The sequence below is a fragment of the Amyelois transitella genome, chromosome 20 (genome assembly GCF_032362555.1).
Source record: "Amyelois transitella isolate CPQ chromosome 20, ilAmyTran1.1, whole genome shotgun sequence".
In the NCBI taxonomy this organism is placed as follows: Eukaryota; Metazoa; Arthropoda; class Insecta; order Lepidoptera; family Pyralidae; genus Amyelois; species Amyelois transitella.
Window position 1 is genome coordinate 3,754,437 of NC_083523.1, and position 288,358 is coordinate 4,042,794.

The 288,358-nt window shown below is 34.5% G+C and overlaps 2 protein-coding genes across 2 annotated transcripts; both read right to left on the reverse strand.

The window, feature by feature from the left end:
* Nucleotides 1–2,952: 2,952 nt before the first annotated feature.
* On the reverse strand, nt 2,953–220,034 carry LOC106131592 (DE-cadherin). Its single transcript, XM_060949829.1, has 25 exons — nt 219,565–220,034; nt 40,981–41,057; nt 39,215–39,337; nt 38,462–38,587; nt 37,882–38,031; nt 36,634–36,819; nt 36,232–36,434; nt 35,723–35,900; nt 35,142–35,634; nt 34,507–34,778; nt 34,003–34,153; nt 33,535–33,668; nt 27,536–27,689; nt 24,512–24,699; nt 18,399–18,590; nt 16,931–17,086; nt 14,746–14,943; nt 14,146–14,362; nt 13,541–13,759; nt 8,128–8,352; nt 7,278–7,408; nt 6,441–6,576; nt 5,734–5,934; nt 4,561–4,719; nt 2,953–3,924 (listed from the first exon to the last, which is right to left on the reverse strand). The coding sequence occupies exons 1-25, from the start codon at nt 219,647–219,649 to the stop codon at nt 3,800–3,802; spliced, it is 4,479 nt and encodes a 1,492-aa protein (XP_060805812.1). The 5' UTR covers nt 219,650–220,034; the 3' UTR covers nt 2,953–3,799.
* A 576-nt stretch (nt 220,035–220,610) lies between these two features.
* LOC106131414 (spondin-2) lies at nt 220,611–228,686 on the reverse strand. The gene is made up of 9 exons (XM_060950099.1): nt 228,437–228,686; nt 227,982–228,166; nt 226,200–226,420; nt 225,835–226,041; nt 225,086–225,292; nt 222,357–222,617; nt 221,865–222,088; nt 221,583–221,736; nt 220,611–220,700 (listed from the first exon to the last, which is right to left on the reverse strand). Coding segments are annotated over exons 1-9 (1,551 nt in total). The 5' UTR covers nt 228,439–228,686.
* Nucleotides 228,687–288,358: the final 59,672 nt, after the last annotated feature.

A 288,358-nucleotide genomic window follows, 5' to 3' on the forward strand; every position in this document is an offset into this window, starting at 1 on the left:
TACAAGTTTTCTGAAAGCTCTAAAGCGATACCTATGATGATCATGGCTGAAATCTAGAATCTAGTTGACTGGATGTGCTGGTTTCCTCATGATGGCGAAAATCTACACATCCACGACAGAAACGTGAATCAAACAATAACGCAATATTGTCACATATATTTCGGATGTAATAAGGTATGAAGCAAATAAAAAACCCAATATTTGAAATCCATCTCTTTATTCGACGGCTTAGTTCCATATTTTCATTATTTCTATATAAACTATTGTAAATTACTTATTTGTTGCATACGTGTTGGCTTAAATCTAGAAAAATATTGTTAATTCACAATACATCAGTCGATACTAAGACTTAGACCTTTAATTTAATTGCTTTTGCTAACTAACATTATTTTACAAATTTCAAACAACGCATGGAAAGATTACTAGCAATCATAAATGTTAACAGTTTGTTTTTTTTATATAGAATTGCAGACTCGTCTTCAATTATTCACTTTTTTGTAAGACTAATATTATGTAAATGATTACTAGTACTCTGGCATCTTAAACATGAATTCTCACAGATAAAAAACAATGGCCTCCAAGATTTAATACCAAATTAATGTCGCAACTGTGAAAATTTTGATGGTAAATTTTAAAGGCCAGTGCACATCATACCTGCTATTTTATACTTTTTGTTGACATTAATCTAATAATCGTACTTGAGAGATACGAGTGACATTTATGCAGCTTTATGAGCCACCAACATACACACAAGAATACTGAAATTATAAAAATAAAAAAATATGTCCAATAGAATTTCTTGCAAATTTCAAACGTTACACCACCATCTCATAACTAAGAACCAATCAGTATAAAAATTAAATGACAAGTAAAAAATATTAAAATACAATAAAACAACATTTTTAAAATAAAAACTTTCCATCCAATTGATGAAAATATTCGTCATATTTTTTCACTCCTTGGAACGGGTTGGGAAAATATCAATAAAAAATGATATTTTCCACAACGACGGTATTAAAATAAACCTTACGTTAAAAGTTACTAATAATAATGAATCATTTAAATTCATATACATTTAAACACTAAATAAAATAGGTACAAAAATGTTTATTTTCTTAAGACCTATTTGAAAGCCATTTTTGTTGTCCACTCACAAACGTTTTATTAAAAATCATACATAAAACTGTTTCATTAAGGGGAAAGTGCTACCACGTTAAAAGATATAATTTTCGACAGCACAAAAAAAATCTTAAACTGCACACAACCAATTGCGAGCCCGGATATAAGAGTGAGATAAAATATAAGTTGTACGGAACAGAGCACTATTCTTTATATTAGAGCATCAAATACCTTAAGGTTAATTTCGTGTGGACAACGATTCCCTATATTAAAATACATTATTCTAATTGAAACTCTTTACAATATGGCAGTGACTTGTAGCACGTTAATGGTGACCATTTTCCCAACTGAATTGTTAATTCAATTATTTTGTAAGAATTTACGAATTAATTGAATCGAACTGTTCAATTACATCGAATGAGGTCACCATTACACGTTAAGTACATCAATCGAATAAAATTTAACTATTTTATACAAGGACAACAACGATTACGTTAGTTATATTATTGGAATGTAGAAATGGTAATTATAATTATATTTATGTTATTTCTAACACGTTGTTCCATTGTTTTGTAATAATAGGTCATGACCTGCGGGACTAGCATGGCACGCGGGAGGCATTTTTTATCGCTCGACAAACTATCGCTGTTTCGTTTTTTTACTATGACGCGAAACGGGACAGCTACATTTATCGCGCGATAAAACGTCGTCGCGCGTGCTATGCTATCCCCGATGTTACTTTTTTCATGTCAATGTTTTGTTCTTTTGTAATGTCAATAATTTCTCATAGCGAATTTATTTTAAGATATTATGTGAAATAGGTGTCACATCAAGAAAGTGTTTTTATTACTTTGAATTCGAGAGTCGTTTATTGGTTTCCGTTTTTTATAAAAATATTATCGTTTTATTAAACAACTTGTTTGACTGACTGTTTTAAAAGAAGGCAAGTAGTCAAATTTCAAAACTAATGTAAGTATTATTTAACTTCTTCGTGTACAATAGTTTTGTAATAATGAATTATGACTATTAAAAAATAAAAACGTTTAAATATCGAACAAAAATCACGACGTTTGTTTTTGTTTCCTTCAAAACGGTTTCCCGCCAATCCTGTCATGTCACTATTTACGTGAAGCCACGTGAAGAACATCAAATAATCAATAGAGCTTCCACCCTAATATTTTTTTTTTATTATTAGCCATTTTAACACCCACAATTGTTTTCCCGTTTAAGAATATTTTATATTTTTAATGGTTTATTTATATTCTGGTTACATAAGATAAAATACCATTTACAGTGATAACATTCGTTGATATGCATAATTATAAGACACCTTGTACATTATCCTAATTGAGATAGTTTAAATACAAAATTTTACGTTATAATGTACCTTACAAGTCCAGTAACACCTATTTTTATATGTACATATTTACACTCTTAAACATTATGGATATAAAAGATAAGAAAACATTGTTACTATTCACACATTCATTAGAGTACTTAGTTGTGTCGATAGATACCTAAAGCATTTTTGTAAAGAATTTAACATTCTTTTTACTTTTCTTTTGTTAAGTAAGAAACACAAGTAAATACAAACATATGTATATTTTTTATAAATTCAGATAATTTTTTTTTGTTAACATCCATCGGTACAGAAGAACAATCGAATTATTTTCACAGCTACCACAACAAAATAAAACAGGTTCTTTTCATGTTACATTTATTTAAAAAAAAAACATTTACCAAAATTAAAAATATAGTAAACATGTTGTTCTTGTCATAAAAAAATATGACCCTGTCTTAAATATGTTTCAAAAGCAATGTTCAATACAACACTAAAAAGTAAATCAAAAGTCACAACAATGGCACAGTTTTTATTTTTTTTTTAAGAATTAGGCCCGAAAATTGACAAATAAATTAATATACGGGCATGCAAATATGAAGAGTAATTAAAATCAGATACAAAAACGGACATTTTGACCGGCTTAAACATTATGACTCAGTCAGTTTCTTAAAATTATCCAATAATTATTTTAATTCTTATGTATGTCAAGTCACAATATAGTTCAACTTAATAACTAACATTTAAAATATAAAAGTTCACACATACGTTAAGATAAGTGAACCCGTGTGTACAATTGTTTATTAAACAACAAAACTGTTGTAATTTTTTTTAGACTGTAATCAAATGTAGGTATTATTTTTATTAATTGAGATGTATTTGTATTAACAACAAATAATGTAATATTAACTGTCATATATATGGGTTCCTATTAATCACATCGATAACATTCACCATTGAAAGTCTTAGGCCAGGGACACATTAAGGGACGCTTGTAATCAAAAAGTGTCTCAGGACACATAACTTTCCTGAAAACAGGAGAACGAACAGAAATCATTATTGAATAGGCCGAAATCGTTTCAAATCACTGACCATACTAATAGAACAAAATGGAACGCTTACACTTATCACAGGCAATCATTATAATTTACGCGGCGTTTTCTCGAATGCATCCTTAGGACGGTGGGATCCATCGTTTCACTTAAACACAGGCTGAACTTAAAACTCTAAGTAAGGTAAGGCATCTCAAACTTGGTCTGTTCCAAGCACTGGCACTGAACTCTGCCCTTTTCGCTACAGTCATATAAAGGTATGGCGAGGCTACACTAGCCAAGCGTGGTGCTAGCACCAAGATTCTTCGTGTGGTGCTCTCTCGTCATCGGAATCCCCATACATGTCCGCCAGTTTGCGGAATCGTGGCCCGAAAGTCGACAGATAGTTGAATTTCAAGTCCCCGTCGTCTGTGCCTATGAAAAAAATGGTTTATATTAGGAAAGAAATAAAAAAAAAAGCAATATTACCTCGCGATTTAGACTTTCCCAGAGTATGCCTCTATCTATTAAAATAACTCATTCATATAAAACGTTATTTTTATAAAATATTTTTATTAAGACAGATTACACGGCAGGCTAACCCAGCTTGGTTAAAAAATAACGGTATAAAATAACATGTTCAAACAAAAAGTAATAGGATTACGTTTTGTAGAACATCACTTTTTGCAACTCGAACAACATGTGCAAAACGATCCCAATAGACTTAACACTTTTGTTTCGAAGCATCAAAAACAAAATCTCGCAACAGTTAAAGTAAAATACATGAAATGTAAATAAAAATTAATTTATAGGTACACATAAATTTGACCCGTTGGACAATATTTTTTAAATCAATGAGACAACATATTATATCTCAAATCGTTTATGATACTGCTCGCCTAAATTTTACGTATGACTGATACTTATACAAGAAAATGAAAAGAAATAAACTTTAATAAAAGGTTAAATATCTACGCATTTATTTTAAGCATCCTTTATGAACATAAAGCTTAAGAATAGAATAAAGTATTCAGAAATGTTAAAAAATAAAATTATAAAAATAAAACTTACAACTGGCCAGGGAAGACAGAGAGCCACTTGTATTGCCGTCTCCTTCGTACGCGTAATGGCGAACGTCGTCGTACGGATTTATGTCCGGATCACGATCCAACACGGACTTCTTGTCATCCAAGAAACCGGATATATCTGGTGCTGCACCTTTGCCTAGACCTGTAATAAAAGGATTGTTTACCTCATTTTATTCGTAAAAGCCTTAAGGTAAGCTTACACTGAGCCGAAGTGACTTATAAAAATTATATTTCTAAAATTCAATAATCAGAATTAATGTGGAAAGTCGAATCGTCAATATTTCGACAAACAATAAAATACACACGTTTTATTTAATCCAGAATTATCTTTAATATTCCCAATGAACATAAATGAAATATTTTTCTTTTTAAATGTTGTCACAACTCTGTGTCGCGTCTCAGTGTGACCTGAGCCTATATTGAGTACAATGCGTTTAAAATTCTAATTGATGTAAATTAATGTAATTAAGTGGATTTTAAAATTCCGTGTAATAGTATTATGGAAATTCTATTTAATAAAATCAATATCAATGGCATTGCTGTGGAGTGCAAAGAACAAAACATAAAAACTGTTTAATGTATTATTTTAAACATCTACAACGATGCAATTGTTAGTTCTACCAAAATATTGGATGTCCAAGAATTTTTGGTGCACCAGAGAAAGAGAAGATAGTACACATAATTTTTTACGTATACCATACGTGAAAGCAGGATACGGAGGACCATAAATCGTTTCCCACGACACCCTCATTCTCGTAAACTATGATGATCTCTCTCTGCTGTTGTCCAGTACTCATAGTTTACGGAGTACTACCAGAGCTACCCTTACGGAGTAGAGACGTAGTAACATGAACAAATTATGATATTCCATGACTATATTAATAATTTTTATTTATATTAAAATGCATTGTTTATTATACTGCATCCTCAGCTTTTTATGTGCGCTGCCTTTTTAATTATGGATTTTCCTTTATATTTTGGTTGACTGGAAGAAATCCCATTAGGGATAAGTCCGCCATTGTACATATTTTTCTAAATCCAATAACTGTTTTGTAATTTGTTATATTTGTTTTTATGTGCAATAAAGAGTTTACAAACAAACAAACTATATCTTGACCTCCCTTTTGTCATTTTTTATCAATTATGTTTCCCTTACCTGGAGCGTACATGAAAGATGGATCCGTTTCGGGTGGTGGTCCGTCGTACATCTGCCTCAGCACGTGGAGATCGTACCCCGCGTCCCCCTCGCCGCCCCCCTCGTCCTCGTAAGCTATGATGTTCTCCCTGATGTCGTCTAGTTCCTTTTCGGCCCACGCGTCGGCGCGGCGCCTGTGGACTACCACGGCTAGCAGAAGGACTGGAAAAAAATTGTCACGTTACGTAGTTGTTAAAAAATTAGAACCCTACCTTCAAGGCCGAGTTACCTAGAATACTAATTGGCGCTAATATAAGTAATCTTTCTTTGTAATAATAAAGAGGTAAAGCGAGTCTTTTTATTTATTCGATCGTTACAGGATAGATCGAATATCCTGTCCTGATGCTATAAAGCGAATATATTCTTTACATTTTTTTCTCTAACATAGCATTGTACTTAAAGCGCTAGAAACGATTAATTTTTGGGCTTGAAGAAAGAAATAAATATCGAAAATGTAGGTTCTGTATTGTGCATACGACCTCAACTAGGTGTAAGATTGAAAATAATTTGTTAGACAAGTATTTGGTCGAGAAGAAAGAAATACGATATGTGTACATTTTAGTGAGTGGTTATAAAGTTCTATAAGTCTTCAAATACTTCATCATGCTTACCATCAATTCGTAAAATATATGTCTTTAAATAACACAAACTTCTACGTATGTACTCACTGACTAAAATAGCAATGCAGACTAGTATAGCCACCAGGAAGTTGGTGTCTATTCCGAAAGTGACCGCCGTGAACATGCTTCGCTGACAGCTCGGGTCAGCATTTCGGTGTACCGACGGCTCCCCCAAGTTGTACACCTGCAGGATAAAATAGACTTAAGTAACTATACGTGTTTATATTGGCTATTGTATTCGCAGCCATTGGCTTTTAAATTTAGGATATGATCAGATTTAGTAACTTATAAATGTGTTATAACTTTAGTATTTATTACGTACAGGATTTGTCAAATCGCAAATTAACGACAGCAGCTTTATAGAGCCACAATTGAATTTCAGTGAAAACATATTTGATTTAAGTTGACATTATTCGTCTTCAAACGGATGGATAAACTGGTTAGTGGAAAATCTTATTGTAAAAGTGATTTGTCCAACACATACATACATAAAATCACGTCAAAATCCTTTGCGGGGTAGACAGAGCCAGAGAAATTTGTCTAATGTTCGCCTTATTGTAAATCTCTCTTTTCTTTCTTTTTATCATTCGTCGGTTTCAAATATAATAACATATTATCGCTTAAAGTAGCAAAGTGCTTCAAAGTTCGCTGTAGGCAACCTTCTTGCTAGACGCCCATAGCAACGGTTGCCATGGTCTTGTTACTGATTTATGTCAAAATAATTTTTATTGTTAAAGCTTCTCAATTTTTATGTTCATAATATAATTATTTTAAACCGAATATTTTCTCTTTTTTTCTCCTTCTTTCTTCGGTAGGAATTAATAACCTTTTATAACTATACTTCCTACATTCGCTAAATAAATTGAATACTGTAGTAAAACTTACAAAATCATTGTACGTGAAGTTGCTGATGCAGCCCACGAAAGGCATGTTGGTCGGAGTGTGCCGCCAGCCGAACGTGCGGGCCAGGTGTTGCAGGTCCACGCTCGACCCGCCCAGCTGGAGAGGACCGTTTACTGTGAAAAAAAAAATGTTAATTGTAGGCAATTTCTTCTTGATATACGCCATAGCAACGGTTGTCATTTTGTTTTGTTACTGAGATGTTTAAAATAATTTTTATTGTTACATGTTCTTAGTTTATACGTTGAATAATATAGACATTTTAAACTAATTATTTTCTCCTCTTTTCTCCTTCTATCTTCTGTAGGAATAAATAACTTTAATAACTATACTTCCTACATAAATCAAATTAGTTACCGTACCCAATAGTTATATTATTATATTTACGGTGCAAGGTCGGCAATTATTGACGCTATTAAAAATTAGTACTTTGGAAATAGCCGTTAGAATATCCCTTAGTCGCCTTTTAAGACATCCATGGGAAAGAAGATTTGGCGTGTGGTTCCCAGCACCAATACAAACAAGAATAGGACCACTCCATCTCTTTCCCATGGATGTCGTAAAAGGCGACTAAGGGATAGGCTTACAAACTTGGGATTCATTTTTAGGCGATGGGCTAGCAACCTGTTACTATTTGAATCTCAATTCTATCATTAAGCCAAATAGCTGAACGTGGCTATTAAGTCTTTTCAAGACTGTTGGCCTGTCTACCCCGCAAGGGATATAGACGTGACCATATGTATGTATGGGAAAGAGATGGAACAATCCTATTCTCTTTTCTGTTGGTGCCAACAACAACATACACATATATGTAGAAATAACAGATTAAACTTACCATTCAAAATCTCTTTAGGCCCAGTAGGCGCCGCCAAGCTCATACAAGTGGAGAGCTTGCACCGATCCACGAACATCTCTATAGAGCTTCTCATCAACACTATTTCTATCAGATGGGGCTTCCCGTCAGACACGTGGACGACACTGTTGTTCAGCCTTGTGGTTCCTGTGCCGTAGTTCACTAGCAAAACTGGGTAACCTTCCACCAGTTCTAGTGACATGAAATCTGTGGGCAAAAGAAATCGTTGTTTTGTGCTAAATACAATCACTTTTTTATACCCGTATATATATTATTATATATATACCCGTATATATGTTATTATATATATATACGGGTTGATGGAGCCAACAGTCTAAAAGGTTGCTAGCCCATCGCCTAAAAAGGAATCCTAAGTTTATTAAGACTGAAAGACCACGTTCAACTGTATGGCTTAATGATGGTATTGCGATTCATTTGACAGGATAATTAACTTAGGATTCCTCTTTTAGGCGATTTAGGGAAAGCACTAGATTGACTTTTACCATCCGCACGGGAAGAGAAGTAAAAGTCAATCAATGAAAATCTTTAAATCTTTGTATAGGTACTTCTAATTCTTATAAGTGATGGACTGGCAACCCTGCCATTTTCTCTGAATGTTAATTCCATCATTGAGACATAAATGTAATCTTTAACAAACTTAAATAAAGAAAAAGATAGAACATAATTCGATAAATGAATAATATGAAACAACAAAACGCTTCAAAACAATGTAAAAGACCGAAAAACCGAGGAATATAAATTGCTTTACCTTTTTACCTTTTCTATCCAAACAGTTATTATTTATCAAAGATGGCTAGGCAGTTTGTTATATTAAATATAAACAAGGGTACCATTTTAATCTTTATTATCAAAACATAAAGGGGCACTCGGTGAAAACAAGATTTTAATAAAGTTTGAAAGGCGTTGCTTATGTTATTCTTGAATATTAATTTTATGAAAACAAATCGGGGATTCATAAAATATCGTGGCATATCGATTAGACTTCTTGCGGGATTTCAATTGCTTACATAGCCTTCGATTTAAGTAGTTAATGTTATTACATTATTTAATACTAGCTGTGCCTGCGACTTCGTCCGCATGGAATATTTATTTTGGGCATCATTGAAGCCCTCAAGGATGCTCTTTCCTCGATTTTTTTCACATTTTTCATTACTTCTTCGCTCCTAATAGTTGCAGCTAGGCGTTATATAGCCTAAAGCCTTGCTCGTTAAATGGTCTATTCAACACAAAAAGAATTCTTCAATAACCAAGTAGTTCTTGAGATTAGCGCATTCAAACAAACAAACCAACTCTTCAGTTTTATAATATTAGTATAGATTAATCTAAGTGCCTAAGTGCCTAGTATAGATAAATCTAGTATTTAAACTAAAAAAAATATTCTAATAGAATTATAAGCAGAAATACATATGTACCTACAATTTACAAAAGAAAAAGAAATGAAAATTCAGAAACGCCTGTTGCACAGGCTATATCTTGCCGTCGTCGGGTCTTCCCACACTCCCTTAAGGAGTCGGAGTAGATTGGTCAGGGCTTTTGGCCCTCTTCAATGGCATCATCGCTGCCTACGACTGTAGGCAGGTCAATGGGGCGGCCGTGGCGGCCTGGGTCTTCACGTCTTCATACACTGGGTGTTCCCATCGGCGGCGGCGTCATCACTGGTCGACGACGTCTGCCGCAAGGCAGCGAGGGGAGGGTTTCACCCGACGGTCCGGAGGGCGGGCGTGGAGCGGTGTGATGCCGCGCAGGTGGCTGTGTGATGACGCGTCCGCCCTCTCGAACATCTAGGTTCTCCCACTTCAGGTCCCTGAGGATCGTCGAGTTCCTCACGTAGCGCAGGGTTGTTTCCGACGACAGCTCTGAGACTTTGGTTCTCTTGGGCTCTGAGTCTACTCCTGTTGGTCTCAGAGCAGTATGCGTACCACGCCGGGGCCGCGTACGTGAGGCGGGATCTGACGTACGTTTGGTAGATCCCGAGCTTCGTCTTCAGGGGGAGGCTGGAGGAGAGAACTGCGTGAAGTCTTTTCCCCTGGCTGCCTTGGTCATGAAGCTTGCACTCGCCTTCCGCCCCTTTTATACCCTGCCGCCGCGAGACGCGTCGAGCGCGGCAACCGTTACGCAAAAATAATCCTTATAGCAAGATTCAGTATTTACGCGCGATGACTTAGTCTTGTTAGCGTATTTCATTACATGTATAAGATTGGTGTTTCTATACCGATTTCGATGTTTCTTTTTTTATTGAATAGGTAATTATATGAATTTTTAAGAATTACGAATGAGTGTAAGTGTTATTGGTATTATAAACGTCAGAGTATAGAAATATAATCAGAAATCTCCGAACTGCTAAGCTATTAGGAATTACACGTGTTATTGTGAGTCAACCATAACAGATAGACTTATGCTGTCTTGGGATATTTTTTTAATAATTTTATTTAGAATATTTCCGTAATAGATGGTTTCGCTGTAGCTTTAACCATTAGGGCTGCACACGCGACGGAATCTTAAAAAATCAAGTAACTTCTCCCGTTTTCCCAACATTTCCTTTCACTGCTCTGCTCCTACTGATTTTAGCGTAATGAAAAGTATACTATAACCTGCTCAGGAGTATGAAGAATAACTGTACCAAGTTTCGTTAAAATCCGTCAAGTAGTTTTTGTTTCTATAAAGAACATACAGACAGACAGACAGACAGACAGACAGACAGACAGACAGACAGACAGACAGACAGACAAAAATTTTACTGATTGCATTTTTGGCATCAGTATCGATCACTAATCACCCCCTGATAGTTATTTTGAAAATATATTCAATGTACAGAATTGACCTCTCTACAGATTTATTATAAGTATAGATTTTAAATAGGTATATTAAGAAATTCGAATGTACTTCGGAAAAATACTGTTCCCATTATGTGATAATTGGCTAAATACTTGAGCGAAGCAGGGGTCAAATGCTAGTCAGAATAAAAAATTAAATACCTATTTAAGTTTAAGAAATTAGGCCTATACTTCAAAGAAAGAAATATGTTAAAGCGTTAATGCGTTAGTGGAACAAACCCTTATACGTAAGGCGATTGAGGTGTATTATCACGCGATGGCTCTTAATAAATCATAGCCACATAGCTGTCAGTCATTACTGCATCATTAAAAAATCATTACACGCAATAACATTTGAAATACGTAATAGTAACAGTGACGGAGCACGGCAACACTGGGACGCTATTTTTGGGTGTAGCAACACTGAAGTGAAATATGTTTTGAGGTAGTTACGGCAGGGAAATGATGATTGTGGTAATCGTCAAAGCCGTAAGTGTCCATGTATATGTAATCGATTCATGTACATACTTACGACTGGTATAATTGCTAATTTGACTTTTTACAAGGACAGTTTTTTCTAATCTTGATCAAGCAAGCCTTTGAGTAAAATACTCAATAAAAATCTCACAAAAAATTATTTTGAAGATTTCACAACTTTCGTAGTGTCTGCTGCCTGCCCGTTACCAATTGTTGTTTTGTTTTTTAGTTCATTTCTACTGTATTTTCAGATAAACATTAATTCTGCGAAATTATAGAAAAAATACCAGCAGTAGGACCAGCAGGCTTAATAAACTAAAGACTAGCTTAAGCCTAGATTTTTCTTTAACAATAAGATAACACATTTTCCAGCACTAATGCAACAGTAATGTTTTGATTGCTTTCTTTTCCCGCCACAAAAACGGCGGCCATTGTGGATTTCGTCCGGAAGTCATTATTCAAGCCGCGCCAATCGACATGTTCATTGTTTCAATTCATGTTAGTTATGAACTTTTGTAACTAATGATATATTTTTCTTTTGTTTTTTTCTTTATTTAAAAACAATTCAGGTCTATGGTTGCAGTTTCAGGTGAGCACCGTACAATATTTAACATAACATATAAGTACTAATATATTTTAAGTTGTCAAAGGCAAATTGCTCCGTTTCCGGTAAGATTATTTTTTTTTAAATTTATCCATTTGTGATTGAAGAAAAAATCATATTAACTGCTTGTGCTAAAATTAGTTAAACTTTCACGATACATATCAAAACTAAAACCGCCATTTCTAGACGTAAAAAGACAGTAACCAACAGCAATACATCGGTAACAAGCACTTGAGTTAAAGTTATTTTAATGTATACTTTGCACTCCACACGATTGGCAATTTGGCATTGCCTCTCAGAATGTTTTCTTTGCCCAAGAAAGCACGCTGCCAAATAAAAAAAACTAATTTGTAGGTTTCAATTACCCAACTGTTGTCTTTTTGTGTAAAATAAAGTTTTTTTTTAATTTTATTTAATGGACCATTTTAAGGCCAATTTTATGTTTGAAATGCTATTTCGATTATTGTGTCTTAATTATTATAGAATTTAATTAAATATTGTACGGAATGCTCAAATGAAACTTTTAATTAATCTTAATATACAATTCATTTTTTTTACATTTTGTCCCCATTTTGTTTTGTTGTGTTGATGAACAGAGCTAGTAAATAATTTTAATTGCTACTTAGACTTAGAGGGGGCATTAAAGCATTTATTAATCTTTATTACCATTTTAAATCAAGCTAAATCAAAACAAATTAATATTCGGTCGGTTCTAATCAATACAGATCAGATAAAGTTAAAAAATACAAGAATTTATTATTTTCCTAAAGAAATGTCGACTTTCTCTATAACAAACAGTTTGTTTCTTATACAGTCTAATTAATTTCGTGCTAATGTGTTTCAACAGTGAATAATTACAATATCATTCGTTATGAATAACTAATCCCCTTCATTTATCAAAGACAAATGGATAGACATGAAGTATTAATGATCACTTTGTATTGTATTATCTCTGCTATATGATTATAGTACAATAGAGTACTTTTTTCTTGCTTCCAGAATTTCGGCAAGACCTAATTTATTATGTGAGATATTAGTCATACATATTTTTTATGAGATTTAGGTATAGTTCTTTAATTTTATTTACCTAAAACCAAATAGTCCATTTGAGCCTTTATTTCCTTACAAATTTAATTATCTGTATTATTAGGTATGAGTATAATACTTTTATATGGGTAAATAAAATACAGTATAAGGTATTCTACTTTAAAATGTTATAGCTATCAAACAAGAGTCCCACTTTTGGTACAACTATTTTTAAGACTAAATAATATTACTTAAAAATATATTTTTTTATCTTTTAAGGTCCAAGAGTTCGCCATTCTCTCACATCTCTCATCAGGTGTTCCCAGTTCCACCCGCTGCCACTACACTTTTGGACCCGAAGTAGCTTACAGCATTTGTGAATATCACTAAGCAAATTAATTTTTCCACAAAAATATTATTATTTTTATTCCTTATTATAAAAAATAAATCTTACCTTGAACATCCAAAAGCGGGTTAAATTTCAAAGGGCCCAGATAAAAGACGAGGCTGTTAGCGGAGTGTGACGTCACGGTCAAGGTCACGTGACCCTCATGGCACGCCGGGGGAGAGGGGTACATGGCCCAGCCGTCGCCATGGAAACCGATGGACGTCTGCTCGCAATGGGGTCCGGTCAAGCCTTCGGGGCATTCGCACTGGTTGGCTATCGGAGTACCTGTAATGAAGGAGATTGTAAATATGGCGGAAATTTTTGAATTCGATTTTCGAATTTGGAGTCGTATGTTCTAGAACGCAAGTTGCTAGATAGAGATTGGACATTACCGCTCGGTTTTTTTTTTAATTATTTGGCTGTAACATTTTGTTGAGTAAATCATAATACGAAAATCTTACTTTTGTAACAGCTTAATCTGGGTCGTTTGATTGTTTAAATTGTTACAATTTCACAGGAAAAAAGTCGTGATTTTTGTCGTTCCTGTGGAAATTCTCTTGAGTCGCCTGCTCAAAATATTTTTATGACAAATATCAAGTTTTTATGATGAAAAGTTTTGGCTACGCTTTGATCGATCAGTCAGTTTTTTATTTTACATATTCAAACCTTACCTCCATTCAAACAGATGAGGGTATCCACCACATCACAAGTACATTCAGACTCCACCCTGGCTGAAACTCCCACAAAACTAGTAGTGTTTGTGTACACTGATAGAGGAACGTTATTCTTCATCAGGACGTTTCGGCAGGAATCCGCGCATTGTTCCTTCTCGATCAGACATTCATCTATCTTCACCATGTAGATTCTCGCTTGGAGCTCGTCTTCCAACTGTGGACAGTTTATTTGGTTAAATCCTGTGATTTCCTAAGTTAAAGGAAGAATGAAAGCGTGATTAAAACATAATAACCCGATCCCGATTCCAACTAATATTATAAATGCGATAGTAAGTTTATTTGCACCGATTTTCATGATACATACAAATTATATACGAGTAATATTGTGTGGAGTACGAAGTTTTAAATGAGCGCAAAATCTAGTTATGAATGAAAATAATTCTTTCTTTTCATTCAAGAAGGTCAAATATTGAAGACCAAAGTCATTAGTTTCAAAGACATATTGGCTGCTATAGAATAATAGCTATTCAGCAGCATAGCTTTTTTATTGAACATCGGCACCTTTATGGGCTACCTGAATAATCTGTAAATACCAACCTTCTCCTGAATCCCGACGACCATACTATCCAGCTTCTCCGGCGGGTAATACGGAGACCCATGGGCTGAGAACCTCACGTCAAGGAAGTTGTCCTTGACAGTCACTTTGCTGAAAATCGTGAAGACGTCCACATTGTCCATCGAAGTATTGTACAGCTGGGAGAGGCGGCGGTGAAGCTTGTCCTTTTTACTCGTTCCCTGATGAAGGATAGATCAGTTTTTATTCGAAGACTTAATGCACACTTGAGAGCTTATAATCACTTAGAAATATAAAAAAAAATCAGAGCATAAAAATCAGGCGTATTTTTTATGTCATATGACAGATTTACACTTTAATATACCTATTTATAAAAATTTTGAATACCATATTTTTTATTGAAATGAAGGAATTTCGCTGAGAGATAATATCATTTTATTAGACATCATACGCGCAAATTTCCTATTTTCATACAACATAAGTATTAGAGCTTCCCACTACAAATTTGTTATATATTTTTTTTATAAGTTATAAATCGATTGTTCAACTATACCACCCAAATTTTAAAACCCAAGTAAACCAATGATAATCAAGCACCTAAAACCAATTTGAAATGATCCAGAAAATCCAAACAAGAAAATAATCCTATCACAAAAGTATTAATAAAAGTCCGAACAAATCCCATCATTGTTCGAGAACATTCGTTGTAAATATAAACAACAAATCGTATAAAACAAATATGAACTAACTGCGAACAAATCCCTGGGGGGCGGCGTGTCGCTAACTTGGCGAGATCAGTGTTTCCAACTAGCCAAGCGCAAAAATACCGACAAATAACGTTGTGTGTTTTCCCGAGAAAGGTTTGAATGATGGAGTTCGTTTTAGGGTTACGTCTATCCAAATGGCGAAAACGGGACCCTTATAGTTTCTTCATGTCCGTATGTTCCAAACATTTTATCCGAAAACTATACATAGTCTGCCAAAAATATGACTATTCAAACTATTCAATTAAAACATGTGAAATGTGTGTGTACCTGCATACGATTCAATAAAAGCTTATTTAATTAATTTAAACAAAGTAATAAGGTGATTTATGATACATGTAAGTACATATATGATCCATATTTATCCAGATAATAGTACAGAACCTTTAGCACATTCGTCACGTTTTTTCGTGTTTTTTCGTCCAACGTGTGAGAACCTACGGACAATTACCATGCAGCCTAGCCATTGATAAAAAGCGTAAAAAGCAATCGTTAAATCGATATTCACTTTCATTATCAAACAGTGATACGCAGGGTAAGACAAATTATGTACAAACTTATCGCATAATGCCTTTGAATTGCAAACATTAAGGACTAATAGACGAATCTGATATTTACGGCTGAATAAAATGCCAACAGCCAACTTAAGCCATTTCAGTTTCAACTTAAAACATCTTGGAATTCTCACAACAAAGTACATTTCCTTTGAAAAATTTCATTGTTTGAATTCTGCAAAGGATCTGAATAATTCATCTAGATCAAATACTAAGAAGATCATCTCTCTGTCTCCATCACGGCAAGCTGTCTAGACTAGTGTATCAATTTGTATCTCCGCATTGGATGAATACTAAATAGCAAATTTTGATGTAACATCCCATCAAGTTCTTAACCACAACAGAGCATGGAGGGCGATATTTTCTTTATGAGTAGACGAAAAAGTTCAGTAATTCAGAAGTTCAATATTTAGATTTTTATTTAAAATTTTGTGCTAATTCAAAAAATCACAAACGCAAAATAAAATTTAACATGGCTATTTTATCTTTAAAAAATACGAATGATTCGAATTTTAAAAAACGTGATTTTATTTCGATTTTGATTGTGCGAATAGAGGCACAGTCACAATATTTGAATGCCGCAGAAATTCTGGGAAATTAAAAACACACAAGTTTTTGTGAATATGACGTCTCATAAAAAAAACTATTTATAACGTGAAAATATAACCAATCTGAACATCCACCTTTAAACCAACAAATATCAGAATGATTATTATGACCAATTAAAAGTCATATTGTTCTTTCTACCACTCCATCTCTTTCTCATTACACCAATTAGAAAGAGATAAACATATTCAGATAAAAATCCCGTCTAGTCTAGCTAAATGAGTTTATTATCTAGGTTGTTTATATTTCCATAAATTCGAATTAATTAGTTATACTTTACTTACATCGGCTTCAGGGATGATAAATTCTTCAGCAGTAATGTTGATGAACCTGATCGATCCAGATTTGTCCACCGCCTCCTCTGGGATCTCCTTGATCGTTACGTTAACCGTCGCTTCCACCCAGTGGTAAGGCACCTTTGGCTCGTTTTCTTCTGTCACCTAAAATCAGAAGATTTATTTAAAGATAGAAGAATGTCAATTTCACATCAATTTTATCTCTTGTTTGTCTATACAATCTTCATATATATGTTATAAAAAATATAAACAGCATAAAACACTGAACCGTTTAATGTATTTGGGATAAATACATTTTCATTTAATTAGAATAAAAGCCAATTGTGAAAGGAAACTATACCCTTCTTGTAAAAGGAAACTATAGGGAAAGAGCAGTAACTACTGAACTAGTGCATTAAAATTGCCAAGTCGGATTGGTGTCAGCTTTAAGCCGTACGTAGGTACAACCTTTGCCAAATATCTTTACGTCTGGTGTCACCTTAATGTTGTCTTTAGCAAACTTTACAACCAACTACTTTCAAACACGCTGAGTATGCAGACAGGGAGATGTGAGGATTCGTTACGATGAGAGAGAAAGATGTAAGAACAGTCGCTTGCAGTTAAAATTGCAGTCGCTTGCAGTTAAACCGGCCTTTGGTTTTTATTTGTATAAAGAAGAGTCCATGTAGAAGAAGAATTGAAATCCTGGCAGTATTTGTCTCACCTCTCCGATGACTCCATTTGGTACGGTCCATGCCGGGATCGACTCATAAAAGAAATCTTATCAACTACATACATGAAAATATAAAAATTTTCACAGGGTCATATCGCGACCAAGTATGGATCGACCATTGTGAAATTCTTACTATTTAGTCGCACTAAGTAATTCTAATAGTTTCCCCGTTTTAACATGCCCCGTAGTATTACGCGCGATGCCATTTTTATCGCGCGAAAAACTATCACTGTTTCGCTTTTTATTATGACATGAAACGGGACAGCGATAGTACTCTCGTAGTATATGAGCTGACTTCTAAAAATAAAGTTACGATACGAGGATTTTAATAATATTTCTTTGAAAAGGTTTATTACGCACACGATTACGTAAAATCACGTGCCTAACTGAAGCGTAAAACGTACTTTCTCTTCCATAATTACCTGGGAGATAATCCTAAATTATAATTAAGCATCACATCATATGAAACATCCTAACCCCTTTTCCATACTCTTCCTGTACTGTTTTAAACACGTCAGATTACATAACTATACTACGTATACTTTTATGGCTTCTGAAAAAGCCTATGGAGAAACCCCTAAGGAGATAGAGAGATGATATTCTCTATTTTTATGGCAAGATGACGAGCTTGCTTGAGCTGGGATCGTGGTAAGAGGAACGATGTAGTTTCTAACTACTCCTCCGGAATAGGCGCATGATTTTATTTTGTATGGTAAGACGAATTAACAACAAAACATATCTCACATTAAATCTCAACAAATAGGTCCCGTTAGGAGTGCCAGTCTTCATCGTGATCATGCCATTCTTGCTGTGCACGTCGAAGTACGGGCTCCGTTGCTCGTAGGAAGGTATCCACATGAACCGCTTATCAGGGAGGTCCCAGTCATCGGGGTCATCGACGTAAACGCGGCCGATCTCCGTGTCGGGGGCTTCACCCTGAAAATAAATTCATCGGTTTAGTAATGAATATCAATCAGTATACGAGTATCATCATAAAAATTGGACAATACTTTTTTTAGCTCGTAGCTCAGCCGTTGATAAAAACAGTCGTAGCCTGCCCTTGCACCATTTAATTATAACGACAACAAAACTGTAACAACGTGTCGTTATGTTTGGTGCAACCCACGCTACGACTGTATTGATGAACAAAATAACCTTTCCAATCAATAAATATTCAATCCCACACATCCTTTTCATCAATAAATAAAAACTAAATCATAATTAATCAAAACAATAATAGGCTTCTCTCATATAAATCTGAATTAATAAAGCAAATTTAGTCACTAGACAAATTTAGTGAGCAGTATTTGCCACAAGAATGCACGTCTGCTATTCACCGAAATAAAAGGCACACTTAACTAATTGCTTTGTAAATGAAAAAAAAAAACACATGCATCAAAATAAATCACAATAACTACCAAACTTCTTTCACAAAAAAAAGAAAACAGAAAAACAAAAGGAATCTATGGGCAACAAAATCTATGGTTTCAAATCGCAATATTATATTTTATGGGCCGTTAACCCGGCCTAACGACCTACCTGAATATGTTCGAGACGGCTTTTAATATTAAATGGAAATAATTTTATTGGCTACTGAGTGTTAATTTCTTGTTTCCAAATTGGATGTCAGATGGTAAATTAAGTAATTTTGTCGTTGGATATAATTTGAAATATTGCAGGAGAGAGAAGTACGTATAATTTCATAAATAATTCCAATCAATTCTGGCTTCAATGTTTAAATATGATTTCAATTGGTCGATTACATTAAAATATTATTTTATTCTTTATTAAAGTGAGGTTTTAGGATCAAAACAGTTTGATTTATTTGCGTAAAGAAATTATGAATACTTCGTAATAGCTTGTCTTTATTTTTTAAAGAGATAATTAAATTTATTTTTTTCTTGTATGTGTATATAAGGATGGGTAAATAAAAGACGTGTCAAACATACTTTGCCACCTGAGGCGTAGGAAATTGCATTCAAGTAATCTATACTTTTTCTTAAATATACTTTCAACTTCTATCCAAATGCTATAGATACTCAACGTGATAATGAAAGGCGCTATTTAGAAGTACTGAGACGTACCTACTCATATTATAAAAAAAGGTTAAAATTAATAAAATATACATATTATAACTATAGGAGGTAAAAAAAAAACAATACATCAAATCCAAGTTAGTGCAAATATACTTGAAAGTGGAACCATTCAACAAAAGCAAGAACAGTCACTTTCAAATAATTCAAAGGCTACAGATTATAAAATCAGAATGTCGTGGCAACTCAGCGGTATAGCTTTGTGTCGGTTACTCAATCTTTCAGCTCGAAGGTTGAGGGTATTGTGTGTAGACTAACCCGATTTAGTGGGGTAAGCTTGTCGCTATAACAAAACTTCGTATAGCTGAGATTCAACAAGATTGGGAAAACTAGAAAAAGTACTTGTTTCGGACATCAATTTCGGATAAATCTAAATATACCAACAATATATAGATAGTATTTGAATCTCAGCTCAGTGACATCTTATTTTTTTACTTCGGGCATTCTAACAGATTAAAAAAAATTAAACTATCTTGCTTAACGTAACTTAAGAGCCTTGTTACTATTTATTTATTAATATTAACTTACTAAGGGATCAAAACGTGATATTATGCTAGTACGTATGTTATGCCAAATTTAAAAAACTATTCTACTTGGACTCTATCGACACAATATTTTTTTTTTTTGCAGAATTAACGCTCTGAAATAGAGTTAATCTGCCAAACATACTATGTTCTGGACACTTTTAATCACAGAGAATCTGTTAAGCATGAGCAAAGACTTTAATACAAGGTCCAGATGAAACATGACGCGTTTAGAATGAATTAGTAACTGAAGCTAGTAAGTAACTTGTCAAAAATGCTAAGTGCAAAATGTTTCAATCAATAAAAATATTTAAGCTTTTAGCTTTTATTTTATCAATAGTTTTTGATTAATAATAAAAAAAAAATATTCTTGATTTAAAGAAAATAACTTATTAATTCCATCAATAAGTCATGTAACTGAACGAGTCTTTAAATATTTTCAAAACCATAACTGTAAGGGATAAGTATCAAACTTATTATATAATTATTTATGTATTACTCCGAATACTATGTGTGCAACTCACACTAAGTCTTAATCAAAGTAAACGAGGCACAAGTTACAGCGAGCATGGGCAGCTTCATTAGAGGAGGCGTAAACCGAGCACAGACTACGAATTAGTAAATGCGGTATTGTGATGTAACAATCCACATGTAAACATTGTAAATTCAGCCAAAAATACATTAACAAACTGCAAGGGAAAGGAATGTAAGAAAGTGCGAACTATTAACTAAATGTCACATGGGACTATACCAATGAAAACGAGCGCATTTAGTTCAGCAAGCGTACTTCTTAATATGATTAGTGTTATACTGCATATACAAATGTCCATTGTTAAATAATATCGCATAACCTATAATTGAGAAAGGAATGATGCTTTCAAAAGTAATCGAATGTGATCTTCGAGATCTTTGTTAAGTTTTATTTTTCTTAAACACGGAATTCTACTTTCAAATATTTCTAGTAAAACCGCGGCAAATAATAGACAGTGTTACCAACTTAGAAAAATAAACACGCCACAGGATTCCCGCAGTAACTCACGGAAATCAGGGCAAGGTAGTAAAAACTCCATAATCCCTGTTTATATACGCACCGCACTAAACCCCACTTTCATTAAAGCAAAATTAACATTTTAATATCCATATATTATTATATATACATGGTGTTATCGTAAACGTTTATGCACGGACTAAATTATTCATTGACGAAAGCAAATATGACGGAATTTGATAATGGCTGATCATTATGAAAATAATCCCTATAATCAGTATAAACATTTTGAAAAGAAAAAAACATAGTTATAATTAAGACATAGTGAAAATATTCAAGGAATAAAAGATCTATTTTTAAGAAAGCAGTTTAGGAGTTAATCTATGACAAATGTACCTACATCTAGACACATGATTTTCGTACTTTGATATGAGCGAATGTCAATTCGCTCAACCAGACAGACATTGATTTTGGTGTCAACAATACAAGTGACATTATATTGTACTGTATAAAGGCTTCTTGAAGACCACTAAATCCTAAAAACCGTAAAATTGTTTACTGTTCTTCATAAACAGATATGAATTCAGAAGACATCATAGCTCTTTCATATTTCATGCCCTGTAAAAGGGATTTGAATACAAATTACTACATAAAAGAAATCTTAGCTATGTTTGAATGAAACGGGACGCTTTAACGTCGGAATTTTAATTAAAAACATTTTAAAAGACAATGTCCGTGAAGATATGATGGCGGCTTACACCGTGGGGTAACCTAGATAACATGAATTCCTGTTTATTTTTTAAATATGTTTATGGCAGTAGCTACGCGGCTATTAAGGCCCTCTCTTTTGCTATCTTCTCTAGTGTTTTGCCATAAAATTTATAATCTATCTTAATATAAATTATTTTTAGGATGTACTGTTAGACTGATGTATTTGGTTTTTAATTTAGACTAAACAAGATACCGTTGTGAAAAGTCTCCTAGAAAAGTGAAAACTTTATGAATTTTACCATTATTAAAAAAATACTTTCAAATTATATTTAAATACCTAATATCTGCCAAGACCAAACGCATGCTTTATATTCAAAAAACAATTTAATAAAGACTCAATTAAGTCTCACGAAAACTCAATATAAATTTATTAACTATGTACACAAACATAATTTGTGATGCGAAAATCAATTGATTGAAAAACATCCCGGGAATTCACGAAACACGAAACTTTGTGATGTAATTATAGGCATTGAGAGTAACAAAATCTGCTAAAGAAATTAAAAAGTTATAACACCATCCAGTACAAGTCTCACCGGAAAATAACGAGAAAAAGTAAAAATAACATAAGGCTGGATATTCACTGGACATTATATTACGATAAAATTTATTTATAGCTGACAAATTCATTTTTAAATTACGTGTCTTTAAATATCTACACGAGATCATTTTATTATATTGTAGATATGTAGATTTCTATGTATAGAAAAAAAATATAGTAGATGTACATCAATAATGTAGTAGTAGTAGTGTGTCTTTCTGACATAATGACTGCATTAACAAATCAATGTAGTGTAAAAGCAAAACCTATACCTATCATAAATAATACGTCTAAATTTCCTTCGAAAGTTCAAATCAACTTTTGCGTTTTCATGCATGCATAATTAAAAAAAAATCTGACTGAATGATTAAATTTCGAACAGATATTTTTTCCGGTGAACCCATTCACGAAGTCACCGTAACCGAATAGAAAAAAGGAAACATTTCAATTTAAAACGATAACAAAACCAATTCGAGAAGAAATTTTATACTCACATAATAACGCCAACTGTACAACTCATTGAAGTACGTTTCCGTCTGTATGCGTTAAAAGAAGCAATTTCTTTAATTAAAACATGAACAAACAACATGCACACATATGAAATTTTACAGAAAATGATTACTTTCAGTTTAAAGTTGTAAGTTTATATATTTTTTAATATTTAACTTATGACAATGAAATGTCTTAGATTTTATCACATTGAGGTCTTGTTGTTCAGGAAAACCCGTGATTTTTAGAACCTTTTCATCTGATGTAAGACTTTTAAATCGTTCTATAGTTAATACAATTTAAGCAAAATAATAATATGTACTGGATGGATAACAAAAAAAAAATACAATAATATCAATAAATATTTCCTTTTTAACATACAAAATACATTCCAATGTAGCATTTAAACAAACAGCATTTAGGATAAATATTACAATTTTATGCCGGTTTGAATAAATAATAAGGTGTGCATAAACTCGACAGTAAATTAAAATTTTAAAACTAAAACAATAAACCACGCTTCATTTAATAGACCCTTTGTTACAAAAGTCAGACCATTATTAACCCTTTGACCCTCCCACTGATAACTAAATAGCGTTAAAATTAAATTGGTGATTCACACATTTTGAGAAAGGTTCAACCTAAAATTTGTTAATATGTCACATGCAAAGTATGATGATGTTTCAATATGTATGGATCCTCGGGATATGGATCTGCCGGGACTTGCATTTTTGTAAATAAGTGTGAGTTTTATATTTAGGTGTTTTTATTTAGTTAGAATTTGTTTTATATATAGATTTTCTTTTATATGTACGTAATGTGATTTTTGTTACAAAATCTCATTTATAATGAACTCATCGGGACGATGCAAAAATTATAGAGATTATAACCTTAACAAGTAAGATTAATCTTGTTATATTTTATTTCAAAGTAGTAAGGTATATGGTTTTAATGTTAGATTTGGCTTAACTGACGTAGGTTTAACTTATTTTGTTAGCGCGTGGCCTAATGCCGTGAACATACAAATAAATTTACTGATGATGTTTCATTTTACGTCGATAATTGATTTCAACTTACAATATATTTAAGACGTCCTAGCTTACTCGGGACTTACGGGACTCCTTTGCACCAATTTACTTTAGTATTAAATTTTTTTTAAATACAATTCTGGCCTTGATTTGGAATCAAAGGATGATTAATTGTGTCTTAACGAAGAGAAACGAAAGTCTATAGCGAGAAAAAAGAAAAAAAAAAGTATTTAAAATATAACTCTTTCGGAACGAATTTATGAAATATTAATATATTTTTTTAATAATTATATATCAAATATCGTCATTAATATATCAAGTAGTTCCACACAAGTATTTGAATTGATAATAATTGTCCACAAATTGATGTTTAGATTTCTTTTTCCTCATTGAATTCCATAAAGAATTATAAAAACCAATTACCTTGTAATTATACACGAATATATTGCTATGTCCCGGAGCCATAGGGTTGTCATTTTTGTCCCCGATAACAACGGTCAGGATTGACACCCCAGTCATCCGGGGGGTGCCCGAGTCAGTGATGGCCACTGGAATCTCATACTTCTTCTGCACTTCTCTATCGAAGGTAACCAACGCCGACAAGACGTTACCTGTTAAAAAAGAACGAGTAATTAAACAAAAAATGCTGGAGACAAATTTTCTGCATGCAAAAAAGAAAAAAATTTCGTATCTGTACACAAATAAAATTAAAATTTTCGTAATGTTCAGAATACAATAAAACTTTTTTTATCATCTCAAGACTATTGGCTGTATCTATCCCGTAAGATATGACTAAGTAGCCTACATATTCCGCCCACAATAATAAATTAAACCAAAGGGGAGATCAAAAAAATTAATCAATGTTAAAATTGTTCTACCGGATGTACCGAACCCGACTTCAGTTTTTCCGTATCTTAAAAATATTGAATTTTCAAAGTTTTATTTCTAAAAAAAAGAATGTAGTTACATTTTTTATTCGCATTTCGTAAATCTGGTATTTAAAAACCTTAGCGTCATTCTTGTTGTCATATTTTTTTTTCTAAAAATAGTAAATTGAATTCCTAAGAAATAAAGCGAAAACGAGGTCTGTTTAAGTTGTATTAATTTTTAATAGACTATTTTTTCTATTCCATTGCACAACTAACAAATCTAACTTAAAAGTTAAATATCATTTATTAAATATTAAGTTCATAAATCAATGAGATCGAAATATTTTTACATTCTTCAATGTATTTCACATATAATTACAAATTAAAAAAACCAAAAACTTAACCGAGGACCTAACCAGCAATAAAACGGCATTCACAACGGGTCAATAATTCCCCAAACACTGAGGTTTCATTCAACCAGATTGCCCAATTAATAAATTAAACAGCTATGTACAGAATAGCCGAATAATTTTATTAATTTATACATTGGATGAACAATTGTACCCAAGTTAAATTTTGTACAAATTAAGTCATTAGTAAACAATTTAGAGGGTGTGTTATTCGGATTTGGAAAGGTGCGTCAAGGACCTTTAATACGCACTAGATCAGGTGACTATTATATATAGTTAAACTGTTAACGTTTTGAGGTATTTTATTTATTACGCTTTTAACTATTGTAGTAAATATTTAATTATTAAACAAGCTATTATCGGAAAACGTATAAGTTAAAATTCATACGCCTAGTACGTTGACTGAATCACGCATCATTGCTCAGTAACCGAAGAAATCAGTATTTAAAATAGTTAATATGCATATATATTAAAATCACCATTTTCCGAAGAGATAGAGAAAGGGAAAGTGACTTAATCTTACCATTTACCACAATCCCCGTATAAATAAGTCACAATCTATCCAAATAAACATATAGGTCGTTGTGCGCACAAGCAAGAAATTATCAGAACGTGGAAAGGTCTGAAATTGAATTGGCACTTCGTAAACAAAGTTAGGCTTGGCTCCATTTATTGCATGTTAACTACACTAATTGATAGAAATTCGGTTAAGATCCTCCAAATTGTCGCGAATGTAGACCAAAGGCATTCGAGGAGTTGTATAGCGAAGTTCGGGATTTCATTAGCTATTTTAAGCTTGTGCCGGATTGGGAAGATAAATCTAATTCTGGTGTTGTTTGTAAGAAACATAGGTGGTAACTGAAATACAATTAGATATAATTTGTTCAATAGAAATTACTTCAAAATGAACGTGAAGCGTTCTGTTGGCGAAAGTACAAGAAGAAAGATATACTTAGATGGAATTTCAACATCTTATACCCATATCCGAGAATTAGAACAATAACAGACGTCGTTGTGTTTTCTACAGCACGTCATTTACCGCAGGCATCATATTCTTAACAATATTATTTAACTAGCTGACCCGCGCAACTTCGTTTGCGTGTATCCCGCTACTTCGACAAATACAGTCAACGCACCAACACATATTGGATACTAATTTTCAATTCACAATAACTTCTCTTTCCCTTAACCGCGTTTAAAATATTAAAATGTTTTTTGGTTTCTGTGACTCTTCTTTGATCGCCCCCCCTATCAGTTTTTGGAAAAAATATTTAAGTAATGTACAGATTTTTTTTTGTCTTATATGTACATATAGATCAAAGTCGTAGTACCTACTTTTTAATATTATTTATTTTTTATGTACCGTTTTTATAGGGACGCTGCCCCCGCCGCCGCGGCCGGCCCGTACCGTGCCGCAATACTAATATCGTGATATCTCCTAAACTATATGTCTAAATAACACACTGTAAACTGCAAAAATAATCTAAATTAAATGCTCGTGATGATGAACTTACTTATTTTGATAAGGATATATGTATTATTGGTTATATCACCAGTTAAACATCACCCAACGAATTAAATGTTTTTTTAATACAGAAAAGTAGTTTTTGTGACTTAAATAAAAAAGCTGGATATATGTCATCGCGGACTTTTTTGTAGAACTAATAAAGACCAATGTTTTTGCTATACATTGTTCTTACTTGTATCCAACGGTATAAGCGGCGCACGCACAAATGCAATCTTCAATTAGATTTTTTTCCGACTTCTTGGACATAAATCGCTATAACTCAGCTAATATAGTTTCAATGTATTTCAATTATATATAAAAACCTGTCGGAGAAAATATTCTTTCTATTAGTGAAAACCGCATCAAAATCCGTTGCGTAGTTTTAAAGTTTTATGCATACGAAGGGACTACAGACAAAATGGGCGACTTTGTTTTATACTATGTAGTGATCTTGCATTAGTAATTGGTAGGCATCATATTCTCAACAATATTATTTAATCTTGCATTCGTAAATGGAAGACAATGCAGAAGTATTGATTTCTTTTTGAACCTTTTTGTCTACCGCAAGACATAAGCTCTCAAATTGATTTCACTCTTTGGAAGACACTTTTCCACAATCATGACATGGATGGATGATAATAAGAGATGATGTTCAACTTACCCTGAATGGAGAACTTGGAACGAATGTCCAGGGAAGCAGACTCGTTTAGGGAGAACTCGAAGGGGGCTCCATTCTTCTCCGAATCGTAGTCCTTGGCCGTCAGCACGACCACTTGTCCAGGGTTCTCGTTCTCGTACCAGATCACCGGCTGAGTCTGCACATATAAAAATAAATTATAAATTTAATTTATTTTCATTACAATTTCATTTTTGTACTAGTCTAACTAAGGGATGGGATTCTCTATTTGACTATTTGAATTTCAATTCTATTATTAAGTAATCTTTGCATAAAAAGAAGTAGTAAATTAGATCTGCCCAAAAATAACTCTTATAATAGAAACACTCATTATTCTTTTCAATAACGCCTAATGAAGCAATTTCAAAATTTCAAATAAGACGTTATCGATGCTTCAAAGGTTTCTGAATTCGATGGAAATTAGGCTACGAACGGTCCAGAAGATCGGAATTACAAAATATTAAGAGAGCAAATAGATAGATCATTATATTTCCTAAAGTTTCTTTATTCAATAATTAATAAATATGTATATACGGGACAAATTACACAGATTGCGCGAGCATGAAAGAAAATTTAAGACTTGTGTCATGTAATAAAAACTCAACAATACTATATGTTATAACAAATACTTATTAAATATAAAAATCCAAGGTCCAGAGCAATCAGTAAAAGTTCTTTGTCATCGAACCCTAGCCGGGTACATGACCGCTGAGCCACAGAGGTCGAGAAAATATTTCCAAAGACCTTTAATTCGGGCGTTCGATAGCATAAAGTGTGTTTTAGAAATAGGGGAAGACCAAAAAGGGCTAGCTTGAAGATGCGGACCTCAGGCCCTGAAGCATACTAGCGGATGGTGCAACTGGGAATTTATTAAGAAAGAAGATAGAGATGAAGATAGCGTAGAAAAGCGACAAATAAATACCAAGACTACGCATGTAAACATTGGGCAAAGGTTACGAGGATTATTATTAAAAGATTTAGTAGTGCCGTGTGGTTCCCGGCACCAATGGAACAAAGAATAGCACCACTCCATCTCTTTCCCATGGATGTCGTACGATAAGGGATAATTTTATTCTTAGGATTCTTCTTTTAGGCGATGGGCTAGCAACCCGTCACTATGTGAATCTTAATTCTAACATAAAGCCAAACAGCTGAGCGTGGCCAATCAATTTTTTCAAGACAGTTGGCCCTGTCTACCTCGCAAGGGATATAGACGTGAATATATGTTTGTTTGTTTATTTAAAAGTCGTTCAGTTCAAATTCTATACTTTCTTTAATTTGTGATCAGAGGATACCTCTAAAATAAGAAATTGAATGGCTATTTGCATGAAAAATTGACAATTGGGTATACCCAAGTCGATGCCAGTACGGACCTAGGGTAGGGATCCTTAAAAATGTATGCTAATGTACTAGAATTATAAATGAGGGCCCTTTTTGCGTGTTTTCGTTTATACCTACTCATATTATTTGTAATGACCTCGATATCATTTATGTATGCGGTCTGGAGGTCGCATTTGAAATAAAATTAACTTTTATTACATAAAAAAAGAATTCAGTTTGTGTAAAAGCCAATAAGGGAAAGGCTTGTAAACTTGGAACTCTTCTTCGAGGTGTTGGGTCAAGCAACATTTCACAAAACTTTAATAGGTGACCTGAAACGGAATTAAACTAAGTTTCAATACATGTCGTTTGGTCTAGGCATAACGCGACTAAGGCTTAGTCACACGGTACTATAGGTATATGCTGAGTAAAGAGTTTATTTTAAGTTTCTACCTTGAAAAATAAGACACTTTAATATTTTTCACTAGCTTGTTTTAATAAAAATTTCTTTTTTCGCCGCCCCTGTAGAAAAATATATCCTGAAGTGTATTCTATTTCCGTGCCACTTTTCATTAAAATCGGTCGAGTAGAACTTTTTTTTCATAATTAAGATTACTCTTTCAGACTGAAACTACTTTTACAACCGAACTTGGCCATTCAGTCTTTTCAAGACTTTTGACTCTGTCTACCCCGTAAGGGATATAGACGTGACTATATGTATGTACTTTTTAAGACAAATCTAGGCCTCTAATTTAGATAGAAAGCGGTCTAGATTTCCATTCATCATCCAATAATACAAAATGGAGTGTGTGATACGATATAACATGACGGGCGAGTGACATAAAATCTTTGGGTTGAGAACAACTGTTCGATTTGGTACCCTCGTCACGGGGCTTTGCTGAGACAGACGGACAAACAGGTTGCATTTACGTAATGTGATTCATATGATTTATGATGGTTAGGTGTTAGATGGAGAATTCTGTTTCCAATACGAGTATACTTTATAGACTTCCATTTGTGAAGTGCAGTCGCCTTTGGCTTATTCGTATAAATGTTTTTTATCTACCTTCAATAAAAAATTGTGGTTCTCAGTATGACCTCTGTGTATCTATGTATGCTTGTCCGTAATTATCTTGCGTTTCACTGAACCGATTTTGATGCGGTTTTCAGGAAAGTGTATGATACAATTAAGAGAAGGTTTAAGAAATCAAAAAAGGAGGATATCGATCGGAGGCGGTTCTCTTTTAAAGATATTTCTGTCCACAAAAATTTATGGCTAACAAGCTGATAACATTTTTTAAGAAATTTGGAAGTTGAAGTAACATTTTCTACTGGACCAATCTTCTCGTAATATCGCGTATACGTAATACCAGTTTCACCTATTCTGTAGTGAATATTTACGAGGACTAAAATGACGCCTGATATAGCATCAGGAGGCGTCATACAAAGATATACTATAACAAGCGTTACTCATTAGAATACCTAACAAACTAGAGCTCACACTGAAGTGTAGAAACGCTGACAGGAACGGTGAAGCCGAATTCGGCATTAAATGATTCTCGGAAGCTAGATTAGATAATTCAGCCTTAATTCTGGAACTAGGGTTGCTACATAGAAGTAAGAAGTATTTATGGTGCCGTGTGGTTTCGGGCGCTTAAGAATAGAACCGCTCCATATATTTCCCATGGATGTCGAAAAAAGCGACTTAAGGATTGGCTTTTGAACTTGGGATCCCTCTTGCAGGTAATGGGTTAGCAACCTGTTTGAATTTGAATCATTATTCTGAACGTGGCCTTTTATTATTTCCGACATTGTTGGCTCACGCTTCCCCATAGAACATTGTGAAATTATTTATAAATTAACATACACACATCAGTATTAGTCCAAGGGTTCGACTGGCCTTATCAAAGGTCAAATGCCTTAGCAAAATCCGAAAAATAATTTTATCGTACATGTCAACCTTACTCTCTCGATCTGGACGTCCGAATTGGAAATAAGGCTGACGACGCAGAGACCTCGGGCCACAAAATGACAAGAAGTATCGATTCCAACGCCTAGGATTTGCATAAAAAAGTCGGCCGCACGTTTCTGATCAAAACTTTGCAAAATTCGGGGAAGTTTGAAAGGTTCGCTTGGATGTTCTATTTACCCGTGACTAATTAAGGTGGCAGAGTAGGTGCTATTAAGAAGGTGAAATATTTTATTGATAGTATCTTTAAGGTAAAGCATATATCTTAAGAAATAAATGGGCTTAAAAACGTTTTAATATCAAAAGTTTAAGTCATAGCAAAAGTATCAACAAACTGTTTCAGAAATTTTCAAAATCTTCCGAAAGACAAACCAGATGAAACATATCACATTTTTTATCCTGACGGAGTAGACAAGGTCAATAAAGGTTTAGCGACCACATTCAACTGGCTGCCATTATGATGGGATCGAGATTCAGATAGTAACGGGACATTTACAATCTGCGCTGTGAGAGAGGCATCTGATACACTATGTTTTTTCATTACCAAACAAGCATTAAAATTAAAATTATTAAGTTTAATAACAATTTCTAACCTAAAATTGCAAGTTTTGAACAAATCACAGTACAAATTGATCCTACAAAATATTGAGATAAAGAAATAACGGGATAGTACCTTGAACACCCGCAAAGGATCAAGATAGCTCCATCGAAATTTATCGGCGGCAATCCTTTTAAAACGGTCTATAAACCGAATTCAGCGGGTCTTACAAAACGATTGGTGTTCCGACGGTCAGGCGAAGGTAGATTGAGAGTATTGAAAGGGGAAATTAATGACTTTATCTATGAGAGTAAACACGGAGGATTGAAAAGTTTTGCTGGTTTATATTTCAGCTGTTATATTAACAAACGCTATTGGGCAATTGCACGTGAACAACATAGCACATGCGTTGTCAGCTTTCATAATTTTGACTGGGGAGAGGATTGAAAACGTGTTTGAAATATGCTATTTGTAGGTATATCCATATATAGGTAACCATAAGATAAATAAATGAATAAGCCTCAAACTTTGGGCTGTGTAAAAATAATTGTAATTCACTATTCATAGTTAAAATATTTATCTGTTTGGCCTTCTCTATCAATGATATTGTAAAAGCCAATCAACGGGCAGAATTTCAGGCTTAAAAATTTTCAGCGATTGACTAGCAACTTCACACTAGTTTTCAACATGAATAACTTTACTAGCTGTAGTCTTCCGTGTCTTATGATTTCAGAATCTGTTCATTTCTTAAGGGTATGTATGAGTGTCTATTATTTCTTAAAAAATAAAAAATCTTTAAAAGCCTTTATATGAAAAGAGGCTATTATCTTGGGTAATGTTACAGGCGGTTCAAGGTCATGCACCCTCAGAGGGGTGATTGTATTCTAAATATCAAAAACATACCCTACGAACGCCACATATGGTCGGAATTTGCATATAGTTGCCGACAAAATCGGAAACAACTTTGCCAAAAAGGCTTTTTTGGTGTTGGAGATATAACGTATTGTTACTTTGATGTAAGTACCTAACTGTTTAGCGCTTGAAAGGGGTTGTCATAGCAACGTAAATACTTGCTCGATTCCAACGAAAGTACTTATCTCCATTTTAGTAACGATAAAATTGACGAAAATGTGTAAGGTTCAAGGCTAAGTCAGCACATCAGTAATGTACGATAATAAGGTCGAATTGAGAACCTCTTAACCTTTAACCTTTTTTGAAGTCGATAAAAGGAGTAAAAAATTTAGACTGACTAAATGTCTGAAAGAAGAGTTGCTTTGTAAAGGGATGCATCGATTATGCAAATTAAAGAACTGTCTTTTTATCGATTGTTCAACTGACGGACAATGCCCATTCAACTTTATCGAATACCCTCTGTTATTATACTCAATGCAAAATATAAAAAACCTTTTTCTTCTTAAACTTTTACTATTACCTACCTAAATTCTCCTTCCCCTTGAAAATGTAATAAACAACTGAATTATTAAAAATCTTCACAATATATAACTATTAGTTGGCTTTCAGGCTGTATTACACTCCAGAGACATATTAACCTACGGAAAATAAATAATCCAAGGGTAGTCCCAATCCCAACATTCCTGAGTCCAAATTAAGCACTTCTAATTTATGATACCTCGTTATATTAACTACTGCGGCGGACCGCTTCGCTTTAGGGTTCCAAACTTCAAAATTCACAAACGGAACCATTTTTTTAATCATTTTATATCCAGATGGAATGAGCTGCCTGCGTAATTTTTTAATAAAGCGTAGGTTTCAATGATATATTAGATTTGTTACCCCTGTATTTATTGTTAAGGGTGCAATATTATATCAATCCTAATTTGAAACTTAATTCGATCAAGTGCGTGCTGGCTTTGTTATGTCAGAGAATGTTATGTTGTAGATATGTCACAAAGTGTAAAAGGAATCTTTTAAACTTATCTTTGCATTATTGTACTAGCTCGTATTTCCTGTGCGAAATAAAAATCATATAGGATAAGTGTCAATATTTTACCATGTATCAATACAGATTTTGTCCCTCACCAAAGGTTGAGGATGTTAGACGGAAGTCGCTTTATGTAAAAACTCTTCTTCAGAGAGGTGATAATGTAACCACAAGGATCGAGTAAAGAGACAAGTGTATAGAGAAATAGTACTTACATTAGTCAAAAATGGAGCATTGTCGTTGATGTCAGTGAGCACCAGGATGACTTCGGTTGGAGACCTCAAGCTGTCAGAACCCAACTTCCCCCCGTGATCGGCTGCCATGATCAGGATCTGTCGCTTCGCAAAACCTGGAGGAGATTTTATACATTACCAGAATGTTACTCTTCATAAGAAGTTTAAGATATAAAAAAAGTATTACAAAACATTTTAATACAGGATTTGATTTAGTCGCCTTTACAAAATTTATACAAAACAAAAAGTCAATCAAAATTTGTTGTAAATACGACGAGCAAAAAAAATTAATCCCCTGAAGATGATCACTACCCCACCACTGTCCATGGCTTTACCAATCTTTCAGTTATTCGAGCCGAACCATGAGAGAGTTGCGCCGCCAAGCGAGAGCGTTTGGCAAAAGAGGTCAAATCAGGCAAAATTTGAAACTTGTTAGATTATGTTACTCACCTGAAGGAGGATCCCGGTCTAAAGGCTTTGTCAGTCTGAGGCAGCCGTCGTTATCGATTTGCAGAAACTCCTTTTGTTCAGCTCGCACTAGGGAATAGACGATGTGCTGGGGCGCGTTACGGTCCTTAATGTCTGGGTCGTAGGCTTCCACCTAAAATCATAAACAGGTATATACTGGTAATTGGCAGGATACATGAGTCAAATAGTAAGCTAGGCGCAGACAATTTACCGAGACTCTGATAAGATCTTCAGCTATATGAAGAACCTGGCCAAAGAATGATGGATTACGCCTATAACCATGTTCCTGGATTGGTTACATGTAAGGTAACTATTGGGTAACTCCAGTCTGACCTCCGCAATCTTCGCAGACGACATAAGCAATAATGGATCATAAATCACATTACATTGACTGCATTGATATGCAGATTTTCTCCCATGTTTTTGCATCAAGGAAACTAATATCGCACCATACAGAATTCAGATAATGTTCTATCGTAAAATTACCTTAACTATACAATTTTCATATAGTCTCTCCTCTTCGATCGTTGCGTTATAATTGTCTAAAAAGACTGGCGGATTGTCGTTTAAATTCTCGATGTTAATTTTCACTTTTGCATAGTCTTCGTAAAGACCGTCGAAGGCTCGTACGTCTAAACTGTAACTCGTTATGTTTTCATAGTCCAACACATTATTAACTCGAATTTCGCCCGTAAAGTTACGAATGACGAAGGCGTCATAGGTATTCCCAGCTACAATACTGTATGTGATGACGGACGCTGAAATAAAATGATAAAAATTAACGGATCAAAAGATAAAAAGATTTATTTATTATTTTTTACTAACAATGCATAATAATGTTCCGTGTGGTTCCCAGCACCAATAAAAAAAAGAATAGGACCACTCAATCTCGTTCCCATGGATGTCGTAAAAGGCGACTAAAGGATAGGCTTATATAATTACTTGGGATTCTTCTTTTAGGCGATGGGCTAGCAACCTGTCACTATTTGAATCTCAATTCCATCATAAAGCCAAACAGCTGAACGTGGCCTATCAGTCTTTTCAAGACTGTTGGCTCTGTCTACCTCGCAAGGTATATAGACGTGATTATATGTATGTATGTATAATTACACATTAATTACCTGTATCAATATCAACAGCAGTAACAACAGTGACCAGCTCATTTATATTAGCATTCTCAGCAATGGATTCAGCAACATACGTATCCATAGTGAAATGTGGAGGATTGTCGTTCTTATCGGCTATCTCAATCAAAAATGATTGCTGTCCCGAGTTATGTTTGCCAGGAATCAGAGCTGATTCCGAATTGTCAGTAGCTATAATTTTAATGTTATAAAAACTCTTTTCTTCTCGGTCGAACATTTTTAGAGTAGTTATATTTCCAGTGAGGCTGTCTATTGCAAATGGATCGGAAGGGTCACCAAGTTGGTATGTGATTTGATTGTTAGCTGATGTGCCATCAGCGTCGAATGCTCTCACTTGCATGACTGGTGTACCTGGTGGTTCATTTTCTAATACACTGCCCGATCTTATTTCACTGAAGATAGGTATATTGTCGTTGACATCTTCCACTTCTATTTGTATAATAGTTTCCGCTGCTAATTTGTAGTTATTCTGTAAAAGAAAATTAAATAAAATGTTTAAAGCAAGGATTGGGTATTTTACATTTTTTTTTAACTCGGAGAAATCTATAAAAAATTACCTGAATTCGAACTGTAAGAGTGTAGTCTGTGATTTTCTCATAATCTAAATGGTTTCCAAGCTTTATATACGCGGTATTAGCCTCAGGCTCTAATACAAATGTATGTCTTTTGTTCGTTTGTTCTGTCTGACCCATGACTAATTCAAATTGAAGTTTCTCTTCGTCCGGAATATTCGACCTGAAGATACAAAATAAATATAGAAATGTAAAACATATCCTTGGAACCGAACATAAATATTAGAAAGGAAACTATATGCAATTGAACTGAATTAAAATCTATTAAATTCTATGAGGCTATAGCACCACCCAGAAGTTTGAAAGCATTACCACATTAGACGGTTATGCTTATCCTCTGATCCGAAAAGATTCCATTAACTCAACTTTGTAACTTATGTGCAGCACTTGATAACAGTTTATGAAACACCCGACGGTAATAAAGTTTAACGAGCAGAATATCCACTGTCGCCCTTTCATCCTTAGATCATTTAAATTTAATAGGAAAAACTTACACAGCCCTAACTGTGGCGATGGGCGTTTTGAAATCGGCGTAATTTTCTTTTAATCTGATCGGTTCCTCGGGAACTTCGATAAACGATGGACTTTTCTTATTAGATTCCACCACTTGAATGTCCAAAGTTATTGCACTTTGCTGGGGCTGCTCACCCATGTCTTTCACTATGGCGCTTAATTTAAATTTGTAACCTGGTACTTTCTGCAAAAAAGATAAGAAACATGTAAGTATGAATTAATGTAATACATTGTCATAAATGTTAGTGTGGAGGCGTCTACATTTTAAAGTTACTAACTAATTTGTTGTTGTCTTTTATAAAGATAGTCTGTAACATTCGAAAAACATCTTTTACTTTTTGAGAAAGAACTTAATATATAACGATATATAAAGTCATACTTACATCAATAGTTTTATTTAAAAATATGACCCCGTTGTCAGGATCTATGTAGAAGTATGATTGGTCTGGTGAATTCGAGTCCAAACTGTAGTGGACTATTGAATTGTTTCCGTCGTCAATATCTGTAGCTGATATCCTCATCACTTCTCTTCCACTAGGCAGGTCTTGTGGGACCGACTCGGAGTACGACTGTACATAAAAAATAAGTTAAGTGACATTGCTAAAATTATATGAAAGTATAGAAGAACGCTCCGTTCATACAGTCGAAATTCCAAACTGAAAGAAACCTTTCTGTTCATATCAAAAACGCACTTACGGATCCATTTCGTTTACTAAATCTTTTGAGTGACAATTAAATTTATAATAATTGTTTTGGTTTAAATTACCAGGTAAATTCACTTAGACATACTACGCGAAGCATGCCCGAAGCTTAGAGAAAGTATTTCCAAAATAATTATAATCGTGCATCGTGATAAAATGCGCCTAGGGGGAAAGAGCAGCCTAGCTAAAGAAAACACACCAACTACAAATGTGCAAAGAAAGTGAATTTATTTGAACACACTAGAACACATAAAATGATTACCAATATCGCCTTGAGTGGCGGCTTACGATCCTAAAGGCATGCAGCAACATGCAAGTAGAAAAATAGAAACTTCAAGTAGATCTCACAAATCGATTGTTACCAAAGCTCTTTGAATATAATATTTACAATCAAATCAAAAAAGAAGAGGCAGTGGTAACAATCGACAAAATAGAAGATAATTCAAATGTGTCAAGTATAAAATTTTGTGCGAAACTCTCTTTTTCTTTTCAAACTCTCATAGACAAACCTTCCAAACATCTCCGCGGAAGACCTTTGGAAAACAGGCAAGTGTTAATACAATCTGCATGACGTTTGGTTGCTAAAGTCAGATAATGATAAAGAACATGAAATAGAAAAGTGAAATGGTTACATATGAAAAATGTGATGCGTCCATGTAAGACCTAATGAAGGTTAAGAATATTCAATTAATAAGTGAAAAATAATGAAAGAATAGCGAAATGTTTCGGGGTGTTCTTGGCACGCAATTCAATGTTATTTATAAAGATTCAAATTTTCAATTGTTTCATTAAAAGTTTAATAGAAATCTGAGTAATCCCATTTGGATTATAAGGATTTTTGTAGAAGGACAGACTAGCAAAATTTACAGATTGAGCGTTAATCAGATTTTCACAAGATTTTTTCTAATCTCAACCCAAAAGCATACTTACAACTTTGTCGAAAACTGGCTGGTTATCATTGATGTCTTCAATGATGATTTTAATTGTACAGGCATCATCTAAAGGCGGCTGCCCGTTGTCACTCGCTCTTACTGTTATGTACGTCTCTTTTTCTCTTGAAGGTTCGTCGTGGTCGAATATCTGTACAGTTTCGATTTTAAAGTCAATGTTTATCCAATTATTAATATAAATAACTATACCTACCTTCATTCCAAAATGTATTAGAGCTGCATATGAACTGTTATATGTTTTTATAAATTTTAAATATCAGTTCATTAAAATATATCAAAACAAAGATTAAAAAAGAAACAATATTTAAAATTAGTTGAATATTTGTAAAATGAAAATATAAGAAAGTTAAAAAAATATGAAATAAAATAAAGTATTTGAAATAACACAGTGCGCCTGTTCAAGAAAAGTAGGAACTTTGTTATATATAAAGCGAACGAGGTATACTTTATACGAACATGATATACATACGTATAATCATTAAAAAAAAAATGTATTTTTTCCATATTCCGAAGACAACAAATAATAACTAACAGTAACTACAATTAATAATAATACTAACGTCTGCTGTCGTTATTCTTCCACTGACGGGGTCTACGTTGAACCTCTCCTTCTCGCCAGGAGTAGAAACAAATTTATATGTGACTGTACCGCCCATATCAGGCGGATCGCGGTCTTCAGCTTGAACCTGTAAATTTATGAACGTTTCAAATACATACACTCAAAAACATCTGACACGATTGAAACATTTATTTGTTTATTTTATACACCTGTAAATAATTTTACTGATTTCCAATAAACATCCATTTCCAAATATCACAGTTACAAACACACAATTTGCATGTTTAATTTGTTCAATGATGACATTATTTCGTTGTTTAAACAATTTTAATAATTTATTTGCACTACGAAACTAGACATTGTTCATCAATGATAAAAAATAAGGATGTAGCAGAATAAATATACGGAAAGCGTATTCCACCAGGAAAAAGACGTGTTTTGAACATACTAGTATGTATATGTATAAATAGCAATATGACGTGTGGTTCCCATTATTAAATAATAGGACCACTCCATCTCTTTCCAATGATTTTTGTAAAAGGCGACTAAGGAATATTCCAATAAACTTAGGATTATTTTTATAAGCGATGGGCTAGCAACCTGTCGCTATCTCGATTCTATCGAGATCGATTCTATTCTAAAGCTACACAGTTGAAGCCTTTCGGTCTTTTCAAGACTGTTGTCTCTGTCTACCCCGCAATGGAAAATAGACGTGATAATCTGTAAGTATATTATAACAAATAGATGTTCTTACCGTAAAAACATAGGTTCCCACAGGCTGCTCTTCCTTCACCGTCGGTCTATAGTTCAGGCACTCAGTGAACAATGGTTTGCGATTGTCCTTCACTGCCAGTTTGGGAGCGCTCGCGGGAATATACTGAAACGTGGCACCAAGCTACTATACTATACACTATTGAACTTCGATGAGGCGTTACCGTAAAGCATAAAACTCAAGTGATAACATTTATTTACATTTATTTAGATCTAATACGACTGGATTCGAGATTTTAAATATCTGTTCTTAAAAGATAAAATGAAAGTACTTCTATAGCGTATTTTTTCTAAGCAGCGTGTCACAAATGTTCAACTGAAATGTGAGATCAATATTTTTCTGTCGCTGAGAGCCTTCAATTGGCTTCATTTTAAGTATAGCTTTCGTGGAAGGAATCGTGTTCAAGTATTTTGAGAAAAGAGAGATTCAGCGGTGGGCAGAGCAAAGTTGCTAGTGAACAAAATATTATCAAAATTTTCAATATGGATATTTTATATGCAAAAAGAAAAACATCTGTCAGATGGTGATTTTGCATGTTAGGTCTTGAACCGTAATCCGACAACACAAATTCGGGTCGTTTCTGAATCTCAGGACCGGACCGTATCTCGGGAACCGGAAACCGGACACACGTACACAATACCTGCAAACGTTTGCAGTCTGTTGTTTGCGAATCGTATGCACATTTGGTTGCAACTGTTTCGGAGTTACGGCCGTCCGAATAAACCATCTTGGGAGATAACCTTATTTCGTATTACGAGTAAATGGAGACTAATAGCGCGACTTTTGAAGGTTTAAAGATTATTATTAAAGATTATGAATTGAATTTTTTTTTTATTATTATCTTACTCAACTTGTTAAAGACCGTTTCATATTGGTGCCCTAAAAATGACAACAATATTTTCCCCCTTAGCTTTTGTAAGTTTAATAATAAAACTATGTTAACACTTGAGTTTAATGCTTAGGTACCTTTTTAAAATTATTTATTATTCTTTGATTCAGATTAAGTTCAAAACAATTGTAACTTTTGTCCAAATTTCGCATTGCATTTAAAATTCAAGACTTAAAAAATATAAGGCCCGCACAAATTAGAAGCACACATATTTAGTTGAATTCTGTAAAAAAAAATGAAATCAACGAATTATTTGTGCAGACCTTTCGTGACATAGAAATAAGTCCTTAGTTCAAAAACTGTACTCTGTCTATTATAATTTTTTTCTAAGCAAAAAAGTATGTTCAAATATTTTAAAGTTTATTATATTAATGATTTAATATTAACACACATTTCAAATAGACAGCGTACGTTACTAAATTAATATTACATTTTACCGAAAAAAGTTAGTAATAAATTAGTACCTTTTATCCTTTAATTATGAAAAGTGTTAGCATAGAAATGAGCTGTGTCATTAAATATATACAAATAAAGATTATGTTATTTATATTTAAGCCATAATTGTGAACGAATTTTCTTTTTAACAATTTTAAAAGTAATAAAACGCTTTTATCTCTTAAGTTCTTAATAAACAATAGAAAAACATAGAAATGGTTTACAATTACGGCAACATTAAACATATAAAACATACGAATACTTACAATATCCTTCGTTGCATGTCATTTACATATTATGCAAAAAGCATGCATCACGTCTATATATAAAGTAAATAAGCGAAAATCAATAAAAGTCTAGAGGGACAAGCTTTAAGGATATAGTATGATAGAAATGTATGACGAATTACTCTATGTCTACTCACGGCCGATGTGTATATAGGGAGGTGCCTCGAATGTCGCAATCTTGTGACGTGGTGAGTAGGATATGTGTATTCCCGTGCTGTAAGGAAAAAAAAACAAGTGAAAAATTGTAACAAGAGGAAGAAGTCGAGGTTTTAAGGTAAATACTTGATGAATCGAAAGCTAAAAGGTATATTTGGTCCGTCATAAAGTAGCTACGGTATAGATGGATAACTCTTATCAGTTCGGTTTGCTAAATATTTTTATTTATGCCTCTTTTACTTTAAAAAATTCAGTCATTTGAGTTTATTACTGGGTCTTTAAAACTGACATATATAAGTAATTGTTTAAAGTGATTTTAAAGTTTTTAAGATTTCAAGGCCTGCGTCTAAAAGATGCACAATATAAATTTGAATAATCCGTATAAGTAGATCTATCTGTATCAACGTTAACTTGTACTGCGACTGTGCCTCCGACAATGTAAAAATCCTCTTGTTCTAAAAGTATATATGAAGAAGCGTGAAATGTGTGGAATGAAGGATTACTATTTTCCATTAGTCTCGCTGGTATTCTCGATTTTCAAGCCTCCGCCTTGTCACAGAGATTAAAGATGGCGAATTTTTTACTGAAGTTTTGAACATAAACAAAAACCATTAAATTTTTTAAACTTGATTGCTAGTTTTTATTAAAGAAACCAGTTATAAAACTAAAAAAATTTTGGAAAATAAATATTAAATTATTGCATTCCAATGCCGAATTTTATATACGAGGAAATTATAATAGTTCATTTAGAATCAGTACATATTCTTGCCGTTTGAAAACGTGCTGGAACATAATGAACGACTAGGCTCAGCCAAAACAACTTTAAAATAAATTATAATATAATAAATATTTATTTTCGGCCTACTAAATACTATGTTATATTTACTGTAAATTCCCAATAAATTCTCTTTAATGAGGCATTACAAACATTTACACTGTTTATATTTAAATTTACTACATGCATGAAATGAATAAACTAATAACTGCCGATATCTGGGAGTTGGGTGTTAAATTATTCTGAGTAATCAAAAGGCTTTATTTAATTTTTAACCTCCGACGACGAAAGAGGGTATTGTTTTCCGCGGCAAAACCAATATCTTCGGTACCCAATATTCTTCTTTACTTACGAGGAAGAAAATAATTTCTGTAAATCGTACGTATATAAGAAATGCTGATGTAAAAACCATTCTCATTACTATGAAGTTCGTCTAATCTATTCAAAAAAATTGGCGTTAGGAACTAATGGACGTACACTTTCACAAATAAATGAAGGATTTAAAACATACATCTCCACTTAGGCACAATCTTTTTCGTTTATAATACATTTAAGAACGAATATGAAGTATGAAAATGATATTTGTTTAATCACAGCTCGTATACATTCTTAGCTAGTTGCTACCATACTAAGCTAAGCCTAAAATTACACACACGCGTTTTGCATACCAAAAACAATAAAGTTGACAGCAAACTTTGAACACCTGAGAATTCTAATGTAAAACAAACAGTTACATATGAAGATAAGCCAGTAATATCAGTCATCTCAGATTATACTCAGTTTACATACCAATTAACTGTAACGAGTTAACACCGGGACACACTAAGGGTTTTAGTTACATCGTTAGGTATTCGCGTTTCATATAAGGATTATCATTTGTCAACAAACTATATCTGAGCTGGGTTAGGTTACCCTGTTTCGGTGTCTCCTAAGAACATTTTACTAAGATATAAGTAGGTGCGTAGAATAGTTACGTCTAAATTATACAATAAGTTCGGCAATACAATCTTTTGACACTTTCAGTTGGTAGAATTGAAATCCTGTTGGTTATTTTGTCTACATACCTACTTAAGTAAGAGATAATTCTTTCTCTGAAAGATTAAAATAATTGAAACATGACAAGTGCGCACTTGATTAAAATTAGTAAACAGCTGAACGTGGCGTTTTAGTCTTATCAAGACTGTTGCCTATGTCTATGCCAAGGGATATAAACGTGACAATATCTATGTTTGTATGATTAAAATAATAACATAAATAAATATATACGGGAAGGGACACATAGTTTGACCTTGCCCCAAAGTAAACTCGGCACTAGTGTCAGTGACATATTATTATGATTTGCAATGTAAAAGAAGAGGGAGAATAAAAAAATTTACAGTTTTTATAAAAAAACACTATGATTGCTAATAGCGTTAAATCATTTACCAGATTTAATCATACAAACTAAGAAATAAATCGTTCAACACAATAATATTAGAGAAGTAGTTTTACAAAAAGAAAATTATAACCACATTTTTCTAATGACGATTTAGTTAAATCTAGTTAAATGTATATGAATAAAATGTAAACGATTAACCTAAAATGTCGTCTTAAGTCTGTTGAAAAAAATATGTATTTGAATAAAACTGAGCAAGTCCATACGTGTGTACCGAGCACTACAATTAGGCTGAACTATAACATATATTTCATTTAGGCAAGGAAATGCAAGTGACAGCAAGACTAAGCAATTTTAGACTTAATTAAGTTGGCTTCTGTGTTGGAACACTTAACATTGAAATAGGTAATGACTTTAATTAAAGCTTGAAATGATAAACGAATAGATAGCACTCAGAGGCCAATATTAAATTCTAAACTTGTTTTTCCATAGGATATGGTCTAAAAGGAAAAAAAATACAAAAATGGAGAGAAAAGACACGTAAAGCCGCTGCCAAATATCTATGAGAATGCCGAAAATCTGGTATGTATAAAAAGACAAATTGTCTGATATTCAAAATAAACAAGGCAACTTAATTGGCGTGTGGTTCCTGGCACCAATAGAAAAGAGAATAGGACCACTCCCATTCCCATGAATGATATAAAAGGTGACTAAGGGATAGGCTTAAAAACTTGGGATTCTTATTTTAGGCGATGGGCTAAGCAACCTATCACTATTTGAATCTCAATTCTATCATTAGCCAAATGGCTGAACGTGGCCTTTTCAAGACTGTTGGCTCTGGTTACCCCACAAGGGATATAGACGTCATTATATGTAAGTATGTAATTGAATTATTGTACCAGTTCGTTTGCCTGTAGAAACGTCTAAATCGATTTTCCTCTAAAAATTTTACAACTTAGATTTACTAACCTAACCATTATTACGTTATACAGCCATCCATTAGCTCATCAGTGATTCTGAACAATTCGATAGTAAGGTATCGAGTCAGAAAGCCGGACGATTGGAATCAATCAATTTATCAAATCATCAGGCCTTATTCCGCGAACAATTCATACCGGCTCGATTCTCGTGTTGTCTATTCGATTTGAATAACCGATTTGTAGAGTGGTCCGTATTTAATCATTATGAACGAGTAACTTTGGGAGGATATATTTTTGACCGCCTCCAAAAATAAGGTGGTTCGCAGTTAGATCTGTTTGTCCGCGATTATCTCGCGTATCGTTGAACCGATTTTGATGCGATTTTCAGAAAAAAAATTGTTACACTTAGGAGAAGGTTAACCGACTTGTCAAAAAAGGAGGATAACGAATTGTAATAATTATTTTTTTTTCATTTTACCAATAATCTCGTACCCAAACACTGAAATGGTCGGATACTAAAAGCATCTTCTACATTTATTTACCAAGTCTACTTTTGTGCCATATTGAATTTCACTAGCATTGTTATGACTACAAAAACCATCTTTCTAATTCATAATTTACATACCGCGTTTTAGACCACAACATATACATTTCTCGTCTTCAAAGCATTCCGCATTGACTCCCTCACAAAGGGTGATGACTTGACAAGCACAGTGGCATTACTCGGATTATGTGTGTGGAGTACATTCGGTCTGCTCTCAGGTTATCTAAAGTCAGGATTTGACCCAAAGATTAAACCACCTATATACAGACTATACGGCCTATTTGGCGTACTACCTTTGAATCACTGGTCCCGGGTTCAACCCCTATTCAGGTCATGGTCAGATTTGAGTCTTTAATGTTTATCAATGTTTGTTATACATATTTATATTTTTTTTATTAAATATTGGTTCAGCTGCTAGACCAGCAGCGACTGACCATGAATAAAATCATTATTTAAGTTCCACCTTTATTCCTCAGATCACCCCCAAAAACCCCCAAAAAATAAAGAATCTGGAAGGTCATAGAAACAGATTGGTATGACATATCATAACACTCCACTTTTTGCGACGGAGGTTAAAAATAAGCGCGATCAAAGCGGCTCAATTTAAAGCTTGGAGATCTTGATTGATGGCTGGAGCGATACAGTAAATTAGTTGCCTTTGACTTTTTTGCAAACTTGAGTAATGGTGCCTACTTTCAGGCTATAGAGTCTTTAGAGTTTTTAAAGAACATGGCTCTATTACAAAACTGTTTTTATAATTTTCTAGATTATGTCTCTTATCTCTGCTCTATATTCCATATTTAATGGAATATTATAAATGATAACTAATTGGTCCAAATAACTAGAATTAATTTTTAAAAAAATGCAGGAATTGTGGAAAATATAGTGTCTGCCTAAGTGCCTATCCGTCGCCTAAAAGAGGTTTAATTGTGTGTAATTAAAAAATCTCCATTCACATAAAATAACACTTCTTTCTTCACAGCTGCATATCAATTTGCTTCAAAAAAATTAAAATTAATTGAATTTTTCTGTTACGGGCACTGTTTTCTATGATGCTTACTCTACCATCTAATGTATCATGTGGACCAACTGGTCCCAATTAAGGTTACAATAAAACCTTTATCTTTTTAATCTTGCTTTTAACACAGATTAAAAAAATCAAAATCTTATTTTTTTGGGAATAAAATTCCTTTTTAACAGCGAAAAACGTGGAAGCTACATAAATGTGCCTGTATTTGCAAAAAAAAAGACAATTCAAGCGGGCATAAATTCGTACAAGGTTCGTACAACATAAATTACAAACAAAGAAAGGGAAAAGGTTAGAAAACTTGAGGAATCAAGTACCATTCTAGGATCAAAATGTCGGCTGGGGTCCTTAAAAATGTTTATCAGAGGTGCCAGGGCCGTTATCACCAAGAGATAACTTTCAAAAACAAGTTATGATGCCGTATTTACGTGCCAGATGTTTTCAAAAGATTTCACGACTTTAAAGGAACTTCTGAACGCATTTCCACGAAGTGTTTTGTTTACCCCGCAGGACTGTTCTGGAAAATGTCGTAGTGTTTTCATGAAAAAATGTCTTTTGATACTTTATCGAGATGATTCTTAGTGGGATAAGTTAAGTGTCTTTGAACTTAGTCACTTTTTCGTGACAAATTACCTCCAAGCAGGAATATGATTTAAATAGAAGATAATGTTGAGTTCCCGACTTTGTTGGCGCTGAAGCGGAACATCAGTTTTCACTTAGAAGATCAAAAGATGGTTATTTGAGTTATTTTCACGCTGAAGTTAAAGACACGGAGGCTCTTTATTCGATTCCAGAGGGAAATTATTCATACTTTACTATTTTGAAACGGTGGTTTGAGTTTAGACCCTCGGGGAACTAATCATTTGGTTCTGTAATAGTGTTCATTTTATTTATTATCTCACGAGACAGCACACAAATCGTATGTGTGTCCTTTTCGTATAATGAGTATGTGTATTTTATTTAGGATGAAGTTTTATTAGGGATTTAAGTAAATGACTTATCCGATAAGTAAAAGATGACAAACACGGAAGGATCAATCCTTGTGGCCATGTCAAAAGCTTGTTTATTATAAAATGAACACCAAGACGCGCAGGATCGTTTGATCTATTACCTAGACCACTCAAGTCTATTATAAACTTCAGCTTACAGTGTCAAAGGTTACAACCTTTTTAATGACGTCTATAGGCGATTGTTAGAATTCGGAGTAATTTGAAGGTGACTCATAGTATTTTCACGGAATCAAAAACAGTTAACGTGGTAAAAAGTGTAATTTTTTTTATTACGCAAACAAACATTGCTACGTAAAATAAATTGCTGGACTTAAAGAGAATGAAACTACTATTTGTATTTGTCATTTTTTTCTCTACACGATTCACTCAGGGAATAACCACAATCTTTAATGATTGCATAAATATTTCAACAAAGTCGTCAGCTATTCTGTGATTGATGAGACACTATTTTCCTTCAGCACTGATTATTTATTTACAAAACAGCGCGAAATTTCATCCCCATTACCCAGCCCTATATTTTCGTGATTAGAAGATCGGGATTCCAACCTTTACACCCTCATGCATACATCAAAGGGCGGAGTTCTCACGGTCCGTTCCGGGCGGGTTCGCTCGGCCGCGTTCGGGTCACGGTCGACTCAACACTTTCGTGGGTGAAAGTGTGTTTATAGCTTTATATTAACCGATAATAGTTAGTTCACAGGAAGGTTTACAGCGTCGGTAGATAGAGAATGACGCTAAGGTTCTAAACATCATTACCAGAACTACTTATGTTACTACTAAAGACTACGACAGTGTAGTTCCAGGCACCAATATTTATAAAGAATAGGATGTCATAAAAGGCGACTAAGGGAGAGGCTTATAAACATGGGATTCTTTTTTTAGGCGATGGGCTAGCAACCTGTCACTGTTTGAATCTCAATTCTACCATTAAGCCTTACAGCTGAACGATACTGTCAGTCATTCAAGACTGCTGGATCTGTCTACCCCGCAAGGAATACGCGTGGTTAAATGAATAAATGCAACCTCAACAAAATACGGTACATATAAAATCAACGTTGCAAGATAATGTTCTTATTTTACGTGCATTTTATAACCACTGCAACCCTCATTTACAGTCCACAATCCACACCAATAATAAGAATTTACGAGTGCGCCCCAGACAAATGACAGTAATCAAGCAAACAGACACACAGACACTGTTAAACTTATGACAGGTCATTAGGTGCAGTTAATTAAAGGTAAAACATGGTCGGCCAGCGCATCACAAACTGGGATATGCATTGTATGAGTTTTATTGAAGTAACGGTACACGAACAAGCTTATAATATTGTGAGAATTCACCGATAGATACGAAAGACTTAAAAATGAGTTCTTTAACAACTTGGAATAAATATTCATGCTTCATATTAATAATTTTCATGACTTATATAAATCAGCGACTGTTTAATAATATTACGAATACCTATGTACGAGTAGGTATCTCTTTTCTCTTTTTATTACTGGCCAGTTGTAAAAAAAGAAAATATTAAGTAGCATTCTATTTCACAGGTTCTTTGTCCGAACAAACAAATTGTTAAAACAATTGTTGTACTTTCTTCACAGGGAATTAGTTAAAAATTAATATTAAGTATGTGATGTGTAGTCTCATAATATTATTTTGTAAAAAAAAAGTCATTGCAATAATTATAAAGTAAAGATTATTATTATGCAAATTGCAATTATTGTAACCCAAATCTCTAATCAAAGTCTAAGGGTGTTATTAGTTCATTTCTAACATTAACAGCTACAAACTGAAACGCTGACAAATGGTTTGAAAACATGGGATCCAAACTTATAGCCCTTCAAAGGCATTAACTATTAACTAATGAGGCCATAAATAGACCAGACAGAGTCTGTTTGTCAGCGTCGACACAGATTTGTTGCTTTTTGACTTACCCGCGGTGATTAAGCCGCCTGCTCTTTTATACTTACCTTCGTTTTTACCTGTCATTTCGAAATGAAAGATTTTGCTCGTGTTTCTAAAAATAAAGCATGAAAATAGTTGGCATTTTACTAAATACTTCATGAAAAATTTAAAAGTGATTATATTATGTGCTATATCTTTGTCGAACTTTCTGATAACTGTTACTTAAGAATTTATTTTTTAATATGTAGTGTGTAATATCTCATTTATTTTATTTTATTATAGGCTTATATTTTTTTACTAGAGTACGCCCGCGGCTCCACTCGCATCGAACGAAAAATCTCTTATTGTCGTTCCCGCGAGAATTCCAGGTAATCCTTTCATATCAAATGCCAACATCATAGTAACAATTTTAGCAGCAAATTTCAGCCTGATTGGTCCTGTAGTTTGAGCTGTGCGTTGATTAATTAGTAAGTCAGTCAGTTACCTTGGCGTTTTTTTAAACAAATTTATTTAAAACTGTATTGAGACTTAAAGCTACAGCAGATGAACCTACCATTGTATTTTTCTACACCATTAAGAACATGGGATGTTTACCAGTCTCACACAAATCACGATAGCGAAATTATCTGTAAATATCTACAACTCGGGTATTTGTAAACGAAGTGCACCCCCTAGTAACGAAGATTAATAGGGGGGGTGTTAATGATAATGAAAACAAAGCGATAAGCAACGAGACGACGAAACGCAGGAATTTCAATTCGCAGTTTTAATTAAAGACGGAGGTAACTAGTACAAATTCTGGCAAGATAAAGGGCTCACTTATATTCGTTGGAATTTCTATGATCGAGACTTTATTTTTTATGTAAACTCAACTCTAATGCACCTAAAATTATGAACGATACTTGCACGGGAATCAGGGAATATGTACAAGTTTTTTATAAAAAGAACATGGGGTTTGAAAATATTTTTTATACATATTATGTGTAATTCATGATATTTTCGTGATGATCTTGAGTTGCGATGCGTAACAGCCAAGCGGTTAACTGCATGAAATTCTGCATCCTTATACGTACGTATAGTGTGTGGAGCACATAGAAGGATATGGGGTACATTTTTCGCTGGCAGAGACGCGGGCGAAAGCTACAACGGAATTCATTTGGTAATCTCATCATTGTAATTGTGATACATAATCAAAGCCATAAAAAGGCACTTTTCAGTGTCCCAAGAATGTTGCTCGGTCGCGTAATCCCATTAGAGAAAGCAGTTATTTTATTAAAAATTAATCGTTTTAATCTCGGGTGTCGAATTATACGGTGTCAAAGCTTTAATAAAACTAGTATCAGTAGGGTCGGGTCGTGGTAAGCCGATCTAGCCGACCTGTTAATGGGTTTGAGGAAGGATGCTTAAATCTTTACTTCGAAGGACAAGGAGAGAAGCAATTTAGGAGATTTATTTAACTTGTACAACATAATTTTCATTTCGGGCACAATAATATTCTATGCTACCCTCTTTCTGACGGCCTCTGTGGCGCAGCGGTAGTACGCTTGCCTGTGACACCGGGGGTCCCGGGTTCGAATCCCGGCCAGGGCATGATGAGAAAAGAACTTTGGATGTTTATTTATATAAGTATTTATTATAAAATATAGTATCGTTGTATTAGTATCTCGTAACACAAGTCTCGAACTTACTTCGAGGCTAACTCAATCAGTGTAATTTGTACCGTATATATTTATTTATTTATTTTATTTATAAATGTAGTATCGTTAGTTGCATAATAAATGGCGATTTTTTTTCTCATCTTGGTATCTCTATTCCATAAGTAGACGTCTGGACGTGGTCTTCGAGTCTTTTGGAACTCCTGGCTTAGACGACTTTGTAGTAACTATTATGATTTTCATATTATATACTAGCTGTGCCCGCGACTTCGTCCGCGTGGAATAGTTATTTTGGGCATCATTGAAGCCCTCAAGGATGAATCATATTCCCCGTTTTTTTCACATATTCCATTATTTCTTTGCTCTTAGTTGCAGCGTGATGTTATATAGCCTAAAGCCTTCCTCGATAAATGGTCTATTCAACGCAAAAATAATCCTGAACAATTCCTGAGTTTAGCGCATTCAAACAAACAAACAAACAAACTCTTCATCTTTATAATATTAGTACCTGTAGATATGCGTACCTGTACAAACCTACAATACGAGAACGTAGACATAACAAAATATTTAAACGCTCGAGTTTTTCAAAGATTTTTATATCCGAAAAACATTTCCAAGAATATGCTATCCATTTGTTTGTTGGAAGAAATGTTTTGCAAAAATATTCTTTATATTAAGAGAGGACTTATCACAAACAATATAATATGCACGAAAATAACTCGACGAATTGACGGAAGATTAAGAATTATATTTGGATTGTTATTTGAGAATTTATTTCACGAATGTTTAATTCCAGGGACAAAAACGTTCAACACAATTCGCCAGCGATTTTGGAGTTCGCTTTTTTTAATGTAGCATCATATTCATCATCAACATAGCAGTGAAAATGTGGCTATTGATTAGTATACATATGTATATATAATCACGTCTTTATCCCTAACGGGGTAGACAGACTCAACAGTATCGAAAAGACTGAAGGCCACGTTCAGCTGTATGGGAAACATTGGGAACAAAAGTTGTAAGATAAGAATTTAAAATATTAATATGGGTAACAAAATGAAAATTATCATTATTTATATTTGTTAATATAAGTTAATACGTTTTATATTATAAGTATGAGTTAATTTATGTTAGTTTATATCTTATTAATTATGTACACAAGCCAATGCTCTTTTTAACATTTTCCTGTCATGGAGTTTTCCTAATTTGTAAGTTTCTCCTTAGTTTAAGTTCTCGTTGTATTTTTTCCCTTAATATACATAAATGTATAAATAAAATAAAAAATAACTATCCTATTTCTGTAACAGATCGTAATTTATAAAATAAACCATTAAATGATGTAACATACACCTCAAGATCAGGCATTGTGTTTATATCATAACAGACAGCTAAGTAAATACTAGGGGCAGACAGTTGTGTAAACCACTTCGCCAGTTTATTTAAGAAATATGTCATTGTTTGGTTCTTATTGCTTTTAAAATGTGTTTTGAGTCTAGAAAGCGTTAGTAGTCTACCACATATAAATAAATTTTCTTATATAATGAGAGTGTTGGTAGTCGAACAACTAACGTACCCGACTAAAGCAAAGGTGATGCATAAATCCAAATTCGTACTGCGGCCATGTAGCAATTTTCCTAAGTTACGTACATAATTTTGTGAAAATCTGCATCAGACAACTGAATGTGAGCTTAATGCATCAGACAACCTGATGCAGAGTTAGGCGAGCCCTCTCCTGTTGGTGTTAAAGTAAGTTTAAATGAATTTATAGGTATGCTGTCATCAGAGGAGTGAGTCCACTTAAGACAGCATATAAATGATATAACATACTTTGCAAATATTAGGTTGCTCCTGTGACACCAACTCAACTCCTATAAAGCGAGTACGAAGCGAAATCTTGTACAGTCAACCGCATATCAAGTTACCGTGCATGAAACTCTACGACGTGGTAATAGAGGCGGATTTTCAATAAACATGGCTAAATTGATGTGCTGCACCTATTTATAAAACGTTCTATTTAAATATCAAAACAGTAGATTACCAAAATTAAAAACTTCGAGGGATTTCCAACCGATTACTAGAGGTTTCCGAGAGCTCACCAAACTAACAGACAGATAATCTCGATGTCAGGCCAGGATCAACTTGTGAAAACTGAACACGTGGGCTGATTACGTATTCCGTTTCAGATATCTGTGGGTGAACTACATTTGATAACGGTAAAGTTGGGTGTCTGTTTGTAAACACACTGGGGGTGAACATTTCTAATGAAAAATCTTTACTGCTCCAATTTGATATTAATATCGAATTATTTTCATACATACATACATACATAAAATCACGCCTCTTTCCCGGAGGGGTAGGCAGAGACTACCTCTTTCCATTTGCCACGATTTCTGCTTCCTTCGATTCATCCACATTCATAACTCTCTTCATGCAAGCTCGGCGATTTCGGGTACTTTTGACCTGATTCTTTACCAGGACGTCCTTAATTATTTTCTAAGTCAAATATTTTTTTTACTAATATATCTTTATTACATGATTACAAATGGAGTGTCATATTGTTGTAGCGCAAATCTTCACTATGTTTTCCCAAGTCTAGCCAGCAAAAACATTTACAGTATAAAATAACACCCTCAACCCAAATTGTCTACTGACAAATTTAGAAGCGAATATCTTCGATTACACTTACACTGTGACAAAACGTCCAATGTTTTTATGCTTGAATATAAAGTTGTATTCTAGTCACGTCTTGCTTGCGATGCGGGTCAATCATTGTTTTATTAGCAATGCGTTGATATGAGATTTATAGTTACATACTCAAATACAGAAGACTTATGTGATTTTCTTACGAGATTGACAAAATGCTAACAATCGACATTGTGGTATCCGGCACTTTGGAATCGAACTACATATCTTTCCCATAGATGTCGTAAGAGGCGACTAAGGGATAGGCTTATAAACTTGGAATGCCTCTTGTTAGCGATGGGCTGGTTACCTGTCACTGTGTAAATCTCTATTCGATCAGCAAGCCATACAGCTGAACGTGGCCTTTCAGCCTTCAATATTGGTGGCTCTGTCTACTCCGCATGGTATAAGTATAGACTATATTTATGAATGTATTGACATAAAAACGGTCTACGGTGCAGTGATGTCAGCCCTTGCTTCCGAGTCGTGTGTTCCTAAGTTTCTCTTTAATGTGATAGTTTTAAATTATTGAAGCTGGTTGTATGAGCAATTAGCATTCCATAATAGAAGGAAAGGGAATTCAGCTTGAGATGTGTCAATCTTAATCTTCTTATCGGGATATTCGAGACTTGTGACTATAAGCTCTGTCTACCATATCCGAGATAAATGAATGAAATAAAAATTATTTATTCATTTCAGTAACTATAACTCACAATATGTAGTTGACGTTGTTGAAGAAAATGCTGCAGTGCAGTTTGTTACAGCTTCTTCTGCACTGACGCCTTGGAAGCGGCAGTAAACTTAGTTTTAAGTAATTTATTTGACGTCAACCGATGTTGTGAAACCAAAAGATTTGACAATTATTAAGCGATATGAAGTATCCTATAATAATGAATAAAAATTTCGAATTTGAATTTGTAGGCTACACTTGATGTTAGTAATAATATTATTATTGCTAATTCTTATTGTGTAAACCATTCAACGTAGTGTTCTTAAATTAACACCATTTCGTCTGCGGAGGTAGTCTTAATAATGCACGTGGTCTCATAATGGAAATTTCTCGAGGTGAAATGAAACATCGTACCCACACAATACCGAATGGGCTATCAGGTCTTCAATCGAATTACGGCAGGGTTCTAAAGGAATCTGTTTCCCAACTATCGCGAAACTCACAATGACGACCGCAGGTATCCCTAGGGATCCCTACGCGTTTAGGGTTACCATCCGTCTGAGTTTATCAGGACATTTCAAGTGAATAGAAACACATTGTTCTAATAAAATTATGTATGGTATGTATTAGAAAGCCGGAGCTTCAATTCAAATTTAAATTTTGTGAAATATACATATATACTATCACGTCTTTATCCCTTGCGGGGTAGACAAGAGCCAACAGTCTTAAAAAGACTGATAGGCCACGTTCAGCTGTTTGGCTTAATGATAGAATTGAGCTTCAAATAGTGACAGGCAAATATAGGCAATAGATTTTATTGCTCCAACTTCTTTCCTATCTGTGTGCCAAATTAAAAAAAAAATCGTATCTTATACATACCTATAGTAACTCAATAAATACATATATAAAGATTGATATTACAGATATAAAATTACGCTTTTTTTCCCGGAGAGTAGTAGAGAAATATAATTTAATCAATATATACACAAAATCACGCCTCTCACGGAGGGGTAGGCAGCGACCACATCCTTCCAGTTGCCACGATCTCTGCATACCTCCTTTGCTTCATCCACATTCATAACTCTTTTCATAATGTAGTCAAACTTTATAAATTTTAATATAACAGTAAAATATTAGCAATATTCTTCGTTAAATGCTTACAGAAACTCATCAGCAACACGCTTCGCCAAAAAAATTACATACTATACATATACACAACATGTAAACAAATCATACATATGAATTGGATGAAATTTGCTAAGGTTTTTGAATTTTTAGTTGGCAACCCTACTCTTTGACCTTCGGGCGCCAAGAAACGACATTCTTTCAGATATCTATCAAGTTTTTGTGGCATAACGAATTATTTTGGGTCGGCGATAGTGCACCTCAATTTTTTACCCGGCTGAAGGTCTTTCCATTCAGTTTGATAGATTTTTATGGCAATTTTTTAGAAACTGTTGTTTACTAAAAATAAATTTGGACTGTACCACAACTATGAGTGAATGAGTACTATCCAGCGGAGTACGTTTAAAATTCAATTTTCTTCCATATACAAATACTGTGCGACTTTATCCATTACCGGGCAAACAGAGCTTAAAGCACAAATAATCGAAGGTCTCGCGCAAGCTGTCTTTAAAAGACTGGTCTACGTTCAACTTTTAAACAAAAACAAAAATACAACCTTCCGCCTACAAAAAGAATGCTAAGTTTTTCCATAGCTCATAAGCCTTTCCCTTAATCGCTTTTTACGACTCCATGGGAATAAGATCTGCCAATCTAAGGTCTGCCGCGCCGATGGATGCATGGCTGGCTAGGGGCGAGCCTAGTCTCGAGCGTGCCACTTCCGCCATGGGGTTGGGCGACCCCCAGGTAATGGCTAGCCTTACCCTGGCATGCGGGGCTCTGCTGGGGCGGACAAAATTTTTCCCTAGCGTCTCGTGGGAATCGCATGGATGCAAATTTTTTGAAAGAGCACCTAGATGGCGGCGATGGTGTCCGCACCCCATCACGTCTCGTTCCCGGCGGGAGCGGTATGCGGTCTGCTGAAAGCCGCTTTGCGACGATGAATGTAAGAGGAGGAATGAAGGATAAGATTGAGGAAGTATGCCAGATGATGGATGAAAGACGTTTGGATGTGTTGTGCGTGAATGAAACGAAGCGGAAAGGATGCGACGCGACGCAGCACGGCCCTTACACGGCGTATTGGTCTGGAATTTCCAGTACCAGCCGAGGCTGTCAAGGGGTCGGTCTAATTCTTTCTGCACGAATGGCTGAGTGCGTGAATGAGTATGAGTGTGTCAGCCCTCGTCTTCTATGGATTAGGCTGAAAGTTGGAATCACTCGGATCTTCGTTCTAGGTGTTTATGCACCTTGGGATGTGGGTTCGAGGGGTACAACATCAGCAAAAAGCGAAAACGAGGAGTTCTGGAATAGTGTAAGAGAAGTATTGAAAGTTACCAAGCCAAATGAGAAGATTATTATGTTAGGTGATTTTAATGGATGGGTGGGTGTAAAGCGTGATGGATATGAAAAGGTGCTTGGTGCGTTTGGTGACGAAAAGGTGAATGATAATGGAAGAAGTGTATTAGAAATTTGTCTAGAATGGGATCTTTTTGTGTCGAACTCAATGTTTCAACATAAAGAGATCCACACCTACACAAGAGTGGAAGGTATTTTAAAAAGTATGATAGACTTTGTGATTGTAGATGAAAGATTGAAGAACAAAGTGCTGGATACCCGTGCATATCGAGGTGCTGGCATTGACTCGGACCATTTACTGGTGATATCCCGGATAAGGGGTATCTTCAATCGCTGGCGGCACAGGGTAAGGGAGCAAACCAGCGCTTTGGAAAGAGTAAAAGTAGAAAATTTGCAAGATATGGATGTAGGTAAGAAGTATATTAATAGACTGAAGGATGAATTTGAAGATTTAGAGGAAATGAGCGATATTGAAGATGGATGGAAGGAATTTAAAAAAAGAATTGTGAAAGTAGCTGTTGAAGTGTGTGGTGTAAGTAGAAGAAGGAAAGGAAAAAATCACAAAAATGCGTGGATGAGTAAAGATGTGCAAGAACTTGTGCGATTAAAGAAGAAAGCATGGCTGGATTTGTTAGCAGCAAAAGCTAACTTAAGAATGCAAGAGGTTATAGATGAAGATGTGAATGAAGCACGTAAGGAATATAAGAAAATGAAAGATTTGGTTAAGAAAGCTGTGATTAGAAAGAAAGAAGAGTATAAAGAGGATTTTGATAAAAGGCTATCAGAAGACTTTCAGTCAAATCTGAAAGTATTCTGGAAATCCGTAAGGTCAGCCCGAGGAAATACTATAACCAGAGAGCTGACTAGGATCAGATGCCAGGATGGTAGCGTTGTGAAAGGAGAAGAATGTGTACTAAAGATATGGAAGGACTATTTTGAAAGTTTATTTGAAAAAAAGGAAGGAAATAAGAAAGATTTCTGCTATAGCGAAGAAAAAGAGAATGAGATGGAAGGCGAAATTGAAATGTTCGAAATTGTGGAAGCACTTAAGAGTATGAAAGCGGGAAAGGCTGCTGGGTGTGATAGAGTGTCGGTCGAGATGCTTAAAGCAGGAAAAGGCGTAGTAGCTAGTCAGTTGTACTGCCTTTTCAATTTGTGTTGGAGAAGCGGCCGAGTACCAAAAGATTGGTGTAAGGCTGTTATCGTGCCACTTTACAAAGGAAAAGGGTCACAGCTGGACTGCAAAAATTATCGTGGTATAAGCCTGCTTAGCGTCGTCGGCAAATTGTATGCTAAGGTATTGATTAATAGAGTCAGGAATGAAACTGATGACAAAATATGGGATGCTCAAGCGGGATTTCGAAAGGGAATGGGATGTACTGATCAGGTCTTTTCCTTGCGGTGCATAGCCGAAAAGTTTTTGGCCAAGAGTCAAAAAGTCTATTGCACATTCGTAGATCTGGAAAAGGCCTATGACAGAGTTGAGAGGAATGAATTGTGGTCAGCACTTTCTATGCATGGGGTGAGCAGTCTCTTAATACGAGCACTGAAATCCTTATATGAGGATTCGAGTGCTTGTGTCAGGATAAACGGAGCGCACACTGAGTGGTTTAAGATTGAGAAAGGCGTTAGGCAAGGATGTGTTGCGTCACCGTGGCTGTTCAACCTATTTATGGATAGCTGTTTGACAGATTTGAAAGAGTCTAAAAGTGGATTAAGGATGAATGAGTTACTCGTCAAATGTCTGCTCTATGCCGACGATCAGGTTATACTGGCGTCATCAGCGGAGGAGTTACAGGAGATGGTAAACTGTATGCATGAAGCTTTAAAAGAGAAAGGAATGAAAGTGAACGTAAGTAAAACTAAAACACTGGTTTTTGAAATGGAGAAAGAAATGACAGCATGTAATATTTTGATTGGAGGAGAAAAAGTGGAGCAAGTGAAAGAGTTTGTATATCTAGGATCAAAGTTTACATCAGATGGCAAGTATGATAGTGATATTGAAAGGAGAGTGAACGCGGGGAACATGGTGAATGGAGCTCTGCATGCCTTTATGAGCAGTCAGAAACTATCCAAAAAGGCTCGACTGGCTGTGCACAGGGGCGTGTTGGTCCCGACATTAATGTATGGGAGTGAAAGTTGGGTATGGCAAAAGAAGCATGAAAGCAGAATAAATGCAGTGGAAATGAGAGCGTTAAGGAGTATGATGGGTGTGAAATTGAGTGACAGGATAAGGAACAGCGTGATAAGGGAATGTTGTGATGTGAAAGAAGATGTAGTTACAGGAATAGAAAAGGGTATGTTAAGATGGTTCGGTCATGTGGAGAGGATGAATGAAAGCAGGTTGACTAAGCAGATATACAAGGAGAGTGTGGAGGGAAAGGTCGGAGTGGGAAGACCTAGACGAACGTATCTTGATCAAATTAAGGACGTCCTGGTAAAGGGTCAGGTCAAAAGTACCCGAAACCGCCGAGCTTGTATGAAGAGAGTTATGAATGTGGACGAAGCGAAAGAAGTATGCAGAGATCGTGGCAAGTGGAAAGAGGTAGTCTCTGCCTACCCCTCCGGGAAAGAGGCGTGATTTTATGTATGTATGTATGTATGGGAATAAGATGGAGTGGTCCTATTCTAAAGTGCTGGGTCCTATTCTAAACTACACTGCAAAACTTTTCTAAAACGGTCCTCGGTGATACTTCATCATCCCAAAAGATTTATTTTTATCACACCAAAACACGATCCCAGCTATAACACCTTCAAAAGGTAATCACAATAAACCACAGAGCCAAGCCCCAAGTTTAAAGCTCGTTAAACGCTGTGCTCTGTGCAATAACCCAAGCAACGGCAGCACATTAGTTTAACAAACAGACGTCTGCCTATCAACGGGGCACCGTCATCGAAGGGCTTAAATAAAACACAAGTGTTTGTTTGTCTTACTCATCCTTAGGATGCGAGTGAGGTATGACAGGAGGGCGATAACTCCAATATTAGTATTAGAAAATTTTACTTGGAGAATGATATTTTAAATAAAAGTCGGTCAATCTAAAAATTAAAATATCAATTCTATTGACCCCTCTTATTTTTAATTCACGTGCCTCGGAGATACGTTTACATAATCTTTATGATTCACAGAACGAAATTCCTATTTTAAAAAAGTACCATTAGGATCTGTTTAGCAGTCGTTAGTTGTTCAGAATACACATATAATGAAAAGTATAAATCAATTTAATAATTTTCATAATCTTTATACACAAATCTTTCTATAAAATAAACAATATATAGGTATATAGCTGTTGTTCAACAACAGCTATATACCTATATATTGTTTATTTTTCACTTTCGAAAAACGTTGCCGCCTTTTAATAAAACTGCTGCCTTAATGGTAATCTGTCAAAGAAGCGATTGTTACAAGGAACTCCTGTTTTAATAACGTTGGTTTCTAGACAGATGAATTATTCATACGTTACTAGGGTGACCAAAAGTAAGGGGAGTTTGAGATTTTTAGAACTATACCAACATTTTTGTTGCAACTAGCAATATCATGCAACATGCACAGTAAACATTTTCAGTTCATAAATACATATTTTATTACGATGGCAACTCTTTCTCTTTACAGGTTACAGAAGCGAAGCATTTTTATTCGCCCAGCAAATAAATGCCAGCTCATATTTGCATAGTTAACTTTTTTACACACAAAAGTATATAAAGCAACATATTACAATAAATTAATAGTGAATGCATTCACTTTTAATTAGACTGTTGGCTCTGTCTACCCCGTAAGGGATAAAGACGTGATCATATGTATGTATGAATGCATTCACATTATATGAGAATTCAATGTTAACTGTTTGGCGCAGTTTTAGTCGGCCAGTTTTACAGGTCCAGGGTTCGACCCCCACCCGACCCCCAAAACGAACTTTTTCTGATTAGCCTAGTTCTTGGATACCTATTTATCTATGTAAGAACTTATCATTACATTCAAAGTTAATACTACTGCTAACTTAACATGCTATGAAATAAGTATCGAACTTATTTCAGGGCTAGTGCAATTCATGTGATATTTAATTTTATATCTGGTAACCCTGTGACCTAAATAAGTAATTCACGAGCAAAAGGGGGCTGTTAATCTCTATATACGAGCAATATTCCCAAGAGAATAGAATTTATTAACAAGTTTATTATAACCTTTCAACCAAACAACGCGATTGTCTTAGAAGCGTTTCATTAATTTATGGATAGATTTTTTGACGCATTAATTTTTTGGACAAAAAAAGAGCGTAATCTGGCCACTGTCACCGTGGATGGCTCCCATTTTAATGGCATGTCATGTCATGTTAAAATTAACAAGCGAAGGACACTGAGTTTTCTTTTCGGATTTCCTCAACTAAGAGTAAATGAACAAAATTTTTTATGATTTTCCTTATTTTTTTACATTTACAACAAATAAGGATTTTTCACTCTTAGTTCTAAAAATTTCGCCCCAAAGAAAATCAATATTCTAAAACACTCAACTGATCGACTTTCTGACTGAAACTTTCGGACATTAGAAATTCAGTCAATATAGTACGCTGTTTAAATGTTCTATCAGACAGTCTTTTCATATCTTTGTAGATGAATTGTTCATGTTTTTCTGTTCGCCCCGTTCGTGTTCCGAAGGCTCCATATAAAATTCAGAAGGTTAAAAGGAATACACCAAGATTTCTCCATTTTACTTCATAGCGCGTGCAAATGACAGAACATGAAAATATTTCAAAAGGAACCCGCTCTATTATGTTCTTACGAAGTTTTTAACAAAAACAGTTTTCTCCCGAGTTAAAATGTACTTACTTTTGTAACTTCTGAATCGGAAATGTTACATTCTATTGTTATGGTAAGTTAAAGTTTATATTTTCTTCACTATAATGTATGGAAAATGGTTTTAAAACAATGGTCTTCCAAGGTGTACAAAATTTTATGGCTGGTTTTTGGGAGTTCCAATACTAGATTATTTTTATCAAAGCATTAATTGGATAATTTTAAACAATCACAACTGTAGTCTGAAATCGTTGACAAGTACAATAGAGAATATTCTATTTTCAACAAAATATCTTGGTAACCAACGGAATTAAAAGTGAACACTTTTGAAGAAAATTTGAAAACTCACAACAATTTTCTAGGAAATTTCATCTCAGCATTATTCCTCTCACGAGCATGTGTCGTGGACAGGTGAATCTTATATCGTCGTAAACAAAAAACACTGCCAGATGTTTTTGACAGGACTGCATTGTGAAAGGGCCATATGGCCCTCTTGTTCATTTTACACACGCGACTTGAACTTAAAAGAGGTTCTTTGAAGATTAAAAAGCAAACAAAGTTTAATTTACTGGCTGGATAGAGCAGAAATTATAAACAATGATCTAAATTTTTAATGTATTGAAATAGCACAAATCAAATTTTAATAGGTTGTTAAAGTTAAGAATTCTTAATTAAAAGGCCCTTTGTCTGTTCTAAACGAATTAGTTCGTCTAATTTCAATATTGCGCTGGACACTTTCACACAAATTTTATTTCACAAGTAATTCTCTCACACGAATTGTTCTTGTTGTAGCCTGGAAAAGATTGCATTATGCGATAAGACCGCCCTTTGCACATTACCCTAACATAAGCTTGGGACAAGTTTATTGTCTTTGGAGAAATCTAACAATGACTATACTTATAAAATGTGAAAGAATTTTTAAATTTAGATATTCTTTCGTATCATAACGATTTTTACAACCTAGTCGAAATAGGTTTGTAAATATAGCATGAAACTCATGCTTTAGTGGTCTACATAAGTCTGCGAATTTCACTCTTACGATGAGGATTAATTAACACTGCTACTAGGGCTGCTCTCGCTGAGTTCTGAAAAGATAGGAGCTGGCTCCCAGAACTATTGGAAAAGTTTTTACGAGCCCTAGGTAGAAAACGAAATACGGAGGAAAATGGTTGTTACTAAAACTTTACTCGGTTAACCATTAGTGAACCTATGTAAATATTGAGTCTAATATCTGCAAAAAATAATTCACTTTTATTTCCCCTGCATGTTTACGGAGGTCAAACAGAAATCGTCATGAGTGTGGTCATCGTCAACCTTGTTAACGGAACTAACGCCAGGAAGAAGAATACACTTGTACTCAATTCTTAGAACAAATTCTAAGTTGAAATTGACAAAAAAAAAATTACTGACAAAAGTTAAAAGAAATTTAAACATTAAAAAAACATAATTCTTCCTTTCGTAGTTAGGTAGTACGTTGGCAGCCCTATTACACCTCGTTAGTTTGGAAATGTCTGTGTATGAACCCCCTCGATGGATTTTCTTACGCGGCGCTGTAATCACAGCGTTGCGAATTGTGATCGCATGCTAGGATAGGATACATTTGCATTGATAGGGTTATATGAATGCGGGGTTTAGTAATAAAGAAGTAAAAAATTTTTGTAACCAATTTCCTGTCTACTGGAAGAAATTTCTTTAAAAATAAGTAGTGTCCTTGTACAAAGATTTTCTTTAGTTTAAGTTCTCGCTGTTTTTTTTCTTGTTCATAAATAAATAAATTATTTTAAAAAAAAATCAGCATGAAGTTTTTTAATCCACGATCATTTAGAAGAACTATGGAGTATCGCAAAATTTTTCATCTGATTTTATTCAACTAAGGCAATAGATAGTGTTAAGTGATTATACTTATAAACTGCAATGCGGCCTAATTTTTATACAATTAATTCTTACAACTAACGCAATGCACTGCACGCAATGCAAAGTTGCGACGTCCTCCAGTGTGCCAACACGTTCTGCAGTTTGATTCCCCCCACTGGGACCTGGTGTGAGGTCGAAGGATGGCAGTAGGTTTGATATGGGAAGTATGTACTTATTTTAACATACATACATACATAAAATCACGCCTCATTCCCGGAGGGGTAGGCAGAGACTACCTCTTTCCACTTGCCACGATCTCTGCATATTTCCTTAGCTTCATCCACATTCATAACTCTCTTCATGCAAGCTCGGCGGTTTCGGGTACTTTTGACCTGACCCTTTACCTATTTTAAATTCCTTTCAAATCTAAGATCATGCTTCCCATTAGGCAAATTTGCGTGAAACGCTCTTAAACTATTAAAACTTACGTTTTATTACTATTTTTCGCGTTAGCATATTTTTTATGTTCTTAATGTTATAACATTGCTCTTTTACGATATTACTGATACACGAAATTAATAGCTTCATAAAAATAAAAAAAACAAAAACTTTACGAAACATTTACTCTTTTTTGACACAGCAGTGTATAAATACAAAATATCAAGATTGCTTGTCCACACTCTAAGAGCATCAAACCGCAGCGCATCAACACCGTACCGGGATTTCCTTTGTATGTAGATGTAAGATCGTTTACACCCTCCGTGGCAGACACGAAATCGGTGGAAAATAGAAAAGAAAGAATATTGAATCGGAAAGTTTAATTAATAAAAATAAAATTTTCTATCGTCGCAATAATTTAATTTTTTTCAATTTTTTAATTACTATTGCGGTCTATCATATTAGTTTTTCAAGTTTCACCTTCTTTTATATTTGTCATAACGTGCTTATATCCTCTTATGTCACTACAGTAATACCCATTTACGATACTGTGTACAAAAACACTGTACATATAAACCGTCCTATCGCATAGAGGTCGGAGTCTAAGCGACACGTATGGCCGTCATTGTCTGAACTCAAACGAGCTTCCAGATTATGGAGACTTGTCTTAGACTGTATGCGAACAATGGCAAGACGATTTGTTTGGAAATGCACGGCTATTGTCTATGTTGTGCCCACATTTAGGTTTAGTGAGGACTAAACATATTCAGCTATGAATCTGTTGCAAAGAGGGAACTTAATTTAATGCACAATGAGACACAAGCTACTCTAAAATTATTCCATTGTATATATACTTAGACAATCGGAAGAAGAAAATTAGGTTGGTCCGTTACAGCTAAGCTTAGACCAATACCTGACACAGATGATGTGAAATAAAAGCAACAACTAAAGAAATTGTCGAATCAGACCACTCAATTTCAACGAAACACATAGTAACATATTTTTTTTTTATTATTTTATATATTGTAACAGAAAAGAAAGTTAATACGACTTCTTTTTCCTCCAGACCCTCACCAATCCTAGAGAGAAGCCCTAGGTTCACCTTTGACCATGATCCCGGATTGGGTAAGTCAACTTTTTACACGGAGCAACTGCCGTCTGACCTCCGATATATGTACATATGTAACTGAGCATTCAGTTTAAAATGAATTCCACTTAACGTGTCTAATCTATCCTCACATAGCTGACTTTACATCGTTGGCTAGTTGGTCCAGCAGTCCATTAAGGCTGCATTCCACATTGATGCATCACGCTATGACGCACGGGTACCTGCAACAAAGGATACTCTTGTTAATACGATGCAAACCAGTTTAGGCTCAGAATGTAAGGAATGCACTGGAGCTAAGAGATTTAGTGCAAACAATTAAAAATAGACGATCAATTTTTAATAGCGAGTGCAAAATTCTTGTGTCGATTTCGTTTTATGCATCATATCTATGGAATAAGCAAAATTTGAAATTCTTTGATATGACTTTCATAATCGTTGAGCCAGGCTCGACTTTGAGTTGTAAATGAAGAATAATTTCAGAAAAACGGACCTCAAAGTTGCAATTGGAAAAAACGCGATTTGCTAGAAGACAACGTAAAATTAAAAAAAAAAAATTAAAATAGCTTATTCATGGGACTATTTTTCATTTTATATAATTTATTTTAATGGCAACATTATACATAGAATATTTTACACTTTATGGTTAAGTAGGTACACAATCCGAAGGTTGATTGATGTTGAACCTTCAGCGTCAATATTTTCATATGCAAAATTAATTGATATTTTGATTAGTAAAATAACGCGGAAGGAGCTTTGTCACGTTTCATACACAAGAACCTATCAGGTCAGACAACACAACCTTACAAGGACAATGAACTTTGCCAAAAAGCTCAGTTCACGCCCATAACTTAAACAAAAATATATTTACATCCAATAATTGAATGAAATATTTTCTTTTAAAACTAAAAAGGCAGCCGCTTTCAAAAAGTAAAAAAAAAAAAAAAAAACAATTTTCACTTATTACTTTCTCTTCATGGATTTAATGTTTTATCGAGGGAATAAAATGCGGATAATTTTCTCAAGGCAAATTCTCAGTCCAAACGAATATTGATTGGATTTCAATAAGGAAAAAATTTTTTGAATGGTAAGCATTCAAATATGGCTGTCAGCTTTATTAAATTAAGCTAATAAGCAGGTTTGAGAACTGCCATTTTGTCTGATGAAGTGGCGATAAAAGGCCGAATACATAAAACTTTTGCAAAAATATTTACGTTTTTCAATCTTGAATCTTTAATTGCTCCATTATTTTTACTTTATTTCACAATTTACTATTTTAGGCTTCAATAGGCGGACTTAAAGTAAATATGTTAATTTTACACAAATATACATAATATATGACGTGTGGATTCCGGCACTTTAGAATAGAACTTTCCTATGGATTTCATTAAAAGTGACTAAGGGATAGGCTTTTAAAATTGGGTTCCTCTTGTAGGCGTTGAGCTAGCAACTTGTCATTTTATGAACAAATTTATCATGAAGCCATACATCTGAACGCGGCCCTGTCTGTCTTTTTCAGGCTGATGGCTCTGTCTGAGCCGCAAGGTATATGACGTACTTTACTAATGTAAAGATAAAATTTTATTAAGTATGTTTTTTTTTAAATATTTTTACGTAATTGTTCTAAGTGCATTCTGGACATACCTCTGTGGTTTATAGTCTGCACTACAAAATAAAATTAAAAGAAAGTTATTAAGTTTCATTGGTCAAATTAAATAAGAGAAATAAAAAAACAAATAAAAAAAAACACCAAGTTAATCTGCCGACCTTACCTAAAAAGTGGACAAAATAAGGAAGAAGAAGATGAACGAAAATCGTAAAACAAAACTACAATTAAAATTTATATATTTATTCCTATAGTACATTAAATAATCCCAAAAGTAGAATTTTCAAATGACTAAAGACAAAACCAAACCAATCAGTAACAAAAATATATCGATACGATAAAACTCGTTCCCGATCGGATGTTAAAAAAGCGATCGAGAACAGGTGGTAGACGCATTCAAGTTTGGTTTAGCATCTCAATGGGCCATTGGGCAGGTGTTTGATACCAAATCTTTGGATACCGCAGATGTTCATGTCCAAATGCAAACTATCAGGTTTCTGTATTGAAAAATAAAACAAATCTCTAAATTATTCTGCCTTAATAATGTGTGTGTCATATGTATATGTCTTATAAAATACAGCCTTACATTTATGTGGCTTACAAATATTTCTTGGCGAATTGAAATGCTTACAATGTTAGGGCCATATTAACCTGAGACTTCTAAAGAATCTGAAATCAGACCGTCGCGAACTGAAATGGTTAGGTACCATGTATGGGCTATATTAACCTGAGACTTCTAAAGAATCTGAAATCAGACCAGTACCTGATAAAGGTTTTCGCACTAACAAAGGTTTTACAACTAAACCGGCTTCTTTGTCTAGTTAAACTCGTTGTAAATATCCATTGACGGACCTGGCTGACCGTGGTCTTCGACTCTTGTCTCGTCTTGAGTTTCCGTCTACCATGTAAGGGATAAAGCCGTAAATCGTGATATATTGAATACTTTTTTCATTATCACTACTTAAATTAAATAATATAATATAACATTACTTACATACATTACGATGATTTAATTATCTTTTATACAACCGCTTGTCAGTCAATACGCCTTAATCTGTCGTCCAAAATGGTCCTTACAAATGATTACGTGTTCAGAATTCTCACATTCGTTTTTGAATCAAAGCCGAGTGGGTTCCTTATTGAATTTGTTTTGCCTTTGAGAAATCATGAGTATCGGTATTTGGCAATGCAATAAAATACATATAAAACTGAATTATGTATGAGGAACTACTATTTTTGAGTAGGTATCTTGAATACGTTGGGTGAACGAATTTACATATTACATTATAATAAACGATTGTGAGGTTTTTTAAATAATTATAGCATCCGCCCGCAGCTTTGCTTGCGTTTGCTCCCTTCACTATCACCTATCTGACCTCCACAACCTTTAAAGGGGACTTAGCTTGGGTCATAGTTTCACTTCCAGATGCCTGAATGTGCAGGTATGTTTAACGGTAATTTCCTCATCGTAAAACCATTGGTTAGCAGTCAAACTTATGTTAACGTTACTCAGAAACAAGTGACTGCTACCTAGCCTAGGTTAGATTCGAACATGTCCGCCATGCGTATGCGCACGCCTTCAGAGTTTCCTTTTGAGTCACATACCTTCACCACTCGACCACTGATACTGCTTTAATCCAGGCGTGGTTAAGTCACGTAATTGCACAGATCGACTTTGGTCTGACCTAGCTCTAAAAATATCCAATTTATCGCAGTATAAAAACATAAAAGGATCGAAAGAATCAGGTCGTGAACTATAACTTTTTGCCCTGGACCCGCGCGTCGACGCCGGGCGCTCAGGAATGCGAAGTCGTGAGGCGAATGCAGTATGTTCACTTGGTATTTGCTACTGAGTCATTGGGTTACAGAGTAGAAATTTAGAAGTTTAAAAATTTCAGAGACCATTTACTTATTTCTCCGTGTAGGCTAATGGTGATTAAATTTGTTTAGTCCATGTTTATTTAAAACTATTGCCCGCAACTTCCTCTTAGTCTTTCCATTCTACTTAGTCTGGTAGAGAAGTATACTGTAAACTGCTTTTCATCCTAATTAATTTCCAAAAATTAATACACTTATATACTTGGCATTCATAATATCCTTGCAAGATTACGCCATAAGGGGTAAATATGTGATAAGTAAATAAAAATAAAAAAATATATACGGGACAAATTACAAAGAGTGAGTTAGCCTCGAAGTAAATTCGAGAATTGATACGAGGTACTATTAGGAGAGACAGTAATTTTCCTTAAAGCCTACCTATCTGTCCTTTACTATGACGTGTAAATAACCCACTTCGTAGTTCAAACACTCTCAATATTTACATTCCGCGTTACGTACTCGGAATTTAATTGATACCGATATGTGTGGCCACATTTATACCACTGAGACAGCTACTGCATGTAGTGAACTAAGGAAAATCTTAATGGAAATGTAATCCATATTAATATTATAAATGTGGAAGTGTGTTTGTTTGTCTGTCTTTCATGTTAAACTACTGAAACGATCTTTATGAATTTTTGCGTAAATATACTAAATGTGTTCTTCTTCCTCTCCGTAAAAGCATTTGTTAGTAATTTGACTAATGTACCTACATGATTCAGAAAAAGTATTTTGTTACTTAATGTGGTACATCACGGTTTTTATTTCAGTATCTTAACCGTTCGACCTTACCCATCTGGCCCAACAAATACATATTTACACACATTAAATCCCAATCCGCCTCTTTCGCGGAGGGAAAACTACATTTTTCCACTTACTGCGATCTTCTTCTACTTCTTTCGCTTCATTCACATTCATGACTCTCTTCATATAAAATTGGGGGTTTCGAGTACTCTTGAACATTTCACTAGGATGCCCCCGAATGCATCAAGGTCCGTTCGTCTAGGCCTTTCCACTCCTTGGTTCCCATTCACACTCTCCTTGTATATAACCAATATAATCAAGGCAAAAACTGATTCTATATACAGAAAGTTCATTCCATTATTTATTCTTAGGTCAACATTAAGTTCAGCCTAAATCCATCATAAGCATTATAGTGGACATTTATTCGAAAGCCGAGACTCCGACAATCTGACCTTTTTGCCTGGACCCTGATGCATGAGCGTAAAACGGGTTTCAGAAGGTTATAGAGCACAGTTAGGGTTGCCATCGCAAAACTAATAGAAATAATTACAATAATGGCGAGCTACAGTATTTTTTTTTTACTGAACTCTTTACACTGTTTAACGTAATAAGTTTGCCTGTGAATTCTTAGGTAGGTAAGTCCTTGTCTATTTATCTATACAGATAATCCTTCAATTATCTTAAATACAAATCTGGAACTTATGGTACATTCGATTTTTTTTATAAAAAAAAATTGTTACTTCTTTTGTAATAAAATCTGTAATTTTTGTAAGACTGACTTCCCAATCTACACATAATTTATATATTTGAAGCTTCAAAGAATAATCATAGCGACATGCAAAAGCATAATAATCAATTTGCATCTAAAAATAATTATAACCCGCCTAATAGCTATTAAATGGTGCTTGCCAACCCTATTTCAGATTTTTATAGTGCTGACTCATAGTTCAGCCTGACTTATAACCCTGCATAACCCCGTATTAACGAGGCTATGGAAATTTAGTCTTTATCACAACGGAATAAAGGGGATACACATTGTAATTTTTTGTAACCATGCCGGCATGCGACGATCGAACGATTATGGGATCCTTTGATTAATTTGAGCGTTTATAATCTGTGTGACATGAGATTTAAAAGCGTTTAAAACAAAATAAAAAATAGCTTCGTGCTTGGTACAAACTTTATAGAGAGGTTTAAAGGTTGTTCAGACTCGATTTTTTAATAATGTATTTTATATTCAAATAACAAAAAAAGGACACATTTTTGTATGTTTTTGTGACGCGATAAAAATGAAAAAAATAAATAAAGAAGTACACTGGAGTTATACAATTTACAAATATATTGGGTATTAAAAACCCCTCAGTATTTATCCAGATGCCTATTAAAAAAATTAAAGGAATCAGTGAAATATCCGCGGCAGTTCTAGATATAAATCCTTATTCACCATATTTTAAATCTCTATTTCCGTAGTGGGCTAAAAACTACTGTAATGACTATCAGAGCGCCGTTAAACCAGATTTGTGATGTGAATAAAATCTCAGTTTCATTGACAAAAGTCAACATAGACCACGCATTTTATGCTTTATAAAGTAACAAAAAAGTTCGAAGTGTTCATTAATTACTACTTCCTGGTCATATTTCAAATCTCATGGTATTTTTAAACGTAAAATCAATATTTTATTAGTTTATTTTGAAGATTGATTTGAGTAAGTACTTATTTGTATAATATAAATTATGGGAAAGAAATGGAGTGGTCCTATTCTTTTTCATATTGGTTTTTTGGCTGTCGTTCTGCCATTAACACTATATAAAATAGTTCTCAGACTACCCGCTCCATGTAAATGAACTTGCGTTATCCATTAGATATAATATCTGTGCTCAACCTTACATTCCAGGCACGTCACTTCTCCTCAGTGACTCCAGTATACAGTGCTCCAATGGAATTTATCATAATGGATAGATACATTATGGATTTTGATATCTCTTTTAGTAAAAAATATCTAAGTCTTAAATAGGTATTTTATAAAATATATATTAGCGAAAGTATGCAGGCATAGGGGCAAGTTGAAAATGTGGTTTCTGCCTACCCCTCCGGGAGGGAGAGGCGAAATTGGATAAATATTTGTATATACATGACAAGTCTCCTTTGTCATGAGCCGCGGGACAATTAGAAAATTAAACTCTTCATTATTAAAAATAAATTTATTTACAAAACGGTAACATGTTTTGAAAAAAAAAACGAAGGATATTTTAATGTCCCAAAATATATTAAATTTGATGATAACATATGATTAGACTATGGCAGGAGGATGAACAAAATTTGTCTAGTGATAACATTACTTGATGTGCTATATTAGTTAGGATAAGTTAGTACTCAGTTCACATATTTAACCTTTGGGTGTGATATTTGTCTGGTTATTTGCATAGCACCGATACATGAGGTTATTGGAACCTTATCGGACGTGTCTGTTAACGTTCCGATGATAATAATTATTCAATATTTGTTGTGCTATATATCGTTTGATAGCCAGGCACAGAGCACTGAAGGGCCACATTGCTCGTTTATTCTGTAGGTTTATTCACAAACGCTGATAAGGCTTGTTTGAAAGCGTCGAAGATCGAATCGGTAAGATGCTAGCTTAAAATGCGTTGAAAAGGCACAGGTTCGAATCCCATCTCGTCCATATACTAACGACTATTTGCGAAAGTCATGTACATTAGTTTGAATACTAACTGTTACTCTTACGGTGAGAGAATACATCGTGAGGAAACTTGCACATCCAGGAACCTGGATGCGTAACCATGATCGATCCAATATGGGTAATATCTGCAAAGGTCACGTCAAGGTCATGGGAGTCGCTGCGTGTAAAAACCTGACGCACCCTAGCCAGGGTCCATGGTCAAAGGCATACCCCGAGCTCCTCTCCAGAGCGGCAAGCATAGAACCAGGACTAAAAGCCAGGGGGAAGAAGCTGATAATGCATGTTTATTATCTTCTCTATTTTTCAATTATTTTGGAAAAATACTGGCAAGTGTTACAAACGTTCTTTAATCGAAGTGTGCCGTGTGGTTCCCGGCACCAATAGAAAAAAGAATAGGACCACTCCATCTCTTTCCCATGGATGTCGTAAAAGGCGACTAAGGAATAGGCTTACAAACTTGAGATTCTTTTTTTAGGCGATAGGCTAGCAACTTGTCACTATTCGAATCTCAATTCTATCTTAAAGCCAAATAGCTGAACGTGGCCTATCAGTCCGCTCAGGACTGTTGGCTCTGTCTACCCCGCAAGGGATATAGACGTGATTATATGTATGTATGTATGTTCTTTAATCGAATCGGGGACGTTTTGCCTAAAAGTTCAAGCGAAGAGTCCCTTAACCAGCGAGCTTGCATGAAAACATTGTATTTTTTATTTGTAGGAAATAAATTCACGCTCTTCTGGACTTACTAACGTACACTTACAAACAAAAATATTCACACGCCGACTTGCTAACTTATTATTTAGTTAACATTCGCTAGGGATTTCCGAACGCTTATCATTAATTCAGAGGTTTAATCCTCTTTGCAGAAATAATAGCAGAATTATCCATTTTTAGTTTCGCTTTGTTGATTAGCTTATTTGAACATCACTATTACAAAATTAAATTTAATCGCAAGTCTTTTGGCTTTTGTTTTAATTGCAGGACTCCCTTGGGAAGACCCAGGGTCTATAACCACGAGAATGGATGAATTGGGTTGATAATAACGTACCTATATGACGTCCTAATTGAATGTATTTTATATTAAGGTTGGTTAAACATAATAGTTGTGATGTGTTTTTATCTTCATGAGTATCACAAATTGTCAGACGGATAGCTACAAAGACTGGTTAATGTGCTATACGGATTGGTTTTTTATGGTTAAACGTAAATAGAAATGCTATATTTATACTAAGTTATTAAAGAAGAGCATTCAAAGAGTACCTAAAATAAAAATCTTTTTAACCCAAAAATTTATCCCATTAAGTTCTACAAAAAACATTCAGAACAAGCAATAACAGACGAAAAATGAACTCGCCGACTTTTCAAAGGCAAACAGAAAAATAAGCATTTCAAAAACTTTTCATCCTCATAAAAACTTAAAACATCATTCGGCTGAATTAGAAGTGGCGAAAACTCCCATTATACATTCTATTCGCGAAGCAGAGAGCATAAATCCGCCAGAGGTCTGTAAATCAAACTTTTTGTGTGCAAATCTATAATTCACGAGAACGTTGACACTTGGAAGTACTCGCAGATATAAATTTTATGATGGAACGTTGACGCACGGACGGCCGACTTGATCTAAGAGCCTGTTCATTTTTCTCTGCCTTGTAGTGTGATATTTTATTTATATAGTAGGACGGAATAGATAATAGTGTTGACACGAGTAGTGACGCCCAGGTCGTCTTATAACATGACAGTCTCTTGTTTCAGATTAGAAGTAAGAGATTGAGAGTTAATCTCTCTGCTGGTTGGTTGATGCGTTATGCCTTTGATAGCAATTTTGTATGCGAGATGTGGGATAAGTCTTTCTTTTTACTGTGTAGGATTATACATCCTGTTTTTGAATTAATGATCAGTCACTTAGTTAAGGGGTTACTAATATTATATTATCAAGGTATTTAAGGGTATCTTTTATTGCAATCTTAAATAAAAAACATTATCGTCGAATCTTACTTACTTAGCAAACATTAAAATGCTTTAATTTCATCTAAAAATAATAATGACCGAAATTCTCATAGCTCTATTAAGTATTATATTTATAACGGCTAATGAAATATGGAACAAATTAATATAACGACGACATCCTTTTAAAAATTTGCCAGAAATATTTAATATTTCCTCAAGAAAAATTGTGTTCAGTTGAGCCCTGCCAGACGGTCACTGAATATTAAAATCCCAGTATCAAATTATGTAATGATTTTCAGTCATAAATTTCATGGAATCATTAAATTTCATTAAATGATAGAACGAATGACATAGAATCATTAGAATTAATTACAAAATTATTGGCCACATGGAATTAGTTTTGTGGTTATTCATAATTTTAGGGATCAAATGATAAGGTCACAAGTTTTGGAGTTTAATTTCCATAAAAATACCTAAATAGAATAATAAGGCTTATTGACAAAACTTGATTGACCATGTATTAAACTTTACCATAATATACCGTATATCCTTCAGAGAGTATAGTGTTCCAACAATACCTGTAACAACACACAAAAACATTAATATCATGTTGAAATTCATCTGTTTTGCTTTGATTATCTGTTTTGTTTGTCCCTGAACAATAGATGTTTCATTGAAACATTTATGTTAAATCCCCCTCCCCACTCTTCTGATATGTCAAAATAACATAACCCGACCGTATTAAATATTCGTTCCAATTTCCATATGGAAACGAAACACAATCATACACACAGCTACGCATTCAAGATTGAATGATTTATATCTTACGCGTGACACTTTATAGAAAGTCCTAAAAAGGAGAGTACAGAACTGGCATGACGGATAATAAAATATTTTTTTTTTTGCTTAAGAATCATATTCTAGCCAAAAAAAAATTTACTAGCGTAAAACGGGATTCCCGTTCGAAAAATCATGCCAAATTGCAAATCATTAGTCCTAGCTATTGGGGCTGTGCAAATGACTGCACATCACACGAGTTGCAATTTCGTTTAAGCTTTGATCAATGCGATAATGTAAACCAAGGATCTTAAAACACGTAAAGAAACAGGTTTTGATAATATAATTGCTTGTTTTTTTTAAATAAAACATCTACGAATATTGTCAGTGAACAAGTTAATATGTTAAAGTGAGTGCTTTTGTCGCGTTTTAGTGCACGTTGTTTATAGTACTTTATTGCATTGTTTATTTTGATGGGATTGACACAGCCTTCGATTGTTGAGCGCAGATTTAAATTTAGATTTAGTTATCTAGTCTTTTAGCTTTCATGTTGATCAGGAGCAACCTCTGTACTTTCTATATTTTGTAATAGGGCCCATTTTTATTCGTCGTAAAGAATTTATGAGTATGCCCCATCTAACCTGCCCACTATAAACCCAATCTTGATATTACTCAAAGGTTTCTTTCTAAGAGTAAGCGCAAAAGGAATTTTCAATTTGTCACACGGTATCGTGGAATTCACAGTGACATAATTTTTTTAACTTTCAAACTAACCATATGAAATTTTTGCGTTCTTGATTTCTAAAAAAACCTTCTATTGTTTTTATTTTTGTACGACCGAAATATATATGTATTTGAAAATATATTTATGTATATGTATAGATAGTGCCGCGGGAGCCACGGAAGCCCACGTAATATGAAAAATCCTTTTATCTCCCATTTCTGCAGGAATTTTCAAAAATCCATTCTTAGCGGACGTCTCCGAGTTACAATCTACCTTCCTGTCAAACTTTAACTTTATAGGCACATTAATTTTTGAGATTCCTTGATCAGTTAGTGAATATTTTTCGCTTTTATAAGAAATTTATTCATATTTTACTTATTAAAAATAAGAGAGAAAAATTTCTATGTCAAATTGCTTTCACCTAGGTCGCGTCGTATCCTCGGAAATTTAATAAAGGAAGCTAAGAACGTACAGCCAGATTGAAAATTAAGAGATCCCACCTCTGAGATACCGAAGACGACGCTACGGCGATCAGCTTCCAAATGTAATTGTACGTGTTAATATCTTTAATTAAATAAAAAAGAGAATACATACGTAGAACATTTTATTTTATTCGTATAAAGTCGAGATAAATTATTTTTAATTCAATTAATTTTGTGATATTGCAGCAATATATTTTGGGCAAGTGGACAAGTCTCAAATTTACTTCGCATGCTAGCTCAATCAGTGTTATTTGTCCCGTAGGTTTTATTATTATTTTTCATCCAATTTTTTATTATCACTAAACTTCCGAGTTTAAATTTGATACAAACAGAGGACTGCACATGTCTTTCATTTCCCTGATATCAGACTTGCATGATTCAACCATTACTACTCATTCTATTGCCTCACGGTTACTTTAAGGTATTTTTAATGTTTAAAAAAAAATTATCAAAACTTCTTTCAATCGTTTGACTGAGCCTATAACGCCTATAAAATCTAATTCCCTTTCCTATCCAATGTCGGCGGATCACTATTTTCCAAGAACAGACAATTGAAAAAGTGTCCCACAGTCACTCTGTACTATATCTCAGACAATTGCCGCCATAACAGTTACAAGATACGTTACCCTGTGGGACGCGGCGCGGTGTGAATTGTTTGTGTCAATATACATTGATGGGAATGTTTGAGATCGTTATTCACATAGGTTTGTACAGCATTCAATGATTCATATTTTATGATATGTTTCCGTGTTTGACTGAGATTTTTTTTTTGATAAATGTACTGGTAAATGGTTTGAGTAAAACGACGAGTTTGCAAGAAGAGAGTTATGAATGAAGGAATTACTTTTGTTTGTTGTAGTACCTACTGTTACTGTACGAGAAAGGTCAAAATACATTAATGAATACGTATGCAGCTATTCTGGCAAGTGGAAAGACTACATCTTTGCCTCTGCCTATCACTACGGGAAGGTGAAATGATTTTTAAATTTATGTTCTTTAAAGATGTGTTGTTTGTTATAAATGTGAAATTGTAATATGCTTGTAAAAATATTTAAAAAAATCAATTGGCTTTAATGAAGAATAAACTAATTACAGTCCGAAATGGCTGTAATTCAGTTTATTTAAAATCCTCGTAATAAGATAATTTATAAGAATTTATTGTTTAATTATATCGTTAACATTTCCATTGCCACTCGGCATATCTATGCCAATTATTCCGTTCCACTATTGTAGCCGAAGAGCTGGGCTTTGAAAACTCAATAAAAGGTGATATATCAATGAATATTTAAAAATGATTAAGAAAATACAAAAATATGGATAAAATAATATTTACAAACATCACTGGTATTTTGTTATAATCATTAAAAATAGCCTTTAAAAATGCTTAATTGTAATTAAGTGTCACTAATTCAGCCATTGTAAATCCTGGAAGAACTTTTAAGTTAATGTGATTAATTAACGAATAAAAATTAAAACTCTTCTTTTAAACCAAGTAAAAAAGTACCTATAGTATGTATTTTATTTGGGTATAAGGTCATTACACATTTTATTTGTCATTAACAGTCGACTAGGTTTTTCATGATCACATGTTCGATACATAAAAAACGACAAAAAAATATTTTTTTTTATTATCAGTGTAACTCTAAATTCAAAATGACCAAAAATATGATGTCGTATTCTGCCACGGAGCCACGTATTTAAAAACATATCAATTACTTGCTGTTATGTAATGTGGCGATACAAAGGTGGTATCGCCACATCATATAGATAAATGGTGTGGATATACAAAGTCATTTGAATCCAGCTCTTCGTCTAAACTTGTGACAAGCAATGTAAGGCGACGTGCAAACGATTTGACTGCCCTCCGCTCGTTATATTTTCTTAGAAGTGACTGGGGAAAGGTTTCGAGTGTCGCTGCATCGGAAACCGTTAGTTCTACTTAATAATAAAGCTAACTGAGATCCCTGTAATGTAGTAGAATCATGTACAGTATAAACCTTTGAGCGACGTCGATTCACTGACATTGCCGTGTATGTAAACACAATATACTTATGTTTGATCACACGACATGACCACACAGATGTACAGTTGCCTACGAAGGAACTTAACCTCTATCGACTGTGCAAACGAACTTAAATTTAATGGGGTTTTTATGTTGAGGGCTCAAGCATTGATCATTTAGAGCGAAATTAAAATTTTGTATTCTTGATTAGAACGTATTTCTATAAAGATTGATTGATTTGAAAGAGAGAGAGTAGTCCTATTTTAAAGTGACGGAAATCACACAGCACGGCGTCTGAAGGGTCTTATTTTTACGATTGTGGCTATTAACAAAATTGTATCTACAAGTTTGATATAGCGAACAATTCTAATTAAAAATATATGTTATAAAATAATACCGCAGTATAAATCCATAAAATCAGCGTTCGTGAACCTACAAAGAGGGGCATAAACACTATATTTGAATAACGCGACCACAAAATAGAAAGGATACAGAAGGGACACTCTTCAACTGAAGCGGGAAATCGGAAAATTGCGATATAAACAAAAATGTACTTACATAATAACATGTGTTTGTCCCTTACGGGGCAGACAGAGTCAACGGCTTCAAAGACCACGTTTCGCTAGATCAAGTTTGTAATAACTAAATTATCAACTTATGCAACAATTAAGATTCAGGAAAAGTTAATTAAATTTGTACTTTCTTTAATTTGTTAACACGGATAACACGAGCGTACTAAAGTTGAAATTAATTACCTATGTTGCACCGTATAATAACTTAATAACGCCTATTAAATATTATGTGACGCCGCAAGGCATGAAATTGAACTGTAAAGTTAAAATGTAACCTGAAAAATCTTTATTTTTAGCAGATACGGCGATAAGAGACGAAAATCAATTGTAATTAAATATCAGCAAAAAAAATATAACATAAAGAAGCAAAACGTTGAATACAAACATACATATCATTTCGTCTAAAAACTTTAATAGACCACAACACATTTGTGTATTTTTTTATAATATTCGGTCAGTCCGTGAAAATTTCTTCTTACAGAAGGATAAAAATAAATATGTGTTATATAATAATCTAAAAAAATATTCATTGTTCGATTTAATGAGATAAAATATCAGTTTTGTATTTTATCCGAACATTGAAGCATTATTTACTTTAAAAGACAACCTGAAATATGACACGGTAATAGAATTATTGAAATTATAAATATGAAGAAAAAATATACTAAATATAATTTAAAACTAAAGCCTATTTTAAAATAACTTTAATTTCTATACTAATTTGTAAGCATAAAAACAACATTTAAAATACCTTCCTGTTACTTAATTGCTGTAAGTGAAATATTAAAAGCTGCAATGAACGTGCTTAAATTAAAAAATCTAAACTTTTTCTTGTCAAATCATAGAGCTTAGCAATTACTTAACACGTAACAAACAGAAATCCATAGCGGACTTAATTTGTTTAGATAACGTTAATTAATTACAGTACATTTCCTGGTATGTTTGCCGACACTTGCAAATGATAGATCACAATATTGTACGGGTTTCCCTGTTATCGGAATTTCAACTTTATCACAACAAAATAGAGGTGTTCAAAGTGTAGCATAAAACTTTGCAGAAAAGACGTGACGTCACACGCGCATCGCACCAAATGATGCACTTACATTATTGGAGTTGACTCAAATTTGTTGTTTTATTACATTGCCAGCTTGTGACAACATATGCAGTGTCCCTAATTGATTCAACGGGTAATGGATGGAGCACTAATGCGAAAAATACGATTAAAATTAATGCGGCACACAGCGTAATGGAAGGGTAATTTTGTAGTTTTCAGCATTTTTACAAATTAAAATGATGTGCTACGTTGGAAGGTTTTCGTGTTAAATAGACTGAATGTTGCGCATTTTTGGAGTTAATGGAATGCGTTGGTACGATGCAAGTAAAGCACGAAGCACTTACACATGGTGCATCGAAATGTTTCCAAGGAAGAATAGGTGAAGGGAAACCTGCTGATTCAGACTGGATGTGTAACCATGATTATATGTTAAATTACCATGTAAAGGTAGCGGAGGTTACACGAGAGTCGCTTCGTGTAAAAACCTGGATTATCTTGGATTTTGCTCAGTTGTCATAGGCGTACTAAGGACTCCAGGACTAATGCCAGGAAGATGGTGAGAAACACTGAGTTCTATTCCTTTTTAACTTTCAAAACGCAATAAGCATTTTATACAGCGTGGCCGAAATAATAAAAAGCCATTAATTAATTTAAAAGTCATATCACAGAATTAGTATTCTGTTTAATCAATTTAAAACCAGTTTATATTAATCAAAAAAAAAATTAATCATCGGTATGGCGTCTATTAGGCAATTTGATACGCACCCCTCATTTTATAATAATAATACATTAATAAATGGTATGCCTTTGGCATAACTTTCGTAATAAATAACATGCATTTTAATATTTTGTACGCATTTTTATTTCATTTATTAAAAACGTCACGCAGGACTCTTTTTTTATTAAACATATTGCACACAAGGGTTAAACATCGGGACTTTTGTTTTTACCATTATTTTTTTTTTATATTTTCTCTTTTTTATGTTTGAGTACATAGACATAAAAAATAGTAAATAAAAAAGTAAATAAAAAAAGTTTAAATCAATAAAATAAGACAATTAATTAAAAAGTAAACAGTGCACAATATGCTTTGAATCAGATAAATAAGCCGTGGACGAATGGACCAGCACTCAATATAAAACCGGAAGGAAAACATTCGGACGCCAGTACGGCACCATTTAGCCTGGAAGAGGAGCGACGTGGCCCGTCGGCCATCGATCACGGACGACACTTTTATACTGCCCACTCGGCAATGTGAGAGAGGCTTTTTAAAAACAAAAATACATTATCCACTCGTAAATGTGTCTTTGAAATACTGGTTGGCCAAGTATCCTTTGATAGCCTTTGAAAATAACTTCTTGGAAATACTGGCCGAAAATAAAAATAATCCGAAAAATAACTCCAGTTCGTGCGACAGATCTAGCTAAAAACAAATGTTTGAAAATAGAAAACGCGTATAAATTTGAATTGAACCAATAAAATGAATTCGAACGGGTGTGAAAAATTCCCCGTAGACCTCACCAGTGGGCGTAGTGGTAGGACCCGGGGTAAAGCGCAAAAAACACGCGGTATGCCGAGTATCCATCGATCACTGTGGACATTTTTTACACTATGACAATGCGAGGCTTTTAAATAGAAAAAAGTTACACATACTCGCAGTCTGAGTGAAAACCTCTGTAGTAATCGAATCTGCAAGTCATCTTGGCGTAAGTGGTTTTACGTGTGAATATATTTTTAGTTTCCTTCGCGTGTGTGACATGTATCCCTGGGCAAGGAAGGTTATTTTTAACGCGACACGAGGAAAGAGGGTGCGATAAGTGTGAGCTAAGTGTATGTCTCTATACAGTATCATCGTTACCAATTGAAGCATAAAAAGCTTTGAGGAAAATTTTTATAAAGACTCATATTCACCAAAAAAATTGTGTTTTTAGTACAAAACATATCATTTTAAAGGAATGATAGATTTAATAATATCAACGTTTATTTTTATAAGGTCAATCTTTGTAAAAATTATACAAGGCAAACTTAGCAGAATTTCCATTTGGTACTCGATAAAACTTTTTAATTTAACTTGGACAATTCTTGTGACGTACTATCTCTGGTCATCTTAAAACGTTTATTTTTACTGTCTGCTGTAAAACTGAATGTCAAGATGTTCAAGACTATTGGAAAGAAAACTAGTGAAGTGCACAGTCAATTTTTATTACACAAATTTAGTTTTACTGACATTTCTCTGAAGCTTTTGTCGGCGTAAAGTACTTTGAAAGAATTTATTGAATAAAGTCGAGAGTTTGTATTAGCTTATGCATTCCATTAGGAATAAGTGCGTTGACGAATTATTCAGAATTTTGTGTGAAATTACACATATTTACAAAAAAACATTCTTGTACCGTCTCCATTCACAACCGAACAACGCAGAACTAGTTAGACTAAAAGGAATGGTCAAGCATTCTTACAACTGCTTTCATTCCATTACACTCCAACTTGAGCTAAAAATAGTTCCGTCTCACTCTTATCAAGAGCTTTGCAACGGCCCTTTTACCTCGACGTAATAAAACAGCAAACTTAACCCGACTATGCCTACTCGAGATAAGTACGCACAATCAAAAGTGATTGCGATGTAAGGCCCGCCGCGCACAGCGCCACAAACGGCACAATAGTGCAGCTACAGAATTTAGTAGACGAGCCACGAATTTCCGACTGTCTGTCACGATGTTAACGCTTGAGAGGTCGCACAGAAAATGGTATGTAGTTGGAATGTCGGCGTAACGTGCAACAGTGTGTACGGTCCTATTTAAGCGACCATACTCGTATCACATTATGAAACTGTCTGACTTGAAGTTTTAAGGAAAAAAATTGTAATCACTGCGTCTTTTAGCGATGTGGTTTACTTTCCCGAAGGGATAAGACTACACCGTTCCATTTGACTTCAAACTCGTCGATTAAGGTGTACCCTTGACCTCATATTTTTTCAAGAAAATTCCCAGATTAAATCCATATACCAAGTTTGTCTAGGCCTTTCCTATTTACACTTCTTGTATATTTGTTTAGTCGTCTGTATTGACTAACCCTCTCGACATGACCAAACCATTTAACTCAACATTTTTTTTTAATTTCTGTTGAAATAAATACACTCGCAATACTAAAGTGTGAGGAAGACCTGAGTCCATTACGTGGACCTCTGTAGCGGTCCGCTATGGACGGATCACTTAAGTGACTTTCATATAAATGGTACAAAAGCGGATATCGATATCATTGTTTTTATAACATGCTGACTTGACCGGGTCTGTTAGGTTTTTGCTAGTCGCCACATGTATAGACGGATTTATGGGTGAGGTCGTTAAGAATTCATTGTCACCCTTGGATTTGCTGACAATTATTTTCTTTCAGTTATATTTTTTTACATACAGCTAAACGTGGCCTTCCAGTCTTTTAAGACTGTTGGCTCTGTCTTAGACGGGGGAATAAATGTATGTAAATATGTATATTTTTTTTGCAATTTGGCCATATATCTAAACATAGGCTATGTTCAGATATATGGCCTAATTGCAGTAAAATGACAGTTTTTTCTTTACTGTAGTCTGTGCCCACCCTTTAAGGGAAAAAGACGGGATCATATGTATGTATGTAATGGGTTGAAATTATCATCTTGATCTAGATGATAGATCTAGAAACATTATTTTAATGCCTTCAATAATAATTAAAATGCCTTCTATTTTAAATTATTACAAACAAAAAAGTAAGTGAAAATTGATAAACCATGATCATTAAAATAATATTTACTGGCTATAATTATAAAATATGCAGAGCAAATGAAAAACATGTCCACAGCAATTATAGCCCGAGAATGGAGGAACATTTGCGAACACAAATTCACAAAACAAAGTACACCAATAGTTTTCCTTTGCGAGCTCATATTCATAAAGAACAGCCTGTATACAAACAACGGTTTCCTGTTGTTTTCAAAAATAAAATCGTATTTAAGCAAACATTTGAACCACGCCTGTGTACGGCGGTAAATCTCTCGGTTTATCGCAACTATCTTCGCGTTTAGGGTTCCCTAACAGAATACATTGACCGTATGCAAAAGTGCGGGAATCGAGTGGGCGGGTAATATTATTCATGATACGAAACGGGCGAAAAAATAGCACGTTTTTACTCGGCCCGCGACAAAAGGGTTGCGTTTTGTTAGTTGAAAGTAATTGGCTTTTCTTTTGTATATTATATAATAGGAAAAGTTATTGAGTCCAGATTTTTGATAAAATTTAACGTTAACCTTGTTTTGATCATTTGCTAATCGACAACTTTATCTATACTCGACTATACTTCCGATTTTTTAAAGGATACCTCGATTGCCATTATCACATTCTATTCTCAGTCGCTATACGCTAATTCGCCTATATTGTGACTTAATAAATTTTCGAAAAGATAAGAAAAACTTCGTTAACCATTTCAATTTAGAAAATTATTTCGAATGAGCCAACGCTTAATCTGCATAACGGTTAAGTGCAGAAACGGGACGGTCCCATCCTGGAGAATGCAATTGCCAGAGCAAGAATTTTAAATGTGGAACTAAATTATTGCGTTCCAATACTCTGATTCACAAGTTTAAAATTATTGATCAGTTTAACAAATATCGTAATCGTTTTGCGAGTTTTGGGGTCAAACTTTATAAAGAAATTAAAGAAAAATATATACCTGCATATAAAATAGTAAGAAAAAAAAAGATACTGCCAATGAGTCAGACAAAAATTAACAGATCCTATACATAAACATTTAAAATTTCATCAAATCGACCAAAAATTATCGCAACGCTCGAAAGTTATCGCGTTAAAAACATACCTATAACATACATACAAAAACAAAAAATCTGTTTTTGCCCTTAGTTGAAATTTTGTAATATTACCAACCTACTCTACGTTATAGCACTTATCCATTATCTACAATTGAACAACAAATCGAACACCTTAAACTACTCACGAGTTAATAAACTCTTAGTTAATTTCATTAACCGGCGGTAATGGGCCGATCATGGGCCCAACTGACCAATAACAATTATTTTTCGTCCCATATTGGTCCGAATGGGTCGTGGGTCGTTAGGCCCATTGGACCCTAAGCTATTAATACAAGTGGAAGTGTACATTTAGCAAGCACTTAACGCGAAAACGCACTCACTTTCGATTGATTGCTTTGTGACATACGGACACCCACATCTATGTTTTATTTTTTATCTTTTAATGTAAATATTTAGTTATGAAAGGTACTGATCTGACTGATTGGTTGACTGACATATCTGCAGCCCAAACCTCTTGGTCTCTTAGTGAGAAATAAGGATTCCTTATGCACTAAGAGAAGATTTCTCGAAATTCCCGCGAGTACGGAAATGAACCTAATTTTACTATAATAATGTTACAAGAGAACGAAACAGAAATAGAAAATATGTAAATTTTAATAACTAGTCTTTCGCCGTGAAATAAGAATTCGCAAACAGTTTAAATTAGAAATTTTGAATATCTCAAAAACGACCTTATGAAAATGCCTTATGAACTTAAAAATTCTATTGACAGATCCTAAACACATTCATCAAAATTACACTGACAGTTTGAAAGTTATCGCGTTGCAAACATACATACAAGAAATACATTTTCGGCCAAGTTGATTGGCGGCCGAAGCGAATGTAGTCTATCATTCGCTTCGTCCGCTCGGCCAAAAAGAGCAATGATGAATTACTCTAAACTTATTCTACAAATCAAAGTTCTTTTGGAACTTTGGGTGCTCATTATCTCACTATTTTTCATTACTATTCTATTCATATTTATTTTTACAAATATTTCAGTTCAGTGCTTCATTAAAAAAAGCGAAGCTCTTCAATTTTTCTTTACGTCTGAACGAATCAACTGTGTGTATAACTTTTTATTTATTAGCACATCGCATGTAGAAAACGCAATAACGTGTTGAAAACCTGCCACACGTGCGTACGGCCCCCGAATATCAGGCCCTGATTCATTGGCTACGTGAATGGGAATTTTCGCAATAATAAAGACCTTGGAAGCTGGAGCTGTGGATTTGAATAACAATGATATAGGTTACCAAGAGTAAGAAAATAAGGAACTTAAAGGAATACGTTTACTACTTTTTTTTAACTTAATTACTGGGCGATATCACTTTAAAACTGACAGGATAAAACTCATATTCAAATTTTAAAATATTTTTTTTTTTTTATATCTATAACTTCTGGTCGAAGACAGTTAAATAGAAGACCCTAGAAGGAAAAATGGAGCGTAAATCATTGAAATTCGAGTACCAAAAAACATCATCTTTCCTTTATCTTCCTACCTTAGTCCCATCATCAGTTTCCTACTATAAACCACCCAGAGTAGAGTCAGTAGAGTCTTACCATCATCTCTGTCTACCCCTAAGGGGTAAATTCGTAATAAATATAGGGACCCCGGAGTAAAACGCACATAAAGCGTAAAGTAACCCTCAATGGTCGATCAATGCTCGCGTGCGATAGCTCTGTCCCGCTGTTCACGCGATGACCAGATAAGGGTTAATGCTACAGATACGCAATTCCCATTTCGTATGACACGCCACTGTTTTTACTATTCTGTAATCATTTATTACAGAATAGTAAATAAATTATTATGAATTTTACACGCGATAATCTTAAACCAAACAATTGAATGGGACTTTTAATTTTTTTTTTTTTACTGTTAGGTCTCCGATAATAAAAATACTCGTACATATAATTATGAACTCTTCCTATTATTTGTTTCTATTTTAAGCTATATACCTAGGCATAAATCCCAGACTACATTATGACATTGATATAATTTATTTATTTACTGATTTATTGTCAAAGAAAACATTGACAATAATAAACATAAGAAACAAAATAACATATGTAGGTTCTGCTTATATCAAAAGAAATAATTAATATTTAAAGTTCTAACCAAAAAGATTTCAAGAAAGAAGAAAAGAATCCCATCTGTACTCTATACGCAACCTTTGCAGGTGAAGCTAACCCGTATTTAATCGATCATGGTCGACCGTAATAGCATCGGTTAGTATTCAAACTAATGTACATAACTTTGAAAATAGTCAATGGAGTACATGGCCGAAATGAGATTAGAACCTGTGCCTTTATGCGCGTCACGCGTTTTTACCATTTAATCGGGCATCTTACCGATTCGAACACCGACGCTCTTTTTTATCCTACCATTTCGTCTATTACTATTGCAAAATTGCAATGACTGTTGCCTCCCTCGAAATGAGCCCGGGGTCTGCCGATAAAAGAGTGAGAAAGTCAGGTTACATCAAAGAATTCGACAAATAGATTATAACGAACCTGACCCAGCTTATATTATTGATATGTACAAGTTGAGTTATCTGAATGTGCAGTTTCCCTCGCCGAATAAACTGCATGCGTGTGCATTTCCCAATATCCGAACAGTAAACAGTAGCAACCGCCATTATTTTCTATAATAGAAAAATAAATTTATTGCTATTTATTTTGCGATGTGTTTGTACAAAGGGAGCACGTGTATTTATTCACAGGGCAAGATATATGGGGGGAGTGCAATTATATTTTTCATAACTTATCACTATCACCCTTCAATGCTTTCGATAGGTATTATATTTTTTAAGAATATTCGCAAACCTACGTGTGTTTATAGTTAAACGTGGCCTTTCAATCATTTCAAAACTTAGTTAGCCCTAGCAAGGGATAGAGACGTAAAACATGTATGTATGTTTGTATTCGTAATGGACAATTAGTAGAGTCAATACATACATACATATACATAAAATCACGTCTATATCTCTTGCGGGGTAGCAAAGCCAACTGTCTTGAAAAGACCAATAGGCCACGTTCAGCTGTTTGGCTTAATGATAGAATTGAGATTAAAAAGAAGAATCCCAAGTTCATAAGCCTATCCTTTAGTCGTTTTTTTATGAAATCCATGGGAAAGAGATGGAGTAGTCCTTTTGTTTTTTTATTGGTGCCGGGAACCACACGGCACTGCCACACTAGAGTTAAATAAATATCAACGCAAGCCGCAGTGTCTAAGATTTGAAAATTCGTCATGTAAGGAGGTCCTTTTATGGTCAAGGGGGAAGCATTAAGATATTTACCGAAATTGTCGAGGATGAGTTAATACATCCTTATATTCGTTCTTTCAATATGAATCGCAAACAACAAGGCACCTGCAGCATAAATGTGCAAGCATTTGTTGCTTTTTTTAACAATCAAATAAAATATATTGTTTCGGTGTAAATTGAAAAAATAAAAATAGACTATGCATTAACAGAGTATCGAAAACCAATTTCATTTGGTCATATTTCACTTGATTAATAAAGAAAATGTGAGCTGAGATAATCCAATTAGAGTTTATGGTGGATTTTTACGATGTCTGCCGTAAATAAAAATCATTATGTGATTTTAAATCGTAAAACTTTATGTTTTAAGCTAATGGATATAATACGTATTTGCTTTAAAATTTCGCTGAAAAGATAGTAGGTACGATTGCAATATGTACATTTTAAGGAAAACCATAATAAAATATTAAAGTGTACATTAATTTTGACAGCACATCAGAACGATACACTTGTAATTAAAGTGGAAGTGACAGAATTTATACATAGTGAAATATAATATAGTGAAGTGTAATAAGGGTTTCAAGTTTCACTAACAAGTTGTCTTAAGATGACCCTGAACTCTGAGATCAACGTCTGAAAATCAATTGGAAATGTGCTTCAGTAAAACGGTAAGATAATATATCAAAATACCATCTACCTCTGATCTGCATCAAATATAAGATCAACCCTCAAAAGATGACACCGGCGCAAAAGTACCCTGTACTCTCAAACTCGCAAAAAGCGCTGGCGGTAAGAAATTAAGGGTTGACGCCTCGCAATTATAATTTTGCCCCGACGGTATCATTAATGACTCTCCTAATTGGGGTTCTTGGGCATTTGTGTCCGTTCCGGGCATTCCGGAATCCGGGGCAGTATCGGGTTAAAATGGCAGTTAATTTGACTACATGTGAGTCGTTTCGTGAAGTGTCATTTTACGCGTCGTAAGTGTTTGTGCCAGTTTTTAACAGGGGTCAGATTTAAGGTGGTTAAGTTTTTGTATTTACAATTATTCAGTAATAACTTTGAAGTAAAGTCTATTGAGCTTTCTAAAAAAGGCTAAGATGTGTGTATTTCTGTAAGTTAAATTCAATCAAGGAAAAGCATAATAAACTCGAGATTCTTTTTTTAGGCGATGTAAGTACTAGCAATCTTTCACTGTATACTCGTATTAATATCAATTCTATCAAGAAGCCATAAAGCCATAAGCTATATATCCTAGGAGGGTTGTACTGACTGTGACAATCGAATCTGCCTACTTAGGTATAAAGTGATATAATGTGTATCTAGTTAATTTCCACATGTTTTAGTAGCATCTAACTGCATTTTTTCAAATTAAAATATAACGGTTATAAATAATATAAATAAGCAAACGTCAGAACCCGTATCAACTAAGTGAACAAGAGACGATTTCAAGCAGGAAATAAAAGGCGGCGTATTTTTGAACTCTGTGACAGGCACTTCACTTCACATTTCCGGGCATTTTCGTCGCGGGTCGAAAATGCGAAAGAATTTTCCTTGAAAATAGATCACGTGACCACCTATCAAATTAGTAGCAACTCGTCAAAAACGCAAACTCTACACGCATGGGCAACACATCATATTCGTTACTAGTAATTTTTTATATCTGATAATTTTCAGAAATCGTCTTTACTGTATGTGTCCCAAAAAAATTGTGAAATCAGTGAAACTATAGTGGTATCACGAAAAAAGATAGTTTTGAATGACGAGTTGTGAAAATGACGAGTTGCAAAAATGACGAGATGAGAAAATACGAGTAGGGAATATAACGAGTTGCGTTCATGACGAGTTGCTACTAACACCACCTACCTCAACACGAGTTTGCGTGTGCATGATGGAAACATGCATGATAAAAATTACGTACGTAATTCGTCAAGACTGACGCGCCGCGAGGGCAGGGGCCGGTAGCTCCCTGATTAATGAGGGACCGGATAAAAACCGCGGGGGCCCAACACGGCAGGGCCCCGAAATTTCGCCCTTCTATTTATTGCTTATCCATTTTATTACGATCAACCTTTTTCGTGTTTACTGCTATGGTACAGATCGAAGAATGTGTAGAAGCGGACCATAATTAAAAATATTTAAATTCAGAATTCCATGTTTGAAATGCCCGTTCAACATACAAGAAACGCCACGCCTTTTTCCCGAAGACAAAGATTATTACTTTCCACTTGCTACGTTCCTTGCATACTTCCTTAGCTTTGTACCCATTCATAATCCTTTTTTTTTTAAGTTTTGTCGGTACTCTTGGCTTGACTTTTATATCAAAGAATTTCCTGTTTTAAAATGCCCTTCCAAAATGCATTTTAATGCCGTAGTGAGCTCTTGTTCGAATTTCGAAACGCATTCGGTAGATGGAGCAATCTCGGGCTTGCGTTGCGACGTGGTTAGAAGTCCGCTTCACGCCTCGTCTGCTGTTATGGGGTCTACGTGCCCGCACTCCTATATAGCATAAACGAACTGAACTTAACAGCGATATTGATTCCGAATTCGTGCTACGTGGCATTTTAGTCTGTTCAAATTTGGAATGCATGATGTTTCGAAAAATAAAAATATGAAAATTTATGGAATACTTCGGATTCGAAATATTCGATAGTATGTGTGGATTTTTATGTTTTTTTTTTAATTTATTTTATAAAATTAATTTTGACATCGCGTTCAAGCGTCAACACTTCGAAATATCATAAATATTTATAACCACTGCGTTTAATTCATAACTACTAACTCTGATCTTTCATAGCTCTACGTCTTATAAAATTCTTATTAGCGTTATCGACGATTGAGGGATTGTCCTTTTGATGACAGAAGGGTGCCAAGTACTCCCCATTGAGTTGGGCTTAACCGACCTTGTGTACTGTTTAGTTATTATTTTTATGAGCATGAGCATTTACTATAACTAAGTATAGTTAATATAAACGAATACATTATAAAGTTTTTAAAACAAAGAAAAAAATGCATCTACTTTTATAATTTTTTACTTCGTTTTACCAACAACAAGTTACACTGTTACTAAATCATTGTTATAACAGTATAAAATTAATGTCACCATCAGTGTAATTAACCCATCAGATTTAATAAGAGGTCTACTGTTTTTTCTATGTTTTCCTTATGTCAAGGTTTGTCATTCAAATCGGCAGTTTGCTATTATTTTGGAATAAACAGCCACAAACGCTGATTTGATCAAGGAAATCGCAAACAAAATTAATATATGTAGGTATATATACATATTAATATATGTAAGTATATATATTAATATAAATTATAAAAAAAAATATTTAAAAATATGTAGGTATATTAAATAACGATTTCCTCGATTATTATTTATATATATATATATATATGTGTATATATATATATTATAATTTTGTATAAAAAAAATCATATGAATCAAAAAAGTTTGTATATTGAACATGATAACACTAGAAATTACACGCATTGAATTGCTATTTAAAATCAACGCGGACATAATAAGCTAACTACATCAGTTTCAAAATAGAAAAGGTAGATTTTCAAAAACATTAAAGAAATTTCTTTTCAGACCGCCACTAATGGGCTTTAAAGCTGCGAGAGAAGACGAAAGCCTCTGCTTAGGACGTTGTTATTGTCTCACGAACAATAAGCAATCTTATACTTTTACCGGAGAATGCAATAGGATAATATAACAGTAAGCTTGCGTCGACAATTTTTAAAACGTAAAGTATTGTTCTTAGACATGTTTCCATTGATTTTTTTTTACATTGCATGAATTACATGCTTTTTCTAAAACTATTTCCATTTCCTATGATCCCTGCATCCCTTTTTTAAATTTTTATCGATTTAAATAAATTTAATTTTCATAATTAAATTACAAAATTTGATGTTAAGTAAATAATTTTACTGCATATACTGAAACTCTCCTAATTTATCATTTAACGCCAACAAAACTATTTAATAATTGATAACCAAAACATGTCGAACATTTACATTATTCAACAAAATTTTGTAGCAATTCCATCCAATACATAACCGAATATAATATTATAGCAACCGAAATAAGCCGCTTAATATCTACTATTTGATTAGCCCTAAGGCGCGCCCTAAATGCATTTAATGGGATTTGGAGTAACAAATGAAATATGTCCGTTTTATAGCCGTTAGGAATTTAATATAAACCGATGTTATAACTCGTATAAATTCGGAACAACCAATCGATATGTTCGGAATGTGTTTATGAAGAAACTAGCTGCTGTATACGGTTTGTTTATTTTTATTGGTTTAATATTATTGTCAAAGTAAAGGGCATTAAAACTTATATCGAGAACAAATTTTAATCTTATTCAAATCATTCACAAAATGTATTTGTCTAAAAGTAAATCGTGCATGCAATGTTTTAAATCCAATTTGCATTGGTATTTTGAAACATAAATACAAACTATGACTCAACATCGTCGGAGCCGCGGGTCGCCAAGCAATCACCTACCCTGGCGGAAGATCTTCCCATTGTCGGCCTCTGTGGCTCAGCGGTAGTACGCTTGTCTGTGGCACCGGAGGTCCCGGGTTCGAATCCCGGTCAAGGCATGATGAGAAAAGAACTTTTTCTGATTGTCCTGGGTCTTGGATGTTTATCTATATAAGTATTTATTATAAAATATAGTATCGTTGAGATAGTATCTCGTAACACAAGTTTCGAACTTACTTCGAGGCTAACTCAATCAGTGTAATTTGTCCCGTATAAAAAAAAAAAAAAAAAAAAAAAAAAAAAAAATTGTAAGCTATTCGGCCCCAAACATGACTCCAGCTATAGTATATAAGCATATTAAGGCGCTATCTTTAGGAACAACGAGCTTTAAAAACAACGTGTACAAATTGGAAAAATATGAAACTAAGACGAACGTATCTTGATCAAATTAAGGACGTCCTGGTAAAGGGTCAGCTTGAAGAGAGTTATGAATGAGGATGAAGCGAAGGAAGTATGCAGAGATCGTGGCAAGTGGAAAGAGGTAGTCTGCCTACCCCTCCGGGAAAGAGGCGTGATTTTTTGTATGTATGAAACTAAGATTTACTCGTACTTACACTGCGGTCAGATAATACAAAGACATCGCCATATTAATTCATTTCACGTAATGAAATTCAGTTGTAACATTACAAATAAATGGATTATCCACGGGTATCCGCGTTAAATGTCACTCGAGTCCAACAATAGGCAATTAGGATGGGCATATGGAGGGTGCCCCACGATTTCATGGGGCTAAGGGCAAATCAGGGGTGAGAAGTATTACACCATATGTGAGGCCCGCGGCGGTTAGGGTGGACGCGTGTCATACGATAAACAATGATAAGATTTGTGTTTTTTTTTATAATAAGTGATATCATCGTGCGATTTAATGATGTTGAAAAATTAAAGACAGGTCTTTCATTAAGTCTGCATCATGTAACTTAAAAAGTTTCCATAATTTTCTGTTAAAAATGTGCCAAAAAAAGTATTAGGACTAAATCTATTTGTTCGCAATTAATTCCGTGGTTCAACTGTGAGGATAAAAACAGATAAACTTACTTTCGTATATATACGTTCGGCTTAGAATTTATAATCGGCAAAAGCCAAAAAACAAATGTGAAGTAAAAAAAAAATGTAAATGAATAAAAAGCTTTTATTACTAACGTTCCGGGCACTAATTTGAAAGTGCCCGAGGGAACGAATCGCCCGTATCAAATTGGCAACAATCGGTAATTGCGCTTTATTACAAATATTATGCCCAACGGAGGGTCCCCATATGGATTTCGGGAACAATAGTTATGGACACGTAATATTTTAGTTATGACCAAAAAATATTTCTCTAAATTTAAATGAAAAAGATTCGTTTACAGTTCCTATTAAGGTAACGTAACCAAAAAACACGTCTTTCAGTCTTTTCGAGATCGTTGGCTCTGTCGAGCATGTAAGGGATACGGGGTATATATGTATGCATGTACAACAAAAAGTTAAATCACTTTTCATTAATGAATAAACATACCAATGTTTCAAAATTCCCACCGGGGTAAAACCTCCGGCGGCAACTAGTTAGTAAGTATCTTTCTATGCCTATGCCTGAAGGCTACCAAGTTCAGTATTCTAGTGAGGGTGCGATATGTATTCGATCATGAGGAAATTCAATTGAAACGCAATATTCAATGCAATAAATTATGAGGGAACATGGCAGTTAAGTAATAAGTAAATATAAAATTGTTTCCAACAGGGGGGCTGTGAAATATATTAGGTTTTGTATTTCAATTATTTTTCATTGATTTAAAACTTATTGAACATTAAAGCTATAACAGGTGCACTTAATTCTGCCAACATTCTAGGCAGTTAACACGACTTATGAATCCTTTTAGGAAAATAAATATTTAAGGTAATTATTCGAACAAATCACACATATTTTGCTTAGCCAAAAGTAAGTTCGAAACTTGTGCTGTATGTAAACTCAATGGTGTCATGACTACTTATAGAAAAAATATAAAATAAAAAAGAAATCATGAACTGATTTGATGATGATCTCAACGTAAAAATTGAGTCCTTACCCTATTTTTTACAGTTCTTTAACGCGTAAACAATTATATATGAAAGTGGAGCATCTAAGTCATTTAACATTTTGCAGGTTGAGTGTACAAACATTTACAAACAATAAATTTACCTGAACATCTGAGAGTAAAATCGGCAAATAAACCAGTTTCCAAGTATTACCTGTAATGAAAGGTATAATGTCAATATTGTTCGTGTACAGTCGTTATTAAAACATGTATATATATTTATTTAGTTAGTCAGGTAAAGAGTACACTAAACCGGGAGGTACCATGAAGTATAAATGTGGATGAAACGAAAGAAGTATGCAGGGATCGTGGCAAGTGGAAATATGTAGTCTCTGCCTGCACCCGGGAAAAGTTTGATTTAATATACATGAATGATTAAATTCACAAATTGAAATGAACTATGTACCAAAGAATATTTAAAACCTAGCGGTTCCATGCTTATTTGGTAGAAAAAACAAATAGTATGTGACAGCTGCTGCTTACCGTTCAGATTGTAAAAGTCAATAAAGATAATGATTTGGCAAGTGGAAGGGTAGTCTCTGCCTACCCCTCCGGGAAAGAGGCGTGATTTTATGTATGTATGCATAAAGGGTAAAACTAACAAACTAAATCACTATTCTACCATTACGCCATTAAGCTGAACGTGGCCTTTTAGACTTTTCTATACTTTTGGCGCTATTTACTCTGAATGACATTCACAAATTGAAATTGACTATGTACCAAATGATGTATTAAATAAATTAGTACTAACCGGAGGCAGCGTCCCGTGGGCCTTGATAAAATCTGTATGCGGGTGAATCTACTAATTTATCCGAATACTGAATGAATAACATAAAATTTGCCTACAGGTATTTTAGGGGTTGCTTTTGTTAAAAAGTAAATAACTACATATCTGTAATCACGCCTCTTTGCCACAGCGCAATCCAGATTATCCCTTACCACGATCCCTGCCTACTTTCTTACCAGCTCGTCGGTTTACCACTCTTGACGATAAGTTCATCATTAACACTTTTATTATCTTCTACATTTGTCGTAATATTATCTTCTACATTTGTCGTAATATTATCTTCTACATTTGTAGTAATTAAAAGAAATACCATACTTCATATCTTTATCAATTCCGCGAAAAGCAGGACTATTTATATACTTAGGCTCTGTTCAGCTTGATGGCTTAGTTATGGGATTGTGATTCAGACAGTGAGAAGCCCATTGCCTAAAAGTATCACCCCGAGTTTATTAGCCTTAATGAATAGAAATTAAATGATTATAACAAAGTTTTCTCAAAATCCGTTGTTCATTGCGCAAGAAATAACAAACTTCCCAGACCACATAAAACAAATATTAATACTAAATTTTAACATGACTGCTGTTCAAAGAAATTCCATAAATTTTTGGCGGGGACTGTACAACAAATATGTTCATACATACAGCCCTCAATGCCGATGACCCCGACGGCAAACGAAAAACAGATCCGTGCCATTACCCACAGAACATCAAAGATTACACTGTATTTAAATCTGTTTAAGACTATCTCGTAAATTATTCGATACATGAATGTTAAGTCTAAAAAAGTTCAGACGATCGATTCTTAAGGTAAGCATATAAAAAGTTATTACTACGAGCGAAACGAATTTAATCATGGCCGCCTACGAATAAAAAAAAACTTAGATCCTTCAGATATGCACGGATGATACTTAGTTTTTTTTTACATTTGCTTTTTTATTTCAATGAAAGAAGTCCATACGCCTTCCAGGCTATTAACAAAACGAAACTTTATTTCAATAACCTAGTTTTTTTTTAATTTCGTGCAAAAACAATTGGAATTCTTCCAACGATCGCATTGAAAAGAATGGCAGTTTTGTAGAGTGCCAAAAAGCCAGCGTTCTTAGAAATTTCACTTTGAAAACAAGGAGAAATTGGCCTGATTTAATTATGCAAAAATACTAGGTAGGCTATAATGTCGAGTGGTTCTAAAAATTAGGATGACGGAATTTAATTCATCCAAGCTTCAAGCCCCCGATAGCATTTTTACCCCTCCCGAGAGAATTCGTGGTGCATCTTTGACTACAATCCTGAATTGGTTGGATCAGGTTTTCACAAGAACTATTTCTTTCTCCGGAACAAGCTCTTAACAAAGTCATCATCTACAAAATAGTTTAATGTACTGAATGATTCAACAAAACAACACAGAACAAAGCGATTCGTTAAATTTATGTTAATTGATACTTTTCCGAGAATGGAATATTTTAGCAGCGTCCATATAGGTCAGCTTCTCACTAATTAGCGCAGAGAAATGTGTGAAACGTTTTAGCACATCCGTCCATTGACTTTAATTATTACTGCCCTAGACGAGACTCTCTACCTTACTTTTTTTTCTATTTAGGCAACCAGTGGGACAATGTTATCATCTCCGACACGTATGTCGTAAATATTATTTTATGCACGATTTTAATTTCTTATCTCACGCTGTTCTGCTTCAGTTTCCTTCGACGTTGGTATTTTTATTATTTTTTTTTTTACTTTTTGCATTGTTAAGAATAAATAAATATAATTTTCAAAATTAATGAATTTACTCTTATGAATCCTTATAAGTAATATATTAAAAATATTTATTAACTTTATTGTGTGCAAAAAGTAAACCAGTCTAGTGAAATTTGAAGTCAGTGTAGTACTAATAAAAGCAGAGAAATACTTAAGTAGTTTCGCGATTACTATTGCGTACGGTGTTGTTTATTTTGACGTTTAATTTGAGGTCACTGACTCATTGGTAAATCAACGTGTACAATTCTTGCCTTCAGGTTAATACGTACCTACCTATAAATAATTATGTTGAAGAATGTTTTAAAACATTTCAATGTAACAGAGATCTTAGTAAGATTTTATTGTTTTAATAGAAAAATCTATAAAACTAATTGTTCGCCGCGTACTTGTGGATCTTACGAAAAAATCTCAAAACATTCAAACCGACTTTGTAGCCTTAATTTGCCTTTTAATTAATTCGTAGAATTAATAAATTCTTTGGCAGATCCTATACATCAAATTATTAAAAACATACACACTAAAGTGTATTTTTACCCTACTTGATTTGTAGATGTCACTAATTTCGCTCGCTCGATCAAAAATCACTGAAAAGTCCAAATGCATTTCTTCTCTTGTGTGTCTGTGGTTATTGCATTTTGCGCCGAACTACCAAGAACTTCAAAGCTAGAGCTTAATTTAGGCAACTGTTTACAACCCTTTCTACACACATATCACGTCCTTCCCTTAACCAAATAGTCATAATACTCAAATGCCAGGTTAAGCTGGATATATGGCTTGATGATGAAATCACTTTTTGATTATACATATTTAATCTAAGCGACAACGTTTAGACCTTTTTGACCCAAAAAATATAAAACCTTTTGGAATCAGGTAGACGTTTACCGTTTTATGTGTTCGGTATCGACACGAGAGGCCCAAATGTACGGCGTCATTCAGCCATCCTATTGGGAGGGTGAATCGCAAGTCGTCAAATGAAGGTAGATAGACCAGGGGACTTACAAACGTTGATACTCGTATTTTTAGATATTAGTATATGATAGAAGACAATAATTTAATTATAAGAAATACATGTAACTGCCACATGTTCAAAACGGCTCAACCGATTTTGATCAAACATGTCTAAGTGTACTCGCACGTAAATTACCTTTAATCCAAAAAAGAAACTAAATTGAAATCGCGTTCTCCGTTTGTGAGCTATGATGGCACAAACAGACATGTTAAACTTATAACAACCCTCTTTTTCTGTCGGGGGTTAAAAATTAACGGAATCAATAAAGCAAAACATTCAATCGTATTTAGCGCATCGCAAAAACACTAAGAATGTTATATTGAAAAAGCTAAGTTATATTAATCTACAAGCCGCAGGACTACAAAAAGTATTGCCAACGAACATCTAAAGCAACGAATTTCTATTTCGAGTGTTTTCGGGCCCTCCTATGTATTGTTTTTGTTCTGCACTGATTGCCATAACGGTACAGCTTGAGACAATATGGCGGTAAACGGCTTGACAGTTACTTTTAATGATTGAGAAAAAAAATTTGGGCATTGTCAACGATTACTGGCATGCCGTTGCTAAGCCGGTGTTTCCCGGATTTAAGCTATTGTGAATTGTTTTACATCAAACACTTAAGAGTTCTGGACTCGCGAGCTTATCACAGTACGCAATTAAACGATTTCCGTTCCTGTGGGAATTTCGTTAAATCGTTTCTTAGACACAAGACCATACAAGGAACCTTCGTATTACATTTAAAGTCACTAGACCTAGCGGCTTGGTCTTTGCTATGATGTTAGTCAGTCATCAACCGGTTCCCCTTTTATGAAAATAAGATTGCCTGAAAGCGTACGTTTCGTCACAAGCTTGTTTTAAACTCTCGTTTAACTCGATATCAGTGTAATATCTTACGTTGCACATCATGAAATTTTACTATCAGATCCTATTCACACACCGTAAGAGATATAAAGATACGGTAAAACTAACACAACAGTTTGTGTATAATAATATAAATATGGTTGCCATTGCAGACCGTATGTATCATGGATTACCCGCCATGACACTTATAGCACTTAACCCAGATTCTAAGTGTTTATAAACTATCCCCCGCGACAGTAGCGTCAGATGAAAATATAATATTGATAAATGAGATCTAAGAAATATACATTTATATATTCAAGAATATACACAAATGTGATATCCCACCCTTTTATTCGACGAGTAAAGCGCTAGTATGAGACCAATTAGAGAACACCCACATTAAAATAAATAAAAATAAAAAACTAAATTAATACATTTTACTTTCTTCTAAGAATTTTGACAGACGCAAGGAATTTTTTTCGCTTGTCTTCTTAGAATTATACAATTCAAGATGTGATGAAAAAAAAAACCTTCAATACAGACGTGTGTGATAAAGTCATTTTCTTGCATTTTTAAAATAATCCAGCCATATTTCTGAATCAGAAAGAAATTCTGTAGCATGAATCCATGTCTGGTCAATTTGGCAAATGTACAACGCCGAATATTGGCCGCGACATGCATTTTCTGCACTTCTGCATCCGCTGCAGACGGCCTCACCATAAAACAACGGGAATTCATGTTATTACTGCAACATGCGTCTTTTTTACTGGCCCAGACGTGTCCAAGAATGGACTGTTTTATGCCAAGCTGAATCTACTTTGTATGGGATTTCGTTATACCTGACTATACAAAGGAAGATGAGTCATGTTTAGGGTGTATTGTGTACAACGCATTGGTATTAAATTTCACGGGAATGAAGTTTGAGGCAAGCGCTGCTTTCTTCTTGCTGTTTTATGTTAGCCCTTCACAATAAAAGCAATTTGGTTCTGTTAAATCCGGATGGATTTAATATGGATATATTCAAACTAGTATTTACTTCACAAAAAATATATTGAGTTTATTTCATAGTTAAACCACTGGACAAATCTTCATAAAATTTTGCTTAAGAACGTAAAGTATGAAGTGTCTCTCCTCTCCATTTTTAAATCGAATCTCTATTTGTACTGCGTTTGCGCTTTTATCTTTAATACCTAGGTTATGCCTTACTATTATTTCCAAAGCTTTTTTGCCTTATTATTTTTGGACATAAAAGAATATAAAATCAAGCCTCTTTCCCCGAAGGTTAAGTGCTGACTATCATTCCACTACAATCCCTGCGCTGCATACTTCTTTCGCTTGATCTATATTTACATCTATAACTATCGTCATGCAAGCTCGCCGGTTTAGGGTACTTAAACTGATTATTCGCCAAACAAACACAGCTAATAAAATATCCCCAATACACAAGGCATTTCCCTAACAAATAATTAGGCAAACAACCCTCGTATCATTAGCCTGAATGCGTGATATGATAACAATGACGTCACTTATCACAATAGATCGGCTCGTATTCGCCCAGCCTCTCTGTTATACCGGAGATCACAAAACTATATCGAATTCGTTATATGTAATTAAAGCAGATATGCGGTAACTGGATAGCGTCCGCGTAAATTAAAAAAATCCGGTAATTTTCGTTTCCGCAGGAATTTCGGAAAATCCTCTCTTAGTGTACTACTAAATTATACAAAGAACATGCCAAATTTCAAATCGCTAGACCCAGCGGCTTTGACTATTCTATATAGTAATACACGTAGTCGCAAAAATAAGTCTCTTTTTGCGACTAGTTCTATATAAACAGGACAGCAGTACAAAAAATACCCTTGAACTTATATTATTTTTTTCTTTTCCAAGTCCCTAATCGTTATCAAGCAAGTATGTGAAAGTTAAAACGTATTATTACCGGCATATTACTCACGGTGCCGAGGGCACACGCATCAATGTTGTCTGACATCGAGACGTAGGGTTGCTAGTATCTTAAATTATAAAAAGTCTTATTGTTACATACATACATATAATCACGTCTATATCCCTTGCGGGGTAGGCAGAGCCAGTCTTAAAAAGACTAATAGGCCACGTTCAGCTGTTTGGCTTAATGATAGAACTGAGATTCAAATAGAAGAATCCCAAGTTTATTAGCCTTTCCCTTAGTCGCCTTTTCGACATCCACGGGAAAGATATGAAGTGATCCTATTCTTTTTTCTAATGGTGCCGGGAACCACACGGCACATTATTTTTAGGCACTAATTATAGGAACCAAATATCTCTGATTGCAATAAAAGTATAGTTTTTCGCTTTTTTTGGTCTAGGTTGACGTAAACACTTTTGATATACGGGCTGCACTTTATTGAACCATAAAAGCGGTTATATCTCTGAAAAAGGGAGAATAAATTTCTTCATAAGCTCGCAAACGTGATTTACAACTTAATGTAAATGTTTGGGGAACTTATCAGCGCGCAGCACTCTCTAAGACTTTTTTGATAAAACCTACAAAGGCAAATCGTTGAAAAAATTTACAAAATATTTGGCGAAGGAGACATGGTATCTTTATTTTTGAATCTGAAATTAAAAAAAGGAGGTCTAGAAAAATTTTAGAATGCGACAACCCTAGCCAGATATCAACTGTTTTTATTTGACGCTTCCCTTCCACTTAGTCGTAAACAGAGATTGTAAATACACATTGTATTGTTATTTCGTTCACCTTTGAGGTCGGTAGCCCTGTGGTACGATAACATACCATCTCAAGTAGCACGACGACAAAGTCTATACAGTTTTTTTTTAATTTATCTCATTAAAGATGAACTTATTGGTATATCACGAACAAACAATACAAGCAGAAGGAATAGAAAGTACTCCACAAGAACGACGGATTAAAAACACCCGTTATAAAGCAATAAAAGACAAAACGCCCAGAAATTGTAGAATAATGCAAGATCAAGAATTAGAATATATTTTTTTTTTAATTTTCTCCCACTACCTAGAACTACACATACCGCAAACAAGATAGTCTTGAGAAGGATCACGTTTCTTATATGTATTTATATTGTAGTCACGGCACATAAAATTAAATTTATAAAAATAACCTAAAATGATGATCTAATTAAGGGCCCAGTTTCCCAAAAAATAACTGCAGCAGAAGTAAACACTACTATTACTATAGAAGTTAATGATGATTACATTGGAATAAACAAACACAATTGAGTTACAGAATAATAAATTACTCTCGAATTAGATTAAGGGACACGTGAGAACGAAATGACGAAGAAATTGTCTGGACGAGTCGACATATAAAACCTTAATGATGGCATGCCACATGGGGAACACAGTACAGATAATAAAGAAAGGTTTCATACTAATTACCAAATAACAGGAGCTCTGGAGTATAAAGAACTTGTTTTTGAAATTAGTTGAATAAGTGAATTTGTTATGACTTCATCGTAACAAGATATAGTAAGTAATCGAGATTAAGAAGGGCAATTTATACATCATTCCAACAAAAATAATCATGAAACGATTTAAATGTCTCCCTACATTGCTTGCAAATATTGTAGTTTTGAAACAACAACCCCTTGATACATTAACTTCATTATTTGAAAAATATTAGAAATATAGTAACGTTAAAGAATCTTTTTGAGACAAACATCTGTGTGCCAGAAATAATGTCATTATCAAGATATTCTTCTAAAACACTGCGTCAAGTTGTTTTTCCCGTTGAACCACCCACCATCTCGAGGACAATGAAATCCCTATCTGGACCTTACAAATCCTGGTACTCGAACCCGGGATTTGCTGTGATGTAAACAAACAGAGAAAATAAACAAAAGAAACATTAAGTTATGGAAAATTCTTTAGAAAAGATAACAGCGATATTTTCATAATTTTTAAATATCAACTAGTCATTGACTAGAATCAGAAGTTTTCAGATGATATTGCATGTGATCACTCACTATGACTCAAATACTTTTGCTTTATAAATTAATGAAAGTCTACTCAATATAAAATGAGTTGGCATTTTTTTATCGATTTGAAAAAAGAGATCTGTTAAAAAGAACACAGCCCATTGCAAAGCATGTCTTTGCCGGAATAAACAATAAATTTGAATTCTAGAGATGTCATACCAAACGCAAAACAATGGGCGATACAAATTTTGGCGCGACCATATTTACCGGACAAAATGGCGGGAATAAAAAGAAAAATGATATCGCGACAGTTCTCGGACAGGCGAACTTTCTGTCAATGTACTTGGAACATAAAAGGCTCATCAATAATAACGCTTTTCATCAAGCAAATGGAAGGAAGGACGTGCCGTCCGTGGCGCATTAAGAAATTAATATTGGAACAAGTTGGTACGTGGGATCTGAGGGATCGACTTGTCCGGTGACAGTCTCGCTTCTTGCTTACATCTTAGCTAAATTGATTAATTAGGAAAGTCCAATGTTATAACATTTATAAGTATGTTGATCACGAAATTTCGTAATAATGCAAAAAGGTTGATTGATATATGTATGTGGACGGAAATTTATCAGCGTGATTTTTACAAACAAACGAAAATAGTTTTGTAACCTAACTGAGATATGAGGATTAGAAGTATCGTAGTGGATGTATCGATGATCGAGTAACCTAATAAGAAGATCGTGATGGGTTTCGAACAGAGATCTGTAACGATCTCGCTAAGTACTCGTACTAATATACATATACATACAAGTAGTTGTCTTTATCCCTTACTAGCGACCCGCCCCGGCTTCGCACGGATGCACAGCCGATACTAAATATATCTCTACCTATTAGAATAGAACTAACTAAGTACCGCCCGCAAAGCGGCTAAGTCTTGCTCCCGGCAAAAGTGTCACTTCTACCTGCAGTCCCGGGCCGTGCAGCAGAAATCGTAATATTTTAATTTCACCACAACTTCAAAACCAAACGTCCAATTTTAATCATTCAAAGACCAAATATTATCTACATAAACTGTACTTATTGATGAAATTATTTATTTTGATAAGGATTAATATCATGAGTAAAAAAAACGCGTTTAAATGTAGACCAAAAAAAATTCAAGATTTTTAAATAAAAATGTGGTTGTTGTGCCTCACTCGACATAGATAGGTATAGTGTGTCGCGGACTTTTTTGTAGATATTTATCAGATCTACAATTAATTAAAACATTTTATGGTTCTATCTTTTGTAGTTTAGGCAGCGTACGTAAAATAAGTAACTTTTTGGTTGATTTTTTTCAGTTTGTGTCCGAAAAATCCAAATATATTACGGAACCCAATTTTTTTACAAAATAAAATATAGTCTATGTTACTCGTGGATAATGTAGCTTTCGAATGGTGAAAGAATTTTTAAAATCGGTCCAGTAGTTTTTGAGCCTATTCATTACAACCAAACAAACAAACAAACAAAGTTTTCCTCTTTATAATATTAGTGTAGATAATACCCGTATCAGAGCCAACAGTCTTCAAAATACTGTTAGGCCACGTTTAACTAATAAAAAAGATTATTTTTTTAGGCGTTGAGTTAGCAACCTGTCACTATTTGAATCTCAATTTCACCAGTAAGCCTTGCAGCTAAACGTGGTCTTATAAGAAATAGTTTGCATATATTAACGATGGCAAAATTATGCAGACAATTAATTTTTCCATACCCCTGAGTCCTGAAGCATCAAGTTTGACGTCTGACGCTGGGATGATCTACGATGCCTAGTAATTGATCGATGGTACAGGCAACTACATATTAATTGTACATTTCTTGTTCTGAAATAAATATAAATCTTGAAATGTCTCTTTATGAACAATAACTTTACTTTGTCGAGTACCCGAAACCGCTGAGCTTACGTGAAGGAAGTTATGAATGTCGATGAAGCGAAAGATGTATGCAGAGATCGTGGCAAGTGTCTCTGCCTTCCCCTCCGGTTAAAGGGCGTGATTTTATGTATGTATGTATGTACGTATTTAATCTAATTTTAGTGTTAGTTACTTTATTAGAAATAATGAATATTATGGATGAATCAGAAAAAGTATGCAGATATGCATAACCCTTCTCGAAAGATTCATGATTAAATTTATGTAGTTTAGTCACAATAAGTCCGAAATTCTTATTTTTTCAAAAATTATTCCAATGGTAGGTACTTACCTTAGCGAATGACAGACCAAAATCCAGAGTTTTTTATACACAAACGCAGGACGTTGTCAGCTTTTTACACAGCTTCTTGTCTAGTCGCAGTCGCTTCGTTAAGAAACTCTGAGAAGTCATTTTATTTCCTCTTCTGCTTTTTTGGCCGTTCTCTTTAATGGGATCACGCCGATGTAAAAATTTCTATCGTATAAAAAATATTTAAAAAAATGTGGATTTGTAATGTTTGTATCATGTGTTTTCCTTTTAACGTATTTGATGGTTACAGTGGGTGGAAAGCCACAAAATCATAGGTATTAAATAAATCGAAAGCGCATTTTTTAACAGATGTCAGATATATATGGAAATTGAAGTTTACTACAATATAGACTAATATTATATAGCATTAATAAAAATATTGAAACACCGTATGGACATGAAATTAAACAAATTCCGTGTAAAATAACTTGAATACAATGAGGTAAGGACTTAAAGGAGTATTTTGAACCTCACCTTGAAAGTTTATACATTTAACAACATTGATGTTAATTCTAATGGATTAATCGCATGCCTTATAGTTATACACAACAGTCAGTTTTATTTTTACTTGATTTCAATAAACCTTTGAATTACTTATTCATACTCCAAAAATAAAAGAAGAATGACTTTGATTAAATTATGATTCGAATTTAACTCCAAATGTAGTACAGTGGAAATACACAGTCCGAGTATTAGATTTAGAAGATTTATTCAAACCGAAAATAAACAAAACCTCAATAGCTGAACAACCAAAAAATATGAACATGAGATTGGACAAATTGAGGATCAAATTAATTCAATTTACGTTCCCCCCACGATTCTACAGCTCACCGCTTTTCTAAATCATCGTTATACCATATTCAAATAAGAGTGAAAGAGACGGTTAGATGGGAAGAAGAAACGAGAAGATAAGGGACAGCAATTAAAGAAGCGTTGAATGACCTTTCTTCGGAATCCTTCGGGCGTCTCCGTGGCATCTTGAGTTCTTATCTTTAAATCTTAGAGCGCGCGCGCAACCCTTGCTCATTTCTTTTTATCGAGGATGGCAAAGGAATGCTGTGGAAACAGCCATGTCTGAGGTAAGTTTTAACCCGTTAGTGTACGGTACCTTATAGCTCAATTTGTGTTATGATGTTATCCGTCTCGTACGCTTGTAACAACTTTAACAACAATGTTTAACTCCAGTTAGTGACATATTTACGACGTAACTACTGCTGAATCACTCATTATTTTACAGTTTACATCTCAAAGTTGAATTTCGAAATATTTGCTACAGAAATAGTTGTGTGACTTTATATTTTCAAGTTAAAATAATTGGCACATAAATTGGAACTAAAATGGCGGAGCTCTCTGTGCCGATTGACAAAGGCCCAACTTACGTGCCGAGGTTATTTGAAAGCAGTTGTCACTTCGCTACTGAGAAGAGGTACCATTTTACGTATCATAATTTAATTTCTACAGAGTTTCATGTAACAAATTTATGAGTTAAGTACACCAGTTTCGTCTGACACAAATTATATAGACCGGTATGCGCTCAGCTGTCACAGTGTCAATGACCTCGTTAAGTGATGAATGCAGTCACGCGTCAAAAGACATCTCATTAACGTAAGTCATTAAGAAAGCCTATTTAGGATGGATGTAATGAGGTTTTACTATTAGTGTCTCAAATTGTTCAGTGTGACGTGTTCAGTACAATGCAGTGTATTTAAACTTAGTAGTAGTGTCCAATATATTTTAAATAATGTTTTATAACTGTTTGTTAGTGTGATTCTCATTTCGAATGGTAAACGGATGAAATCTTCTTTATCACTACTAATATGATAAATGTGAGAGTAACTCTGTTTTTCTGTATGTTACGCTTTCCCGCCTAAACAACTAAACCGATTTTGATGAAATTTAATAATAAGAGAGAGTTGATCCTGATGAATAACATAAGCTACTTTGGCACAAAGGGGGAGATGGAGTTAAAAGAGGGGATGAATGTTTATGTGGAACCCCACCCACCACCGCCACGATGGGATATAATTAAGCGATGTGCAAAATGTAGCCGAAATCGTCTTAACTGCTCTTCCGATTCACCTTTTGAGAAATTCCCACATACTAAAAAAAACAGGCTTTCTAATCCAAATCAGTAAGAGCATTTGATAATACACCGCTTACTGCGTCCTTGGATTAGAATATAACACAGTAAACTTTAATGAAATAGGTGAAGGTTATCGATAAAATGGCGCCTAATATAACGAATTGGCTTCCTTATATCGTTATTACCGTAATATTTTTGCTTTGTTTCTTGGACATATTTCGGTTAACAACAGGGGCCGGCCAATCAATTTTGGGCTTCCCTTATAAATCATCTTGGACGTCACTCGAGCTTCCATGTTGGGGCACAAAACATTGAGATTACAGAAAGCACTGAATTATGAAACTATCTGTCCACAAACCAATAAATTAAAACTTTTTGGTCATTACACTATTACTAAAAGTCAATCTTACGTGTCTTGGGTAGCCCCAAGACACTGAAGATTGATCTGACTGACTAAAAATATTATTGGGAAAGTAAAAAAAAAACTTAAGAACAAATTGATCGAACGTTTATTGATTTCTCTTGCAACTACGTGCAGCGTTTTTAGAGCGCGACAAACTATCGCTGTCCCGTTTCACGTCATAATGAAAAGCGAAACAGCGATAGTTTCATAGACACAAAGGTGTAATTTTTATGTTCGCTGTAAAGCCCACGGAGGCATTTAAAAGGAATAATGTGGAGAATCCAAGTCTGAGATGGTAATCCAAGACTACTTGTAGAAAATTGAAGTCACTAATTTCTTAGAAGCTAATTGTGAAGTGTTTATTCTATACACTTCATATTTTGTCTTCAAACTCTGCCATGTTTGAGAGAAGGATGTTCAAATTACTAAGGAGCAATATCTCACAATTTCTACCTATAAATTGTCCCGTATTTACGAACTCAAGAAATTCTAATTTGTGTGATAGATATATATATATATATATATATATATATATATATATATATATATATATATATATATATATATATATATAGATATGAATATTATTTGGCCGTTTAATTTTAAAACTCAGTAGCAATATACCCAATCAATAAATGCATATATATATAAAACTTTTGGGTGACTGACAGAAAAATAACGTACAGGTCAAATTTCTGAAAAGAAAAAGTCATAGTTTCACGTATCGTATCGTATTAAAGTTTCATGCGGCAATTACATTATAACATTTAATTGTTAAATGCACAAAATATCATTAATTCCGTTAGTCAGTAAAATATTATTACGATAGACATGATATATTATGATATCACATACCTCATAATGTCATAGTGCGAAGCGAGTGATATACGGAAATGAGTTCCGTAATTCAGATCGAAATCGATATAACGAATGGGTTTAAGAGCAAATCATTAAACAGATTTATTTAAACAGTAATTAATTGAGGAACAACTTCAGTTTCGAAGTAATAAGACTCTTAGACAGAATAAGGAAAGTATAGAAATAAGCTCAAAAATTAACAATGTTTATGTACTATTTTCAAATTTTCATCTGTATTTTATGAATTTTATCAAAATATTAATATTTCTTACCAACAGCACCTCTGTCATTTATCAAGACAAAGGTATTTCGGTTAAAATTAATCTTATACTGGTCTTATCAAGGAAACAGCATAAGCCAGAAATCTAAACAACTAATTATGAATAAGTCCACAGGAATGGATACAATATCAGATCAAATAAAACCATTAGGTAAGTGTATTTCAAGATAAACTCAAGATACATTAGCCAAAAATATCCCAACTAATATAATAAATGCGAATTTATGTTAATTTGTTTGTTCTTTTATCGTTATGTACTGAACCAATCTTCTGATATTTTACGTAATAAAATGAGTCTGGAGAAGGACACACTTTTCCTGGTGTCCCGGTAAAAACTATACAATTCGTTAACATGGGATTTTCAAAAACCTTTTATTCTTTTGTAGGTGGCGCTAAATTCGAGGCTTATTGAAAGTGGCGCTAAATTTTAAGTAGGTGGTGCTACATTTGTTGCTTTTTGTAGGTGAAACTAAATTCGTCGTTTTTTGCCGGGGTGCGCAATATTCGCTCGGACGAAGGTGTAGGTAAAAGTTAGTATTAAATAATTCTACACTCTCTTTGTTTTGTGGTTGTTCGTTTATAACCTAATTTATTAGTGACTTTTGACTAAGAGGCGGAATAAAGAATTATCGATAACCCACTGGGTCAAAGGTGAAGTACGTAAAAAGTTTGATTGGAACCACGGACCTGGAAAACTTGGAAACCAACTCGTCAGTTAAACTTTAATCTCGTATTTTGAAAAAAATAATAACAAAGGTTCTTTTTTTCTACGTTTTCAACTTAGTACCTATCCTTAAAAAAATGCATCAGCTTCTGTTTCAAGGATAGCAGTTGACTCTATATCATTATAATTAACAGCATTTTTTCCCTTTTAAATCAAAACCACAATGTTGGTATAATTTAATTTACGATATAAAAGTGATCACACACGCTCGTGAGTCAAGAGTCATGCTCGCTACGTCATTATAAAGGTGTTTTCACATTGAGAGCACGTCGCGTAATGTTACAGGATGCTTTTAATAGCCACTTGAGTTTTAATATTTTTCTTATTTGATTTAGCAACGATGAAACGGGACAGCGATAGTTTTTCGCGCGATGAAAAGAGGCAGGTTTAGGTGATCATTAAATGTAAATAGCGCATACAATTCTACAACTTTGATCCTTGCTCAATTCCGTGTGATTTGTCCATATACCTAAATTTACTATTGTACTAGGATTTACCCGCGCTTACGCTTGCGTTTTGATGCAAATCCTACGCAACTTTATCCAGGATGAAAGGTACTCACACCCTCTTCAGTATTCCTAACTATATGAATGTGAAATATTATGATGAACTTTGACGCGTAAAGATGAGACAAATAAAAAACACACACGTGCCGCGTGCGTAATGCGAAAATTCGCGGTAATTTCTGTTCCAGTGATAATTTCGGGAAATCGTGTCTGGCACCCCTATACATAAGGAACATGCTTAATTTTAAATCTCTAGACCCAGCGCTGTGCGTTGTTATGACAAACAGTCAGCCAATGTCCTCTTTTGTATATTTAGATTTTTTACGTCAGTGTGGAAGGCTCTTTACATGATGTGGGCCGCACGATTGCAATAAATCGCAGGTATCTCCTCATCTTGCAGAGAAATTGTTCAACTAAAAATCCTGCATAGCTGAACGCTCAACGATTTACACTTTTAAATTATATTCCGCTAAGTGCCTGTTAGGTAGGGAAAAGTTAACATCGAGGTTTTGTACGTGGTATAAAACACTATTATTGTCAGTCGCGCCTTATTTTTTATTATATTAAGAATGAAACAGTCATATACCTACTGGAACATTTTTATCAGTATAATTTAATATTAAGTTTACATACATATCTACATACATACATAAAATCACGCCTCTTTCCCGGAGGTGTAGGCAGAGACTACATCTTTCCACTTGCCAGGATCTCTGCATACTTCCTTCGCTATATATTAAGTTTTAATATATTTATATTTTTTTTAAGAAGGAATTTCAATTTCATCTTTGATACATTTTACTAAACGTAACCGTCGAGTCTTGCGACTATTGACTGTAAAGAGAAGACATAACTTAAATAAATATGTATACGTGTTTACCAAATATTCTAAGGGCATTACATTTAGAATAGTTTAAATTCAGCAACAAAATTCGCGTAGCAACATATCTTTGTAACAACTGTTATCTATGTTCATTGCAACGTAAATTTTCCTGCAGCGCATTCTGCAAGCTACAAGTGACAAGTTGTTCTAAATCTACCCGATCGCCCGCTAAATTGAGAATCAAGCAGAAAAGCGCTTTGAAGCGGTAGATCGACGACTTCGCGATTTATAGATGAGTCACTCGCTCATGTACAAAGTAATAAACTGGTAGATAGCGCTCAAAGATTATTTTTAAGAAGATAAATTTAATATGCTTTCGTTGTATTGGTATCAGCAGTTGCTTTTTCTCTGATAAAAAAAAATTATTAAAGAATGCAACACACTGCATCAAAAGGAATTAAGGTGACGTCGGGACTACTGAAAATTACAATCTTTTCACATTAAATGATTGTTGCTAAAAGCAGGAATACACTTCGAGTTCGATTTAACGTGTTTCAAATCCTCAAAAGGCCATTGGCTCTGTCCATCCCTTTATATTAACTGTATGAAGCATAAGCTTTGATATGGATTGATTGTCTCCAAGATGACCATAAAGCTGGTCAAGAAAGACAGCGAAATGGGAAAGGCCAACGCTCACTTAGAATTGTTGTTTGTAACGAATTAAGTATAATGTCTTGTTTGTAACGTGTAACTCAAAAACTTTTGGATCGAATTTGATTTTTTTTTGCACAAAGACGTGTAAAACCTTTAGGAAGTATAAAGTAAAGTAGATATAAAAACAAAATGTGTTTTATTTTTTCAAAAATTCTCAAGTTTCTGATGCGCTAAAATATGCTAGCACCACCGTGGCCGAAATACAAAACTCGTCTATACTAAAAGTGGTCCGTGGTCATAGCCATTTGAAAAATGCAACGGGGAGCCGCTGAAGGAAGCACGTACGATCGTATTTTGTTCGAATCACAGTTTACGTTGCCCAGTCAGTGTGAACCTGCCTTAACGAGATTGTTCATTTTTAACCCACTTTAAAAAGGAGATACTGTGTGGAACTTTTTTTTTGTTTAAAACGATATAACTTCAGACAAGAAGTTGTTATCATAAGGAGTTATCCGCTGTCTTTATTACCAGTATTTGTCTATGTAATGCAATATTTATTTCCTCTTTGAGCCACAGGTTCGGGGCCTTACAATAAAAGCTTCAACAATAAGGTTACCCGTTGTACAGTCGCTAGAAAAGTGCACTACAAGTTTACGAACTTTGGCTATGTAATGAATGAACTTATGCGGGTGACTTACGTTTTCTATATTACAGAGTTTATTCATTCATTCATTTGAAAAATTATTCTTTGACCATTCGTGTAAAAACCTGACTTACCCAATCCTGCACGAATCCCGACTGACCTCCGCCACCGTTGCACGGGAACCTTATTCATATGGGATCATAGTGAAAGCCACACTAGGTGAAAGTTATTCCCTTAGTCGCCTTTTACGACAGCGACGGGAAAGATGGATTGCTCCTTTAACAGGCATAGTATTTGAAAGTTGATTATATTGTCAAAAAGCTCCTTGATTCTCAAATTGACACATTCTCAAATTGACACGTTCTCAAATTCTAATGTGTATGCCACTTTCTATGGCCATCACGTACAGCACTTTATATGAAAAATTGTTCCGTTTTGAACAAATATCGACACTGCGACGTGTTAGAGTGATCTCATATGATATAGTGAGGGAACAATATTTTGAGAATAAAGACCTCTTATTTTTATGTCATACAAATATACACATACAATATTACATATACAGCAACATAAAAAACATTGATTTTAATTAAACAGAATTTAAAAATAAAAAACCTTTTATGAAGCTACCAATTCCTGTCACTATCTGAATATCAATTCCATCATAAACTATCCTGGTGATTACTTCCAAATTTTTAAAGGGATAAAGACGTTATATTTTTATGAATGTCTGGGTACAAGTTCATTGATGTTTTTCTTCTTCTTTGTAGTAACCTTTTCCCACTCTTTACGTGGGTCAGCACAGTATGTCAGAATTTTCCAATTTTTTTGTGTCACTCTTCATCTCACTGGTGGTCACGCCTTTCTTGCTCATACTTTCCTTTACGCTGTTCCATCCATCTCTTTTTCGCTCTACCCCTATTTTTAAAACCTTTCAGTTCCATATTAAAGGCCCTTTTAGAAACATGACCTTCCTCTCTTCACGTGAGATGTCCGTACTATCTATTTTACAAGTTTTATTCCCATATATGGATATTATTGCCGTGTGGTTCCCGGCACCAATGGAAAAAAGAATAGGATAGACTCGATCTCTTTCCCAAGGATGTTGTAAAAGGCGACTAAATGTTAGACTTATATTCTTGGGATTCCTCTGTCTCTCTCTGACAACCTGTCTCTATTTGAATCTCAATTCTATCATGGAGCCAAGCAGCTGAACATGGCCTTTCAGTCTTTTGATGATTGTTGGCTCTCTCACCCGCAGAGGATATAGACGTTATACGATATGTCATATTGTGGATATTTAATATTAAATTTTATAAAAAAAACTTTATTTCAGACTTCATTCACGATTCACGAAAATTATCCACTCCTTACCTGTTACAACATAAATTAACAAACGTTTATCTCTCAAAATGACTCAATTACGATGCTTAATTTACCACAAATCTGTCTGTCTGTCAGTCACTTCATAAATCCAAACCAGCCAATATTTACAGCGACCGAGTTGAATAGCTATTGTGACCGATGTCCGATGATTGTTTACCTGTAACAAACGAAAATAATGCATATAAATATCATCTGGTGTGTCAATAGACTCTGGTATCAATGGCTTGCAGTCATGTGGCGAAATATTGTGTAAAGCTGAGTTATAAAAATCGAATAATATACATACTAGAGGCTGCCCGCGACTTTATCATTCCCGAAACCCTATCAATCCTGCGGGAACTCCGGGATAAAAAGAAGCCTTTATGTTATTATGGGTATTCAGCTACCTGCCTAGCTACATGCCAAATTTCATCGTAATCAGTTAAGTAGTTTTTGCGTGAAACAGTAACAAACATCCTGATCACTGACATACAAACTTTCGCATTATAATATTAGTATTATTATATAAGCCTTTTCTTCAGGTCAAAGTCAATCAAAGGAAAGACTAAGAGATGGGTTTGTGAACTTGGGATTCTTCTTTTAGGCAATGGAGCTAGCAATCTGTCACTATTTGAATATCAATTCCATCGTATAAACTACATTTTGATAAATAAAAGTTATTCCAAGGGAAAAAATTAACACATTAACCAATCACGGATCAGATTTTAGTGGAAATAAATCAATAAACGCACAAGATAATAGAATTATGCAAATTTTTTAAAGCATAAATGCGACGATTTTATTTGGCATTTGATTGACGCTCCCTGGACATTTTTTCACAAATGTAAGCCAATAATACTTGTCAGCGTTGTGAAAATATTAAGATTAAAAAAATATATATTCCGTGTAAGGTTAATCATAACATAGCATTTTTTTATATTGTGATGATGTTAAAAAGTTAATAACAATCTATTGTAAAGCTTAAGTAGAACAAACTTATTAACCTTGAGATTTGTATGCAAAATATATTTAAAAAGGTCTAAAAATATACACATATATATATATATATATAGATACTACACTCTTTTCATTGCATAAACTGAATATAAAAATGGTTAGTTGAAATAAAATTTAGAAATGCATCTAATGCACAAACTTGGTAATTGACTTTATCTTGTTGAAAAAGTATCGCAAAATCAATATTTCTGATAACAGCCTGAATTATCTCTTTCTTTTTCATATTGACCAGAAAATTCTTTGTTTGCATTTGATCACCCAGGTATCAGAACACTGACATAGATACACTAAATTTTCATTTATACTCGTATAAAAGAAAAAAGTGAATAACAAGTCCTAATCATTGCATAGGCACTAAGCAAGGAAATTTTGAGAATCCCATGGGCCCGTGTTAAAATTACTCGCAGTTGACGCCCAAAGGACAGACGCCATTTTGAATTTAAATATTATTAATACAAGGAAGAGAAAACAGCAAAGCCGCAAATCAAGTTAACGAAGAATTTCTAACGCAATAAACATTAAATTATTATCACCAGAGGACAAGTTCCTCTTATATTTAAAGAGCTGTCAACGCTAAACAAAGGGGAAGTAAATTTGATTTTAATTGAACAAGCGAAGCCATCAAACGATTGGATGAAGACAGACGGGTATGGAATGAATTAACCGCTAACCTTGACTAAATTGAATCGATGAAAAATGAGATTTCATCGAGGGCAAATAGTATTGAGGTTCGGGAATTAATATTCATATAACAAACGCGATGAATCAAAACGATAATGAAAATTTGACCTGGAAGATCAAATAACCAATTACGAAATTCTTGCAATGGGAAGACGTAACGGGACGGGAAATGGAAACGTCATAATAGGAAAATTACATGAATTCGGAAGATGCCTTGACTTAAAAAATGCCTGTGCCAAAATATATAATATTTGGCAGCACACACGCTCGACATTACACGACTATCATGCAAACCGAATACATTGTAAAATGTTATAGCGACATGGCCAATAAACGTTAACCTTTTGAGCAACAAAGATTTTGGCTACAATTACCATGTGAACTATCTGAATTTTTTTTTAAATGAACCTAGTTGATTCCAGGACATACAAAGAGATACTTCAGACGACATAAATAAAGAACATCAAATTCCGTTGAGCAAACCATGAAGTAATTATTTTACCTCCTTCTGTCAGATATGTAGTTTCTCGGTAAAAGTTAAAAGAATTTAAATTGTATTACTTCAAGTATTACAATTTAAATTCTTTTAAATTATTTTAAATGAAACATTATCTTTATACTCGACGGAAACCAATGTTTCGGAGTAAAACGCCATTTCCGATGAAAGAGAAAACCATAGAATACAGGTTTTACTACACGGTTTCCTCTTATACCTACTGTTTTAACAAAAACGAAATTTTGTTTATCAAATTTCCTCGTGTTAATTTAACATACATACATACATAAAATCACGCCTCTTTCCCGGAGGGGTAGGCAGAGACTACCTCTTTCCATTTAATTTAATTTTGTTGTAATTTAGTTCATTAGAAGCTGACCACAAAATATAGTTTGGATGATATAATATTATTTCAAACACATATTTCGTTCCTAATGATAAAAATATGATTATAATTATATATAGTTAAGACCGCATATCATATTTACTGGACTGTGCTCAGGATGTTTCGCTTATATTATAAATAATGTATCATGTAAGAAAATAAAAGAAAATTAAGAAATCATTGAACAATATTTCTTAAAAAAATTATATGTATTTTCATAAATTTTTGAAAATGAAACTTATCATATTGTGATCATGCAAACTAACAAACGTAGTTACAACGAAATAGAACGGAAAGATGAAAATTACTAGATTTACCGTCGTCGGCCTAAATGTAAATTTCAAAGGAAAGCCGAGTTTTTGATGGAGAATTCTCCCGGCTATGTGATAAAAAAAGTTTTAAGCGTTGTATTCAATTAATTGGATTACATCCTATAACCTTAAATAAGCAAAACTTTGTAGATAAATCTCATTGAGAACCTAAAACAGATTACTATTAAAAAATAACCAAGGAAATAACAAATATTTTTGAAAAGTTTAGAATAAAACGTAATTAATATATTTTTCATATTATTGACAATCATAAAATTATAAATGAAAATGTTTCCTGATAAAAAAGTAGTTACTTTTCTTTACATTGCTTACAATCATACATAATGAAACAAAAAATAAATTATTGATTTACGAGCACTGAGCGGATTAATACTCTAGGCAACGTTTTCACATTTTTTATCATACAAATTAATTGAAGCAGCCCTTTATTTCAGGCCGGTTAAAAAACATCTGGTCTCAACCCGAAATTACCGGCTTAATGGATATAAAAAGCTGGGGTAACATTTTAAAGAGTTTAACAACTAACTCTCTGAGGTTTTCCCGGGGGAACTAACTTCATCCCATCACACTAACCTTGAGAGTTCTTGATACCACAGTTACGCGAAATAGTTTGAAGTTACAGTTCTAACTGTAATAATGTGGGTAACCGTGTTAATGTTTCATCATAAATATATATATATATGTATCTTCTTTATCCCCTACGGTGTAGACAGAGTCAATGTGCTTACAAAATAAGTTCGTAACGACGTGGATCTATCTTGACCAAATCTATAGCGTATTTATATAATATATAAAATCTACATACATACATACATATGGTCACGTCTATATCCCTTGCGGGGTAGACAGAGCCAACAGTCTTGAAAAGACTGAATGGCCACGTTCAGCTATTTGGCTTAATGATAGAACCGAGATTCAAATAGTGACAGGTTGCTAGCCCATCGCCTAAAAGAGGAATCCTAAGTTTATAAGCCTATCCCTTAGTCGCCTTTTACGACATCCATGGGAAAGAGATGGAGTGGTCCTATTCTTTTTTGTAATAGTGCCGGGAACCACACGGCACCTAAGATGATGATGATAAAATCTAATAAGTTATTAATATCCTACTAGCCAGTACGAGGATCTTTTTCATATCAAAGTAGCCTTTTGAGCTGTAATTAGTGCCACCTACATGTCGCCTACATATACATACATTAAAGAAGAAGTTCTTACTTTAAATATATCCCCTTTACTTTAGTCTTAAGGTTGAAAACTCTCGTTTACTATACGTTTATATATGTACGTATATTTCATATACGAGTACATCACAATTATATATAAGCTACAGACGTGAGCGAAAGTTAATTTAAGACTATTTTAAGTAACAACCAGGCTTTCAGAAGACTAAACATATAAGGCATTTACTCAGATACCCACACCTCAGAGATTTTTAAAGCAGGATTGAAAGACATTACTTACCGCTTTATCTTGCTTACCATCACGCAGATTGAGGTCAAGGGCACTCAATTTTCCAATGAAAAAACAAAGTCCGGAACTAAACCAAGTTCTAATTCTGCTTCCAAATACTCTACATTCATCTTCCTCTCTTTCCCTTATTATTATTAAAATACATATAATCACGTCTATATCCCTTGCGGGGTAGACAGAGCCAACAGTATTAAAAGACTTATAGACCACGTTCAGCTGTTTGGCCCAAGGATAAAATTGATATTCAAATAGTGACAGGTTGCTAGACCATCGCCTCAAAGAAGAATCCGAAGTTTATAAGCCTTTCTCTTAGTCGCCTCAAATAATAATCACAAGCTTATAAGCCTTTCCCTTAGTCGCCTTTTGCGACATCCATGGGAACAACATGGAGTGGTCCTATTCTTTTATTTTTATTGGTGCCGGGAACCACACGGCACGGTTATTATTTACTTAGATTTATTTAAAGCCATTTATTTATCCTCAAAAAATCAAAAGACTTGCAAAAAAATGCCAAACACGCACCCGTCCTTTCTACACGTAATAAATATCCCCAGACCTCGCCTCCAACAATATTTAGAGCACCACATAGTTTACATAATCCAATTTGCGAATGTTTTACATTAATACTGAAGGCGGCAATTTTACGCAAATTTACCATTTAGTTGTTGATATTCAAATTTCAATTTGTAAATGAAAGTAGAAATAAAGACTTTACGCTTTGGCCAGAAAGTCTCTGACAAGACTCGAAAGTCCGCGTTTAGCTGCATGACATAATGACTGAATTGATATTCACAGATAGTAAATGGTTGCTAGCCCATCGCCTAAAAGAATTCTCAAGTTGGTAAGCCTTCCCTTTGATGTCAAATTTATAATCTGCGCGGGAAGAGAAGCTGGCATTATCTTTTGTATCAGGCCAGACAGAAAAAAAAATATTTTTCACCTTAGTCGCATAAGCACATTCGTTATTGTTATAACAATATGCAAGAAAGAAATGGAATTGTCTATCTATTAAAAGTGTCTCATGGCAATGTAATAAAGAGTAGATATTGTATTTCAAGTCATGTTGAGTAAAAAAAGTTCTGACTAGTTAATCAACTTAATTGTAGCACCTCCCTCTTCCTTTGCAATTAAAAACCTGACAACCCTAAGCTCCCTCACGTCCCATACACAACATTTATGTGTGTGTAACTGCGTTTGTTTCAGTATATTTTGCTTGAGCTACGTGCGTGAGTGAAGTAGAAATTTGATACAGGGTGTAATTTATCCGTATAAGAATTCATGAATGCGAACAATCTATATGCAAAGTGGCTGTAAACATTTGCACACTTAGGCTGTTCCGAGAAATGGTTTGGCTACTAGCGATATGAGACCGAAATAGCATTCGTTCACGATATGCGAATTGTTGCTATAACTAGACCTTAATCTAGGTATATACATTTAACACAAAACAAAAGAACGTTCCTTGAATTGTAATTATTAAGTATCATTAGAGACTGGTGATTTTAGCCTTTGAAATAAAAACATTTTGGAAACTTTTCAAAGTAAACTTTCGTCGGATTTAACTGACCGTGCACACAATGGGATGAAATTAATTTTCTTGAAAAAATTCTTTCGACAAAGCAATAAAATATTTGAACAATACACCGGAAGTACTGATGTTTCATATTACAGAAAGCTTTTTTTAATCTTAAGTCATTTGATCTTCACAAAGGGAAATTTAAATAGCTGTATAAATGTTAAATGATTGTACATCAAGACTCAATGAGAACCTTTACGCTTTTCGTGGAATCAAAATTGTAGGCAGATTTTAATTAATTAAGTTACATCTCAAAAGTATTTCAGCAGTTAATGAAAATTAATTTCAGATCATTCATGCCCACTTTCATACTGATATTATATGAGAGAACATATGTATTTGTTTTTTTAAAATGAGGAGCCCAAAACATTTAAATTAAGAATGATGATGATTATAATGACGTTATGAACAGAAAGAACCTTTATAAATTTCCTAAAGCTACTTTTATTTCAGAATATTTCCACAAATATATTTGTAAATGTTTTCCACTAAATCGACGAGGGTAAAATAAAGGGCATATTTTAAATAAAAATAAAAAAACTAGATATAATTTAAAAACATGTCTATTCTTGTTCGTAATCAAAGAGTTTAGACTTAATAAATAATAAATAAAAAAATAAAATAAAAAGCCTTTTATTAAATAAATTAATTTCTCATTTCATGCTACATTATTTGTTTAGTTTCATGCAATTCATTGATTCTTATTCATTTCGCATTCAAATTATAAAAGTATGTTAATTAAGTATTTTCAATTTATGGATTTATATTAATTTCATTATCAGTTTGTTATTTATTTATTTTTATTAATTTTTTTTTTGAATGAGAACCCCTCTCTAGGGTAAAGGCCTCCTCCATTTGTAACCAGTTCTTTCTGTCTTTTGCCTTGTTGTACCAGTTTTCTCCTGCTTTTCCTTTTATGTCATCGACCCATCTTTGTTGTGGTTTTCCCCTTCTTCTCTTTCCTACAGGTCCCTTCCACACTACGACTCGTTTCGTCCACCTTCCGTCTGTAGTTCTGGCCAAATGTCCTGCCCATTTCCATTTTAATTTCATGGAGTGGTGTAGGAAGTCTATCAGTTTCGTTTTCCGTCTAATTAAGCTGTTCCTAATTTTTTGTATTCTTCGTATTTTTAAAATTGATGGTGATGGTGATTGATGATTTCCATGGCCGATTGACATATTCTTATTTTTTCTTTTACCTTTTTCGTGTATGTCCAAGTTTGTGCGCCATAGGTGAGACAGGGAAGAATTACGCCATCTATTACTTTCTTTTTCAGAGCAAGCGGCAGGTCCCCTTTTAATATTTCCTTATGGCTCCAGAATTTTTGCCAAGATGCGTTTATTCTTCTGGATATCTCTCCCATATTGCTGTTGGCGTGAAATGAAACTTGTTTTCCAAGGTAGATGTACGTATCCACATATTCTAGACTCACGTTACCGAGTTTTATAGGTGACTTTGCGGAGTTGGTCATAACTTTGGTTTTTTGCAAGTTCATTTCTAGTCCCACTCGTGAGCTTTGTTGGTGAAGAGTCTGTATCATTTTCTCTAGTTGGTGGTTTGATTCTGAGAACAGTACTATGTCGTCAGCAAAACGTAAGTGCGTTAAGTTGTTGTTCTGTATTTTTAAACCAAGGCCTCTCCAATCTAGTTTTTTAAATATTGTATCCAACACAGCAATAAAAAGCTTCGGAGAGAGAGGGTCGCCTTGTTTTACTCCTCTATTTATTTTTATTTCTGGGCCACACGTCTCTAAGGTAACTCTACTTGTACTATTCTCGTAGACGAAGCGTATTAATTTCGAGTTTAGACTTAAAGCATGCACAAATATTTTTACTTTGCATTTTCGGCAGTTTTTCACGCAAACGCTCACAATTTTTTTTTTTAAATCAAAATATTTTTTTTTACATTTTAGTCAATGGAAATAGAGCTGGGCCTTTGTGGGGGAACCAATTATTTTTTTGCATGACCGCTTTCCCATTACAGTCGGATTAATCCGTAGGCGGTTGTTTTGGTCACAAGATAATGCCTTACCCTTTATTTGTATCATACAATTTCATAAAATTTATTTTTTCCTGTAATCTACTCGTAAATAAAATTTTCCCTTTGTAAGATGTGTTTTAGACCTTTTCATCCTTTTGTTTAGAAGTTTGACCATCGCTTTTTCTGTTTTTTTTTTTTTACTTTTATAAAAAGAATTATATTTTTAAAATCTTGAACTAAATTATCTAAACATGGCCTAATCTGAGGAACTGTTTATGAACTTCGACAAAGCATATCGCATATTTTCTATGTTTATCTTTTCGGTCCTGATATCCAGAATCTTAATCAGGCATTATTAAAGCGGATCTATCCACAGTATCTATGTGATCTATTCAGTATAACAGAATCTGGGATTTGATTATGTTTTACATAAGGGACCATGTTTTTATCTTGTTTTTGGGTGCACAGTTTTGGTAAACCTTGTTGTTGGTGTAGTCTCCACGCCACCTTGTCTTTCTTTGTAACGAATAAAATACATCTTAGTTGTAACATATTTTGTGTAACTGTGGAATGCAGAGAAAAATAATATGCTAGAGTCCGACACTGAGTAGAGGTTTTCGAAAAAACGATCTCTTTATTTCTACGACGAATCAAATAAAAGTAGAATAAGCGTAAGTATAGTTGACTATAATTTAATGTATGATTTCGATAGCCACATACAAACACGATGAAATTCGACACGCTCATTCGCCCTAGGATTAAAAAAAAATACAAACATCTCATGTTTCGATAAATTTATTCATCCACTCCGCCATATGCCGAAAAAAATCCACTTGCAATAAATTAGCTAGGAGACATAACACAATAGAAAATACGATTAGGGGTGTCGCGTCGACCTCGCTTCATTAAACAACTAAAGAATTAAACGAACCGAATTTTTTTCTGATTAACATACCCTGCGGCATTGGCAACTAGTTATATGGCCACCCTAATTTTGTTATTTGTTGTAAACCCCCAATGTAGTGTTGTAACACTAATTATCAATAGGTTTATCTTAATTCGGTATCAAATTTTTATATTATGTTTTGTAAGACACAACTTAACGAATATTGCAGAATTGATAGATAGTTACAGTTAAATGTGGCGTTTGAGTGCAAAGCGGTATTACTCTTTTTATAGATTATAGGTGCATTTCTTCTTGTTCTCCTCGCATTTCTCTCACTGAAAAGCTGCATTAAATGTTGTCCATTTTAGTCTAAGATTTTTTAAACAAAAGAAAAACATCTTTTTTCCTTCATCCTTGCAGAAAGCACTATATTTGACCTTTATATCGATACTATCAGCACAACACTACCCAATGGCTAATAATGAATAAAAATGCAAAAGGCCCCCAATAGACGGAAGAGCGACTTTGAATAGACTGTAAATTCGAAACAGGTGCATCGTACCGGGAGGGTTAACAGATTTAGGGAACAATAAAACGCGATGGGCCCTGTTAATATTTAAACGAAAGAGTTAAACTATCGGTGCAAATTAAACTGTCAGTAGCGTTTATTTCTGTGGCTTTAACCATTTAAAACGACGGGTGAAGCTGTCCACTCCATGTTACGTTTTTTTACGTCAATGAATTTTTGTATCGTAATTTTGTTGCAAGTTGAGTGATGTGTATAATAACGTTGGGTTATCTATATAGCTTATCGTTTTGTAAAGAATTGCCAATTCTATTTTCATTCGAGACTCCGTTCCCGTGGGATTTTATAGAAAGAATAACTCACGTTACTTAAGAAAGTCTACTCTTTACCTATGCCAAATTTCATCGAAATAGGTTCTGTATTTCGGTTCATTCATTACATACAAAAATAAAAAACCACTTAATGTAATATGATTAATCACTCTAAATGAACTACTCACTGTAAATAGTAACAAAATGGTTCACGAAATCACTTCCATACTAATTTTACGTCTTTACACAACTCCCGAGATTGGATCCCGCCCAAATGGCTGGTAAATTGAAAAATGGAGTGATCATCCTTTTAAATTGTAATTAATTGTTTATCGTTCCATCGGTTTGTATTTGGAGAATTTGAGATTCGAGTTTTAATAGATTAATTTCGATTGTTAGCAATGAATTAAACAAAACCTTTTCTTTTATTGAAATTGGTTTTATCGGTACAATTTTAACAAATATACATAATTAATAAAAGTAAAATACATATGGCGTACTGGATATAAAAGGAGATTAATTTGACACTTATTCTTGCATAATATTCCATCGGTAACACATAAACATTAACTATATTAAAACACCATTTTTTTTCTTTTTCTACATAACGTCACCCTATTCCTACAAATATATTCTTGGAACCGATAAGCGTATGCAACCCGTAACCTGATATCTTGAGGAGGAAAGGTCAGCCGTGGGCAGTGACAAAGGACGTCGAATAGCTGTCAAGTAACCCTTTCTCTATTTTTAACATCAAAGCAGCTTTTAACAATAAAAATCCGAGTCGAAATAACATTGGTTCCGTGTGGTTTTCGGCACCATTCGAAAAAAAAAAGAATAGGACCACTCCCATCTCTTTCCCATGGATGTCGTAAAAGGCGACTAAGGGATAGGCTTACAAACTTGGGATTCTTTTTTAGGCGATGGGTTAGCAACCTGTCACTATTTGAATCTCAATTCTATCATTAAGCCAAATAGCTGAACGTGGCCTTCAGTCTTTGCAAGACTGTTGGCTCTGTCGACCCCGCAAGGGATATAGACGTGATCATATGTATGAATGAATGGATGAACGTAATAACATACCCCGTAGCACGACACGCGCGACGCCGTTTTCGTCGCGCGTGCAACGGCGGCCATATTTTTATTAATTGCGCAGGTATTCCACGAAGTTACCTTCTCGTATACAAAATAATAATCTCCTTAACCTGCATGCCAAATTTCATCTTCGCACGGAATGTAGTTTGGCTTTTCTTTGTAGGCGTTCAGTGATAATTGTGATGACAGCTTGATATATAATAGGACTGGAGAAGTTTTATCACCACAGAATTTCTTCAAATATGAATCGTATATACATACCTAAATGTAGAAATTTTTTAAGGTATTAACAATTTGACTTAATACAATGAAGTAAATGAAGTAGTTAGTACATAAAGGAGTACCTACAATAGCGTTTTAGAAGTCCATCGAATGTCGCCATTAAGTACTAAAAACTAAAATTAAAATTTAAGTTGTAAGAAAAATCTAATAACAAAAAGTTACGAAAACCAATGACGCTTTGGCGACCCATCCAATTTCAGGCGACACTTGGCAGATGCCTTAACCTGATTGATTTATGATGAACTCAAGAACAACTTAGCTTTCACATTCACATTTTTTCTTAAGAAACGCATTTTTCATATTCATGAGTAATATCTATGTAGCGGTAGCGGTGATTCGGCTCGACAACCACCCAAGGGAAGATCTTCCGCCAGGCTAGGTGTTATACCTGGGGAACCGCGGCTCCGACTATGAAATCGGTGAAATCTTTACAATCGCGATTTAGACTCTTCGCTGCTATTGGTTGAACGCATCATTTTCTTCGCTTTGATTGGCAGTTATTGTGTGACATTAGTGATGTCGCCACAATCTAAAACATTAAAATAAGGAGATCCAGTCGGAGACGTTCTAACAAAAGGTCAGGTCAAGAGAAGCCGAAACCGACGAACTTGCATGAAGAGAATTGTGGTATGTGGATGAAGTTAAAGAAGTATGCAGCGATCGCGGCAAGTGGAAAGCCTCTGCCTACCCCTCCGGGGAATAGGCGTGATTTATGTATGTAAGTTAAAATAATGCAATAAAATTATTCAAATGTTATTAGAATTTCGTCTAGACAGACCCAAGATTATCACTGTAATTGCATGCATACTAGCAGTGCCTGTAATATTGCAGTAATATGTTTGGTTTACTGCCTCAAAAATGGAGTATTTCTATCTTATTTGTTGGAGCACGCGATTACAAACAATATGAGTTGAACATTTCTTTGGAAGTGAAAAACTAAAATGTTTGATATTGTGTGAAAGATCTCAGAATTTATTCATTCTTTCGATGCAATCTTTCATTAAGCTATACAGCTAAGCGTGGCATTTCAGTATTTTCGAGACTATTAGCTATATGTCTACTCCGTAAGGGACAAAAACGTAGGTATGTTTTTATATATGTTAGATTAAAAAAATAACAAAAGCATTTGCTGGCTAGTTCACTCGCGAATAAAATGTCATTATCCCCAATCCCACGGGAGAGTAGCATTTTTTCCGGGATTACGGGAATTGTACTAATGTAAATGTAAGGACAACAGAGGAAAAGAGACAGCAATATTGCAACTTTGTAAATATAAGACGACACACGATTTTAACATAGGTAACTCTACTTTCTGCTTCATCTAATGCGCACCTATCCTCTTATTTTTTAGTTTTACATAAAATTTTATTATTCATATTTATTTTACAATTATCGCACCACCCGTACCTACATTATGTAAGTACATCTGGGTTTGGTCCAAATGTTCGACTGGCAGAGAATGCTTTGTGGCATGAAGTCCACCTGTTGTACATTTACGTGCATAAAGTTTAAACATATAAATAAATAAGCTGAATGTCACCTTCAAGTTCTTGCTAGAATATGGGCTCTGTCTATTCGCAAGGGATAAATAAGTGATGTTCTTATGTACACGAGTAGGTATGTGCAAGCTAAAATTAAAATTTATTTAACACTAGCGACCCGCCCCTGCTTCGCACGGAAAACATTATTAATTTTGAAAAAAAAAACATGTAAGAACGCGGGTTTTTAACTATATGCATACCAAATTTCATTAAAATCAGTCCAGCGGTTTAACTGCGAAAGCGGAACAGACATACTTTCGCATTTATATTATTAGTTAGGATTAGAAACACACACACAAACAAATCCGGAATAGCTAATTAAATGATTGCTGATAAATTAGATCTTATTTATTCAGGTGCACTAATCTTCTAATGCGCACAGACGATATTCGAAATGGACAACAAATATTATTTGAACCTAATTCAGATTTCTGCATAACAAATTCTTAAATGTAACCAAAATCTTTCCTAATGCCAATCAATCCAAATAATAAAAAAATCTAAATTGAAAATAAATCCGGGAGAGTAGTTAATTTTTTTTTTTTGGAAATTCGTTATTTTTATATTAATATCTAACTGTATTGTATTATATATGTGCAATAAATAGTACACGAACAATCAAACAAACTTTTTAATATTAAACATTTACTCATCACGTACACTCTTGTTTTTACAGAAAGTGACTTCCGTCTGACCTCCAAAACTATTGCAGGGGAACCTAAACCGTATTGGGTTTAGGAAATCTGACCTAACATTCTTTACCCCTTCTGGGGCCCTCCGCTATATGTCTTTATGTTAGAATAAAGATTTAAATACAGGTTGCTAGCCCAGTTAAAAGTAGAATTCCGTTTATTAGCCGTTTTAATTAATAATAAAATAAAATTAATAATTAAATGAAATTCTTCTTAGATCTATTAAGACGTACGTCAATGTCCCTCATCCGTGCATGCAACGTGCACCGTTGATACTAATACATCCCTCCAGGTATCACTCATGAATACTAAGGCAGCCACTAATGTATTCATTGGAAACTGAACCGTATGTAATTATATGACGTTTTACTTTAATGCGGTTCGCTTGGAACTGGTTTACTAAAGGCTGGAGTCATTGACAGTTGCCTTGATGTTGATACACAGGAATTGCTTGGTAATAATAATTTGATTCGTATATCAGTAGAAAATCACGTGAATATTATTTTAAGTTTTGTAGTACATACATTGAAATATATATAAATATTTAGTCGCGTCTCAGAGATATTTCGTGAGGCTGGAAATTAACTAGCTCAGTGGAATTGTCATTGTTATTTAACATGGCAATGTTGCCCAGTCTTCTGGGCACACCCCCGTAGATTGATACTATACAGGGATTGTAATAATATTTACTTTTTTGTTGCTGTCGATTAAATCTGCATTATAATGATTTTAAGAAGTTTTACCATATATATATATTAGATTATGTATGACAATTACAGGATTTGTTAGATACCTCATTTGGTACCATAGTCTAGTCCAGATTGATTTGTCCAGAAGTCCAGATTGATTACTTTTTGACCTAGTGACCCTTTTCAACGTACATAATCATGTATTGTATCGTCGTGCGTAAAGAAACCGATAATAAGTTGTAGATATTTCTGTCACGTCGCCTTCGCTGGCTTGGAAAAATCTACTAGTACCGTTTCACAAATTAAACTTAGAACAGAAGAGATGTCAACTGTTGTCGGAAATTGCAGATTTTTTTTTAGTTTTTTTTTTTTTTATTATTTCCTAAGTGTACAGCCATTACATGTGGGACAAATGTTAAAAGCTTCGTATTAGATAGACGATATTATCAAACGCACGTGGGTTTAAACCGAAAACATGTAACTGTAACATGAAAACATGTGTAGATCAATTAAGATATAGATCAACCAAAATGGGAACTTAATTGATCTAAATATTTTTCGGTTTCGTAATAATTAACTTGCCCTAATATTTTCTATATTAAAGTAGGACAGGCTGAATACGTACGAGTACTTATTGTAAAAGTTCTTACAATTAAAATTTGAAATCTTATATTGATTCAAATCTCACATCTGCATTCTCTTTAACTCGTTAAGGACCTACTGAGATATCATCTCATTCGTATTCAACGTCTTATATAAAAACATAGGCAAAGTTGTTTAACGAGGATTAATTTGCGGATCGTAGGGAACTGAGATTTCCTGTAATTGACTGTTCATCCAGAAACCGTCTGATTGTATGACCGTAATCTATTTATTTACTCCTTTGAGAATTTAGCATGTCCGCGAAAAGAAATGTAGTAGGAAATATAGAAATTCTTGCATAATGAAGAATAATTTACAATTCCTGAGACCTCATCTTGCTTATCATCAGACATCAACATCATAAAAGTCAATCAATACTTGTATCATATAGAGAAATTGTTTGTTATAAATAAATTAAAGCCGAATTTAGGCTTTCTACTTTTTTTAAAATTGATTGCCTCGGGCACTGCTCACGTCAAATAAATAATCAATAAAAAAAATCACACGAAAATAAAAGCTTTCATTTTTTCAGCCAGCATTATTTTAAAAACGTATATTTCCTTCCGTTACAACTACATAAGTAATACGACCTGTTTTGTGAAAGTCTAGCATAGACGCTCAGAAGTTGGGTTGTCTATGACTTCTAATGTATTCAAAGTTGGTCGGCAGTCTAGGGATTAATTACAGTAACATTATATCAGATGCGGTAGACTTATTAGACTCAGTAACGGTAAAGTTTGATGACACATTGCCTTCAGCTCTTTGACAACGTATTTTGGCAGATTTAATTTCAGTTAGTTCGGTCAAAGTTAATAATTTAGGTTAAACAATGTTTTCTTGTCAAATACTTTTTCTTCATCCTGGCGTTAAAACCGTTGGTTATATATGATTCAATCTAGGGAGGATCTGACGTGCGAGGTGCGCTTGTGATATGATTTCGAATACTCTTGCCCAATAAGCAATGAGCTTGCTAAAGGTAAATGTTTATTGTTAAAAACGCCAACTTGTATTTTTAGATGAAATTTTTGGACTGACGAAGATCAAGTATAAAACACTAAAAACACACTCAAATAATATTATCAAAATAATTTTAATTATATGTTCAATTGTGATTCGCGGATCCCAAAAAACTTCGGAGTAATCTGACAATTTTTCTATTAATTAGTAGTGTGTGAAAAATACATAAAGTTGTTAATGAATCACCAATTGTTTAAAATTAGATATACATTTTTTTTCTGTACTTATAACAAACTAACTTTTCCTTTCACTTTAAGCTCGATAACATTATGAATCATGCGCATTTCAAACTTAAATGCTGGGAATTATCTTAATTATATTTCCATGGTATTTTTCTTACGTACTTACGAGATTCAAACTTCCAAGATGTAAACAATATAACATACCTGAAATGAAATAAAATAAACATTAGTAAATAAGCAGCAATATTTATGTTTCGTAAAATTATGATTTTTAAAAAGACTTTTTTTCTTACAAAATTTTAAAAGTTTTTTAACAAATTACTTAGTAAATATTCAAATGAAACTTCTTTGTATTGTTTTATATTTACTAAATTACCTCCATTTTTTAGTAACTTTTCTTATTTCTGTGTGTTATATTTGCATTTATATTTAACAATAAAAATTATAAAGACTCTTTGTCCCAAAATTCGATAAAAAAAACTAAAAGCTTTGACAATTTCTAGTATGATTTTTACAACACAAAAACACAGGGAATTATTACTACACAAACTGGACTACGTGCACTCCATAAAATCGACTGTTGCCTATAAAATGCTTTTGTAAAAAAATAGACGCGTCCAATAGACGCGAACTAAAAAAATGCGATAAAACTAGTCAGCTGCTTTTTAAAAAAATATTTCTTTCACAAGTGCGACGTGACTGAATTCTGTTCTGAATCGGAAATGTCAATTTGTCAACGGCTGAATGTCAGACCGCCGAAGATTTAAATGGACTTTCGTTGGCTGTCAGACTTGAAGGAATGAAATGCAATTTCGTTCAAATACTAAGTGCATTATGCGTAAGCATGAATAAACGTCTATCGTAGGAGGTAAATAATGTAAAACTTACTTTGTCTGCATAGCAAAAAGAAATAATGCATTCTCAAGATTTATAGTAGTCACAACACTCAAAGCTGGTTGGCTGAATCAGGAAAGAGAGATAGATGAACCTACCGATAGTATTAGTCGCCTTTTCGACAGACATAAAGTTGACATTCACTAGAAAGATTTAATTTTGAAGCACCCCGTCGATTGGTTGCTGCAATTAAAACGTAGCCTATAAGCACAGACTTTGTTTCGATATGGCAAAGATACAATTACAAGGAAAAATACCACTATATCAATTTATCATCCCACAACAACCGACTAACCGCTCGACTCACTGCATTGACTAGTTGCGGTGAAAATCGCTTCTATTCAAACCTATCCAAGCAAAAGAATCCCTATTTCATTCAATCAGTTCGGAATAACATGAAAATCGAATCTAGATTAGCATTAAACTTGTCGCGACCACATTCAAATGCAAACATGTCGCATATTGGGTTACGCGAGTGCATCGGAATCGAGAATCGAATGGGAATCGAGCAATCGAATGCAATCGATTCTACGAGACCTAATTCAGCTAGATTATCACTTTTATTGGTTGCACGTATTCACTGGTTTTCGAACGTCTTCGATACGTTTTGGAATCTTTTCAATTTTGTATCTTTGAGGACTTTTATTTTTTCTACGATTTTGCTTGTAGCTTCTTCCTCCTGGCGATAGTAGTGATTAAATCCTCATCTCTCTAAAATTTTTGAGGAGCTCAGAGTGGGCCTGGAGTGACCACGATAACTGATTGGGTAAGTCAGATTTGACACGAAGTAACTTCCTGCTGACCTCCGCAACCTACGTTGGGGAACCTTATAATCTAGAGTGGATCCTGGTCAAATAAACTTTTCTTCAACATTTACAAAACAACTAAATAATACTCAAAATACCTACGTACATTAAAGAATTAACAAACAGACCAACAAAGATATCGGAACAATCCAATACTGGATCAGCTGTTGAGTCGTCAAGACGGCGTGGGATCGGATTCCGGTTGTCAAGTGAGAAATTGCCTCTTGACCACAGACATAAATCCAGCTAGACATACTACATCTATATACTCGTATATAAAAGCGAAATAACTCAACTCACGCCAAAAAAATTATTGAACCTCAAATATTTTTTTATGGGCAATAAAGATAATTTGTATTGTATTGTATATTACTAAGCAAACAAAGATGAAATTTGGCAGAAAGGTAGATTGTAGTGTAATGGAAAGGTTGGAGTGGTCTTAACCTATCCTCCATTAACATTTGAGGTATCTACCTAGATCTACGTCTGTGCCTAGACTGAGTTACATTCGATTCCAACAAACAGACCGGAAGGCGATCCTAACCGACATATTCAAATTTATACAACTTCTATGTGTCGGATGAATAAAGTGAACAAGCATAACATGAATTGTCATGTTATCAAACCCTGGACTCTATGCAATTACAGGGATTTCTATAACTTTTACCCGAAACTTAAGAAGAGGACCACGCCATCTTTTCCCATTAGATGACATCAAATGCAACTTTGGGAACAGGCATATTCATGTTGTGCAGATTTTATTATGATTCACTATAGGTTTGGTTGTCCTTCAAAGGTTGTGAAGGGCAGACGGGTAAAGCCAGACACCCAATGCAGTATCATAGTCAAAGGAGAAGAAGATGTAACCGGGACCTAACACCATGAGGAAGAAGATTAAAACATATATATATACACATATTTAAGTTTGTCTATACTTATGTAAATTCACCCGTGATATACGGCAAAGGTGGCAAGCAAACGAAAACATTAGTAAACACAACAAGTTTGTGTCGTGTACTCGTGTCAAACGTCAGGTCGGAGTTAGTTCGGAACTTCGCAATCTTAAGGATCGCCCCGGGGCTCGGACTAAGGCTGCGGTCTTGTTGACGAGGGCAGTTCTTCTTTCGTGGGGAAGGAGCCTTATGAATTCTTATCTGTTAGTAATTATCTGCCTTAATGTGTTGGGCTAGATATATTTGCCAGAGGCAGAGGTCTTTAAGGTAACCCCGAAAAAAATATTAAGTGAAATGAAATAGGCGTATATGCAATAGTGTACTCAAATATGCTATAAAGAGCCAGTGGTAGCCCAAGATGTTCACATGAAGTTGGGTGGCTATGAAATGCACTGAGCCAATTTAGGTTTTAATTATCGAAATAAGGAAGCAGACATAAACTTTTGCGACAGAATTGCTCCATAAATGACTTACTCAATATACAAGTAACAATAGAGAAACATAAGAGCCGACTCCAAATGAGATAGGAAAAGATAATCAGAAGAAATTAATCATTACCAATCGTCTTTACTATTTGAATTTTCATTTTCATATTTCAATACCTAGCTTAATTTGTGTAATTTGCGCCGTCCTTATTTCGTATTTTCCGAAATGAAAACTTTCCGCTCGTCCCTTCTCACGATAATCTTCATGCAATTTGCACCTCCATATTCTCTTAATAGATCCAAGTTGGTTGACTTTATAACTTTGACTAAGGAACTAAGTTAGGTGTTGCAGCCTGGGGCTCCAATCCAAGGGCATTAACCACGGCACACTGCGCTAAATTACTGTGACTTTGTTTGGATTCAGGGTATTATTTGTCTTTTGTCACCTTCTTTTGTAGTCAGAAACCTTATATGGTGGCTATAAACTAATTATTATTCAGATGGTCAAAAAATATACATATACATATCTTTATCCCTTACGGGGTGGACAGAACCAATTTTATCGAAAACACTCGAAGAACACGTTTAGCTGAACGGTTTCATGATGAAAATGACATTCAGATTAAGTGATAGATTGTTGTTGGTTGTAAGTCATATCTAATAGCCTAAAAAAACAAGTTTGTCAGCTCTTGTTTTGATTGACTTCTACAATTAGCGGGGGAAAATATCAGCATCTAGCTCCTAATTTTTAAAAGTTACGAGAATCGAAGGTCACTTTAAGCGGCATTTGAGAGTTAGAGAGAGCGAGAAAGACAGCTTTCTACATTATATTCAAAGAAAAACAATGTAGGTTATTAATGTCCTAATTCAGAAGATCATGCGATGCAGATTAAAGTCGTTGAACTTAAGGCAATATGTTCAGAAAGACGGCAAGAATTCTCAAATCTTCGTAAGCAGTATACGTGAACTAAGCCAAGGGCCTACAACTTTTATCCGATTATCTGGAAGGGTTCCGTCGTTTGTGTAATTATTTTTAGGAATTGCGTTCCTTATTACTCGCTTTGTTTCTTGATTTTATTTGTTAATGTGATTTGTTGGAATATCTATACAAAAATCCAAGTTCGTATTTTCATTTGCTTAATCCTAACTTCCTAGAGTTTTGGTGGAATAATTTAGCTACGACCCTTATAACATTTTTAATATAATGCAGTGATAAATAAAAAAGTTTTCGGTATCAAATAATGACATTAAAGGGACACTATTTTAGCAGGAAGTGTGAAATGTTTGAAAATAAAACGCATGTTTTTCACGGATTTTTTTTTATTATGTTATTCAACGGCCGCAGAGAATATAATTAAACAGAGTGGACAAGACGACAAGTAAATGTCATTCATCAAAAGTGTACCTACAAAAAATTTAATTATGGCGCTGTTTTGCTGAACAACATAAAAATTAGACCTATTTATATTGTAAGACACGTTGGCACAGGTTTATAAATTAATAGGAAGGTCCAATTAAAGCTGTGTTTATCTGAAATAAAACTACACTACACACATATCATTACGTCTTTATTTAGTGCCGTGTGGTTCCCGGCACCATTAGAAAAAAGAATAGGGCTACTCCATCTCTTCCTCATGGATGTCGTAGAAGGCGACTAAGGGATAGGCTTATAAACTTGGGATTCTTCTAGGCTATGGGCTAGATCCTGTTATTATTAAAATCTCAATGCTTAACAGCTGAACATAACCTTTTTCCTTAGTGGCCTTTTACACGACATCCATGGGAAAACATGGAGTGGTCCTATTGTAAAGTGCCGAGAACCACATAGCATGGTCTATCTCTTTAGTTATCCGAAATAGAAAGAGTAAAATAATATTTTTCAGATATAAACGCGTTTATATTATTTGTCTTGCATTGCCTTTGTAATTCTCATTTCGGATCAAATAACGTGTGTACAAGAAAAAAGGTGCAAAAGGAAAAACAAGCACCCATTTATTACCACAGAATAGGCATTTACGTCGCTTATGTTGCGACATCAAACTGAGTTTCATTCAGAGACATAGTATCTAGCTAGACCCCGCGAGTGTGAATATCGTGCTGTTTAAGTATAATCAACCTAATAAAATGGTCGTGATAAGAGATGAAGATGTTGATTTAAAAACATCTCATTGCATTGCTCTCACCGCGCTGATTCTAATAGACAAACAAGGAAAAAAGACATACACTAGGGATTCTCCTTTTAGGCGATAGGATAGCAAAGCAAATCTATAAAGTCATCCAGCTGAAGCTGTCCTTAAAGACTTATTTTACTATTGGCTTTGTCTATTTACCAAATGATAAAAAGCGTGATAGGTATATGCATTTTCAATTGTTTGCAAAAAGAATTTGACACGCCTGTTTTATTTAGTTGAGATGGCGGTATCTACCTAATACCTTATCTATGGTTACTTCAAAGGAGCAAAATAGTCTTACAGCGATTGTCTTCGTCCCAAATGTGTCCACATCGTGCATTATGGTGTCATAAAATTCAATGAACTTAATAAAGACTAGTTGTGCCTGCGACTTCGTCCGCGTGGAATAGTTATTTTGGGCATCATTGAAACCCTCAAGGATGCTCATTCCCCGATTTTTTTCACATTTTCCATTATTTCTTCGCTCCTAATAGTTGCAGCTAGACGTTATATAGCCTAAAGCCTTCCTCGATAAATGGTCTATTCAACACAAAAATAATCTTTCAAATCGAACCAGTAGTTCTTGAGATTAGCACATTCAAACAAACAAACAAACTCTTCAGTTTTATAATATTAGTATAGATAAATCTAAGTGCCTATTTAAATTAAAAAAAATATTCCAATAGAATTATAACCAGAAATATGTACCTACAACTTACAAAAGAAAAAGAAATGAAAATAAAGTTGAAACGCCTGTGCAATACTATCTTGCCGTCGTCGGGTCTTCCCACATTCCCTTAGGGGAGTCGGAGTAGATTGGTCAGGGCTTTTGGCCCTCTTCAATCATCAAGCATCATCGCTGCCTACGACTGTAGGCAGGTCGATGTGGCGGCCGTGACGGCCTGGGTCTTCACGTCTTCATACACTGGGAGTTCCCATCGGCGGCGGCGTCGTCACTGGTCGACGACGTCTGCCGCAAGGCAGCGAGGGGAGCGCTTCACCCGACGGCCCGGAGGGCGGGCGTGGAGCGGCGCGATGACGCGCAGGTGGCTGTGTAATGACGCGTCCGCCCTCTCGAATATCTAGGTTCTCCCACTTCAGGTCCCTGCGGATCGTCGAGTTCCTCACGTAGCGCGGGGCTCCGACGACTGCTCTGAGACTTTGGTTCTCTTGGGCTCTGAGTCTTCTCCTGTTGGTCTCAGAGCAGAATGCATGCACGGGCCGGGCCGCGTACGTGAGGCGGGATCTGACGTACGTTTGGTAGATCCCGAGCTTCGTCCTCAGGGGGAGGCTGGAGGAGAGAACTGCGTGAAGTCTCCCCCTTGCTGCCTTGGTCATGAAGCTTGCGCTCGCCTCCTGCCCCTGCCGCCGCTAGCCGCGTCGAGCGCGGCAACCGTTACGCAAAAATAATCCTTATAGCATGATTCAGTATTTACGCGCGATGGCTTGTTAGGGTATTTTATTTCATGTATATTTGGTGTTTCTATACCGATTTAGATGATTCTTTTTTTATTGAATAGTGAGTATGAGTGTTATTGGTATTATAAACATCAGAGTAAAGAAATATAATCAGAAATCTCCGAACTGCTAAGCTATTAGGAATTACACGTGTTATTGTGAGTCAACCATAAAAGATAGACTTATGCTGTCTTGGGATATTTTTTTAATAATTTTATGTAGAATATTTCCGTTATACATGGTTTCGCTATATCTTTAACCATTAAGGCTGCACACGCGACGGAAGCTTAAAAAATCAAGTAACTTCTCCCGTTTTCCCAACATTTCCTTTCACTGCTCTGCTCCTAGTGATTGTAGCGTAATAAAAAGTATACTATAACCTGCTCAGGAGTATGAAGAATAACTGTACCAAGTTTCGTTAAAATCCGTCAAGTAGTTTTTGTTTCTATAAAGAACATACAGACAGACAGACAGACAGACAGACAGACAAAAATTTTACTGATTGCATTTTTAGCATCAGTATCGATCACTGATCACCCCCTGATAGTTATTTTGAAAATATATTCCATGTACAGAATTGACCTCTCTACAGATTTATTATAAGTATAGATAAACAGGTAACCGTTTGAGGGCGCCGGCGACGCTCCGCCACAAATCATTGTGAAATGTCGTTATCAGCAAATTACTGACATTCCGACATTGTAGTGGTGGGGCGGTATCGATAAAAGTCGAAATAAATGTAAGTCAAATCGATAAACTTATAGATTGTACGGTGCATAGCAAGAAATTTAAGGAATACATAATTCCTTAAATTTCTTGCTATTATAATATTTAATTATTTATATATCACCCGTTCGATTGACTAGTAGAAAAAGTGCTGGGCTTTAGCTGGCTAGTCTGCCGTTTATTGTTTTTGAAGTTAAATCAAAGAAAAATATACAATATAAACAAATATATTTAGGCACTAATAACTTACTCAAAATAATTCGATTAAAAGTTAAACGTAGGTACTATTCCACTCTAATTTATAAATATTCTTACTAATAAAAAAAAATATGATAAAAGATATGTATATCGGCCTAAAAAAGTTTATGTAAAATGTTTCTATATTTTAACTTTACGCTTATATAACGAAAACAATTAAAAAGAAAAATGTGTATCTACTACAGATAATTTTATCAACCTTCTGATACTACCGAAAATACTAGCTAATCACTCATAACAACTTTCACTACAATCACAACAAAAAAACTTCCCAAGAATCCGAGCCAAATATAGAGTGAAAGAGACAGAAAATAAGTTACAAGTCAAACTTGTGCTGAACTGTTCGCTAAACTAATGTTAAGTAGGGATTACTAGTTAATCCTTTGGTAACTAACTGGCTGGTATAAGCCACTAATGCCGAGTTATTTTTATATTACAGAGATTAAATTATTAGTTATTGAGAAGTTGTTATTTAGTTTACTTTATTATTTTAAAGATAAAATAAGTATTATATGCAGAAGTGTAATTGTTGTTTAATGTAGAATACTACCCACATTTGCAAGTGGTAAATTCATCATAATTAAGTTACTCGTAAGGTGAAAAAGACGTTAAAAAAACAAATGTTTAGACTTATACATAAGAAAAGTATCTGTAACCAAAGCCACTAAGTTATATAAACTACCAACACAAATAATAAATAACATGAACCTAAGAGCCATGTAAATGTAAAGATAACAAAAATATCCTTAAAACCAGTGGGAATTCAAAACCAAAAAACTCACTAGGAATACATAAATCACTTAAAAGTGTTACATTTGAGGGCCGATAAGACACCCCTTGCTAACTCCTAAAGTTGGCCAAGTACTGGGTACAAGTATGTCAGTTGAGGCAACTTATCTGATATAGGTCAACTGTGGAGTGAAGCCGAAAATCACTTGCAGCCGACAAACTTGGGCTATTAGTCCTGATAAGACAATGTAATGTCACTAAATTTTTCAACAATACCTCAACGTTGATAAGGATTTGACCCAAATGTTGTTAAAGATTGAAGAGGTCCCGATAAAATTTGCTGGAAATAAAAAGGTGTCGTAAAACATTTTCAGATATTTTTGAAAGAAAATTATGTTATATTTTGTTAGGGCATGGTTGTTTTTTTTTTCTACATTTATGAACGATTTTTCATTTAGTTGGAAATAATTATAGTTGACTAAACTGACGTAGGTCAAACCCAAAGACTTTTTTACAAAAATTGCTGGCTTAAAATATATTGATATAAATCGGTTGTTTTTTTACTTGAATATGTTTTAGATTTTACAATTTTGATGTTGTATCTCGAGGTTAGTTAGCATAAAGTTATGCTATTCGGAAAAGAAATTGCAAACTAAAAACTTTGTAGCCTAACGAGGCACATTTGAATACGTTTCCGATCCAAGAATGTTACAGGTGCAACTAATGTTTGAAGCAAAAGGTAATTTATATGCTTAGAATATAATTAAAACAAATATATATATGTAATTGGTCGTTAGCGGCACAAAAGCGAGACTTGAATACTTAAAGGATTTTTTAACACTAAGAATATTCGTCGCTTTTTCTTACGATTTTTCAACGATAATATTTTAAGTTAACATTTTTTAAGTAAACGAAAGTAACAATTTTGTCAGGTACTTACTGATGATCTATTTGTTGCTTTGATACAAAACGATCATAATCATTGTGTGGATAAGTCAGGGCAAAAAATAAAAAAATGATTTGACCTCGTGATCTTGGAGAAAAGTGCATAAATAACTATTTAGTGCATTAGTGATTCGGAATAAAAAAAGTTTTTCGATAAAACACGTCACAACACTACCCAGGACACGTGTGTTTATGGAGACGCAATAGGCGCCTGTAATTGTCGGCAGAACGGAGGCAAATTATACCCAGCAAGAGGTATGTACCACGTAACGTCGGAATTATTTCTATACAAATCGCAGACGCGAACTGTAGAAATAAATCTAACGGAAAAGGTTTTTGTAAGCGGGATTTTTGGAATTTCGTTCTTGTATGAACGTTTATAGTGTAAATAAAAAGAGGGGTTATAAATTTAACAAAAGGTATTCGAATTTTATTTAATAAATTGTTTTATAGTATCTACTCGTACATTGTGTAACCTTGTAATTATGAAGTACCAATAACGTAAAAATGAATATAACGTTTATCCCTTGCGGGGTAGACAGAGTCAGCAGTCTTGAAAGACAGATAGGCCACTTTCAGCTGTAAAGTAGGCTTGATAAATTCATAAACATAATTATTTCACGTTAATTTAGTAAGATTACACTAAATAAGCGATTCGATTTCGATCTGAATACTTTTCTAGAAATAGCACACATCTCTTTCCTAAGCAAACCTATCATAACCAGACCATAGGTATTTTCACCTAACACAGAACCTGTCTTTGCTCATACAGTTCTTTCTACCAGCAAAAAGAATTACATCGTCGGAACCGCGACCAAGTCCCAACCCAACATGAAACCCTAGCATGATATACGCCCACGAAAAAGCGGTAAAAAAATGGCCTATCCAGTAAATCTGAGTATTATATTTCCGTAGCCCAGAAGCATTTGTTACCAACACACTACATATTGTATGTGGCTGAATAATAGCCGGCAACACACTGGGGAATAAATTTCATTATGCCTTTATGTTTGAGAGAATTTCTTTTATATGCTCTTTTTTAATTCTGAGCAGGGGTGTATCAAAGGGATTCTGATTCAAGGTCGTTGAGCGTCTTTATTTTATTTGTAAAGCAATTTAGAATTATTTTTTGAGTTTAATGCTGCTAAAGGTGTTAATTCACATTTTTTGAATAATAATTCGCCTTAAATTGTGGCAAGTGGAAAGATGTAGTCTCTGCCTGTCTTGTGATTCGCCTTACTTTTACAAGTTTCCAGCTGAACGTGGCCTTTGAACGACCCTTTTCGAAACCATAAGGCTCTGTCTAATCTATAAGGTATAAAGACGTGATATATGCATGTTGTCTTAGTACGTTTATTTATATTTATTAAAAAGTTGTAATTAAAAATTAAAAAATATTATTTTGATAGAAATAAAACAGCGTTCTGAATACAACACAGAGTAAAAATAGGCAGTACTCCAAGATGAGTTGGCACAAAGAGTGCAAGTCATGACATAGGCACATTACTCATTATGCTACAACCACGACGTCATGTAGGGACCAACAGTTACAAATTACATACTTGACAACTACAATTTTTGAGTTTCTGATTTAAACGTTCTTTTCTTTGGAATGTTTTAAATCTACGAAGCTTTAAATTGTTTTACTTGTTTGCAGAAAAATAGTTGTAATTTTTAATTAACACTATCATATTATTTTAAACTATTGTTCTTGTTCGCGACAAAACAATCAATTTGCTCGTCTTAATGGGAACATTACCGTGTCCCCAAGTATGACTTAAAGATATCATAACGGTAAAATAAATTTATTAAAATGGCAACGCAACCTAAGTGCCGTGTGGTTCCCGGCACCAATACAAAAAAGAATAGGACCACTCTTTCTCATGGATATCGTAAAAGGCGACTAAGGGATAGGCTTACAAACTTGGGATTCTTTTTTTAGGCGATTGGCTAGCAACCTGTCACTATTTGAATCACAATTCTATCGTTAAGCCAAATAGCTGAACGTGGCCATTCAGTCTTTTCAAGACTGTTGGCTCTGTCTACCCCGCAAGGGATATGGACGTGACCATATGTATGTGTGTAACCTAAGTACCATTACCGACGCTCTTAGCACACAAACCTATCGCTCTGGGAAGTTAAATAATGATGATAATGTTTATATGTAAATGACATTAAAGGCGGGATAGACAGAGATATTTGTATAATGCATCACGCACATGCACTGCAAGTCACGACGGGGTCCATGACATTAGTTGTTACTGTCATTGCAGACATGCGTTTACGCATAAACGAACGAAACCTTAAGGCCTACATGCTTTTTTTTTCATTATTACTATCCTTTGTATATTTTTTTAACAGGCATACATACCGATCGGAATCTGGCAAATTTTATTGTAGATCTTTTTAAATATTTTTTTAAGAAATAATAAGGAAACAAATCAAATAAGTGACTTGTATCAATTTTTAAATTATCTCTCATCACCCCCACCTGCAACGTTTTACGTAAACGTCACAACGTGCTTACTTACTTTAGTAAATTTTCCTAAAGGTGCTTGTACAAACATAAGCGACAAATCAATCTGTTTTTACTACTTCACTACTAGTGTCTAAAAGTCGCTCGTCTACACCGTACTTGGAAAGCTCATAGCGTTTAGCTACGCTTAAAAGCTTTTACCATTGATACCATCGAAAAACGCTTTACAGACGATAACGAAGCAGATTTTAAACCATTTCAATGCAAAATGCACTCTGATGACAAATAGCATTTTGTAAGTACTTAGTACAGTCAGTGAAAAAAATTCCTAGACCTCCCTCACATATTTAAAAAATAATTTTAATTTTACTAATACGTTACCTTTTCTTTTTAAAATATTATGTTGTAATTTTTCGGTTCCATTGTTCCTTATTTATCAAAGCGATGTTTGATATTTTGGTACAAAGATAAAGTGAAATTTTAAGAAAATTTTAAATTCCAAATTATATTACAGTCAATGTCCATTATAACATTATATTTTCCTGTAAACTTTATAAATAAAATAAAATTGAAAAATGATATCTGGTATAATTTTTTTAATCACTTTGTAGAAACAAATAAAATTGATTTTAGTAAAAAAGAAAGAAAAATATGAAAACTAATCGAACGAAAGTTTTTGTTGTTAACTGTACGGGTAAATGGGTTTTGGTAAATGTCAACACTAAGCGATTTTTAAGTGGTCATTGCTGGTGATTGGGACTACAAGTATCGACAGTTTGTAAGACTTTCACCACTATTTTTCTTACAAGCAAGTAAAATATTCTTAAAAAAAAATAACATTTTCTGTATTTAAAAAAATTTTGGTCGTCTGTAATAAAAATTCGTCTTATTCGCAGGGTTCATAATCAGTTGAACTGATGCACTGCCTAACCCAGCTGGTATTAATTATTAATTTATCATCTTATTCCGCAAGAAATCGAATACGATCATTTAACATAGTTATTATCATATCAGCAAAATATCCAAACTTAATACAAAATCATCTAACTACAACGTGTCGTGATACTAGCTTGTATTTTATTAAAAAATATTAGTCAGATATCGTACGTAGTACCTAGTTGATGACTCATAAAAACCCGATAGAGTATAAAGAAACGTGGGCGCGGAACCCTAAAAATAAGTCATAAAAATTACGACCATGAAAGGTAGTATTAAATTTGCCAAGTTACTCCTCTTCTTTCGGGGTTCATTACATCGATAAACTTCTGTTTTGTACTGGTTACACGGCCCCTATAAACAGTAACTTTTTTGGATTAACCCCTTATTAAACTTCTTTTATTTATCTTAGTTAAAGTTAGGCAATATTTTTTATTGGGCGGGAAAAAATTAATATAATATTTGCTAAAAATATTAAGATATTTACGACAATTGAAATTTAGTAGACATTATCTCAATCTATAATTTTTAATATTTTTTTAGTAAAAAGACAAGATTTTGCTATGCAACATTTTCCATATTGGCAATACTCTGATATTATTTGAGTAAATTTAAAACATATAAGTAGATCCAAGGTACTGTAAAGGTCTTCGTATGACTGCACTAGAAGCCAAGCAACGCGTCACAAAGCCATACAAACGTTATTGGAAAACATACCCAGACTTAGAACTATGATCCACTGACACCAATTGAATTGAATAAGTATACAAACATCTATATACTTTACGGTCATACTACATACGCTCTGGAAGCATTTATACATATAAACCTTTCCCGTGAATCACTCTAACTATTTAAAAAAAACTGCATCAAAATCCGATGTATGGTTTTCAGATCTAAGCATACATACAGATACAGACGCGGGAAGCAAATTTGCTTTATACTATGTAGTGATGGGGTAGACAGGGTGAATAGTCACAATAACTAGACTCAAAGGCTAAATTTATTTTGATGGCTAAGAGATAAAATTAATCATACATAACGGTTTCTAATCTACCGCCAACAAAAACCATTCCATATTTTTAACCATACACATAAACTCACATCTTTCCTTTGAGTGAACAAAGACTATATCTTTCCACTTTCTGGGATAACTGCAATCTTGTCAAGCTAGACGATTTAGGGTACACTTGACCTGACCTTTCGCTACAGCCCCCGATTTCATGAAATTAATATAAGGCTTTCTACTACCAAAGTTATTGTTTCCACTTTCTCTTCTGACAATAAACTTAGACTAAATCAATTATAAGTAGTGCATCCATAATGCCTTATTTGGAGCTAGGCAGGCAGCCGACCGTAAGAAATCTGACAAATCATTTCACAGTTCACTTCACGCACTATCTTCGGGAACCCCCGGACTTTAAGTAACTGTGAATGCAAGTAAATGCTTTGAAGAAATGTATGTTTTATTTTAAAAATAAATAATAGTCATTCAATCAATTAATAAGTATGTAAAACTCTTTATTACTGTGTCACTGACAGACAACGAATAACCGACAAATGGACAAAAAATCCTATTAATAAGGTGAATATATTAGATAATGCAACATAGCCGTTGCATTATCTCAATTTTATCACTAAGCCAAGCAGCTGAACGTGGCCTATCAATATTTTCAAGACTGTTGGCTCTGTCTACCCAGCAAGGGATATAGAAGTGACGATAATGTAGGTATGTATGCAATCTCTTCCAGACAACGTTTTGTATTGCATTCTTAAATAAATATATATACGGAAAAAATCACAAAGTTAGTTAGCCTCGAAGTAAGTTCGAGACTTATAAGATACTAACTTAAGAATACTGTTAGAGAAATCAAATAATACATTAGTAGATATTCTGTTTCGCGTCTTTGCTTCTATGGATATCATTTACACATAATTTTAAACCTTCGCGTTGCATTATTCTATTTATAAATACTTAAAACAGGTATTAAGTACGCACGTAACGTATGTATCTTTATTTTATCTCGGACAGAGCAGTAGCCTGCTGGTTCTCAGTAGCTCGGTGACCACGGATCATAGTGACATGATTTAAAACGTCCGAAATTTATAAATAATATAAATTTACCTACCAAACTAAACCCAGAACACAAGGAATATCGTAAGATAGAGATATTATAACCACTACATCCCTAATACTTCATTATAATTTATAAAATATTTTTATTGGCTTCCTGTTGACGCCTCAACCTGATGCTAAGCATCTTTGAATAGCCGGATGTAGAGTAATTACCCATCTCGTTTTAATTATAGCTATGAATGGTTTGGGAGCACAAAACAAATATTACTATACTATAAATGTAAAAATGTGTTTGGTTGTCCGCCTTTCACGTCAAAACCACTGAACCCATCTCCATAAAATCTTGCATAGATTTAGTGAGGAGTACAGAGAAGAACTAAAAAACAACTGAACAGACTTTGATAAAACTCATACATTAACAAGACATAGTTACATAGGATGTTCTATTTCCCGGAATTCCCATGGGAGTGAAACCCCGCGCAATGTAGTAGTTTAAATAAAAAATAAGACAACAGTAACTTACGATCAAAGTTACTGTAATTTTATGGAGCTTAATCTGCCATACTAATAATAGAACACTGAAGACGCGGTAGACTAGTAGAAGCGGGAACAGAGAAGTAAGAAAGCGGACCTTAGGCCCGGAGGCTAAATGGTGGAGGGTGCAACTGGGAGCACACCAAAAGAGAGAGAGAGAGATTAATAATAGTTGCAACTATCAAAGAAACTAAAACAATTCAAAAATAATAGCGGTACAAAAAAGTCGCATAATTTTACGACATTCTTTATGGTTCCTGCTTTTTATGAATATTACCTGAAATGAAATAACTCAACCATGGTAGACAGGTCGCTTTTAAAAGTTACATTGTTGCAGACACTTGAACATTGAACTTTAATGTTAACCTATTAAGCTGCTAATACATTGCAAAGTATTTTTTTGTTTCATTTACAAGAACTTATAATATAGTATGGTTTAATGACAATCCACACTAATAATGAAGAGAAAATATTCGTATTTTCGTATGTTTGTGACAAATAAACTCAAAATATTTGCACTGATTTCCACGAAATTTGGCAGAGATACAAAATAGACCTTTGACAGTAACATAAGCGAAAGCAAATCTATCCCAACTATGATATAAATGCGAAAGTAGGTTTTTTTGTTGTTTTGTAATGGGTTATCTACTGAATCAATCTTCTGGAAATTTGCGTATTTATAATTAAAAATCTTGAGAAGGGCATAGGGTTATTTTCACCCCGGTAAAGGCTAACGTTCCTGTGGCATTTGCGACGAACCTATTCTTTTGTAGGTGGCGCTAAATACACATGTGTACCTAATTGGCGCTAAATTCACGCGGGCGAAGCTATGGGTTAAAGATACAAAGTTATTTATAAAAGCCTTGTCTTTGGTCAGCTTTTCCGGGATATTTTTTGGATAATAATAAGAAATGAACATTCATTTATGATTCATTACAGGGTTAGGATACTCTGTAAAGTTGCGGTTCACATACAAACAATTAACAATGACTTCCTATTCGTCACGCATTTATATCTAACACACTTCTATTTAGAGAGTGATGAATGTGAATGAAGCGAAAGAAGTATGCAGGGATAGCGGTGGAATAATGTAGTCTCTGGCTGCCCATCCGGGGAAGAGGCATGACTTTATGTATGTTCCTCTGTATTCTTTACGAAGTTACGCGAAACTCAACTTCACATGATTTTCTAACAATGACTTTGAATATGGTTCTGAGCAACAATAGGTTTTCAATTAGCCCTCCCCTATTTATGGGCGATACAATAGCCAGCCCATTATGGGCTAAATAATCTGAAGAATGGACCGGGATTTATAATTTGACGTACACGGGCCCCTTATGAAATTTTATGTCGACTTAACCCAAATATGACACGAAATGGACAAGCCCTTAAATTATAATCTGTATGTCATAAAAAGTAATGGTTGACATATAAATATAGCAGTCAAAACGACGACTAATTTACGTGGCGCAGTTTTTAGTAAAGATTAGGTCAATCTAAAACTGGAGATCAAATCCAGGACCTAACAGAAACGAAAATGTTACCACTGGACCAATAGACCGCCATAAAGAAAATAATATAATTTATGCGGACAGAACTTTTAATGCCTTTATAAGGCTAACCAGCTAAATGTTACCTTCGAGTCTTATGACTATTGGCTCTGTCCACCCCGTAACGGACCAAGACAAAAAGTAATCATGTACTCTCTGAAGTGTCATAGGCGTATGCCTTAGAAAGAGGCACAAGTTGACATGTAACACACGCGACATTGGACTACATAAGCTGCGTTGCTACAAAGGTTGAGCGGCCCCGGTCGTTGACCTCGGCTGACCGACGCCTGCGCAGCGTGTTCGCACTTTACATTGACCATAAACGAGCCTAAGACGATGCAATTCGTATGAGCCTTACAAGCCTAGCCTCCTAAGACCCCTTGTACAAATTTTTGCACAAAATAAATGTTGTCATTCAGTCCCGGAAAGATTGCAACCTTCATAGTGGTGTAGTCCCAGCGTACAAAATTTTGAACATATTTTTCAATTGTCCCGCACTTTTATTTTTGAAGTCAGATATCAAAATTTGACAGCTACGCGTCTATAGACAGGATTGGCGATTCGTTTTGCAATGCAACCAACATAAAACACACAAATCTGTCAAAATAAATTGTGGGTGTCGGTCGAAGATAGTGCATGGACAGCGAAGAAGTAAGTTTCAATCAAGATTTACCTAAGCAATCGTGATTGTTTTGCTAAGATATTTATGAATTTTGCTTTTTAAAATATCCAACTAATTAGTTAAAGATGTTATTTCATGGCAATCTTCGAAATAAGAAAATAAATCTATCAGATTTCAATTTGTTCAAATTTTTGCACTTTCGGTCTCTACCCTGGTAGACCTAACTGGCGATTGCTGCTGGTGGCTAATGCTTTTTTTAGTTTATGCTTTACAGATCCTCGTGATAAAGAAATAATAAATTATCTAAACTAATCTGAGTTCGAAGATGACAGCGGCGATGAATATTCCGCAGATCCCGTTGCTTTTCAAAGCACTTTTTCTAGTTCCGAAACTTCAGACGAAGAGACCATACCTAGCACCACCAAGACTTCCTAATCGACCAAGTCGTGGACGGGCTCAAAGCAACAGAGGACGGAGTTCATCAAGAAGAGGTTCCCGAGCTGGTGGGGGGTATCCAAGAAGAAGTTAGTCAAATAGAGATAGCGCGTCGTCATCCTCGACTAACACCCAACGCGAATGGTTTTTTGTTTCTATTACTTAAAATACTGTTTCTAGAAGTTTTGATTGTTTACGTTCATATTTCGAATAAATAATTATATAAAATGTTGAATTTATTATTTATTGCTTAAAAAGTTTTATGATAGATTGAAACCGAATGTGCAAATTTTTGAACAAAAGATGGCTACTTTAAACCTTTCCCATTCTATTCCGAAAGACATATAAAATATGTAAAAAGAATCAAAAAATCATAATTTCTGGTGTAAATAAATATATAACAAAAACAATGTCTCGGACTGAAGGCCAATATTTTATTTGTGCAAAATTTTGTACAGTGGGACTAAATTATAACGAGTAATGTTTTTATCTGGGTCTTAGGAGGCTAGAGTGATGGAAATGGCGACACTTAGAATATTTGAGACGACAAAATTAATTTTCATGATCCCAGTGGACTTAAAACCTGGACCAAAAAACAGGTACGGGTTTAACCGACCGCAGATACTCATTTCATGGTCTAGATATAGGTGTAAGTGCCCGTAAGAATCTTAGTACAATGGCTTCAGAAAATCATGACCTCCATTTTATGGTGTTGGTTTTTATGGAACGGGGGTATATTTTTGGACTTTCCTCTAGCTAAACGTGGACTTATCATGTTGGCGCTGACTACTCCGTACGGAATAAAGACGTTAAGTATAAGATCTTACAAATAATCATTCTTTTTTTTTTCGAAATATCATGCACTTTTCCAAAACACTAATAAAAATAACTGCACTAGCATATCGTAAAAATTTCGAGTTGTAGATTGGAACGTAAAAACGTTCCATTTTATTTGATTTTTATGAATTCCGGGAGATATTCAATAGGGTATGGAATACAAATGAATCTAATTTTTTATTTACTTTTTCTTTGTGTTTATATTTGTGTAAGCGATATGATTTATTTATCTGTCAAGCATTTTTTTATTCAGTCACATTTTTCGGTATTGAAAGTGGAATTTGTTCAGTCAATTTAATGTAAAATTCAATAAAAGCATTTTCTTTTTAGTATCTGAAGTGATGACGGAACTGTTGCGATCGCCAAGAAGAACGCTTGATAAAAGAAATGAATAAACGCTTCAAATTTGACTTCTAACTCAAATCTAGGCTAAGAAACCAACCACGTACATAATTAAAAAGTTTCAACGGAAACAATTACATTCTGTGATGATGAAGTTTGAGAAAGTTGTTTGTTTATTATGTTCCAGGGAACGGCGGATGTGAGTGTACGTAGGAACTGATTTAAATGCAACATTGTAAATCTACGTTACATTTCTGGTTCATAAATATTATTCTTAGCAAGAAAGATTAAACAATAATTTCATATTCTAAGAAAAATATGGTCTATGTTTCATTTCAATTATTTGGCGTCCGGTTGGGCTCAGTGGTGGTGTTGGCCTCTAAACGCAGGTCCCGCAGGTTCGATCTCAGGTCAGGATGGAAAACGAACCCGAATGTCTTAGGTTTTGGATGTTCATTTTTATAAATGTAATGAAATTAAGGATAGTTGAATTGGTACCCCAACACCAGACTCGAATTTACTGTGCTAGCTCAATCTTTGTGATTTGTCCGGTATACTTATCTATACTTAATAACCTAAACCAATAATAATTGTTTAGGCAACCACTTAAAAAACACGTACAAACATTTTTTATATCTAGTTTATTTTAAGCAAACTGCGTTTATCATATTAAAAGGGTAGAATAATTTCCCAACAAACCTTATAGAAAGTCATATCCCGAGCTAAACCAGAATTAAAATGTCATTATATCCGTTTCCCATCTAGTGCATAATACGTGTCATTTTCGCTTGCACTCCTGCAGTGTAATTACATAGAATTTGAAACTTCTCATAGGGTTTGTTGTATGAGAAAGTGGGCTTTATCTACTTTAAGAGAATACGGGTAGGACAGTCTTTGTAACCGGTTTTGGTCGTGGTCGGCGACGCACGACTTGCTATTGTCTGGTGAAATCACTTTGTGGACTTGAAACTGTATTAAAGGAAATATGATATAGTTCATAGACCTGGCAGTAAGTGCTGCTTTGAGCAAATAAACACATTTCAAATGCAGGTAGCATTTCAGCATCTTTTTTCAGCAAATGGTGGTCATCCATTTTGATGTAAGCAAAGTAAAGAGTCTGGGCACAAGGCTTCGCCCTTTTTGGCAAAAGCATACCATACCATAAATAATAAAATCCAAGATTCTAAAATAAGTTCCATATTGCAATATGCAAGTTCAATAGAATATAGTTATTCTATTGAACTTGCATGATGAGATTTAGAATATAGTAACTCTATTGAACTTGCATGTTGAGATTTATGAATGTGGATGAAGCGCATGAAGCATACAGGGATCGTATCGGAAAGTGGAAATAGGCGTAATTGTACAAATTTCTAAATTACTTAGACATATGTCATTTTCAGAAATCAAAATTTTATTTCATTTCATACGCTACAAAGAAATTTTAAAATACATAGCCGTTATTTCAAATACGTCAAAAATACCTAACAAGTAATTTCGTCCGTCACTTTTGCATGGTATCACGTAGGGAGAAGGAAGGCGAATTTACGACAAGACTACAATACATGGCACGATCGGGCATGCATATTAAATACATAAATCATTAGCCTTCAGGGTTGCCAGCTTCAATAATTCTCCTTTATTTTCGGGACGCGAAAACATTTCGCTTATTTTATTTAAACATTTTTCCTATTTAGTTTTATAATTGTAATTATTTTTTTATTATTTTTTTTTAATCACTTGCTTAGAGCGAACCCCTTACCAATTATATATTACAGTAACTAATATTTTATTAAATTTAAATAGAATATCCTACATGTAATTATTACGTCATTACTTTCAATTAACTAAAAAAAACCGACTTTCGGTTCAGGTAAAAAGTAAAATAAAACTAGATCATATATAAGAGTTACTAACCCTGTTGGATTCGTCAATACAGACCAGACAGTCATACAATAGAACGACCATTTTACGTGTCAAGGCCTAACACTTACAGTAGCGAACCGCACGATATGGTTTTTTTTTGTATAAAGTACATGAGATACTGGCGAAATTACTTATTAAAGTATTGGATTTTGTCCGCGGCCTTACTTACACGGTGGTACACCAACGAAAGCAAATCTTTTACTAAATTTAAAAATAATTTGTTACTGGCAGTAGAAATATATTTGTTACCATTTTATATATTTGTGTCAACTGTCACACTTTCAATTACCTGAAACAGAAAAAAAAGATTCAAGTTAAGCTTCATGTCAATAAAACAAAAGGAATAAAATCTTACATTCAGAAAATAAATTTAACAATTACAATAATAATGAATAGCTCTTCTTTTCAAATCATATCAACAGTTTTATGAAAAAATAACTGGCCACCGATAACAAAATTTCCATGTTACATTATAACATTATTAAAAAAAAAATCTGCAAACGTCCAAGATTCTATCAAAAATAGACGTCGTCTTTGAATTCTTAAATCAAATTTGAAATCTAAGACGATTTCGGTTCATTACGCTCGTTGTTAAATGCGTACCGTCAGCAAAATAGACCGGAAACCAATAAATAAGGAAGCAAACACACCGTGTTAATCCGGGAATTACGAAGCTCGGAAGCGAACATGTATTTAAAACGCGCACATTAATTAAATTATCAGGAGTTGCCCCCAATAAGGTTCAAATGTCTTCTCGTTCGTTACTCTATTCGTATTTTATGAACTGTTACGTATGAACTTAGTACTCACTTCTTTGAATTTTCTTACACGTCAAAAAATGTTACACAAAGATGCTCACACGGAAAACGTCGTGAGGAAACCTCTACATTCAAGAAATTGGTATGTATGGTAAGGTGCAACCGACCCAAATATAAGGGTTATTTTACCTAATTAAATGTACGTAGTATTAGGTTAGGATTTACCCAATATAAATATAAGGTTTCCTTTAAAGTTTGCGAAAGTAAGATGCCAATCCAGGATCATGGCCAAAGGCGCCTGTGGCTCCTCTCTAAAGAGATGAAAATGTAATCGGTACTAACGCCAGAAGGAAAAAGAAGGTTTGACAAAACATGATTATTCTTTCGTGTAAATATAACTTTACACAAGCCGATAAAATGCTTATTCCAATAATCACAAATTTAGCAGACAATTACATTACCTACCACAGATTTCTAATTTAAGACCTAAAAAGATAACTCCACGAAACGAGGCCATTCTAAAGGGTTAATAATAAAGTCCGCGTCGATCGGCGCCAGCGCATACAATCTTTCAAATGACTCATTGACCACAAATCGTGATTCAACTCTGACTGGTCATTGTGACTCAAAATGTTGCTCAAGATTTTTGTCCTTTTCTGAAGTATTCGGAATTCCGATCGTGAAAGTGAGATGAATGACTGTTGAAGAATTTTAAAATTCGAACATTAAAAGCATATGTGCCTAACTGTACATTCGGTAGGTATTTGAAATGTCGTGAAGTAAGGATTTACAATTTTTCTCGTCTACGTGGTACTTTCGTCCTACGTTGATCAAAATCTCTTTTGTGGTCTAGAACTCCAATTGTGCAAGCGGCAATATTCTTATTGACAACGCTTACTTAGAAGTTTGTTTCTCATTTCCATCATGCTTATAATGTAAAAAATTAGAAGACTCGAACAAAATTACGAAGTGCACTGCACAGTGCACAGGAAGAAAAGTCATTGGTACAATTGGATGCAAAATATCTTGAATTCTTGGACCTAGGGTGTTATTTTAAACGGGGTGAAAGTTGATATTACCTTTTATATTAAAAATGTTTTCAACGCTCCCACATCAACAAGGAAAACGGTTGTAATGTAACCGGAAAAATCCAGATAGAACTGGAACTGTAGTAACCGCAACTGATGGAAATATTACTCGCGTCGGCTAAGCGGATCATAAACGAAAAATATGTGTGAGGGTGAACGCTATAACACTGTGCATGGGCTGAGGACATACGAAAGGAAACAAAAAAAATGTTCAAATTTTTTCGAGTTCAAATTTACTATTTATTTTCTTTGGATATATTTGGTGATCTCGGATCCTTCATATTGCTGACTTACATAGGTTTTCCTATAGTCTAAAAGAAAGGAGCTCCTAAATTACTAAAAATACAAAAAGAAGAAAAAGAATACCGTTCATAATATTTTCTTTGGATTTTACTACATAATTACAAGAAACATTCAGTGGAATATCAGCTGGATAGTACTTATTTCAAATTGTCAAATGACTTTCATCTTCTAAAAGGTGACTGAAACATTGACGCCAAGACGAAACCACTTAATGGATTAAACGTACACAATACATAGGTATAGATAGTGGTAATGACGTAAGTTTCGGCTAAGGAAAGATTTTTGGAAACCCTGTTTCTTTTGTTTGATCTCAATGAATTTTTTTTTCTCTCTTCTACACGCACCCTTATAGCAATATATCAGGGTAAGAGAAATTGTCGTAACGGACCTAATAGCATTATTACAACATAAAAGAAGGCAGATTACAGTACACGAGAATTCACGAGATTGAAGACGTCCAGTGATAGTGAGCAAGCTCCTTTAGAGACCACTTTACGCATTGGGCCAGGAGCCAAGCCAGTATTGTCAGAATTAAAAAGATTCTGAAGCCAGTTACCAAAAATTAAAAACTAAATTCTCCAAAAAACCACATGGTTTACTGATCTGGTCTACTCCAGGTGAAGAGGATATCACCCAAGATTGGTAGTGGAGGAGTCCATAAAAGGACTAACGGTTCCTAATACAAATCAAAGTCATGAGCAAACGACAATGGAAACAAGACCCTTGGGGACAGCAATCGTAATTTCCTCATTTGATACCTAACGATTGAATGACAGTAAATGCTTTAAGTCTTAATGATTGAATGACATTAAATACTTTTTTTTGTTGATATAATAATAACTCATTTATTTATAGGCCAATGCGCAAGCCAATTACTTGACTAACGTGAACATCAGTCTCAACGTTTGATGAGCAGCCTATTTGGCGAGCATCCATGGACAAATTGTTGGGTCAGTCAAATAAATATTCAGGCGAATACGTATGGAAATTTGTGAAGAATATCGTTGTGTAGGTTTTTATATTTGGGTTGCGTTAAATTACATTCCATGTTTTATCGGACAGAAATTTCATTTACGGTTTACATATTTCTAGGTTGTTCAGTGTATCGATTTTAAATGAGGTCAATAAGGAATTAAATTCTAAGTTCCCTAAGGGTATATTGAATAAATAGATTTAATACCAGCCAGTCATAAGGTAAGTACTACAATTTTTATATATTACAACAATTATACATTTTTTATGTCTTTAGCCTTTGTTGTAATTAAATACATTTAAACATTAATTACTATCAAAAATTTCAACAAAAAAAGAAGAAATGTCACATCGCAGAGCATAATAAGGGCACCGATGTTTTGTACTTAAGATTTAATATTTTGTGATAAATGTGCTATTCTGTACTTCAGCAAGCTGTCTGTACAGTGATTTATCGATACACAAGAGTATTATACAAATTTTCCCAGACAGGCAAAAAATATAGAAAAAACAGGTCACCTTTTTACGGCAAAATCTTTCAAGACCGTTATACAACGTGTAATACAAATTAACCAGATGTAGAGAGTTACCTCTTTTCAATGAAACATTCTAATATTTTGTTATTAATCTGGTATAAGTTGGATAATATCAATTATTTTTGAAAAATATTTTAACAGTACAGAAATCTGAATCTGTATATTTTTTTACGTGTCTTTTATACATATATCGAAACGTTTGTTAATCGCGTAATAAAAAAATTTAAGCGCGATGATATCTACACATCCGCAAATCTCTTTAATTTGTGTTTAAAAACTTGAGCACTTTATATTTTCTTTGATAGATTTAGGTGCCTACAAGGTGCTTTTGGGAAGAATTAGGTTGAAAAGAACACGCTAAGTGTCAAGATAAAAAGTAAGAAGTATTTGAACCAATTTATTTTTTATTTGCTCTCAAAGTTTACTGAAGCAGAACCGAAAATGAGATTCATTTGTTTCATTTCATAATTTTTCTTTAAAAGATAATATTAATGATATCGAAAAGTAAGTAAAACTCTAATTTATCGAATGATTCATAACTACGGACATAACAGTCCCGTATCTTACTTAACCGAAAAAAAAATAGATGAGCCGAAATTCTTTTCCAAGACTCTTTACATAGATCACATTTTCCTTTTATCTCTTAGAGCAAGAGAGAAGTTACGATATAGCACAACCCTTGGCCATTATAATGGCTAGATTTCCAGTTCGCTAAGCAGTCCTAATCAAATCTAGACCGAGATCTAGGGCAATAGAGTGCCGCAATTTGATTACGTCATTCATAAACGTTCACTCGACGCAAAAACCATTCGTTCTTGGCACAACACGATCACAATTGGAACTAGATTGTTTTGACCTTCCACAAGTTGTATGAAGTTGCATTGGAATGCAATTCATACATACATATGCAGGTATAATAAACATAGTCGTTACCTGGATATAATTGACTAAGCACATAAGGTTAACATTATATTATATTATATACTTTAAAAACATCGTGAGTAAGATTCCCCTGCAAAGGTCGCGAAGTCAGATGGGAGTCGCTTCCTGTGAAATCCTGACCCAAAAAAACTCCCAATACAAATATCGGTTTCCTTTAACTCTTTCAACTTCACAACTTTCTCCACTTTCAACCCCGCAACTTTTAAACGGCTCAACCGATTTTCATCAAACATGTCTTTGCTATGATGCCACAGAGAGACAGACACGCCGACAGACACGAAAAAATTATAACTTTTTATGTCAGGGGTTAAAAAGGAGGATTTGTTACCCCGGAAGTTTTAAGATGGCAAATCTTTATCAGGTCCAACTAAAGGCGACTAAGGTGCGATTGTACTTACTATCTCGATGAATATATTAGTTTTACTAATATGACAAACAGATTAATAAAATAATGACATCCGCTATATCTTTTTAAAACAGTTTAATTTATTGCTTTGACCTTGTATTGAAACAATGCGATTATGCAAGCTGCATAAGAATTCAACGCTATCTGTGTCATACGAGTGAGTGAGACAAACATATTTCTACATACAAGTATATGCAAATAAATCAGTATGCGAGCGTGAAGGAACGACACGCAAGTAATATTGATGCTATCGTATGTTGGATAGAACTAGTGTTTAATATAGCTTGACTAAATTGATGATGAAAAATCAAATATGGGCAAATTAAAAGCTGAACGTGACCTTGAAGTCTTCTCAAGACTGTTGGGTCTGTCTACCCCGCAAGACATATAGATTTGATTATATGTATGTTTTCAAGTGTGGGAAAAATTTACAAACTTTAAGTAAAAAATATTTTGCCAGCTGCGTACTTTGTCACAGCATAACATTGTCCTCTGAAATCTTACGGAACGGAAAAAATGCAAACACCAGAAAATATCGATAATACTCATAAGAAATTGGGAAAAAGATTAAAAACTAATATGTAATCAAAAATTAATACGATTAAATAAACCTTTACAAAACCATGTCGATCTCATAATTTGACATAAAATGTACCGATAATCGCTGAATCCTACAAAAGGAAAACTCCACGCTAACATTAGCTAGTAACTAAAATAACAATTAACAAACAATTAATCTAAATTGACAACAAAACAGTTATCATTATCTATGTAGACTAACAAAAGTAACTGAACACTTGAAGGTTAACAAAGCCTTAGGGAGTCAAAATGTTTTCAATAATTGTTCCTAACTGAAGGTATCAAGTGACTCGTTAGCCAAGTTTGGTTCAATGTTAGAGATTCAAGCTGGACATTCACGTTCATTCGGGGCTGGGCTCAAAAACTTTGACCACAATCTTGAAATATCTTTCCGATAGAATTAAGGTAGTGAAGATTCAATCCTAAGAAGAGGTGTAAGGAGTAAGAGGAAAGAACCGTTATGAAAAACCATAGAAAATTTCTATTTTCTATGGTTTTTCATAACGGTTCTTTCCCTCTTCTGAGGGGAAATGAAAGTATAAGTCCAATAAGACGAGTTTTCATAACTAAAGTGGAAGGAAAGATTAATAGATTAAGAAAAGATAGAGGAAGGCTAAGAATAATGTATTGAGAAAAAAATAAAAAGAAAATGTAGACGCACTAAGATACCAAAAATTAAACAAAATACAAGAAAAAATACGCTTCATTCAATTGCAGTAATAAGATCTAGTGGTATATAACTTACGAAAAATTAAAAGAAGTAAAGAATCCAGGTTTGGGCCGTGCCAAAGTTTTAAATCTGGACTAAAACCCACTGATCGTGATATGAGTATCCAGCTTTAAAATTCAAGTCTGGAACCGTCAGATAATGACAGTGTATATTAGTGGAATTCCGTTGTGCGTCTCCGTTGGGATGCCTCCAAAGATTTATATTACACAAATTATGTAGCTTGAAAAGGTAAGCATGTCGAATGTAGTATGTAGTAGCAGTAGAATGCTACTGCAAACAAATTTACCACCGTTTTAGGGTCTAAAGATAAAAAAGCACACTCTTTAATATACAACCTACTGGGTAGCGTAGGGCTGACTGTGTTTTGAATTTGAGTCCTGCCTATAAACTTCATAGACTTAAAACCTATGCCATACAGGTACTTATGGAACATAGTGTATGAAGCCTCAATTAATATAAACAATGATAAGAATGGTTTAATACTTTAACGTGTAAAAAGAACGTCCACATGTAAAAAAACAGTCAATGTAAGGTATGGTGAGTTATAAAGTAAATGTACCTACATATGTATTTTATATATCGCTTCTATAAAAACAGAAGTGAATGATATCTATGTTAACAAGAAACAAACTTAAAACAAATTTGCAAAATTCGTGAACAACAGAAGTTGTTCTTCATTCTCAAAGTTCATGAGATGCCTTGTTGAATTAATTGTATAATTACTCATCTCGGAGTGAAATAATGCGGAGGCAGGCGAGAAAAATAAACAAATGTAACACAAAAAATATTGAACACGAAGAAAGTACTATTCAAGACTGTATTATCCCACGGATAAACTTAAAAGAAACTGGTGTTGTTACTTAACAGTAATTACTAACAATAATAATACGAAAAGCGAGCAAAAAAATTTGATGAATGTGAATGTAGCAAAAAAAAGTCTCTGTTTAAATGTACTTGTTTCAGACAATCTGTTTTTTTTTTCGCTACATAGATATTGTTATTATATAATTTAAAGTATACATCATCGTTCAATCCTTTTCCTATTTTGTGATTTTTCCATTACTACGAGTAATCTAGGCTAGTTAAAATAATGGCATCTGGCAACTGGACTTTGTTTGCGAAATCTTGGAAAAGACTTAGCAGCTTTATAAAATAAACCAATGTACCCTGGATGAGATCTAAAATTGATGAATGTGAATGTAGCGAAAGAAATTTGCCGTGATCGTAGCAAATTGAAAGATGTAGCTCTGCCACTCTGCGGGACAGACGCGTGATATATGTTTCTAATAAAATTTATTAAAATAAAATAAAGAGGTACTAACAATAATAAACTCAGATGAGAACTGTCGTGTATGGCAGTGACCGACTTTCCTATTTCACAATGACACGTGACGTTGCGTGTCCACCGTACGGCTTCTATAGCTAGCCACATAGAAATCGGAATAATATGAGACTATAGAAGTGGTCTTTCTCCTTTTTCTTACTACAATCATTTGCGCACTGCTGAGCGTCGACCGACTCGATTCATCACGATTTTCTCCAGTTATCGCGGTCTTACTGGCTAGTTGAAGTATGTTAGAGATCTTCATTGATTTTGTACGACCACCGTATCGGGCTAAGAAATCTGGATCTATTTATTCCCCTCATATTTCCGATGACTATGAGATGCGAGCGATACAAGGCGGTGACTCAAAATATTACTGGTGTTTAAAACAATATAGCATTTCTATTGTTTTATATATTTAAGATTCCTATAGCAAGCCTAGCCATGACTATTGCATTTCTATAATCTGTTTTGCTTTGTGTACTGTGCGGTTTCCGGCCAGATAAATGAACGTTTTGGAGCAACGGCAATGAACTCACAAGTCCAGGATTCGATCTCGGGTCAGACCGAAATTTTTGGATTGATGAGGAAACATTTGCATTTTAGCAGTTTTATACGTACTCCCTGCTCACATATGGCGTCTTAATTCCTGACGAGATAGTCAAAGCCAATAGTCGTAGACTCGAAAGCCACGTTTAGCTTGAGCTAGGTTAGGCTTAATGATAGTAAAAATTCAGAAATGTTGCTAGCCCAATAAGCTTTGTCCTGTATAGAATTTTACAATCAGCGTGGTAAGAGACGCCCATGTATTGTTTTTCTTTGCTAACAATTGAAGAATTTAAAAATAAAGTAAATATATCAATATGTCAAAAGGCTTTCTCATCTTTGATTAAGTTACAAGACAGTGTAGGACGAGTGTAGGCTTGGCACTTAGTTACGGCAATCGTTTTATACGGTAGGCGTATATTTGGCCAATTACGTCAAACCTAAACAATGTCAAAAATTTGGACACTGTCTAACCCACGCTACTAATCAACTTCGACCCTAATATGTACAGGCGGACAATGAACTCGGGGATAGCTTATTACATCCGTAATGAGTGAAATTAGTGTCAGCGTGTTTATTCTTTTGGACATGACAACATAACTATGGTAAGGTTAAATCATACCAAAAAAATACGTTACCAATTTCCATTTGTTCCTATTCGGTTGGAGTAATCTTACTTAAAAAATGTTTTATGTAACACCCAAAAACCTCGAGATTTACAACGGATTAATCATAAAATAAAATAAAAATACAACAAAAAGCATTCACACACAAAACCACTTACGTCCGATTCGTGACGCCTCATGAATTAAAATTTCATATGGCTGTAAATCTACAAACGCAAGATATAAATAACAGCTTTGTTCAGTCGAGTACCACAATAAGGCAATAATAAAAACCAAGAGCTTTCAACCCCTCGTAAAGATAATAACTCCGCGCCCAAGACGCGGTCACGAAATATAAAGGGTGCAGAATTGTAACACAATAAACGATCACTGTTAATTTTTTGAAGATCGGAGCACTATACGCACTGTTAAAACACCACATACAGAAACAGCAGGCGATGTAGTGGAGATTGGTAGCCATGATTTCTTTAACGGAAATTGGCGTGTGTGTGTGTTATGTTCCATATGGACTCATATGATACAAAATGCAAGTCTCAATTTGTTGTCGCACCACGTTCAGTTTATGTATGTCGTAGATTTTACTGTTTGCTTGTTTCATTTCATGAACGATTAAGTATCGCAGCCTAAGAACTTCATTTTAGTAACAATATGTCAGCGTATTGAGTATATTTCTTTATTGACTACACTGTGTGGCGCATTTTTCCATAAACACGACTATTTGTAGACTTGACATGATTTGTTTTAACATTAGTTTGTGACACGGTGAATAAAACCTCTAAGTTTGGCTTTGAAGAGTTCGTACGAAGTGTAATGGGTGAGGCGTTAGGCCGTGCAGTCAAACTTTCGGTCAAAGAGTAAGTTTATAGAAGCGATGGTTCGGAATCCACGATTAAGTAGGAATAACATAATCTATAGGTATTGGATATTTTATTCACAGTAACGCAAATTAACGACTAAAACTATTGGATTTTTTGCCTCTGATACACGTTTCTGTTTTAATAGTCATTCTTACCAAGTTGTGACGCTGCTTTGGAATACCAAACCTACGAGGTACCTATAGGTACGAGAGCATTAATGGACTTGAACTAACGACGTCAAAGAATTATAGAGAACAGTCGGAAGGCGAACTCCGGAGTCCCGAAGCATTGTGGTGAAAACCGGAAACACATGAAGATGAAAGAAATTCAAAAGATTTTCATTAAAAATAGACTGTTCAAATCACAAAAGCTACCATTTGGTACTTACAAGTGCCCATGCTTTAGGAATTAATCTTTTGCCCGCATTTACCTGAAAATAAAAATAAAATCCTATTAGTTTTGCATATTTCATACAATTGGCAATAACACTGAAGGACAGTATTGCAACTAATTACCAACGTTTATCTTTTTTCAACGGCTTTCTTTTATTTTGTACTAGAAATCATATGTACTTTTGATGTAGTAACGGTACTCATCGTTAAATAAATACATTTATGTTTGTGAAACGCTGTGTGTAACATTATAACATTGAAATCAAGATGACTGCGAGAGAAACCGGTATAGTACATGGTAAGTAGGACGATGCAGATGACATTACAGAGGCGATGATTGCACGTCCAAAAGACAATACCAGTGATAAATCGATTGATGATAGATACGTTACACAAATCAATGTTATCACTAACTCTATTATTCCAATTCAAGAATATGGTCTAGTACTAGACTTTCACGCTATCAAATATCCAAAATCTGTTTTTTAGTTTTAGAGGCTAAGTTTTAAACTCAAATAAAAAATGTGTCAACGACGGAAAAAATATCACATTTTCAATAAGGTGTATAGTAGAACTGAGATTCAAAATAGTGTCAGGTTGCTAGCCCATCGCCTAAATGAAAATTCCCAAATTATAAACATATCCTTTAGTCGCCATTTCGACATCACTGGGAAAGAGATGGAGTGGTCCTATTCTTTTTTATATTGGTGCCGGGAGTCACACGGCACAGAACTTGAAATATATAAGGCTGTAAGATATATGTGTGTATGTAAATAAATAAAAAAAGGTTTAAATAGGATTTTCAAAAGCAGTAGAGAAAATCTTTGTTGGAGTCCGTAATAACAACTAATAGTACAGAGAAAGATTAAAATTCTAATTGGTATTAATAAACTTTTACGAGTCAAACCATGTGATTTCTCCGACGTTTCTCACGTCATCAACAATGATAATGACACGTCATCAGCCTCGATTTGCATACCTGTTGAAACAACTTGAATCACACATAGTAAGTAGGTGTAGGTCAGAGCGTATTCATCAGAATTGACACACATAAATTTTTATGAGATAACCATCTAATTGTTCAGTGTAAAATTGTGAATAGTGCATGAAGAGAACCATTAGAAATGTTCTTCTATAACGTATCATATACTTACGTCTATATCACCTGCGCAGACGGAGCCAACAGTCATCAAAACATTGAAAATCCACGTTCAGCTGCTTGAGCTTAATGATAGAATTGAGACAAATTGCTAGCCACACATCACCTCATGCTCACATCACATTCATGGGAAAGAGATGGATTGGTCCTCTTCATTATTGTATGTATGTATGTAACTGACAATAAGTTAAAAATAGGAATAGGATTAAAGTGAGTACAGGATATTACGAGCTTGAACCTTTTATGGCTGTCAGATACACACTTTACCTTGTTATTCTTATTCAATATTTTTTCCTTCGTTTCAATATTATTTAAATCTTTTTATAGAACATAATATTTATTTTTGGATGAACAAGGCCAAGATCCCTACATACTTACTCCTCCCCCTTGTTCCACATCTGTAACTTACTTCGTGCAAGCTTGGCGGTAAACCGTACTCTTCACCCATCTAACATTATCTTAATTATTATTTTTTTCACATTCAACTCACCAGTTCGTAAAATGTATATTTATTAAATTTTCATCATATTTCTGAGAAAAAGTCCATCTGAGTCACTGATCTTTGCTACAGGCACTTCCGTTAGGCCATTGCCACACTTCTAGCCGGGTTATAAAGATAAATAGCTCGATTTATTTCAAAGGCATTAAAACTTTCTGCTAGCATTTCCTTGCTTCTGACTTCTGAATTGACCCCTGAGTCTTTGTTACTTAGTGAAATGTTACTTTGATTCAAAGTTTTGAGTTGCTTTGAAAACGTCATTATTCATCATCTTGGTCTTTTGTATAGTTACCTGTTGGTCCTTTGAATTGCATAGTTTTAACCAAATGTTCGACATAATATAACTTAAGTTTGAATTTTCATACATTTATCTTCAAAAATCTAATCAAGAGTTTAATTTTGATAAGTTTGATAACACTTCGTTTCATCGTACTCAAATATTAATTTTTTTTGTAACTCTGTACTTAAGTTTTTAATTTTATTCCTACATCACAGAAATATTGACAGTACTACAAAACTATACAAAGCAAAACATGAAGAAAGGTCGCGTGAACTTTAAAATTCGTGTGCACTTCACGAAATATTTGATATACACACCTTTGACAAAATGATCACGTGTCCCAGATTGAAAGCTGCGATATTTCGTCGCTATGACATTTCACTGTTCCCGTTTTATAATTTCGGTGAGAACTTAAGGTTCGCACACATGGGCCCTCTGTTTGAATACTTTTTTTTTGTGATGTTAACTAACCTAATCCTGTTAGGTAAGGATATGCTCAATTTTGATTGCTAGGAGCAATCTTGAGATGGTATAGGAAAAAGAAAAGTTTTAACTGTGCGTATACATAATATAACTGAAGTACCTAGTTTGAAACGTATTTCTAACGATAAATACCCTAATAAAATAGTTAATAGAAAGTAAATATTTTCTTTTCATGGAAAAACAGGCAGATACCCGGATTTTGATATACTTTATTAGCTTGTGTAAAAAAAAATACTTACGCTAAATACTTACATAAAAAAATAATAATTTTCTTTTATTCGTGTACATGACCCCTTACTTAAACCGACGCGTCATGTTCGCGTCATATGTCGGCCTAAGTTAATTCGCAGTATAAAGACTTTATTTATATTTACTTTATTTCACACACCATAAAATATTCGTGAAAGCGCGCGTTTAATATTCTGTTCTTGAAATGTCCATAATATAAGCATAGGTGTGCCGTTTAGTTCCCGACACTCTTAAATGGATATTTTCATAGATGTCGTAACAGACGACGAAGGGAAAGGCTGATAAACTTGGGATTGTTCTAAGCGATTCATCCGTACAACTAAGCGTGTTCCTTTCAATGTTTTCGAAACAGTCGAGACCCGAGCGCGCTGAGCGTGGCCTTTCAGTCTTTTGATGACTGATGGCTCTGCCTTACCCGCAGAGGATATAAACGTGATATTATGTATGTATATGTTTATATATTTAGGTTCTAGTATTTTTAGTTTCATGCTTTGTTTTGGCAGTAGACCGAAGAAAGTAATGCTATTTCTAAATATCCATTACATAAATGCTTTCAAAGGTAATACAATAGTTTCTCGGCCGTTCCGATAGCTGTACTTTCTAAAATAACTACTATTTACTCGTCGCTTTTGACATGGGGTTAATGACCACTTTTCATTGGTATAATAACTAATAACACTTTAATGTTGTATACTGAATTTTTATTTAAACTAACCTCACTCACTATTAAATGTCAATGTTCTGTAAAGTTGACTTTCTTATAATTAAGGGTTGGAGAAAGTGACGTGTGTACTTTTAATAGTTCACTGGGTCATGAAATATGTAGCGTGCAGAATAGGATTTTCAAATGATACTTAAAAATAAAAATAAATATATACGAGACTGATGGTAAGGCTACGTTCGGTTATTGAGATTCAAATAGTGACAGGTTCATAGCCCATCGCCTACAAAAAGAATCCAGAGTTTATTAGCGTTTGCCTTAGTCGTATTTTACGTCATCCAGGGATATAAACGTGATTGTATGTATGTATATATGGGACCAAGCGTACAGATTGAACATGCTCCCCACATTATTGGAACCAAAAAATTCGGAATAGTATATATGTACTACTTATGGCAAAAGTATGTACTGATGAATGAGACTTGATGTTGCAACTGATAATTTTGAGTACACATTTGTGACAACATCACATCATAATTAAAAGATACATATGATAACTTTACGAATGCGCATAAAATACATGAGTGATCTTTGTCATATAATTTCTCTCGATTCTCCAAAGCCTGAAATAGCATTCTAGTGTATGTTACAATATCCCCACTGAACGACCTGTACAGAAACATTGAAGTGTTTATTTCTGTCAATTACAAGTTTTTATTCTACATTCTATTTATTTAGCGGCTAGGTTCTTTATGAGAGTATTTATATTTCCATAAACCACTCAGCACTCCAATTAAAGCAGTCAAATAGGCCGGTGTAAGGATTGTTAAAAGGCCCGGGATAATTACGGTCACGTAAAAAACTTTTCATTTCATTTACCCCTTTTTTAGATTAAATTTACTTGCGCGTAATTATGGTTATTCATCTATTCTCCTTTTCAGAAATGTTGGAAATTTCTCTTTTGGAATCCAAAATAGAGGATCCGTGGTCGTTGCGGTTATCACTTCATACATACATACATATGATCTCGTCTATATCCCTTACAAGGCACACAAAGCCAACAGTCTTGAAAAGACTGATAGGCCAATGGCCTAATGATAGAATTGAGATTCAAATAGTGACAGGTTGCTAGCCCATCACCTAAAATAAGAATTCTAAGTTTATAAGCCTATCCCTGTTCGAGTAGTTTTTACGACATCCATGGAAACGAAATTCAGTGGTCCTATTCTTTTTTATTATTGGTGCCGGAAACCACACGGGACCATAGGTTCTAAAAGCTCAGATTGTGTAATTTTTAATTCTAATATACGGGGCAATTCACACGGACTGCCCTAGCCCCAAGGTAAAGTTATATAGTCTTGTGTTATGGGACACTACTAATAAACTATAATTTTAAGATGAACATAAGTACCTCTACAATTTGCAAGTATTTATTACAACAATCAAGACTTTCGGAATCATTCTGGATTCGAATCAGAAACTTAACGATTACAAATAAACAACAGAAGGAAAAGAGACTCGGAGCTATCGAAACAAGATAGCGTCAAGTTATTATTAACATCAAAATTTCCGAACAGCGGGAATCGGGAGCATTAATTTCCCGCTGTTTTTATCCCCGGCTGTGTAAACGCCGATGTCGTGGGCTTGCATATAATTTGATAAACCCCCTTCTCAAACAGCGTTACGTGGTTTATGAAGGATCCTACCGTTTTACAGAACTTGTATGCAGTAGATATGATAACAGAAGGACGGTTTCAATGAGACAAAGTTATCGAAAAAGTAAAATTAATTTGAAAATTAAAAAGATAATGCATACACCATGCCTACTTGTTATACTCGTAAATATACGTAATCATTATTAGTGATATAGAAGTTTTATAGAAATAAATTTATAAATTAAATAAAGAATCAAATAAAATTGCAGCAGTTAATTGCCTCTAAAGCAGCAATGTGTAACATTGAACTTCACGGCAACTAGAATTTAAAAATATTATATCTTGTGCTTTAATTTGCTCATTTTTAACAAGAAACATTTTACGAGTTGTAGTTACCGTGCTGCTAAAAACATATACTATGACACAAGAATCTGCTGAAGATCGCACGGAAATGTCAACAATGTACTCGTAAATTCCGTAGTTTATAGCAGTTTATTTACCAAAAAAACTAAAATATAAACATTGGGATTTTTGTTTTACAAGGGATGACCTGTGTCGTATATGGTCCACCACACTGTAAATAAACACTATTTCACTTTATGATATTTTTATAAGTTTGGTTTTAAAGAAGAAAAGCCGAAAAAGTTGGAGTGTAGGAGTGTGTAATGGAGAAAATTAGAGGCGAGTTATTCCTGAATGTGGCACTAAGTAATTATTCTGATTTCACAATATGGTTCAGAAAAGACATTTTATACGAAACAAAAATGAAATCAAAATAGGTATCGTGCGTTAAAGAATGTGAAAAGACCAATTAGCTATAATGAAAATTATCACCATACATGCAAACAAAGCCATCATTTTAACGTAATATTCATTACTTTGAAACCTCGTTATCTCCATGGCGGCATACAGGGAGACAATTAAGGGTCCCATCCGGCATTCGCGAGGCTAATTAAGGTAACAGTTAATAAAATCTCGCGTGACAAAAGCCCGTTACACGATACTCCAAACTGAGGTTATAAGCAACAAGTTATAAAAATCGGGAGGTGTAAATGGATCCCACATTTAGTCTTGAAGGTGTAAACAAGATTTGTGGCCGAGTTGATTGTAATGAAGGTTGCACGAAGCATTGACGTTTATTATGTAAATCATACGTACAACTATCCACCATGAATTTCCCTTACCGAAGGGTAGGACTCATTTTTGTTAATTAAATTCATTAATTCACAAATTAAAATTTCACTCAAAAACTGGCTGAAGAAGCAATCAATAACTTGATGTACGTATATAGAAATAATTGTATTTTTTTCCTACATAATTATAATAATAAACAAAAACTTCGGGCATTGTTTTTACAACGGGCTAGTAAACCTGTCACGTTTTATTTCGTCACTTACCCCACCCAGCTAAAATTGAGCCTTGTGACTATTGACTTTGTCTACCCCTTAAGGAATCAAGACATCATAATGTGTATGTTTGTATATTTTGTAATCGTTAGCAAAAGAAACCATTAAAGGTGAAAGTAACTTCCTAAGGCAAAGTTATACTCGTAACTTCACCGACCCGAGTCCTTGAAACTTTTAACCTTGTTTTCTATAGTTCAAGTTTTTATTTTACGCTATATGTGAGTGGGATTACTACTCGTGTAAAACGACAAGCAGCCATACCACCACAGGCATTGGTGCGTAATTAATTATTATTGAGTACATATATTTATTTCTCCCATATTTATCAGATAAACAAGAACATAAAATTTTCCCAATCAGATTAAAGATAAAATTAATGTTTTAATAAAACTTTAATACATACTCATAGAAGTACATATTTATTAAAGCAAATTAATAATTAATTGTTTTGTTCACAGAAAATCCTGCACATGGTAACAGAATTTGTATTGCATGGCCCTATTGGTCATCCATACATCCATACATATAATAAAACTGTCCATACATATAATAAAACTGTAACTGAAATTTGTCTGTACATTGAAGATATTTAAGAAAAAAAAATATAAGGGGTCTTTTTAGGGTCAATAGAAGCCAAAACAATTTTTTTTTGAATTTTTGTCTGTCTGTCTGTCTGTCTGTCTGTCCGTCTGTCCGTCTGTCTGTCTGTATGTTTGTACGCGCATCACGCAAAATCTACCGAACGGATTTGAACGAAATTCGGCACAGATATAGCTATTAACCTGGATTAGAATATAGGCTACTTTTTATCCTGAAATTCTATCCCAAGGGGATGAAATAGGGGGTGCAAGTTTGTATGGAACTTCGTCATTTTTGAATCGATATAAAAAGCTATAAATAATTAATTATCATATTTATAATGATGATTAAAAAAATAGCATTTTATGGATTTAATTCATTATGCTTTGTTTTTTGATTAAGTTCCCGTGGTTTAGATATTTATTTTTTTTCCTACCCGATACGAGATGGCGCCTCATGAGAATTTAAGAAATAACACGATTGTAGCCGCTGGCAAAATTTTCAATTTATTAGAAATTCTTTTTTTCAGTGATTTAGTTTCGCCAGTACTTACCGTTTCACCACATCTTTGAGAAGATTTTTTTTATGTAGGACGCGCCCCGCATCGGCGACAATGCATTGCTCAAGATTAGCAGGAATAACACACAATGTAGTAACGCCAGTACTTACCGTTTCACCATTGATTTAGTTCCCGTGGTTTAGATATTTATTTTTTGACTACCCGATACGAGATGGCGCCACATGAGAATTAAAAGTATTATTATAGTTTACAAAAAAAAGGGCAATTCGAGCTATCTACGGCTTAAAACAAATAGATTCACTTAGAGATTTTTTCAAAACCCTTAATATTTTAACATTGCCCTCACAATACATTTTCGCTTCATAACAATATTATATAGTAGCTAAAATTCTTACTGGTTGTGCAGCTGGTGAAATTGTTTTTATACCACGCATTCCCCTCATTCCCAACAACTTTCCATTTCAATTTAAGCGTGTTCAGTTTCCAGTGGCTATATGTTTCGCGATGACAATTAACAAATTGCAAGGTCAAACGCTTGGAGCAGCCGGAGTCGACCTCAGAACGAATTGCTTCTCACACGGACAGCTCTACGTCGCTTTCCGCAGGTCACCAGCTGTGACAGTTTATTTGTGATGTCTCCAATGGGCAAGACAGCAAATGTTGTATACAAAGAGATACTTTAACTTTCCATTATTATAATTTCCTTTTTTTGTCTTTAGAATTTATTTGTTTTTTAACAGCTGCGACCCCGGGACTTTGCTTTTGTAAGAAAAATAAACTATGTTCTATTCCAGGCATTATTCTTCCCGTGTACGTAAGTTTCATCAAAATCCATCCAGTAGAATTTTCGTGATTGAATAGCATCTTCAAACACGCACTCACGTAGGTACATCAATTTTTTTGCATAATCTATACTAATCTATACTAATATTATAAAGCTGAAGAATTTGTTTGTTTGTTTGAACGCGCTAATCTCAGGAATTACTGGTTCGAATTTAAAAATTCTTTTTGTGTCTAATAGACCATTTATCGAGGAAGGCTTTAGGCTATTTATTATCACGCTGCACCTATTAGGAGCGAAGAAATAATGAAAAATGTGAAAAAAACGGGGAAAATTATTCCTCCTTGAGGGCTTCAATGATGCACAAAATAACTATTCCACGCGGACGAAGTCGCGGGCACAGCTAGTTTGGAATAAAATGCTTTTATTAATCATTTATTAATTTAATAAACTTATTAATTTTCGGTCCGGTTTATCCCCGGTCTGGTCATGTTGAAAAAATAACTTTTCGTGATTGGCCTGAGTCTTGGACTTCTCTGATCTATTTATGTATTTATTATTAAATGTAGTATGATATACACAAGTCTCGTACTTACTTTAGGGCTACCTCAATCTAAGTTATTTGTCCCGTATTTATATTTATGTATATACTCGTATTTATAATATATACTTTTGCTAAACGGCCAATCATGAAAAAGATATTGTCTTAGAAATTCTAGTGAGAAACTAGTTTTATAAATTGTCGTAACAAAATTCTAGACCACAAACTTAAACACTTAAACAAAAGAAAATCATAAAGACCCTATAAAAATAGTCTTTCAAAATGAAACTGACATTACCGTCTGTGTACTATGGTATCCGATGCCAGATTGTAACTACATAACAAATAGATGTAGCTGGCAGACAAATGGGTCTGAAGCCTTGTAATATGTTGGATAAGCCAATCATTAAACAGGTTACACCAGCAGGTCAAGGTACCTTCGGTTTGCTGGTCAAGTCAAGACTACCCGTAGCATACAATAGATTATTACTAGAAGCTCCCGTCATGTGAAAGTCATTGTGGTTTAAAGATGATCACGATAGACCAAATAAAATTTTGGGTTTGATACCGGGCGAATATTAGTAAATTTCTACTTATAACGTTTAAGATAAAATGCTTTTTTTTTTGTAATCAAGATGAAATCGCGGATGATTAAGTGCATGAATTTTGTTTAACATTTACGGGTTTTTGAGATCAAGGTGTGAGAGGGTTCTAGGAAATTGTACGAGTCGAACAAAGGAAAATATCGTATTTAATTCCATTTAAAATTAACCGAATAACAATAAAAACAAAACAAAATATTACAGCTCTCCAATTCCTAGTAAATAACGAAACAGCAATACTTATAGGTAATTTATCTTCAAAGCTTAAACCAATCGTTAATCTTACGTTCAATACCATTAGAAAAATCAAAAAGAATGCCCGTGGCAATACATTTTCTGACCACCTGAGATTGTTTTTCCGACTCAATCCCCATTAATTTTCCCACACCCCAAAATATAACAGGATTTTGTACGGAGCGGCTGTCATCGCTTGCTTAGTTCACATTTGACAAGTAAGAATCGATTTTAACCGACGAGCTTTCTAGAAATGTGAACGAAGCAAATGTATTCAGGGATTTTGGCAATTGGAAGGATGTAGTATCTGCTTATTCGTCTATTATTCCTATCTATTTAAATATTTAATCAGCTTTACCTATACCTGTTTAATCAAATCTTGCACGTCAAAAACGTATCTACTTTTAGTCAAGTTGAGCAAATGAACTTTCACGGTGACATTAATAATGCTTGTAACTTTGGTTAATCTTCACAGTAAAACCACTAAACCGATTTCTATGAGATTTTAACTCGCATATGCTTCGATCAAGTATAAAATCATTATATAAAGTAATACATAATAATACATAATAAATAAAACATCGATCGAAGCTGGTATGGTATGGAAAAGGATAAATGTTATTTTTCATGCAGAAAAATTACTCGCGCAATACTGAACTGGCACAACGTAAACATTGTCTAACCGCTAATGGTATCGGAACATAGCCTAATTAAGTCGTACTGTTAATTTATAGCTTCTTCCTAGTGGGAATGGCAATAATCGAAATAAATAGCTTTCCGTACACGCGAGGGAATACAACAAATTGGATTGAGTCTAGAATCTAAGTTTGATTAATGGGATGGAACTTTTGAGTAATGGTGTAATGATAAAAGTTTGTTTTAATGATCTGTTCTGTTTTCATAATTTTATTAACATTCACGTAGAGTCAAATATATAAGATATATGCGTATGACATTAATTAACAAAATTATCTTTTAGGTAATATTTTAGACATTGTACGGTAAGTTACTGGACTAACTTAAGGACTGCTTTGACTATGGCGTCACGCGGACTACGATACAAATTACCCTTCTTATTTATGAAATGTACATACATATAATCACGTCAAAATCCGTTACGGGGTAGACATGCAATCTTCATAAATCATTGAAACAGTGTGGAATCAGCCGAATACTAATAAACGTTTTCTTAACAGCGTGATGCATGTTTTTGAACTTTAAGAAAAAAAATCAGGAATTACGAGTAGGAAAGGTTGGCCAATATTATAATAATTAAAGTATAATCAAAGTTTTTTTTCTCGGGTTATTTATTAATGCAGTCTCTTACAAAGTTCAAAGAATGTAAAAAACATTGTCTTTATTAAGATGGATTTTTATCTGATTAACTATTTTAAATAAGGCCTTAACTGAAGAGCGGTTTCCATTACACACATACGTGCATTCTGATTCAATTATAGTGATAACATATGTGTTGGATGCAATCTTGTGAGATATCTACAACATATTATTAGCATAAAAGCATGATAGTATGTATTATATACTGCTGGATTCTCAGTTACTCGATGCTATCTGAAGGCATAAAGTTGCATTTTTCCATCGTTAAAGGTATTCTAGCGTTCACTTTCTACATGAATTGATATCGGAAATGAAAATTATAAACTTGAGCTTTTGTTATAGATGGTATTAAAGACAGGCTGTAGTTTGATGCATACAACAGTAAAAATGTCTTTACATTGAATATAAAAGTATGTAGAAGTGCCATGATAGACTCCCCCACGTCCCCTCCTTAAAATATGTGAGATCTTGGGATTTTTCTTTAAGCGATGGACGAAATCAAAAGCGTGTACGAGTGCTGTGTGAAAAAATGTGTGTGCTCTTATTTATTTTTATATTTTTGTTTATCTGAGAACGAAAATATTTCGTGGCGATAGATCTATTTATTAGGTGATACAACTTGATGACAAATATAAATTTTGGTGATAGAAAATATAGTTCCCTTTTTATATTAAGTATTCCTTGTTAATATTAATTACTAGTAAATGTTGCGAATAAGAAAATAATATAATGAACATTGGCTAGGATTTTCATATATTTGGTATCAAAACAAGATTTTATCTATATTATAATTTGAAACAGTATCTTATGATATATTGATGGTATAGTTTTTGTGCGGCCGTCATAAAAAAGGGGTTATAAAATTTACGCCAAAGATTTACACTTTCCAAATGTTTTATGCAAAGCTACACTGCACACACATGTTAAAAATGAATGTGAAATAAAAAATGAACTTAGTTGTTTTTATTTAAACACGTGTTTGAAGTGTGCATTGCTCGCGAGGTATATTTTTTTTGTTTTGACTAACAGGTTTATTGAAGCATATGTGTAACAACAATTTTCAGGATAATTTGAGAATCTATTTATCTCTGAATATCCATTTCATCATTTTCAGCCACCCAAAAATTCAATTGTGGTGCTGCGTAAGGCATAAAAACGTGTTATGGGTTTGAATAATAAGAAAACCATCGTCAAATGTCAGTCTGGCTGACCTCAATCCGTACTTTCTACGCACTTATTTAATATTATCCGTTTTAAATATTGTTTCAACTGTTTAGGAAACTGGACGGCCATTTGATGTGGGTTATATTCCTCTGCAAAGGTTGCGGAGGTCAGATGGAAGTTTATAAACTAACTTACCTAACCCCGGATCATGGTCTAAGGTGCAACCCGGGCTCATCTCCAGTGAACATTATATTATCTGTTTCAATGTATACGGAATAATACCTATCACTCAGTTGAAAATCCTACCCCAGTACAAAAACAAACGCCTATGCTATGAGTATCAAGTGTTACCCACATAATGTTTCCAACATTTAAGTCAAGTGTTTCAGCCAAGTTTATACGATGCTGCTATTAAGTTACGCCTCAAACTATCGATAATTTTAGAACGTCTTCCAGCAACTTCTACTGAGTATTTCACGGAAATATAGTCTCGACATGGAAAATACAGAGGTATTATGTCATAAAAAAATGTCGCATATTTATTTCGGTTATTTTATACTAGTTCGGGAATATTTTTTATAACGTTGGTTATCTACAGCAAAATAATGAAAAATAAAATATTTCATAGAATTCACGCGTAAATAAGTACAAACCGTTCTTTTGACGATATGTTGCTGCATCGCAAACATTTTTAAACAGATTTAACAGAATTAAAGATCAGGAGATATAGTTCTAAAACACAACTAAGCAAATCATACGTAACACATAAGACTTCAAAAACTATAAGCTCAAATTAATAAAATCACGATGGTAATAAGGGAAAGGTTTATAAACTTGGTATTCTTTTTGCAGGCGACGGGCTAGCAACCTGCCTCTTCTTATTTGAATCTCAATTCTATCATCAAGCCATGTATCTGAATGTGGCCTTTCAGTCTTTTCAAGACTCTTGGCTCTGTCTACCCCGCAAGGGATATATGCGTGATTACATGTATATATGTGGGTAGGTAATCTTTCTGTTATCTTTTTATTTTTGCCACAGCGTTTTCGCAGCTAACTTGAAACAAGATACTGACATAAGTAGGCGCTAACTTTTTTTGAGGTTAGTTAAATGTTGTGCTTCTGTTTTAGCGTGACAATGTCATTTAAATCTATTTTGTAGAACATCATTAACATTACGTACTATTCCCCGAAGGAGTAGGCTAAGAGTACGTGTTTCTTTTGATTTATCAACATTCCTCAATCTTTTACTTTAAGCTCCTTTGACCTGCTCCTTTGTCGTTTCATCATTTTACCAGAGCGTCCAAGATTAGACCAAGAAAGACAAATAATGTTCTACTTCTATTTTACCTTAATTAGTGTTCATTAATATCTCTCAATTACTACACATTAATTTCCTTTAGCACTCGAATCACTTAATAAATATTACGCAATTTTCTTAGAAGAAACACTTATAATAATTGCAAGCTAACTATAAATCAAAAAGAGTGTACGTTTGTCTGTACTGCACCCACTTGAGACAGTCAAGGCTGCTTTTAAGGGCTTCGATAGAAATGTATGAGATGGATAGCGCAAGTTTTAAGTGTTTAATGGAGTCTTCTTAGAAAACGTCTAACAAGCCTTGTTAGAGAGAAGATTGTGAAAATATAATTTAGTTATTAATATAATTCAGACGAAATCACAATTAAGATGAATTAAGTAGATATTTTACCAAATTACTTCTTTTACCCGCAAATTGATTTCTCTGAATGGTTTATAAAAAAATTGTATTAGCTCACAGCTCCGTCCGCCTAAAATTCCTGTTAATTTCCCTTCCCACGGAAATTTCGGGAGAACCTGTCTAAGTGCATCAGAAGATCACATAAGGAACTTAAATTACATGTTTTAAATTTCAAAACCATAAACCAGCGGTTTGGGCTGTGCTTAGATATATCAGTAAGTTTCTTCGTTAACAAATTTTACACATTATCATTATATGTTAAAATTATTAAAATATCAAATGAGAAAACATAATAAACAAAACTAAGGGGTAGGCTTATAAAACTTGAGATTCAAGTCTTCTTTTAGGTGATGGGCTAGCAACCTGTCACTATTTGGATCTCAACTCTTAGCTGAACACAGTTAATCTGTCTTTTCAAGACTGTCGGCTCTGACTACCGCACAAGGGATATAGATAGATTATATGTAATGTATGAAAAACAAAATCAACACAAAATATTCACACACAACATTTGGCTGTCTAGAAATAGTCCCAGACTAAACTCATAAATCATTCTAAAAATAAGATCTAGACTACAACACAGGCGACCTGACATACTAAGTACTTATGCCTCGGGAATTAGTCATAGGCGTATCGAAACGCTTTAGAATAGCATCGTTTTGTCAGTGCCGCTTGTAATGTTCATAAGATTTCAATCACAACTCTTGTATTATAAGTAAATGCGCAAGTCTGTAAGATGTGTGTGTAAAATAGTTCTGACATTGGAAAACAATAAATTAAAAATAATTTTATTTAAATTTATAAAGACGAAGTCACTTCCAAAAACTAGTGTTATTTATTTAAGGCGCTACATTCAGATGACATGTACCTCGATGCGGGCGAGAGGCTCACCCCGCGCGGGGCTCACCCCCGACCAGCTTGCCCCGCTAGATCGCCGCCGCACCGTAGCCGCTGGCGCGTGACCTCACGTAACCCGAATAAAGTTTGCGAATGCAATGGAGTCCGCATCAGAATATTTTATTGTTTTTGATACAATAAAATAATTTTACAAAAAAACATACATATATTAAATTACGTTATAAGCAATGATATAGTTGCGGATGTATGCAAAAATTTTGTATAAAATGAATAAGTTTGTAATGGTTTTAAAAAAACTACTCGTAATTACTTATTCGATTTCGTTCAATCAAAGGTAATTTACATAGTAATGTATATCATATATTTTTAGGGTTCCGTAGCCAGGCTACGGAACCTATGGTTTTCTATATATGGTTTTCTATCTTGGGTTGTCGTTGATGTCGGCGTCGGAATAATGCCATGACTATCTAAGTCCATAATATCAACTGTCGACTCCACACCATCCGCACTTCTCTGTTCGGACATTGTCAACGACGATATCGGAGACAATTTATTTTTCCTAAAAATTAATAACAATCAAATAATGGGATAATGACTGTGATCGTGCCAAATGAAGAAAGCGAAGAAAAATAAACCCTGCGACGTCTTGCAGCTGAGGAGGTACCCTGAATAATACAGTTACCTAGGAGTAAGTACCTATAGAAAAAGACAGAACAATCATCCAGTAAAAAGTACTGTTTCCGTAGGCAAAGACCAGGGCAACAACTAGTGACAGTATAACCGACGGCGGCGGAGCTGTTGTTTGTTGTTGTTTTATCTATCTATCTACCTACTGCCGCCCCGCCACAAGCCGGTATCAAATGAAATATTTTTCACCTTCAGTGTTTGCGGAGAAAATCTCAGTAGGCATCTATATATATGTCTATCTATTAGTAAGTGTAATTAGTACCCACCATCTTAATTGTCCCATATGGGAAGCTCTTTCAAGGTTTTTTTTAACATACATACATACATATGATCACGTCTATATCCCTTGCGGGGTAGACAGAGCCAACAGTCTTGAAAAGACTGAATGGCCACGTTCAGCTATTTGGCTTAATGATAGAACCGATTTTTTTTAACATGCTAACATTTAACATGCTATCATGACGTAAAATTATACACCTACTTACACTAAACGAAACAAAAAAACTGTATTAAAAACTAACCTAAACTATCTATAATAGGTATATTTCAGAAAGTACCAAAAAAAAAAAAGTATCAAAATCCACGATCCTAAATACCTACGTAATATCACCCCGTCCGGCGGAAAAGCGACGCGTAAGATTCAGAGATCAACGACACAATTCAATAAGCTGAGCTGACAATTATGTACAGAAATAAATTCAAACAAAATGAATGTGGGAAATTAAATACTTCGCAGAATATTTTTCAACGACGCTCGGAGCGATTGGCACAGGTCCTGCGTCGGAGAATGTGATCCGCGGAGTGAAGGCACGCTTACAAAGGATAGCGCTTTATCCCACCCGGTCGTGTAGGAATGAGACAGAGATAAAGTGTCAACACTCTACTGTCCAGTACTATTGTCGCAACAATTTTAATTCCTGTTTTCATCTATTTAGTTTAATTACGTCTAAACAAAACATCCAATCGAAATTTCATCTTCCAGAAGTTATTATTTTTTAATGATCTTCAATTTGGTACAAAATTCAAATTTTAAATCCTTATAGTTTGAGATAAATAATCGAAATCTAGACTTGTGTTCCTGAATTTTTTTGATCGAGGATTTTTGTTCCAATCGTGTTTTCATCTTCCACAAATATAAGTGAATATATTTACTTTCATATCCAAAAATATTGAAACGATGCAAGTTATATTTTATGAGAAAAAACCAAGTGAAAATGACCCAAAATCTATGATGTATCGCCTTAATAACTAGAAGCATTTGCCGCGAATTTGCGACTGTTTTTATATATTCCCGTTTGTCAGTCACGGTAATGTTAGGTGTGCCAAGATTCCGTAGCCAATGTGAGTTGTAAAAATATATCATCGTAATCCATCGAAGTACTCGTAGTAAATTTAACTGTTGTAACTAATTAAATTTTCGTTGTAATGAATGGTATAAAAACGTTACAAAAATTTATCGCTGTGCAACTAGTAACCACGCCTAGTTTCGCGCTCAATGGCAGGGTTTGAATATCGAACTGGAAAAAAGTACACGCGGACGACGTGTTCTAACTGCGTGAAACGTAACTAAATGGTACTCGATAGTTAAAAAAAATGTTTAATCTATGTATCAGTATTTTTTGTTTTTTTTTTTTTTGGCAATTTTATCAAAAGACTTTTTGCTGGAATAGGTTAGGTGGTCCACTTGCCTCCTTTTCAAATAATTTAGTGGTTACGTCAAAATAATGTTTTTGTCTGGATAAGAATAACATACATATTGTATGGAAATCTGTTGCCTTTTGCATTAACGTAAAAACTATATCCATAAACATTTCTTTGTATAAATGTTGGTACAATAACATTATCTTGGGATCGAATATTTCATGGACATAATGAATTTTACGCATTTTGATGTGAAGTGATGGTGATACACAACGTAAACATCCATACAATGTTACTTGAAAATTTCAGTGCGGTTGTAAAAAAATTCTGCTACAAAAACCTGATGGTGAAAGCTTGTTGCGCGCCCGTTGGTGTTAAATTGGCGTTGTAAAAGTGATATTAATTTCACGGACCAACCCGCTTTGGTTTATTTAATTTACCTAATTGACAGGGGAACGTTGTTCACTGTTGCCAGCTGTCTCTGAAAAAAAGGCGCTAAATACGATTTAATAAAACGCCAGATTGGCAAAAACTAACGCTTAAGATTTTAAGTATATATAATATTGAAGAAAATAATCGATTCTTCAACGTCATTTTTGGTCGATTTTTAACTTCAAATATTGATAAAACTAACTGAAATCTTTAAATGACAATTGTTTAAAAAAGCGACATATTACTAAAAATGCAAGTGCCACATATAGCGCCACTAAGTTGGCAACACCGACGTTACTGCTTCCCCGTTCGTCGTAGTTAAGTATCAATGCTTGTGCGATGAGATTTTTTGTTAAAGAATTGTGATTTACGCCCAAAGGTGCTCAGTTTATAATTAAGGGTCCTCGTTAACGTAAAGAGTGAACACAAAAGAAACGCCATGTTCATGTATCATTTTACATGATGTATTGTATTGTAAGTAGTAGTAAATGGTAGCAAATTTGTTGCAAAATCACTCTTTCTTCCTGGAATTAAACCCGATAATATTTTTACGACTCTTGAGATAAGCACATGATTTCACACCCAATTATTTAGATGTACAGGTTTTCTGACAGGTTAACAATCTTAGTTATATTTGACTACACACCAAAAGTATTCATACTCATCGTAAATGACGACTTAACCGCTGGACCGATTTTGTTGAATATATGTAGGCGCGTAAATAATAAATATACAAAGTTAATTCTCCGCAGACAAACAAAGCACCTATTTAAAAAAAAATGTGTTATCTTGTCACAGGTAACAATTAATTTATAGTGAAAAGGGGGAGCCTTTCTGTGCGCTCAATATTGTATGTCAACGACCCTACCTTGTTCGTACAAAATGAAGAGCAAATGTTTCAATTAATTAACCTTGGAAGTGTAATTAGGGACGCGATGCGTTTATACCGTTATTTTTACAACGGTTATAATAACTATTAATATCCTAGTTCATTTTCACTAAAGGGATTCAGAGTGATCTATAGATAAAAGGGAAGGCGAAGGATGTGGGAATAGGGCTTTCTAAGTAACAATATTTATGAAAGAATGACTAAATTAATAGTTATAGAAACTAAATAAACATCTATATATATAAAACTCTTCCGTTACTGAGTGACTGACTGACAGACAACGCACAGTCGAAACTACTGGTCGTAGACAGCTGAAATTTGGAATGTAGGTTCCTTGGGATATGTAGGGGAGCACTAAGAAAGGATTTTTGGAAATTCAACCCCCAAGGGGGGGAAAAGGGGTAAAAACGTTTCTATGAAAAATCTTATTCCTTGGGTTTATAAACTTGAAACTTGGCATGAACACGTACATAGGCAAGTAAATATGTTTGACATTATAAGTTTTTTCAAACTACCCTCCAATCGTGATTTAGGGGGTGCGATTGGGTGACTGATTTATTAACGCACAGCCGAAACCGCTCGGTATAGGAGTCTGAGATTTTGAACAGAGGTTCCTTTAGTAAAATAAGTGAGCACTAAGAAGGGATTTTTGAAATGTCAACCCCCAAGGGGGGGAAACGGGATAAACTGAGCCGGGGCTGCGGGAAAGTTCTAACGAGATACCGTGGCCCCGGAACGCAAAGGGCAACTGAAGGAACGAGGTGGGTTTTAGTCAGTAAAATTCTGACACTCCCTTCCGTTCCACCCAGAGCGGGAGAGGTCATTTGATGATTTCCCATCCTTAAAAAAAAAGACTTTGTATGACAACTTTCAGTCGTCTCTTTAACATACATAATAACATACATAATTATGTACATACATGCATAACATTAATAATATCACGCCTTTAAATCCCTATTTTGTGTTAACACTACCCATACAAACAGCTACGAAATTTGTCCGCATCCATTTTCACCTAAATTCTTAACGTTAATGAGATTTACTTTTTATTATCAGGTCAACCTAATAGCCTCACATGTACGTATAACTTCGTAAGAATTTTCTTTCAACTCCTAACCGTTGAGGAGTTGTACCTTCCATCATCAGCTCATTCACATGGGATGATGACTATCAGACGCAAATACTTAAACAGATCTATGAAATTGTCAAAAACGTAATTGCCTGTAAATTTGAGGTTTGCCCTTGATTTCCCTGGAATACCATCATCAGATCCTGACTAGGTAACAACGGGACCAACTTGAAAGTATACTCTACCGAACAAAAAAAGAATCACGTAAATCGGTCCATAAATCTCGGCGTAATCGGTATGCATAAATAAAACACCCGAATTTTATTTTCTATTAACTATCACGAGTTGTCTCGATGCTCGATAGATGGCGTTGGCATCGAGATAGATCGCGCTATGGTTTCGTTACCGTCATTCAGCCTGTGGAAGAAAAAGCCCTGTCGAGATCATTAAAAAACGCTATATATAACCGAATTACACGTGGGCGAAGCCGCGGGCGGAAAGCTAGTTAAATTATAAAATCTAATTGGCCCGGGTGTCCTTGCGTTGTGTTGTTGACGATCGTCAAAAATATTGTTTCTTTTTATAATATAATGTGACTTAATATTGCATGATGAAAACAAACAAATATTATCTAAATCTAGATAAGCCAGCCGTAATTGCTATTTAAACAGTTAAATTGTGTGGAAATTTGTTATTTATTGATAATTTAATGCGAAACACGAACGGAGTCCTCACCAAGACTGTAATAAAACCGCGGTATAGGTAATCAACATAGATTAAAGGCATTTGAATATGTTAAATCAAATTTTTGAAAAGTTTAAGATCTGAGAAAAATTAATTTTTTTTAACCTCTATTTATTTTCAATACACTGTGTTAACTCGAGTGAATTCTATATAAACACACATAACTCTGTGATATTGAACCATTAAAAAAAAACAAGTGTCGTAGAACGCTGTCTTAGGACCCAATGCACCATAAAAAGTGACGATAAGCTACGCATTTTTATCACCATAAGTACGTAGTTCCACTGTCACATTCGATACGGTACGATTTGATTGACAGCTATCAGCTAGAACGAGCTAGAAAAAAATCCTGATTATGTTTTTGAGAATCATGGCTACGTAGTGAATTAAAATATTGAAAGTTCTTAGAGACACTTATACAAGTATTTGATGACTTGTGGAAATGTTTCACTACGGGAATCTTGTTTAGTATGTCCCAATAAACCTGGGGTTCGCAATCAAATTGATTTTTTTGAGAGAAAAATGTTTTTAGAAGATCGTTTAGACGTTTTTTACTAGTTTTACCGCGGGGCTAAAGTACTTGATATTACTTTCGGCTTTTTAGTTTATTCGTTAAAAACATAACAAAAATACAAATAATTTTTCTCATTAATATTAGTATGGATGGATTTACTTAAATTCGTACTACAATGGAACCACGCAGTCGTAAGTCCAGCGAAGTAGTTTACTACCAGTAAACATAATCAATAATCGTTACTTGTGTCACGGACTTTTTAGCGACACTTATTTGTTGCCAAATATGGCGGCCATAAATTGGGTCAAGATGTAGGAGTACAAGTACACGTACAATTCCAGACGTGGTCAGTAAAATACTTGATTAATACTTAAGTACTTCGAGAATCATTGACACGATAGACTAAAGACCAGTGTCGCTGTTGACACTTTCAGAGAAGTTATATAAACATTCGTGATTCGTGAATAGCACCATTGATCACGATTTTTTATTTGAAACGTACTTTAAGCGTAGTTGGTCAGAAGAAGAAAAGAACTTATGTTTTTAAACCAATCAAAAGAACTCTCGCATTAAATACCTACTTGGTTTTAATAAAGGCTTGAATTTTGAAATTCGAAATTAATGGTTTCTGTAAAGTTAAAGTACTTATATCCCATTTTGGATGGATTCATAGATAGATAGATAGATTCATAGATAGATTTAATTTCAAAATTTACTAACTTTTTTCATTATTATATAAGTATCCATTCCTATTTAAAGTGGATACAACATCAACACTAAAAACAACAGATTATAACTCGTAGCGTATGCAACACAGGAATGCAATTCGAAGTTTCCATTATTGTTCATCTTACGTGTTCGGGAAACAATGGAATTTCTCGAACATTAAATAAGTAACGCGAACTTGGACGGAGTTAAATTAAAATAGGTATTCTCTTCATGTGGAACTGAATAATAGTGTAGCCAACTCGGGCCCCAAGGCGGTTATAGTTCTATTATAAAGGAAATTAAAATCGAACTGCATTTACAATGCTACAATAGTTATTAACCAATTCATAAGTTCAGATGAACTTTATGTTTACATTAAGTTACATGGTTTTCAAATGGATTTTGTCCAGTTATCACAAATATTTTTTTAACTATATTCAAAATATCATATCACAAGCATATTAAAATTATTCGTTATAAATTTTTGAATGTGTTCTTTTGTCAACTCTGCCAACTACGATTGATTGATAGTCTCATCGCAAGTAGACGTGTTTGCAATATCAATAAAATAGCAAGTAACACTTTTTTTATAAATCTCTTGTTCCCACTTGTATGTGCCACCATAAATGTTTTTCATTAATTCAAATTCAAATTTCTGTGTCATTCTCCCACCGGAAATTGTCAGGCTCCTTTCTCGCTCAAAGGAAATTTGCCGCCTTTCAATATTTAATGGAAAGACAAGGTGGTGATATCATTGTTTTGCGAACGCAAACCCAAATGTTTTTGAACGCTGTCGAAATATCGGCCAGTAGAATCTTGTGGCAATAATAATAGTTCGAGTTCGAATACACTTCGTTTGAATTATTCCACTGCAGTTGTTGCGGCATAGTTGTATTTCGACGTCTGTTGATTTAGTTTCTTAGAAGTCTATCATAATAGAGGAGATTTTAGTAGCTTTTGTGAAAAACTGTAACGATTTTTAAATTTTTTTAACGTACATTTTTTGTAATGACAAACGAAATAACAATATAAGTAACATGATATTTAATCAAATTTAATAAATGAAGTTTTATGTAATCAAAGAAGTCTGCAGAGATAATTTTAAATTACTTATATAAGAATTATCTACATAATTTTTTGACTGTTGAACAGATTTTTCATGAAATTTAAAATCGAGGTAAGTCTAAAATTAAAGCTTGAGGAAGTCGCGTTGTAAATATTGTTCTTCGCACTCGTCTAAAATAAAGAAATATTTTTTGTTACCCATATCAGGTAGAGCACGTATTGAAACAAACATCCTTTCGTACCAAAAGCTAAGCTTTGAAGAAATTTAGATTATCGAGCCGGGAAAATTGGCAACATGTCTGCGCGGAATACGAAATGAAATGTCAGAAGATTCCATTGTCTTAAAAATGAGAAGTCATCGAAGAGTACAGTTCTCTAGCTAGTTTTGTGTAAGCAGCTACTTTCATATGCTTAGTGAGTATTGACCAATGAAATTGAACCGCCCTTCACAAAAACGGGAAACGTCAAGATTGATTGTTTGAAAATAATTTTATTTATGATTTTGGAAATTACAGCGAAGAAATCTTCTATTGGTCCCTATGGAATATATTTGTGAATGTGGTGCACTTATTCAAATGCACCACAAGAATTTTATTATACAGGGTTTAAGATTGATGGCCCGAACAAAACCAAAGCAAGTCAAAAGCAATGCAGTTTATAAGCGGGCACCAAGTTACAATGACATTAATACTCGTACAAGAAACTTAAAGATCTCACCATCATCAATAGGCCATCCAGTTTTACCAAACTTGGTCTTCGAGTCTCATGATTACTCTGACTACCCTATATGAAAGTAATACTTGAGTTATGAATGTATGTATGTACGTGTAAACTTTTTTATTGAATGTAACTTAAGAAACAGCTTAGTTTGCGAGAAAATACTTACAAAAGTAGGCTTGGTTTTTCTTAAATTAGTCTTTACCGATCATTTACCTGGAAATAAAAACACATTTGTTAATTTTGTTCATAACATAATTCTTGTTAACATATTTTCAAACAAGTTCTTTTTTCTGTTATTTTAAAAATAAGTTTTTTTTTTATGTAAACTATCGTCCGTCCAACCAGCAATCAGCGTCCTCAACCGCCATATTTGGTTAAATGTTCCGAACGGCTTAAAAATATACATCTACCCAGAGGACTTTTTTTTAATAATACGACAATATGAAATTATCTGACCTCCTTCAATTTGTCCATCCTTTTTACTACCTACTAGTTTTTACCCGCAGCTTTGCCCGCGCGAATTTAGTGCCACCTACAAAGAAATGCAGGTATGACACAAATCCCACGCGAATCCAAATTTTTTTTATTTCATTTTTACCTGGATGAAAAATACCCTATGTCCTTCTTCGGAATCTTAATTATATGTATATACGCACAATTTGAAGAAGATTTATTCAATTTCATTCAATTCAAAATCTTTATTGCATATTATAAAGTACATCAGTTGAATTACAGATACTGCTTATAAATAGGTACAATATTAGTAGATAAAGCGTGAAGTGACAACAAACATAATATTAGTTGGGATGTCAAAGTAAGTGCAAATGGAGAATTCTCGGCAACTAGCAATAAATTATATTAACATACGGTTCACAGCTTGTAACCTAATCAATAATATAGCGAGGTGAGCTCGGCTATGTTTTGAAAGGATTTTATAACTACATTTTACAATAAACCTTCATATAATTTCAATAGAACACTTATGTGTCTAGAATACGCCAATAAATTTAAGGGATTTATTTTAAAACTGAATAACGAGTTTTGAGAAAATCATAATGTTTCGTATGTTATGATTATTTCAAAATACATTATGGAGTCAAGTCAATCTCATTTTATTCACGTTCATACCAGATACAAAAGTCCAAAAACTTAATAAAAAAACGTAGTACCTATACCTATGGACCAAAGTTTATGTGGCAACGGAATGGCCCCTTAAATTGACATTCAAATAACATGTAGATCAGAAAGATAAAATTAATTTAAGGAAGCGTCTGACGCAATACAAGTGAATCGAAGACTTTAGAAGAAAACCCCTAACTTAAATGAATAATTTATGAAGGTGTGGGAGTTAAGCTAACTGACATAAAACAAGGTTGGCATTTCTAAATTTCAAGTTCAAAATAATTTCGGATAAAAGGAAAGGAAAAGGCTTGGACAAGTCCGAATACCATTCAGAGTGTTTGTTAGTACTTAAATTGATTATAATCTAGCAGATTGTGTGGCTTTTGTCATTTAAATAGAAATAGACTTTTGAATAACTTAGGAGATATAAAAATACGTACATATTATCACGTCTATATCCCTTGCGGGGTAGACAGAGCCAACTTGAAAAATTACTGATAGGCCGCGTCCAGCTTTTAAATTTTAATGGCTTTATTATGGAATTGAGATTTAAATATATAAAGATACTAGCTTTCCGCCCGCGGCTTCGCCCACGTGTAATTCGGTTATATATAGCGTTTTTTAATGATCTCGACAGGGCTTTTTCTTCCACAGGCTGAATGACGGTAACGAAACCATAGCGCGATCTATCTCGATGCCAACGCCATCTATCGAGCATCGAGACAACTCGTGATAGTTAATAGAAAATAAAATTCGGGTGTTTTATTTATGCATACCGATTACGCCGAGATTTATGGACCGATTTACGTGATTCTTTTTTTGTTCGGTAGAGTATACTTTCAAGTTGGTCCCGTTGTTACCTAGTCAGGATCTGATGATGGTATTCCAGGGAAATCAAGGGCAAACCTCAAATTTACAGGCAATTACGTTTTTGACAATTTCATAGATCTGTTTAAGTATTTGCGTCTGATAGTCATCATCCCATGTGAATGAGCTGATGATGGAAGGTACAACTCCTCAACGGTTAGGAGTTGAAAGAAAATTCTTACGAAGTTATACGTACATGTGAGGCTATTAGGTTGACCTGATAATAAAAAGTAAATCTCATTAACGTTAAGAATTTAGGTGAAAATGGATGCGGACAAATTTCGTAGCTGTTTGTATGGGTAGTGTTAACACAAAATAGGGATTTAAAGGCGTGATATTATTAATGTTATGCATGTATGTACATAATTATGTATGTTATTATGTATGTTAAAGAGACGACTGAAAGTTGTCATACAAAGTCTTTTTTTTTAAGGATGGGAAATCATCAAATGACCTCTCCCGCTCTGGGTGGAACGGAAGGGAGTGTCAGAATTTTACTGACTAAAACCCACCTCGTTCCTTCAGTTGCCCTTTGCGTTCCGGGGCCACGGTATCTCGTTAGAACTTTCCCGCAGCCCCGGCTCAGTTTATCCCGTTTCCCCCCCTTGGGGGTTGACATTTCAAAAATCCCTTCTTAGTGCTCACTTATTTTACTAAAGGAACCTCTGTTCAAAATCTCAGACTCCTATACCGAGCGGTTTCGGCTGTGCGTTAATAAATCAGTCACCCAATCGCACCCCCTAAATCACGATTGGAGGGTAGTTTGAAAAAACTTATAATGTCAAACATATTTACTTGCCTATGTACGTGTTCATGCCAAGTTTCAAGTTTATAAACCCAAGGAATAAGATTTTTCATAGAAACGTTTTTACCCCTTTTCCCCCCCTTGGGGGTTGAATTTCCAAAAATCCTTTCTTAGTGCTCCCCTACATATCCCAAGGAACCTACATTCCAAATTTCAGCTGTCTACGACCAGTAGTTTCGACTGTGCGTTGTCTGTCAGTCAGTCACTCAGTAACGGAAGAGTTTTATATATATAGATTAAAATATAAGAATGATTATTTTAGAGATAGTATTTGTAAATTATTTCTTCTTTGGTAATAGATATTTTCTTATTTGGTACTGGAGTTTTTTTTTTACCGTTATGGTATGGTATGGTATTACCTTATATAAATAATTGCAATATTTTTTAGAGCTGAGATGTTTTTTTTTTATCATTTAATTAAGCAAAGCCTATGAATCACAAAAATCGTGAAGAATGCAAAAGAACTCATTACACCCACGAAGAAATAATTTCTTCATTGTAAAAGCTCTTGTTGATGTTGATATTTTTGAAAATCCCTCTTTTACTAAGGCAGATATTTTTTCTTCTAAAAATAAAATGGTTAATTGATACAATTCGCTTTGAGAGAAATTACGTCCTACGCACTTTTAGACGGATAAAGCGGGCTTTACATCCCAAGAGACTGGAATAAAAGATTCTAACTGAAAGGTAAATGAAAATATTTCTTTCATTGGTGTTTTGTTCGGGACGATGATAGATGTAGAATCTAGATAATTATAAAAAAGAGTAACAAGTATCTCTCCTACAATCTGGATCTAGAAAACGAATCTTTTTCTTTTTCTTGTAGAGAGCACATGGCTGGAGAGGAGCCCGGATAATTTGAGAATGGAATTGTAAATTTTTATGATGCCACACGCCGATAATTTAGAAGATTTTATAGAGATCTTCCAAGATAAAGATAGAAAGCTGGGTGACTAACCAAAAAAATCTATAACTTGCTTTAATGCCAAATATTGGCAACTAAATGCGTCTGATACTTTTCACAATTAATCATAGTTCAGCGATCAAAGGGTAGAAGAAAATAATGAAGGTCCTTCAATCTCGACAGCAAAACATCTCGAAATGGAAAGATAACAACCAGGTAAAATTAGGTGGAAATTCTCCGATCCAAGGTTGGAATACATTACCATCTACAAAGTTTTTGGATTGTAGAGTATGAGATTAATTAAATTCCCTATTCATATTAATAGCCATGTTGTCAAAAACGGACCATTGCAAGGATCTAATGCATGTTCAGTGGATAGCGTTTCTTAATACTGGAAACATGATGATGATGAATCATCATTAATGTAGAAGAACTTTCAGTTTTATCGAGTCTGTTAACTCTGTCTGCCCTGCAAGGGATATATATGTAATTATATATATGTTTGCATCTTATAAATTCTATTCAGAGCGGAAATGTGCTAAGTGTGCTAGTCAAAACCTAATCAAAACGAAACAGTAGATTGTTTTCTAACAACCTCTGCTACTGCTCAAATTACAGTCAATCAAAGTGATTCAATTTAAACTAACAGTATTTGATAAACATCCTATTTATTGCAGCCAGTCAAGAAATCAAAACTCGCCAGAAATGAGGACAACGCTCCACTTTCCGGTACAAAACCGGTCGGCTCAAACTTCGGTTCTGTTATATACTGGTTATGATTATTGTAGTTATTTCAATCTAACTGCATTTCGGGGTTTCGATGCGTTAGCAGAAACTGAACGCCACAAATTTTGTCGTTCTCTGTATGCAGTTTCGCGTTTCCCAATTTTGATGTCATAAAGATTTGACAGTGTTTAGTTATTGCTACTAAGATTATTAATACTGAAATTTTATAGTAGCATTTATTGTTTTGGTTACTAGAAAAATTCTTGGTCTTGTTCCATGGAATATGTTCCTTGGCTTTGACATAATAACGAAAATTTCTTTTATTGCAAAATCTTCCGAAATTTTTAAATCAAATTACATATCTTGAAAACTGGATATTTGTCAATAATAATAACACATAGCGTTTACATACGAGTATTGTTTATGCAAACGTTTGTACGAAAAGTCACGCCATTAGCGTGCTATACGCTGAGTCAAACTCGGTCGTCGTATTGTGTGCCGTAACAAATGATTGTGAACAATCCCATAATCGAATATCATTGTTGTTCGGAAACTGAGTGATCGAAGGGATCCGGCCCGAAGGACCAATTTTGCAAACGGATGGGGATATTTATAATGCTGTAAAATATCGCGTACTGACGACAAAATTAATGGTCATTCGCTATCACAGCAGCAATATGTTGCCAGATTGATGGAATGAAATATTCCAGGGGGCATCGAATAGATAGTTGACTAATAATAAATTATACTTATTCCTCTGTAATCTGCTCTTATTCTTATCGTTAATTTCACTATTATGATCACATTTGATAAAGTAGTCTACAGTAGCTGTCTTTTACTCCATTCATTCGGCATTTATTATAACAAATGGGGTCAGAAGATCATCAAGACCACCGGTTTGTCCGATACCGTTGCTTATGAGATGAGTGACTGACTAATGCACGTTATTATTTCATTTCATTTAGGCGTTTTTGTGGTCTTGTAAAAAATAAAATGATTGGAGTGGAAAACATGACACTTACGGGAAAAGGTCCCATGAGAGATTATGGTATATGATTTACAGTATTCGATACCAAATTGAACCCGAAATATTTGAAGCATTTCTAATTTCATTTTAGATAAGAAAAAAGGTTACAGAACCCCGAAGCGTTTTGTCAGTTAAGAGCCTTAACGGCTGCTGGGCTATGTCAAAATGAGCACTTACTTACCTATACTCAATATACACAATTCTGTTTATGATTCTGAATGTTTCACACAATGGAATTGAAGTCGTAGCAGCATAGTATTGGAATCTTAGAGTTGATAAATTCCTCTGAATCATATCTGGGAAGAATCATAGTCATAGTTGGTATGTTTTTGCTGAAACGTCGTACCATGTGAATTTTTCACGGAAGATCACACCATTGTACTTGCTCCATGAGAAATTTACAATTCAATAATCTGTTGTAGGTATTAGTTTAACAGCATGCTTTTTATTTCTTTATGACTAACTGTTGGCTGGAAATTCGCTGTCGTGGGAATTTTGGATAATCCGTACGTTATAAAATTGTATTAAGTAATTCATATGTAATTGTTCTGTATGTAAATTAATGTCAGTGGTAGTGCATTCGGTTTGCGACAATATTTATTTTAAATTTTTATCATGTTTGCTCCTTTTTCGCGAGGTCGTAGAGGCATTGGAACCTGGTTATAACGCAATGCTATAATAAATTTATGCTACAGCTATGTCATGGATAGTCTTGATATGTAAATAAGGTATCTTTAGATCAAAATGAAGACAACCTTAAAAAAATAAAAAATATTTCTTCGCAATCTTTTTAAACCCTAGTCGGCAATACAGGGCTAAAATAAGCCCATTTAAGTTTTTTTTATTTATTTCATAGCTCGACGGCGCAGACGGCAGTAAATTATGATAATCACAAAATAAGATCGCGACAAATCGTCGACTCAAGTTGTTTCGACTGAAATAACTTTGACAACTTAACTAATTTGATAGTCAGTTGAGAGTAATAATTTTCCGAGGTCATTACTCTCAAGTGTACTTAATTTTATTCAGAAGATGTCTGACTTATAAATATACTCTTAGCTTTATTAGATCGCATGGGAAAACAACTATAAAACACTATTATCTGCAACAAAATGTGGAACCCGTCATCTTTGCTAAGTAATCCGTAATCTTTTACAACTTCCATCGCAACTTACCAGTCACCAACGCTAAGTCAAGCTAATGAAAATATTATAATATTCTCAAAAACTCTTGCCAACTAAAGTATATTGCGTCTAAGTCATACAGTTTCATGGCAATTTTGTTGCGACACAAAAAAAAATCGAACACCTGGCCCTTTTTACCTGCATTTTTACGGTATCATCGTAGCCAACTTACCTCAAAGTTACATTGTGAATTATAGGAACTTGGCAGTTTTACGCTTTCTTGTGAACCAAAAATAAATTAGTCTTTTTAGTCCTTTGCATACACTAGGTAGTTTTTATTCGTCATAGAATTAAAAAATACTTAGACTCGTAATGTTATATAGAACTTGCACATCATATCTAAGATTCTCTTTTGAATTTCACATCAGTATTGACCGAACTATTTCATGGATGTGAGTGTGATTTTTTTCATAGCTTTTTATTCGTTTTAGGTTTCTTCCATATAGTAAGAACTCTTTAATTTATCTCTTATCTCATTCCACTTATAAGAAGGAAGCTGTAATTCTTAGTCTAGCAAATTTTTTTTAAATTAATTTTTTATCTATATTTCAAACAGTTACAGCCAGTTTATAAATATTATCTCAACTTATACATAACCAATAATGCAATAGGTATATATGTATTTAACTAACTTAACTACTCCCTGAAGATTTGCTAATGTTCTGATTTTTGTTTGTTTGCATAAATGAAATCACAGGATCGTGAACACTTAGTAAGTCTAGATTATTCTATGATTCATACGAAATGACTCAGTTGAACTTTAGGTTCAATTGTGGAGAATCTTTCAACTTGATTAATGAAATTAACGTTGTGTTCTTATTTTAGGTTAGGCATTAAATATTACTGAAGTACTCAAAAGGTATGAATTTTATGAGTAAAATATTCCTACAAATATACACCGAGTCAGATAAGAAGCTATCACTTAATAGAAAACAATTCTTAATTGGGAGCAACAAGATACGGCCGTTATCAATTTATTGAGCACAGAACGAGGACAAGATTCAATTCCATCATAACATAAAGGAATATAAATGGAAAACATAAGAGACACACCTTAAGGTTGCTGTGGTTAAGTCCGGAACAGTTCGACGAAATAATTCTTTTTTTCGTCGAACAATATTTTAAACAATTTGAACAATTCATCGACAATAAGGTGTCCATTTTGTGGACGAATGATTCGAAGCTAGTCTTGTCGGGTGATCGCCAGGAGGAATTATAGATACTCGTAAGACTAAACGACCAACAAAGAAAAATATGAGTCCCACAATAATTTGGTTAAACTTAGCTTTTTCTAATGTATGACTGATGGAAGGCATCACTTCTTAGTCGACGTTTATATTTGTAATGACTTTGATAGCCTAGAACTGGCATTACTTTTAAGTTGGCGTTTAAATACAAGCCAAACTTATCTAGTTCATGAAAAATTGAAATGCATTTATCTTTCAAGTACGCTTGCGTGTTACGTCGAAGGAAATTGCTGCATCCTTTCTCCTCCCACTAAAATGGGTAAAGTATATCATGAGACTGGCAATATTGTTATTATGTGCTAGGATTATACACACTATATACTTTTTACAAATCCTATTAATAATATAAATAGTAAAATTTTTAAGGATGTGTGTTAATTTATTTTATAATTTATATTCTTTATTGTAACATTTACAATTTGAAAATTACAAAAGGTTTGTTAATCTTATAGGTTGGTCACGCAAAATGTACTGGACGGAATTCTATGAAATTTAGTTCACGTAGAATATAACCTGGAATGACATATACAGTACTTTATCCCGAAATCACCGGAGCGAAACCCCGGGGCGCAGCTAGTTTTAAATAAGTATAATAGGAAAGTTATTATTTAGCTAAGTACCTACTTATTATCATGAAATTTTTCTTGGCATTTGTGGCGGAAATGCGATTTGGTCCATAAAATGGTTTTATTATTGCCAAAATTCTGGGTAATGGCTTTTCTTGAAGCATGTTAAAACGATTGAAATGTTCTAAAAATGTCAGCTTGGGGATTTTACCTGACTGTTCAGTAAAAATTATCCATTTTGTGTGCCAACCAAAACTCTGTACTCTGTGAAAAATGATGAATGTAGATTAAGCAATTTAGTGGTAAGTAGGAACAGGTTAGCATCTGCTTTCCCACCACAAAATAAGTGTGATTAAAAATATGATCTCGTGGATAAAAATGGAAAAAGTATGTGACCTATACTTCTAGACATCTCACATTTTTCTTTATATCTTACTAGCTATAGACCACGGCTCTGCCCGCGTAAGAACCCCATTGTCTTCTCCATTCTACACACTATACGCTTGTATGTAAAATTTTATAGAGATCGGTTCAGTGGTCTGCTTGAATGGCCGACAAACAAACACACAAACACATTTAATATAAGTATGGAACTCTCCTTGTTGTTAAATAATTTTGGATATTAAAACGGAACTACGTTATCAACATTAGTATACATATACAGTTAGGTGCAGAACTGAGTCAATGTATCGCTATTGTTTAATTATATTTAATATAATCCTTATTTAATAAATAATAACCGAAAATTTTATGTTATTATTTGAATTTATATCGTTGTGTTAATTAACCATTAGATTTTGTCCTTTAACTATATGTCAAAACGTTGTAACATTTGATATTGATTGATTCACTTTTGCACCGTGTTTATAACCGACTTGCGCTCACACGTATAAACGCGTTTAAACTCGTTAGAATTGATGGAGAAAAAGCAAATTCGATTTGTTTATACTCAGTGTATTTCTACATCGCACGAGGAATAGTTCAACGTTATACTTTTTTTTTTCATTATAATCATGAAACCAACTCCGAAGAATATTGTAGAGTCTGCTAAACAGTTACTCATAAGTGGAAAATCGACAAGGGATATCGCTCATATGTTAAACGTGAGTCAATCTACTGTACAGAGAATAAAACTAAAGTGTAAACTTCCCGTGCCAAGTAATGTTGGTGGTCGTACTAAAAAGTTATCTGATAGAGAGGTAAGGAAAGTTATTCACTATTTAAGATCAAGTGAAGCGTCTTCAGCATCAGAAGCAGCGGCGCTTTTAAGACAAGATACTGGCACGTCAGTAAGTAAGTGGACTGTTCGTCGGGCATTACACAATGCGAAAATGCAAGCTGTAGAGAAGAAAAAGAAACCTCTCCTTACAAAAAAAAATATTAAAGCTAGAATAGACTTCGTAAAACAATATATGGACTGGTCAGAAAGTGATTGGATGAGAGTTATTTGGTCAGATGAGACTAAAATTAATAGATACAGCACAGACGGGCGAAAATGGGCTTGGAAAAAAGAAGGCGAACCTTTACAAGCCAAGGATTTTATTCAGACAGTGAAACATGGTGGTGGTAATATCAAACTCTGGGGCTGCGTAACAGCTTACGGCGTGGGACCAATATACAAAATCGATGGAAACATGAATGGAACAATGTATCTTAACATTTTAAAGACACATCTTATGGAAGCTGTTGAAAATATGCCATTTCCTGTGAGTGAAGTATTATTTCAACAGGACAACGACCCCAAACATACATCAAATATAGTAAAAAAATGGCTTGTTAAGCAAGAGTTTCAAGTCCTTCCGTGGCCATCTCAGAGTCCTGACATCAATCCCATAGAAAATTTATGGGCATATTTGAAAAGCATGCTATTAAATGAATATCAAGCACCACCATCAAACCTAAATATTCTATGGGAACGTGTACAAGAACAGTGGTACAAAATTCCACCCCAGTATTGTGAAAAACTCGTTAAAAGTTTGGTCAACAGGTTAAACGCTGTTAAAAAAGCAAAAGGTCTTTGGACAAAATATTAAAAAATGTTTTTATGATTATGTTTTTATGTTTTTCCAAATGGTGCAAAAGTGAACCAATTATAATTGAAATGATTATCTATGAAAGTTACTATAAAAACTTATTACAGTTTTTTAATTAAACTTATAATAAATAAGGTTTTCAAATATAATTATTTTTTTATTATTTTGTAGTTAATCCCAGTTTTACAAGCCTTGTTTTATTTAAACATAAGATACTGACTCAGTTCTGCACCTAACTGTAAGTGCGTATGACAAAAGTTAACCAAAATACTACTCAGCGCTCCGTTCAATTTTATAAGGAAACTAAAGAGTATTGTAGCCAGTGGGGTGTATAATTATTAGTTATTCCACAAGTTTGGGTTCAGTCCTTGAGTCGACCAATCCGGGCTCTTGTACGCCACCTGTCGGGACGGGGGGCAAAAAATACAGGACCCCAAGTAGTTTAAAGTGGAGTTATATTTTACTTTTTTAGGGTTACGAAGCCTAAATGAAAAATCGGGACCCTTATGGCTTCGTCATGTCCAACTTGATATAGTTGGGTCTTTCCAAATAATACCTAAGTTTTTAAGCCAGATTTTAAAGTATTTAAAATAAAATATATCAAAATATTTGACTATTGGTTGACTGGAAGAGATCCCTTCATGGGATAAGTCTAGACTATGTACTATTTTCTTGTTACTGTGTAAATTTCTATATAATAAAGATTTACAAACAAACAAATATTTAATTCAATAAAAGTTTGAAAAAATCGATTAAGAAGGTAGATTAAGAGATATGTTATAATTTTGATTATAACACGGACCCCTACGTGCGCATGTTCGACTCGCACTTAGCCGGTTTTTTAATGTAGTGGGTCGAGTAATAATTTCCGGTGTAAAATAGAGAATACTCGTAGTAAATGGTCAGCCCTAATAAGAAGTACAACCATGAATTAATTTTAAATACAGCTTAACGTGGTCTTGTGACTGTTGTTAGTTTTGGTACTGCCTACCTCGTGAGGAATAAAAACGTGCTGTTACTATTCGAGCCTAAAGTCTATGCATTGCACATATAAAAAGAATTAAGAATAGTAAAATTATCTTCCCACAAACAAATTTATCACTCCTGTGTCCTATATAGATAGAAAAAGAGACAAAAGATTTTCATCTATACTTAATATTATAAAGCTGTAGAATTTGTTTTTTTTCTTTGTTTTAACACGCTAATCTCAATAACTACTGGTTCGAATTGAAAAATTCTTTTTGCGTTGAATAGACCAATTATCGAGAAAGGCTTTAGGCTATATAACATCACGCTGCAACTAAAAAATAATAGGAGCAAAGAAATAATAGAATATATGAAAAAAACGGGGAAAAATTATTCATCCTTGATGCCCAAAATAACTATTCCACGCGGACGAAATCGCGGGCACAGCTAGTATGAACTAAAATCCTTACTTACAGACTTCTACTGCTTCTTAATGATCAATCTTCTCTCACTCTAAACGATTAAGTATATATACGCTTCCTATATCTTCATCTTAAAATTATTGTTTCACAATTATCAACCCTACTATATTTGAATTAGCCTTTATTTGTCTAACATTACGTGCCAGAAGGGTTAAACAAAACGATAAACTATGGCCTCCAAAACAATTGTCTTGCGTTTATAACTAAATGCACTGCACTAACTGCACCAAGAGAATTAGACTAACGTCAAACGTCTATTTGGCTTGGTTGTTTACTAAGGATGTCAGTACAGAGCAATAGTGCTCGGCCAAGCCAAGTAGGAAGAAGTCATGGAGTGGTTCATGATAACGGGGCACGATACGTCTTGCATATCTGCCATCTGGGTCGGTATCTGGTAAGCCTATCTTGGTGAGAAATAGCAGTTGCCGTTTTCAAGTTTATAAGTTATGGCTACATGCCCCGACTATGTCATGTTTGGTTTATATGATTTTTATTGCTCAATATACTCGTATGATCAGGCATACGGCCCAAAAGTACCTACATCCAGAGTAATTAGGTGCAACATTGGAACAATTGCTTTTTATCATAATTGGAGGTCTCTTTTTATTTTATACCTCAGTTGTATCAATGGAACTGAATTTGAGTTGTGTATTGTTTAAAGAATTGGCGGTACATTTCTATGGAACTCTGCCTTAGAAATTTAAATATTGTTGTAGTCTAACTTAGAATGCGTCCTTGATATGCTATATATTAATGAAATAGGTTACATTATTAAGGGGAGAAATACCTTTAGAATTTTCAAAAAATTTAAATTTTTTCGTTCTTATTTCGAATGTATGATATATTAAAAATATACAGTTAAAAGGAAAAAACGAAATCAGCTTTTTGAGGAGTCCGAAGGAGTATTGTAAGGACCTGGAATCGCCGATTGATCGGTAAGTCACTTTAACTTATAGTCATACCGTATCGAAACTTTAAACGCGATTATCTCGAAACTGTATTTTCAAAAACTGCTCGTGCTATAACTCAAAAAATTATTGACCGATTAGGCTCAAATTTTCAGAGGTTTCTCTTTATAGTACTATCGGAAGGATGTACCTAAAGGTTCAAAGATATCGGGTTAATAAATAATTTTTTTGGGGTCAAAACTGTAGAAAAAATAGCCAAAAAATCCGACCTTTGATTGAACAGCCGATATAAAATTTAATTTTTTACTATTTTATAGGTATATCCTTCCTTTTGATATATCAGTAATCGAAAAAAAAAATCCCTTTTTATTTCAGATGAATAGAAAAATTTTGACAGCTGCAGCAGTTTTCAATGCCTCGCAGCAGACGCTTGAAGAAATATTCTGAAGAGCCGCCATTTTGTAAAAAAAAAACACATGTTTTTTACACTTTAATAATGTATGAAAATGATGTTAAAATTAATAAACGATCCAATTATTATATCACTGTAAAAAAAATTCATGAAAATTGACTGATTTGACCCCTTCTAAAGGTATTTCTCCCCTTAAAATGAACAATATTCACACACTTAGTAGCATAAATTTTTCCAAAAACATACATACATACATATGATCACGTCTATATCCCTAGCGGGGTAGACAGAGTCACCAGTCTTAAAAAGACTGATTGGCCACGCTCAGCTGTTTGGCTTAGTGATAGAATTGAAATTCAAATAGTGACAGGTTGCTAGCCCATCGCCTAAAAGAGGAATCTCAAGTTTATAAGCCTATCCCTTAGTCGCCTTTTACGACATCTATGGGAAAGAGATGGAGTGGTCCTATTCTTTTTTTTAATGGTGCCGGGAACCACACGGCACTTTTCCAAAAACATCTAAATTAATTAGATTATTAAGTTCAGGATCAGTGAATCATAAATTTATTCAGAGCAATGTAGTACACATAAGTATAATATTATAATAAAACAAACTGATACAAAAATTCAACAAACAATATCGTGCTGTTGAATTCCAGTTTCCTCATGCAGTCTCAATCGGAAGAGCACCTTTACGAATAATAACTTAAAGATTCTTGGCAATAAAACTTGGCGCGAGATATCTCTGAATCTGTGACTCAGTACTGTAAGCGTATGTCGCAAAACTTGGATTCTTTTGTTAAGCGAACGAATTCACTTTTTGGTTCCCCGATCAGATCAGACATTCCCAAAAGCAAACGTCAATCCGCTTGGATCTGGTTCAAACTGGTTTGTACCAGAAAATATGCTCGCACAATACTTCCCTTTTTTGTCCCTACCACGTATTTTTGGAGTAAATTCTTCGCCAATTTATCGAACAAACTTGAGAGGTGAGTGCAATTCACTAAGAGTACAGAAGTAAGTGCTTACGATGTAAAACCGGTTATGGTGAAAAAAAATCTTTTGTTTTTTAGAAAGAGTTAAGAGAGAACACATAAGGAAAGCGTCAAACCTACCTACTGTTTTGATATTATTTATTGAACATTAGAGTTACATGCCAAAACTCCCTACTTACTCGCGCCCTCTTCTCTTCGAATATGTAAAGCTAAAATATTCTTCTACCATTACGGGCTACGCCAACCATTTCTGCATACAGTGGTATCACTCTATACTCGATACCACACAGCCATGGTTCACATCATACTCGTAACTACCATGGTTGACTGATTATTGTAGTTTACTTTAGGAAACTTTATCTTTGTATTTTTACTATTTTATATAAAGGATGTAAGGTTATAAATGCCTCTAACTAAGAGTCCTCGGAAGTTGTTAAGATGCCTGGAACTTTGAGAGTTTAATAGAATTCCTCTGTACACTTCAGTGGGTTACAACAGCCGGTGCTTTACGCGATCAAAAAAATATTTTAAATAAAAAAAAACAATCTAAATTGATCTTGGAGATTCACATCTTAGAGACACACAACACAGAGGTATTCAGGACAATTAAACTGCAAACTGATGTAGTTTTTGAAATTTACTATAGGTATACCTATTCGTCAGAATAGCTTAGCTAAAGAGAAAACATTTTTGGATTTTTTTAGAACAGGATTTTTTTCTACTCTCTCCTTTATGCCGTATGACGAAACTTACATCGCAATACATTCAAACATAAAGGACTAGTGGAATCTGTTTAATATTTATTATCATAATGCCAACTGATAAGAGCACGCTTGATTTTATCATAAGCGTGGATAAAAACAATTAACCAAAGTCTGATAATAGTCTGAAACAGCTAATAACTATAGTGATTCTTTGAAATCGTGTTTAATGATAATGATTTTAAAAAGTTATTCAATGTCCGCGTTTCGGATTCAGATGAATTTAATTGTTAGTACAAAGCAATTACATAATTCAATATAAGGGTGATTCTACGTTAAGAGGGACAAGAGGTGGCATCATTAAAAAATCATACATTATTTGAAAATTTGAAGGAAATGACAATAATAAATTATAGTAAATAACAAATACTATGATACCACTTAATTGCAATATCTAAATTGGCTTAGTTTGGGTATAATTGCATGTTAACCGATAAAAAAGTATCTACCCTGGCCTGTCCTTTTACTATTCTGTAACAGAGTTTTTGAAATTTAATACATTTCTTATTTATCCTGTTCTGAGCTTTATTTATTTTAAAAAGATGCGTAATCAGTCGTTTTGAATACTTAAATCAACTCAAAAATAAACATAATTACTATTTTTAAAAATAACGCAAGTTTTGTCCCTCGTATTTTATGTCTCCTCCCCTGGACATTTTTGGTCCTTTTAAAAATGGCGTTAAAGTGCGAAAGTGTAGCAAATTTAAGTCTTGGGGCATTTGTTTCAAAGTTAAATTAGCTACAAACGTCGTCCGAGCGAATCGCGTGCCCTCATTGACGGATAGTCCGACCACGCCACTCGTCTCACGCGGATGTGTCAGTCAGTGCCGTCTCTCCATTGGTAAGTTTTATTGAATTGTTATTCATACTAAAAGTTTGTTTGTAATTTGTTTTTACTTCAATTTCTGCCTAGTTTACCGTATTAGTTTGTTTTTGCGTAACAGTACATACTTTTCTGATAGTATCCTTTTTTCAATGAAAACGTCTCTACCCTGCCATATTTCCCCTGTCTCATGAAATGCCAGGGTAGAGACCTTACTTCCAGGGTAAATACGGAAGTACCATATCAGTCCTTTCTTAGTATTGTACATATTTATCATTCGTAAAAGAGTAATTTGTTAACATAAATAAGTTTTTTTTTAAATTTGAGTCATGGTTTACGTTACTTCTACACTATGTAGTAATTTTATATTCGGAGTTTTATACGCTATTTTGCTGCCTATTTGGGCTATTGTGTGGCTATAAAATATCCCACGAATAACATATTTAATATCTTTAAACTGTAACTTCTCTTTACTTTAGATCATGGCTCCCCGATAAATCTAATTCGTGAGCTCCTGATAAAGTAGGTGCGACGTGCAAAAGAACTGCGGATAGAATTGTTGGAGCTGGGAACGACATTTTTGAAACAAGATTTCACGAACGCCCTCCAAAAAAACTGTCCCAATATAAAAGTGGTGACTATTAGTGACGATGATGAGATTTGGAAGCTTTCTCAGGTACCATGAAGGTCCATCAAGTAACTTATAAATAAATAAATATATACGAGACAAATAACACAGATTGAGTTAGCCGCGAAGTAAGTTCGAGACTTGTGTTACGAGATACTAATTCAACAATACTATATTTTAAAATAAATACTTATATAGATAAACATCCAAGACCCAGGCCCATCATAAAAAGTTTTTTTCTCATCATGCCCTGGCCGGGATTCGAACCCGGGACCTCCGGGGTCGCAGACAAGCGCACTACCGCTGCGCCACACAGGCCGTCAAATCCATATTTATAAACTTATACAAGTAATTTCTACCCAACCGCTTAACAATGAAGAACTTGAGTTGCTTCTGCAATCCTGAGGCCTGCGATCACTTTGTGCTTGGTACCATGGATTTTGCAACAAAGAATACGAAACCGCGCCTTAATGTTGACAATGTCTATGGGTCTGAATCTGACGACGAGCCATTAATCAACTACAGTCTGTCAAAGCAGCTACAAACATCTTCTCTGCCTTGTGCCACTGTTTCCGAATATGCAAACCTGCAACTTCTGGTTTAAACAATAAATTCAACAATGGCGATTTTGTCTTGGTGAGAATTTTACAAAGACGCAGAATATCGATACGTAGTTATGTGCACAGGGATTGAAGAAGATAATGAAGAACAAGTATTATTCTGTAAAATTTGTGACAACACTGGTAAAAATTTCAGGATTAATGACAACAACGTTTCTTTCATCTCATGGGACCAGATTATAGGAAAGATACCAACCCCCAACATAAAAATGAAAGGGCAGCATATTTATTATGAGTTTCACCAAAGTGTTAACGTATTTGAAAAGCCATGATCTCATTTGTTATCTTTTTATTTTATTTCTTTAAATGGAAGTTCCAATTTATGTTTATGATTATTAATGAGTATTCATGCTCTATATTCTTATATCACATCGCATTACATGCAACTTATGTGCCATTAAATAATTTAAGTATTTTCTTTAAGAACTAATAGAAAAAAATACTGTGATTTTTGTTAGTAGATACTAAGTAATTTTGTTTTCTATGTCCTTATAATTAAAGTAACATTAAAAGACTGTATTGAAATTAAATCTGTTCTAATAGTTGTAAACTATTACAAAAAGTTAAATATTAAAGTTGATTCTTATGAATAAAATTGTTTTTCTTTCAATGTATATTTCCCCTGTAAGGTAAAGTATCCTACCCTGGCCTTCATGTATCTACCCTGGATCCTGTATCTCCCCTGGTACGTAAAAACTCTTGTAAAAATAGATATACTAACTGGCCATCTTCAACAAGTATACAAAATATCTGTTTACATAGTTCTTTATTGGAAAAATATGTTATTTCAAATATTTATATCGTGCCACTCTTCTTAATATCAGATGCTCCTTTAACGTAGAAAGACCCATAAACAGGACAAATCACACAAGTTTATTCATTATTATCATTTCATCATGTTTAAGTATTATTTGTCGTCAAAGCAAGCTATTTTCAACTGAACGCTCTGAATTTAATAGATATTTGAACTGTCAATTGCAGCTGCGGTGTGGACGCAAATAAAGCCTTTAACATACAAAGGGCATCAAGGCTTACGGTATCTAGATATAGCTAGGTAATAAATCCGTTACTGTTACTGGCAAAATATAGAGAGATATTTAAAAAAAAACCATGCATAATTTTAAGGTATATTTGAACTGTCAATTGCAGCTGCGGTGAGGACGCAAATAAAGCCCTTTACATACAAAGGGCATCGAGGCTTATAGTATCAAGATATAGCTAGGTAATAAATCCGTTACTGTTACTGGCCAAATATAAGGAAAAATTAAAAAAAACCAATGCATAATTTTTGAGGTCTCTTTTTATAGAAACTAAGAACTTAAGACTGCACCAGCATTTTTCAACGTTTATTACGTAAGTGAATTTACTAACTATTTTCAAAGGTCTAACTTAAAAACGTTGCTTTGCCACTGCTCTGAACGATTAAAGATTTGCGTAGTATATTTGCGACGAAATACATTTAAAGTACGTATGTTATAACTAGATTAGGTTACAAGTTTTCACTATATTCAAGAGGATAGGTCATATTTTACTCGCGTGCTTCATATTAATGACGTTCAACCCAATGTTGAGAACCATTTCAGATTAATTCAATGACATAGCCCGCTTGATCTATTTTCTATTTGTATTATACTTAGCTTATTATTTGGTATCAATTTGCGAATCGACTGTTCGTGGATATATCATTTGCAAGATTTGATGAAACATGGTCGATTTAATTAATTTTTGATTTATCGCTTTTAATCATTCATCTTATGACTAAATTGGTATCAATTAGAGTTTCGAACTAATCATATTTAATTAACTTTAAACAATCACACATCATTTAAGTGTGTTTCAAATAAAAAGACAAATCTTCGAATGTTAGAACCGGTCTTTAAACTATCAAATGTCAATATAATCAATTCAAATCTTATTAACTAGAGACGTACGATATACAAACAAGCTTTCGAAACTGCGCAACGAATAAGGGTTGTCAGTCTCAGAGCCATACAGGGCACAGCGTGACATCCCTATTCCATGTCACAGTTTCCGCAACATGTGCTCGACACGCGAACAAACACGTGACTAAAAAAAAAACACTAAACAAACTAAGCGTATGGCCGTTTAATTGAGCACATCGGGAAGTGAAATGCCGGCGGGAGGGAATTTATGGGTTTTTAAACGGACACGTGACGACTGGTGTGTTTAGGACCTCTCGCGCAAGGTATGTTGGTCAGGATATTGTTTTTAATGAAATAATTTTGTCGCCAGTGATTTTTTTTTTTTGGACTAATAACAATTTTAACATCGTCATCATTATCACCTACTTATACTTATATTATAAAGAGGTTAATTTCGGATTGAGTCAATCATTAAAAAATGGCACATTATATGACACGTAATCGTGGCGGGCCGCTAGTTTATATATTCATGATTTTAAATTATTTATCAAATACCACATTTCCAATAAGCTGAAAATGCAATATAATACTGCTGATAAATTGAGATAAATATAATTAATCTTAACTGTAAAAGTTGCCTTAGACTAGGCACTGTTACTTTCGTTATAATTTTGGTAAAAGTTATCTTTCGATAGCATTTTGTCAAACTTGCTTGTATACAAAAAATCTAACATTAGCCAAAGTGAGGTAATTAATTTGTCTTTTTGTTTGTTCTAGTTGCAAACTATGAACAATGTTCGTTAAAGTCGTGAAAGGCCATGACGTTACGAAAACTAGAGCTTCTTTTAGATAAAACACTTACTTAGTGGATGTTGTTGATTAATTAATGTTAGTTATAGATGAAAAAATAATGCAAGAGAAGTTACGTACATATACCTATATAAGTACTAAAAGGCCAAGTTTAGCTGTATAGCATTGAGATTTTGATTGGGGTTACTAGCCCATCGCATAAAAGAAGAATTTCAAGTTTATAAGCTTTATCTACAAACAAATAAATAATTTAAGTACTTACATACAAAGGACATAAATATAGTCAAGTCTACATCACATGGTACACAGTGCCAACAGTTTTGAAGACAGAAGGCCATGTTTAGCTGTATGGCATTATTATTAGTAAAGTAGTGTACAGTAATTATTAGTATAGTAGTGTGCTGAATCATCTTTATAAGTTACTACAAGTTCCGTTGGAACAAATCAAATATTAATCTAGATCGATAGGTTATATTTTTGTTGTTTAATTGACATAGGAATTCATTGTCTTAGATGACAACAGAAATATAGATGTGATTATATGTATGTTTGTATGCAACATACATACATACATATAATCACGTCGATATCCCTTGCGGAGTAGACTGAGATTACACTGAAGGTATAAGTATCACATCTATACTAATATTATAAAGCTGAAGAGTTTGTTTCTTTGTTTAAACGCGCTAATCTCAGGAACTACTGGTTCAAATAGAAAAATTATTTTTGTGTTGAATAGACCATTTATCGAGGAAGGCTATATAATATCACGCTACAACTATTAGGAGCGAAAAAATAATGGAAAATGTGAAAAAAAACGGGGAAAATTATTCAACCCTGAGGGCTTCATTGATGCCCAAAATAACTATTTCACGCGGACGAAGTCGCGGGCACAGCTAGTGATCTAATAATAAAGCATTTTTACCGGTTCTTCTTCTAGGCGATGAACTAGCCACCTGTCACTATTTGCATCTCAATTCTATATACTCGTAACATTAAGCCTAACAGCTGAACGTGGCCGATTAGTCATTCAAGACTGCTGGCTCTGCCTACCCGGCACGGGATAGACGTGATTATATGAATAAATGAATGAATGTTTTACCGGCAGATAAAGTATTTTCCTTTGAAATGCGGAATCCTTATATTCGAGTTAAATATCCTAAGAAAGGAAGGAGCTAAAGGAATTTGCTATTTGGGAAAATTAATGATTCTGCCGTGTACTGCGCTTAATTACAAGACTCAGATCCTGACAAATGATGACGTAAACACGACTCTTTATCCCCACTCTTCGAAAAATCCGGATATTAAAATCCTCCGCAATCCGTTACGGTTCATTGCGAAAATTTTACCTGTAACAAAGAGAAAAAAAGCAATTACTGAAATTGTCAAGACCGTGTCTACTAAAGATACTCATATATTAAGCTTAACAAATTTTCTGTATTTGTGTCTTTGATATCACAGCGCATTTACACTCTTATGTGATACACCACGCAATTTTTTTCATACGTGCATGCTTGTTGCAAAGAATGCAAGTGACACAAAAACTAACACGATCAAACACATTAGGACTAATTAGCCCTAATTAGGGCTTCTAGTTTGAAGAACTCAATTTATATCCTTAGAATGTCAACTTTTAATTCGCAGAATACACGTGGACAAACTAAAGGTAACTAACCTAACAGATGATAGACTCATAACTGGGACATGTGTATACAAATACGCTTAGGGTTCCACATTACTTTTTCGGGACCCTGAATTGCGCAACGTAATAGACACTTGATCCCTCGGGATTTTTGGAGAAAAGCCGCAAAATCAAATACTTATTACGTAAGCTTTGTAATCTGCCCTCGGGACAATAGAAGCGATATAAAATAGCAGGGATCTGTCAATCCGGGGCATCAAAAAATGACGCAATATATTGACTTTGCTAAAATGGAACATTACTTAATCCCATATAAAAAGACCTTGAGTATCTTAAATATGTCAATTTCCTGTGTATTCACTCCATGTTTAAAGTACAAAATTGATTGAAATCTGTGATTTTGTTGCCTTATACCATGCACTTCAGAGAAAAATTAAAATAGAAATTAACTAATCAATTCTTCATGTGGGCTGCCTACGTCGAGTTTTGGTAAAGGCTGCTGTGCCCGATACAAAATAATATTAATAAACCAATATTCAACGGCCCATACCTACCATACTAGTTCAAAGTTGGACAAAAACATAAGAAACCCAAATTCGCAAATTATTGACATCAACGTACTCGTAAAAATATTTGAAATTACTTCGAATCTCTATAATTTACTAGGAATCGAAGTCAGGACTCCCAATGGAGTAACGTGTTAAACACTGAACTTCAAAGATCTTCTAAATAGAAAATAACATAACATAAAAATATTCTATAGAAAAGCGGAAAACATTATAGCGTCCGGCTCGAAGGACCATGCACGATTAGTCTTTCCTGTCACGAAACGGCAGTCGTATCCAGAATGACCATTCGTGGACTCGGCGTGTCTAATAGAGCCAATCCTTTTAGACAATCCCGTATTATTGTTTCACTTTAATTTCATTGCCTTTCAGATTTTCGACACGTTTTACCAACTTCCTTTTGTGTTCTAGAGTATTTTATTCATACTTGTATTAAAAATTTTGCTATAAGATTTGTTATCAGTGGTTTTTTTATTTAATCTGGTTTTATTTATTTTTTTCAATTACGCAATTTATGCGACTTCTTTATAATAAAATGTCTCGATTCAATAAAATTGAAAAAGATAGATAACTCAAGTACATTTGTATCTATCATCTGACAATAGAACAGCTATGTAAGAGTTTTCACTAGAACGGAATTCTTAATAGTTACATTTTATTTATTTTTTAAATTTCAATATTGTTAACATAAAGATGTTCAGTTCAGAGTGTCCAGCGTATCTAAAACTTCATATCATTGACCGGCAGAAGTTACCCCGAGGCAACTTATGCTAGGTAAACTAGACAGTATCTCCTGATTCCGTTTCAACTCTCAACTTCTATTCCATTACAAACTCCGCAAAAATGTCGAACTCGATAAAACATTTTTGTGACTTGGCGCCCAACTTGGGGTAGATATCAAAAGATGAAGTATTTTATATCAATTTGCGCGTCCGTGCAAAGTATACCTAAGTAGCTCGGTTTCCGCCGGGCTTAGCTTTTTAATGGCGCCATTTATGGGGGATGGGGTAAAATATCCGTATAAAAGGAGACGGACGAGGAATTTAGGATAGTGATGACGTTCGTGAACTGAATTAAGTAATCTAATATTTCAGAAAATTCCCCTTCAAATAGGAAGTAGATTCCAATGGACAAAACAAATACTGTTAACATAACAATTGAAGTAGACAAGAAATCATCCACGTAAACGAGAGAAATAATTCACATACTTTGAATTTAAAAAAAAAAATAAGACTATTTTAAGCAGTCCAAATCTTGCTTGTTACACAAATGGTCATTGATTGGGCATTGTGGTGGGCAACAATAAGCAATCATGCAGAGTACTAGAGCTTGACGCAAACCCCGCGTTGGATCCATGTTTGTTTCGATGACACTTCTCGTCGTGACTGGACGTTATGACAGCAACGGCTATTATAATTTATGCTTTCCACGTTATAATTGGCTAGCTAAATGTATACTTTTAAAATATTTATATTTAAATAGTGACCGTTTTGGCTTTCATAATTTAAACAAATAATTCTGTAGCTTTCGGACCTGAGTTAAAAAGTTTGTAAATTATTTACAGTGAATCTGATATTTATGTGTAACAGATATTATTATTTTTTAAGTAAAAAGACGTCATTTAAAAATATTGATTGTTTAAGTTCTGTTTAGTTCGATTTGACAACAAGTTTGTAGGCAACAGACAAGTATACACTCACTACTATTAGAAATCATAACCGCGCAACATACGTAACTTTAACGTAAAAAGATCTTATAAATTGAAACTGTTTATCATCCACTAACAACAGCAATAAATACTTGACAATTAAATTTGTTCCACAATTTCATCCTTTAAGATTTATTTAGGGAAACAAAGGAGACCACAGTACAGCAACAAGCTCAAAGAAACGAGAATCAATTAAAATTTTGTCATTGAGGTAATCTCCTAATGTACCATGTTTATTTTTAATGGAACATGTTAGACAAAATTGTATAACAATCCACGTAAAAAATAAATCTGAAAATATTTTTTTATTTTCATGTTTTAGGTAGATACAACATTCCTTTGCTCATCAGAGATCTAATCTACAACGATCAATTTCATTAGATTTCTCTTTGTTGTCTTAATAAATTAGAGAAAAATGTACTAAGGGAGCGTCTGAGAAAAATCACTTGAAGAGAAGTGCATCTTAAGCATGAAAAGAAGTATATAGTTCTGAAGCTACGAGTACCTACGAAGGTTAACAAAAGCAGTAGTGGTTGTGCAATGGATTGGCACCTTAACACATTGAAGGGGAAACCCCAGGGGACCACAGAGACGATGTTTGCTAAATACGGATCTTGGTCTCAACGTTTAATTACAATTGTTTAAAGTGGAGTTCCAAAACAGATTGTAATATTTAATGACAGTTACATTTGGGAATTTAAGTACAAAGGATTCCGACTGTCAGAGTTTAAATCGTCGAGATTGGTCATTTTTGGTACTTGGGGTACATTTTGAATTCGCTTTGTTCAAACGAGTTGAGTTGAGCTGAGCTGATATTTTATTTACTGAAGTTTTAATTTATTGACACAGCATACATAAATACACACAAATATCACATCTTATTTATGTAATATTCAACGTGGTTATGGATGGTTATGAATAACCATGTTGAATATTTCAGACAGAAGTACTTAATATGAAAGTACTTTTTTTATAATCCTCTAAGATAACCCAGTAGACCCGTCTTTTCCCCTCTTTTTTGCGTTCACTGCGGTCGGGTAACAAGGTAAATCAATGAACTAATTTTGCACTGTTGCTAGGTTTGTTTTTAATTTTCTCCAATTATAATTATTGTCAAATGAAAAGAATACATAAAAATGGATATTAGCAACATATTTTGAGATCACATTAGATGAGATTAATCAAAAATTTAGGAATACAATTTATCGAAAACAATTAAAAGGTAAGTAGTACAAATCAACCTACGATACGACTGCACACGGCCATATTGCCTTCGGTATTACAAGACAATATAATCTCCCTAATCCCACATTCAACACAGGATTCTTTCATTTCCTTAGAAGCAATTATTTCCCATTGGACAGTTCCAAGGGCTTCCTTCAATTTGACGTTGTATTGGGTTATTACGCCGCTGGATCGCTCCCTAGGGGAACATAGTGCCAATGTACCTGTAATGGGGATCTATTGTTGTATCCGCAGAGTTTAATTACCCTTGCACGAGTGATACTGAGGACGGCTCGTCCTAATAAACGCTGACCGACGTTTTATATTTCAATGTCGCTTAAATGATAGCGACCTTGTTTTAGACTAGAATATAAGTTTTACAATATAAAAGTGTGTTACACATTTCAATCAATTTGTACACACCAGGAAAAGTTAAAAAGTAACCTTAACGAAAAGGCATTTATGTTTCGTGTTAATAATCAGCGCCCTTATTTTACAATTGGATTTTGAGTTAAATATTTCCGACCTATTATAATTAGGAACTGGACGGATCTATTATTATTTGAAACTAGTATTTTATTCCAAAAAGTAGACTTATTTAAATATATATAAACTTTAAGTAAAAATTTTACATTATTAATTTTAACTGCTAACTAATTTCACAATTCGAACCGATTTCATTAATCTCTAATAAACGAAAGGGCTGAATTGTTAATCAAAGTAATGAAATGGATGTTGATAGGCTTAAGCCCCTTTGAGTTGGATCTTAATAATCATCTTAATGAGAAACTAGACAATCACTAAGACTATGTCATAAATTCCAATAGATTTTATTTGGCTTGGCTAATATTGTTTCGTCGACAAAATCCCCGTCATAATGGATTGACGATTGTAAAAAAAGTATATATCATTCTTACGATGAGAGAAAACATCGTAGGTACCAGCACATTCAGTGAACTGGATGTGTAACCATTTGGTGCAAACCAAATTTGTTGCACCAACCTGCAAAGGTTGCGGAGATCAGATAGATGTAAATACTGATTGAGGATCCTGGTCATATGCGCAATAAACGCGGCCTTTTTTTTTACTTTAAAACGACCTTTATTTCATCGTGAAGTTCAGGCAAAATATTTTCCGTGCAATACTTATTTACGTCAATAGGTCATGTAGCGAATTAAGTAATTATTCAGACTATACGCTTTTTCCCCTATCAGCTTCAGTTGGGTCATTTTACCACATAATAATATGACATCACTAATATTAGTAATGAAGATAATTACTTATAGTTAATCAATGAAAATGTTGGTAATTCATAGTTTATTTCCTCATTCATTGTGTTTTATTTCAATAGCGGTTGTGGCTAACATTATAATTAATAAATCTGTCGGTAACAATAACAAAATTTTATTGCATAATTAAAACATGAACATAATAATTAAGTACGTACTTAACATTTTTTTGGAAAAGTAATCCACAGGGAACTCTTCAACTTGTTTAGCGCTAGAGTAGACCAAAGGAGACCCCTAAATAAAGGGACCCGGGCGGTGAAGAGAGAATTACTAATTAGTCAATTATAACTATCATTGTGCAAGTAACTTACTACATTACTGATAACATTCAATTATTGGACATCGGATTTTACATGACACTAGAATTAGTGCAGTTACATACATACATACATACATAAAATCACGCCTCTTTCCCGGAGGGGTAGGCAGAGACTACCTCTTTCCACTTGCCACGATCTCTGCATACTTCTTTCGCTTCGTCCACATTCATAACTCTCTTCATACAAGCTCGGCGGTTTCGGGTACTTTTGACCTGACCCTTTACCAGGACGTCCTTAATTTGATCAAGATACGTTCGTCTAGGTCTTCCCACTCCGACCAATAGTGCAGTTAAATAATTTTAATTTTATTAGTGCAGTTAAATAATTCTATTTCGAAAACTAAGTAATGTCACAATTAAAATCTCAATTCCAACGTAAATTCTTGCAGCTGAAAGTGGTCTTTCAGTAAGACTGTTAGCTCTATCTTCCCCGTAAAGAGTAGAGATGTATGTATGTTCAAATGCTCTCTCACGTATAAATCAACTGGGTAGGAAATCTGGTATCTAAAAATAATACGAGTTTACGTATAAACCTCGGTGCTCCTCCTAAGGCAGCAGAACACAGGATTTCCATTAGATGCCTACTTAACTTGACAGGCACTGCCAAGCAGCCATGATCGAATTACCTCTACCGATACTTACTTACCTAAGGTAAACGTAAATGCAGGGAATAAGGTAGGGAGGTATAAGGTTAACTTCACACAGAGCAAGTTGACTCGTGATTTAACTTATCAAAGTACTGGCAGTTTAACTCGCATGACCGAATTGGCATATTCTAATTTTAAACCCGTCTACACTTATACATTGGCAAATGTCGGTTATTTTTTTATTGGTTTCGCGTATCCATTTAACGAGATTTTTCGTCTTTAATCATTTGAATTCCTATTAAAGGAAGAGGACCTGGGAACTTGACTGACCTCTTATTTTAGCAATGACTAGCTGTGCCCGCGACTTCGTCCGCGTGGAAAAGTTATTTTGGGCATCATATTTATTTTTGCAAACATCCTCCTCGGCTTTATCAATTATAGCTGCTAAGCTCGGTCAGGCGGTCACGCGTATTAGAAGGAACGCTGGTTCGCCGTATTAAATGTTTCGCTGCAAATTGCTTATAACGACTATATCTCAAAACCTATTCGTCTGATTTATATACTGTAAATGGCAATTTTAGTCTACATGAAAAGCCGAAAGTAATAAACATATTTATTTGGATAAGGATTAATACTGAATTAAAGAAAATTGGTTTCAAAATAACTTATGTTTATAATGAAAAAAATATCTTAAAAAATGAACATAGAAGTGGTTATTGTAAGTAAATCTTAAGAGATAGATATATGCTCTCGCGGACTTTTTTGTGGCAAAAAATGAGTACTTCACATCTTTAGTACATTGTTTTACTATATCTTTGTTGGTTTGCGCAGCGTTCGCGTGGAAAGCTCGCAGATGGCCGACTTATTCAACTTTCACCTGCATTGTTGACGTTTCCCGAAGGAAATAAGTGAAATAATTATTCAAATCGGTTCAGTAGTTTCTGAGATTAGCGCGTTTAAACAAACAAACAAACAAAACAAACTCTTCAGCTTTATAATATTAGTATAGTATAGATAACAGTCACGGTTGTATTTTTTTTTAATACGTAATCAGGCATCTACGTCTCACAAGTCGACTTTCAAATGCAGACATGTAAAATTTAAAGAACTCGCCTTTTGACTCGGCCAACGTGCAATATCTATCTGAACCATGTCACGGCACATTACATAAACTTAGAGTTGTAATGTTATTATCTCTGCAAGTTTGTTATGTTTGGTGTCTTCGCTCGGGAATTAGATTCGCGAATTGGAAGCTGATAAAGTAAAGTTTCGTGTTTTAGCGGTTCGTGATTAGCAGTTAACCTAGATTTCTAGTATCTGTTTTAGGTTTTTCTTAATTTTTTAATTTTAACAATAAATAAAAGTGCCGCGTGGTTGCCGGCAGTTTAGACAAGAAAAGGCGACTAAAGCAAAGGTTTATAAATTTGGAATTCTTCTTGTAAGCGATGTACTAGCAACCTGCCACTATTTGAATCTAAATTTCATCATCAAGCCATATAGATGAAAGTATCTTCAGTCTTTTCGGAACCGTTCTCTCTGGGATGTAATAGGGTACCGGACAACTTTTCAGATTGTGTTTAAAAATAATCTTTATTTATTTATATATCCATAAAAAATATTATTTTAAATAAATAAATCTTTTGGAGTATTTAAAAACGAGAAAAACGTAATTTATTTAAAATTGCCGCGAAAACAGCACTTTACGTCAATTCTGATCGCGTGACGTCATATGTTTGAAAAACAAACTACAAGCCATATTACAAGTGATCAGTGCTTGGATAATTTAAGTATTTTCTCGCAGATCTAGAAACATGCAAAACCCATAAATATCTAACCTTTAAAATCATAGAAAAAAATATGTGAAAATAACTTTGTAAACAATGAAACTAGTTTTAGGTTATGTTTTCGTTTGTAATTTCTTCAATCATTTCTGTTGTTAAGATAAACAAAAAGAGGTTGAAATACTTACACAAATGTTTCCACATTGCTAAATTCAGCAAATAAAAGTCGGTATTAGTGGCAAAGGAACTGCCCACCATGAAAATATCAATCTTTTGGGAGATTTCTATTGTCGGTTTGTAACCTTGTTCCATGATAAAAGCTTGATAGGCGGCTTCAAGCACTTGCGACAACTTCTGTTATGAGTAAAGTCCTTCAATTCGTAACTAATTTCAATTAAATATTTTTAGAAAAATGCAAATAAATCGTAGAATAACTCGAAATAACATACAAAGCAGTGGTGTTTACTTATCACTCATTACGTATGACGTCACTCACTGTGATTGGTGTTTGGGTTCTTACGCTGCACAGATAAAAAATATTGGATTTTTGCAACTTTATTTATTGATTTAAAATTATAAATCATTGTTATTTCTTAAAAATCTTTATTATGTGATGTTCTTGTATAACAAACTTTATTTTAAAACACAACTTAGATTTTTTTTCGATTACTGTCCGGTACCCTACGTGTGGTGTCCCTCAGGGATCGATTTTGGGCCCATTATTGTTTTTAATCTATATAAACAGTATGCACGATATTGGATTGAAAGGTGATGTTACTTTGTATGCGGATGATACTAGTCTTTTTTACTTTGGACAGTCCATAGACACATTAGTTGAACACGCACAACATGATTTAAATATCTTGCATACTTGGCTCCAGACAAACCTACTAACTATAAATACTACAAAGACCAAATATATAATCTTTGCTGCCAAAAATAAACCGATAGGCACGTATGATGAGTTACAAATAAATGGTGAAATAATACAAAGAGTAAAGAAAGAAAAGTATCTTGGTCTAGTTATGGACAGTCAACTTACATGGAGACCACATATTGATAAAATCCGGGCAAAGCTCTCATCCTTGACAGGGGCCCTGCGAGGTATAACAAAATGCCTTCCAAAGTATGTACGGTACACAATCTATAATTCTTTAATAAAATCTCAAATAAACTATTTAATTGAAATATGGGGAACAGCGAGTAAAACAGTCTTAGAAAAACTTCAAAGATCGCAAAATAAAATAATAAAACGTTTATTTAAATATGCCTATTTAACACCAACAATGACAATTTATAAAGAAACGAAGCTGCTCAATCTCCGGCAACTGTATAAATATAGCACATGTGTTTTAATAAGAAAGATTCTCACCAAAGATATACACTCGCACATAAACTTCACAAAAAAGATACAAATCCAAAAACGTATTACTAGACAAGCCAATAACATATATTTAAGAACTCCCAGGACTAACTATGGAAAAAAGAATATTATGTATGAAGGTGCACAGTCTTATAACAAATTGCCAAAGGATATAAAAGAATCGAAATCACTTTTCACATTTAAAAAGTTGCTAAAAAGTCACATATTAAAGGACCTCTCATAATAATGTGTATAAATGTATAAATATAGTATATACATATGTAAAATAAGTATAAAAAGCAAATTCTTATAATATATGTTAAATATTTATACTTGCATTTATATAAGTATGTAACGTTTTACTAATAAATAATATACTGTGATAGGGATATTGATACGTATAATTATAGTAATTTGAATTATGTTATAAACTAATTATAGATCACTGTTAAATTTGCAAAAACATATCACTCGTTATAGAAATATGCTATTCCGCTACAGCTTATACACTAATGTACACGCCTTAATAAACAAGTGTAAGTAGTTGTCTTTAGAACACGAATGCAGTCTACCCTCTTTGTTACTTGCTCATTGATTTTAAGTTTTTAAGAGTATTTTATGTTCAGATGCTTGCTTCACATAAAAAATAATGAAATGTTTCGTTTAAATGTTAATACCGAAATCCTAATTCTTAGCTGCATTTTATTTTGTTTATTGTTAAGTGATGTGTCATCAGTGATAGTTTATATAGTGCAAACATGTCCAGATGGCACGAAAGATATGTAAAATCTTATTGATTAGGTACGTACAATAGTTTAATTATATCTTTGTATTTTCTCGGTAAGTGAATTATGTAATTCTTTTGAGAAAATAAATTCTTTAAACCTTTTACCCTATTATGTATAAATAAACAAACTGTCAGCACAGTTGAGAATAAAGCAATGATTTTTTTGTTAAATTGAATCGTGTATTTCTCCTACCTTTTAATGGGCAATACAAGCGCAATATCTTTTTCATCGTCAGACTGATTGCAAATAGTTTCATAAAGATCGCTATCGTAACAATTTCTATCGTACAGATTCTTTGTTTAAACGGTTTGTAGTACACCCACAGGCAATATTGGAAACTTCATTTAAAATTGTATTAATTCAAGTTTTATATATATTATAATAATTCATTTATAATTATTTTCATTAATGAAGTTTCACATACATACTTACAAAAAATATCACATCTTTTCCTATACGGGATAGACAGAGCTAACGTGACAAGTTGCTAGCCAAACACCATATTTCATAGGTTCATAGGTTGCATATTTCCTTGATTGCGTTTTACAATATGTGCGAGAAGAGAAGCAGTTGGCAGACATTATGCTTTTTATTCGCTACTAGACCAATGTGAAAATTCTTAATTCTCAACTTCTATATTAATTCTTTAAAAGTTAGTATTCTAATGTTTCACATTCTTCAACTTTAATAGAGACTTGATGAATCAGTCTTTTCGGAACCGTTCTCTCTGGGATGTAATAGGGTACCGGACAACTTTTCAGATTGTGTTTAAAAATAATCTTTATTTATTTATATATCCATAAAAAATATTATTTTAAATAAATAAATCTTTTGGAGTATTTAAAAACGAGAAAAACGTAATTTATTTAAAATTGCCGCGAAAACAGCACTTTACGTCAATTCTGATCGCGTGACGTCATATGTTTGAAAAACAAACTACAAGCCATATTACAAGTGATCAGTGCTTGGATAATTTAAGTATTTTCTCGCAGATCTAGAAACATGCAAAACCCATAAATATCTAACCTTTAAAATCATAGAAAAAAATATGTGAAAATAACTTTGTAAACAATGAAACTAGTTTTAGGTTATGTTTTCGTTTGTAATTTCTTCAATCATTTCTGTTGTTAAGATAAACAAAAAGAGGTTGAAATACTTACACAAATGTTTCCACATTGCTAAATTCAGCAAATAAAAGTCGGTATTAGTGGCAAAGGAACTGCCCACCATGAAAATATCAATCTTTTGGGAGATTTCTATTGTCGGTTTGTAACCTTGTTCCATGATAAAAGCTTGATAGGCGGCTTCAAGCACTTGCGACAACTTCTGTTATGAGTAAAGTCCTTCAATTCGTAACTAATTTCAATTAAATATTTTTAGAAAAATGCAAATAAATCGTAGAATAACTCGAAATAACATACAAAGCAGTGGTGTTTACTTATCACTCATTACGTATGACGTCACTCACTGTGATTGGTGTTTGGGTTCTTACGCTGCACAGATAAAAAATATTGGATTTTTGCAACTTTATTTATTGATTTAAAATTATAAATCATTGTTATTTCTTAAAAATCTTTATTATGTGATGTTCTTGTATAACAAACTTTATTTTAAAACACAACTTAGATTTTTTTTCGATTACTGTCCGGTACCCTATTATGTATAAATAAACAAACTGTCAGCACAGTTGAGAATAAAGCAATGATTTTTTTGTTAAATTGAATCGTGTATTTCTCCTACCTTTTAATGGGCAATACAAGCGCAATATCTTTTTCATCGTCAGACTGATTGCAAATAGTTTCATAAAGATCGCTATCGTAACAATTTCTATCGTACAGATTCTTTGTTCAAACGGTTTGTAGTACACCCACAGGCAATATTGGAAACTTCATTTAAAATTGTATTAATTCAAGTTTTATATATATTATAATAATTCATTTATAATTATTTTCATTAATGAAGTTTCACATACATACTTACAAAAAATATCACATCTTTTCCTATACGGGATAGACAGAGCTAACGTGACAAGTTGCTAGCCAAACACCATATTTCATAGGTTCATAGGTTGCATATTTCCTTGATTGCGTTTTACAATATGTGCGAGAAGAGAAGCAGTTGGCAGACATTATGCTTTTTATTCGCTACTAGACCAATGTGAAAATTCTTAATTCTCAACTTCTATATTAATTCTTTAAAAGTTAGTATTCTAATGTTTCACATTCTTCAACTTTAATAGAGACTTGATGAAAGTGGGCAACCACACAATCAGAAGTTAAGAACCTTAATTACTCAAATTGAACCCGGCGAATTTTGAAAACCATCGCAATCAGGAAAGTTGTTCGCGTGACTGTACCCACGTAATTTGACAGTGTTATAGCATGCACAATCGCTTGGACTATTTTCTGTTATCATACTCGTAACATCGATAAAGGCAACCAACCGTCCAGTTTATCAAAGTTGCGTAATGTTATAAAAATACCTGAAGAAATCGGCTTAATGTTTCATTTTCAAGCACTAGCCGTTTCAAGCAATTCTAGAAGGGTCAAAATGAACGTTACTTGATCAAATTCAGAGAGAAGTTCCTGAAATAAGTCAGGTTAAAGTAAACAGGGTAGCTTGCATAAAAAGATTGACGAATGTAAGCAAAAGAGAGGAAAGTTGCAGGCTCTCCTATCCATATGGGGACGCGCTGATTTTATCGATAATATCAGCGAAAGTGGCCGGTCCTTTTGACCTTTTATTGCTTAAGATAATTGATGTAAGGCTTGCGATGTTCTTACTTTCCCAAAGGTAAGAATCAAATTTTATTAGTTCAATAATTCAACAAATTTCAAAATCAATTGCTTAATTTATGATTTTTTTATTAAAGTAATCTGTAGTTAAAAGAAGTAGGTATCTAACATGATACTGGTCAATTAATGATAAAGGCACATGTATCTTCAAAAGTTGAACATCTGTCCATACAAGTGCTTAAATCGAACGATGACTCATCATTAGGAATGTCCAAGAAATTATACATGTTTCTTTAACAATGGGCAAGTTCACACTAGTCGTTGGATAGCAACATGATGACGTCACCACAGGGCAGCCCATGTCACAGAAGCCATACATACCCGAACCAACTGACGAGCAAATACGGAGGTTGTAAAACGCGCAATTTACATCGCTTCTCCAACACACGGGCTTGTGAAGCATCGAGTACGTGGTCGGTAATGTTTGTCGCACAAAATGAGTTAACGCTTTTTAAATACGCATTGAGGTGAGTGCAAGGCGCATAATTTAAGGCTAATGAATGACTTATTGTGTGAGACAGGAAATTATTATTGGTTAGGGTTACGGAGGGTCGGGTAGAACAAGTGCAGGACTTCGTTGCGTAATCTTTTCTTATTTCTGCTCGAAATTTAAATACTTAGTTAAGTAGTTCTCATTTTAATTGAGTAAGATGAAGGAAAAAAAGCGAAGGCCTGTATGAAACAAGTCAAGGATCTTATCCGTCAAAATTATTTTTAGGAGAAAATGTATGACGTGTTGGTTCCAACACTTATGTATGGGAGTTAAAGTTGGATGTGGCAGAAAAAGCACGAAAGAAAAATAACCTTGAACTGGAACCTTGTAATGTGAAAGAAGACATAGTGACAGGAATAGAAAAACAGGGATCGTGGCAAGTGGAAAGATGTGGTCCCTACTTACCCGTACGTATGATGTATGACAATTTCATTGTAAGGACGTACAAAAGTAAAAATTTGGACATTTAATTATTACGTAACTAAAATTTAGTTCGCTCAAAAATGTTATCTAACAAAAAAAAACAGTAACACCAATATAATTTCAAACAACAGTTCTCTCCAGGTAATATTTGCGTCGGCCTTTGTTATTTTAACAAAACATTTCGATTTCGTGCCTTGCTATGGTAAGAGTTGCAGTTCTAAAGTTATTGATACTTGCCGTGGTATTTCTGAATGGCAAGGAGTATTGTTCTGTACACTTCAGTTCAGATTACTGTCTGCATAATAACCTCCATTAGTCGCGAATGATCTATTAAAAGCGAGCAGTAAGTTGGTAACCTTTAGTAGACTTTAAAATAATTCATAAACACGTACACCTTTCAGTCTCTACAAGACTGTTGGCTCTGTCTACCACAAGGGATAAATATATATTTGTTTGTTTTTTTTTCTTTACTTTAAGTAATATTTTTAATTTTATTACAATTTAATTCCCCATTGGACACCTAGTCCAAAAGCAGAATAGATGAGCACAATTATACATCTGATCTGATCAAGAATAATCTCGGTGACAGGCGTGCTCAATCAAAACTATTTTATTAATGACTTTATACTTTATATTTTAAATATATTCTATGTATTTATATAGATATCTATTATTTTATTGGTTACTGTTACAGCGCTTCAGTCGCCTTCTAAGAGATCCACGGGAAAGAATAGAGTAACCAGCTCTATTGAACTGTTGGCTGAAACCACTCATCTTTTTAGGTACATAGCTTACAACTTAATTTGGTGGAAAGCCTGTCGTCACAACCACCACGTAATTATCTTCAATCTAAAATCCAATACAACGTATTATTTACAAATAAATTAAAGGTTATTATTCGAATACCAATTTTGTAACGGAAATGGGTTGGTAATTAGAAGGTGATGAATTAAGGAATAGAGAAGGCAAAGAACAAAATAATGCTTTACACGACCATTAGCCCGGAATTTCGCTTCTGTATGAATTTCTGTAAAGCGAATTTGTGCTTCATTTATTTATTAATAATAATGGCAAACAGCAAACTTATTTTCTGTTTGCCAGTCTAGTCCTTGCTTTCAAGTAAGTAAGTAGGTACGTCTATGTATGTCTTAAAACTATAAACCAATTTCAATTAAATTTGAATATAAATAAGCCTTTATGGGGTGACATTCTTTTCTTTTGTCCCTGCGAATCATCACGGGAGTGAAGCCCCAGTCAAATGACCATTAGTAGTTGGTAGGTATTTAAGAAGATTTGAGCAAATTCCAAAACCAAAACAATGCAGTTCTTAGAAAAACAAAAAAAGAAGATTAAGGATGGGTTTAAGATAGTTGGACAAATATTAACGAAACTACCAGCCAGTCCTTTTATTCATTCAATACGTAACTTTACCTGGCATGTATTTGAAAAATTTATGAATAAAAATAAATATTATTGTATAAAATATAATCGAATTTTTTTTTTTACACTATAATAGATAACTAATAGAAAATAAAATTAAGACTTAACATCCCAAATTTATTCCTATTACCTACATACCTAACTGATTTGAACGGAACTAGAGAATGACTTTATCATTATGTTTAGGTATAGTATAACACACCCTCACATAGGTATTTTTAGTCAGCATTCTTAGTCATGATTTCAAATGAATAAAATAAGATAGGTACAATCAATAACAGGATATAGTCGTAGGTAAGATTACAGCTACCTTAACCATTGTTATTCGAATGTAAACAAAGTCCTATGTATAAGTGTTGGGTAGGTTTCCTATCACCTTATAATTACTGGAACCTATTCTGATCAAGGTATAATTTTTGGATGGGTTATTAGTGGAATGAACACTTTGAATATACAAGGAAATTGATGAAATGATAGGAAATTTCGTTCATTCAAAATGACTCATGATAACTAGAAATCAGTGAGTACCTACCTATGATACCTACACCAAGGTGTGGCCTTATCAATGCACTGATAAATCTTTATCAATTTATCGCATAGTTACTGTGGTACAAATTCCCCTACTGGAAATAAAACGCCATGGTAGGCTAAAACCTGTTCTTGCATTCATCTTACAACCCGGAAATGCTTATGATGAGTCACATTACTTTTTACTTTGCAAGGGTCAATCAACGACCGTTAAGTTTACCACGTGTCTAAAATTACAAAATTACAGGTAGGAGTTGGGATACCTAAGCGTTCCGAGAATCAAACAAAGCCGGTAGAACAAAAGAGGTAGCACGGTCCGTAAGCACGTACAGCCATCAGGCACACAGGTAAGAAAGCTGTTTTTACCTTTTGTATACTGCGCCGACGCCGCGTTCGTAGCGACCACGATCAGCCAGGCCAACAAGCCCCTTTCACCCCCGCACCACTTCATCTTGACTGCTTTTCTCAATACAACTTATCAATTTTAATCACGTCACTACAACTTGTCACCGCCTCTGGACTCCAATCACACACACGCACACTATCACAGCATATAAACGCACATCCATTTGAAAAATGTTCGTTTCTTCGATAAGGTAACCGCTTCGCGCGTCGTGGGACCGAGTATGCAGGTAAAACGAGTAAGCCTATTAAGTTTCAATTACTTAAAACTACTTATAAACAACGCTGCTAGTCAACTAAACGCTAAACTGTACGTTCGACACAGTAGTTCTACACAGGATTGTGTTTGGAAACTTCACATATTTTCGTAAAAATATTCCGAAGTTTATAGGAAAGACGGACGTAACACGCGACACGACCGCCCGGCGCATCGTTCGCGGCAGACTGACGTGAAGTGAGCGAACAATCAACAAGTCGCGGTTGCGAGGCGGTGCTTGTGGCCGCATGCGCGTTTGCGTCTATATTCATACCTGACTGGCGAACAATGTTAGGGCTATGCCCCGCGCCCCGCCGGCCGGCGAAGCAGGCAAAACTTCACGTTTTCCAAGACCACTTTCGAGAACTGGTTATTTTCGCGCAAAAAACAAGAAGACAGGATCTCTCCGATCGCGCTTGTTCGGAATACGTAGGTATGTATATCTTGTCTAGGTAAGAGGATGAAAATAAATCTACATTGAGTCTGAGAAAATAAAACAAACTAACAACTTATGTCTCGAGTACGTTGACTTGGATTTGTCTGAATTTTAGTAAACTTTTAATAACCCACCTTTTAGGAATGCCTACATTATATAGTTACTTAAGTATGTATTTAATCTAGGTACCTATGTAATTTATACCTTAATGATAATTATCATAGATAAATTACGTTTAAAAATTAAGAATGAATGTTAGACAGTACAAAGTTTTAAGATTTATTTTATTTATTGTAAATATGGAATAAATTGGTTAAATTAATAACAATTGACGAAACAAAACTGGTTTTCAACCGTTCTAGGATCTTCACATTCAGCTGTTGAGTCGTAACGCCAGACGTCTTGATCCTGTGGGACAAGGAAAAGACCCATGAGTATCTAACATCTTCCTGTTGTTTGTCCTGGTTGCGTCTTCTTCAAGATCCCCTTCCATTTATTTATTATTCGAGATTCGAGAGTGTATACTTTAAAAAATAATTACTACTCAATTCTATCATAATGCGTATAGATATACAGCTAAACGTGGCCTGTCAGTCTTTCAAGACTGCTGGCTCTGTCTGCCCCGCCAGGTATATAGACATGATTATATGGATGAATGATTGAAACTTTATCAACTCTGTATTAACAGAAAATACGTAGACATAAAGGAGACTGACTGATTTCAAATCAAAACAAAAATCAAACGGAATTTTCGAAGGCTAAGGATCTATTCCGCATCGGATAGATTTATGAGAATTCCCATGAGACCGAAGCGTTGGGCAAAAGCATTTGTATATCCATCATCAACTGCAGCGAAACTACATAAGTACTAGAAAGTAGGTACTCTGTAAAGTAAACATCTATGAAAGTCAATGCATTCGCTGAAAATTCGTTGGTAGATTATGTCGCGTAACAATTCCGAAACGATTAAACATTCCCGATCGACGAGTTATTTGCCTAGTATTTAGCATACGTGTTCGAAACTGTGGAGCATTTACTCGCACGAACGATAGCCCAAATGACAGCCTAATTTAAGCTGTATCATGTATGTACACGGAATAATACCTGTTAAGTACCTCTCACATCAATTTCTAACGCAAGCGAGCTATGCCCTATTAAAATAACGCGCTGCCTAGCTACAAAATAATCTATTGTTACTAGTGACTCCTTTCCGACTCCGTCCACTCACTTTATCAAAATAATTCGTCTTTGCATTCGTCTTTTTTTTATTTATTGGTTGGTATCACTTACTTTAAGATCATTCTGTAACCGGCTGCGTGTTCTGATCTGTTGACCCCTACCACAGACTCCGTCAGCAGATTTGCACGGAGACCACTCACTCCATTCACTCATTCGACAGTAGTGCTGCTTTGATTCTCCCACTTGAGGTTCGTCTTGTGATTCCCTGTGAAAATTACAATAAAAAATTTGCTTTGCATTACCTTAAACTCAGTTCAATTCAGCACTTCAGACATTTTGGCAATGATATTTTTATCAGTCAGCTTTACCATAACCCACAAAGCAAATACTCACTCTTTTTCTTCCTCTTCAGCTTCTTGGCCATCAGTCTCTTGTTCATCTTGAACATCATTGCAATCTTCCCCTACTAGTGGGTACACATCTAGTCTCTTAACCTTGAGAATAGCGAAAGGATTCAGTTCCTTCAAATTCATCTGGTAGAAGGGTGATTCTTTATTAAAGGATCCCACTTCAACTCTCTTGATGACGTCCTGAATTTGTGATTTGGATTTTTTCGACTGAAATAAAGGAAGAAGTAAATTTATCCCCACGAATCCAAGATAAAGTTTTTTATTATTTATGGCGATACTGATTTTTTTGAGAAGAAAACCAGTATATGATCAAAATCCATTAGAGGGTAAGACAGGTAAAAGGTATACGACGCCTGTCTGATCTAAATGACCATGTTACCAGGGGAACCTCATTAGGTATAATAGTTCATATTTTATCACTCCGTCAAATTGATGAAATATGACGCCTTAAACTATTCTGTAACATCTCGTTCACCTCATACGACACTCCATCCATTGTTCCAACGTCCCAAGGATACAGGGGTATTTGTCCCTGTTCCAGCCATCCATGCATAGTGCACAGCTCAAAATGGGAGGTCCCCAGGAACCAATCAGGCGAGGGTCTCATGGCCACGGCTATGGAGAAGAGATGGTGGATCCTATCCACTCTGAAAATTGCGTGTGATGGCTCCGACATGTATGGATGATGGCGTCTCTTTCCTCTGATCAAGGTTCTGGTGCCATATCTCTCATTCATCTGGGAACAAATTGAATCGATAAGGATGCATAGATTATCTCGATTTTCTAGAGGAATTGATCAAAACATAATGTATTCTTAGTCAGAAGACCCTAAATTACCAAACCAAAGGCTTAATAAACGTGAATCTGTATTGAACTGCCTGAAATATATGGGTATGAAACAGAGTTAATCCGCCTACAAATTAAGATAAAGTTATGTAATTATTTTTATTAAAAAAAAATGATAAATTTTGAACAGACTTATGCACTCCACTGTTCATTTACTCTGTGTTTCTACATGCGGCATATTTTTCCTAATCTACTCTTAGGCGAAGAAATAATTTAGTTTATTTGTTAACACAAAAACAGGCGCGCAGTACAAATTTCTAAACAACCATTTTTGGTCGAGAGAGAAAAATGTGAGGTCAAGACTTATTACTAAGCGAAGTATTGCCATTGTCTCCAAGATCAGTTACTAATTAAACATATTTATTTAAAAAAGGTACACAAAGGTATACAAGTCGCCCCGTATAAATATATGTATTATATAAAATTAATATTTTTTTACGAAACGTGATATGCGACGGGTGTCAAAAGTTTCAATTCAATTGGATCGCTCGGCGTCACATGAAATCAGGGAATGTGTTTTATGAAATAGGGTTGTTTGTGTGTAAGAGCAAACTTTAAGAATTCTATTCCAAATAAAAGATATAGGAAAAGTTTTCTACTCTCAAAACGACCGAACGGTTTACGATTTGCGCGTTAGGTACATTGTTTTAGTATTAAAAACTGGAGTTAATTAAAATTATTGAATAAATAAGTTAAAAAAATTATTATGTAATTATTTATTTAACTTATTTTTATAATAATTAACTATAATTATTTAAATAATTTATTTTTCAAACTAACGTGGCTAAAAAATTTCCCTCAGCATGTTACTTCTGCCTCTTAACTTTAGTCCCGGTTGCATCCTTGTCACCCTGGAGAGGAACCCGGTGTATGCCTTTGACCATGGATCTTGGATTGGGTGAGTCGGGTTTTTAGTCAGGTTTAGGAGTTAAGGTCAGAACACAAAGCGACTCCCATCAGACCTCTACAACCTTTGAAGGTTAACCAAAAGACTAACCCGTATTGGATCCCATCACGCATTTTAACCGGACACCTTGCATTCGACCACCGATGCTCATGTTATATTTTTTTTTAAATTGAACAATTAGTCCCTATGGATAAATCCATGTAACTTAAAAAAATCCACTCGCTTTTCATACATTCTCTTGGACCAGTCGATTGTCGGGTACGTGTCATACCAAGAAAAAGCGATGAAAAATTTAATCTTCATGTTGCCATCTTAATCAATAACAAACACAATTGGCTTAGTAAAGTGTTTTTATCCTAAGCATTTTATATTTTTCTTAGAAAGTGAACTGTATGAACACGACTTTTTGATGTATACAGATTTTTCATTCAAAAAAATAAATACCTATTTAGCTTTCGTTTCGTGACGTCATATTCTTATATTATGTGTTTTATTACCGTTAACTATAGTTCTTATCGCCTTCCAAATTTTTTCTATTAAAATGTTATTTCAATTAGGTTTCTTTCTTACTTCTTGAATTTATCAGCAGCTTTGAAAGTTACGAAAATCTGCTCGCGATATGACGACACGAGGACGGCGATACAAATTATTTATAATAAAAATTTGTACATCACGGAAAAAAATATGGTTTAATATGAATTTATTTTTAAGATAAAAATATTTTAATTGAGCAGTTAGAAAAAAGTTAACTTAGCCAATTCTAGGAAATCTGTAATTGCAATATACGGCGCTAGGCTTCGTTCCGTTTCGAATGAACTGAATTCCGCGCTTCCAATTAACTGTAAAATAAAGTATTTTATTCGACTTCTAAATAGAAAATGTGGAAAGCAGTGATGGTCCCAAAGTATAAAACATGTGTTCTCAGTAACAGTCATCAAAATCTGTACCTTAACTAATCCAAACATATCCGTTTTAATTTGATATTGAAGTGCCACCAGTTTGGAAAAAATGTTTATCTATATAAGTATTTATTATAAAATTACCGTATCGCTGAGTTAGTATCTCGTAACACAAGTCTCGAACTTACTTCGAGGCTAACTCAATCTGTGTAATTTGTCCCGTATATTTCCCGTACAAAGTTTGAATAAACAAATATTGTACCAAAGTATTTTATATTTATACCAACCATATTTCTGTTTTATCATTATGATTCTCGCAAAACCTACATACATACATTCATAACATCTTTGTATCTAACTGGGTGGGCAGAGTTGCATTCAACTGGACGGTTTTATGATGTAGTTGAGATTAAGATAGTGACAGGAGGCATATAGAAACTCAAGTTAAGAAGCCATTCCCATGATTAACTCATACATGAGATGAGAACCAGCAGTGTATTCTTTGCTATTAGAACTAAAAAAATAAATAGTTAATTAACTAGTAAAACCTACCGAATCAATAATAGACCTCTCCAAAACAGAAATATCCCCTTCTTCAGCCAATTTCTGCATTCCAAGGGAAGCCTGATGTCCAGCCTTCCATAAAGTATAGTCGAAGTCATGGGATGCACCCACCATGTGACTGTAGCCATTCTCATCTGGTTTACTTGGGTAGTGATAAGGATGCTTCAGTCTGGACCATTTACCTTCGAAGATTACCTAAAAAATTTAAATGGCTATGTAATTTTAAGAGATTATTTTAATTTCAGCGATAGTTACATGCTAGGAAACTTACATAATCATTACATTATGCAAAGAAACTTCGTAAAAGGGCGGCAAAAACAACGTTGTCTTATGTTTTTTTACAGATATTTTTTTTTTATTAATTTTACAAGTAGCCAGTTACATTTTTTATTCGCCTACAATTCAAGAAAAGAGGTCAGGACTCTACCAACCTTGAATCCTATTTATACCACAGAGCATTAAACGTCCCTGACTGAGCATTTCCTTTTTAACAGAAACCAAAAAAGAAGAGTACCTACTTATAAATTTGAGGGATAGCATGATTGTATTTATTTTCTATGATAACCTAACCTTATAATGTAATGGATTAGGTTCCTTTACAAAGGTTGCGAACGTCACTGTGTAAAAACCTGGACTTACCCTAACCAGGATCGTGGTCACAAATGCACCTCGTACTTCTCTCCAGAACAGAAAGGTGAGTACGCATCCGGGACTTACGCCAAGAAGAAGATGCTTACTTCATATCTTGCTTCGCTGCACAAATTGCAAGTCGGATTAGGTTCTGTGGGAGGGCTGTCTATAGCTCGGCTGCTATCCTTCTTTATGAGGACTGTGAGGTTCCCGTCTCCTTCTCCGGAGTACCAGACTTCTTCGTTCTCCGCCACCATGGCTCGCAGGCGGACCTCTTGATTGATGTCGCTCGGTTTTGGGGATATCCAGTGGATCTGATTTAAATCAAAAATGAGTCAAAGTAGATTAATGTATAAACGGTCACCTACCAATTAATATTAACAGAAAAATGAACAGAATGGAAAATGTTCCAGCTGTAAAGAGATAAGCTCTTAAATTAAGTTCTGTGACAGTCAAAAAGACGAGTTCTTACCTCAATTTTATACTTATTAGAATTATCCGTGTTCTCCACAGAGACAGAGCATTTCTCGCTGTATCTGGACTTCCTTCCAAGTCCAGTGTCCAGAATCTTGAGGCTTCCGACATCGACCGGGTTGGGGGCAATCTCGTAAGGATTGCTGTCCACGTTAGGGTCCTCAGCGGTTATCATGAACCATCGGAAAGGGCGCGTGTTGTTGTGGGACTTTAGGGTCACTGTAAGATAAAAATCACACTAAAAGATACTACATTTCGGTGTCTTTTCCACAGTGGTAGGTAGAAACTTTATTGTTTTGCTTCATTCATATTCATCAGTCTTTTCATTAGTTTGACCAGGACGTTCCCGTTGTGATCAAATTGAAATAATAGGCTTATATACGTATATGTCTAGTCTATGAATAAAACATTTGTGTATTTTTTTTTACTTTTAAATGACACTGGATTATTTATTCGCAATTTTATAAAGGTGGACCGTTGAGGCTTAATAAAATTTTAAATAAATAAATAAATTATAAAGTACACTAAAACCTTTATCGTGCCTAGAGCAATGTTATGAGTCTTCTACGGAATCAAATTCGTATACATTTATGCCAAATTTTAGCAAACCAAAAATGCATCAGATCAGTTTTGATATGACAGATTTGTTTTGGACATTTGAATATGTAAGATCATTATCAATTCATGTGCTCCTAACTCTATGAATCTAGAGTATAAGTTAAGTTTTCTAACGAAGAGACTCCATCACCATCTGAACCTTACTCATTTCAAATCGTGGTTTTGTCCAAAAAAAGCCACCAAAAATATTCCTGTTTTTAGTGACAAAAGTATAGGAGAACATCAAGCTGTAGCATCAAAACTTGTTTATGTTCGGACGGCACTCGCCAAAAAGGCTCCATAAAACGCGGGGAATATGACATGACGTCGTATTTTTCCGAAGCAATCTTAATAATTCCCAATTTGCTTTTAAAACATATCGCTTTTAAGCTTATGCTATTCGCATACAATTTACAGAGATTTTTTGTTTAAAATGTTTATTATTCACCCATTATTTACTACCGCTGAATTCTTATAATCAAACTTAATTATAACCAAACAAATTTTGTATTTATATGATAGGGGTTGTTGCTTTTATAGACAATGTATCCTACCCGTTTTTTTATCGCGCTGTCACGTAATGCCATACGCCATGGACGCCTGACGGTTTCTTTGACGCATAAATAGTTTTTTACGACATTGCAGTGCAACATTTCAAGAATGTTGTTACTGAGTTAAACTTGCTAATTCGAACAGAAGTAAAATGTATACAAACCTATAATCACGTCTATATCCCTTGCGGGGTAGACAGAGCCAATAGTCTTGCAAAGACTGAAAGGCCACCTTCAGCTGTATGACTGAATTGTATTGACATTCAATACAATACATGTTGTTAGCCCATCGCGTACAAGAAGAATCCCAAGTTAATTAGCTTTTGCCTTAGTCGCATTTTACGACATCCATGCGAAAGATATAGGGTGATCCTATTCTTAAGTGCAGGGAACCACACGGTACCACGTTCATAGGAAGAAATCTAGTTGTTCGAGGTTTATAAACATTGTGTACTTCTTTCAGCCGATGAGTAAGAAACCTGTCACTATATATGACTATCACTATGAATGAATGAAGGCGAACCTCAATTCTATCTAGCAATCCAGCCGAACATGTCCTCCAAGTCATATATAGGCTTTGACTAATTCGTAAGAGATAAAGACGTGAAATAAATTCGTGGAACAAATTTTACCGACATAGGTCTGATCCGGCAAGTACTCCAGGTAATGTTTTTCAGTTTCAATAGTTAGTGAAAATAAGTTGTTGTTTTCACTCGGCCCCACTCTGGAGTTCCTCGGAGTTTGGTCACATTTTTCTGAATGACCGACTTTGAAAGTTGTCCAGAATATAAATAAGGTATATATGTATTTGGCATACCTGTGGAAAAATATAATAAAACATATATTTTAACATGCAAAAATTTAAATTCTGCGTTCATTCATATTATTCAAAAAACTATTTTTGAAGTGATCGCCAAGAGATTTAAATGATACCTAATTATTTACAAAACAATTTTATTATTTGGTAGGATAGGGTCAAAGTTTTACCTTTTTTAATATTTAGTCAATAAAAGTTTGTAATAAATATAATCAAAGGGTAGAATCCAGCAAACTTAAGTAGTAGAGGTATAATAATATAGAAACTTACATCGCGCGCCGACCCCGTAAGAGCAGAGAAGAGTAGAATGTCGAAAAAACCAGTAAATAAAACTAAAATTCCCAACTTCAATTCCACTTCACTCGTACATTTTCACGATATGTCACACCACTACGTCCATAACTCTCATTCGATTTTGCGCCGATAAACTTAGATTCTCGATGCCTATATGGAGGCTGATTCTCAAGGGATTCGGTGTAAATTCAATTCGCAGGAATCGATTAGGTTATCGCGTCTACTAAACGTGGTCTCTGAAACTAAACGAAAATAAACGGGGCAAGCGTCTATTGGCACGCCGCCAGGTGATAAAATAAAAAGCGAACAGAATTGATAATTTAGATATGGTAAGGTTGTTTACATTTTCCAGTATTGGAGGGATCTAGGTTTGATAACTTACTGATGTTTTTTTTTATTTATACTTTATTGTGCGGAATACAATCTGTATGGTACAACAAGCGGAATTAATGCTTATTGTATTATCTTACAGTCTAATAATAGGTTAAGCAGAGAACCTTTGTGTGGATGACAATAAACAATGAAGTGTGATCACAACATTAATAAGTTGGCACACTATGGAGCCCCACAGTTCCCTAGGTGAAAATCCAGTAAGCCGTTAAAATGGCTTGAATGAAGACACGAGGAATTTTTGTCACGTGATGAATCTAAGCTATTTAATAAACTAAGCACTTAGTAAAACATCTTGATGTCGTAAAGTGGGCCTAATAAATACACGAAGATACTTACACCTGCAAAATAACTTGTCCCTTTGTTTTTTTATATGAACATGGGGTCATATTTTTACATACACCTACACGAACATTTATATAAGTTATACTTGCACACCCTCGTCATTTGTACTGTAATCCAAAGAATTACCACATATTTCTCTGAGACGAGTTGGTAGTGGGGCAATGTTTTGTACTTTGTTTCCATTTTAGGGTAATTTCGCTAAAGCTTATTTCTGAGCTTGATCTCACACTTATTGCGACTTAAAATGTAGCTTCGATAGAAGCAAAATTAATAGAGATTTAAGGCTGGTGAGTCGTGGGTAACAGATATTCTGAAATTTGGGAACCAAAGGCACTATTCGAAAAGGAAGTAATTTCTTAAAAATCACATTACTTGACATGACTTAACTTTTACGACATTCATGGGAAAGATACAAAGTGCCGAAAACCGCATGGTATAGCTTTGTTTATAAAAGAAATAAATACTAATAAACTATTAGTGTTCGTTTCATTTCGTTGTGTGACAATGAATAATGTCCCGTAGTAATTAGTGGTCACTGAATGATATGCCGAATGCAGTTCATTGCATTACTGGTGCAGTATAGAGGGGTACTAAGTTGCAATAGCTAACTGTATTAATTTGCTTTATAGCTTTTATTTCCATCATTAATCCACTGGTTACATTACACTACATTATTTTTCTGATTGGCCTGGGTCTTGGATGTTCATCTATGTAAGTAATTATTATAAACTATAGTATCGTTGAGTAAGTATCATGTAACACAGGTCTCTAACTTACTTCGAGATAGATGAATCCTACTACTATCCTACTACTATTATAAAGGCGAAAGTTTGTATGGATGTATGGATGTTTGTTACTCTTTCACGCAAAAACTACTGAACCGATTACCATGAAATTTGGTACGTAGGTAGCTGAAGACCCAGAATAACACATAGGCTACTTTTTATCCCAGAGTTCCCGCGGGATTGATAGGGTTTCCATGCGGACGAAGTCGCGGGCGGCCTCTAGTATATTCATAATAATCTTCAAGTCTTTTGGAAAATGTCTCTGAAGACAATTCCAGATCTAGTTCTGAGGCAGCCTAGTGTTAGGGCTAGGGCGGTGTATGGTTTTGTAAATTGATCATTCCTATACTCCTATTGCAAGACACCAAAATTTTATGTGACATAGGCATTACACTCAGAGAGATTAGAGATAAAAGTGCGCCAATATAGGATAATTTACGAGTTTGAATGACATTGTCAGCCGAACGTATTCCGTATTCATAGATCTAAATCACAATTTTCGCGTCCCATATGGAATCGATACAAACATACATAATTGAGGTCCCAATTTATTAATAACTAATGTTGTTGTGGGCGGCTTTTATTGGCTCTGTATAATTCATGACGCGTGTTTTTGATGTTCTCTCTAGAAATGTCAGCGGATTGTACTCAAAGAATAATATTTTAAGAATAGCTATATTTTAGTTCTATTTTAGTGTCGCTTCTTTTAGGTTCTTTTAGACTAATGGTTAGCAATCAATCTCTATCTGTAAATATTTTGTTTTACTGCCTACGAATCTTTTTGATAAAATGTATGACAAAAATAATATGCTTCTGAAATGCTATTTAACGTAGCTTAAGTATTTATAATTCTCTAAGCCATTACTTAATTGATTCTGATGATTAATTTTTTGGTTGAAATACTCGTAATGTATCCCCACCCCAGGTGGCTCAAAATTTACCAAGTCATGTTTTGATAGTATGAAGGCGTAACCAGGGAATTCATTGTTGTATTTTAAATTAATTTTAAATAATTTCGACATTAACATGTAAAATAAAAACTTTAAATCCCAATGGCATATTTCTCTACGTGTTAAAAAATATAAATTAATACATTTTATTTATTGTCTCTTCTAGCTGTTTATAACGCTTTCTAAAGGAAGGCCGTTCATAAATCCCAAAAGGGACATAAAAAATGGCGTCAATCTGCGATCAACTGATTACAGTTTGTTATTGAGAGGGCAGACGAGACGGTTATCAAATATGCAGGGCTGTCCTTAGGTGAAAAACAAAACATGTATCCCTTTTCCCTCCCGACATAAAAATAAATATTATTTTGTGAAGACCATTTTAAAAATCCCTTGGTTAAGATTACATAAACCAATAGCAAGTATCAGTTTATATTTTTTTTTTGGAGGTTATATGCATAGTGAAAATTAGTAGTTGGATACTACTGCTGGTCCGATAGCAAAGTAAAACATAGTGTATTATGTTTACGAGTAGTTGCTGCTCTTACCAGGTTGCATTGTGTCAGTTTTATACTTTTTGCCCTGCCATCCCCGTTAGAGGTAAAGACGTGATTTGTTTCCAGTTTGCAAAAAATAGAATCTATTTAAAATTATCTCATAGGTATCTTCCTGCAGTTTTATGACAGTTTTTTCAACACATGAACACCATTGTATTGTATATGTAGACAATTCGTCCACTATTTAGATTTAAGAGATCTATCTATATTTGCAAATTAGCCCAACGTCAGGTGAAAATGCTGCAGTATAATTTGTTCCTCCGCTTCTTCTACTCATGCGCTTCGGAAGCGGTAGTAGTTATAATTAGATTTAAGTGATGTGTCGTCAAAAAATGATACCATGTATCCAATTTTGAATTATTCTATTCTAGTCATCTTATACAAATATTACTGTACTTATACTATAATTTATTGGCTGGTCTCATTTCCCAAAATACTTAATCATCGTATCTACTTTTATTTTTACTCTTAGTTCAAGTTATCATAAGAGAAAAAAATGGCGAGGAATGATCGCGATATACTTATTCTATTTAATATTTATGGAATAACCACAATCCCCTGACATATTTTGTGTCAATAACATTCTCAAATTATTAAAGCATGTATGCATTTTTTATATTACAGCCATGTTTCTTTACATGCTTTAGCTGCTCATCAAGAAAAAGGATTTATTGAATTATTTTTAGTGATGGGCTAACAATGTGTCATTTTGTCCGATTCTCAATGAAATTTCTATCTAACTAATTGTGGCCTTAATACATTACATTGCTTAATTGTGGTCTTAAAAATTAAAGAAAGACCAAGTATATTTTAATCAAATAAAGCAAAAAGTTAACGTTACAACCTACTAACAATTAAAATTCAACAGGGAAAAGAGATGAATGGAGGACGCTCCAGTTAAATCCACCGACAAGAGTTAGCTCTTAAATTTAAGAAATATAGAATTGTGGTCTTAAAAGTCTTGTGACTGTTTATTATGTCTGCGCCGTAAGGGATGTGAGGTTAAACTTTTCTGTGTGTATGAATATGCACACTGGATGTTTTCATAACATACATCATAACCACCGGGACGTCTTTCATCATCATAATGGTAAAGTATGGAGAGAAAGAGAAAATGAAACCTGTTCTATACCCCGGCTCAATTTAAATAAATAGAATTAACTTATATTATATTATATTCATACAGCAATTGCTCAAAATTAATTATATTAAATTTTATCATTAAATCACAAGCGATACGAACAAATTATCTTCATGGCGCACCATTTTGCTACATTTCACGTCGATGGAAAATGAATAATTTGGCCGTTTCTCTACCAATGATTACATACGTTCAAAAATAAATAAACATTACCGCGCCAATGGTTACATGAAAAATTTATTCGAACGACAAAAGAGTACAGTCAACAGCATATCAATCCAACATTGCAAATTGACCTCTATTACCACGTTAAAGAATTCCATTCAAGGTAATTTGATATGCGGTTGACTGTGCATTGAATTCAACTATCAGTTTCGCCTGATGAATATACAAAAAGTTTTTTTGATGTGTGATTGCTGATTGCGTAACTCAGGTGCCATTTCAACAATGGTATTAAAATTTTAAATAGTTTGCTTGTGACTTGTGATTGTGCACGATTTATTTACACACATTTTCTTGAATAAGATGATAAATATGCCAATTTTTTTAATATCATAATCTTCTACGTCCTGGCTTTAAAGGGACTATGTTGACTAGGTTACTACATCTTCATCACACATCACTCTTCTTATAAATTATAGATTGCAACCTTTACAAAGAAATCTAAGTAGTAAACGGGTTTTCTTTATTATAGTTTGCATTTGTAATGCTTCCTACGCTACGTATGAAAAATTATCTTTTGTTCAGGCCACGCTAGCCTATGTTTCTCCCGAAGGTCTATTCTATATATGTGTCTAAATTTCGTGAAAATCAGTCTAGGAGTTTTTGAGTTTATTCGCTACAAACATATAAAAATACAAATATATTATGATCATTATTAATTGATGCAGATTTAAACTCTTAGTTTAAAATTTATCATTGCTACAGTTACCTCGTACCAATCAAGGTCTTATTTAAAGTTGCACACTATTTGCAAGATTCTAATAGAAAATCATCCGCATTTTCATAACATCACAATGTACTTCCAAGAATTCTTAGTATTCAAGTTGAAAACGTATGATGAAAAGTAAATTCAGTCCGGTTTCGCAAATCCCGCGGTAAAGGACGTCCATTGAGGCGCGAAAGGACGACATACACAAATAGAATCCCTGAGCTTCCAACTAGACGAAACTGACACCTTATTCCGAGTGTATTCATCTTCTGGACTTCCATTTCATATGTATGAAATCTTAGGTAGATTTCAGGAATAATTTATAAATAATACAGGTATTAAACGCAGACGCTCGGTGTCCATGGATCATTGTAACATGATTCGAAACGTCCGAGATAAAATAAAGTGCGTTACGTGCGCGTTTAATTCCTGTATTATTTATAATTAGTAAGTATAATGCAACGCGAAAGTTTAAATCTGCTGTACCTAGGTATATACTTACATACAAAAAATTATGTCCCTTACCAGAAGGAGAAGGCAGAATTTACATACATACATACATATGGTCACGTCTATATCCCATGCGGGGTAGACAGAGCCAACAGTCTTGAAGTCTAAATGGCCACGTTCAGCTATTTGGCTTAATGATAGAATTGAGATTCAAATAGTGACAGGTTGCTAGCCCATCGCCTAAAAGAAGAATCCCAAGTTTATAAGCCTATCCCTTAGTCGCTTTTTATGACATCCATGGGAAAGAGATGGAGTGGTCCTATTCTTTTTTGTATTGGTGCCGGGAACCACACGGCAATTTACATTTATATTATCACGTAAGTAGGTACGTGATAAGATGTAGACATTGCTGTATACATAAATCGATCTTCATAGTTCATACGCCTTCGATCAAAGATCAATTTGTTCATGCAAGCTCATCCTAATTTTATTAGGCAAGGCAATTAAAATTTCAACGAAATTTTCCAAATGTATATAATATCTAATTTCTAAATTAGCTTTCTCCACCATCAGTACATAACAATAGGAAATTGTTTATCTTAGTTGTAGGTAACTTATGAGCTTCAAAACTGTGGGGTTCGCTGTAGACAAAACCTTACCTACATGAAGTAAACTTTTTATTCGGCAAACTTTTTATATTGGCGCTGATGATTAGTGATACTCGTATCTTGATATTGATTTATTTGGATTTTGAATTATTTGGGATATATCTTCAAATGATCAAGCAATCAAACAACCATTTAGACAATCAATTGTTGAGAAATTTACAGCAATAACTGTCAAAGCTATTGCAGTTACGACTATTAAGAGTCAGGTATGCGCTACGTCGCTAGTTACAGATCTGTACATTATTTGAACAAGAACAATACTGACGGATAACCATTCATATGCTATTCAAAATATTTAGAAAACATGTTTAATGTTTCGTTTTTAACTTTGTTTCTCAGCTAACTTTAGTTAAGACAAACAACCATTTAGACAATCAATTGTTGAGAAATTTACAGCAATAACTGTCAAAGCTATTGCAGTTACGACTATTAAGAGTCAGGTATGCGCTACGTCGATAGTTACAGATCTGTACATTATTTGAACAAGAACAATACTGACGGATAACCATTCATATGCTATTCAAAATATTTAGAAAACATGTTTAATGTTTCGTTTTTAACTTTGTTTCTCAGCTAACTTTAGTTAAGACAAAAATTACTGTGTAAAGTAAAAAAACTTCTTTACACAGCAATTTTTGTCTAGACCCAATAACTATACAATGACAAACAGACAATGTATCTGATCATCCATTTGATGTTTGTCTATTATGTCTTATGTAGATATATTTTTATGGTAATAACCAATTGCATTCACACCTTTCTGGAGAGGAGCCCGGAGTCCGCCTGTCCCCTCGATCCCTGATAGGTAGAGTAATTCACGTGTTTACACAATGCGACTCCCATCTGTGTTCCGCAAACTTTTTGAGTGAAGGGCCTTATCACATCCACATATCCCATGATCTATATAATAACCGATAAATAATCGGAAGGAAGGAGAGAGAAATTGGAAGATCTATGGGTGTTGGTGGGATAGCGGCCACACCAAACAATTATACTGAACTTTTCATTCAACCTCGTCGATTCAGAAATATAAATTCCTAGATGAAAACACCAATCACAATTACAAAACCCAGAGCACAGAAAGTCGGTTTGCAGTTTTAGCTCTGTGGTCGGAAGACACACTTATGCGGCCATTGTATGCGCATCCCGCGAACTGTTTCAATATAATACGTGCTTTGCGACTGCGATGCAACCACGTCAAACTTTTGCTAGAAGAATTTATGCAGCTACTGAAACGCTTTGTTTGCGTTCACTAGTATTTTCTCGCGACTCTGTTTGCGTGGTACCAATAATTATCCTCTTAACGTACACGAATAGACGACCATAATGATAAAATTAATAAATCCTTTAAAAGGACCCAAATTGGAGATCAAATTTTCGAAGAAGAATTTGAATTTTGTTCAGTTTATTGAAAGCTTTTTCCAAGTTTATGTGGATTGTTTTATCCTGGAGAGGAGCCTAAGTCCGCCTATAACCACAATCCGTAGTAAAATCAGGAACCTAATGTTTGATACATCATTGCTAAAAATGGGGAACACTCCATTTCTTCCTTTGGATGTTACGACATGTCCTAAAGAAAAACCCCACACCCATGTATCATTTCTGGGTAGACAGAGCAGAATCAAAGGAAAATCTTAACTCAATGACTTAATGATCAAATTCAGAGATAGTGAAAACATCGTATATGTGTATGTTACAAACAGTTTCGAATTCAGTAAAAAATCATACGTTTTCACACATGTCATAGTAAAATAGAGTGGCGAAATATGGCGGGAACTAGTTATTCCCTTTGGCGATATCCAACAGGACCGTGCATAATCAAAGTTAGTGTATTTGACGTGACATTCCTGTTTCACAGTTGGAGCTAAATTAAGTCTTTAAATATTCCACCCTAGGCTAGAAAAACATAATGTTCCATATTCACGTTTCGTCCAACACCAATTAATAAACACATTAGGTTTAACACCCATAGATGATGCAACTAGTTAATCCCACTAATACTATAAATGCGAAAGTTTGTGAGTATATCAGGATGTCAGTATGGATGTTTGTAACTCTTTCTTAAAGTAGGTAGCTGAAGACCCAGAATAACTTATAGGCTACTTTTTATCCCGGAGTTCCCGCGGGATTGATTCCACGCGTACGAAGTCACGGGCGGCCTCTTGTGTAAAATAATTTTCATGGGCGGTTTAATATTTCCGAAGATCAGCCATTACAAATAAACAATCAAAGTTACGAACTTTCCTCTCTATTATAATAGTATAGATTATATACCGTATTCATTTATTTATACATACATACATAAAATCACGCCTCTTTCCCGGAGGGGTAGGCAGAGTCTACCTCTTTCCACTTGCCACGATCTCTGCATACTTCCTTCGCTTCATCCACATTCATAACTCTCTTCATACAAGCTCGGCGGTTTCGGGTACTTTTGACCTGACCCTTTACCAGGACGTCCTTAATTTGATCAAGATACGTTCGTCTAGGTCTTCCCACTCCGACCTTTCCCTCCACACTCTCCTTGTATATCTCCTTGTATTTATTTATATTATTCGTTATAATGTGTGTAAGTTCTTGAAATTTTATTTTGCCAAAGTACCCACAGCATAATGAGCCAATAAACAATCCATACAACCTAAAAATCCAAAATACTTGGAGTCAAAATATGTATATACTCGTAAAAAAGTACGGCGGCGGTACATTTCGTGTTAGATATTACTCCCAGCTAATACATTGCTTAAGTGCTCATAAGGGGAGATGTTCCGTTTTTACATCGCAATGAAATATTTTACTATATGCCCTAAAATATGATACGGATCGATGTATATGACAATGGGTACTTTCGAACGAGAACCAATGAGTATCGCTACGAGGACTGTAAAAATGTTGGTTACGTAGGTTTTATTTCTTATCCTTGAAGTTTTATCTACATTTATTTTTCTTCTTCAGCTTTTTACAGCGGTAGTGCGCTTGTTTGTGACACCGGGGGTCCCGGGTTCGAATCCCGGCCAAGACATGATGAGAAACGAACTTTCTCCGATTGGCCTGGGTCTTGGATGTTTATCTATATAAGTATTTATTATAAAATATAGTATCGTTGAGTTAGTATCTCGTAACACAAGTCTCGAACTTACTTCGAGGCTAACTCAATCAGTGTAATTTGTCCCGTATATATTAATTTATTTATTTTACTATATTTTTTAGATTTTATAGTCATGCTTGCCTATTTCCCTTTTAATACATTAAATAAAGAGTCGGCTTGGAATAAATTTCTCAGTAGTTTTCTTAGGCAGGTAATTATATGCCATAATTTATATATATGCCTCATTTTTCAGCAACTTCCTACGGGAACCGGTTAAAGGGAATTTCAGTATAACGCGGGCGGAACCGCCGGCTAATCCTAGTGTAAAATATGTAGATAAGTTTTAGTTTTATTAGAAGATATTTCAAATAACTTTTAAAGAATTTATATGTCTTTGTATCATTTAATAAGAAACCTTTTCCAAACACTAATAAGTGTCAAGGTGGTGCTATTCTCGCTTTGCAAAGCAAATTATTCCTATTGACTTTATACTTAAGTTCTAAATTCGCTTACAACATCTAAGTCGTAAGTTCGCGAAGAAATTAAAGTTTTCCACGTGTGTCAGATATCAGAAACCCATAAAGGCTGTAGTTTCAGATTTTTATTTGAAACCCGATATTACGGGAAGTTTTCTATACGGTCAATTAAGAGGCGAACTGATGACTGTCGTTTGTTTGTTGCGTTATAGTACGTTTTGAGAGGAAATATCATTTCAGTGTATTTACTGTGAATGTCTCTGCCATCTAATGTATTTCTTTACTTGAATGAATAAATAACATTCAATATTTTACTTATTGCTTTAGTTTTATGACTATTATCACTTCGCAATGGATAAAGACATAACTCATATGTTTATTGCTATTATTGGAACTATCGACTGGATAAAATGTGAGTGACTTCAAAATGTGATACCTTGGACATTGTAACGGGATGCTAGCAACCTGTCACTATTTCTGAATCACAATTATATAGTCATCCATCTAAAGTTGTACTTTTGTTGGCTCTGTCTAACCCGTGGTGAATAAAGACGTGTTGTGCTTGTAAGTGATTAAATGCCTGACAATGACCGAGGAAGCCCAGTAAAGCCTGTTGAAGTTAGGAGACAATCTATCTTAGAAGTATTAAGATGGATATGCTATTATAGTTTGCATAAGTTTGGTTACGGTCGGAGTATAACCCGGTATATGCAACTGAATTCATTATTCCTAAATATCTTATATATAAAATTCCTGTGTCACAATGTTCGTTCCCGTACTCCTCCGAAACGGCTTGACCGATTCTCATGAAATTTTGTGAGCATATTTAGTAGGTCTGAGAATCGGTCAACATCTATTTTTCATACCCACAAAATGCAAAACAACGTTTGCCGGGACAGCTAGATATATTATGTTATGAAACAGTGGTATGTAAGTTGGAGTGCGCCGGTCATCGAATTGGTAAGGTGCCCGGTTAACATGCGGATGCGCAGAAGGGCACAGGTTCGAAACCCATCTAGGCCAAGTACTAATGACTATTTATCAAAATTATGCTCATTAGTTTGAATACTAATCGATGCTCTTACGGTGAGGGAAAAGATCGTGAGGAAACCTGCACGCAACTGGATGTGTAACTGAAGCGGGAGCGATCGGCTCGACCGCCACTAAAGGGAAGATCTTCCGCCAGGCTAGGTGTAATGCCTGGGGAACCGCGGCTCCAACGATGTTGTGTCGGAGGTTGTATATATAGCTCAAATCCATGAAATCTTTGAAATCGCGATTTGGATTCTTCGCTGCTATTGGTCGAGCGCGTCAATTTCTTCGCGATGATTGACAGTTGTTGTAAGATTGGATGTTGTGACGAGTGGCGTAGAGATGTCGCCACAGTACTCCCCCCAAGACCGAAGGTCTGAAGTCTTAATCTTTTGCTGTGCAATCTGTGCTTCAGTAGCTTGCAAGTGCCAGTTGTCTTCCAGTGAGTCGGAAGTTGCTCAAAGTCCTAGTGAGTCAGGAGTGAGCCGTTGCGTTGCTCGTAGTCTGCGGTGAGTCGAGACAGTAGAGAGCGAAGTCGACTTGTTGGCGCCGGAAGATATCGTGCAGAGCTGCCACGCTGGAGAGAAGAGCGGCCATCGAAGAGATCCAGGCGTGGGCTGCGGTAGATGCGCAGGTCGCTGAAGTCGATGAGAGTGAGTGCTGGTGGAGATAGGACCAGGAAGCTCGGTGAGTCGGCTGCGATGGACCTGCTGCGATACCCAGTTGCTGGCTTGCTGTGAGACTGCTTGCAGAGTGAGGAGTGATGATGGTAAGGATTGGAGTTGATGATGAAGAAGGTTGCTTCCAATCACGTCGGGGTCACCAATGTAGCGGGAGCGATGATTCGGCTCGACCGCCATCAAAGGGAAAATCTTCCGCCAGGCTAGGTGTTATGCCTGGGGAACCGCGGCTCCGACGATGTTGTGTCGGAGGTTGTATATATAGCTCCAATCCATGAAATCTTTGAAATCGCGATTTGGATTCTTCGCTGCTATTGGCTGAGCGCGTCAATTTCTTCGCGATGATTGACAGTTGTTGTAAGATTGGATGTTGTGACGAGTGGCGTAGAGATGTCGCCACATAACCAAAGATCCCAATACGGATTTGGTTTACCTGCAAAGATTGCGGAGGTCAGATGGGAGTCACCCAATCCAGGATCCATGGTCAAAGACACACCCCGGGCTCCTCTCCATAGTGACGAGGATGTAACCAGGACTAAAGCCAGGAGGAAGTAGAAGTGGTGAGTAAGAGGGAAAATAATGAATAATGTAAAAGCTGAAACAAACGAAAAACTATTATTAAAATGTATCTGATTTCATCAAATTTAAGCAAAGCATCTAATAGTATTCCCGACCAGACCCATTTTCCTTATTCATGAACATTGACATGGTACTCTTATAATGTCTTATCTACTCTCTCTCTCTTTCAATATCTTTCGAAACCTTTAATATGGAAATATTAAAACAAAACTACCGTATATAAAAATTAACTTCATGACTTTGGAAAGAAGCGGTCTTTTTACAGGTCAGTTACTGTGTTCTACCATGTCACCAACAACTAGACCATTCGGCCAAACTCTATTGTTAACACTCATATGTCAACTGTCTGTGTGTTTGTGATGACATAGCTATTAAATACATGCTAGAGGGTAAAGAGCTAAGGTTTTGGGACTAATTAATGTAATTACCTGTCTTTTTATTCAAAGCTCGTGGTCATACATACGATGTACGTAAGTGATGAAGACGTGATTATATATGTAAATAATCACGTCTTCATCACTTACGGGGTAGACAGAGTCAACAGTTCGAAAAGACTGCCGACGGCCGCCTTCAGCTGCATAATTGAATAATGAGGAATTGATATTCAAATAGGGACAGGTTGCTAGCCCATCGACGAAGACAATAATCCCAAGTTTATAACATTTTCCCTTGATTGTCTTTAACAATCTGCACGGGAAGAGACCCAGCTCGCACCCACTTTGTTATTTCTTTACTACCAGACGTCAACTAGCTTTTGCCCGCGACTTCGATGGCGTAGATAGACCGTTATTTGCATGTTCTGTATCTTTCTCAGTACCCCTTACTTGTATGTTATTTTCAACGCCAAAGTTTAAAAGTACCATCAACCTTTTTTAACCTACAAAAAGCCGGGGATTAGGAAAAATAGTGGTTACTTAGTGAAAATTAGTGAGAAGCATTCGACGCTCGGAGTATTGTTACAAAAGACTGTCCTTTCCTCTAATGACCCCGAATTAACCCTGTTTTTCTTTTAATTAACGGCCAGTTAAAGGGTTGAAGATTTTCGGAGCGCCTCCATTTTGTATGAGTTTATTTTTGTTGGCAGACTTTGCATGATATAGCTATCCGAATTACAAAGTATGTGTTTGAATTTGAAATTTGCTAGTTAGCTTATTTTTGACTGAAGAGCGAAAGGGTCGAAATGTGAACAGGTACAAATCTTTTTCTAAGTTATCAAATGATAAGAAAAAAATCTTGATAAAATTTTATAATTAGGGCTGGATGTGTTACCATGTGATCCTGACGGAAGGCGCTTAATGTAAAAAGCTTGACTGACTGACCCAACGTTATTTGCGAACTTTAAAAGTGCACATTGGTAAGCTGTTTAACCAGACTAATGATTCTATGGTTAAACAGAGGTACCTACAGTCAACCGTATATAACACATATAAATAGTCACGTCTATATCGCTTGCGGGGTAGACAGAACTAAGTCTTGAAAAGACTGAAAGGCCACGTTCAGCTGTATGGTTTAATGACGGAATTGAGATTCAAATAGTAACAGGTTCCTAGGCCATCGTCTACAAGAGGAATCTCAAATTTATAATCCTATCCCTTGGTCGCCTTTTACGACGTCCATGGGAAATATATGGAATGCCAGAATCCTGGTATATTATTCTGCATTGAACACTATGACGCGGTAATAGAGACGAATTCTCAGTGAATTTGGGTAGGTTAATATGCTGTTGACTGTACACAGCATACCTATGCCACAAATAGACGTGTGTGGTATTAAAACTGGCATTTCCAATTTCATACAAGAAAATACACTTAGAGTACCGGGCAGTACTTAACATAACAGTGGACTACTTATTATACGTACTGCTTTCAAGTTCCGCCACGCCACTATCAGATACGTCAAGATTACCGTTCCGCAAATATTTTATTTAATACCTTGCTTCAGGTAGCGAAGAAACAATATAGTGTGTGCTGGCTGTGTCCCTTCCCTTGTATATAATATATAGTACTCCTATAATATATGGTATATACATAAGTGACATTTACTATATAGTAATAATATATAGTAAATGTCACTTATGAGAAAGCCTTAGTAATTATTTTTCAACCGACTGCGGGTAGTATAAGAGAATAATGTGTTTATATGTTTTTGTATTTGAAGATTGCAGCCTTAGTTCCTTACATCCACAGAGTAAATACATCTCTCAAATAAGTTATATCTTTATTCTCTTTTTAAATTAATTTGTTAATAGTCAAGGGGTTCCCCGCTTGTATTTCATTACCACGATTTGAAATTAACCTCCGTGTGATTATAATAAAACACTTTGTTCCATTACCCCTAATTATGCTTGTTAAAGTACATTGAAAATTACATCAAAGAGAACTTGTAATTATTGTTAAAGAGAAAAAAGGTCGAAAACAGACTTAATTAAACGTTTCATTCGGCCGTGATGAAAATTAGAAAGTTGCCTGTTTTCCAGGGTGAAACTGGCCCACTTCATTATTAATTAATGGCTTAATTTTTTAAATAAGCTGTTAGTTGGTTGGATATGGTTTAAGAGTATGTTATCAAAAGAGGTGTCATATTTATTTTATGATTGACTTGTATAGTCACAGTGGTTAGATAATTCAATATTTTTTTTACAATTATGTATATAAAATAGAACTAAAAATTTGTACCTTACTACTCGTACTTATTTTTACTAACTTCATCGCATACTGAGTAAACTGACTGTCTGGCTGAGATAAAACGTACAACCGCAAGTCGATTTGCCCACATGTTAGTATTAAGTTAGTAAAAAGTACTAAGACAATAAAACTTAAATTTGGCATATCCTTTAGAAATGTATAATAGCACTGAGAGAGAATCTTCAAAAATCCTAAGATTCACTGATACACAAATGGCTGACGATGACTAATTGCACAATCATAATATCAATCAGCGTCCATTAAATGCGAGTAGCTTGCTGATTACATTATCTGTGAAGTAATGTTGGAGATGAACAAGGCTTTGGATCAAATCGTGATTTGGTCACATCTAGTACAACGAACAATACTGACACAGAATTTTAAAAAGGCTAATTTATCTACTAAGTGTGGGTTGTATTCAAAGAAATCTTACTAATACTTTTTCCAATTTTTTATTTGTATAGCATTTTACAGAGTTGTTAGCATTTCTGTCGTGGGCATGGTCTACCAACCCACGAAGTGTAAATTACACAACTAAAAACGTGAAGGTAAAACATTGTCACGGTATCAATGAAAACGTCAAATGCCACAAAAGAAAACGCCAACAATAGGGCATAATTAGGTCTGATAGAATGAACTTTTTTGTTCCGAAAAGAAATTAATTTTATGCGAAGACAGGGAGATTTGTTAAGTGTTATTCCTTTGGTTCTCTTTTGTTGCACCCAATAATATATATTTTTTTATAAAAATCCTTATTTTTCACGTCTTGGATACCGAACTCAAAAATTTTGTTATACTTTTGATAATGATAATTAGATTTTTATAATAATAATGATGTTTAGATTGACCACTTTAGCTTTACTCTATATGATATCACCATCCTTGGGTTAGTCTCGGTAAGTCAGGTATGTGGCCTCAGCAACATTTACAGAAGAACCTAACCCTAAAGTATTGGATCATATTTTGTTAAATCCAGTTAGTTAAAAAGGAGAAAAATACTGGAGAGAAAAATGACATACGTTCTGTTCACGATATTTTTCTTAAAAATAAACATCACCTAATATTACTTCACAATAAGTTAGATAGTATATTGGGTCGTAAAAAGAACATTCCGAATGGCATGTCAATTATGCGGAAGTTACAACTTCGATTTGGGAAACCTGAAGAAATATGGCGATGTAAATTTACCATTTGTAATATTTTATTTTTTTTTAAATTAAATAACATGAATGAACTATAAGTGACAGCGTTGCACTAAGTGACAGTTTCCCACGGGAACTGCACTTAACAGGATTTTTTGTTTTACGAGATTTTTTCTTTGTACGAGAAAAACATCACCTTCCCGCGAGAGAGGCGTCATTTTATGTACATATTACGAGTAATTAAGAATGTAATTTGAAGCAAGCATACTTCTTTCGCTTCATCCACATAATAACTCTGATCATGCAAGCTTGGCTGTTGCTGCTCTCATGATTCAGCCAAATTCTTGTTAACAAGAAATCAAGCTAATTTAAGGCCTAAAATGATAAATAAAGTTTTATTTATGTGACATGAAAGCTAGCAGACTACTAAAAAGTAGAGTAATTACCGGAGCGTGTACGGCTGTCAGCGCGCTCTCCGCGAGGCTTCTAATTATCGAACACGAGACGGTGCGAATTAGCTTTGACTGCACAAAGGGCTAGCTGTAGTTGGTAAACTAGGTTTAGTCTACTAGTTTTGTTTAGAAACTGAAGGAACTGTTTTGTAAGGCTGGATTTTTTATCTTTCTTCTCCTGCAGTAGCTTGACCTTGATGGAGCTATTTCTTGGTTCTAGTCTAAACCCATGGCACTTAAGTCACCTCTTACGAATCTGAAAACAAAATAATCGAGAAACATACATACGTACAAAATTACGGCTATTACCCTTGCGGTGTATACAAGAAAATAGTCTAGAAAAGACTGAAGGGCCTCGTTCAACAATGTGCCTTACAAATAACTTAATAATGGTAACAATCTAACAATGGCTATAACATGGGCAACCTTTCATTTTTCCTGAATTTGAACCAAACGTAGCTTTTGAGTCTCCTGACTATTAACTCTGTTGTAAGGAATAAAGCCATAATATGAGTGTGTTAGAACTGCGGCCTTTTAATATCAAATACGTGAAAATGCAATTAATCGTCAGCAGGTAGGATGAATTATGATTTGTTCCTAAATTCGTGTGCACTTTTTGATAAATGGCCATAAGATAAGCCATGCTTTTAATCATTGGCTGCGCTAGAAATAAAAATGGCGCTGTGATTTTAGAATTTAATTAAAAAGCGTCAACATCAGAGAGTCGGCCGGGAATTTGTTTGATCGCGCAGAAGTTAGGCACGTGTAATTTGTTACATTACGAGTATGTGGGTAAGGCACGGTTGAAAAACACGTTATTATTTTCTAGCTTTTGTGGCTTATAATGGAAAAATGTGTTGTGTTTGTTTGAATTTTTAATACGTCAGGTATTTTGAAGAAAATATTATAATTACGCTTCAGGTATATGTATCAATTGGGTAAGCAATGTTTTTACATGAAGCGACTGAACCTTAAGCAAAGCAATCTAATCCATGTTGAATTATAGTTACACATACAGAGGCCTAAATGTGCTTCCTCACGATGTTTTAGCTTAAAATTTCTACATCAGTAAGCAATCTAACTTGTGTACACAACTATTAAGCGTCATTGATTTGAATATATGCGTCCATGCGCATCACACACTATCGGACGCTAACGGTTCGACCACCGCAATCTTAAAAAATACTTAATGCCTATTCTCTGTATTCTCGTAGATGACAATAAAACCGATCTTCCACTAGAATCTACCTCAGAAATAAGAACGCACAGCTAAGCTATCGAGCTCCACAATTTATTTAAACATGCAATATGACAAACCATACAACACAAGATTAGGGCTCCTTTGAAAACGGCGCATGATATTCGGAGCATACAAGATATCGCATTGTGCCAGCACGGGCTTATTGAAGGACAACAATGGCGGCGAACAATGCCTCAGCTTTGTGTTGGACTCTGAATCTTATTTCTTGTTTATGGCTTAGAAAATATTAGCGTGTTTTAAAAATTTCAATACTATTTAGTTTGTCACGCGGTTCGCTGGTATATGGCGGTTTTATGAGGAAGATCCCACTAGTGCTCTCGTTTTACTAGATCAGACACCAATCCTAACTAAGAGAAATAATTATTATAATATATTTTTTAAACAAATTTGTCTATATGTAGCATCTCTTTATATGCATATTATTTAAGTATTTATAGATCTTACCATAACAGCTTATTAAGATTATGCACTGATAAAAGTATATGGAATTAAAATTTCTAAGGTACTAAATGGAGACATGTTGGTCTGGTAACAAAGGAAAAACATAGTTGCACGGATTGTAAAAGTAAATGAAGAGTAAAGCTCATTAATTTGGCATTCTTCTGGTCAATAATTTCATACAACATTAAAGTTTACATTTTTTTATTTGCTTTTTTATTTATTAAAAAAACGAGTTCATGTTTTTAACAATGTCACTATTTTTTTCCTATTCTCACGAGTTCGCCAAGTGCCCTATCTGTGCAGTAACATAGCCTGTCTACTAATGGTCTCCTGGTATAAGTTTCGCTGTTAAGTGGACAATAAAGCAGTGTGGAATTAGAACAGATGGTTCTACTCTTTGTTTTAGAGTAATTTAAGTTGCAGCCACGTTAAATGCATTTAGATGCCACTTAAGTGTATAATCTGCAATTAACTGTTTCGCAAACTTGGAATGAAACGTTAAAGTTCATCGTTCAGCGAAGCTGTATGGATTTTATATTTGAATAATTGAATCCTGTGCTTAAACCTTAGATGCGACAGAATTGAAATTGAGTAATTCCAGTCTTTTGATATATCCTATATCTAAAAAGATATCATGAAGTTCAAATGTAATACAGCAAAAAATAACACAAATGATTGAGATAATCCCAAAATAAATTAGAGACCAAGGTCAACAAGAAAAAGCTTTATTTCAGCGGTCGAACCCGACACCTTATGACTCAAATTATTCAATTTTGGTTACTCGATCTCCTTTTTCACGAATCTATTTGGCCCTGCACAGAAGGGCCAATCAAAATTAAAAAGAAAAAATAGTAAAAGGCAGTATTGTATGCGCCCGTTCCTGGCAGGGCGCAACTGGCCACAGAGTGAAAGAAATTTATGAATTGAATCCCGGCACTGAATTTTTAGGCAGTTCATTCCCGATCCAGACTATCCTGGAATAGGCAATGGTGGCCATTGTTGCGTGTGATGTAAATTCTCTTTTACAGACGTGCCTCGGTTTCAAAACCTTACTCTTTTGAAGCTAACTAACGTCAATTTGAATAGTTTTTTGAAGTGCGCTCCGTCTGTAGTTGCTTTTAGGAGGCATACCTTTTGTGATAGAACTGCGATAACGATCATGCTGCATTTCACAGCAGTGGATTTTGAAGTTTCTGGTATAGAGGAATGTTTTGAGGATGTAATGCATTGGTTAATATCATTCCAGTTTACTACTGGCCATGGGATCATGTACACACGTCTCAGGACATACCTGGGCTACTTATAATACACCAACCAAGCGTTAGGTAGCACAGCTTTCTCCTAAGCTCACCGCACTATTTTTTCATAGATATTTGTCAGCGGTCTTCACAGCATTTTAAAAATGTCTTTAATCTATAAGTTTTTTTTACAGCAAACATGTGATATAGCATATACCCTTATCACATTTATGTTGTCTATAGTTGTATTTTAAAGACAACTTAGCTATACCTATATGATAGACGTTCATAAAATGCAATCTCGAAAACGTTGTGACGATAAAAAAATATACCGTGCCGTGTGGTTCCCGGCACCAATACAAAAAAGAATAGGACCACTCCATCTCTTTCCCATGGATCTCGTAAAAGGCGACTAAGGGATAGGCTTATAAACTTGGGATTCTTCTTTTAGGCGATGGGCTAGCAACCTGTCACTATTTGAATCTCAATTCTATCATTAAGCCAAATAGCTGAACGTGGCCATTTAGTCTTCAAGACTGTTGGCTCTGTCTACCCCGCATGGGATATGGACGTGACCATATGTATGTATGTATGTAAAAAATATACATACATTATTTTGATCGACGAGCAAATCATAAAAAGACCTCAATTCTCGGAAGTTAGTCTAAGAGGTCTGAAAAACTTTAAACCTCCTTTCGCAGTAGCTCCAAACAAAGCTTTGTTTTGCTGTTTCCGAAGGAAGGAATTTTCTTTGCTATTTATACTGGCATAACGTTGCAATTGGTCGGTATGCAAACTACCGGCACGGCGTAGTATTTGCATTGTAAATGCCTATACGGACTCGGGTGGCGTAAAAAATCGCTTACGTGGCATTCCGACGATATAGACACCCCTTTGTGTGGTTGGAAAGGAAGACATTGAAGTTATTGACAGGAAACTGTCTAGAGGTTTTGATTAATTTATATTTTAGTCAAAAACATTTTTCAAAAGCATATTTCCGGGAATTCAGTGAGTTGTCTACCAGTAAAACACGTGAATAAAACTCAAATTTAAAGTATTCGGCCAATAATTTTGTACATTCTTGTATTAAAGAAGTCTTCAGAGGAGAGACGCAAAGGATCAATCACTAATAATAACACCAAAAAATCCCAAAGTGAGTTAGTAGTAGAAAATGGACAAAACATGTAAGCTGCGAAACCAACAACTAAACATCTTAATCTCTCTTTCGATCATCAAAGCCTAAACTTGTGATTATAGAAAAAAACACAAAGGCTAAAGTTATCAGATGACGAAAGGACTTTGATAAAGAGTTAGTTGAAATGGAAGTTGGGGGGCAATAAGGAAAAAATTTTTGGCCAACTCACATAAATTCAAATGTAATGTCGACTCCATGTTAAAATGAATTCATCGAACCAAACTGATTTCCACGGCTTTTTCGAAGGCTTTGAAGAAGCCGATATAACTCGACGACTTGTGCATTACATTCCCTTTGTTTAGGAAAAATTACGAATATTCTGATGCGTGGGATGGGGTTTGTAAGCATTTGGGTAAAGGAAAGGAAGCCGAATACCGCAGAATTCAGAAACATCATATGTACAAAAATCTGTAGAATTGAACAGAAGCTTCATTCGTCACCTGTCTTTGTCATAGGTAGGTACTCCTTTCCTACTCATGGTCTTACTTATAATGTGAATAAGTTGTAGCAAACACGGTAAAAATTTGTTTTAAAGCTAGAGATGTTTCGGGCTTCACTACCACTAAAGGAAAGATTATCGCCAGGCTAAGACGATGTAGTGTCAGAGGTTGTATTTATGCCCCAATCGGTAGAAACTCTGATTGCCCGATTTACACTTTTCGCTGCTATTGGCTGAGCGCTTCACATTCTTCGCTGTGATTGGCTGGTAGCGTGTGATGTAAGAAATGTTTTAAAGTTTAATTTAAACCTATGCATCATTATCGTTTTAGTGTCGTAAAGTACGCTTTCAAAATCAAACGATGCTTTAAATAAAATTCAATAAATGACTATTTCTCAATGTTGTATTTACTCTGGCTATCACAAGTTAATTGAAACACCTATGCCTCATATTACTGCCCCTCAAACGTATGAGTACAACTGCTATTATTCGCGTTTACGATCAAAACATGCAAATGTTTTTCCGTCGCATGAAACTATTTCAAAACTAATTGTGGTTTATTTCGCTCGAAAAAATACTTGGCGTGTAGTAATTGTACGCAAATAATAGGTACACATAGTTTTAACTCCCAACAAATAGAAAGAGTGTTGAATATTTATTTTTGTTTATTATGTGTCAAACATGGTCATGTAAAGAAAATGTATCACAATAATTTCTATCGTAGAACATAAGGTGAAGGCAATGATATTAAAAATCTGTAAACATATTGTGCTAGCCCTTAAAAAAATGGGAAGTAATTAATTATTTATTTATTTGTCAGTCGTAAAATTTACATTTCCTTAAAAGTGAAGTTATGGATTAAATTTTACCAACATACTGATAAATTGTTTTCAACACAAGTTTCCCAACATGTCCGCATATCGAAGAGATTTCGTTACATACTGTATGGTTCCTAAACTAACATTACGCAAATATACCTTGCTATTGTAATAAGTAATTTGCAACACTTATAAATCAAAACGTATCCCGCTAAGTTTATTTGCGGGACATTAGCATATCACGGGAAGGTAGCGGCAAAACATCGAGAGCTGCCTGTTGTGGCGCGAATAAATAATGTGCTTTTATGAGTTTTACAACTCGATTCTCTGTCTGTCCCATCTATACTTTCATAACATAACATTTATATGTAGAAGTCATTATTGACTTCTATATCTTTGGTTTTCATTTCTGATAACTAAAGATATAGAAAGACCGATAAGGTTAGATATAGGTGTTGTCTATTAAACTTACCTTTTTTTATAATACGAAACATCAAACGTAATGATGTTGTCAATGTAGTTTTCGTAAAGATTGAATCAGTCACAATACAGTTTTTGCACCTTTCCACAATTTGTTTGACTCAATATTCCTAGCAATTACCCAAGAAACCTCATCATATTTCCATTATTTTTAAAACGCATAGTTAAAAGACCCCATGGTCCCGGTAGGATTTTAATCGACTCATTCTTCGTTCATCCCACTGACTTTTTGTTCCAACTATTAAATTTCCCCATTCGTCCCAAATAATATTCTTCCTTCGTCCCGGTGTGAATTTTTTTTATTATATTATTAATGCTTCGCTCTACTTTGCATAACTCTGTCCGGATCCATTGTTCTTTGATAAGAAAAAATAAATACTTCAAATAAATACTTTGAGGTACAGCCCAAAGTTACGTAGTATCAAAATGTTGTCGGCCTCAGTGGCGCAGCGGCAGTGCGCTCGTCTGTGACACCGGAGGTCCCGGGTTCGAATCCCGGCCAGGGTATGGTGAAAAACTGAACTTTCTTTGATTGGCCTGGGTCTTAGATGTTTATCTATTTAAGTATTTATTATAAAATATAATATCGTTGACTTAAGTATCTCGTAACACAAGTATCGAACTTCGAAGCTAAGTCAATTTTTGTAATTTGTCCCGTATTTATTTATTTATCAAAATATATCAAGTCATTGCTTATATTTTTATTCAGGTACTATAACCGTCCGCATCCCGGTTTTATCTACCAGATACCTGCATATCATAATGCACTATTAACCGATTAATTTTGTTACATGACAATATTTACTGTCCAATGCTGGCGCCAGACAAACCAAAAACATAATGAAACACAACATTAAGCCAAATTAAAACGGACATTTGGTTTATAAATTTGTTCTAAACAGGGGTGTCAACGTAACATTCGCAATTTATTAATCAATTTCATAATCGACTACTGTCGGTGGTTGAACGGTTAATGTACCCAACTAAAAAAGCGTATTGTGCAAGTTCATATCCCACCACAAAAAAAAATTTCTGCGTATATTAATTTGACTTTTCAATCTCTTTAAGACTGTTGGCTCTGTCTACCCCGCAAGGGATATAGACTTGATTATATGTATGTATGTTAATGGTTGCTAATGATGAAAAACATCGTGAGGAAAAGTTTTTCTCAACCATACTTTGAGGCTAACTCAATGTTCTTACTTAATATATATGTATATCGACGGCCTCTGTGGCGCAGCGGTAGTGCGCTTGTCTGTGTCACCGGAGGTCCCGGGTTCGATTCCCGGCCAGGGCATGATGAGAAACAAACTTTCTCTGATTGGCCTGGGTCTTGGATGTTTATCTATATAAGTATTTATTATAAAATATAGTATCGTCGAGTTAGTATCTCGTAACACAAGTCTCGAACTTACATCGAGGCTAACTCAATCTGTGTAATTTGTCCCGTATATATTTATTTAATATGTCACGTTTTAATTATTTATTATCCATAAATAAAGTGGTGGCAACCCTTTGTCCCTACATAGTCCCGGTGACCGCAAAAACCTTGTAGTACATATACCGCGGCGTCGCTTATGTCGACGCGTTGCGTTCATCCCGACATACCACAGTAGCAAACTATTATAGATATTTTATTACGAACTACCTGTCGCCCGCGACTTCGTTTGCCGTAAAAGTACATATGAAAGCTTACCCTGTATTGCGGCTTTAAGAGTAGAGATGAAAGTTTGTACACCAATTTTTAAGTTGGACCAAGCCTAACACTCCTGGGAAAACCCTCTAAAAATGCATAGTATTATTTGTTTCTTTGTTTTAAATAAATATTTAAGGATTTCGTGACAGAATGTGGAACGGTCTATTATATGGCAAAAACAACCCATACATGAAAAATATTCATAATATTGTTATTAGTGTCGTGTGGTTCCCGACACTTGAAGAAAATAGGACCACTCCATCTCTTTCCCATGGATGTCGTACAAGGCAACTAAGGAATTGGCAATTAAACTTGGGATTCTCCTTATAAGCGATGGGCTGGTAACCTGTCACTATTTAAGTATTATTAATTCCATCAATAGGCCATACATCTCAATGTGGCTTCTCAGTCTTTTCAATACTGTTGGATCAGTCTACCCCGCAAGGGATATGATTATATGTATGTATATATGTAAATACTCTTTAAAGTTATATACAAACATACACGAACGCCAAAACATGATACCTATTTAACTTTTTACTCACAAAAGTACTTATCGGATTTTGTCAAAGAATTCTCGTTGCCAAACTTTTCTAATATGAACTTAATTTTTATGGAGATATTGGCAAATACCCCAATCCCTGCGAAAAGAGGTAATATTTGTATAACAACCTGTTCCCCGTGACTTTGTTCGCTAAATAAATTTATTATAGAGTACACCCGTGTTATGTAAAATATCTCATTAATATTCCTTCCCATGGAAATTTTGGGAAATCCTCTCCTTGTGTATTCTATATTACATATTAAAAATAAATGCTAAATTTTTAAATTCTAGCCATTGATATTTCAGTCAATCAATTCAGTATCTCCATATACTGGTTGCTGACCTTGGGTAACTATCTACTTCCCTTTCCTACTTTATCAAAATCGTTGCAGTATTTTAGCCTTGAAAGTGTAAGAAAAAGTGTAGTGATAGAGTAAAAGATAGCATGAAAAAGATATAATTATATGGTAACTATAGACAAATAATTTTGCTAATGGATTATACTTAATTACCATTAATTTGTACTGCTTCTGTTTTAGTGCAAAATAGTTTACACACATTTCCATTTCCACAATGACATAGTAGAAAAGTGAGGTATGCTGTGTACGTATTTGTTAATTTTGCCCACGTTTCCAAACTTCAGGAATTTCATTGATGACATGAACATATAGATCTTTTACTTTTTAGACTTTTTAAAAAAAAATTTAAGGTATTTTCTTCTTAAAGTTATTTATATGGGGAATAAATACACATTAAATCATGGCTTTTTCCGGAGATTAAGACAGAGATTACATTTTTCTCAATACACACAATCATTAATCTTTTCTTGCCCATTTAAAGTATTGGTGACTAGTTATTAAAGTTAAATTTATGGAAATACTGACCGGCCCCCGCAGTACGTCATGCGCGACGTCGTTTTTATCGCGCGAAAAACTATCGCTCTCCCGTTCGGAGTCTGGCAATAAGAACACATCATTGCGGCTAAACTTTAACTTTTTATCATCATGAGTCTATTCTTAAGTTATCTATACCGGTAAAGCATGCAGAGGAACATGCACAATTAGAGCTCGCCGGAGCCACCTAGCGAGCATCAGTTTTTAATTAACTCAAAGAAGCGATGTGTCGAGTGTGCGGTAAGTTTTAATGAAATTTATAACAACAACAAAATATCAAACTAGTAACGTGTTGGAGAAACTTTGTTGTTACCCTTCACTTAAGAGGACGTTGATGAGAATAATACATACGTACATAATCACGCCTCTTTCCAGATTGGTACGCAGAGACTATATCTTTCCACTTTCCACGATCTCTGCATATTTCTTTTCCTTCATCCACGTTCATATTTCTCTTCAAGTAAACTCGTCGGTTTCGGGTACTCTTGTCCTGACTTATTGCCAGAACTTCTCCAAAATTAAAATTAACTAAATTTTTTTTAAATAACGGGCAACACTCAAGAATATCTAGACGACATTTGGTAAGAACCTTTTCCCTTTTAACGGAATATTTACTGTTTCTAACCTTATTATTACTGGGCGATAGTGGAATAGTTGTAGTACCTGAAGTCAAGGCATAATTGAAGGAAAGAGAAAACCAGGCCGCTGAAGGAGATCCTGGCTTGCTGATCCGTCAATGGTTCCACAAAAGCCAGAGGTGTGCTTTTGTGGAACCATTGACGGATCAGCAAGCAGATTGTTTCGAGCAGCAATCTCAAGTCAAGAGTGCAGGTGGCCTTAGTGATCGCCAACCTTCGTTTAATGACGGCATCATATGCAGAACTACCTGAGACTGATATTTGATGACGGCAAGAGGCAGGTCTCACCTTAATCTCCGAAACGCACAAAAATAAATCGAAGGTGAAAAAGTGATTTTTAGCCGGAAAACGATATCAAACATTACATACCGTTCGGGAAATTGGAAGTGCTAGTAATGGATATATTATTCATGGTTGTACATCACAAAATAATTATAGTATAGAAAAGAGACTTTCATTATTATTATTCTCTAAGCAATCATCGAGGGGAAATATCGTGAGAAAACTACCACAATAAGGCAGTATGTATAACTGTATCTTAATTTCGTTTGAATCTTACTACCGTAGCTTTTGCAATCAAACTAACCGATAATCTAATGGTGAGGGAAAACATAGTGAGGAAACCTGCGCTTTCAGGATACTAGATGTATAACCATGATCCAATATGAGTAAGGTTTCCCTGCAAAGGTTGCAGTAGGCAGATGGGAGTTGCTTCATGTAAACCTAACTTACCCAATCTAGAATCCCGCACCCCGGGCACTTCTCCAGAATCCTGAGGACGTAACCGGAATCACCAACAAGGCGATTAAGATGATCTTCTCAGCGTTTGACCCAGTTGCGTCCTCTCTGGGAAAAAACCAGGAGTTTCTGACAAATAGACATTAAACATTTTAGTTTCATTAATAATTTATTGAATGAGCGATGATTATTAAAATCAAACTGAATGCAAGCTTACTAAAAGTAGTAATTTATTAGCTGTTTCCACAAAAAAGTCACAATTGTTTTATATTGTTATTTCTACACACTCTTTATTTTATGTAATCTATCGTGACACTCATTTCTTTTTTATTTTTGTAACTGCTTGTTTGATGATTTGCCATATAATCCTATGGCATTATTTTTTCAATTCTCATTTCCATTTATAACTCAGACAAAAATCTAAATGTTACGGTGAGTAACTTTGCTTTTAAGTTTGATAAAAAATTGAGGAACAACTTATTTCTTTTTGTTAAGATATAATACAAAGTATAACTTCCATAAAGAATAAAAACATCACGTATTTATCTCTTACGGGGTTGACAGAACATGATAACAGGTTACTAGATTAAGTAATAAGCCTTCCCCTGATTAACTTTTACAATCGGCGCAAGACGAGGATAACATTACAGCTGGCCTAAGGTATATATGTATTGCATTGCTCCCAGACCAAACTTGGAACTTGGAATTCAATCGGGAAACGCAAATACGTTTTAATCACTATGCCACTGACGATTCACTATAGTAATCTATATCTATACTTATAATAAATCTGTAGAGAGGTCAATTCTGTACATGGAATATATTTTCAAAATAACTATCAGGGGGTGATCAGTGATCGATACTGATGCTAAAAATGCAATCAGTAAAATTTTTGTCTGTCTGTCTGTCTGTCTGTCTGTATGTTCTTTATAGAAACAAACTACTTGACGGATTTTAACGAAACTTGGTACAGTTATTCTTCATACTCCTGAGCAGGTTATAGTATACTTTTTATTACGCTACAATCACTAGGAGCAGAGCAGTGAAAGGAAATGTTGGGAAAACGAGAGAAGTTACTTGATTTTTTAAGCTTCCGTCGCGTGTGCAGCCTTAATGGTTAAAGATATAGCGAAACCATGTATAACGGAAATATTCTACATAAAATTATTAAAAAAATATCCCAAGACAGCATAAGTCTATCTTTTATGGTTGACTCACAATAACACGTGTAATTCCTAATAGCTTAGCAGTTCGGAGATTTCTGATTATATTTCTTTACTCTGATGTTTATAATACCAATAACACTCATACTCACTATTCAATAAAAAAAGAATCATCTAAATCGGTATAGAAACACCAAATATACATGAAATAAAATACCCTAACAAGCCATCGCGCGTAAATACTGAATCATGCTATAAGGATTATTTTTGCGTAACGGTTGCCGCGCTCGACGCGGCTAGCGGCGGCAGGGGCAGGAGGCGAGCGCAAGCTTCATGACCAAGGCAGCAAGGGGGAGACTTCACGCAGTTCTCTCCTCCAGCCTCCCCCTGAGGACGAAGCTCGGGATCTACCAAACGTACGTCAGATCCCGCCTCACGTACGCGGCCCGGCCCGTGCATGCATTCTGCTCTGAGACCAACAGGAGAAGACTCAGAGCCCAAGAGAACCAAAGTCTCAGAGCAGTCGTCGGAGCCCCGCGCTACGTGAGGAACTCGACGATCCGCAGGGACCTGAAGTGGGAGAACCTAGATATTCGAGAGGGCGGACGCGTCATTACACAGCCACCTGCGCGTCATCGCGCCGCTCCACGCCCGCCCTCCGGGCCGTCGGGTGAAGCGCTCCCCTCGCTGCCTTGCGGCAGACGTCGTCGACCAGTGACGACGCCGCCGCCGATGGGAACTCCTAGTGTATGAAGACGTGAAGACCCAGGCCGTCACGGCCGCCACATCGACCTGCCTACAGTCGTAGGCAGCGATGATGCTTGATGATTGAAGAGGGCCAAAAGCCCTGACCAATCTACTCCGACTCCCCTAAGGGAATGTGGGAAGACCCGACGACGGCAAGATAGTATTGCACAGGCGTTTCAACTTTATTTTCATTTCTTTTTCTTTTGTAAGTTGTAGGTACATATTTCTGGTTATAATTCTATTGGAATATTTTTTTTAATTTAAATAGGCACTTAGATTTATCTATACTAATATTATAAAACTGAAGAGTTTGTTTGTTTGTTTGAATGTGCTAATCTCAAGAACTACTGGTTCGATTTGAAAAATTATTTTTGTGTTGAATATACCATTTATCGAGGAAGGCTTTAGGCTATATAACGTCTAGCTGCAACTATTAGGAGCGAAGAAATAATGGAAAATGTGAAAAAAATCGGGGAATGAGCATCCTTGAGGGTTTCAATGATGCCCAAAATAACTATTCCACGCGGACGAAGTCGCAGGCACAACTAGTATATATAATATAAGTAAATATAAACACCTTTTTGGCTCGGCGGATGAAAGTGCCTTACACAATAACAAAAATACATAACACAACAATACTCATATCCATTTTACCTTTTCCAATCTACCTGAGTCCGTTCCATTTTTCAAAAAGATACCCCGCTTTTCGCCCAATATCAATAGTACTACCTTTTGGGACGTATTTAGGGACCATTACATCATGAGTAACATTGAAATTATTTCAAGATTGCAAATTACTTAATACTTTTTTCTGTTTTTCATAGTGATCTCTTGAACCGGATGTTTTTTTATAGAGTGTGTAACAGGATGCAGGTTGCCTCCTACAGAACGAGATGGAAGTCATTGAGGGAGGCTTATGTTTACCAGTGGACGTCTTACGGGTGAAATGATGATGATTTATCGATATTTATCATTTAATAGAAGTTCATCCATATAATACCGAAAATAATACCGAAATCCCACGGGAATAATCATTATCACCTCTTTCTTTGATGTACTCCTGTTTATATTGACTTGTACGGAATTTCAAAGATTTGTTCAAAAAAAAGCGGGTAGAACTATCAATTGAGATGCTATTTACAATGTACCTAACACATTATTGATTTTTATACAAAATTTCACCCCTCATTTTAGTATTTTCAGGGTTAGAATTTTGAAAAAAGTGTCCTATGCTAGAACGCTGGTTTTTACCAATTTGTATACCAAATTTCATTCGAATCGGTCCAGCAGTTTAGCCGTGAAAGTGAAACAGACAGCAAAAAGACATACTTACGTATTTATAATATTAGGGATCTTGCGCCCAACGGAACCCTCCGAGTGGGAGTTAAACTCTCGCTTGACGGTTCCTAGCAGTTCCGGTTTCAATTGGGGACGTTTTCATACGAACCTGAAGTGATCTCCAAATATAGGCGACCGAATTTTCCAATATACCGCCATATTGCCCGGGGCTCGGCGTCTGGAGTGGTTCTAAGTCTACTTTTATTACTTATCGTGCAAACATCAAAATATTCAAACTTTAATCTGAGGTGACGTTTAGAAATAGAAAATGGTTGTTTGCGTGATTTTAAATTTTGAATGAAACATAATGTTTGTGTTGATCATCATTGACACCGATAATCCCGCTTGCGTTCACTAAAGAGGATCCTGGGGTGCGTATTCGAGAACGGTTCGATTGAGTAAGTAATGTTTTTATACGAAGCGACTCCCGTCTGACTTTGGAATCTGCAAGTTTGTGTTGACATTTTGTGTTGTTTTTTTTATTATACAAAAATGTTTTGAAGTTTATCACTAAATGCTAAAGCAAAATTAGTTAACTTTCATATGGCCATTTCATTAACGATTGTCAAGCTGTCCTATATCGGTTCACTTTTTATTGTTACGCTAGTTAGAAAACAGTTTCGTTCACTTAACCCGAGGATACACTAATGGGTATTTTCGTCATTTTACTTTGCAGTATTGCATTGTTAATCCATAAAAACAAAAAAAATATACCATAAACAGACTAATGTAAAATTTTACCTGTAATAAAGATTGTGCCAAAAAGTGTATTAATTATGGGACACTTCAACATCACTTAGTAATTGTCATATCTTTTGGTTTCACAACATATGGTTGACGTCAAATAAATTACTTAAAACTAAGTACACTGCCGCTTCCAAAGCTTCAGTGCAGAAGAAGCAGTAACAAACTGCACTGCAAAATTTTCTTAAACAACGTCAACTTCAGTTTCGACCTTTGTCCCATATTAACTAGAGGACATTTATGCCATTAAAATTTATGGGACCCCTTGTAACCTGTGCGTGGTGTAGTAAATCACATTGCGATAAGTCTCCTGTTTCCCAACATCATAAAAGAGTCGTTTAGCATTCAAGCTAATGAACTTACTTTTTTATTTTAAGTTCATTAGTTATGTATTGTCCTGATATTACATTGCAGAGATTTTTGAGTACGATACCCTTATTATATGACTCGCATACCATCAACACCGTAAGAGAAAAATACCGTCTACAGCATATCAACCTACACAAATTTTCTGCGAATTCGCCTCTACGAGTATTACTGGGTCTTAGACTTTCGAGTTACTTATATGGCGCTGGGATTTGAATCTGTTAATTGCGCTCTTTCATGCGGTTACATTGGGCGTTTGACCACAGACTTTAAATTACTTAAAATTATAATTATTACTGGAAAAAAATAATACAAATGCAAAAACTGAGTGGACATCTCGTGAGGAAACAGCCTTTTTGCCAATTACTGTACTTTTTACGTTTATACACGGCTAATAAAGTTTTATTTTTAAGTGCTATCGTAAATACGCGTCCACCATGCCTTGGCTCTGTGCAGTCTACTACAGAAACTTCTAGACCGGAAGACTCCATATAACCTATAATTAATAATTAATGTTTTAAATACCAAGTACCATATTAACCTAATGAGAATAATGTAAAGTAATTATAATGATTTGACCTATTTTTACATGCGACAAAATGCTTAATTTAAAAACATACATACATATGTTGACGCAGGCATTTAATGGCAAATTGGATTTTAAACTATCTATGCCAAAAACCGCACATAGTGGACAGAAAAAATGTAAAAAAGCGGACCCTCGGCACCAAAGAATAGAGGTGATGGGGTGCAACTGGGAACACACAAAGATGAGAAAGACTAGAGGTATAAAACTCATCATCCAAACGCTCCAAGAATGTATAACATTCTTACAAGATTTCTGTAAATGTCTTGATATTCTGTAAATGGTCAATTAATTTGATATTAACCAATATTATGTAGAAAAATATACATGAGAGCGATACAAAAATAACGCTATAGAATAAATCTATATATATAAAACTCTTCCGTTACTGAGTGACTGACTGACAGACAACGCACAGTCGAAACTACTGGTCGTAGACAGCTGAAATTTGGAATGTAGGTTCCTTGGGATATGTAGGGGAGCACTAAGAAAGGATTTTTGGAAATTCAACCCCCAAGGGGGGGAAAAGGGGTAAAAACGTTTCTATGAAAAATCTTATTCCTTGGGTTTATAAACTTGAAACTTGGCATGAACACGTACATAGGCAAGTAAATATGTTTGACATTATAAGTTTTTTCAAACTACCCTCCAATCGTGATTTAGGGGGTGCGATTGGGTGACTGATTTATTAACGCACAGCCGAAACCGCTCGGTATAGGAGTCTGAGATTTTGAACAGAGGTTCCTTTAGTAACATAAGTGAGCACTAAGAAGGGATTTTTGAAATGTCAACCCCCAAGGGGGGAAAACGGGATAAACTGAGCCGGGGCTGCGGGAAAGTTCTAACGAGATACCGTGGCCCCGGAACGCAAAGGGCAACTGAAGGAACGAGGTGGGTTTTAGTCAGTAAAAGTCTGACACTCCCTTCCGTTCCACCCAGAGCGGGAGAGGTCATTTGATGATTTCCCATCCTTAAAAAAAAAGACTTTGTATGACAACTTTCAGTCGTCTCTTTAACATACATAATAACATACATAATTATGTACATACATGCATAACATTAATAACATCACGCCTTTAAATCCCTATTTTAGAATAAAGATGAAATTTGACAGGAACGTAGATTTTAATTAGGAGGGATACACTAAAAAAGAATTTTTTGGAAATTAAATTCCTAAGGGGGTAAAATGGGAGAAATTTTATGGCGTATCCTTATAATCTAAAATAAATTTGCGCGGGCGAAGCCGCGGGCAAAAGCTAGTAAAAAGTATAATTTAAATTAAAAACGTGTTGGAAACCGCTTCGTAAAATAAATGGCGTCTGTTTTGAACTGTTGTTTCTGTTTAAAACGCAATGTTTAAATACATCGTTTTAAAAGCGTTTACATTTGTAAATGTATTGTTTTTTTTATTTAATCCATATATATGTATTTAAAATCGTCGCATATGATTAGTGGCCAATGACTCTCCCGATCAGTTTTCTGGAACAATTGCACAGAAATTTACACAGTAACAAGATATAGTAAAAGAGAAGAGAGAGAGAAGAGAGAGAGAAGAGAAAAGGAGATCCCTTCATGGGATAAGTCCGCAATTGCAAGTGATTTATTCCTTTTATAACTAAGTACAGTTATAAAACGAAACTAAGTACAGTTATAAAAGAAATAAATCACATGCAATGGCGGACTTATACCATGAAGGGATCTCTTCCAGTCAACCGGCAAACAATAAAGGACCTAAATAATTAAGTTAAAAAGTTTAATGAAGTAAAAGGTTATTTTTAAACTTTTACTTTTATTAATACAAATTTCAATAAGTTGTATTTTATTCATGTTAATTTAAATTTTATTCTTGTCTTGGCTTTAAACTTGAGTAGATATTTTTATTTGCTTTATGAAATATTGACACTCTTGATGATCTCTTAATTTCAGCTACTTTTTTTATACCGAAAGCTTAATAAAACGAACCTCTTAAATTTAGATGGATCATAGTAAAATCGCTATCATTTTTATTATGTCGTCAAGGTAAACCCATCATTATGATGGCGGCAAACAAAACAAAGCTTTATATGTTTGTGTCTTATTTTGATGTCCCAGGTAAGTTGTTATCAGTGGTGAGTTTATGATTCAGAAGGGCTGTTAGACAAGATAAGAAGAAATAAATTTCTATAAGGGTTCCTCTCATACATGGATAGACTTTCGTGGAGTCAATGCATATACTTATATCATAAATGTATATTTGTGTGCTTGTCTTTAACGTCAGATCCATTGAACCCATTTTCATTAAATTTTGCATACTTATAGTGTTTCATTCCACCATTCATTCTTCATTCTTCGAGAATAGACCCAGATAGGAAGCAGGTGACAACAACAAAAAAAAAATATTTTTTCATTTTAAAATAAAATATACGGAAGATACATTCAGTCAGAAAAGTATCGGGAATGGATTATTTATTTATGGTTCCAAATTCAAATTTTTGTTTTTTTTGTTGTTGTTAGATTGGCACAACTGTTTTCCATTTTGGCGCGGAGTTTGAGTTGCATCTGTTGTTTACATTAAATACAGTGCTATTTTTAGTTATATCATATCTAGTGTGTATTGCTAATTTCATAATGGATAAAAACATCGAACAAAGAGTTTGTCTTAAATTTTGCATTGCCAATGGAATATCGTGTTCGGAGTCACTGAAAATGTTACAGAAGGCTTACGGTGAATCGACTTTATCAAAAACTCGTGCTTATGAGTGGTACAAAGCGTTCAAAAGCGGTCGAGATGTGATGGAAGATTTGCCTCGCTCTGGTAGGCCATCAACGTCTGCAACTGAAGTTAACATCGCAAAAGTGAAGGAAATAGTGACTGAAAATCCTCATTCAACTTTGAGAGAGATAGCCACCGAACTTTCTGTATCTCACGAGTCGATCCGTACCATTTTAACTAATAATTTGGGTATGAAACATGTTGCCGCTCGGCTAGTCCCAAAAGACCTGAATTTTTTTCAAAAACTCAATCGCATGAGAGTCGCTGTGGACATGCTAGAACGAGTCAATTCCGACCCAACATTCATGAAACGCATTGTTACTGGTGACGAGACGTGGGTTTACGAGTTTGACTTGCAAACTAGTCAACAAGCTTCGGAGTGGCGCCTTCCAACTGAACCGAAACCGAAAAAACCACGCCAAAGTCGTTCAAAAGTCAAAGTCATGTTGACTGTGATTTTTTTTTTTTTTGTGATTTTTTTTTTTTTTTTAAAGACTGTTTTCTTTGACTATCGCGGTGTTGTGCACTCGGAATTCTTGCCGGAAGGTCAAACGGTAAATAAGGAATATTATTTGAGTGTTATGCGGCGTTTAAGAGAGCAAATCCGACGAAAAAGGCCAGATTTGTGGAAAGAAAATTCTTGGATTTTGCACCATGATAATGCACCTTCGCACAAGGCCATCATTGTGAACGAATTTTTAACCAAACACTCAACAAATACCATCGAGCAACCACCATATTCACCAGATATGGCTCCAGCCGACTTTTTTCTTTTTCCTAAACTCAAATTACCACTTCGTGGCACCCGTTTTCAATCGGTAGAAGACATAAAAGAGAATTCGCGGCGAGAACTGACCTCAATTCCGGAAACAGCGTTTAAAAAATGTTTTGATGATTGGATTATTCGTTGGCGTAAGTGTATCGTTTCTAAAGGAGCATATTTTGAAGGTGATAAAATAAATTTGGATGAATAACAAACAGTTTGTGTATTATTGATCTTTTCCTGCTACTTTCTTGACAGAGTAGTATATGTATTTCTAATTAATTAAGCCACGAAAAATACACAAGGCTTAAGTATGCGTTTAGGTTATATCCCATTCATGTGCCTATATCCAAAATTTGTTTAAATATTACCAATCTTAAACTGCACTATTTATTAAATTCTTTGCCCTTTTCTACCTATTGTACAGACCTTTATAGGGGGAAGTCCCGTATCGCCGGACGGCACCTAGCGCCGGACACTCGTACTATTCAAGCGAGTATAAATCAGTTCGATTCAAAATACAAGTGAAAGGGGTGCTGGGGCATACAGGTACAAGATCACGCGCCGTGCCTCGCCAACGACGCACACGGCCGGGGCAGGAGTAACCATTTGCTGTTTTAGGCTCGAAATCACGGCGTCACCTAAATATCAATGTAAGTAATTCTAGTATATTTATGCATTTACATTTGAGTGGTATTCAAAGATAAAATCAGTACTCGATTGTTATCCGTAAAATGGTAGAATATTATTACATCTTTAAAACAATTTTAGTAGGTACCATCTAATGAACAAAAATGTGTGTCCCTTAGCACCGGACACTAAGTCGTCCCTTAGTGCCGGACAGTAAACATATTGATATTTCTTGTAATAAATTACGTATTTTATTCTAATTATTTAATTTTGTTTTAGAGTATAGAAGAAAGAAGATAGTTAAAATGGAAGAGAAGAAAAAGAAAGAATCCTGGGATCCACAGAGCTTACAAACTGCCATTGATAAGGTTATGTCAAAAGAACTGAGTGTAAGACAAGCTGCAATGCGATACAATATTCCTAAAAGCACTATACATGATTAAATAAAGGCCCTAAATCGAGAAGAAGTAACAATGAAACCAAAGTTAGGTAGGTTCACTAACACCTTTTCAGCAGAGTATGAAGAAGTCTTGGTGGACCACATTAAAGATTTATCGAATAGATGCATGCCGCTCATGAAAAAGAAGTTTCCAAAATTAGCATACGACTTAGCTGAAGTCATGAAGATTCCTCATCGATTTAATAAAGAAAAAGGCAGTGCTGATAAATAAACAATAAAAGTCGCAATAAAAAATTGCGACTTCATAAAAAGGCATTCTGACATTTCGTTGAGAACACCGGAATCGACAAGCATGATGCGCCCCGTAGGATTTAACAAACCACGAATGGATCTCTTCTACGACAAACTTGAAAAGCTGATGAAACAGTACAACATTCACACCCTCAAGAATTTATAACTGTGATGAAACTGGTGTCAGTTGCGTGCACAAATATTTGTCCGGTACTAGGTGCCACTTTTTAAAATGATGTTTTTTGTTACCAAAGTTTGTTTGATAGTATTAATTATTTTTTAGCAGAGGTTGCATTTTTGTTAAATTAATTTGATTTCTAACTTTGTTATCTAATATAAGTCATAATTTTATAAACATTCCTTAAATATTTTATGTTTTATTTCTAAATAACCTTAGGTGTCCGCCACTAGGGGACTTCCCCCTAATCTTTTTTTTTATACTTTAACTGCAGTGCGAACGAGTGCGTAAACCCACAGGAGATAAGATTGTCGTCACTTTTACGCGACCATAAAGTGTTAAATGTTGTCTGATCTATCAAAGAACAAAAAGCAGCGATTTAGTGTTACAAAAAAAAATACGACTTCCTGATACCTACTTTTAAATGACTACTGCCTAACTGAAGTCTAATGCTTATTAACAGTATTTGGAGAATATTTAACGAGAGATGATGGTCGCTGTCATTGTTATCATCATCGTATTTCACCCGGCTGCTTCCTCTGACTTCTTCCTCCTGGCGTTTGTTCTGGTTACAGTTCACCTCTGGAGTGAGGAGCACCTTTTGACCACGACCTTGTATTGGGTGAGTCAGGTTTTTACACGAAGCGACCCCTGTCCGAGCACCACAGTCCTTTGCAGGGGAATCTTACTTTCAGGCTAGTAAAATAATTTAATATACCATGCTGAATGACCTATAACATTTAAAATCACAACATACGCATGAAAGTAAAATACTTTTAAAACTACAATCAATTGCGCTATCCCTAAGGATAAATAATTCCCTTTTGATAAACATAACCGCAGATCTGCGTTTTCAAACATAAAGTTAACCCCTCAACGCCATCTATTTAACGATAAGATATCTGGTTTACGGCTCTATAGCAATTAAAATGCTAAACAAAACAGGAATGGCGCCTTTACGATTGAGCGACGATCTAATCTTAACGGTGTTAATCATTTTATCTGAAGTAAAACAAAACTTTTCTCTCTCTACAACAGAAAGTTTAGTCGACACACCCTGATATAATTTAAGTTACAAAGAATAACATGTCAATTCAAAATATACATACATACATACATATAATCTATATCCCTCGCGGGGTAGACAGCGCCAACAATCTTGAAAAGACTGGTAGGCCACGTTCAGCTGTTTGGCTTAATGATAGAATTGAGATTCAAATGTGACAGGTTGCTAGCCCATCGACTAAAAGAAGAAACCCAAGTTAATAATCCGTATTCCTTAGTCACCTTATACAACATTCATGGGAACGAGATGGAGTGGTCCTATTCTTTTATAATAGAAAAAGGTTTATTTAAAAAGGGTAAGAAAATGAAATATTACAGTTTTCTATGTAATTTTATTTGGTTTTTGTTAATTATTTAAAGTTTGGTCATCAGAAAAGGTTTACAATACAATTTATTCCCAGGAAACGAGACACATTTACGAATTTTATTTAAAGTTACATTTACGAAAAAAACAGTATTTCCATCTGAAAAAGAATAGGACCACTCCAACTCTTTCCCATGAATGTTGTATAAGGTGACTAAAGAATAGGCTTATAAACTTGTAATTCTTCTTTAAGGCGACGGGGTAACCACCCGTCACTATTTGAATCTCAATTCTATTATTAAGCTAAACAGCAGAACGTCGCCTATTGGTCTTTTCAAGACTGATGGCTCTCTCTACCCCGCAAGGGATACAGACGTGATTATAAGTATGCATGTATGTATGTATAGATATATACGAATAATATGACACACTAATCTATACACCAGTCAGGTAAGTACTCAATGTCAATATCATATGCAAGCTAATATGCATAAAGCACTTTGCGATGCATTACCAGCCCTGAGCGGGGAATTGCCGAAACCGCATATGTCAAAGGGTATTCTGTAAATGATGATAACTTTAGTGTAAATGTTAAATGATTTGTAAATGTTGAATGAATCAATTAATATAAAGGATATTTGTTAAGTGTCAAAATAGACGAAAATTAACGTACAATACAAAATATATTTTTTTAATATATGTAATTCAACAAATAGTTTCATACTTTAAAAATGTACACATAAATTATTAGATACATATAAATAAATGCGGGACCAGCACCGTTGTTGACAACATATTAATTAAATATAATGATGTTAAAAATAATTGTTTATACTAACGTATATATTTTATATCGTCATAAATTATCTTCCCAGTGATTTCGTTTATTTATTATATTTTACGCCTTATTTCTGTGCGGAACCAATTTGTTATCATTCATCATAAAAGCGCAGCCACATTTTAATTTCATTTTTCACCCTCGTTGTTACTTAAAGTAACTTTTTTTTGCATTTTATTCAGTTGAGCTGCAATTACACTGTATTGCAAGTTGCTTGTTTCTTTTGCCACTAGTATTACCAACTATGAGCTGAGCTTAGATAACAGAAATTAAGGCGATATTTTTAAACTGTACTGCGTGAAAATATAGGATTTTCTTAGATCTGTAAGTAAATTTACTGATTTTTTTTCATTGAATTTTACAAAATTTACTAGTTAAAAAAGTAAACGTTTCAAAACAAATAAAGTACCTATATGATATTTTAGAAGAACTTAATTTAAATCACGTCCACGTTATATAATGAATTCATAATTCTGAGAAAAATTTGTATTTTATTTGTTAAAGGTTTTATTGACATTTTGCCTCCTTATGTTTTTTACTTATAATTAAAAACAATTAAATAATCAAAATTAATTAAGTAAACATCAAAAATTAATTATATCTTATTACGATACCAAACCACGAGGGGTTTGTCTGGCCATAATGGAATCTCATCTCCCTCTTTCTCTGATCTGCTGTTAACTTAGTTAGCGGGAGCAAGTTACTGTTCAACTTGTTACATATTTTTTGAACACCCGTGCTGCTAGTAATTGAAATTTTTTTTATCTTATTTAATGCATTATCTGCATTGTCTCAACTTTGAGGAAATATGATAAAAATGTTCGTTGGATGAAAAACTAGTTTGATATATTTCAAAAAGTCAGTAATGTTGTTATTGTTTGACCGCAATAAGTGATGGTTGTTTGTTTAAATGACCCGCTTTTTAACGAAATGACTACTACGTAAAGTTATCAATTTAACACTTAGCAGTTTCAGTAAACGAGTCCGAATAAAAGGATGTAATTAAACATCAGCAATTAAACATATTTAAATTAATTAATTTATATTTGAAGTAAACAAAAAATATGCATACATACATATAATCACGCCTAAGTCTCTTGCGGGGTAGATAGAGCCAACAGCCATGAAAAGGCTAAAACATCACTTTCGGATGTATAGTTTAATGATGAAATTGTCGTTCAAATCGAATTAAATATGTATATCACAAAAAAATAGCGTACAATAACTTAAAATATTGCAATATTAGTAAAATTGAAAAGGCGTGCGAGGTAATGTCCGATCCATCAACAAATGTTGGCGCGCCCCGGGTCCATTATTTCATTCTCCGCGCCTCGCACATCAAAGGTACCTTTAATTGTGAAGCGTGAACTGTATGTGCTGGATTGAGCTTGTGTTACAGTGCCAGCGATGCTACGTATGAAGTGGATCTTAATTTAAATTATATAAAATATATATATTTTTTTTTATTCAGATTATTCAGAATTGTTTTTAATGTTGTTGTCAAAAACAACAAAAATTTTGAAAGTTGAAAGTAAATAAAAAGAAATTTGAAAGTAAAAAACATGCATTTTAACAAATATCAAAATATTGTAAAATTATTTTGTTTTCTATGGCCTTAATGTAAATACCTACCTTATTGTTTTAAAGTAATGTTAACTAATGATCTAAACAAACGCATTAACATTCAGCAGATGAAATAATTATTCATGAACATTATTTCGATTTAATAGTTGCGGAATACAGGTCATATGTTTGGACTTGAAAATCTAATATTTGAATGTATAATGATTTCAATTAGGTACTTATCTCTTTGACTACCAATATTCTATTATTATATTATCTTCAGCAATGATTCCCATTGTCAAAGAATAATATTGAAATAAAGACACAGCTTACGTTCAGTTTCATTAAAAAAAAATACCTACTATAAGAATATACAGACACTAGCTTTTGCGCGGGGGTACGTTGCCATAGAATTTAATATTACAGCCTATGTTTTTCCTAAAGGTCTTGTCTATCTGTGTATCAAATTTCATCAAAATCCCTTCAGTGTTTTTTTTTTAATTAATCGTTACAAACATAAAAAAAATACAAAACTTTTCTTTTTATTATTAATGTGGATTATAGGAAGTAAAACAAAATAACACAAGGCCTCCTTTATCTTAAGCCAATAGAATATTTTTCCAATCAACCTTACGGTAAAATACGTAGATAATAAGTCAATAAATAATTTCCTCAAGAAAAATCTATTAGCTAACGGTGGACGCCAAGAACCCTACCATTTTAAATCGTCCTCTTTTCCCTCACAAAGCCATGTTGGTAACCTCGCAACTCCAATTAGCACCGCGTCAAACCTACCGTAATGTTTCATTCCAACGACAAATTAACTTTGTTTTGTGTCACATTTAATATAACAATAACAGTTAAATCGTCAGAGCAGAAACTAGATTTTATTATGTGGAACAAATTTTGTTACAATTGTTTGCCTACATTTGAGTTTTCGGTCGGTCGCGTTGAACTAATAATGGAACAATGATTATAAGTTTCGCAAATGATTTGTCATTTATAAGTTTTCCCTGGAGCTTCGCTTTTGTGAATCGTATATATACGATATTGGTATATATACCAATCATATATTCAAATATCTCATGTCGCAAAGATGCATACAAGTAGATACTTAATAATGAAATGTACTTGTATACGTTATAAGGTTTTTCATAAATCTGAATGTTACGTTATTTTCCATATAGAAAAAATATATATGTCAGCACCGCTTGCTGATGAAATAATGCTATTTATGAGAATGCGAACTCTGCACATTTGCAATACGATAGTCAGTGGCGTCCACAGCCATGACGGCATCTCCCGCAGACGAAGGGATGATGACTACGCAAGGAGCTCCCAACCGTAAATATCATATATCTGTAACTAGCTGTGCCCGCGACTCCGCGTGGAATAGTTATTTTGGGCATCATTGAAGCCCTCAAGGATGAATAATTTTCCCCGTTTTTTTTTTCACATTTTCCATTATTTCTTTACTCCTTATAGTTGCAGCGTGATGTTACATAGCCTAAAGCCTTCTTCGATAAATGGTCTATTCAACACAAAAAGATATATTCAATTCGAACCAGTAGTTCCTGAGATTAACGCGTTCAAACAAACAAACTCTTCAGCTTTATAATGTTAGTATAGATTTGATCTAATTTTTATCTCTTTACCTTCTGAGCCTCAGCAACGCGCGGCTAAATTTGTCAGCTATGTCAATGTTAGAATATTCAAGCCTTTTAACATCACTTCAAAGGAATTATTATTCCCTTTATTTCTGGAACAAGATTTCTGACTCCACTCATCCATTGTCGATTCTAACGGTATAATTTAGGACCATTACTTGGAATTCTTGTTTTAGGCGATCTAGTCTAAACTTCGCATCATTAAGCTTATGTTTACGTAGCTAACGAGGCTTCTAGCAATTAGCTCTGTCTACCCCATAAGGATAAAGACGTGAGATGTGTATGTTTATGGCCTTCAATTTTTGGATTTGTCCCCCCCGCATGTGATAAAGATGTGATCTATGTGTCTGTCCAATCAAGCTTTCTATGTTTTTCTAAAACAAATAATCACTGTTCAGAAGACCAATTTAATGTAATCTATTTCAATCTATTGGCTCGCAAACTACCATGTGCTGGATGATTAAATTTGTAATGTAACGTCTACAATGTTTCATGACAAAAAAAAAACATACAGCCACGTTCATACCTTGCGGAGTAGCCACTACCAACAATCTTGAACAGCCTACAAGAGGAATACCAAGTTTATAAGTCTATCCCTTAGTCGCCGTTTACGATATCTATGGAAAAGATATAGAATGATTCTTTTCTAAAATGAAGGAAACCTTTCACAACACAGTACTAAACGGTATTTATTATTACGCGGTTGGAGACGCGAGAGAGCAAATTTTATAGCGCGATATATAAAAACTATCGCTGTTTGCCTTTTTATTATGACGTGAAACGTGACAGCGATAGTTTTTCAGTCAGGCTGTATTCGAGACAGCCTCTCCTAGTGTTTCCCTAAAGTTCGCAACAAACATACATACCAAATTTCAACTTCCTACGACCGTAGTGGTTGTTATGCGTCAGTCAAAGTCACTCAATCAACGCGTTACGAGTACTGCGTCAGTTTACTTCGCGGGTTCTTTTAGCTCTATACGTACAAAAAATTTACTTCTGCGCAAGTATATCCATACCTTTTGAAATATACTGCAAGGTTACTGAACACTTATAACAGATCTAGTACTAACTAGAGAGCGTCGCTGATCAAATCACTGTTCGAATCCCACCTCGGCCATGTACCTATGACCGTTTTCGAAGTTATGTGTACATTAGTTTGAATACTAACCATGTGAGGAAACCTGCGTAGTCAGGCAACTGGATGTGTAACCATAATCCTATAAGGGTTAGGTTTTGCCTGCAAAGGTGGCGGAGGTTAGATGGGATTCGCTCGTGTAAAAACCTGACTCACCCAATCCAGGATCCATGGTCAAGGGCTTACCCCGGGATCGTATTCAGAGTGGTGAGGATGTTCTTACAGTAGTTTTTTTTTCTTTCATTTCCTTTTTTTATTAATATGATAACTGCTTGTGAACTCAGCTTTACATCAGTCTAGTATATGGCCGTATTTATCAACGATAATTAGCAATGAATATACCCGTGAGTTAATTAGTTTCAGCCTATTTATGCGATTTGAATTAGTGACGTGTTTGATCAGATAATCGGCGGAACGCTTCGCTTATACCGGTTTCAACGTTTGAATGAATGAATAAATGAATAAATCTTAAACGTACGCTAACACAATGTACTTAATTACCTTGATCAAATCGGGGATGTTCTTTCGCATGGTCAGGTCAAGTAAACCAACCAGCTTGCATGAAAAGAGTTTTGAATGTGGATGCAGCGGAATAATTATCAAGGGATGGAAGACGTAAAAGGCAATTAAGGGAATATGTATGCACATTCATCTAGCGCAGCTTTTAGCATGATCTAATATGGTGTAGGTTTCCATACAAAAGTGGCGGAGGTCAGACAGGAATTGTTTCGTGTAAAAAACCTGACTAACTTTATGCAGGATAATTGTTAAAGGGCGTACCAAGGGCTCTTCTCTACAGAGGTAAGGACATTTCCAGGATTAACGCAAGCAGGAAGACAATTGTTTGACAAATTTCTTCCAACCGGAATGAACATAATACGTAAGCAACTAACCTACATATCGGGCAGAGTTATAAGATTTTTTAAGTTATTCAACATAATTCCTCTCATTCTAAGATTGGAACGCGTTAAGAGTGACGTTCAAAAGTAATTGAGACTGGCTAGAGTAGCGGCGAGTTAATTAAGTAAAACCCGGCTTTGTTTCGCACGAGCTAACCACAGGCCTTCAGTTTTTCACGCAGTCACTTGACGTTGGATTAAATTTTATAAAAAGCTTTGCTTAACAACTGTGTTTAATCAAGAAAATTGTTCTCGGTTTTTAATGCCTTGAAAAGTTAGTTACTTTGTGATGAGAACATGCTATAATTAAAAAAATGCAAAGTAAATGATTGAAGTATTGATTTAATTTGATAAATGATAAATTTTGATATGTTTTATGATGTATAGAAATAATTACTGTGAGTACAAAGGCAAAGGTTGTAGGAATGTCTACATATTCACAATCATCTGGATCGCTTATTGATAGATTTCAGATTCACATTGATATCCTTTCATTGACTTTTAAAATCTGCACGGATTGCTTTTTAAAAATCTGCTTGCTTAAAATATGATTTTTCTACGCTAAGTACAATATGAATTTGCATATTCTCATAGTCGCCTCTTACGTCATCTATGAGAAAGAGATGAAAGTGGAGTGGTCATTTTTAAACGCCGGCATCATATGACACGGTGGCTTATATATGTATCACAATCTAATAATGATAGAAGCTACTAAATCCAAACAAGTTAATTGAGCCTAACAGTCTCAATGTTATTGACCTATAGTCTATGCAACCCAGATCTGAATCTATGTACTGGTGTAACTACCTCTTAACTCTAAGATGGTCTATTGAGCAACGTCTGAATTCAGTAGAGGAGCTGTGTTTGCAGTAACTGCCATCATCATTAGTTACCTCCATATGTATATGGAGTCAAGAGATCTAGGTGTTTGTTTAGTATTCAAGAGCTCATGAAATGAGTACATCAGAAACTGATTAATTTTAACCTTTGAAGGAAGCTTAAAATTATATTTTATCTTTCAGATAATAATATCGAACTATTTGAAGGAAGTTGGGTAGAAAGCTAAAAGGAACATAAAACGTAATTTTATGAATACTACGAAATTCTTTGGACCAAACCAGAAATGAGAACCCGATAATAAGAGATGGTAAAAATGTTCCCATATCTTACGAACGGCAGATGTAGAGTCATCTTTACGTGTTCCCAGTTGCACTCTCCTTCGCTATGCATTTAAGCCCTTCCATTTCTTTTGAATATCTGTTAGAAATCTAAGAACGTTATTGAGAGAGCAACATTTGTGTAACCTAACAATCCAAACCAATCAACATCTCTTCTCCTACAAAATTTAGAAAAAAAACTATTAATTATTTAATTTTCGTTTAAAAGATCATTGAATTGCAATATAAATAGAAGTAGTATATCATCAACAGCTCTAAAATAACGGCGTTTATAAAGCTGGCGCCCACAGCAAGGCTAGTGTTACCCGGCTGAGTTACGTGCATCCTCGGGGAATATAGACGCGTATTTACTAAACACCAACCCAGTACACATTGTTATGGCTGGAGGATGTTATCTGTTAAGCGCTATTGTTATCATTATCAGCCAAGAAAATATTTCATTTATTTGTAAATGAAATCGTTGAAATTATTAATACTTAGTAATAATTATTGTTTTAATTAATAAAAATGAACACTTTCTTGGCTGCCACTGCTTGGGGATTTTCACCTACTACGAGATAACTCTAACAAAAGTTTAAACATGGATAAACCCAAAGCGGGTGTCCTACCAGTTTTAATTAAAATTTCATTATATTCATAGCTATGAAGAATGCTGACCTTACGCACAGTTTTATAACCGCTCAACGGAAGTTGCTGAAATTTGGACACTTAAAAGCATAACTAAAAACTATTTCCTATATTCAAAAAGTGTGTCTGACAATATTTAATCCAAAGATCTGGAGAAATATAGAAGCCGAATGTAATTTTGCAAATACGCAACCCGACTATCCGAGTTCTGCATTTTAATAATTAAAACAAGATATTGCCCCGGCTCTGCCTCGGTGTTTGCGAATTATGTTCGCTAGTTGTAACGTACTGCGCAAGATGCAAATATTATATTTCATCACTCGGATCCTCTTGTGAGATTTATGCGAGATATGCAAGGGAATACCTATATTTTAATGTACTGTAATTAATCTATCATTTTAAATGCAAGGTAGGGCAAGGGTGAATAGGCACTATTTAAGCTTGCGGGCGCCACCTTAGGCCTCATCCTGCTCACTACCAGACAGATTGAGGTCAAGCGCACTCAAATCAATTTTATAAAAAAAAAATATGGCAAGTATTGTATTGAATTTGGTAAAACTGTTCATCATATCCAAACTAGCTCTTTGGTTTAGTGTATTCTTGACTTGACCTTTCGCCACTTTATCCCCGATTTGATCAAGGTACGTTCACAAAAAACTTCCCTTTGCAACTTGCCCATTAACATATCCTTATGTATTTACTTGGTCAACCGACTTTCATTCATTCATCCCCTTTTTATAACCATCTCAGCATTTATTTTTACATCCTTGTCACAATATCTTAATAAATATATATATACAGGACAAATAACACAAATTGAGTTGAAAGACCCTCGAAGTAGGTCCGAAACTTGTGTCAACTTTAATAGATAAAAATCCAAGACCGAGGTCAATCTGAAAAAGTTCGTTTCTCATTATGCCCTGTCCAGAATTCGAACCCGAGATCTACTGTATCACAGACAAGTGCTCTACCGCTGCGCTACAGACGTCGAAAATTTGTTGAACCAGTAATGATAATATTGAAATCCAGACTAGTCATTACTGCAAAATGAAATACCAGTAGAACATAACTTTCGGACCGACAGCAAGCCACCAAACCAATTGACAGATTAATATCGTAGTTCATTAGAGAAGGATTTAATCATCTACATTAAGGGATGCTACACACTAACGACAAATTACGTTTTCCGATTTTAAATGAACCACAACTTATCCTACTGCTATCAAATTGCCTGAATATTTTAAGTGTAAAGAAGGATTTGAATTTCAGCTACGTTTTGTGGCATCAATGTTGTTCATCAAGAAACGAATAGATGCTCCACTTAACTCCGTCGAGAAGAGTTAGCTCTTAAACATAAGAAAAAGAGTCATAATTGTAACTCATGTGTTAAAGACAATAGTGAGTACCAGGATGGCCACGTTCAGCTGCATACTTAATGTTGGAATTCTATATCAAATAGTGGCAGGCTGCTAGTCCATCGCCTACAAGAAGAATCACAAGTTTATTAACCTTTCCCTTAGTTGCCTTGTTCAACATACATGTTAAAAATATGGAGCGGTCCTATTCTTAAGTGCTGGAAACCACACGGCACATAATAAAAATAATTATCCCTTATTGTAAAATCGTATCATTTACAGCAGCTCTTGTACAAGTTAGCGACTATTCATCAATTACAAGTGGGTACAAATCATATTTGTAGCAAATTGGACATTAAAACAGCATTGAGCGGGAATAACGCGCGCTTTGTGTCGTTTGTCACATAACCGTCGGCTAAACTATGAGTAATGCCGCACCAAAGTTTGTTCAGCAGATCGAATGAGATTCGCCATGCAACGCTTTCGTAAATGTGAAACATTCACGTAATACATGATATTTTTACATAATCCGTCTATTTTCCATGGTAGCACATTAGTTTGGGTGCTAACCGATGCTCTTACGGTGAGGTAAAATATAGTGATAAACCTGCACATTATGGCAACTGAATGTGTGAACATGATCCAATTTGTTTTCCTTCCAATATGACGGTTTCCCTGCAAAGATTCCGGAAGTCAGATGGGAGTCGCTTCGTGCAAAAACTTGACTTACCCATTCCAGGAACCATGGTCAAGGGCGGACCCCGGGCTCATCTTCAAGTGGTTAGGATTCCAGGACTAACGCTAGTCCATGACACACGTCATGATTAAAAACGAAACAGCAATAAATTTCGCGCGATAAAAACGGCGTCGCGCGTGCTATGCTACGGAGGCAAGAGGAAGAAGATCTATATCGGGACGCTTGTCTCATTGAATTACTATTTCTTGGCCATATACAAGCAAAGTTTCTATAAATATCGAGTCAACACATAGTAACCACTTAGTGCCCGTATGGGGAACTACAGAAATCCCGCCAGTCCACAACTTGAGTAAGTCTTAAAAGCAAAGTACAGCCATAGCAACATGTACCAGTATGTTAACATCAACAAGAGTCTTAAAATCTGCTTAACACATACATACAGACCTTTATGACTTGATATTATAATATAATGTTTAGGCATTTATACATTTAACTTTCAACTTGAATTACTCTATCTATTTTAGAAAATGCATCAAAATCCGTCGTGTAGTTTTAAAGATTTAATCCAAGCATGCATACATACATAGGGACGAACGCGGAAAGCGACTTTGCTATAAAATGTACATAGTAATGTTGTCTTATTGTGATCCGCCTCCGAAAATTTAAGCCGAAATGCAATAGTGAATGGATGGTCAGATGGATAATACATTATATATGATAGGAGGTAAGGAACATTCTAATAGCTCGTCGTGTAATACATTTTCAATCTCTATCTTCTAGTCGAACACTCCTACTTATTCTACAGAACCTGCGGTCAATACATTACACATTACGTTTACTATATTACAACGGTTGTTCCCATCCATCGCAAACGATACGCTTGTTCACAACTTTTATTAGTATTGGAAAAGTTATATCGCCCTGATTTTTTCTCAACTTTTATTCGATACAAAGTTTAATGTTTACCAAGTTATTTATCGTTTTATAACGAACATGTTATATGTTTGATCTTGTTTATAAAAGTTGGGTTAATAAAATATGTCAGGGTCTTAATCCGAAGTTAAAATTAGACTGTTATTGTTGGTACGAGTATATAAATAACATCTTAAGTGTTTTTTCACAAAAGCCTGTTAAAATTATTTTTATTTTCCTGTTTCTTGCAATAGCACTGCTATTTAAATTTAAAAAAATATTTTATATTCTGGACGAGGCCAAGACTCCTAGAAGCTTCTACGCCAGGCAGGAATTAAGTCGCTTAACCATGTGTCTGGACCATAATAAAACTAGATAATTGGATCGATTCAATTACCATTTTAATTTAATAAAATAGCTACTGAGGACGACATCAACATATTTCTTAGTGGATGGAAAAACTATGCTTCAGATAGAGGCCCAAATAGTGGGGCACAAAATAAGTTTGAAAAAAAACTTCTTCTTAGTGATTGAAGGTTACACTTTTAACAAAAATAAGTAGGTAATTCACAAAAAGAGCTATCACTTGTGTCAAACCTTACCCACTTATCGACCTGCGATGTGGGGTGAGGTAGGCGCGAAGTAAAACACATGAATGCTCAGAAAAGACACTCTCATATTTTAGAATAATGCGTTAAATACTAATTGGTTACACGTGAGTTTAAATATAGTACGGCGGTTGATCAAAGTGGAACTTTTATCTAATAATAAACAGATGCCACCTTTTGTTTCGGTAAAATGATACTTTAATTTAATATCTATACTAATATTATAAAGCTGAAGAGTTTGTTTGTTTGAACGCGCTAATCTCAGGAACTACTGGTTCGAATTGAAAAATTCTTATTGTGTTGAATAGATCATTTATCGAGAAAGGTTAGAAGCTATATAACATCACGCTGCAACTTTTAGGAACGAAGAAACAATGTGAAAAAAACGGGGAAAATTATTAATTCCTGAGGGCTTCAATGATGTCCAAAATAACTATTCCACGCGGACGAAGTCGCGGGCACAGCTAGTCTGTAATATCAGTTTTAATTTGATACTTTGTTACACATCAATGCTCAAACATGAAAAAACTATAATAATTAAAATACCTAAATTAAGTTATTCAGAAGTTGACCACAAAGATGACCCAAGCCGCATTACATTGTATTACATCTTAATTCCGGCAACATCATGCAACCCAATTTATTCTAATTTAGCAATTCCGGTATTTCGGCCCAAGAGCTTGTTAGTTGTTATTTATTACCCAATATTACGGTCCCAACACTGTTCCCGCAAATTATGTACGTATGGTAATTCTCCGCTGATGTACTTACTTCTATTACAGACAGGAACATATTTAATGTAGTAGCGTCAGTGGACAAATAGTTAAAATTTGAATAAAATAAGTGCATGAAGGTTCGAATCCTACCTTAGCCATGCACCAATGACTCTTTTCTGAGTTATGTAAATTAGTGCTACTCAGTGCTCTAACAACAACTAAAAACATTGTGAGCAAAAGTTTTGAAGATCAAATGTTCGTATAAAACCTGTTACCTAATTCAGGATCTTGGTTAAAGGCTCACCCCGGGATCTTCTCCAGCAAGTTAGTAGTTTACGGCCTACTTATCGATACGTCTCAATTTAATGCACTTTTCCACCAGCAGCTCATGACTCTCTAACCTTCTCGTTACACAAGCAGAACTTGGGAACCTACTTACTCTAACAGTGCAATTTTTCTTGAGATCTTACAATAGTGAAACCCATATCAAAATTCCTTAAGTAATTACACACTGGCGCCAATCCGTGGAAAAACTATATTTTGTAGTAGATATTAAGATATTTATTTATAGTCTTTTTGACAGCCAGTACTCATACGATATCAATTTATAATAGCAACGTGAATGTACTATCAATAAATTTACAGATCTAACAATCAGTATATCATAACTGAAACTATTTCGCAAACATAAACTTTCGTACAAACTGAGGAACTTAAAAGTGTCATAGTATGTGTAAGTTACAAATCACAATAAGCTCTTTCTGTTCAAGTTCTGTAGGTCTTTGAGCTTTCAGGAGCAACAATTAATTTTCTTAAAGTTTCACGACCTGAAAATTTCTATGTACAAAGAAGTTTCGACCTTGTTTAAAGATAATATAGTCGCAAGTTACAAAAGAGGGTTCTCAAGTTTAAGCTGGAGTTATTCAGTGGTTTCCATCAATCAAGTTAGGCTTTCTTTTTTAGTTCAAGCAAAGAAAGCTAGTGATCCCTTTTATATAACTTGTTTTTGCTGATTGGAGAGAGTTGCTTTTCTGAAAAGGGAAATAATTTCAGCCATGAGTGCCATGACAGACGGTATCACGACTAATATGATAAATTCAAAATATTTGTTTTCTCTTCACGCGTAATCTACTGAACCAAGCCTCATGAAATTTTGCGCATTAATGAAGTGTGAAGGAGGACATACCTAAGGTACATTTCATCCCGAAAAAAACTAGGTCGTGGGTTTTGTGAAAAAGCTGTTCTTTTGTAAGTGGCGCTAAATTTGCGATTGCAGGTACCGGTAAATTCGCATGTTAAAAAAAATATAAATTAATAAATAAATTTATTACCGGTTAATAAAGTTATTTTATACCGGTAAATTTGCTGGCAAAAGCTAGTTTTTTATAATTCAAGATTATAAATTTAATATTTGATGACCCGTTGGCGTAATGGCACAGTCCTTTTCTATGAATCTGAGGTCTTGGATTGATATCTCGCTCAAGTTCATTTTTTACAATCTAATAGTAGGTAAAAAATTATTAGAGAAAGTGGATCTCATCAGAACCCCACAACCGTTATGGTGAAATACATCTTATTATCCTTCATTTGTTTTATCCCAATTGCGTTTTCCCTGAAGAGGACTTGGGGTCCAGGATCCTAAAGTAAATAATTAAAAGGCCAAGTAACAGTAATTAATTAAATGGTCAGAAAGTCTGGAGGTTTCCTGATGCATCACAATGAATACTCTGTGTAGGAGCTAAGAAACTGAAAAAAGTAGAAACTGAACTCTTGTTAACGACTTAAATACATAGGCGAATACTGCATCTTTCCACTTGCCACGATCCCTGCATACTTCTTTTCATTCATCCATATTCATTACTCTTCATAAAAGCTCGTCGTTATCGGGTACTGTCCTGACCTTTATAATATATACCTATCGCCCAGAGACATAAAAACCTATTATTAATTTTGAAAACAACTTGACTCTATAACATTTAGCACAAAATTCTGAAAAACACCATTTTACTGAGAATAAAACCTCTTATACATGATCCTTCATGTTTTCCTTCTGTTATTTTTTTCTAAAACCTTAAAAAGGCATTAATTTTCCACGCTCGATGTTATCATGACTGGAGGCATCAATTCAACTCGCGAAGATCAAAAACGTTCCACCTCACAAAACGACTTTTCAAACCTTGTTTTCTTGTTATAATAGGCTATGAAAATGCTTGACAATATTAGCTCCGTCGGCTTAGCTTTGTGAAATTATTCGGGTGTGATCATGTTGTTCGAGAAATTGATTTCATTTTTGGGATAAAATTATTATCTTTTTATCGTGCAGCCGATTATATGGAATTTGGGCTCGCTAAAAACTACATGATAACACTTGCTTAAAATTGGGATAAACTCTAAAAGTACTGTTCATAGTGAGTGTGGGCAATGACAGTAGAAATCGGAATACTATCAGAAAAAAGCAATAGCATGTTCTTACAACAATCACCACTACATATTCAACAATACTTACTACTTCCATAGTTATATATTCTTGATAATGACTATAAAATGCCATACAGCTGAACGTGGCCTTTCAGTCTATCGAGACTGTTGGCTCTGTCTATTCCTTAAGGGATAACATACAGACGTAAATAAAATCACGTCTTTATCCCTTACGAAGTATACAAAGCCACTAGTCTAACTAAGTTTGTAATGTAATTTTTGCGTATGTACGAGTATATATGGTTGACTTTGACACTGAAAACACTGTTAGAATTATAATTTGGCAACCAATATGTGCTCGGCTTTAAGGAAAGCGACACCAGCCTTTGTCCCGCTTTATAATAAACCCTGAGAAAAATTCGATAAGGTCCATACAAAGGCATAGTTATTTACGTCATGTTAGGACCATTCAGGGTCGTTATTTAGCGAGTTTATCTTTAAATTGGCTCGCCATGATCTGTGGAGATCACATGTCATCGTGTATAGCCTTTTGTCCGAGTATAAAGCTTTGTTATTGTAGTCGATAGCGTTTTCCGAGAAATCATGTACTCGTATTTGCGATAGTCTCCCTTATACCAGTCGTCATGACTGATAAGGATACCTTAAAAAGAAGATAATTCTCACTTCCAAACCAAGAGGTCCCGGGTTCTAATCCAAGCCAGAGCATGATGAAAACCATTTTTTTTCTGTTTGGCCTGGTTCTTAGATGTTTATATAAATTTGTGTTTTTAAGTGTTTAACATTCAATATCGTACAGTTATTATCTCGTTATAACACAAGTTTCGAAATTCGAGGCTAACTCAATCTGTGTAATGTGTTCTACATAAAATAAGTTACATATTATTTAATTATCCAATGAGCAATATATTGTAACCATTGAGATAAAACTTTACCTAGATTTTTTTACATACGCCTGATCAATAGCAATAAGAGTAAATATAAGACTTCTATGGCCTGACACGTTGGAGCGCTTCTAATCTCTATATAGTAAAAACAAAGTAGCTTTACGCTGTATGTCCCTATGTATGCTTAAATCTTCAAAACTATCCAACGTGTTTTGTTTCGGGTGCTTTAATAGCTAGATTGATTCAAGAGAAAAGTTTATAGGTATATTACAAGTTTAAGTTAATTATATAAAAAAACCATGCTAACTGTACAAAAAATGCACGATTTTTTCCATGAAGGTTTCAGTCACACGTACAAATTGAAGATTTTTCAGGGAATTCATAATAAAACTGATAGCAACACGCAACACCTAAATTTTGCATGAAGAGTCTTCGCGGATGATTTAATTTCAGTTATGCGCTTCAAAATGCACGACAAAACGCCATTAAACTGTCGTTAACAGACTATCACTTAGTTGTGACATATGGCATTGTCCATAGAAATAAAAAATGTGTAGAATCTTCACCAAAAATATAGCATAATAACTCACCATATTGCGGATTAAAAAATAGCTGGCAATAATTACTCCAAAAAAAGCTTAACCCAATGTTATTTAAGTCAGTATCGCGATAATAATTCAAGCTCTCTCCGAAGTATGACACACGCGACGGCGTTTATATCGCGCGAAAACCTATCACTGTTTTACTTTTCATTATGACGTGAAAAGAAACAGCGATAGTTATTCGCGCGATAAAACGGCGTCGCGCGTGTTACGGAAGCTACGCGGAACACTGGAACCTTGATAGTTCCGCTATTTTTTACCGCTTCCACAACAAAGGCAAAGTCTTATACATTCGTAGATCGAAACTTAAGTGTAAATTAACATCGCCATTGTCAAAACATGATGCTTTTGTAAAAATGATCCCAGCATAATCGATCCTAGTTCACCAATATATACAAATAGCACAAATGCACTTAAGCTATAATAAAATTCCAAAGTTGCGGAATAAATACGGTAAGTTGCGGAGATTAAAATACAAACAACCATAAAATGGTTTCACGCAGCCAACGGACCGGAAGCCGATAGTTTGCGACTCCCCATGATGGGAAATTTTATCAGGTTTCGGTGTACTTTATTCGATTTAATTATCATACATACGTATAATCACGTCTATATCCCATGCGGGGTAAACAGGGCCAACAGTCTTGAAAGGACTGATAGGCCATGTTCAGCTATTATTAGGCTTTAAGATAGAATTAAGTGTAATAGTGTCAGGTTGCTAGCCCATCGCCTTAAAGAAGAATCCCAAGTTTATAAGCCTATTCCTTAATCGTCTTTTACGAAATCTATGGGAAAGAGATGGAGTGGTCCTAAGAAAAAAAGTGGTGATAAAGAATATAGACGTGATTATTGTGTATGTATGTTTGTACTCCTATGCCAGCTCCACATATTCCTATCTTCACGCGTGACATACAGACAGACAGTACGACACGAGCGTGACAGAGAGATATGTGATTGATGTATATATATCGCGTGATTTACTATATCAATTTACTATATACAAATTGTTTCGTGACAAGATTTATTTTATTTGTTCAGAAAATAGGTGAGTAGACTTTCGGTTAATCAATCAGGTTAAACTAAAGTCCTGGTTTTTCTGCTTCTCACGAATTTTGAGAAGTCCTTTCATAGTAAAATAAACAGGTTTGCTATATTTAAGCATTTTGCGCCTAGTACTTAATTTCGCATTTTTTGGTCTTAAGTCTGAAGTGTCAGCTGTAAGTTATCTGTCTGTCGGGCACTCAGCGCAAGAGTATCTTGCATTTGTTGATCGGTAACTATACTCGTATTACATACATACATATAATCACGTCTATAGCGCTTGCGGGGTACAGAGCCAACAGTCTTGAAAAGACTGGCAGGCCACGTTCAGCTTTTTGGCTTTAAGATAGAATTGAGATTCAAATAGTGACAGGTTGCTAGTCCATCGCCTAAAAGAAGAATCCCAAGTTTATAAGCCTACCCCTTGGTTGCCTTTTACGACATCCATGGGAGAGAGATGGAGTGGTGCATTTTTTTTTCTATTGGTGCCGGGAACCACACGGTGCTGTACTCGTATTTATTGAAATACAGGGTGACATTTAAAACAACTGCAACCTTTTAAACATAGGCTATAACCATAATTTCCCTGTATAAGAACATATGGTTGCCAGAAAATGATAAGATTTAATATTTGTAGACTGAGAGGACATGAGAAGATCCGTTGACGAAAGTAACCGACATAGCAGCTCGGGTCAGCAAATTGGAGTGGCAATGGACAGGCCACATTACTTGAAGGTCGATGGGGTCAAAAGACCTCGAGGGGAGACCACACACCGGGAACCGCAGGGAAGAACGGCCTCCTGCGAGTTGGATTGATGATCTGGTGAAGTCCGAGGGGCAACTTTGGATGCAGGCCGCCTCCCACTGAGCGAGGTGGAAGTCATTGGGGGAGGCCTATGTTCAGCAGTGGACGTCCTACCGCTGAAATGATGGTGATGATTTGTGGACTTTTTTCTACTGTGATGTCATTTTTCTAAATGGTGGTGCTGCATTAAAGTACAATCTATATGAACACCTTTAACAGTAATACATAAAAAATAATAAATTCAGTTTTATTTTATTTATCCTACGGCAATCAGAAAAAAATTCGGTTTCATCGAATCCAGGACTTCGTAAGTCAGAAAATTTACATAACCACTATGCTACTGAGACTTACCTACCTACCAGATAAAACATAAACGAACTCAAATTAAAACTAAAACTACTTATAAAATAATACATAAACCCTTTGGATGACACCCTTCCTTTGTATCACAGCTCAAAAGTCAGATGGCGTGTCGGACGAAAGCTATTAGCAGTGTAATTAACAATATTTAATAACTTTTATTATACAATATACAAAAAAAAAATAACGTTGCCTATCTGTCACGTTAGATCGCTTGTCACATGCGGAGCGTGACGTCATGACATGTCGATTTGACATACAGACAATCATGTGAGATAGGTATTTAAGTAATATTGTGACAAATGTACTAAAATAGAGGCGTGTCGCGTGTGACGTCACAACTAGGTACCATTTTGTAAAAGGCGTTTCGGACTTACCCAACTTATTTATAATTAAGAAGTACACATTTGAAAACAAATTTAAATAAACATTAGACAGATTTACGCGATCAAAGTAACGCGAGAGAACATTATCTGCTCTTAAGTTGATATCAACAATAATAAACCACGAGAGGGCTGATCACCCAATTTTCAGTAAATAGTCCTGGGTATAAAGTTATGGTAAAAAAGTGCCAAGTCACCAGATAAACGGTACATATTTTTTTACATTAAAGTCTTCTCAAATCTTTTTATTTCATGCTAACATAACAATATAATATGGGTTTTGTAATTTGAAATCAATAATTTGTTTTCAAAATTTTTATATGTGTACCATGCTAGTCTGGGTCAAGGGATTTGTCAATAAAAACTTGTCATTATTTTTAAATCTCAATTTTGGCTACAAGTCAGGTTTAAAATTGATTCTTGGCTCTGTACAACCGTTACATGCTCTTTAAGTTACATCGATTTGGAAAAAAAAATCCGTATTGCATCAAGTCGACCCAAAAATAGCACCACCAATTACAATCGTCCATACATTTATTACTTTTTTATTCTTACACGATAGATAGACCCAACAGTCTTGAAAATTATGAAAGATTCTGGTGAATGGCTTAATGATGGTATTGAGATTTAGATATACATGTTATAATCGTTGAAATATATATTCATGCAAATTTTTAGCTTTCTGGAAATTAAAACAATACATGCACCTATTATCACGGCTTAGTTTTGTCTATAATTTGCCTTGGCGCGAATACAACCGCGCCTGCAAATTTTTCTCGGCGTAATGACGCCTACTGGAGGCGCGAAAAGTAGCCCGTTGGCTTTATTGCATGTTTTAGCACAAATGATGATAATTTCGGCGAGAAGTGGTTTCTACAGTGCGAGGGATTGTTCCATTGAATAGAATTGGGAATATTTTTATTGATTAGGTATACTTATTTATGTATAGGGGAATGGAACCGTATATTGGATGGTTGCGCAATACTGGATACAACCTCATCTCTTCTATTAATGGCTCCATCTGTGTGAATTTTTTTAAACGACTACCTCTAAGCAATGGATCAAACTTTATTTTGGCTCCACCGTCATATTTTTTCTTAGTTGACAGAAAAAAATCAAACAGTCTCTTGTCGTTCTTCAACTTTTTTAAATATTAATTTCGGAAAGGGTTTAAACTACGGTAAGTGATGTTTTATTTTTTAATTACGTTTCAAGCAAATAACGTACATAGTTTTTAAACTATATGGTAAGTTTTCAGTCAAAGTTTGAACGAATGAATTTTTTGTAGGTCATTTTGTGAACAGTAAAAAAAAAGGTATATTCCTCAATATTGGACACTTAGCTACCCTCAATATTGGATATCCAGTATTGGGTAAATAAAAATAACACTATTTAGTGTTAAAATATTTCATATATTTTTTCGGATGGCGGATTTACCGAAAAAAAAAAAACGCAGAAAAAAATGGAATCCGCTTTCGATGCAAAAAGCATATAATGCTATAATTAAAAAAGAGATGGGATATCAAAAAGCTTCACAAGTATTTGGCGTTCCTAAGTCAACTTTAGAAAGCTACGTCAAAAACCGCTCCAAGACAGTAGATGGATTGGATATCCAATATTATAATTATAATAGTATATCTAATATTATAAGTTATAATGCAAAAAGTTTTAGAATCGTTAATGATACAAATTTATACATTTGACATCTCATATATTAATATGATGTACGAAGGAAATACGCTAAGTATACAATTGCAGAGTAGGAAGTATTGATATAGAAATGTGAATTCCCTTATATTTGTATCATGCGTACAGTAAATAAAAATTACCGAACATCGGCCATAGCAAACATTCAGGGACACTGGGCGGAGGGCAGAGTGTCCACAAATGGCTATATTTCAGTTTGTGAGCCGCTGTCACGAACAGGCCCTGAGAGGGCGCTCACCACAGCATATACTCGTATATGTTAAATAAACAAATTACACAATCCTAACGGTCTTGATGGCCGTATTATACCCTCAGGTCACTAAGCCTTACCTTAAGTAAGGGCCTTAAATACTGTAAATATCAAAGGTTAATAAGATGAAGATTCCGTGTATTTATTTCTGAAAAAGCTTTTCTTAACGCGCAATTTTTAATCGACAAATAATCAAATTCAAATAAATACCATCCTAGGTCTGCACTATCTAAAACCTGTTTACCTTCCCCCAATATTGATGACACCAACAAAATAAGCATTTCAATCGTTTACGGCCAAGAACGCTTTGAACTTTATCCGAATCCCATCAATCAATCCCGGTTCCCGTCCAAATTCCGGGTAAATTCGAATAAACATGAGTATTTCGGCGGAAAACAATTTTATTAGCGACCGGTCCCGTGCAACTGGGAGCGTTTACGGCAAAGCGGGATTCAGTGGGCAGGCTAACCGAATTTGCTGGTCTGAGTAAGTGAGATAAAGGAATGAAATGGATAAAAAAGTACATTTTGAAGGCGAGAGGTTTTAAGTGTTTTAGTGAAGATATTATATAGATGACTATATTAGCGTCCAAGTCGTGTTGTCCCAAGTCTATGTATAAAACTTAACTATTGAACCCACCTTCCTTATATTGACAGAAATTTGACCACAGCGTTGGTAAATCTGTCATACTTGCGGTATTAAAAAGGTAAAGAGAAATACTAATATTAATTGATATTAATACAAATGCTTTATAATGAAAAAGTAGTTACTTTTCTATGGATCAGAAGTGCGTTGCGAATAGAATTTCGTGTGTAGTTTTGACTGGCGTGGTTACCCGTCATGGACATATCATACCGCGCTGTCACACCGTCACGCCGCCGTCACGTCGCCGTCCCGTCACTGTCATGCCGGATTAGGCCGTGATTACGTCTGTCTACCGATGACCTGTGTTGCTTTGTCATTAGTCATGTTATGCATTCGATTAGCTAATTACAGCATGTACTGCGATGAGAGTTCACGAAATATTAATATCTGTATGATTTATTAGATAACTACTAGATGTTGTGTCCTTGTATTAAATAAATCTACAGGTTTCTATATAATTAAGATATTCCCTAAAATAAACAAAATCGTTTTGAATTAAACCATCCCTTATGCTACAAACTATAGGGTTTTTGGG

What these genes read in the sequence shown, in the direction of transcription:
- LOC106131592 (XM_060949829.1), bottom strand. Translation starts at nt 219,649, where the DNA reads ATGAAGTGGTGCGGGGGTGAAAGGGGCTTGTTGGCCTGGCTGATCGTG. An exon ending in ATCGCCACAGTTAGGGCTGT is followed by an intron (nt 35,901 to 36,231) that starts GTAAGTTTTTCC and finishes TTGTATCTTCAG; the next exon opens with GTCGAATATTCCGGACGAAG. An exon ending in ACTTCACGTACAATGATTTT is followed by an intron (nt 6,577 to 7,277) that starts GTAAGTTTTACT and finishes TTTATCCTGCAG; the next exon opens with GTGTACAACTTGGGGGAGCC.
- LOC106131414 (XM_060950099.1), bottom strand. An exon ending in CTAATAAGTATAAAATTGAG is followed by an intron (nt 226,042 to 226,199) that starts GTAAGAACTCGT and finishes GATTTAAATCAG; the next exon opens with ATCCACTGGATATCCCCAAA. An exon ending in GCTGAAGAGGAAGAAAAAGA is followed by an intron (nt 221,737 to 221,864) that starts GTGAGTATTTGC and finishes TAATTTTCACAG; the next exon opens with GGAATCACAAGACGAACCTC.